We start from the raw sequence: 215499 nt of genomic DNA, 5'->3' as shown, positions 1-215499 counted from the left end.
GCCAAGAATTTTCAAACCCTATTTACGTTTCAAAGAATTTGTGATTTTCGGTTGTTTCCCTATTGTATTCAAACGTTGAATGCATTAGATGTTCGTATATAGGATTCGAATTGACTCAAGTTGACTTCCTTAGACTTATACGATACAATACGATACATATGTTCATAACCAGGGACGGAGCTAGTTAAGAGGAGGTGGGGTCAGGTGACTCCAGTAGATTTCAATAAATAAATAGTTAGTAAGGAAATGTTAAAAAGATTGTTAGTTATGATGGTAAATGACCTAGTTAAAAAGTCTTGTATGACCCCACCACAGTTCGATTCTTCTTTTTTCATTTTTTTGGAACAAAAATAATGATTGAACTGTTGACTTTTAAATGAGCGTATTCTTTCTTTTTTTCTGGTGTCTTTGATATTTTCTTATTGCATGTATCGTTATGACTAGATTTTTTATTTCATATATTCTGTTACTAATATTTTATATTTATACACTTTATAGTTCCATGTATCCTGAATCCTTTTTATTCTAATAAATTTTATATATTTTTATTAGTTCTCAAAAAATAGTTCATTTAATTACTTTATTTTTTCCCTTAATTATTTTTCTCTAATTAATCTCTTAAATAAATAATGATGCCATACAAATTAATGAAATAAGAAATTATCATACAACATAAAATTTATGTAAATGGTATTCTATATGCAACCATTTAAAATTATTGTTTGATTTTTTTTTGTGTCTGCATAAATATTTTGCATATAATTTCTATATTTTATTTAACATTTAATATTTATATTTATTTAATTATATATTTTATTATTTGGTTTATGACCCCCGTAAAATATGTTTCTGGCTCCGCCACTGTTCATAACCAATATTGTTATGAGACTACTATGCGTATATAAAATCGAATTTTATAATGATAGCATTATTCGCATAGCGACAAGCATTATACAGTATTATGTGATCTTCTCAGTGACTTTACTTAAAAAGTATAAAGAAGAAATCTAAAAGTAGCAAATATGTTTATGATTATATTTTTTAAATAGATCGTAAAATGGTAAGAAAATAAATGTAGATATATTTCGCTATCTAAAAATGGAGAGATGGAGAAATGTACACGGAAAACGAGGGCGATTCTTTATTTTATTTTGGATCGAAGAAGCAGCTGGCTGCCCCCCCCGCCCCCCCCCCCCCCCCAAAGTTACTAAAGTGAATTTATCTGTTTGTGACAAAAAACGCGTTTTAGGATTAACGTTACAATATTCCATTATTCGTAACTGCTTGCTGAGGAACTTCAAATTTATCTCACAACTGTGCCTCTACCTTCTCTTAGTTTGACAGAAGATACTTATGCTTGGGAAATTGATGGGGTTGAATTGCAGGATTTCTCCACCTCCAAAACTTGGGAAGCTGTCCGAAACAGAGAATCAGAGAAACCTTGGGCTCGAAGCATCTGGTTTAAGGGTCATCTCCCTCGTCATGCGTTTACGTCCTGGGTTATCTATCAAGATTGTCTACCAACGAGATCAAGGCTTGTGAAGTGGGGCATGAACATATCCTCCGCGTGTTGTCTCTGTGATACGTCTGAAGAAAACAGAACTCATCTCTTCTTGAACTGTGAAGTAAGTGAAGAAGTGTGGGGTCTTGTTCTGAAACGCCTTGGTTACTCTTTTAGAGCCTTCCACACTTGGACGTCATTTACAGAATGGGTTGCTTTGCGAGATACGGTAACAAGCAGAACTCTGAAAAGATTGGTTGCGCAAGCAACAATTGTTGGTATTTGGACAGAGCGAAATAGCAGACTTCACAAAGGAGAATCTCATAGTCCAGCTATTGTTTTTAGGATCATTGATCGTCTCATCAAGGATGTGATACTGGGCAGAAGGAAGATCACAAAGTTTCAGCACCTGATGCAACTTTGGATTCGGTATGAGTAACCTCTCGGGCCTCATTAGATGTTAACTCAGTCTTGTTTATTTTTTGCCAAGTCTGACTTAACTATATTTTAAAACTTTTGTATCCGTACAAACTCTTCTCATATTATATATGAAATTCACATTTTGGCAAAAAAAAAAAAAAATTATTCGTAACTACTCTTCTCGCCTCATCTCTCTTCAATTTGACCTTTCTCGTGTCATAATCGTCTTGATCTTGGGACAGCCTCTTACCATTAAGCTATTAGTGCTATTAATATGGGGAATACATAACCTATTAAATACTCAAAATCACCAAAACCGCTTTTATCGGTATATGTCACTCGACATGAGAAACCTCTATTTCTCTCGTCAACATTTTGTTTTCCCTCCTGCTGATCTTGACCTTTATTCTCTTCTCCATCTCCATATACTTTTTAGTTTACAATAATCGATTAAAGAACTACTAGATCGCACGGGTATTAATTTTTAGTTTTAGTTTTTATTTATTTATACTAAATAGTATATTTGTAATATTTGATCGTTTTATATTGACTAAGGTAGGGGTGAATATTTGGGTATCCACTCGAATTCGGTTAAAATTTATTCGGATTTGAGTTTTTTTAGTTTAAAGATTCTAACTCTATTCGAGTATTTATAACCTTTGGTTCCGGTTTGATTCAGATCTTTGCGGATTTGATAACCCGTTAAAACTATTTTTAAATTTTCAAAATTTATATATCTTTAAATTTCTCTAAATCTAAAGCCAAAGTACCTAAATTAAAAATTAAAAATAGGTTTAACTTGAATATTTGGATGAAGAATAAATATATATTTTAAGTATTTTTGATGTTTTGATTATTGTTTATCTACTTTAAATGTTAACTTTTGATTATTTTTTATATTTCAAATATTTTAAACAACTTAAAATAGCTTATATCTTAGATATTAATTCGAAAATAGCTAACATATTAAAGTATATAAATATGATTTAAATACATTCGAATATCCAAAATATTTCGTTCGGATAAGGTTTGGTTATGGTTCTCTAGATACCAAGTTTGGATATTATCTAGTTTCAGTTTAAATTTGCTAATACTTTTTCGTTCAGATTTTTTAAATGAAAAGTTGATATTATAATTTCCAGAATTGTTTGTCTAATAAAAACATTTTTTTTTTGAATTTGACATTGATTTAATGGAGAAGTTAATGAAGTGTATTAAATTCAAATTCAATTTTGGAAACACACATTAATCTAAGTGGAAAAGACAAAATATTAAAATAGGAAGTGTCATTTAATTGTGTATTTAATTTAAATATAATTTTGGAAAATACATTAATCTAAGTGGAAAAGACAGCACTAAAATAGAAAGTATTATTTAATGTCAGTGGCATACCATTGTAATTAAAAGTGAAAACTAAGGGGTATTTTATATGGGTACTTCTCTTTTAATAATATAGATATATAGTTTATTTATTCTTATAGTCTATCATTAACCTAGATACCTGATATATATACCAAAATCATATTCAAAGATCACACTTTGTTTATTTAAAAATAAATCGGATCAGTGGGAATCAATTTATTTAGTTTAATTTGTTGTCTCGTTTGGTGTAGGTTGGTATCTAAGTTTCTCTCAGACGTTCCACTACCACTAACACTAACAATAATATTTTTCTCAAATCAGATAGCGTTTTGGTCTCTTTTCATATATATGCTATTCGAAATTTGAGGGCCGGTAATCTCTCTATCTTAAGTAGGTTTGCTCTGATGCCAGTTTCATACAATCACCGACTTCTAGAAAATACATCAGGTTTCGAAGTCAATGAATACATCTTTATATATGCACCTTGTAATCACACAACTGTACACCTGCTGATTTGGCTTGGGCTGACTATAGCTAACTCTTTTGAACTTTATTCTTAGACAATAATTTAGAAGAATATTTTCTACTTCTTCCAGCGAAGGTTAAACTCCCATGAAGGATGTGTTGAGCCATGGTAGTAAGATGGGATTAGAATAGCCCTAAAATCTCATGGGTCAACATTATGATGATAACACCAACCTTCTCCTTTTTACAAGTATCACTTTGTATAGTGAAATTTGTAGGATTTTACGATCAATTAATGTACAAAAAAAATTACTGAACATTATAAGCATTGTCAAGCTTAATTGTTAAATGAATCTGATAAGAAAACAATCAAAAGTTGACAAAAAATAATATTGAAGATTAGTTTCTATAAAAATACCTATGAATAGCTTAGAACACAACACTGAGTCGAAATATGAAATTGATTGATCATATGATTATAACTCGACTCCAATAAGTGTAAAGCTTGGTTGGACAATTGGTGGTCAACACCTTTGAATTTTGACCTTTTCGTCTTCACCCATATTGAAATATATACATTTCCTTAGAACTGGTCTCGTGGACTTTAGCTGTTATCTAGCTATGATAATGTGGTCAATCAGATCCATTTCTTTATTTGTTTTGAGTTATAAAAAGTAATAATTTTACTCGTGGCGATATAATAAGACTACAATTCAAACTTAACAAAACCCGATTGAGGTTATCTTCTTCAGGACGGTACATTACATTACACTATATTAATTCGCACAGGAAAAAAGTGCACGCCTATACACACGAAAACCTCACACAGTCATAAAGCATATCACTATAGGATCTTTGTGGAAAGTATCAACATCGTAGGATTGGGTGTGTTTTCCTAATTTTTACCGAGTTTTATAAAGCATAAGGAATTAATCATTCATATCAAGGGTCCATTATCATTAACCTATGGTAAGTTAAAAATGTAACGTACTTACTGAAAAAGTGTTGCGAGGGGAGAAACCGATAGAAAGGAGAGTGACTTTATACAGAAGCAACCGACTTTGGGTAGAGAAAATAAAAAAGCTAACACCGCGTTAAAATACACACGTGCCTACAATTTTACGGTGTTGCTGGGTCACAAGAGATGGCTCGGTTCCATGACCATGACACTTCATTCTATCATCAGACGCAAAAGGTTGTGTAATGAGAAAAGCGTGTAACCAACCACCCAACAAAACAAAAGTGTCTTTCTCTCTCAAAAAAAAAGTGTCTTAAATTTTAATTTTTAAACAAAACGGAACTTGAAATAGAGAACTGAAAACGAAATGGTAGCCAAGAAACAAAAAAGTCATGCTGCTATTTATTTTCTTATACTAACAATAAAACTATAAATGGCTTTAACAGGAGTACTAAAAAATAACTGATGGTGGAGGCGTGGAACAATAAATAGTTAAGAGGATTTGGTGACCGATGACTTGTCGGAGAAGAAGCAAACTCTCTGCTGAGGTATGCTTTGTGTCAGCTTATGTTCGAAGCTTCTTTCTGACGCGTTTACTCCTTTTTGTAATTGTGTTCTTAAATTCCTGTTTTAACTATCTCCCAGTTTATTCATTTCATTTTATTAACTATGAATTTCCATTAGTTTTGTCTCTTTCTGCTGGCTTTGTCTGTGCCTCACATCATTTTTGCATTTTATACTCTATCTACGTAAAAGTTTGCTCCCTGTTTTCATTTGTTTTTCTGTAGTTTGGTTGTAGTTCCGGTTATACTTAAATATTCTTGTAAAATACTATGTTTTTTACTAATAGTTAACGGGAAAATTGACAAACAATTCTTTTTTTTCAAAAAGAAAATAATTGAGCTTGTGCAACTTTTTCAAAAAGAAATAATACTCCCTCTGTCCCACTTTAAGTGGTGTTTTAGGATTTTTATTTTGTCCCATTTTAAGTGATGTTCTCACTAATCTAGGTAGAATTTAATATGATTTGAATTTTATGACCAATTATAAAATACTGTACTTTTTTATTATTGGTTAAACTAGTTTTATTTAATGTATTTTTATGTTACCAAGATAAACTACATAAAAATATGTGTTTTCTTAATCTATGTGCAATAACCTAAAACATCACATAAAGTGGAACAGAGGGAGTAATAAATTGTGCAGACTGTAATACGGAAAGAATAGGCGAGAAGACGTCAAGTCAAAATATAATTTTATGTCAGGATCACAGATTTTCTTTTCTCGTAAAAAACGTTTTTAATGGAAAGACAACTTGCCGTTAAAAGTTAAAAATCAAGGAAAGCCGCCGGGAGCTTAAAATAAAATTGGAAAATGAACGGTCCAATAATCACATGTGCCTTGCCTTCTATCATGCGCTACTCGTATCTTTCAGTCCACCGTTTTAATTTACCTTGCTAACGTATATGGTTCTTTTTTTTTTATTCCTACAAGCAAACTTACATGAGGTAAACATGTTGCTTCGATTTTTAATTATGTAAATGTAATGTTAAAGTTTACAATTTTTTTTTCACGTTAAGAATCCAGTTGATATTGAATTTCTACCTTCAAAGTTCACATCCTTGTAGTTGTAAGTTGTAACCCATCAAACACACACCAACCATTTGCAAAGAGTTATTATTTTTTTTTTTCGTCACAAAAAAAAGAGTTATTTTTTTCAAGCACGTAGTAAAAAAGAAATGTAAACTCCGAATGATATTTGGACCAGAATAAAATGAGAGACCAAATTGTAACTATGCCGTTAGGAAACAAGACACAATGTCGAATAAAGAAGAAATGAATTGAAATGAAGGGACAAAAATTTATTTCCCGGCGAAGGACGGCACCGTCACGCTGCCATTCATGACCGTACGCTTTCCATGACTGGCGTTTACCCGCGGTGACCAATTTTTTATTTATTATTATATATATTTTGGTATCATTTTATTATATGTGTATTACATTTTTAATATTCTTGCCCCCGTTAATGAGAGGACATAAAATAATAAGACAAAACTAATGGGAAACCTCCTAAATCCAAGCTGTTTTCCAGAAGAACTCAAACTCCATAAAAGTTATATTCACACCTCTATTTCTCTTCCCTTATCTCAAATCACACAAACCATTACAAAAAACATATCATATCATCAATTCACCTGACAAATCTAAAGAAAAGTTCTCTCATCTGAAGATGACAATGATGATGATATCTCTATAAACTATCCGCTCAGAGATTCCATCTTTTCTATTACATGGAGAAGAAAATAGAAGAAGATCATCATCAAAAACAACAACAAATGGAGCAGCTCAACAGTACCAAGAACACAGAGACTAAGATCCAGCACCAAGAAGACCAACAGCAACAAATGTTTCAAGCAACAACGTCATCGCACATGGCGAATCTAGATACGTCATCAGATCATCATCATCAGTTGGAGCTAGCTGGGAACAACATTAATCTAGCAAGCATCTTCGATGCTCCAGTTTCATCACCTTTTCCTTATTCTTATTTAGAAGATCCCGATCCTTTTCTTGACTTTCTCCCACAAGACCATCATCAATTTTCTTCATCCTCTAATTCATCTTCTTTTTCATTCGATGCCTTTCCTCTCCAAAACAACAATACCAACCTCTTTAATACGGATTTACCCTTGTCTCAACCTTCAACAACAAAGCGTGCGTCATCAGAAGTTGTGAACATAGCACCGATGTCTCCAAACTCAAACTCAGTCTCCTCTTCATCCAAGGAAGTTGCAAACGATAATATTGATAAAAATGTTACTCTTAAAGATCCAGAAGAAGGAGAACAAGAGCAAAAGGGTACTAAGCCACAGTAAGTAATTAATTAACTGATTCATTTATGTTTGGGTTGGGTTTGGAATATATTAAAATTCTGTGTTATGTTTTGAAGGTTGAAGGCAAAGAAGAAAAACCAAAAGAAGGCAAGAGAGGCTAGGGTTGCGTTTCTGACGAGGAGCGATATTGATAATCTTGACGATGGTTATAGGTGGAGAAAGTACGGCCAGAAAGCTGTCAAAAACAGTCCTTATCCTAGGTAATATATATTACTATGTATACATGTGGCTTAGCTAGATCCATATATATCATCAGCACTTTGCAATGCATCTGTGTTAACATATACTTGATATGCATAAGTAATATACTTTACTTTTTTTTTGGTCAAAAGTAATATATTTCACAAGATCCGGTTTTCCTACTGATAAAAGAATCATCTACAATTTCTACATGAATTTCTTTTTGGTTCCATATAGCATTTGCTAGATGCTCGCCCTAGATTCAGTGTGCTCTATATGTGCATATCACATGACTCTAATTCATATTCTACAAATGTTCAACTATGATAATATATATAGACGACTGTATACCTAATACGCGTTTTGTGTAGGGTCCAAAATGTTTGAATTTTCGTTTCCAAGAATATATTATCGTTCCATTCCATGAGGTTTCTGTGTTTTTTCTTCCCTTGATTTTGGTTGCTTGTGTCGGAAGATGTCTATCTCAACTAGTTCCAAACTTGATCTAGAGATCTTCTTTTCCTCATATCTTCCAAATTTAATTTTCCCCAAACTTTATAGTAAACACGTTTAATTTATTTATATACATAATATTTAATATCAAGTCTTATAATGTACAGAAGCTATTACCGTTGCACAACAGTGGGTTGTGGAGTGAAGAAGAGAGTGGAGAGATCCTCTGATGATCCTTACATCGTCATGACAACCTACGAAGGTCAACACACTCACCCATTTCCCATGACACGTGGACACATCGCAATGCTTACGTCACCAATCCTCGACCATGGTGCAACCACGACGTCATCATCATCATTTGCTATCCCTCAGCCACGCTACTTGCTGACCCAGCATCACCAACCCTACAGTAGCATGTACAACAACTCTCTAAGCATGATTAACCGAAGCTCCTCAGATGGCACTTTCGTAAATCCAGGATCATCATCATTCCCTGGATTTGGTTATGACATGTCACAAGCTTCTACTTCAACTACTTCGGCCATTAGAGATCATGGATTACTTCAAGATATTCTTCCTTCTCAGATCAGGTCGGATACTACTAACACCAGAACCAATCAAGAGGATAAGAAATGAAGAACGTTATTTTTGCAGGGGCAATTGTTTTTTTGGCCGGAACCGGTTGATATGTTTTACGAGGAATTTTTGGCCGGCTTAGATAATTAAAGAACGATCATAATTAAACCGATATTGCTGGCTGGCTTTCTAATGTTCTTCTTGATCAATATCTAGTATCGAATAACCGATGCTAACTAGGAACATAGGTTTGTAGCATATGTGATTTAGATATAACTTCATCTTTCTATTTTGAGTATTAATAAAAGTGTACATTTTATTCGAAGACTATATACGGACGGAGTGTAAACTAAAAATAAAATTGGTACTTTTTCTATGGTTATAAATCTAGGACTAGGAGTATGAGTATGCTTGTGCCAAAAAAAAGGAGTATGAGTATGCATTTGGAGCTCGGTTAAATTATACTCATACTCCTAGATTTATAATTTAACCGAACTCCAAAGGCATATCATACTAGGAGTATATACAGTATATAGACTTTTCACACCATTTAATTTGTAACTAGATCTTGACCTGTGCGACCGCACGGGTATTAATTTTCAGTTTTAGCTTTTTTTATACTAAATAATATATTTATAATATTTAATCGTTTTATATTGACTAAGTTAGGGGTGGGTATTTGGGTATCCACTCGAATTCGGTTAAAATCTATTCGGATTTGAGTTTTTTGAGTTTAAAGATTCTACCTATATTCGGGTATTTATAAACTTTGGTTCCGGTTTGATTCAGATCTTTGCGGGTTTGATAACCCGTTTAAACTATTTTTGAATTTTCAAAATTTATATATCTTTAAATTTCCCTAAATCTAAAAATAAAAATAATATAACATGTAAATTTGAGTAATGTAAGCCAAAGTACCTAAATTAAAAATTAAAATAAGTTTAACTTGAATATTTGGATGAAGAAAAAATATATATTTTAAATATTTTTGGAGTTTTGATTATTGTTTATCTACTTTAAAATGTTTACTTTTGATTATTTTTTATATTTGAAATATTTTAACCAACTTAAAATAGCTTATATCTTGGATATTAATTCGAAAAATAGCTAACATATTGAAGTATATAAATATGATTTAAATACATTTGAATATCTGAAATATTTCGTTCGAATGAAGTTTGGTTATGGTTCTCTAGATACCAAAATGGTAAATCCGTTTGGATATTATCTAGTTTCGGTTCAAATATGCTAATATTTTTTCGTTCAAATTTTTTAAATGAAGAGTTGATATTATAATTTTCAGAATCGTTTATCTAATAAAAATGTATTTTTTGAATTTGACATTGATTTAATGAAGAAGTTAATGAAGTGTATTTAATTTAAATTTAATTTGGAAAACACATTAATTGAAGTGGAAAAGACAGCATTAAAATTGGAAATATTATTTAATGTCAGTGGCATACCATTGTATATAAAAGTGAAAACTAAGGAGTATTTTATATGGTTACTTCTCTTTTAATAATATAGATCATGCTATCAACTAGTCGGACTCTCGTTTTTATTCAAGTCTTACATTTATTGTATTTCTATAATTTCCAAACGATGTGTATATTGATCACATAATTGAATGTTCATCGATTTTCAAGTTTCAAAATTATCATACTGCCCCTTCATACTTATTCTGAATAGGCACTACAATTTCAACAATTAAAACAAATAGCTTAAACAATCTTCCCTTAGTTTCGTATTGTAAGTAGTTTTAGCAAAAAAAATATTTTGAAATATGAATAGTTTTAAAACATTTTAATATAATTTTTGTATTTATGGTATATTGTGTAACCAATAAAAATATGTTAGTTTTTTTATAATTGGTTAAATTTATATACTCTCTCCATTTCAATAAGATCCACTTTCTAGGAAATTTTTTTGTTTCAAAAGATATATTTTTTTATGTTTTCAAGGTACTTTTTGTCAACTAATAATGAAAAATTGTTGTTTTCAAAAATATTAATTATATTTCTTAAAATTTTATTGGTTTAGAAATATAGAAAACATAAAGTTACAAAAAACCATGCAGCAATAACTATATTTTAATATATTTTTTTAATAAGTGTGAAAATCTTATAATATGTATTATTTTGAAGTGGAGGGAATATTAAATAGTATTCTCAAAAAGTAATAGATTTTTTAATATTAAATTTTTTATCTAAAACTATTTACAAATGGAAAGAGGGAGTATAAGATAAATAGCTTTGGTCACATGGATGCTGCATATTAGCTTTTGGTATGCAGATAAATGTAAATTCATATTTATCTTTATATAATACTCAGGAAAGGTCTTTCTTTTGGTCTTAAACTCGAAGTCTCTTTTACAGTCTTCTTCGCGGCGACTTTTATGTTAGTCTTCCATTATCACAAATAATATTCAAAATGACTTTTAGGATTGATAAGCACACCATTTGTGTAACATGCGTAGTTGACTAACCATTTGCTGTAGATATGGCCATATGAACCATATTTTAACATAGTCAACATTACTTTTTTTTTGTTAGCAGTCAACATTATTTATTTAATTCTCCTTTTCCATAACCAAATGGAAACAGGATCGTATCTAGCGTAAGTTTTCTTTTAAAGAAGTATTTACATACAAGATAAAAAACTGAATTGTATATAATAACACTATTATATAACTATATTAATGTCTTTATATATATCTTATACCAGTTTGTGCAAGTCATCCATTGACATTAGTTAACAAACGCAAACCTAAACCCACACACCGATGTGTACAAAATACATATATATAGATATATCATAAAGTTTCTGCATGAAGCTATATATGTGTGCATATGTGCTTTAGGTCTTTTTCAGGAAGGCGATAGCTACGCAAGTGATGTATGGCTGATATTAAATACTATAAAAGTAAATGCAAAAAGCACAGAGTTAGTAATGTCCATAATGGATTGTCGTTTAAACACTAAAAAATAGAAACAGGAGGAGTTCTAACAGGCTACTCATCAACCCTACTCCATCACCTAGGCCTGGGCATAAAATCCGGAACCCGAAATCCGAACCGAACCCGAACCGAAAAACCCGACCCGTTATCCGACCCGAAATGTAAAAATACCCGAATGGGTCTTGTAGGGTGGTATAAAAAATATCCGAACCCGAACTGGTATTAACCGAACCCGAACAGGTAACCCGAAAAATCCGAAACTAATAGTTAATATAAATATTTTAAAATATATATATATATATATATATAAGTATTTTAGTTATTAAATTTAATATTCGTGATAATATGATATATAATAATAAATATTAACAATATTAAAATGTTTTAAGTACAAAATTAGTTATAAAGAAGTAATTTATAATTTGTTCATTGGAATAACAAGTCTACTCTCTATAATATAATGTATATTGTTTACAAATAATGTTTGTTTTCATGTTTGATTTAATATTTTATTGTTATTTTAGCAATTTTATGTGTGATAGATTAATTTTTATTAATTTAGTTGTTTTTCTTTACGTTTTTTTTAAGTTTTTATTTTTTTACTTTGGTTATATCCGAACCGAACCGATATAACCCGAACCCGAATGATATATGATTACTTTATGGGTTTTAGGACGCAATATAGTTATTATCCGAACCCGAAGTGTTATTATCCGAACCCGACCCATACTAATGAAATTTTACTATGGGACCTAGGAGCGTAAACCCGAAAACCCGAAAACCCGAAAATCCGAAAAACCCGACCCGAACGCCAACGGGTACCCGAACGCCCAGGCCTACCATCACCAATTAAGTATCAAAACAAAGCATGCTTTGTATATTATGGAGAGTTAATACTAATCAATATGTTTCTTTATTACATCAAGCTTCAAACATGACACATATACTTGTACGTACATATACATTAGTCTATTTTTATTGCTGCCGGTTGTGTTAGATCTTAAATGTTGACAGTAAAAATAAGTTGTAGTAGTTGAGCCAGACTTGATGTTCGAACCGAGACTCATAATATTTTTGATTTATCAAACTTTTCATCAACTTTTCAAAATAGCCTGAAGAATCATATATATTGGTATGGACCAAGCCCAAATTTTCTTCATTAAAAGAAGCCAGAAATGGAGAATTATACATATAATGAACAAGCAAATAAATTTTATTTGAGATTATGAAAACTTCGGCTTAGTGAGAACCTAGCAATGATTTTGGAATTATTAAATAGGTGTGTTCCTTTGCTTCCTAAGGGCACTTGTTAACAAAATCAGAAGTTGAATCTTAATCTGGATTCCAACAAAACTGAAAACTGTCTAATAGTTTTTGATTTTGGATTTGATTCATGCGAAGATCTGTCTTAAAAAGTGAAGCACGATGACTCTCTCTACCTTCTTATGAATTTGAAACTTGCATGATAAAAGTGTTATTCAGCCAAACATGTTTTTGTATTTGTAGCATGCAGATATGCAACTCTTCATAAATTTTCGTACTATGAAAACTTGGAATCTGAAGAAAGGGAAATTTAAAAACTTCAACTACTCAATCCAAAGGTTTCACAATTAATGTGATCTCAAGTAAAATTTGAAACAAAGGGGAAAGTAATAGATTCATAATCTGTTGTTCAAAAAGGGAGGCAGAGAAACATCGTCTAAGAAGTTAAATCACTTCGTCTTGTCTGTTGTTTCACCATCTTCATTTGCAGCTGAAGATTCCTTTAGAATATGTGCACCAAGTCATAAGCAAATCTACTCCATCGTTAAGGGAACATAATACTGAGAGAAACAGAGACAATATAGAGCTGTTTTCTAATGTGCATATTAGCCTTACCTTTTTCTCTAAACGCTTACTAAACCAAAAGGCCATTGAGAGTCTGACCACAAGATTTTACCTACACTATACCATTCAGATGTTCTATCATAAAGCTAATCAAACCAATGATCTACGTTTTCACATTTTCATAAAACAAGTGTAACCACGAGAGATCGAGATCCAAAAGGATACGTCCAGAACAGCACAAAAGACTGCAAAATAAGATAAAAACAAGACCGTAATTAGAGCTTGACAGGCTGATAATAGCACATAAAAGGACAAAACTGAGAGTAGCTTAAGGTTGAGTGGTGATGTCATACCATAAGGCCACCAAGAAAGCCGTCAAAAAGAACACGATTCCACGAATCAAAGTACAAGTCTGCGGAGAATCCTGCCTTAGCAATGAGTCCAACAGATGTGATCAACATCACCACAAAGTAAAACACAAAACCAGTCAACCCCGTGAATCCACTAATCCCCGCAAGGACTCCAGCGATGATAGACAGAAACGTCCGGCTGCAAAACAAGACACAGACATAGTCAAAACAAGAATCAAAGCTGTTCTGTTTGAAAGAAAAAAACAGAGTTGTGGTAATGAATAAAAAAAAAAAACCTGTTCTGTATGACTTTCAAATTCTTCTGCAGATTCTCTCCACTGAAGGTTGGAATATCACTCATGGCATCCTTTGATCTCTTCTCAGACGAACCCATTGCAAATCTGACAAACACAAGTTCCAAATTACACATCGCGTCTGCGAAAAGACAGAACTTTTGCTTGTCCTTATAGTTCTAGATTAGAGCAAAGGTGAGAACTTTGCTTCTTGTTCTCATAATCGATCAGAAACCCTAAATTTGTATTGAATAGAGCTGAAAGATTAGGACTTTCTAATCGAAGTACCGATTCCATATCATCCCAACAAATCTAAAGACTTTACGACCAAAACCCAAAATAGTCAATGTAAGATCGATCTGGTTTAACGATATACTATGAGATCTACGCAAACATAGAAGAAGGGGATAGAAAAACTTACAGTTAGAAACGAGATCAGGAAGAGCAAAGCAGCGAATCTGAGAGAGAGAGAGAGAGAGAGAGAGAGAGAGAGAGAGGTTATCTTCTAAAGCCCATTCAAAGCCTCTTAACAGGAAGCAAAAAAAAAACTTATATATATTTTTGGGCTATATTTTTTGTAGTTAAAAACAAATAATTTCTTTCATATAATTAAATAGACATAATCTGATATACAAGTGCAATTCCTAAGAGAGTGAATTGGTTTTGTTAGCTATATGGCAGTATATATTAAATAACAAAATATATAGAATTTGCAAACTTTGATATATAAGTTGTTTGTTATCTTTTTCTTGTTGTTGTTCTAAATTTTAATTGATAATTTGTAGTGAAAAAAAGCTAAGAGACACTTTGTAGAATAGTAAATTGCCTGTTTTGCTCTTAATAAAAAAAATACAAAAAATAATCCTAGAATATCATTAAAACATGTTTATCCAATGGAGAAATACAAAAGAAAAATGACATCCTCGCTTCTGTAATTAGCTAGCAAAATGCTTAGTTTTTCTTCTTCTCTCTTTTTTTTTTTTTAACTAGCTTCTGTAATTAGCTAGCAAAACTAGCTTTAGGGGGTGTTATTGGATTCCTAATATGTAGAGATTTTTATAGATTTGGATTTTATAATAATTCTGGTGTTATTCAATTAAGACTTTTAAAAAGTATGTTAAAGGTTGATGTTATTGATTTATGAATTTATAATAAGTATTTAGAAGTTTACAAAAATCTAGAGTTATTTGATTCATTGTTTTTCAATATCAATGAAAAAATTGTGTTATTCAAAAAATAAAGAAAGTTATTGATTTTGTCATCTTTTAAAATCTGTAGTTATTAGATCATTGATTTATAAGAACTTGCTTTATAAAATTTGTCTCTCGAAATATTGCATCTAGCCCTAGTATTCTTAAAAACTCTTTTTATAATTTAACAAAAGCAAATAACAGGATCACAAACTACATTCCGTAGCCGTCAAAACTATAAGACGCCTGGGTGTAGTAAGCTATTGTTATCATAACATCTCTATCAATGGTGGTTTTAAATGTATCATAATCATTCAAACTCAATCACTGCTTTGATGAAGATTTATGTTTTCTCTCACTTGATTATTCTCCTCAGCTCTAAACGTTCGAGCATCTGTAGTATCACCCATTCCAACTGCAGAACGAACGTAGTTGCACCATTTACAAATATGAGTTGCAGATCTTCAAATTTTGCAACAGAATCATAGCGTAGATGGGTATGTGTGGAATGTTTCTGTGGATAAATAAAAATTGTTTTCAGTTATAATATGTTTGAAAGCTTTAATAAATTTATGTAATCAAATACTACCTTTAGATACTCATCCCACACCTCATCTGGTTTATCCAAATCCAGAATTACAGCGTTGAAGATCCAAATAGTTTTGGTGTATGGTTTTCAAAATTGTATTCTACTTAGGTAGTGCTTGTGTTCTTTTTGGCATCCAAGTTTTTCATTGAGAACAGCTAAGATTTTTTAATCCACTGTAAACTTGTTTATTAGACCACTAGCATCACGCCGATGAATAGCATCGACAACAGATCGGCCAAGAGTTTTGTTTCCTCTTGTACTCATTGACTACACATACCTTTTTCTTTACTTTTCTGTGAATTTCCCATCAGTTAGTTATAGTAATATATCACATAATCAAAATCAATATAGATAGGAAAAGAAACGCAAAGCAAAATATGAAAAAAGATGCAATCAAACGAAGCATGCATGTTATACGTGCAAAAGTTAGAAATGAATAATACCTGCAGAGACAAAAGTTCTAGTAAAGCTAATGATTATAACTCGTCTTTGACTTGGAGATAATTATTAGAAATTGAATAGTCGGCAAAATAACCGATAATAACAAATGCAACAAACATAATATTATTCAGTACTTTAGAGATAAACTCTACCAAAGTTTAAAATTATTTATAGCTAAATAATCTGTTATAATCTACAAGATTCTTTGACAAATTTTTTAAGAATCTAGAAATTCTTTTTAAATCTATTAAACTATTTATTTTCTAAAATAATCAAAACTATTTTAAAATCTTAAACCAATAACATCCCCTTAGTTTATTTGTCATTTTTCTTTCCACCGGATTGGAAATCCATAAGCTACTTTGCTACCCAATTTAAAATCTAGTCCATGGTTGTGCAACTCGGATAGACTGCAACAGAGACGAGAGCAGAGAGAACTGTAAAATTCTTGGCGATTGAATAGTATGAGGTGAACGCATATGAATAAAATCCTCGTTCCATTCATGGCGCGTTTTCAATATGATATAATACTATGCAAATATTCATAGCTGATAACAAATTATCATGTTTGAACAGCAATTATTAATTTAGTTTTGAAGTGAGAACATTACATGAGTATTCATCATATGTTTACGTCAAGTTTTATTTAATTTTGAAATGAAAACAGATTACATAGTAATAAAGCCCGGGTAAAAACGAAACATGCGACTTAATAATAATTATATTCAGGAGGATAATGCTGGAAGAAAAGAACCTCCAACTCTCCAGAATTCGCCATCAACCTATCTTTACCAATTGCACTGTTAGATAAACTGATACTCGTTTCATAAACGTCTGGATAGACACTTTCACCTATAGTAAACATGTAATACGAGTCAGTCATGTGGATCCGGAACAAACTATCTTCCCTTCCCTCAACTCCGCCCAGGACTACTTCACCATTTGCAACTCTCCAAACCCCTGATTCGCCGCATTGACTTGGGTTTACGAACTTAATGCTAAGTTTAGTTGATTCACGTATGACAGTATCTGGTGTTGATGGTGGTAATATAAACATAACGGGCTCGGGTGCTATAGTTGGTCTAGTGAACATTACCGGTTGGTGTGGGCATGTCTTGGGATCTGAGGAACTTGGATTCATTCGGCAAATCCACATGTTGTAGTCGGCCGACATGAAGCTGATGTAATAGGGAACGTTGGGCAAGACTTGCCCTCCGTCGACAGAAAACACTACGTCCGTCACCACAGGCGGTCGGGGCGGTCCTTGAATACCAGGGGGCGGGGCCTGAAACAAAACGGAAATGGGATCCACATTTATATTGTAAAGACATAAAATACAAATAAAAGAAATTATAAAATATAGGAAAAAAATACTCAAAAACCAAAGAGTAGATAGGAACACGAAAATATAAAAATTTATATAGAAAAGAGATTTATTTATGTTAAATGTGAGCTCTATAATTACAAAAATTCTAATAGCGTTTTTTCTTTTTCTCAGTTCAATGTACATATAAATACTCATAAACTTTAATTACAGAATTTTTTTATTTTTTAAAATATGGCCTTTGAAAACGGGAGCCGTAGGCCTAGGTTTTACCATGCTTGGCTCAGGGACGCCACTTACTTGTCCAACAACACCAGGTGGTTCTTGAATACTAGGGGCCTGAAAAAAACGGAATGGAGCCCACATTTATATTGTAAAAACATAAAATACAAGTAAAAGAAATGATAAAGTAGAAGAAATAAAAAAATACTCAGAAACCAAAGAGGAGATAAAAACGAGAAAAAATAAAAAAGTACATTAAAAAGAACATTTATTTATGTCAAATGTGGGCTCTATAACTATAAAAATTTTATTCGTGTTTTTTTCTTCTTTTTTCAATCAATTCAATGTACATTTAAATACTCCTAAATTTTAATTATATAAATATATATTTTTTTAAAATATGGCCTTTGCAAACAGGCCTAGGCTTTACCATGCTTGGCTCAGGGACGCCACTCACTTGTCCAACAACACCAGGCGGTCCTTGAATACCAGGGGCCTGAAACAAAACCGGAATGGAGCCCACGTTTATATTGTAAAGACATAAAATACAAGTAAAAGAAATGATAAAATAGAAGAAATATAAAAAAAAAAATTCAGAAACCAAAGAGTAGATAGAAACGAGAAAAAATAAAAAATTATATTAAAAAGAAAATTTACTTATGTTAGATGTGGGCTCTATAACTATAAAAAATTATTTGTGTTTTTTTTTCAATTCAATGTACATTTAAATACTCCTATACTTTAATTATATAAACATTTTTTAAAAAATAATATATGGCCTTTGAAAACGGGGTTTCTAGGCCTAGGCTTTACCATGCTTGGCTCAGGAACGCCACTCACTTGTCCAACAACACCAGGCGGTCCTTGAATACCAGGGGCCTGAAACAAAACCGAAATGAGGCCCACGTTTATATTGTAAAGACATAAAATACAAGTAAAAATGACAAAATAGAGGAAATAAAAAAAATATATTCTGAAACCAAAGAGGAGACAGGAACGAGAAAAAATAAAAAATTATATAAAAAGAGAAGATTTATTTATGTTAAATGTGGGCTCTATAATTATAAAATTTTTATTAGTGCTTTTTTTTTCTTTTTAGTTGTACATATAAATACTCCTAAACTTTAATTATATAAACATTTTTTTTCAAAACATATATGGTCTTTGAAAAGCGGTTCCTAAGCCTAGGCTTTACCATGCTTGGCTCAGGGACGCCACTCACTTGTCTAGGATGATGTTTTTTTTCTTTTTTGCAACTAACACCAGATGATGTTGTTATGACAACGACCAAGAAACAGATCATGATCAATCGCGATGTTGTCATATTTGTGTATGTTTATTTCTGAGTTTTTGTGTTCTTTTGTGTGTGTGATATGGCTTTGAATTTTAAGTTCCTTTTATAGAGAGAGATTAGGGAAATAGTGGGATTCAATACTACTCCACTTGCTTTTTTTTTTGACTAAATTCTACTCCACTTGCTTTCTTATACGGTTACAATTTATAAACGTTGACTATTCCTTACAATGTGGATCTTGATCATGGGTGAATGTACGTAGTATGGATAACATGGGGGTATGTCCGTATGTGCACCCACTCAATGCTTGAAGTACTAACGTTGACTTTTGCTTACAATATGGATCTTTCACTCGTATTCTTCTTTTACCACTTGTGCATCCAACTAAAAAAATCCACTTGGATTCGCCCATGATCGGGTTGTGGATCCGGGGGTAATTTTCGTCAAAGCTACCAACTGATTATAAGTTGCTACAGACAAGTTTTCAAATGTTAAGTTTCATGATTTTCAAATTTTAACCAACGGGTGCTGATGAAATTTATTTTATCTTACCTCACTTTACTTCTGATGCAAGATATTTCTCACATTCTAGACGCTTAACGTACAAACTCTTAAAATAATGACTTCAACGACACTCGTAGCAATAACCTCTTTATTCCCCCTTACAATAATGAATAAGACCTTTTTTGGACAAACCCAATATAGAAATTACATGTTGGTTCTTTATCAACGATTGACAAAAAACACTCTTCAGGAGGTCGAGCGAATAAATTCTAGTGAACTTTCATATATTGTTTATTAAATCAAACGTTATGGTGTAAGTAAATCGGTCTATGATATTATCAGTAGCGGATCTAGACCAGATATTTGACGGGGGCACATATATAATACATATATTTAAAATCATTTTATATAGTATAATAAAATAATAATTTATTAAAAATATTATAAACTATTAATCATAAAACATAATCAAGTATAAACTGTCAAAATAATTAACACTAACTTTTTCAACACATGAATTTTTTAATAAAATAACTTTAAGAATTCTAAAACTTCTTTATAAATGTTATTAGTCACATTAATTCTGTTACACTTAAAGTAATCTGAAAAATATATAGAAAGTATCTTCAAATTTACATTATATAACAATTTATCAAAATTGTATATAACTTGTTTTTATCATCATACCATAAAGAAAAAAAATAAAAATCTAAAATATGAAATAAAATATACATAGAATGTGGCGTAAAAACTTGAAATCTAAAGATGAATATATAAAATATAATATAAAGACTATGAAAAGATGTTGTCCAGAAAAAGACTATGAAAAGACAAATAGACAAAGGAACAAGTAGACGTATCAATCAAATTAATTACAGCAAAATTGAAAAAAAAAAGATGAGAATAATAATAAAATGGATGGATATCGAACCCTGGAAAGAGCAGAACATTACTGAAGCATCTTTACCAATTACTCTACAGAACTGAGTTGTTCCCTATCTTGTTAAGACTTTACTTCGTCTTGTGTGTTGTTTCACTCTTCATTTGCAGCTGAAGATTCCTCAGAATATGTGCACCAAGTCATAAGCAAATCTACTTCATCGTTAAGGAAACATAATACTGAGAGAAACAGAGATGTGCATATTAGCCTTATCTTTTTCACTAAACAAAGTTAGCGTTTACTAAACCATAAATGCCAGTAGGCCACCTAGATACTTTTTTTTTTGTAACCCCAAGTCATAAAGGATCTTATCATTTTTACCTACACTATGCCACTCAGATGTTATTCCAAAAAGCTAATCAAACCAATGATCTACGTTTTCACATTTTCATAAAACAAAGGTGACCACCAGAGACTGAGATCAAAAGAATACGTCCAGAACAGAACAAAAGACTGCCAAAAAGATAAAAAGAAAAAGAAAAACAAAACCGTCATTAGAGCATTACATCCGACAAACACAAAATTGGAATCCATTGAGTAGTATATCCTTTTTGTTTAGTTTTTGGAACACTCCAAGTACTCCATCCGTTTCAAAAAGATCCATATTCTAGAATTTTCACACTTTTTAATAAAACATATTAAAATTTAATTATAAATGCATAGTTTTCTATAATTTTGTATTTCTTATATTTTTAAACTAATACTATTTTAGAAAATGCAGTTAATGTTTTTGAATTTTACAATTTTCAATATTAGTTGACAAATATTGCATTGAAAATATAAAAAATGCATTTTTTCAAACAGAATTTTTCTATAAAAGATGGATTTTTTTGAAACGTTGGGATTATATCATATCTTCTATAGTTATCTAGCAAAACTGCTATATGTTTTTTTTTAACTAGCTTCTGCTGTAATTAGCTAACAAAACTAGCTTCAGTTGATTTGTCTTTTTTTCCACGGGATAGGAAATTCATAAGCTACAATTTTTTTTGGTGAATAAAAAGGTGTTTTCACTTTTTTGTCGAGAACTCAAGCATTGTAAATAGTCTCTCCCACCGTGAGTTGAACCCAAGTGGCGGAAGTTACAGTCGCAACTCCTTTACCACTAGGCCAACCCATAAGCTACTTTGCTACCCAATTTAAAGCTATGCCATGGTTGTGCAACTCGAAGAGAACAGAGACCAGAGCAGAGAGAACAGTAAAATTCTTGACGTTTGAATAACACGAGTGACGCATATGAATAAAAATCTCGTTACGTTCATGGCGTTTTTAATATGATAATATTAATTTGAAAATATGAGGTACTTCATTTATCACGTATTCATACTAATAACAAATATCGTGTTTGAACGACAATTTTTAATTTAGTTTTGAAATGAAAATATTACATTAAAATTAAAACATTACATAAGTATTCATCATATGTTTTTTTTTTTTTGAAACTGAAGTATTCATCATATGTTTACATCGAGTTTTATTTAATTTTGAAATGAAAACAGATTACATAGTAAAGCCCGGTTAAAAGCGAAACATATGACTTAATAATATTCAGGAGGATAATGTTGGAAGAAATTCACCTCCATCTCTCCAGAAGGCTGCTTCGCTATCAACCTATCTTTACCAATTGGACTGTTAGATAAACTGATACTCGTTTCATAAATGTTTGGATAGACACTTTCACCGATAGTAAACTTGTAATATGAGTCAGTCATGTGGATCCGGAACAAACTATCTTCCCTTCCCTCAACTCCGTCCAGGACTACTTCACCATTTCCAACCCTCCAAACCCCTGATTCGCCGCATTCACTTGGGTTTACGAACTTAATGCTAAGCTTAGTTGATTCACGTATGAAAGTATCTGGTGTTGATGATGGTAATATAAACATAACAGGCGCGGGTGCTATAGTTGGTCTAGTGAACATTACCGGTTGGTGTGGGCATAATTTGGGATCTGTGGTTCTTGTATTCATTCGGCAAATCCACATGTCGTAGTCGGCGCTCATGAAGCTGATGTAATAAGGAACGTTGGGCAAGACTGGCCCTCCGTCGACAGAAAACACTACGTCCTTCACCACGGGTGGTAGGGGCGGTCCTTGAATACTAGGGGTGTGATCAGGGACCGGGGGCTGAAACAAAACGGAAATGGGATCCACATTTATATTATAAAGACATAAAATACAAGTAAAAAAATGATAATTAAGGAAATAAAAAAAATATTCAGAAACCAAAGAGGAGATAGGAGAAAAAAATAAAAATTTATATAAAAAGAAGATTTATTTATGTTAAATGTGGGTTCTATAATTATAAAAAATTTATTAGTGTTTTTTTCTTTTCTCAGTTCAATGTACATATAAATCCTCCTAAAATTTAATTATAGAAACATTTTTTTTAAAAAAAATATGGCCTTTGAAAATAGGGGGTCTAGGCCTAGGTTTTACCATGCTTGGCTCAGAGACAGGGACGCCACTCCCTTGTCCAACAACACCAGGCGGTCCTTGAATACCAGGGGTCTGAAACAAAACCAAAATGGGGCCCACATTTATATTTTAAAGACATAATACAAATAAAAAAAATGATGAAGTAGAGATAACAAAAAAAAATACTTAGAAACTAAAGAGGATATTGAAACGAAAAAAATAATTTATTTATGTTAAGTGTGGGCTCTATAATTATTAAATGTTTATTAGTGTTTTTTTCTTTTTTTTTGAGAAACCAAAGAGGAGACAGGAGAAAAAATAAAAATTTATATAAAAAGAAGATTTATTTATGTTAAATGTGGGTTCTATAATTATAAAAAAATCATTAGTGTTTTTTTGTTTTCTCAGTTCAATGTACATATAAATCCTCCTAAAATTTAATTATAGAAACATTTTTTTTATAAAAAATATGGCCTTTGAAAATAGGGGGTCTAGGCCTAGGTTTTACCATGCTTGGCTCAGGGACAGGGAAGATAACACCAGGCGGTCCTTGAATACCAGGGGTCTGAAACAAAACCAAAATGGGGCCTACGTTTATATTTTAAAGACATAATACAAATAAAAGAAATGATGAAGTAGAGATAACAAAAAAAAATACTTAGAAACTAAAGAGGAGATAGGAACGAAAAAATAATAATTTATTTATGTTAAGTGTGGGCTCTATAATTATAAAATGTTTATTAGTGTTTTTTTTTCTTTTTTTCAATTCAATGTACAAATAAATACTCTTAAACTTTAATTATATAAACATTTTTTTAAAAAACATATGGCCTTTGACAACGGGGTCATGGGCCTAGGCTTTACCATGCTTGGCGCGGGGACGCCACTTACTTGTCCAATACCAGGGGCCTGAAACAAAACCGAAACGGGGTCCACGTTTATATTGTAAAGACATAAAATACAAGTAAACGAAATGATAAGTAGAGGAAATAAAAAAAAGTATTCAGAAACCAAAGAGGAGATGGGAACGAGAGAAAAATAAAAATCTATAAAAAAAAAAGAAGATTTATTTATGTTAAATGTGGGCTCTTTAATTATAAAAAAAATTAGTAGTGTTTTTTATATTTTTTCGATTCAATATACATATAAATACTCCTAAACTTTATTTATATAAACATTTTCTTAAAAAAATATGGCCTTTGAAACCGGAAGCCCTAGGCCTAGGCTTTACCATGCTTGGCTCAGGGATGCCAGTTACTTGTCCATCAACACCAGGCGGTCCTTGAATACCAGGGGCCTGAAACAAAACCGAAATGAGCCCAGTTTATATTGTAAAGACATAAAGTAAAGTAAAAGAAATGATAAAATAGAGAAAATAAAAAAACACTGAGAAACCAAAGAGAAGATAGGAATGAGAAAAAAACAAAAAAAAAATATAAAAGATTTATTTATATTAAATGTGGGCTCTATAATCATAAATTTTTATTAGTGTTTTTTTTTTTTTCAGTTCAATGTACATATAAATACCATGCTTGGCTGAGGTACGCCACTCACTTGTCTAGGATGATGTTTTTTTTTTTTTTGCAACTAACACCAGATGATGTTGTTATGACAACGACCAAGAAACAGATCATGATCAATCGCGATATTGTCATATTTGTGTATGTTTATTTCTGAGTTTTTGTTTCTTTTGTGTGTGTGAGATATGGCTTTGAATTTTAAGTTCCTTTTATAGAGAGAGATTAGGGAAATAGTGGAATTCAATACTACTCCACTTGCTTTGTTATAAGGTTATAATTTATAAGCGTTGACTATTCCTTACAATATGAATCTTGATCATGGGTGAATGTACGTAGTATGGAACTATGGATAACATGGGGTATGTCCGTATGTGCACCCACTTAATGGTTGAAGTACTAACGTTGACTTTTTCTTACAATATCGATCTTTCACTCGTATTCTTCTTTTACCACTTGTGCATCCAACTAAAAAATCCACTTGGATTCGCCAATGATATGGTTGTGGATCCGGGGGTAATTTTCGTCAAAGCTACCTACTGATTATAAGTATGCTTCAGACAAGTTTTCAAATGTTAAGTTTCATGATTTTCAAATTTTAACCAACGGGTGCTGATGAAATTTATTTTATCTTACCTCACTTTACTTCCGATGCAAGATATTTCTCACATTCTAGACGCTTAACGTACAAACTCTTAAAATAATGACTTCAACGACACTCGTAGCAATAACCTCTTTATTCCCCCTTACAATAATGAATAAGACCTTTTGTTGGACAAACCCAATATAGAAATTACATGTTGGTTCTTTATCAACGATTGACAAAAACCACTCTTCAGGAGGTCGAGCGAGTAAATTCTAGTGAACTTTCATATATCTATCTTATTAAAACAGAAACATTACAACTTCTTCTAGGTGAATTTTAAAGTTGGACCTTATGTAATTAATGCTATATTAATCTACTTATATTAGACCTGCATTTTTATAAATAATTAATATCAACCATTACCATAGTTTTTCACTTCTTACCTTATTATTATATCCACTACGCATGTTTCTTTATATTGCCTATATTTTACTATAAGCTAGATACATCCACTAGCATATTATACTATAAGATAGATTATTAATAATACATCTACTAACATATAATACTATACGACAGATTACTAATAATACAATATATTATATGTATTCATTAATTTGCATCTATCAATATTAGCAATACTATGAAGACGACTAACTCTATACTTTGAACCTATAAACCATGATATACTAATTTATAACAAAAATGATATTACTGTTACAAATTAGTTTTTATAAAAATTATTTATAGCAGTAATTTGTTATATAAGATAAATTTAATCAAGACCCAAATCTTTTTTTTTCCTGTTCAGAAAAAAGAAACCTATACCATTAAGTTAACCAAAAATCTTCCGAATAAATAGTAAATCTCACCAACCCAAAAGAATGAATTAAAGATATAACAAAAGATATTATATTTGAAATTTAGCTCACTGGATCGGATATAAATCTGTTCATTTCATGTATGAATTCTTCGAGTTCTCAACATTTGGATCTAAGTAAATATTTGATTTTTTTTGTCCGGGTCAAATTTTTTTGGTTCCGGATCATTCTAATTAACTTTTTTATATTATAAATCTTAAATAATATACAACATGTATATAAAATATGTGAATCAAAAGATAAATCCGCGCAGGCGCGCGGGTCATGATCTAGTTGTTTATTAAATCAAACGTTATGGTGTAAGTAAATCGGTCTATGATATTATACAAATCAAAACAAAACAAAATAGTATAAGATATGTTAATTGTAATTTTCCGTAAAAAGATATCCACTAATTAAGACACGGCAGGTGTGATTCTCTTCTTTGTTGTCATTTCTTCTTCGGTTTGGTTTGCTATTACAAAACTTAGTCTTTTTGTTGTTGTTAAATATTACCAAAGCTAGTCTTGTTCTTTAATTTCCAAATCCCCTATATATTATTTGGGAAGACTTTAAAAAATATGAACCTCATTTTCGTAAGAATTATAAAACTACCCCATCCTATGTGGCGAGTTTTTAAGAGGTAAAAAATCCTACGTGTCAGTCTTAGAGGGGATTTGAGCAAACCATAGTATTAAAATAAATTTGACCAAACGAGATTGATGTCGCATATTTTAATTCATTATTATATATAATATATTTTATTTCATTATATGATACGTTAATAGATTATCATCGCGATGTTCGTATTCTTTTTAGCGACCACTATGAAAACTCTCATATGTCGCTGCAAAAGTGATGAACATCGCAAGGGCCAGTAGGTTCGAGCATCAGAATATCATATCATCTATCTTATTAAAGCTGAAGTACAATTTCGGTGTGTTTGGATACTTGGATAAGAGCATTAAAAAAATTGGTGTGTTTGATTATTTGAATAGCATTTATAAAGAATAAGTTTGTTTGGAAACTTGGATTGTAATTAAAAAAATTGTTTGAAAACTTGAATTGTATTTTTATTAAAAAAAATATCTCTATCCACATAAAATCAGCAAATCCATTTAAACTTCCTACATTTTAGGAAACCACTAATTGATAATATATGTTTTCGTGATACACAATATTTTTCCCTTAGATTTTTAAATTAAATAAATATCATTAGAATATTATAAAATCGTAGGAGGTTCGAGTCGGATCATTTTTGGTCCGGGTTGGTTTGTAACAACGTAAAAATATATTAATAAACTTTCATTTTAAATAAGGCAGTAATAAATAATTTATATATTAAACTAAATTAATATATAAATATGTTATATTGCTATGTAAATAATTTTTTATAGATTCTTTAGTTGGGTAATTTTTGATATAGCTTATATCGAAAGAAATTTATTTTAAAAAATTATATGAACTGAAGAAAAAACAATATAAAAGTACTGTACATCTGAATTCAAAATCATTTCTTTTAACAACAAACTAGACAAATATGTTGAATTGTATACAAATTACAATGTAAATATTTAATTAATATAAAAATATGTCACATTGTTTAAACAAAATATCAATATAAAAGTATTGTACAGTTATATTCTAAAATTATTTATTTTAACAATAAGCCAAATAAATATATTGATTGAAAAGGGAATAAAATAAAGTCAGAGAAACACATAGTTTACCAGAGGCACTCTATTATAAAGAAAGTTTTAATAAGATAAATACATTCAATAATTACAAACAAATAATATTTTTCATAAAAGTGAAAAATAATATCCGCGCTTCGGAAGCGCGGGTCAAAATCTAGTGGAGATTATATATGAAGCATCGTAAACTAACCGAGAGGTTCAAGCATTTATATATCGTATTATGATCAGTAAGGCTCATATCTTGACCTGAAAATGATAGTGAGGCTCTCGAAATTTATTCTAAGGTTCTTCGGTTTGTTCTTCACCATCCTCTGTTTTTAAATACATTTTATTCGGTTGTATCAAATAAAATCAAAATTTATGTATCTGTTGGGATAAAAATAGACATTGTGTACAATCATACATTCACTAACCGAGCAGTAAACCAAGATGAATATCTTTTTTTGATCAAAACCAAAATGAATATCAAGTGTAGATTTTATTAGGTTCAATACATAAGCAAAGTTATCGGGAATTTTAATTTAGCTAAGAATTTATTATAAGTCTGTGTTACAAATATATGCTTGGAACGAATAGACAATGAATTATACTATCAAGTAAGTAAGTAAAAAACAAATATAAGAATCATCTTATATTGTATACGAAAAATACAAAAAATGTTGAAATCTATTCGAGTAGAAAACATCAATAATATCTGTGTCTTTCTACGGTTGATGTCGGTTAAGTGTCATTTTAATTTCAATTGAACCAAAACATAGACAATCAAATTATTTCAAATTTTAATAATAGAATGCAATAAAATCCTACATTGGCGTGATATACACATATAGAATCAGCAAAAAATTAGTTAAGTGTAATATATTTGTTTCGATAGAATAAAAAATAAATAAATACGAAATTGTTATCACCAAACTGGTGTATCCATCAAATATATATGCTTGCTACACAATTATTCAGAAGTTAAATATGGTAATTTAAATTAAAGACTATAAAAAACTTTGGCAACAAGGAAAAACTTGCCCAAATGTATTTGGTAATTATGGAAAACTTATATTAAATATTTTCAATGTACTATCAATCCTAAGTATCTATTCAGCTACGGACTTAAAGTGTAAAAAAAGTTGCAGATTTTTTTTTGGATTAATCTATTTTAAAATTATTTAATTTATTTGACCATAAAAAGTTTGATAATCGGGTCTGATTAATTTTCTATGGCCTTAATATGGCCCATAAAAACAAACTTACAGTTATTGTCTAACCTAATCCAGTATATTTTTAATATTTTCATTCTCCACCTTATGTAAAATTGTTTAGTTCTAAAAACCAATTAAAAATTTTAATCTCAAATCGATCATTCCATCATAAATTCAAAATAGGTTTTGGTCTACAACTACAATTATAAATGATCCCGGCTCAAAATATAGATGATTATATAAACCGTATACATAAAAATTTGATCAGATATAAATATTTAATTTGTCAATATTATATATTTTAACTTTAATTATGTAAACTCATCATGCGTAAGGCGCAGGTCTTATCCTATGATATTGGTAAATGACGGTCGACGGATGAGTAAAACCTTACTGAGTTTGACTCATTCATCTTGTAGACACGTACTTGTAGTCTTTTTTTTTTTTGAACGTACTTGTAGTCGACATCAAGTTTTACAAAGCCGACTCCCCGTCCCTATTCATTAGTTAGAGAAGATTGCTATTCGTGATCGAATGCAACTTTTTCCATTTTAGGTTATGAATGATAAATAGCTGAGTGCGGTTTTTAATGCGTTTTTTTGGAAAACCCGCACATAGTTACCAATCACATTTTCCATTGTAAAAAGGCGTTTTTTAAAGAAAAATAAAGTAAATCCGCAAACAGTTTTCGAGATAGCAAAAACAACTTGTTCGGGGAATTCCGTACTGTGAAACTCGACCGCACATAAAACCCTGTGGTTCAATAGAAAAACGCACAATTAGTATTTGTCTATTTATTTATACTTCTTTTTGTCACATTTTTTTTGTCACAAATACTTTATAATAAAAGCTGTATATATATATTTCAACCTAACCAATTACAATACACTCTCAATGACTCAACACTTGAAAGAAAACGAGGACTTGTCTTCATTCCACAATCACACAACATTCAAAAGAGAAAAAGTGAATTCTGTTCTTTTTTTTTGTGCACAGAAATTTTATTTACATTTACATTCACAGAACAAAGTAGGTGTTTTAATTTAAAGCTATAATGTTTTTTTTAGAAAGCTGGTTTAACTTTATTATTTTATATACATGATAATTAATTTATTCACATAATATAATTAAAATAAAATGAATACAAACTAATAAATATATTAAGCTATCCAATTTATTAAGGTTAACAAATATATGAAAGGATATTTACTGACACTAAAATGTTTAAAGTTATAGGTTATTTAATAAAAATTACAAGATAATTGTTTATGAAAAATCTAAATTCTAAAACTATTGTTAGTTTACTTTAAGTAAATTTATAAAATAATGATTAGTTGGATAAAAATAAAAATCTTAAAATTTTAGTTTACATGATGTTAATTACATGATAACATAATATTTACAAAAGCATAGTTCAGTCAGAAAAATACAAGGTGCATAATTATTATGTAAAATTCAAGAAGACAGTTTATATATTAAAAAATAGTTTAAATTTCATTTTCAGAAAATATGTATGTTTCATACTTTTTTATTTTAGAATATACCTACTATGTTAATATATTATTTAGATTTTTAAATATATTCAGTTTTTAATACTATTATTATTTTTAATTAAATAACTATTGAATACAGCAAATATGTATTATCACCAATCAAACAATATTCTGCACCGCTTTTTACATAAAACCGCAGTTGTAACGTACCGCACTTTAATTCCGCACGAACCGCAGTTACACCGCACCGCACTTTAATTATGCACCGCTTTTCTCACCAGATCTGCTATTACTAATTAGAAATTGCATTTAGAAACAAAATAAACAATTTCTTTGTTATTAAGAGAAGTTTTGATTTAATCTGTCAGATTAAAATTAATTGAAAACTACATTTATAATTAGTATCATTCCGAATCTATACTATCTATTCTATTAATTCTGCAGCATGACCTATTGATAAACATTTGGTCCAAAAAAATTATGTATAAGTAACTATTTTGACTGGTAAAGTATATATATAATCAGAAATAAAAGTCACGAGTTATAATTCCAACTCCCTTTTAATAACCGTTTGGTATTATCATCAATTTTTTTTTTCTTTTGTAAACTTTCCACATGAATTAAATTACAAAAAAACTTTTCACATGAATTTTAATCATCCGTGCTCTTATCTTCAACCATATATTAGATGTGTCCACTATTATATTCACCATTGTATTTTTGGTAGCGGGTTTAAATGGATTTAAAAAAAAATATTTATATAAATTATTTTAGTTTAACAGATTTTAAATAGGTTATTCAATTAAACAATATTTATTAAATGTGATTTTATTTAAAATTAGTGAAGATAATATTAACTCATTTACATGTATAAATATACTTAACAAAATATATAAGAATTATTTTTAAACATCTTTCAAAAAAAATATTTGGTTTTCTGATATAATACTTTAAGAACTGTTCCAGTATATAAACCAGATCTAATAGAGTATGAGACTTTAGATTTCAGGTCGATTCCAAATCAGGGTTTTTGGTACGAATATTCTTCACTAATTATATTAATTAACTACTAAGAAAATATAATATTTTGTAAACTCTACCAATAAAGTTTAAAAATAATTTCTGAAATGCATATGTCACAAGTGTATAGCTATGCAATTTGACATATTTAATATAATTATCAAAAATTATCTATTCTATTAAATTAGTATTAAACACAAATTTATAAATATTTTTTAAAGAAATTAAAACAAAAAATATACCCGCCCTTCCGAAGGGCGGGTCAGAATCTAGTTAAAGCATAATCCTATTGTTTTTTACAAAAAAATATCATTTTATTTACTAACATTGCATATTTCATTAAAGGCAATCAATTAATATTAATAACATCTATATTGAGTCATTTTTTTTGGATCCAGCCCATTGCTAACATCATCTCTTTTGGACCAATTGGGCCGATTAAAAAATCAGATCCAATTCTTATTTTTTTTCTCCAAGTTCAAATAATTTATTTTCAACCATTCTTAATATTTTGTATAGTGAACAAAAATTAATCACTTAATTATTATGTTTTTCTTTTTTTTTAATATAGTTTAAGCATTCATAAAAAAAATTTGAATTTTTTCATTGAAAAGTATAAATCTTTATTAAAAGTATATAATTTTTTAATTAAAAAATTAACCACATAATAAAATTAATTTATCAGAGTTATACCAACTTAATTCATTAAAAAATAAAGTTTAATTTTCTAAACATAAATATTCATTAGACCTGGACGTTCGGGTACCCATTCGGTACGGATCGGTTCTTTCGGGTATCGGGTTTTTCGAGTATTGAAATTAAACCCCACTCGGGTATTATAAAATTTCGTGTCGGGTTCGAGTCGGATCTTTCCGGGTCCGGATGGGTTCGGTTCTCATACATAAGAACCTGAAAAATTACCAAATAACCATAGTATCTAAAACGGGTTCGGTTATTTGTACTCAAAGTAACCAAAGTATCTGATTCGGTTCAAACTTTTGAATCCAAATTACTCAAAAGTAACCAAAAATAACCATTCTATACAGTTTTTTTGGGTAAACTTTTATCCAATCTATCATATTTTATCCAAAAATACTCAAAAGTACCGAAAATAACTACTATAGTTAACTTATAATATTAATTTAAAATATTAAAATAATTATAAATATAATTATAACATATATTTTTAGATATATATTCACATTTCGGATATCTTCGGGTACTTATTCAGTTCTCGGTTCGGTTTGGATTCGGGATCGGTTCTTTGGATATATCAATTTAGAACTCATTCGGATATTTACCCTGGGTCTGATCGGTTCGAGACCCTGATTTTTGGGTCGGTTTTGGGTTGGTTCTTTGTGTCCGGATATTGTGCTCATGCCTATACTCTTTTAAAATAAAACACGATAAAGAAAGATAAAAAACTTAAGTCTTTTACATAAAAAAAATAAATATATGAAAATATGAAATTTACTAAATATTTGTTTATTTAAAAAAATAAAAGAAAATAAACCCGCGCTATTAAATATTTGTCAATTTAAAAAAAAAATAAAGGAAAATAAACCCGCGTTTTAAAAGCGCGGGTCAAAATCTAGTCTATACTATTAAAGCAGAATCCCTCATAGAATTCGGCCTTAATCTTTTAACTAGATTTTGATCCGCGCTTTCAAAGCGCGGATTTATTTTCCTTTATTTTTTTAAATTGACAAATATTTAGTAAATGTCATATTTTCATATATTTGTTTTTTTATAAAAACTTATGCTTTTTATCTTTCTTTATCGTGTTTTATTTTAAAAGAGTATAGGCCTGAGCACAATATCCGGACCCGAAGAACCAACCCGAAACCGACGCGAAAATCAGGGTCCCGAACCCGATCAGACCCAGGGTAAATATACGAATGAGTTCTAAATTGCTATATCCGAAGAACCGGTCCCGAACCCGACCCGAACCAAAAACCGAATGAGTATCCAAAGATATCCGAAATATGAATATATATCTAAAAAAATATGTTATAATTATATTTATAATTATTTTAATATTTTAAATTAATATTATAAGTTAACTACAGTAGTTATTTTCGGTACTTTTGAGTATTTTTGGATAAAATATGATAGTTTGGATAAAAGTTTACCAAAAAAAACTGTATAGAATGGATATTTTTGGTTACTTTTGGTTATTTTTGAGTAATTTGGATACAAAAATTTGAACCGAATCGGATACTTTGGTTACTTTGAGTACAAATAACCGAACCCGTTTTAGATACTTTAGTAATTTGGTTATTTTTCAGGTTCTTATGCATGAGTAGGATTGTCAAACAGGTTGTCCCGTCCCGTCCCGCGGCGGGCTCACTTCTTTGCGGGTCATTGCGGTTCAGGCCCGCGCGGGCTGCGGTCTCCGTATGGTCGTCCCATGCCCGTACCGCCGAATGCACAGTCTCTTGCGGTCCAGCCCGCGGGCCTTAAGCAAAATGCAGTCTTTTTGGTTCTTGATGCTGCTGGTTGATCCATGACTGCTCGATCACGCCTCAGACTTCTCCATTGCACACCTAAGTTCACATAATAAGAAAAACATGAAACATGTACATTGATATAGTTCACATCTTATTAAAAATTGATAAACAGATAAATATTATAAGTTAAAAGAAGTACAACGATGGCATGCACTTGCTTTGATAATACCTTCATTTCAATAAACCGTCATCTACGGGGAACATCAAACTTTTTAAATTGAGACTAACGAGTAACGACAGCTAATAGTCCACAACAACCTGCATATTATCACTGGCTCCAAACTTCTTCAAACACAAATTTTGAGATATGGTACCAACAAAAAATAATCAATTAAAGAATCATACTTCTCCAACAAATATAACGTGCTGTAAAAAATGAGAGGTAATGCACATAATATAAAAAATCCGGATTGCAGGTTGAATGACTTCCCAAGCGTCGGATAAAAAACACTTCTACAAAAATGGATTTAAGATGAGATGATTCAGTCTGAAACAAATTTAAATTTAAGAAAAACTTCAAAATGATAGTATTCAAGCATCTTTAACCAGCAAAGTATAAATTTAAAAAAGCAAAACACCAAATCCAACTTAGAGAAAACACCAAATCCAGCTAAAGCAAAACAACAAATCAATCTTGATCATCTTCATCTTCCCCATTGGCAATGGACTCAAATGATGGTAATATCCCTTCACCATCACCACCACCATCACGATCACCATCACCATCACCATCACCATCACCATCACGCTGACCATCACCATCACCATCTGTGTCGATTTCTTCATCTGTAAATGAAGAAGAACTACTTTGCTTAGGATACAACATAATAGTAGTAAAAAAAATTAAAATATGAGTTAATTACCATGTGCATAAGATTCATATCCCTTGATCCAATTCCTAGTGCATATTAGAGCTTGCACATTCTTGGGGAGTAGCCGACTCCTGTATTTATTCAGAACTCGCGATCCAATGCTAAAGGAGGACTCTGAAGCCACTGTCGTAATTGGAACACTTAGCAGATCACATGCTATTGCAGCCAAATCACCAAACCGATGCGCATTATCTTTCCACCAATCAAGTATGTCCAAGCTCTGGAAACTAGTAAAGTCCAAAGCTGGTTCTTCAAGATAGGCTTCTAGAGGTGTCTTTCCACTCACAATGCTACTGACTTGGCGAAATTCAAAGAAGTCCTACGAATATTTTTAATAAAAATATATCAGATAGATTAAAAATAAAAGAGAAGGTAATTTTAAAAACAAAACACTGACCGTGTAGTTCCCAAACATCCGGCTAGACACTGCCTTAGAGGCTTTTTTTGGAACAGACTCACGAGGCTCAGTGGAAGGTGAGTTATTCTTGGACTTTTTGTTGTATGTCTGAAACAGATTGTTAAGCTTCTCTCGCAAGTTCTTGATCTTTGCATCACGTGTACTCATGTCGAGCTTCCCTAAACAACATTGGACAATCGAAAGCTTAAACCGTGGATCGAAGACTGCTGCCATAGCAAAGAGACAACTAACTTCATCCCAATATTTGTCAAACTTCTCTTTCATTGGTGGCACCATGTATCTGACAGCATCATCTTCGCTGTTCTCATTTTTTTCAAGCCAATTATGGATCAGCCGAACTTGATAAAAGTACAAGTTTGCAGTCGGGTAATTTGATCCCGACATCAGCGCTGTGATCTCAGCAAAAGGTGCCAAAAACTCGGAGATATTGGCTGCTCTATCCCATTCCTCAGCAGTGGGCGCTGTCTTAAAATTCTTCTTATCAAATATCTCCAACTGAACAAATGCTTTACGGTACTTGATGGCTCGCTCAAGCATGTAGAAAGTAGAGTTCCATCTCGTCGAGACGTCCAAGATGAGCCACCCATCGTCTACTGGACCCGTAGCATCCACACATCTTTGGAACAGTGTTTCTCGCGTTGGCGATCCTAAAACATACTTAACACTCTCTCTTACTTTGTGCAAAGCGCCTCCTATAACCTTCAACCCATCTTGCACAATCAGGTTAAGTATGTGAGCTGCACATCTGACATGGAAAAACTCGCCTCCACACAGTAAATCATCAGACAGATTGAGCTGTGATTTCACAATATCTTGCATCGAGTCATTGCTTGTAGCATTATCTAGCGTCACTGAGAACACCTTTTTATCAATTCCCCATTCTTTCAATGTTTCAAGGAGCCGAAGTGCAACATTCATACCATTATGTGGAGGTGGCAGAGCACAAAACGTCAGAATCTTGCTGTTCAACCTCCAGTTCCGATCAATGTAATGTGCTGTGACACACATGTATCCTTCCCGCTTCACTGATGTCCACAAGTCAGATGTGAATGACACTCGTCCAGGAAGAGTCGCCAATTCTCTCTTCAGTATGTCTCTCTCGCTTTCATACAACTTGTAGACATCTGATCTCGCCGTGTTACGACAAATGGTTTTGACATCTACATTCAAATACTTCCATGTCTCTCTCACTCTTTCATACTCGACGTACGAGTAAGGTAGATCATGTTGTACTATAGTCTTAGCTACCAGCTGCCTAAACACAGTATGATCATACTTGCGAGATACTACTTTCCCCTCGAGATTGAGTTGTTGCTGGTTTCCTCTATCCCTTGGATAAATTTTACACCTCAGACAATGCCTTCTCAACCCACTGGTTCCATGCGAGTGGGAATGCCATGCATACTCATTCCTGCAATGATTGCATGCCGCTTTCATCTTTCCATTAGGTTTATGAACCACTTTGAAATCGGCCCACACATTTGATCTTTGCCTTTCTGCCCTTTCCTCTTCACCAATTTCATCCTCATCACACTCTTCTTCATCCAGTTCATCATCAAAATCCGGAATCACCTCGATCTTCTTCTTCCTCTGCGACGGAGTAGGCGTTGCCTTCTTTTTTGGCGACTGGCTAGCCTTGGCCTTGCCTTTTTGCGACTGTGTCAGAGGCTTCCTTCTCCCTCCACGAATCACAGCTTTCAGGGGTACATACTTCTCCTTTCTACACGTCTGTGAGGAGGAGCCTATGCCACCATCTATAGTGGATTGCATCATGGGTTTCCCGGTCGCTGTTCCAAAACTGCTCTGCCTGCGAAGGTTGCTTCTTTGGGGTTGTGGAGTGATTTCAACATCAGAATCATCACTATCATCATTAAGACTGATAACCTTTCTTTTGCTTCCTCTCTTCTTTCCACCAGAAGCAAAATCAGTTACACCAGGTTCAATCCTTTGATCAGTGATCTCTTCAACTGCAGCAAGAGCAGCTAAGGTACCTTGACTCGCGAAGTCCAAAGTTTTTGGTGGAGAGTAGTCTGTATCACAGGTGAACTGCTCTTCTGAATCGCTGTTGGATGCCATGGTCTCTCTGCTCTCTAGTTTGCGTTAGGTTTTTTTTTTTTCAACTTGAAGTCGTGTGATTGTGTGAACGTGGGGCTAACTTAAAATATTAGGGTTTTCTAATTTTTTCTAATATTTTAATTGAAAATAATTATTAATTTCCATAAAAACTTCAAAATACTATTGTTTTTATTTAAATTTGCTTGAGGACAAGCAGCAATTTCTAACGACAAGCACAACACTTCAAACTAACAAGGCATCTATCTATCATATTTGCAAAGCAACTTAAACAGGCAAAGCAACTTAAACAAACAAGAATCGATAACCTAGCAAAGCTACATAAACAATACTGTGTACACGTAAACTAGCATGTTGAAGTCTAAAACTCTTAAGAGCTTACTAACCTGAGGTACTTAAAGCTGCTTAATTGGATGAAGCTGGTTACTACTGGAGCATCTGAATCGCCATCCTTCTTTGTTCACCATCACTACTGGAACATCCTTCTTTGTTCACCATCAGTCCATCACTCCATCTCCTGGAGCATCCTTCTTTGTTCACCATCAATCATCTCCTCGAGACATACAAAAAAAAAATCTTAAGTAGCTGAATAGCAATAAGACAAGTAACTAACAGTATCACATTACACTATTGATGACAAGTGAAGTGAAAACATACTTGGATGATAGACATTCAAAGATTCTGTGCCGCCAGAAGGAGATGGTAACAAGCTTCCACTTCCTCAAGCATCATCTCCTTTCACATCATTTCCTCCATCCGTCTTTTTCTCTAGCTTAAATGTACCCACAATCACCTGTAACGAAAAACCAGAGAACTAACCAATGAATCTCCTTTCTAAATTCAGTAAGTTTGTAATATAAAGCTTGTAGTTTAAAATATAAGATAAGAAGAAAGATACCTGCACTGGACCAGCAGCTTCAAGGAGTCCCCCAACTCTTCCACCGGGGATCTGACCATCTGAACTAGATAAACAAATGCTAAGGCCACCAGTTTTCCCACCGTGTTCGCTCCGAATATAAGATCCACTCAGTGAGAGGATCTCGTACTGACCCTGAATAAAAGTTTGTCATTCTGAAGCAAGTTAATAAAAATTATACGCAACTCTAACACAGTGTCTCAGAAGAGTATGTAAGATTTTTTAGCTATAACATAACATAACCAAGACACATTGGGACACTGGTTTTAACTAACCTAACCGCAAACAGAGACATAAACAGAGACATTGGTGGATCTTAATGGAACACAAACTCCAACGGTTGATTTCTGAGAAGATATGAAGCTCTGGTGCTTCCCTAAGCTGAGAAGTTCCATAAATGAGTAGCCTGTAAAAGAAGAAGAACTAATTTGTTAGTGCCGACCCTATAAATCAACAACATACAACAAGAATCTTTACTTATCTGTGACATGCATGGACCGCCGGACAGCCTAGGAGCACCATCGATGAAGAAACCATGGCCGGAGCGGGATCTTCTTCTTCGGTGGAAAGATATTCGCAAACTTCTTGAGTTCTTGTTATGGCTCCAAGCCTCCAAGAAGTTTCACCGGAGGAGATAGAAGCCGGTCTGGTAGACCGGAAGCAACATCAGCCTTCAAACACGGTCACCGGAGCTCCTTCACACAGCATCGCCTTCATATCGCTCTCTCTCTCTCTCTCTCTCTCTCTCTCTCTCTCTCTCTCTCTCTCTCTCTCTCTCTCTCTCTCTCTCTCTCTCTCTCTCTCTCTCTCTCTCTCTCTCTCTCTCTCTCTCTTTCTCTCTCTCTCTCTCTCTCTCTCTCTCAGGTGGAGGCGCAAAACGAAAAATGGAGAGTAGGTTTGCGGGACTCCAAAAGACCGCAGGACATCATTGGGCCATCCCGCATCAGGCCCATCCCGCATCAGAGCCTGCCCGCAAGTCCCGCAAAAAAACGGGCCTACAAACCCTCGGCCCGAACCCGCCCTGCTACAAGCTTTACCGGGCCTGGCCCGTGGTCCAGCTCCACTTTTGACATCCCTATGCATGAGAACCGAACCCACCCGGACCCGGAAAGATCCGACTCGAACCCGGCCCGAAATTTTATAATATCCGAATGGGGTTTAATTTCAAAACCCAAAAAACCCGAGACCTGTCCGTACCCGAATGGGTACCGAACATCCAGGTCTAATGAGTATTTATCTTTAGAAAATTAAACTTTATTTTGAATGAATTAAGTTGGTATAACTCTGATAAATTAATTTTATTATGTGGTTAATTTTTTAATAAAAAATTATATACTTTTAATAAAGATTTATACTTTTCAATGAAAAATTTCAAATTTTTTTATGAATGGTTAAACTATATTAAAAAGGAAAAAACATAATAATTAAGTGGTTAATTTTTGTTCACTACACAAAATATGAAGAATGGTTGAAAATAAATTATTTGAACTTGGAGGAAAAAAATAAGAATTGAATCTAATTTCTTAATCGGCCCAAATGCCCAAGAGAGATGATGTGGGCAGTTGGCTGGATCAAAAAATATGACCCAATATAGATGTGTTACTTGATTACCCTTAATGAAATATGCAATGTTAATAAAGAAAATTGTATTTTTAGTAAAAAACCATTAGAATTCTTTTTAATAGTATAGATTTATTTACAATTGCATGATATTATCTTTTTAGTCATTAATTTTCAATTAAAATCCCTGTATATTTATGTATCTACCGAGATTTTATCTATCTATATTTGAAAACATTTAAATGGTAACAATCCTCACTCATTATAGAAACTAATCAATCTCAATAAATATCGGAACTAATACTCCTTCTGTTCCACTTTAAGTAGTGTTTTAGGATTTTTATTTTGTTCCATTTTAAGTAATGTTCTCACTAATCTAGGTAGAATTTAATATGATTTGAATTTTATGACCAATTATAAAATACTGTACTTTTTTATTATTAGTTAAACTAGTTTTATTTAATGTATTTTTATGTTACCAAGATAAACTACATAAAAATATGTGTTTTCTTAATGTATATGTAATAACCTAAAACATCACATAAAGTGGGAGAGAGTGAGTAACAAACTTGAAAATCAACGATTGCAAAACATGATAAAAAAACCAGCATTAAATCAACGATTTTAGCATATAAACTTTTAAAAAATTGGTACCACAAAAAGAAAGTCATGGACTAATAAAGCCGACAACCCTAAATTACATCCCCTTCTAATAAATACTACGATCTACCCTTATTTTTGCCACTTAATTTCTTAACTTCTAAAGAGTAAATGTTTAAAGGGTTTAGTTTGATCATCAATATTGGCATGTCTTTGTTTGATATTTTCTAAGCTTCGTTTATTTTTTAATTTGAGTTTTAGTTTGATATTCATTACAAATCATTTTTTGGCAGGTCGGAGATAATTTAAGAAGTTATCCAACTTCGTAAATGTGATGATATCAATCTCTATTACTATTCCCTTCAGATTAAAGATAGAGATGATAAAATCAAGATGTTTTAGTTCTCTTTCTTCTTTTTTAATTACTGATTTAAGTTTGTTTAATCTATAAGAGAGATTTTCAGCTGTTTTGTCTTTCTGATTCTGCTAATTCTCAATATTAGTTTTACTTTATTACACTGTAGATGAGATGTTACTATGGTGCAAGTAAATCCGGTCAGGCATGGATTTTCATAGGACGGCTCATATGATGCAATTAGGCGTAGATCTTCATAAGACAGGTAGTATTGTCGGTTGTCGAATTGTCTATATAATGTTCCTAATCATTGTAATATCATAATAAATCAGCATTTAAAAAAAATGAGATGCTACCAATTTTTTGCAGAGATACAAGACACATGATCTAATTAGTCACTTAAACAAACTGTGATATTTCTCCAGAAATACAAAATACACAGAAATAATTACTTTAGAAACTTAGATTAATACATTCTTTTGTTCAACCGGTTAATACATAATAAGATTTATACTTTGATTTTCTATCAATTTATTATAAATACAGATTGTAAATTAAGTGTATTCAAATAAAAATAAAAAGGAGTTACAAATATAAAATGGTTACAAAGACCAATCAACATAATAACGGACTCATATAATAAATCCACATATTTATTTGTTTGCAGAAAAAAGAATTTCAATTCAAAATTGTATAATTTAAGGTATTTCATAAGTAAAAATATTACACCGCCAAAAACTTTAATACTGAGAAAAACAATACAAATTTATGCAATACATCATAGAAAATTGATTCAATATAATAAATAAAAATCATAGTATAATAAATACATCTATATATTTCCAACAAATTGAAATAGTTATATTGATTCATAAACCATAATATAATATAAATAATAAATTATAAAATAAAATAAAATATTTACAAAAGAAACGAATTCTGCTGTTTTAAAATGCGAATTAAAATCTAGTAATATTTTAATTTTTTATTAAGTTAGTTACTTCATTTTCCCGTATACATCATGTTATACAACAAAATCTTATTTTCTTTTGAAATGAAAACGTTACATTACATAAAAATAAACTAAACTTATTCCTTAGGCATATTCCGGTAGAAATAAACCTCCATCTCTCCAGCAAACCTCTTAGCCAACAACTTTTGTCTACCAACTGGTTCGTTAGATAGACTGATAGTGATTGGATCAACATTGTCGTTGTCTCCGGCAGTAAACTTGTAATATTCATTGGCTTTATGTATAAAGAACTTACTGTCTTTGCTTGACTTATATCCGTTCAAGACAACTTCACCATCTAAAGTTGTGCTATTCTGAACAATTCTCCAGAACCCGGATTCACCACATCGACCAGGATTAATGAACTTAATGTTGAGTTCAGTTGATTCGTGTACGGTGTTATTTGGTGCTGATGCTGGTAATAGAAACATAACTTGCGTGGGAAGATCTATAGGTGAATTTGTGATCATTACCGGTTGTTGTGGGCATGACTTGGGATCATTAGATCCCATATTCACACGGCAAATCCACATCTTGTACTCGTACGTCATGAAGCTGATGTAATAAGGAACGTTGGCCATAACCGGCTGCGCATCCGCATCATAAACTACGTCGGTGCCTTCACCAAGAACGCCACATGATGTTGTTATGGCCATGAGCAAGAAAGATATCGTTATCAATCGAGATGTTTTCATCTTGTTTTGTTATTTTTATTGCTTTTGTATTTATTCTCGTATATATTGGGTTCCTTTATATAGGGAGAAAAATGGGTTTCAATTTTCAAAATACATCACCAATAACATACGTGTTGAACTTGTAAACTTTTATATACATTTTTTCCTTACAATACGGGTCAAAACCCAATATCTTGTCTTTTATACATCACTAGTTGCATAGCCCCCGCGCAGGCGCGGGGCCGGTGACGTTGTTGATGTATCGAGTGGTTTTGTGTATGTGATTTTATCCATTGATTATGCCCTTGAATATCTACCGAATGTTGTTTGATGATTATACCAGGAATACTAAAGAATGAGACAATGAATTTTGAGTTTAAAACATGAAATTGTTTTTTATTATTAGTTTGTTTTGGCTCATAAATTACTTTTCCGATACATTAGAAAACTTATATTTGTACGTTGCCAATGATTAATACAAAGACAATGAAATTTATGGCCGTAGGCGAGTGTCGAAATATTGATTACATTGGTATAGTTCTCAAAGCAGATGGTGCATATATGGTTTTCCTCTTCGGTTGTCGGGTTACTTTTAGGTCCGTGATGATTAGATCAACGTCAAGTCTTGCGGTTGCATTTAGATTGTAGTCTCTAATGGTGAAAGTAACTTGAAGATGTTGGAATATAATATTATGGTTTTCCCTTATTAAATTCATCATATATTGGTTAGTCTCCTCAATAAAGAATGTAGAGTAGTGATGATGAATGTCATGATATGATAACATGAAATCTAATGATTCGGCGACTGAGTTATTGTAATTACCTTGATTGTCAAAAATTGGTGGTACCTGGAAATCGATGATTGTTGTGTGTTTGGTCTTTGTATATAGACCTGGAGTAATTGTCTAGGATTTGCTCCTGTTGATGTTGTTTGGTGTGAGATTCGATGGGTAAGAAGTGAATTGTTATTCATGTTTGTGTTTGGTTGTGAAAGTTTATCACATTGTAGATATGTTTATAGGTTGTTAGGAATTGATGTTATTTTTGCCTATTTATTTTTACGTTTGTTTATATAGTGCATTTACTATGATGTTAAATATTGAAATTAATGTTTTAGTATTTAATTACGATGATTAATTGAGTTCTTCTTGTTATGAAGACTAATTTTCTCTTTGTTTGTTATGATATTTAAAATGGTCAAATAAGAATAATTGTAAATTTTTCTCATAACATTAATCATCCATAAAAAATATTAATATTTTTTATTTGCATAAAATGTTAACCTTCACAATTGCTTAACGTATATCTTTATTTTCAAATTTATCGAAGAAATATCTTCAATACAAAATGAAGATTCTATTCATATTGTTATATAAATATTTATTTTAGTAGTTTATTTGAGCTGTGGAGTTTTGTTTTTGTTGTCTTTCTAATTATTTGAATTGTTGATCATAATATTGAAACTGTTTTCCCTAATGTTTTATTGTAAAGTTTAGTAATCGTGGTAGGCATGGGCATTTTACCCAGATCCGAGGATCCGACCCGGAATCGACCCGAAAATACCCGACCCGGAACCGATCCGAAAAATTATAGGTACTTATATGGGTCTTTTTTTTAGACCTGCGGGTATCGGGTAGGACCCGGACCCGAACCGAGACCCGATCGAGTATATATATATGGTTTACAGAGGGGCTACAAATCAGAAATATTTATGATCAAGCGATTTAAGATGGGGAGATGAATAGTTTACCGGTAAAAAAAAATTACGAACAGAAAAACAGCGCAACTCTATAACTCAGTCCGATACAATGATGAAAAGAATTCTAACTCATGTTAAACAATGATGATTTACAATATGAGAAAACTATAATTCTTGCAAACTTAAGCTATTTCTTAATATAACGTGATGAAGCTCATTTAAAAATAAATCCCATAATACATTTGCAGACCCGTTCTGAGAGAAAGCCATGAAATAATGGCTTCCAACCTTCATAAATATATATTAGTTTCGGCCATCAATGAATAAATTATCCATTAGTTCAGTGGTATAAATGGTGGATGTTGTATCTTAGTAATCTGGGTTCAAACCATAGATTTGACAATTTTTAACATTTTTTAAAAGTGGACCTCACGAAAACGCTGACATGTCGCATCAGGAGTGATTCAAGTGCCTCATTATAGTATAGATTCGAAGTATTGCCTCACTTTACTCCCGGTTTAAGATAGTTATTAAATACTAAATGGTTACATACTAGCATTTATGAAGATAAGGGTTTGAATACCGCTCATAAGAAATTATTTTCCCCTTTGAATATGGAGAAACTAGTACTCAGGTTTTGAATTATTTACTCATCTTCCTGAGACTTCTTTCAGTCTATCGTAAAAAGTAGTCCAAAACTGATAATAAGGACACGAGTTTCGGTCAAAGTCACTAATTGAGAAATAAAGCTTAAGGAGATGGAGCGAGTAGACGTTCTAATTGAACAGAGAATAAATAACAATACTATAAGATATGTTTCAACTGTAATTATTAGCCAGAGAATAAATAACAATATTATAAGATATGTTTCAACTGTACTTATTAGAAGGATAACCACGAATTGAGACACGACACGTGTAGAATGCCGTCATTGATTGCCATCTCTTTTGTAATGAAAAAATTAGAGACATTTCGTGGAGTAATGACAGTACATATTCTGATACAATACTAAAATAAAACACTATATAATAGAATGTGTTTAAAAAAAACACTGTATAGAATACAGAGTCACAAAGCTAGTATTACATTTACATATAAACTGAAACAATTTTTATATTACATTCACTAGAATCCATTAATATATCCCAGCTTCTGTAATTAGCTTTAGTTGATTTATCATTTGTCCACCTGATATACCGATTGAAAACTGGTTGTTCATAAGAAGCAACAACTATAGTTTGGTTCCGACACAAGGAGACAAGTTTGGTTAATCCAATTACAGTTTGGTTAAGTTTCCACAAGTTTCCACATTGGTGATGATGAAAAAAGAGTGAGGGAAAAAAAAAAAACAAGAGTGATGGTGACTGACTATTATTACAATGGTATGAATCATTCTGTAACAGTCTCATTAGACCTACGATGTTGATGATGATGATGATGACGACACTCAGCTCGGACTTTGGATTCTAAGACAGAGACATAACGATCGAGAACAGAGATGACAGCTTCAAACTCCGACACTTGTTTCTCTATCGCATCCATCTGTCCCACGAACTCATCCAGGCCTCCGCTTTTCGACTTCATCTGCTCCGCGAAAACCCTCAGCCCAGCCGCCACGTCACCCAGATCATCGTACTCCGCCGCAACTCTCAGGTTCATCTTCTCCAACAGATCCAGCTGATTGTTCGTTCCCTAATCCACGAGACTCGATTTCAGATCTACAATTGGATAGTTATAATCTGTAAAGTTCGGATTTTTTTTTTTTCGAAAATCACCTGGAGCTCGGATTTCACCATGGACGATACACTCGTGAAGAGGTTCTGTAGCGATTCGGCTAGATCATTGCCGCTTGTATCCGCCATGGATGGAGATGCTTATTCTCGAACGCACAGAAAGGCTCTTCTTTTATGTCTTTGAGAGAGAAGGCGAGGACGAGGAAGAAGAAACAGAGTTCTCTCCTGTGGCTTCTCTAAAGCCCATTAAGAGCTTCTTTAACAAATAAAGCCCGTTAATAAGCCTTCTTTAATAAACATAACGCCCATTAAGAGCTTCTTTAACAAATAAAAGGAGAAATGATATTTTGATTGGTATATGAAAATTGTGCAGATTTGGAATGAGTCCGGCCACCATTGTCCTTTTTTCTCGGATGTAAGCTCTCTTGAAACTCATTGTTGTTCCTTCTTATGATAACTCATAACAAAATTAGAGAGTTTCTCGTTAAAAAAAAAAACAGGTTAGAGAGTTTGTTGGGGATTGTCAAAATGAATTCTCAGTAAAACAAAAAGTTGAATCTACATGCGGGAGAAAGGAAGGGGTTTGCAATATATATATAACGCAAACGAAAGAGAGAGAGCTCCATTGTTGTAATCAATATTCACTTCGGATAGAACCAATGCGTTCTGTTTTTATTGGTTGTTTAATTTTTGGTGGTTTTATTTTCTCCAAATAATGAAAATTCAATTATTTTGTGTAAACTATCATCTTAAAGTAAAATTTATAACAAAATTCATCATTTTGTAATTTATAAATAGAGAAAATCAATTTATTTGCATATCAAAAAATATCATTTTTACTCTATGTTTATATTAGTCTTTAATCAACTTTGTACTTTTTAAAGGATCATAACAATAATTCTTCAACACCCAGAATTATACTAATTTTTAAGTATCCAAAACTCAAAAATTAGCAATTTTAAGCAGAAACTGTTATTAAAATTTTAATCAAAATTGTTGTCAAATTTTAATCAAAAATTGTTAATAATATGTAGTTCTAAAACTATAAATTAAAACTGGTGAGGTAAGGTATGTTGAATAAATAATATTATTTAACTAGTAGTAGTCTTGTAGATTATTTCTGCCACCAAAAAATACAAGTATGGTGCATTATTTCATCTACTGTCTGTCATTGATGAAACTGATCGAATCATCAGTAGGTCTAAAAGACTATACCTAGGCCGCTTCCCAAATCTGGGAAAGTAATAGAGGTGGTGGTGAGTGAGTGGTGACTGGTGACAAATCATTCAAATCAAAGTTTTTTTTTGTAAAATGTAAATTTGAATAAATTAAATAAAAAATAAAAGTGGGTGCAGATGATCTTATTGTACACCGGGCCGGACAGAACTTACTCGGTTCCACGTGCGAATGGCTTTCTAACCGGGACCACTGCTGGAGTAAAGCCGGTGGAGACGTGGTAGGCATCGGGTGCACTTCTTCGATGGTCTGTTTAATCGAAACCGTTCACTTTTGTGTAAGTGTGAGAACATCGTACCAACATGTCTGCTGATTGGGAATTCCTATTTGTGTCTATTGAAGAGGTTTGATCTTCTCTGAATAAGTAAATTCTAAGGATAATTGATTAGGATAATTATTTTTGAAAATATTGATATCTATCCGTATTTCTGTATGGTAGGTACCGTGAAACTTCATATTCCTCTATGCACAAAATAATTGATTCTGTAAATATCTCACGTGAAAACAAGCCAACCCCAAAACTCTTTGATGTGCATGTTTTCTTGTTTTTTTGTTAGTTTGTTTACTTCTAAATATATATCCACTATAGGTTTAGCAGTTTAGGTTATCAAATTCTCAAACAAATTTTGTTACGGTTTTTATTTTTGATAATTATATACATCTACATCTGAGTCTCTGACAAACCAATTAAATTTCTTTCTTTTTTAGCAACTACCAATTAAATTTCTGTCTCTGGAAAAACATATACACAACAAGAATTTCAGTCATAGTAATGCATATTTTAAACAGTTTCATTTAGAGTAAGAGTTTGCCAATTTTATAGTGCACTTTATTTAACCTTTTTGTCAAAGAAAAAACATATATATAAGTTGTATACTGAAAACATATGTGAGAACTTTGACCACTGCAGTTTATATGTTTTGATGATATTACCAATTTTTCATCATTTTAATTATACTGTAATATTCTGATAGCTTTAGTTTTATAATTTTGTCATTTATTTAGTTTATCTTTAATCTGTAAAATATCACTTGGTCATGACTATTGACAAGTGAGAGAAGACGGAGACACAATTACATTTCGCGTATAGATGAAATGAAAGCTACGCTTGCAAACTTTCGGTTCGTGAATGTGGATTTAGAAGAAAATTTTATAATGTTAAATTTTATCTTAATAGTCAATTAGGCAAATATTCTAACACATTACCTTGTCAATTTAGTCATGGTTTTTATTCTCCTACTGTTCTATCTTGAGTGAAATCATTTTGAAAATGTTTGTATACATGAATTAATAAGTAGAATCAATAATTTATAAGGTGGCCTTGAAAATCAAAACAGTGACAAAGAAAACAATAGTAATCATTTAATGCGAAAACATGTGAGATGGCTTTGCTCATCAATTTTTGGGACTAAAACAGGCAATAGCTAGAAACGACCAATCTGATATTCCCAGACAACAGTATCTGGAATTGATTAAGAAGCGTACATTTACAAAGTTGTTTCATTCACAGTTTTATTTAGGGCCGGGCAAAAAACCCGGATCCGAAAACCGAACCGAACCTGATCTGAAAAAGTAGTCAAACGGATTAAAAATTTTGGTATTTATAAAACCGAAACCGAATCTAATCCGAACGAAAAATTTTGGATACCCGAATGTATCCGAAATAGATATATATATATATATATACCTAAATATATAATTATTTTTTATTTTTCCAAAATACTTGAAAATATATACAAATAATAAAAATGAATGTCTAAAATAGCTAAATTATACTCAAAATACCAAAAAATACTTAAACAATTTATTGATTCTCTATCCAAATGTTCAAACCAAACTAATTTATATGTTAAGTTTGGTATTTTAACATTTGTTATTCAAATTTATTTATAATATATTATTTATTTATAGATTTTGAAAAATTTAAAGTGTATAATGAATTTTAAAATTTTAAAAATAATTTAAATGGTTTATCCGAACCCAAACCAAACACGCAAAGATCCAAACCGAACTCGAACCAAAATTTAGAAAATACCCGAATGGAACCTGAAATCTTTGATCCCGAAACCCGAATAACTCCGAACTGAACCCAAATAGATACCCAAATGCCCACCCCAAGTTTTATTGCCATCATATCAGGGTTTTGATTCTAACAATGAAACGCGTTATTAGTGTATATATACCACACTGATTAACCATTAAAGTAATCATGTACATACACACATTCAAATAGATATATAGTCTATATATGTATTTCATATACAGATTCCTATCATCTTCAGAAAAATATGCAGTTTATCATCGCATGGAGAAGAAATGATTGTTTATCATCTAAAGTATAGCAGAGTTGTATATAAAGGCGCCTCCATTGATCATCAAACATACTAACATAATCATATGAACCCTAACTGTACTAGGTATCAACATCGTTTATGATCCTCAAACTGATGGAAGTAAATATAAATCTCCAAAACATAAATGATCAAACACATTAGCGTGAACAATCATAATTTATAGTATTCATAAACAAATAAATGAGCAACAGCATCATCAGTGGATAATGTAGAGAAGTCATTACATTAACACACACATATAGAAGCAAATACGAAACAATACACTTTAAAGTAGGGATACATATATATGATCATACAGTTGCACCCGAGTAATTAGCCATCACAGACTGACCTTGATGTGGTTGCTGTTGCTGTAGCAGCAGAGGCGGCTGCGTTTGCGGTAACGTTTGCGTTTTCTGCCTGTTGACTCTCTTCCTCTTCTTATCATAACTAACGCCGCGAGCTTTGGCCTGGAAGTCTCTGACTTCACGGAGGTATAACCTGACGGCGCGTGAGCCAAAAGGGTTAGCCTCGGGAGGGCCACCGTTCTCCTCGTAGGCGGCACGGAGACGTCCGATGAGGGCGTCGAGTGAGCCCCAGGCTTGTCGGAGAGGGCAAGGACAAGGTGCTGGAGGGTTAGGGAGGCCGAAGAAGGCGCAGTTTTGGTGGTGAATTTTTGTTTTCCCGAACTGGTCGAGGTAGCGGAGGAACTCTAGCACGTGTGCGCCGCTGCACGATGGGAGAGAGAGCGGAGGACGGTGGTTCCGGAGGTATTGACAGAACGTGTTCCAGTCACGGCGTTTCTGGTTCTCGTAGCGGCTTGAGGAAGGAGGTGTTGATTGTATGGAGGTATTAGGGCTCCTGTTTGCTTGGTGAGATATCAATTCCATAGCTTATCTTTGTTTCTTGTTTGCTAGGGTTTTTGCTTTTCTTATGTGGATCAAAGAGGTTAGGGTTCTTTAATAAACCAGAGAGAAAGGGAGAAAGAGGGACTTAGCTGCTCGTCATGGTGAGGATGATACTATGTAAGGAATAGATTCAACTTTGGTAAATCAAATCTAGCAAACACATATGAGCAGAAATAGTGAGGCAAAGAGAGAATAAACTGAAAAAGGAAAGAGAGAGAAGTGTGGTTTGTTGCTGCTTATAGAAGAGGAGAGGAGTGGGTATATAATAAGTGAAAGATATCAAAAGTAGGATTCTTTTTTTCCATTTTATAATTTTTCTAGCTTTTCTACTTTGGGATTCGATGGAGAGACAGACAATACACAAAATCACATTTGTCAAGAAGAATCAAGAGTGTGTTAAGTAGTTTCAGGACTCAGAAGCATTATAGGAGGTCATCTAAAGAGAGAGAGACTGAGCAGATGAGTACTTGTAACCTATGAGAGAAAAGGAGAAAGGGGGCTGAGTGTTACACAGCGTGGAAAAGAGGAGTTTCATAGCCTCATAGGTAAAGAGAGAGAAAGAAAGAGTGACCAATGGATCAAGTGGGGAACTTGAAGTTGAACATTGACATGACATGAGGAGGAAGAGTCTGTGTTCCTTGCCAGCAATTTGCAGCCACATTTTCATTTTTTAATTATTGTTAATTTTTTCATTACTTTATGCGTTGCGTTGCATTTATTTACTTTGTTTTCGCATTATTCTTGTTTGCTTCCTTCACTTTAATCTTTTTAACATTGAAAACGACATCGTTAACAAACAGTATATATTTTCTTTCTCCGGTAATCATGGGTTATAAACTCAGAATAACATTTTTTAACTTGATTGTTTCTTCAGTATAGAATTCTTCAGAAAGGAAAACAAACAACACCTCCTTGTTGAGAATCCAAAATGCGTTAGTGTCTATGCCCACGCAAATTAAATTGTATATTGTTTGCTTCAAGTCGAGTAAAGTTTTATGTGTGCACTTTCATCTCAAATGTAAAAGCTGCCAGTTGAGCAGAGGTACTAGTAATCGTGTTAAATCTGGCAATAAACCCGACAGTAATTTTCAGCACCAAACTATTTGGACAAATTTAACAATTTATTTGTTAAGAATATTCTGTAGGACGATAATACAAAAAAATGTATGTTATACATAGAGAAAATTTCATCAAACAATGTTTGAACTTTGAACATTGAAAAACGATCGCTAGTGAAGTATATATTTGGCGTTACTAACGTTCTTCAACCTTCGAAAACTTGGTTGTTGGAAAAATTATTGCCGATATATTTAGTTATTAGTGTTTGGTAGCGACGAATCATTAGTCTACAGTTTTGTTTGATCTCACCGTTTGTCTCTCTACAAGAATTTAACTTGAGTACATATTTGCTTAATAGTCGTTTTCTCAAAATGTATTTACTAGAGATTGATTATCAACAATTTATTTTAAAAACGACGAAAGTCATATCCCTTATGGAATATACTTGACAATTTTAAAGTAGTGTTTAGATTGGTTAATATCGTTTATACTCTTAATGAATAAATTATATAAATTATATAAATTAGTCAAAAATAAAAATGAATTTAAGATCTATTTGATTAGATAAGTAATTAAAATCAATAATAAAAGAATTATCCAAAATCTAAAATATATATTTTAAAATAAAAAGATAATTCTTATATATACTGTGTTGTTATCCAAAAATACAAGTGATTAAATTAATAATAATAAAAATTATCCAAAATTTCAAATATATATTTTTAAAGAAAAAGAAAGTTAAAAATTCAAAAACATAAAACACATTACTAAATATTAATCAAGTAAAAGAATTATTTTGTATAATTAAAAAGAAAATACTGAATGATTTTAAAGATTTATTTATTAACAATGAATATAATGTACAAATAAATTTCAAAAAATATAATACTTAAATATTTCCAATTAAAACATTATTAAGAAATACAAACTTTTTCTTATTAATATATATATTAATAAGTAGTTATGAAAATGTTTATATCCGCGTACGCAGGCTAAACACCTAGTTACTACATGTATTGAAATGGACTACGCATCTAATCAACCTTCATTTTTGCCAATGATATTTTTTTGGCAAATGATTTTTCGCTTATAAACATGATTTCCACCCAATATTTGCAATATTTATGAAATGAAAGCTTAACTCGACATGTTATGCGGGAAAAATTAAACGAGCAATTTTTTATCAGATCTGATTTCATGATTTGTAAAAGATTTATCATATGATAGATTTGTTGAAGATATGTTATATTAAGTTTTATCATTTGCACATGTTTGTGAGAAAAAAATAAAGAATAAAGGCTGCTAGCTGATTTTAAAACGTTTAGGAATTTTAATATTAAAAAACTAACCCTATATATTTAGTAATCAACTAATCAAGTGATATTTAGAAATGAATCTGTATGTACTAGTTTCCTGTGTAGATATACGGATCTCAACAGAAAGCTTCATAATTAAAAAGGTGAGACGAACACAGATATACATTACATATGATTTTCCCGGAATTAAACTGGATTAATGTATTAGAATCTCTCCCACATCGTTAATGATGTGTGGTCCTTGGGCATATATATGTGATTGGGCAATCCTCCACTCTTGAGTTAGTTTTTGGGTGTGAGTTAGGCCCATCACTAATATGGTATCAAAGCCTATGGTAAAAAGTCCAGCAGATGATTTCCCATATAAATAGTTGTTTACCTATGTAGCCTATAAACATGGCCCATCTTGCTGTGGTATGTCCGAGATGTTGAGTTTGGGCTGTTTCCGTGTTGGACCGTTTTTCCACCCACATCTCGAGAGGGGCGAGTTAGCTTTTGGATGTGAGTTAGACCCATCACTAATATAATGTCTATATTCGATATATACTAGATTGAATCGACTATACTTTTTTAGTTGATCAATTTTAATGTAGATTGAACTGATATATGTTTTTCTACGGCGTCTTATAAACGCTTAGAGACTTTTAATCTGATGTTATTAAGTTACAAATGGAGTAATTGATGTTTGTTTTAAGTTCACTAGCTTTCATCTCATCTTACATGTGACATTTCCAACATAGTAAAGGACCTAAATAATATCATAATAATAAAGTAAACATCAAACATGGGCCTTTTAAATTAAAGGTAGAGCAAGTGGCGCGTAAGAAACCACGGGTTTAGGAATCCATCTCTGTCAGTGGAAAGCAAGAAGAAACAGTGCTTTGATTTGACACCAACGTCGACGTTTATTTGTTTGTTCGTTTTTCAAACTCCGTTAATATCGGTTAATCATCATACTTACGATTTTTTTGGCTAAACGGATGTTGTCTGTAATGCGCCTCGACCATGTTTCAGTATTTGTTTTTTTCTTGAAACTCATGTTTTACAGTTTTAGTATTGTGAAGTCCATTTTGATTTGTGGTTGACAAACCTAGTGTTTCTACTTTAGGTTTGAAATTTGATTTCAAATGCTAATCATTCCACTAAACCCTTTGTTAACTACTAGAATTATAATCAAATTGTCATATATTATTGTACTCTTATTTTTGGAAGTGAATTATTGTACCATTATTTTTAACATTAACAGATTTTAACGTTTTTTACCAGCATTATTTCCCTATATCAAGAAACATATGTTTTGTTATCTCCGTAGGATATAGGATACTCCCTTCATTTCATATTATAAGTAATTTTTTAAAAAATGTTTGTTTTAAAATATAAGTAATTTTTATTATTTTATGCAATTTTTATTTGTATTGGGTATATTGTGACCAATCAAATAATTTATAATTATTTATTATTGATTTAAATATACTTAATTTATATATTAAAAACTATTTTTAAAATAAATAATATATGCATTCAACTAAAACTACTTACCTAATGAAACAGAGAAACTAATAAAATAGTAGAACATTGGTACGGGGAACAGAGTTCCAGCATTTGGAAACTAAAGCCCTATTAATTAGATCATACTACCATGGATCTATATAGGGTTGAGCTTTTAAGACCTTTTCTTGGTTAAACCAATCCAAAACTATTATTCTTCGATATTCAGAATTGTCGTTCCTATTTGTAGCAAAATACCATTTTCCATATTTGGCAAAAGATAAGTATATATATACACTCTTCACATGTCATAATGATTCTCTTCCTCCCTTCTTGTTTCTCTCTCAGGGTGCACTAATCTTTTTTTTTTTCCTTCTGAAAGATTCATTGGCGAATCTAGGAAAAAAATTTTGTGGGAGCATAAAATAAATAAAAGGTGTAAAAAGGCAGGTGGGGATTTGAACCCTGGTATAGGAGGGGCAAACTCTTAGTTGAAACCAACTTTGCTACGGAATATATGATGTTTCTTAAGTAAAAAATGTTTATTTATAGATTATTGTGGGGCAGTTGCCTCCTCCCTGGTGAACCTAGGTTCGCCACTGGAAAGATTTCATTAAACCACAAAACAGAGTACAAAACAGAGTACGAAACATAATACAATCGATCAACCCAAAAACAAATGGCATCGATCAACAACCACAAACAACAACCTCCTCCCACGGAGCCAAAATCAGAGGAACCGGCTTTCATCGACAAAGAGCTCGAAGAGCCATCCCGGATGGCCCCTAGCGACGTAAGATCGCACTCTTCCTTGCCGTGTAACGCTTTGTGCAATGATCGCCACTCCTCTATTCTCCTCTTTCGAGACGCTCAAAAGTTGGAACTCCTCCATATGAGCTAATCTTCTATTAAGTTCCTCAGACTGAAAACGCAATACCGGTCAAAGCTGCGGTTTCAGAGTTGCCGCAAATATTTCTCTGAAATCCCCTGCAAAGACAATCTTTCTGTATCTTAGACTCACCATACTATCCATCGCCCAGAGAATAGTAGTAAGTCTTGCGTCCTCCAAGCTGTCAATAGCTGAGAAAGCCCTTCTGCTATGAACCATAACAACACCTCGATGGTTTCTTACGACCCAAGCAACTCCAAAGAGCTTGGATTCCTTGATCCATTAAAATCCCACATTACACATTAACAACCCTTCTCTGGGAGGAGACCATTTACGAACCTTTTTGACCTCTTGATCACGGCTCTGAACCGTTAATTGGTCATCAACCTTTTGTGCCAGTAGCCACTCTTCAAAATCTTTCTTTGCTTTTAACTGTATCTCCTCAGGCTCCCATCTAATCCCCTTAAATAACAGATCATTTCTGCTCTTCCAAATGGCCCAGAGAAGCCACGGCCAGAACCTATAGTCCTCTATCCCTTCTTTTACATTCTTGGTAAGATCCCGGAGGAAGTTTATGTTCGAGTACACACCGCCTTCATGTAAACCAAAGTGCGGATGTGGGGTGCCCGAGAGAGCCCAAGCTTGTCTAGCTGGATCACATCCAAAGAGCACATGATGGATGTCTTCACCTTCGTTACCACACACCTGACATCTAGTGTCCACCTTCATTCCCCTTTTTATGATTGAGTCTGCTACTGGGAGCGCTTCACTGAGTACTTGCCATAGAAAGACTCTGATTTTTGGAACCGTGGATATCTTCCAAATTCTTGCCTTGATCACATTAAGCGAAGGTGAGATCAGAGTTTCAGGATAGTGTGCCTTGATCTTGTGATCCATAGCTAACCAGTACGCAGATTTCATCATCAAGTTACCACTTCTGTTGAATTTCCAAGAGAAAGAATCATGGTTAAAGATGGAAGGTTGAGAAGCCTTGATTAGCTCCACATCTGAAGAAACAAAGATCTCCTTTAAAGCTTCTAAGTCCCATCTTCTCGTGTCTTTGTCGATCAGCTCATCAACCATTAAGTTCACATCGAAAACATCACTTGATTGTTTTTAATACTACTATTTATTAAATTAGCTTACATCTTTTTATGTTGAAATACTTGCCGACGTTTTCCCAGTCAAACGAAAAGGATTGGTACACATCCCATATACATTCTTGACACTAACGTACATAAATATGTGTGACACCATTGAACGGGAGTTATGTAGATATATATGTACTCATCGTCTGAAATTAAGGAGTCTTAATAAAGTCCATAGATAGATACACGTGCATGTAAGCACAATAGTATTACTTTTAGAATAAATGGTCTATTGAACTTATATGAGCTCAGCTCACTCACATGCGTAACTTTGACATTGAAGTAACTTTCATGCTCACATCGCATGTGTATAAAGGAAGCAACAAAGAAAACGTATGTAGCCGCAGCGCCGGCTTTGTATCCTTTCCCCACCGGTGTCGTCTACTTCGGAGTTTCCTATGTATCGACGTCTTTGTTACTTTCGTAAAGAGTTGAAGAACTGGAGAGATTTTAGAGATTGGGCTTCTCTTCCTGATGGGCCATTGCCAACTTTATGGGCTGCTAAATTATTTTTCTTATCTTATTTCCTGATTGTTTTTACATCAGGGTTCGTAATGGGCCATTATTGGCAGGCACATTGTTTCAGATAGGCTAGAATTTGATATGGGTTATCTAAGGTTGTAATAGATACACCTTTGCTTCTTTTTAGTTTAGTGCAATCAAAGTTTCACAAAAAAAAAGAAACGTATGATAGATACGCGAGAATAGCTTAGAGAAGTAGAGAGAGAAAGAAAAAGCAGATCCCTCTTTGGGTCCGGCGGTCGGCGGCGCGTGAGCGTCCGTGCCGCCGCCGGAGTCCGTCCTCTTGTAGAATAAAGCTTACTCATGTTTAGGTCTTCTCCACCTACTCTGGTACTCGCTTGTCCGAGCTCTGGACAGTCACCAACCACGGTGGTTCTGATCTTGGAGTGAAGACGCGGTTGCCGGTAGGTATGACGCGGCGAAAACGTCTAGTCTGGTCTCGTTTGCAAGAGACGGAGGCTCTTACAGATCCGTCGCCGCCGCTTTTAGTCACCGAGACGTGGAAGCTTCTTCAGCCTCGCCGTCGTCGGCTCTAGCTCCTGGGAAATGAAGGTTACTTCAGCCTTGTGTCGCCGGTTTTGTCCCCTTGTCTCTTAGGGTTTTGCCTTTTCTTTTTCTAGTTTTTTATGTCGTTTCGATTTGGATCGTTGGTGGAGATATCGTCGGAGGACGATGAAGCCCACCGGTGGAAATGGTGTGGCTGCATGCGAAGCCTTATCCTGGGTGGTTAGCGGTGAATGGTTGGCGGAGGAGATCTCGAATAGTCGATTGAATTTCTCCGATATTGAGCCTCAAGGGTTTTGAAGGTGTTCGTGGTGAACGAATGGAGTGGTGGAGCTCCGGTGTGGACCGGTGAACGGCGGTTATGTTCTCCGGTGGTAACGAGTTGAGGAGGAGACGCGATGGTCAGAACCGTACGTGCGGCGACGGTGTTCTTCTCTTGATGCTAGGGTTTTCCCAATTTGGGCTCTAGACCTATTTGGTTTATTGTAATGGGCCCGATGGATTCGGGTTTTGTTTTGTAATCGGGTATTGGGCTTTGGCCCTCTTTCTATAAATAAAATATTGACGGAAAAAAAAGATTGATACGCGAGAATAGATGTTACACGCAATTCTCTCTTTCTTTCCCTGTTCATAGACCCTTATCTTTCACAGGGAGAAAGAGACTTGTCTTATGTCTTTTTGATGTAAATACTTCTTCGATCGAAAGATCGATTTGTTTTTGTTCGCTTAGGCGATTGTGTTTTCTGATTAGCGGATTTAGTCTTCGTTTTGACGATTTTTTTTATGTGTTCTTTTCAACCAAAACAGAACTTTTTTCATGATTCTCATTTTATCTCGGTTTCCCTGGTTGAGTATAGTAAACTCCGCTCTTGATAGGATTTTTAGTGTCCTAGCTTTACTTTTTGCATGTTCTTAAAGATTTATTTCGAAGATTCGAGGTTTTGTTTTGTTAGATTTGCTTGATTTTGTTCTTAAACCAGTGTAATATTTCATCTTTCCGATGTTAATCTCGGAGTTTAGGGTGTAAGTTTCTCTTTAAAATGGAATTGAATTGAAGAGATTTCGTAGTGGCTTTAGGCTAGAAAAGTAGTGTCGGGGCCTTTCGAAGATGTCTTGATAATTTATGGCTCTAAGACTATCTCCATCGGTAGGTTGTTGACGGTCTCTTAACATTTTAAAAAAAATAGAAAAGAAAAGAAAATAAGAAAGAGGAAGGCAAAAGGTTCTTTGCTGGGGCATTTTAACATCCGGTTCTAACATTCAAGGAGCAGGTGGGAATATATAAGTGGTTTAAATTTCTTAAAAGCATTAAATTTTAGTTGTACAATTTCAGTTACTTAGGGCATCATTATCAGTGAGACAATTTTTTGTCTTTAGAATCTATTTATATAAAATAGAGTTTACTCCCTCCTGGTTGAGACACCTCAGCATCCAGCCTAGAAACTCGCGCGTCCTGAAGCCGACACGTGTCGAAGGCGGACGAAACTCAGCGTTTCATTTAACGCGTAACGTGATGGGCTTCCTTTGTGCATTTCGGATTTGGGCTCTGAGTCTGGTGTCTGCGTCCGGCCCGAGTAGAGGTGTTTCTCGCTTTAACCCTAATTTCGTCTCTCCCTTTCTCGCGCATGACGTGTGAGTGTCCTTTTCCAGACTGAAACTGGCGGAGATGTAGCTTCGCGTTTATTCCAATTAATTCCATCACCCACTAAGAGTCTTCAATGCGTCGTTCCTAACTCAGGCGGTGTGAAATTTGTATAAATATGTGAGTACTTCTCCTTCCGAACTCATCATCTCTTTCTATCTCTTTCAGTATACTTATTCGTGCTGTTATGGCGAACTCAATGTCAGTCCGTTTCTTCGTGTTTTTTAGATCTGTCTATAATTATCGTGTCTTTTTTTCGTTTCTTCATGTTTTTTTAAGATCTATGTTCGATCATTTCGTCGAATTTCTTATTGTTTTATTGATACTGAGATATCTGCTCCGTTTTCAGTCAACTATAATGCAAACCACCATCAATGCACATCGGCTTCAGAAATTCCGACCAAGACTTGCTGCCGGGTCGATTTATTCGATCTCTGCATTTGACGTGGCTCGGTGTGCTCAGAACTTCAAGCTTACCGATTCCTCTTTACTGATCGTGTCATGGCTACAATCAAACTGGGAAAAGTAATAGTTATTATGTTTTTTTCTTCCTCTTTAACCTCTTTGCGAATGAATACATATTGTTTTCATATTTGAGCTAATTAGTTATTGTGACTGCAATAATTTCTGCTGCAACCCTGCAGTGATGTCTCTGTTACACTGAACCTATTAGACTCTCAAGCTGTTTTCGTTCCATAAAAGCTTGAAGGCTTGCGTGATGATCCAAAGGTGATAGTTGCCACAAACATAAATCCGAAGACGGTTGGAGGTATTATGTTGTTTTATCCCGTATAATGCAATCTGATATTATGGAAAATCACATTTGTGCAACTCTTTAGTATGTTGCGCAGGTCGTTTGTTTCTCAACGCAACGTCTGGTACTCATATTTACTTGGATAAGTAAACAGCTGCAGGGGAATCTTGCTTCTACAAGTAAGCGTAGCTGTTATTGAATGTGTATGCGTACGGTGAGAGGCTTAGGTTACTGACAGTCGTACTTTTGTTCAGATTGGTGGCTAAGGACACTGGTCTTCCATCTGCAGCACCACTGCTAAGGGGATATGCAAAGGTTGAGCCTGTGACAATTCCTGAGCTCAATGATTTTATATCCACTGCCCTGTCACAGGTAATAAGGTCTACCGAGGTGGTGACTAGCTCTCATGTATATATATTTACACTGTGATGTTGGTGTCTAAAATGTAGTAAATTGACTTCGTCTACACTGGGAGGGTCTCTCGCGTTGACACTGACAAGGAGTTGTGTTATGTTGCATGCTCTAAGTGCAGTAGGAAGTTGCAGCGCTCTGTCTCTGCATTAGAATGTGTACGATGCAACAATTTTATGCTGTCGGAGCTCTACGGTATGTGGTAACTTTAGTATATGATAATAGCTATCTCGCATCGTATATACATACATCTCATTAATTACACAACCTTAGAGCAAGTGAAGCTGGTCGGTTGTTGGTAAGATACCCTCCGTTCATTGCAGGCTTGCGTACACTTTCAAAGTCAGATTCACTTCATATAAGTTCACCGCCCATCATCAGACTTTCACCGTGCATCATCAATGAGATTGACCATGCGCCAGCCCCCGACTTCGTCGAGAATGTAAGTAAAATGTTTATTACTCTGTTTCGCTATTAACATAGACATGTATGTATAATACTCTGAGATGTAACAGGTGGGTGATGGCAATGATGTTGACGATGCCCCGGATGGCAGGCCAAGTCATGGAAAACTTACATCCAGCAGTGGCGGTTGTGAGGCATCTAAGAGTGCTGGAAAAAGCCAGTTGGTGATGCGCATAAGACGACTGACACGACTTCCAAGGTGGTCAAGAAGGCCCGTGTTGCTTGAGATGGAGTCCCAACAATTACGTTTTCATGCTCTGGATTTTAATAATGCATATGCTTTTTTATTTACTTTCGCAACTTACCTATCTATGTTTTTGATTTTTCCTTTCTGTTTTTTCCTCTGAATGATCTGAGATGGTTTCAGCAGCCTCCTTAGATACAGTTCTTTAATGTTGGTGATTTCCGTATTATATGTCCTTGACTATCAGTCAAATTCGTATTTTAAGTATTTTTATTTTCTATGTTTGGAAATTTTTTTTACTAGGTTCATGCAACGTTTAATACCTATTAGTTCTAACATGGGGAGATCCGAAATTGTTTTTATATTCTCTAATACCTATTAGTTCTAACATGGGGCTTTATCCCAGATACCATCTAATCCAACAATCTTCCCAACTGAGTCTCTCTACACAAATATGGATCATCTATTCTGGAGAGTTCTACCAAAAATGGATGATCATCATTTTGCATGGATTTTATGGTATATCTGGAAAGGACGGAACAATAAGGTCTTTAGTAATTTGGATATTGAGCCTAGTGAAACACTTAAGATAGCAGTAACAGAAGCAAAAATATGGGAAGAGGCGCAATCGCTAGCCATCTCGGTAATAGAACGGCCAATCCCGGATTTACCGTCAATACCAGGAAGATGGTGTTTCGTAGATGGTTCTTTGAAGGATAAGGAAGTATACTCTGGACAAGGGTGGTACAGTACTCTTCAAGGATTCGCTGGCTTAATGGGGGCAAGGAATGTCCGTGCTTCTCTATCTCCTCTTCATTCTGAGGTGGAAGCATTAATTTGGGCAATGGAGTGTATGAGGAATTTGCATCAATTTAGGATTACATTTGCAACAGACTGTTCTCAATTGGTAAAGATGGTGTCCGAACAAGAGGAATGACCTGCGTTTGCAGCCTACTTAGAAGATATCAAGACCTTGCAAGACAATTTTCACAGCTCAGATATAATTTATGTATCACGCACACACAACTTGAAGGCCGATGGACTAGCACGAGGGGCTAGGACTCAAGCGTCTTTTGTTGTGCACATGGATGAAGAGCCACCAACCTGGTTTACAGAGTCTATATGAGTCTGTAAAAGTCGACGACAAAAAAAAAACCTAAGAACATACCAACGTTTATATGCTTCATAAATTTCTTGAAGAACTTAACCAAAAAATATATTGGTTTAGATTTCATTAAAGGCCTGTTCTTATTGACGACACAGTGCGGCAGCGTCAGCGTCTAAAACTATAAAGGAAAGTTTAGTGCCAGCTCTAAAAGAGGAGGTTTGAGAATAACCGCTGGAGGGTTGGAATTCGCCGCTGGCGACAATTTGGGAAACGCTGATTTTAACAGCGGCGAGAAAAGAACAGAAAAGAAGACCTGCGACTTCGCCGGCGGTAACTCCACGACAACACTCCACTGAAATTTTTCTCTCCCGCTTGTTAAATTGGTCGCTGACGCTGCCGCACTGCGTCGTCAATACGAACAGGGCTTAACTTAAAGGTAAAGATAGATACATTTATCCTTTTTAGCATCTAAATCTACATATTATGATTTTAGAGTAATTATTGATTTGAATCTTTTTTAATATCTTTAACTTATAGTGATACACTATAAGGGATTGTTAATTTCATAGTAATAAAAAATTTAAAAGTCCTGCTTAAATGAATGAGTGTTACTTAATCCGTAAATGTAGTACGACATTTGCTTCATATAATTTATTTGAAAAAAAAATTGGATGATGTGGTTTATTTGATAAAAGTTTAATAAAATGTGTGTATACTTAAATAATCAATTTTAGAAAACAAATTGTAAATCGATTCTTTTTTTACATTATCTAAATCAATAGGTTTAAAATGTATAAAGTATACCAACACATTCAAAAACAAATTTATAAGAATGAAAGATAATTCATAATTTATGTTTTGAATTTCAACTGTAGTGACAAGTATTTTTATTTTACTTACTCTTATAATAAAATATAACAAACACTAAAAATGTTAAATAATTACATTAATGAAAAAATAAAAGCTTTTTATTATTTTATCAACCCTTTGATTTCTGATAAAAACAAAAGACACAATAATAAAAATTAAAATTGTTTAAAGTTTAGAGTAAACTGCATATTTTTACGCGTATATGAAGATACAATATATCTTCTAATTGATCTTCAGCTACTTAACAAAGATTAATATATCATTTTTTCTGATACTATTTATGTGATAAAAATGATATTTTTGTAGTGTTTCATACAAATTTCTTGCAAATACAAACCTAAAATACAAACTACAAAATCATACAAAAATAATAGTCTAGATCACAAATATAGTATATCCCGTCCGTAGGACGGGTCGACCCTAGTAGTTTAATAATTTTGTGTAGTTTAAGGACATAGCTTAGGACTTATCATAATTTCTTGATTATTGGAAGACTTATATTGTCCTTCTCACCTTCTTCGTCTTCCACGCCTCAAATTTCATCTTCTCCATCTCCTTTGTTCTGCTCTTTTCCTTGACCTCGGATTCTCCCCTTTCCCCTCTCTCTCGGCCTCCTCCGCCACCTCTCGGATCCAGACTTCCGCCACTGCCCTCGTGCTCTTTGTCTCCGCATCACTCTCTTCGTCTCCGTCTCCGTCATGGGCTTCTCCGTCACGGACTTCGCCGGATTCTGCTCCGCCGCCGTTTTCTGCCTGGAGACTGGAATGGTTGAGAGAGTAGGGATTAGAGGGTTTGTGACTGGATTGCTCGTGGTCTTCGTACGCAAGCAGTGATAGATTTTGTTGCATCTCTCTCTTTTTTCTGAGACGACACGTTGCAGGTAAGGACGAGCAAATTTGTATTTAAGCTAAGGACGTTCTTGGCTTTATTGGATTTTTTTTATTTTTTTTGGCCAAATAATGGCTTAGGACTTTTGGTAGATAGCTCGATAATCATGGTCTTAGAATATTATTACTTTTTAGTTTAGATACTTATTTTTAAACACTCACCGATGAACATAGTCTAAATCCACTAATGATTCTCCAGCTTTTCTTAATCTAGCAAAGTCCAGATCCTTGTTTATCTTCGGAGATACTAGTGCAAAAGGTTCAAGTGGGATATATGTTTAAGATCGAATTCAAATGTGTGGAAACAGTGATCGGAAATCTCGTATGTTCACCGGAGAAAGATGAGCTTCAGAAGCGTCGACTGTATTGGATTTCCGAAGCGGTACATCATGAGGGTAAAAAAGCCACATGTGTAAAAGCTTATTAGATTGCTTACACGTGTTTGTTTTGCTGTACATTTAATTCCACGAACAAAAATTGTAATTTTTGGACGGCACGGTGATGACTCAGCAGCTGACTCAGATCCGTTAACGGGATTTAGACACCATTTAGGTCAAAGCATGAATTAGCCATTGACATTGTTCTTCAGGTATGTATTTCAAATTGTTTAGGAGTGTAGGCTTGTTTTAGCACGATGATAAAGTACAGATATGGATCTTCCAAGAGTTATTGGTGCAGGCATGGATTAGCCATTTTCCCATCCCCCATATGTACTAGCCCACCGGGCTTTTGATGAAAGAATACGTTGACAAAAAGAAAAGATGTTACACGCAGGCGTTACCAACACGATTTATCAAAGTGCGGATTTATTTTCTTTTATTTTTTCTAAATTGACAAATAATTAGTAAATGTCACATTTTCATATATTTGTTTTTTTATAAAAGACTTAAATTTTTTATCTTTCTTTATCGTGTTTCATTTTAAATGAGTATAGGTCTGAGCACAATATCCGGACCCGAAGAACCAACCTGAACCGACCCGAAAATCAGGGTCCCGAAACGATCAGACCCCGGGTAAATATCCAAATGAGTTCTAAATTGCTATATCCGAGAACCGGTCCCAAACCCAACCAGAACCGAGAACTAAATGAGTACCCGAAGATATCTGAAATGTGAATATATATCTATAATTATATTTATAATTATTTTAATATTTTAAATTAATATTATAAGTTAACTATAGTAGTTATTTTTAGTATTTTAAGTATTTTTGGATAAAATATGATAATTTGGATAAAAATTTACCCAAAAACTGTATATAATGGATATTTTTGGTTTCTTTTGGTTACTTTTGAGTAATTTGGATACAAAAATTTGAATTGAATCGGATACTTTGGTTACTTTGAATATAAATAACCGAACCCGTTTTAGATACTTTGGTTATTTGATTATTTTTCAGGTTTTATGCATGAGAACCGAACCCACCCGGACCCGGAAAGACCTGACTCGAACCCGATCCAAAATTTTATAATATCCGAATGGGGTTTAATTTCAAAACCCGAAAAACCTGATACCCAAAATAACCGATTCGTACCCGAATGAGTACCCGAACGTCCAGATCTAATGGGTATTTATATTTAGAAAATTAAAGTTTATTTTTAATGAATTGATTAAGTTGGTATAACTCTAATAAATTAATTTTATTATGTGGTTAATTTTTTTAATAAAAAAAAATACTTTTAATAAAGATTTATACTTTTCAATGAAAAAATTCAATTTTTTATGATGCTTAAATTATATTAAAAAAGCATAATAATTAAGTGATTAATTTTTGTTCACTACACAAAATATTAAGAATGATTGAAAATAAATTATTTGAACTTAGACAAAAAAAATAAGAATTGGATCTGATTTTTTAATCGGCCCAAATGACCCAAAAGAGATGATGTGGGCAGTGGGCTAGATCCAAAAAAATGACCCAATATAGATTTATTATTAATATTACTTGATTACTCTTAATGAAATATGCAATGTTAGTAAAGAAAAAGTTATTTTTAGTAAAAAAATCAATATGATCCTGTTTTAATAGTATAGATGTACCACAATATTTTTGACAAACAAGATAAAAGGTACGAAACACGATACGAACATTTTTCTTTCTTTTAGATCCACCATTATTACAGAGTGGTACTAGAATTTTATCAAAACCTTGTCCGTAAAATATGTTTTGGTCTATCAAACTTGTCATCATCAACACGTAATACCTGATCTGTAAATCATACGTTTCTACAAGTATAAAACTTGATATAGAATAAACTTGACCAACACATAAACAGTAGAAATAAATAGGAAAATAATAGAATTGTAGGAATGTTTTTCTTTATCAAATTTAACCAGAAACAAATTTGTTTTGTTTTTCTCAACGATAAAAGAAACGGGAAAGAATGAAAAGAAAAAACACCTCATAAATAATATATTCCGGTTTATTTCTTTGGTCACCGCCTCACCGGTTACACCAAAAGAGTTTAAATAAAACAGACCATGTACTTACCAAGGACACTAGGTGCCGTGTAAAACACATGAAGTATTATCAATATTCCTAGTAATCATCCAGTGTTCATAACAAATTGTCGAACAATATTTCAAAAAATGAGCAATTCCTTTTGGTTAAAAAAAACTGATTACAGAGGAAAAAAGAACCAAAAAGACTGAAGGGAAATAGAATCCAGCAAAGGATGTGAAGGTATAATCAGAGATGGGCAAATAGCGGATATCCGGAGTTTTAAGGATATATGTGATTTGATTCACTCCGTACGAATAATCAAATTTTTTGATCTGATCTGGTCCGTAATTTTTCAGATATCCGAAAAAATCAGTATATTTTATCGGATATCTGATTTGATCCGTCGATCCGGTAAAAAATAATAAAAATATTTTTTTGAAAATATTAAAAGAAAAGGAAAATTTATAATATAAGTAATAATATTTCATTACAAATTATGTAAAAATTACATTCTTTTAAAAAATTAATGACAATATAATTAATTTATTTGATAAAATAACTAAAAATATATATAGAGATATAAATTATATATAATTTTATATATGTGTATATGCATATGTACATTATGGATCAGATCGGATATTTTTTTTAAATGAGTATTTGTGATTTGCTTCTTGTTTGACGAATATTGAATTTTAGTATTTGTTTCGATTTGTAAAGTTACAGATATTCGGATTTTTCTGATCGAATCGGAATGAATAATGGATCGAATCAAATTTGACGGATATTTTTCCCACCAATAACTATAATATTAACACTGTACCAAAGAACAAAAAGCATCACTGTTTTCTTCCGGCCTCTCTCACTTTCTCTCTGGCATATGAAAAAAAAAAATCCATTAATGTAACCAAAGATGCCAAAAGATAAAAAAAAAACGAAACAAAATATATAATTAGCTTTTCTTACCTGACAAATCATACCCCCGTTCAGAGGGCGGAGCATGTGTCATGTGCATGCTCTGAAGTGGTTGCATGAGCATAACATGAGATGAGCTCCACCACTAGTCATAGAATGATGCTCTCCGTTTGAATGTTCCAAAACAGGATGGTAGCCATGCAAAGATTCTGTGCCAGAAGGAGAAGGTAACATGTTTCCAATTCTCAACTCATCATCTCCTTTCACGCCATTTCTTCCATCCTTCTTTCTCTCTAGCTGAAATGTCCCAAGAATCACCTGTAAGGAAAACCGGAGACAAGCTTTGTGGAATTAAGCAACGGGCCAAACGTTCTATTCACATGCAAATGTTTTTAAACTTAGTGATAGTTGGCACACGTGTAAATCGAACTTATAAGACAAGAGGAAAGGTACCTGAGCTGGACCAGGAGCTTTTAAGAGTCCTCCAACTCCTCCACCGAAGATCTGACCATCTACAAGGTAAACAAACGCTACGGCCACCAGTTTTACCAACATGCTCGCCCCGAATATAAGATCCACTCAGTGAGAGTATTTCATACTCACCTCGCCAGGAGTTATATTAACAAGGTGCGGAGTGAAAATCTGCCCACTTTTCCCTGTAACAAATGTGAAAAGCTCGAAAAAATGACAAGTACAATACACTAAGGTAAGCCAGTAATCAATTGATCACAGAAACTGGCTTGACTCTTTAACATGAAAACATCAGCCAAGACCAGATCATTGTTGTTGTACTACACTGCCACAAGTTTTCATGGAAACAAAGGCAATTAATCTTAAGGCGTGACGTACTTCCTGGGACGCCCTCTCTTTATTGGAGAAGTCGCAGCAGAAGACGGAACGGAGTGAGGGTAAGCTGCGAGAGAGGAAGAAGACCCGTCGTTAGATGGTGATGGGAAGTTACCATTGCTGGTGGTCGAATGGATGGTAGCAAAGAGCATTTGTTAACTTAGCAAAACTTCTGGTGCTCCTCTGAAAAAAAAACATGTTCAAATTAAACTTTAATTTTTTATACTTTACACTATAGTTCTTTGTATTGTAAAGAGTTAATTAAATCATAGACAAAAAATTGCAATAAAATATATAATAAAGTATTATACAGCAAAGATAATACATCTAATAGCATATTATATGTGTCTAGAAATAATAGCTTTTGTAAATTAGAAATTAAAACTTGTTGGAACTTTTTTTTATTTTCGTTAGTTGAATATAATAATTTTGTTTTGATATAATTCACTTTATAATTTTATAGACCAACTGTACGTACCTTATCATCTAACACAATCTACCTAGAGCAAAAAAAAGTTTCTGGTGTGAAGGCATTACATTTGAAACATTGTCATTGTTGATTTGTCAAAGAAGGTCACTAGACTCACTAAAACAAATTGTTCAGCAGATAAAACAAACAATTAGTTCGAGAGACTTGTTATCTTCTCACTAGCAGCCAAATCCACAAATATAAATGAAAGATCGTAAGTGGTAACTAAGCATTTCGTTGCTCATGCATAGTATGCGATTGGACAGCAAGAATGTGATATTATTAGTGACTAGAGACTATTGGGTGATCATGGATTTAAGAATTTTGAATAAGATGGGGTTTATAGCTTCGTGGCATTTTTTCTATATTAGAACACTGTTGCTTTGCTGGTAATCGCGGAATGAACGGTGGGAGTGAGAGTTAAACTACAGTGCGTTTCTAACAGTTATTCTCTATATTTTATATTAAGTTTTGTTTTAGATTTCTTTACAAGGATTAAAAAATCATTTAATTTTGTATACTTTTTATATAAAAACATTATTACTTATATAACTATTCATATTTCAACCAATAGAAAAATAAATATGATAATAAAATTAATTAATCTGAATTGAAATGATAAAATGACACTTATTTTGCAATGAAAAATTTTCTATATAATTACACTTAATATAAAATGAAAGGAATATAAAAACATATAGATAGATAATATATGTAGAGATTTTTGTTATTATTGACTACGACGTGATGCGAAGTGGTTAGAAAACATTCAAAGCCATAGTATTTTTGTCCAACTGTACATATAGTCATTTATTATCACTCACCAGTCACCAACAACTATTAATTATCACTACCAAACATATATCCGAATCCAAGTGGACTAAGATAATCTTTATCATATTTAATATTGATTAGTAGTTATGCTTGCTTGACCAAGTCTCATTTTTCATTTGGATTTGGAACGAAAGGCAGAGTCCAAGAGGACTTTCACATCCGATAAATACTTTGAAGTCGTTTTGGCTAAGAAAATCTCGTTACTTGAGTCAAATAGTCATCTAGTGCCAGAGATTCGCCACCGGTCTACGCTCATTTTATTTTCATTTTGAATTCTACAACTATTAATGAAAAGGTCAGCTTGGAGCCTTTAAAATTTCGTAGCCGCCTCTGAGTTAAAATAATGCTAGCAAGCAAGAAATGAAAACTTAAAGAAACACCATTTGTGTGTTTAAAAGACTAATTCAACTCGTGTTCAACCAAAGAAAACACTAATGGTTGTAGTTACCTTTTTGCTCGGTCAAGATTGGATGCAAGTCAAAGCGTTGGGGCCAACATTACCCACTAGAATGATTGACATCATATTATATGACAAATTACCAAGTTGTGGACCATTAACCGTGCCTACTTATAAGTGCGCATATTAAACTCGAGAGACCTCAAACCACGATTTAGAAGCAGAACAAACAAAAAAACAAAAAAAAACAAAGGCAAAAAAAGAGTAAGAGAAGATGGAGAAGCAGTTGGATGAAACCGTGGAGACTGCTCATGTGGAACGAGGCATCCGAGAGTCATCACCCGAGAAAAAGAAAGAAAAATCCCATAAACATAGAGGAATATTCCACCTCCACCATCACTCAAAAGATGAGAAAGAGGAAGACAAGAAGAAAGAGGGATCAAAGAGAGAGAAGATAGCTGCAGCGATGGTTGGTCTCGGAGCCACCCTCAAGAAGATTAAGCCTAAGGGCCGCCATGGAGGCGGTGGGAACCAGGAAGGAGGAGGAGAAGAGGAGGAGGAAGAAGAAGAAGAACAAGAAGAACAAGAGGAGGAAGAAGAAGAAGAAGAAGAAGAAGAAGAAGAAGGAGATGATGGTGGGGATGAAGAAGGGGGAGGCAAGTTTAGTGCTTTCATTTCCATGATCGCTGAAGCATTTGAAGAATAAGATTCTATCTTGTGTTCGTTTTGTTTGCAAATTTTAAAAATGTGATGTTCAATTACAAAATGGAGAAACTTAAGTGTTCATTTGCTGTAGCTAGCCAATTTGCAAAAAAAAAGAAAGAAAGAAAAAACTAAACTAAGCTCAGCTCTTGAGTCAGAAGAGATCGCATTTGTATGATCTGTAACTTGAAACTTGAATATCCTGAACAACCTAATGAGTCTGATTCATCTTTCATCTTTCCTTAATGTTCTCTTAATCATTTTGTGAGTTTTCAGATTTCTATAATCTGAAGTATGTTGTTACAAAGGGTTATATGATAATAACAAAATGCATGCCTGACTGAATTTGTCATGGTTTTCGGTTAAAATCGGTCATCAACCCAACCACTAAACTGGACTAATGTCGGTCAATGATCTCCAAAACTCTCGTTAAATAAAAGGACACACATTAACTTCAAACTCTTACTATTACTACTACTTCATCATTTAAATTCCTTGTACCACACTCTCAGTTCCCATCATCTGATGATTTCAAGTAAAGGGTTTCTTCACCATCCCCTGAGCTTCCTCCTCTGCCTTCATCACTTCCCATTTCCGGCTTCCCACGGCCAAATTCATGAAACCCACCACCAGCCTCTCCCTGAAGAATATGGAAACCGCCGCTTCCTCCTCCACTACTTGAGCTCATCCCCAGCTGGCTATGGTGAAATTGCTGATGCTGAAGCGTTGCATAAGGCTGGTGCTGCTGAGCATACATCATTGAAGATCGAGCCGCCATTAGAGACTGCTAAGTCATCTGCTGCTGCTAAGTTGCCTGTTGCTGCTGCAAATAGTGTGAGTGTGACCCTCCTTCTCCCTGAATCAACCCACCACCAGTAGAAGAACCATACTGCAATGTATACAAACCAACAGTACCAATGAGTTTGCTACAATTTAAAACATTAAACTTGAATACTTTTATGATTTACCTGGCTAAGCACGCTTGGAGGTTGAGGCTGAGAATCTGCAATAGCAGCTAAGTACATTAGGTTGCGTTGAAGCCTTGCCTGGTTCCTGTAAGCATGAAGAAATAATATTAGAAAAAACAAAATTTATTTACATAATAATATTAGTTTGTTTTTGTTATTTATATTGTTTCAATAATAAATTTAAAGATGTCAAAGCATATCAGAAATATTTCAAAATATTTATTTGTTATTCTTGTGAATGTATATATTTAAATCGTTGTGGAGAGGGGAATTAAAATATTTTAACAACCTAGTTTAAAAATATATTTTTGATTACATAAGTTAAATTGTGGAGATATTAATGTTTGTTCTTATAAATAATATTACTTATAAATAAAATAATTAATAAACGTCTCACTTAAATTTTTATCATGATTTATTTTACATTAATTTTACCACAAATCAGGCGAGATTGTATGGTAATTTTGTTATAAATATAAATTCATAGACTTAAGGATAATATTAATTATATTATATAGTATTTTAAAGTTTTATAAATAGAATCAACAAGGTCTAATTTTGTATTTTTATTTTGATAATAATGATAAAAATAATAAGTAAAGGAGTAATATTTGACCAAAAAAGAAAAGTAAAGCGGTAGATTTTCCACCGCTATCATAGTATTTATAGATAAAATCATTCTATTGTTTTTCTCTTCTATTTATAGAAATATATTGGAATAAAACACAGCTCTATTATAGAGTGTCTCTATTTTAGAAGTAAAAATATTAGAATACATCGTATATAGTCTAAACAAAGCAGTAGTATTTGACCAAAATATTCTTACATGAACTTTTTTTTTTCTTTTGCAATTTGTTTGCTTTATTTGAATTATTAATAACCAAAATATTGGAGAATAATGAAACTGGTAAGTTATTGACCTACCTACCTGAGAGATTCTGAGGTTAGATACATGTCCCTACCTACCACAATTTACCACTAACAATAAATGAATAAGTTGGAACAACGTTGAAGAAAAATATGTGCGTCGGTCTTGTAAGACCGCTTCTATCCAAATGACACTTCTTGTCAGTTGTGCAGATTTATGACAGTGATTTTGAGATTCGACCTGCTTTGCAATATACAGTGAAAATAATAAATGTGGTAAGAACACTTTCAACCACGGTATTCAATAGTCTTATAGGAAAAGAAATGTTCTGATACTTGCGTCGGTCAGAAGAACCACATAAAAGATTATGGAGCCTCACTGATCATGTTCGTTTGTTATTTCACTGCAACTATTTTTATAACGAATATTTAGATAAGCAGTGACCAATAATTTTAATTGTTACTCGTTAAGATTAACTATTGTATTTTGACCGAGTTGTTACGGCCATCAAACTCTTTTCCGTTCTCCCTTCAATAGCATCCCTCATAGATTTCTCATCCTTGAAAGTAACAAACATAAATCATTGCAATCTAGATAAATAAACAAGATTCTCAAAGTAAAACCCTATAACCCGAATCACATCCTTTGCAGTGTAGTTTTATACTCCATCTATCTTATTTTAATTATCGTTTTAAATTTATGTACACATAATAAAAATATTTAATTTTATACTTTTCAAATAAAGATATAATTCTTAATCATATATTAATCAATAGAAATAGATTAAAAATATTGAGAATCATATATTTGTATTGAAATATTAAAATTACACTTATTTTGAAATAAAATCTCTATAACGATAATTAAAATGAAACCAAAAGAGTATTTTGTTCAACCAAAATAATTTGTGTAAACTTTTTGAAGAAAAATATGAACTAGATATAAAAAGGCAAAATATTTAATCAGCAGAAAGCTATGAACTAGAATATTTAGGAGTACAACAAATATTCACCTTTCAGGCCAAATTCACGTGGCAAATAAGTATACGAAATATGATCAACATAACATTTCATTGTCCTTCTCCAAAACGAAAAAAACATTTCATTGTCTTTCCATAAAATATAACTTTTGAGTTAATAATAAAGCATTCTTTGTTATGTGTCGTCGCACAAAACAGTTTGCTTGTTATAGTTATAAAGAAAATGATACTAATCCTCGAAATATGTTTAGTTGGTCACTCATTCTTGCCTTCACGAGCTTCAGCTTCTACTGGTTTCTCCCCCATATTCGCGACCGCCTCCTCTTCCGCCGCTGGAGTCATCAGAGAATCAAATTTATCTGATTTCCCCAACACAATCTCAATCTGTATATGTCAGAAGAAAAACGATGAAACGGACAACACATAATTAAGTTTTTAACCTAGCAATTGGAGACATCTGAAAGAAAAGAGAAAACTGGCCTTTGTCTTCTGAACTATTTTCCCTTTGATCTCGTCTTTCATTCCCACTGTCGATGTCAGAACTCCTGTTTTGTTTGTATTACACAAATGAAAATTTCAAGAAACCAAACACAAAGAAGGAGAAACAATATGTTAATGAAGATCAAGAGAAATGTTTACTCTTCTCTGTTGCAAGCCCATTGTTCTTCAATATTTCTGAGATGGTAACCACTGTTGTGATTGCTGCACATACTCGAACGTATTTTAAACATGCAGAAACAAAGGGAGATAATTAAAGATTAAACAAAACGGTTATGAACACAATTGTATGAAACATCCGATTTGACCTCTAAATTCTTTTAAACTAATATACAATTAACTTTTTATTAAGATTAATTAAAAATGATATTTAAAAAACTAATATACAATTGTCAAAAATATTATTAAGATTAACTTAAAATGCTTATAGTCTCAGAAATATCAGATCCGACCATGTTGAAACCTACCCATTCCAAGTGCAGAAAGCTCAACCTCGTTGTGTTGTTGAATGTACCTCTATATTAGACCACACACGAAAAAAAATGAAAACCTACTCAGTTTATTCATTCACTAGATTCATATATAAACTGGGTTACTTGAAGTCCAAGAAACCGTTGTTGTGATAATTAACGAATATAGTTTTGCACTTACCTTGGCGAGATTAACGTAGAAGAACAAGGGTTTCTTGGTGTTAGAAACTTGAATCCTGTTCTTCTTTTGAGTTTCTGCGGCCGTTGTTGCTGATATGATGAGGTTGCTCGCCGGAGGTGTAACCGGTGCATGAATCGGAGTTGCTATTTCCATCGCCATTTAATCTCAACTGCGATATCACGATCTTTTGATTTTAACTAAACTTTTCTTTTTCCTTGGTAAGTGCAAGCATTTGTATATAGCGCTTTGAGGCGATTGCTAGAAAGCTAATAGAAAGCTGACGAGTGTTCCTCGCCGGTTTGTTCGTTGACCGAGTACGAGAGAAAAACGGATCATCTCCGTTTTCCAAGTTCCAAGTATATGCTTCTTTGCATTTCTCACACATTCCATAAATATTAGTATTATTTACAAAAACTATGTAAATCGTAAATAAAATAAAAGTGGATGTGATCAAATGAATGAAGTACATAAAAGTAGAATAGATTTATTTTAATAATTTCTTATTAAATTTTTTAAAAAATGTTTAGGAATATTTTGTGTATTATTGATGAAATGGCCATTCCATAAGTAAATGTTTTTTTTTTTTTTTGCGTGTGAAAAATCTATGTAAATAAGCCAATCCAATTGTACAGTGTATAAATAAACAGAATAAGAATTGATTAGAGCAACAATATGGTCCTTGAAGACTTGTTAATGATGAATAGAGGAAGCCCTTTCTTATTCACATACTACTGTTTGCATATGAACTTTTGATATATGGTTATGGATTTGATGGTTACGGTGAAAAACATATTGAAGTATGCTTACCTTATATCACTTTTTACATGTAAGGATCGAAGCTACCTCAGTGAATAAATCATGTAGACAAATTACTCTTGTGCTACAGATTGGAATTGTATTGTTTTTTTTTTCTCAGTTCTAGAATGTTGGTCTACTGCAGAGTTCTTTCTTTCTTCTTAAGAAGAATAGCTTGATAGATTCAAACACCACGGAGCCAATTCTTACAGAAAGACTACCCTGCTTCCTTCAAAAAGAAGGTATTTGATCTAAAACTCATTTCACAAACCCTTGTAGCTACATGAAAACAAGCAAAGCCAAAAGTCTCATTCATCATTGTCATACATTGTCCTTGGAGCTTGACGAAACCTCAGTTTTTTCCTCTGCCTTGTTGCTCATTGATACGGGAGTAGATGAGTCAGCAACAGAATCTTCAGGCTCGGTCTTTAGCTCAGACTCAAACTCTTTTGCAGCCTGCATCATTACCAAAACAAAAAACCCACACAAGAAGTTCTTCATCAATGCAAGACAAAACCTAAAAGGAACATATAACATACAAGTAGAAGCTAAGTATCTTTGAGACGAACCAAGAGCCATAACAATAACCAGCAGTGTTCTATAATTTAACATGGATTCCAACTATAATTAATAAGCTTTTCACATGCGTATTGTATTATTATTATTTTTTTGATTCAATTGAAAAAAAGATCCCATCAGAAGCTAAAACTGAAATTTTCAAGATTCCAAAATTTGATCAGTTTTTTTTTTCTTTTTCTAATGAGCAGAGAAAAACCTGTTGAAAGCTCTTGACGGTCTTGCCAATACTTTTACCGATCTCAGGAAGCTTCTTGGGTCCGAAAAGCAAGGCAGCGACGCCAGCAATCACAGCAAGCTCAGGGACACCGAGACCAAACAGGGCATTACAAGTGAGTGCCTTTCTCGGTCGGATTCCTCTCGCCACCAGAGACCGGGTGGTGTTTTGTCGGGTCGTTACTGTGAAGCAGTTGGAGAATAAGGAAGAGCGAGATGAGGAGAGAGGCAGAGAAACTGGTGGGGGAGAAGATAGAGTCACAACAGATGTCGCCATTACTACTGCTCTAAACTTTTTTTTTCCTTTTTCTTTTTTTCTTTTCTGGTTCTAGTGCTATCTCCTTTTTTCATTTTATCCAGATATTCAGATTCTCGTCTAAAATAAATTAGAATAAAAAATAAACTCTAATTTTTTTTTCAAACATACCAGTTCTAATTTTTTCTCTTCTAAGAATGCTATAAATTTAACATCAGATTAAAACTCAAAACTCCTTTTTAAATGGAAAAAGATATAAGCTTTTGAATTAGAAAGACATTAGTGTCTTATTTTTGTTTTATTTCATGAATAATATTGAGAATTTAGAACACCGTTGGTGAATTTTTTACTGATTAAAAAAAAACTAAAAAAATGAAGAAGAAAAGAATAGTTTAAAAAAAAAAATCGCAATATTTGTGAGATTTTGGTCAATAGTTTTAAAATACAAAAATATTTCGTCTTTCACATGTGAGCTGTGTAGCAGCCCATTATATCAGGCCCATAGTACTTCCCTAGTATCGGGCCTTATCTATAAGGTTAAGAACAGCGAGTGAGTCAGCGTTTCCGTTGACTAAAAAAAAGTTAAAAAAACGGTTTTTCACCGTCACCTAACCTCTCAAGTCACATGTGATCTCTCTCTGATCAAAATGTCGAACGCGGGATTGACGATCTTCGACGGCGCTGCCCTCAGATCCATCGATCTCAACCCTCCGGAGCTCGAGCACGGCCTCACCGGAGCTCAGCTTCTCAAGATCTCCGAATCCAAGGTCTCCGAATCCCTCTCGGGGCTCTCGCTCCCGCCGCACATCAAAGAAGCTGCGATCTCCCGAGTCTCCGAAGGAGACGACATCAGTTTCCGACGTACCGAGTTTAATAGACAGCAAGCGACTGAGAAACTCGGAATGTTCGTCTCCGCCGTCGCCGATGCTCTTGCAGGTACCGGATGCGGATCATCCCTTTCCCTTCACACTATTAGTGTATTAGCGATTGAAATTTCACTCCACGAATCGTATATGATGATCAAATAGAGATTTAGGCCGGAAAGGATCATGCGATACCTGTTGTGTGCGTTGATCATGGAGGAGTATAGCCTACGTTCCTGTCCTGAGATTCAGAGGGATAGATTCTGAGGGATATAGATAATTTAGTAAAAAACTTATATATATATATATATATATATATATATAAAAATTTAGAAAAATTCAAGGATTTATATATAAATTTTTTTACTAAAGTTTTGGGGATCATGGGCCAATGCTTCACCAGCCTATGCTCAGGACCGACCTTGTTGTTGAAAGAAGGAGAAAAGGATTTGGGTACAGATTGATTGAAGCAGATGCGTGGTCTCAGTTCTGATTGTATAGGGATGTTTTCTTAAGCATACACCAGTTGTGATCTCAGTTCTCTGATTGTAGAGTTATATTTTCTTACAAATACACCAGTTGTGGTCTCAGTTCTGATTGTTGAGTGATGATATGTTCTTACAGATACTCCATTTGTGATCTCAGTTCTGATTGTAGAGTGCTATGTTCTTACAGATTCTCAAGTTTTGGTTGTAAAGTGATGTTTTCTTACAGATACTCCAGTTGTGATCTCGATTCTGATTGTAGAGTGATTTTTTTCTTACAGATACTCCAGTTGTGGTTTCAATTCTGATTGTAGAGTGTTGTTTTCTTACAGATACTCCAGTTGTCTCGTCTCAGTTCTGATTGTAGTGATGTTTTCTTACAGATAGATACTCCAGTTGTGGTCTCAGTTCTGATTGCAGAGTGATTTTTTCTTACAGATAGAAGACCCACTTGTGGTTTCAATTCTGATTGTAGAGTGATTTTTTTTATTACAGATACTCCAGTTGTGATTTCAATTTTGGATGGGATTACGTTGAAGCTGATTTTGGAGGATGAGGATGATTTTGCAATGTTGGCAGAGAATCTCTTCACTGATTTGGATGAAGAAGATAAAGGAAAGCTTCCCAAGAGCCAGATACGGAAAGCTCTTTCCCTCATGGGTGTTGACATGGGCGTCCCTCCACTCTCAGGTTTCTTCTTTCTTTCTTTTGCCTTTTACAGTTACCTTCTTGAGCAAGTTCATGGATTTATTATGTGATCAGCCTTGATCACATAATAAATCCATGATCAGCCCTGATCACATAATAGAAATCAAGCCTCTTTTGAAACCAGTTTTTAGCAGTGACTATTGTGTTTAGTCTAATGCAAAATCAACCTCGTAAATGATTTACAAAATTTTTAGTTTTCATGTATTTATTTATTCCATAGTTTACTCCCATCTCACGTGATCAAAGTCAACCCTCGTATAGTATGTCATGATGTATTTCTGATTCTGCATTCTCCAACTTTTCCTTTCCCACTTTGAATCATTTCGTTCATACCCTCAGCATGGTTTTGTTTGGAACAGACTTTCCCATCTTAGATGACATCATTAAGAAGCACGATGCTGATGGCGACGAAGAGCTAGGACAAGCACAGTTTGCAGAGCTACTACATCCAATTCTACAAGAAATATCAGAGGTCCTTCATGAGAATCCAATCACCATCGTCCAGAACGTCGAGATCTTCAATGGGTCAAGGCTTCGTAAGGTTATTAGCCCCACACTCTTCTTTGCTTATAACTAGCATGGATCTTTGAACAGCTCGATCAAATTATTTTTCTCAGATTCTTGCAGACGAGAAGACACTCAAATGTCTCGTAGAGGAAACGGTTCTTGAAGAGTCTACCGGGAAAGACAACCAAGGAAGGGCGGATCTTATAAAGAACTTGATGATAGAGAAGGGAAAAGAGTTGGGATTGCCTCCGTTATCTTCAGAGAGCGAATCAGTGGCTCTTCTCTACGAGACAATACAATCTCAGTTGACTAAGAGAGACAAAGAAACCTCTGACGCATCCACAGAAGATGAGTTTATGGATGCTTTAAAAGATATACTGGGGAAATTTGCGGAGCTGCTCGAATCCACACCGGTATATTCTGCTACCAGTCTCTAGATTCTCGTAATTTTGAATTTGAGTTTATATTATTGTATATGTGAGAATTTGAGTCGTAACCCTGGTTGTCCCTGCTATTTGGTCTGATTGAAATTATTGCTGAACATGGATGATATATGATTTCAGCAGTTAAGTGTTGGCTACTTTTGGAATCTCTTTAGATGTATATTTTGAAGTTATGTCATAATAATATAGATCCATAACCAAACCAAAAATACTAGCTTGAAAAGGAGAGTGCCACGTGACTCAAGAAAACGCTTTGAATGTTCTTCTATGGCTCAACAAGTCTGGGCACTTCCGCATGTTCAGTTACCGGATATAGGGTTCTATGGTTCTCTCTATGAGAACATGTTTCACTTACAGAAATGTCAAAACAAATCGATGTCTTAGAAAGAAATCAGACAACTGGCACCTTGGATTCTATGAATATTATGGAAGAACAGAAACAACTTTTTATTTGAACGTATAAAATTTCTGTCAAACGAAATAGTAGAAAAAGGTTATGATGATGCACAATATTGGCTGATAGCACAAAAAAATAGACACGAATGCGAGTAATACTATACAAACAAGCAAAAAGTAAATGGAACCAGCGAGAGGAAAGCTAATATAAAGTGTAACATAGGATTTTCTTGGTCGAAATCGAAAACCATATCGAGGCTTCCTTGGTGGTACAAGATAACTCAGTTTTGGATCTATTTCATAGTCACCAATCATCCCTCTATCATGTTTTGATCCGTAAGTTAAGCTGAGAATGGGAGAAATCAACTAACATTGTATAATTGATGTACCCTGTTTTGATCAGTTGTGGAGCCACATGTCAATGGAAGTTATTCAAAAAGAACAAAAAAAAATTGGACTTACACATATGAAGTAAATTTGATATATTTAATTCCACAATATTAGTTTTTTTTTGTAAAGATTTCTTTGACTAAAACATAGCAGTAACCTGCTCACCAAATCAATAACCTGACTTGTTTGTCAATGATATAAAAGGGAAACATTTCTAATTAAGATTCAGAATCAATAAATTGGACTTATACATATGAAGTAAATTTGATATTTTAATTCCACAATATAAGTTTTTTTTAAAGATTTCTTTGACTAAAACATAACAGTAACCTGCTCACCAAATCAATAACCTGACTTGTTTGTCAATGATATAAAAGGGAAATATTTCTAATTAAGATTCAGAATCAATAATTAGATCACATAAATTTATGGCCATCTGAAAATATATCAATTGACCATACCTTATATATATTGTATGGGTATATACAAAATTAATGGTTCTAAACATGAATGATGACCAAAAACAATTTTGTGGTTTATAAATAGACTGATACATTCTTGCAAATCAATAAGAAAAAAAAGAAAAAAAGAACATAACAAGAATTAGTTAAGCCGTGTTGGAAATCCAATTATATAAAGATGAAATTCTCAACAATGTTGACTGCATTCACCCTCACCGTTCTCATGGTGGTTTCTTCCATTCATTGCCAAACAAATGATGTCACCCATGGTATTTATACATATTTACGAGTTTTTAACATTATTTTGAATATATCTTTTACTCTGATATGAATATCAGTATTTTTATTAAAATAACCCTCCAAGTTATAAAACAAATCCTTGTTTTCACAAAACCTTTTTGGATACTTGATTGTATAAAAAATGGGTATGAAATCTATCATAATTAGTTGTATTTGTTGTGTTAAAATGACTTGATATCAAGGAATTGTTTCTTTTTTCTTTTTCAAATAGGCACCTTTCCAGAGAACGATACCTCAAACACACTTTGCTTCAATCCATGCACTGTTAAACTTGGAGACAAAGAGTGCAAAACGATTTGTTTGAATAAGTCATACAAAGATGGTTCTTGTACTGGTTTTGGAATCCCCCCTACTTTCAAGTATTGTTGTTGTACAAAATGATCTGTAGTTTTGAAGTTTGACATAATAACAAGATGAGAATAAAAGAAAAAGTCTTTGTTACTTAGTTACCAAGAACTGTCGTTTGTGACTTTCCATGATTTGATATTTGATTGCATCCGTATTTATGCGTGATAATCCGATCTGAACCGAATCCAGAAAAGAAAACAAACCGAAACAATCTGATAACTAGTAAAATTTGAATAGAACTTATGAATATATTATCAATAATAATCTGAAAATCTAAATAAACCAAACCGAATCGACTAACCGACATCCAAGTCTACCACCACCCTAAACAAAGAACAGTAAAGATCGAAAATAGACCCCATCTTCTATTATTTTTATTTCATTCTAAAGTCAACTAAACATTATTTTTATTTCTATTTTTGGGATCGCTCTCTTTCCACACGGCGAACAAGGAAAGAAAAGGTTGTACCTTTTCGCTCTGTTGCATTCCCGATCACTTGAGAAGATCTGCAGCTCGCAATTTGGGTTTTGATTCCTTTCTCATTTCGTGTGTTTGTGTGTTGATTCGATTGGAAACTGTTAAAAATGAGTATGGTGGATGCCATTGTTCCCGGAGCAGACATGTCTCGCGTTGATGCTGATCTGTTACAGCTTCAAGAGATGTCTTCCTTTGTCCTGACCTCAAAACCCGGATTCACACAAACCCTCTTCGACCAGTGGCTCTCTCTTCCCCAAGCTCATCAACAGGTAACAACAGACATTTCCACTTCTTCCCTCTCTCAACTCTGTTCTGTCTTTTAACTGCCCTTGTTAAAATTGTGATTACATTGAAGATTTTGGTGTAAAGTTCGATTCTTTCATTCGCTTTGAATCTCAAAGTCTTAAACTTTGCAATTTGGTTTTTATTAGATTGCATCATTGCTTCATGATGCATTGTCTGGATCTCCTTTGAATGCTGTAACTGGTTCAAGCTCTGCCACAAGCAATGCTATACCATCCATGTTTCCTGCTGGAAGCGCTCCTCCGCTTTCACCGAGGAGCTGTGGCTCACCTCGCATGACGACGAGGCAGAGAGCTGGCCCTTCTAACTTGGGTTCTTCTCTGAAACCAACAACCATAGAGCCTCCTGCTAAAGAGCAGATGCCTCAGGTTTTTTGACAACTGAAAAAAAAAATTTGATTAGTCAATTCTTGTTTTTTTTATATATAAAACTAATGCAAGTAAGAAACAGTTTTATTTTCAAAATGGTCGTCCACCACCAAGCGAGATGAAAGAGCAGTGTATGTTTAGAATCAACCATTTTTTTTATGGTCACATGGATGGACTGCAGATACAAGGTAACTCTCTATGTCATCACAATAATATTCAGTGTTCTAAAAATTGGCCTAGCCATCTGAGACTAATCTTAAATATTGAAAGGTAACATTTATGGGGCTGCCTAATTAACTAAGTACATTTTTTGCATACTCAGAGTTCAAGTTAGTCACCAGAGAAATCTGCAAGCTCCCATCTTTCTTCTCCACTTCACTTTTCAGGAAGATCGATGTCAACAACACTGGTTTTGTTACTAGGTATAAGTTACTATGCTTGTATTGTTTCCACTTTAATCCTCCATGCTCATTTTTTAGGCTCTCTATCATGAGTTTGATGATCATGTGGTATTGAAACAACAGAGTGTAAGAGTCTTGAAATGTTTGATTATGCAGAGAAGCATTTATTGATTATTGGGTGAACGGTAACATGTTGATAATGGATACAACGACACAAATCTTTAAGATAGTAAAGCAGAAGAATCAGAATTACATTGTTAAGGTAATTTTTTACCAATGCTCATAAGTTTGCATTTTCAGTTCTTAACTTTGGTTTTTCTTTTCTGGAGCAGGATGATTTTAAACCACTACTTAAAGAACTGTTGGCGACACATCCTGGTCTAGAGTTCCTGCAAACCACACCTGAGTTCCAAGAAAGATATGGTTAGGTCTCAACATGGTATTTTGCTTGAGTTATGTTAACTTTGTGTTCTGACATACTTTTTTGTATTTTGACGAGGGCAGCTGAAACTGTCACCTACAGAATATTTTACTACATAAACAGATCTGGAAATGGGCGACTTACATTTAGGGAGCTCAGAAGAGGAAACTTGATTGATGCAATGATTCATGCTGATCAAGAAGAAGATATCAACAAAGTGTTGAGGTACTGAAAAAAAAAAACAGAGAGTTTGTGCTATTGTTGTTGTGTATATGGTTTTGTTTCATTTTTGACATTTTAACACTTTTCTTCTATTAACTTTGGCAACTAGGTACTTCTCATATGAACATTTTTATGTCATATACTGCAAGTTCTGGGAGCTGGATACGGATCATGATTTCCTTATTGACAAAGAAAACCTTATGAGATATGGCAACCATGCTCTTACTTTCCGGATTGTCGACAGAATATTCTCCCAGGTTTTGTCTAAAAGATATTGGTTTCAACACTTCTGTTCCAAGTCACTAGTTTCTTTCACGGATAATGAATTGGTTTCTACCCAGGTTGCTAGGAAGTTTACTAGCAAAGTTCAAGGGAAAATGGGGTATGAGGATTTTGTGTATTTCATACTTGCTGAAGAAGATAAATCGTCAGAGCCTAGCCTTGAATACTGGTAAAAGCTGTGTCACACGTAATGTGCTAGACAGATAGCATTTTGAGTGTTTTTTTTATCTTATAACATAGAGACTGTATCAGGTTTAAGTGCATAGACTTGGATGGGAATGGTATTATTACGCGAAATGAGATGCTCTTCTTTTATGAGGAGCAGTTGCGTCGAATGGAGTGTATGGCGCAAGAGGCTGTTCTCTTTGAGGATATCTTATGCCAGATGATTGATATGATCGGACCAGAGGTTAAACAACATGTCTCATGATGTTGTGGTTATTATTATATTTCTTATGCTTGACTGTTGCTTGTTTCCTTCCACAGAACGAGAGCCATATAACGGTGCATGACCTAAAGGGCTCAAAGCTCTCTGGACACGTCTTCAACATCCTGTTTAATCTCAACAAGTTTATGGCATTTGAAACACGGGATCCGTTCCTCATCCGTCAGGTACTTTCTTGTCTGATATATAACCTTTGATGCTTGCTTCTTATAAATTGGTGAAATGGAAACAGGAGCGGGAGAACCCAACATTGACAGAGTGGGACCGTTTTGCACATAGAGAGTACATAAGGCTATCAATGGAAGAAGATGTTGAAGATGCATCCAATGGAAGTGCTGAGGCTTGGGATGAGTCCCTGGAGGCTCCCTTCTGAGTTCACAAAAAGGTAAGCTTCCTTGGATTCTTCTCTCTCTCTTGAAGTTAAAGGTTTGTGATTTCATCAGATTGGTTAAATTATGCCGAACAGAAGATACAAAGTCATTGCATCATTGGGAAAGAATCTTTGGAGCTTAACCAGAGGAAGGGAAGGGAGAGAGCTCTAATGCTGAAACTTGAAAACCATACAAAAAGTTTTGGTTTTTCTTCAGTGTTCCTTTTTATTTCATATCTAAAACTTTACAGAAATTCTCTATTTATAAAATAGTCATCTAAACTCAATGGCTTGTAATTTGCATTCACTTTGCTGATGTTTCAAGATGTGGGTTTGTTCAGTACTTTTTCATCATTTTTCCAGTTGTTGATACAATGTGGAAACCAATAATGCCATGTTTCCTCTCTCTCTCCCTCTCTCTCTTTTTTTGGTTGTTTGTTGATTGGTTCTGTCTTAAGAGAGGAATCCAAGAAAGTTAGTTTCAGGTTTTAGTTGTTTTATAGTGTATCACATGTGCTCTTATTTGGTTAAGAGTTGTAACACACACACACACCCCACCCCACAAAACTATGATTTCATTTCACAAGACAAGGAAGGGATCTTTGTCCTAATTCTCAAGAACCGGTCCAAAACCGTACAACCTATCTATCTTTGTCTCTTGAGATCTGTTTGCAAATGAGTACATTTACTCGTCCAATTACAATCCTTGATCATTTCTCAGATTCAGTTAATACTAAAAAGAGAGTGATGGGCTTAAAGCTTAAGCTATTATGGAACAAAAGAAAGCTGAACTACACACCCTGTAAATGTATAGAGATAGAGAGAGAGAAACGTAAAAGCTAAAATCAGATGGCAAAGTCGTAAATAAACTCCAAATCCGAGGGTAATCAGTATATCCCTCCCCTCCACAGATGACAGAACCGTAAAGCATAAACCAAATGGTATCAACAAACAACCAAGTTCCAGAGAGAAAGAGATAGAGAGAGACAGAGAGAGATCTGAGTAAAAGCTTTATAAGGTCGGGTCGGTAGATCGAACCGTTCGACATTCTCTTCATCCCTCTGCCTCTGGTCTCGGATTCTTACCGCCTTCTCTCTCTCTCCTCAGGTGCTCTTTCTTGTGAACCTTTTATGTTCTTACAAGGACAAGGCAAAAGTAGATACATGTTCGCTTCTCTTGAATCTCTCATAAAGTCATAACCTTTTTTGCCTATTAGAGAGATCAATCAAATACACTGAACATCTAAGCATTATATGTAGTTTGTGTTTGCATTTTTTTTGAGATTTGTTTCCGCTAAAGTTGAAAACTTTCAATTCGATTTTGCAATTATACTGATGGGTTCTTTTCTTCGGAGTCTATAGGTTGCTTAGTGTGGAGGGAATCTATGTTTGTTGATCCTTTTCTCTCATAAAGGTCAAACCTTTACATGTAGTAGTTGAAGGGCAATAGTGTTACAGAACCTCTCTGAGAGTGTAAGAACCTATGGAAGATTACTCTAAATACACACACAGTCCTGCCCATCTAGCTGTTGTCCTTCATGACCACGCTGCTCTCAGACGAATCGTCACCGACCTTCCCCAACTAGCCAAAGCCGGTGAAGTCACCAACGAGGCAGAGTCTTTAGAAGCTGAAGCACGTGCTGATTCCGTAACCGCGGTGATTGATCGCCGTGATGTCCCTAACCGTGAGACCCCTCTCCACCTCGCTGTTCGTCTCCGTGACCCCGTCTCTGCCGAGATTCTCATGTCTGCTGGAGCTGACTGGAGTCTGCAGAACGAGAACGGGTGGAGTGCTCTGCAGGAAGCTGTGTGCACTAGAGAGGAAGGCATTGCTATGATCATCGCCAGGCATTACCAGCCTCTCGCTTGGGCTAAGTGGTGCAGGAGGCTCCCGAGGATCACAGCTTCGGCTTCGAGGATACGTGACTTCTACATGGAGATCACGTTTCATTTCGAGAGCTCTGTGATTCCTTTCGTCAGCAGGATTGCTCCTTCTGATACTTACAGGATATGGAAGCGCGGTTCGAACCTCCGCGCTGATATGACTCTAGCGGGTTTTGATGGGTTCAAGATCCAGAGATCGGACCAGACTTTCCTTTTCTTGGGAGATGGTTATGCTTCTGATGATGGGAAGGTGGTGCTGTCTCCTGGTTCGTTGATTGTTCTTTCTCATAAGGAGAAGGAAGTGACGAACGCGTTGGAGGGAGCGGGAGCTCAGCCTACGGAGAGTGAAGTTGCTAGTGAGGTGAAGCAGATGTCTCAGACTAACATGTATAGGCCTGGCATTGATGTGACGCAGGCTGAGTTGGTTCCTCAGAGTAACTGGAGACGGCAGGAGAGGACGGAGAGTGTTGGGAGCTGGAAAGCGAAAGTGTATGACATGATGCATGTGATGGTGAGTGTGAAGTCGAGAAGCGTTCCCGGGGCGATGAGTGATGAGGAGCTCTTTGCTGTTGATGGGGATAGAATGGCGGCGAATGGGAGTGGTGAGAATGATGGTTTTGAGGATGTGTTGACCTCTGAGGAGAGAAAACAGTTGGATTCTGCTCTGCGGATGGGGGAAGATGAAGAGAATGACGTTAATGAGCATCACCATGATGGTCCAAGTGGAGAAGCAAATGGTGGTGCTTCTCTCAAGGAGAAGAAAGGCTGGTTTGGTTGGAATAAGAAAGGCTCAAAACCTGGTTATGATGGTAGTGAAGAGACACCAACAACAAAGCTTAAGAAAGGCTCTAAGTCGGCACCAGAAGAGGGGAAAGGGAAAAGCCAGAGAACGTCAACAGTATCTGATAACACCACAAAGGACAACAAAGGCAGTGCCAAGAAGAAAAAGAGTGAAAGCGAGTACAAGAAAGGGTTAAGACCTGTGTTGTGGTTAACACCTGACTTCCCTCTTAAGACAGAAGAGCTTCTTCCTCTTCTTGACATATTAGCCAATAAGGTCAAAGCAGTGAGGAGACTCAGAGAGCTTCTCACCACAAAACTTCCAACAGGGACATTCCCTGTTAAGGTATAACTTCTTTTGCCCCGTTTATAGATTACCTTTCTTATGTTTCTTAACCAGGTCTTGTCTGCTCTTTGGTGCAGATTGCTATCCCCATTATTCCAACAGTCCGTGTTCTTGTCACTTTTACTAAGTTCGAAGAGCTCCAACCATCTGAGGAATTCTCAACGCCTCCTTCTAGTCCCGTTTTTCATGATGCAAAGTCATCAGATAATTCGTCATGGGTGTCATGGATGAAAGGTGCTCGTGGTGGAGGCCAGTCAAGTGACTACGAGAGTAACCGTTTCAGGGACGATGAAGTGGACCCTTTCCTCATACCATCAGATTACACATGGGTAGACTCAGCTGAGAAGAAACGCAGGATGAAAGCCAAGAAAGCTAGAATCAGGAAGAACAAGAAGCACGGTGCTCCAAAACCTGGCTCCTCGAGTTCACGTTCCAATCAAGAACCGGATGCTTAATTGCACATCCTGAAGAAACAGGGTGTGAAACTTAGATGAGAAGAGTTTGGTTGTGTTATTGTTTGTAGTATGCAATCTTGTTTGTGAAATTTTTTTTAAGTTAACATGTTTTGCTATAAGGAACAGCCATTTTGCTCTGTTCAGTTAATCTTCAAGTTTCACTTCACATTATCCTTGGACATTTTACCCAGACCCAAAAACCGTTCTCAAAATCCAAATTTAAACCAATCCGAATTTGACCAAAAAAAAAAAACCAATCCGAATATATCCAGTCTAAACTGAGATCGAACAGAAAATATCCGACTTTAGTTGAACCAAAAATCTACGATTAGTTAGATGAGTTCAAAAATTTTTAATCCGAAAAAACCGAAATCGAAAAATAACTCATATAAATAGATTTAGATTTGAAAAAAATAATCTGAATGGATCCAACCTGATAAAAACCTATCTATCCTCAACCTAAAAACATAAATATCCAAGACGATAATTTTATGTGTTCTGTTTTGTATATTCTAATTTATGATTTAGTGTAAATAAATTTTTGTTTGCAACTTTTACTATTATTTTGTAATAAATATAAATTTTGACGAATTTTGGGTACTAAAACGAATTGTACCCAAAAATTTCGAATATTTATAACTAAAAGTATTTAAACCGAACCGACCATAAACAACGAATAATCGACTAGAAACCAAAGAAAGATTTACAAATATCTAGATGGATCTAAATTTCTAAGACCTGGATGATCCAAACTTGACCAGAACCGAACTGAATATCCAAACTCACATGCCTACTTCACATGTTGAAGTCGGTAAAGAATCGGTTCAGTTGGTTTGGAATTGCTCTGAATTGTTTGTAAACTAAACCGGATAAAACCTTTATTTACACACTGAAAACTCTTTGTACAAACAGATGAAGAAACAAGGAGTGGAGGAGTGCTAAAGCTAGTACCAGTTATGTAATATATACATAGGGGAACCGGTGAAGTTACCAGAACCGGTCTTTATTGACACTGAGATAACCGGACATTACCTTACCACCGGTATTCCTCATACCATCAATGAGGAAACACCAAGTGGAACCCAATGCTCCAACGAAGAAATCAGCTTCTGATGCCATCAAGAAGTTAACAAGAGGATAGTTAGTGCTCATCTCTCTCCCAAGACTACCTTCATAGTCAGCCATTGATGTATTACCAACTTGTCTCTCCACTTCCGTGTAATAGAATCTCCACTGACCATAATCTTTACTTCTCTTCACAACCTCCTTCATCTCCGTAGATAGCCAAATCCTGTTGAGCTCCGGAAACCTAGCTCTGATCCGACCAGCTAAATGCATGTACTCTTCTAAAGCAGCAACTCTCATCTCGCATGCTTTGTCTCCCATTCGTACATGCACGCTCAGCATTGGCCTTGGGACCCACGGCTTGTGATTAGACCACACTTCTTCAATCTCTGACCTACTCTCCTCCTTCTTCTTGTTCTTTCTCCAGTCTTCTGAAGAGAGAACAATCTCAGCAGCTTCTTTTCCAAACGCGGAATGTCTAGCAGCGTTCATCAAACCGCAAGTATATTCAGTTTGAAACCTCATCAAGTATCTCACCGCCTGTGCTCTCCACCATCTCCTATCCATTTTCCTGTGACTTGAGATCAAAGTCCCGTTGATCTCTGTGGTAGCCTTCATATAACTCCAAGGCTGACCCCAACGCTTTGGTACACGCCCTGACCAAATCTCCTTGCTGCTGTAGTTTTGTTTCCCTGTAATAATCCCACTCTCCCACGCTTCTCTCTTCTTCATTACTTCCAACGCACGTTTTCTACATTCTTTAGATGTTTCCGGTAGAAAATAACAAGACCAGCTTCCCCGAGAAGAACCTGCAACCAAACAGGAGATGAATCAAAAAGAAGAGGTTGCCTAAAGTGTTGATAGGGCTGGGGTTTTGAACCGGATTTTTCGGTTAGAAGTTTGGTTCGATTGGGTAGGTTTTCTAAAAAAACTTCGGTTTTCGGTTCGGAAATCGGTTGCTTCGGCTTTTTTTAAAACAAAAAAAAATTATAACCAAATCATACCAAAAAACGAATTAAACTAACCGAATTTAAAACCGAACTTATCTGAAATTTTAACAAAATTAAACCAAACTATAACCAAAATCAAAAATTTCGGTAGGATTTTCAAACACCGAACAAACCGAATACTCAACTCAGATAAGATTTATGTTGAACAGAACTACCAAAACCAGCAGGCCTAGATGTTGCTATCTTTTAACATGTTAGCACATACCTTTGCAACCATCATGATCAGCTCGGTTATAGTAGTTTGCAACAAGAACTCGGTTTTCATTTATAGCTATTGCGAGAAGACCAGTCATTCCAGCTATCTGAGCTCCTATTCCAAAGCCAGGAAGTGTTTCCCAGTCAGCTACAAGGAACTTGAGAGTCTTGTTTTGACAGTCCGAAGGATGCTGATGATACCATATATCTCTTTGGACTCTCCTTGTTAATGGATAATTCTCTTCATCTCCTCCATTGATCTGAAACAAAGCTTTTTGTGATCATTCATTCATTCATCATAGGTAGTTTTTTTATGATGGCAAATAAGAAGAGAGAAGAAAGCATACCCAAGAAGGAAATGTCTGATTTGCTATTTGTGTGTCCAAACGCTCCCTATCTCGTGTCCTCTCCTCACAATTCTCCAAATGTGGAGCGTTTGGGACATCAGATTTATTCATTCCTAGTTTCTTGAAGTATTCTTCATTGTTTAGTAATTTGTTGTCCCAAGCAGAGACCAAAAGTTTCACCTGATCACCATCATTTTCATCTTCTGTCCCACTATTGTTCTTCCATTTCAGTTTCCTGTCTGCACCCATATCTGCATATAACAACTGTATATCATTACATGAAAACACACACAGCTAGTTACCAAATCAGAACAAAACATGGACTAATAAAATCAAAATTTTGATCCATACCCAATTAAATGAAACTCTAATGGTTCAATTTTGTGGAGTATTGCGCGAGATCAAATAATAAACAAATGATAAAATTTTGAGCTCAAGAATACCATAATATATAACATTAAGATATATAAATGTATTCAGAAAAGGTTGAAATAGATGAATAGGAGGATAGCAATGGCTTTTGAAGCTTACCGGTGACTTGATACGTTGAATTGCAAGGAGGAAAAACAGAGGAGAAGGAGAAGGAATTGAGCTCAAAGGTGCCAAGGGAAGTGAGAGCAGCTAAGAAGAGTGAGGTGAGACAGATTCCACAGAGAAACCCAACCACACAGATTTGACATGGAAATGAGTTTCCAAGCTTTGATGCTTTATCTGAAACCAGTCTCTCTAATGACTTCATGCTTATACTACTACTTTCTTTTGCTACCGTTTGATTTTTCCTAAACCAAAAACCAAACCCACTTGTTGTTCTCTCTCTTTGTCTTTTACTTCTCTTTGTAACTGAAAGCTTTTCCCATTAAAATCTTACTTTCTTCCTACCTATAATTAAGTTTCTCAGGAAACTACTTTCTTTTATAGCCACACTTGTCAACTATCAACCACAAATCACATGATTTTTTCTTTTTTTCTTTTCTAAGATAATATTGTGTGAAAAAAAAGATGGAGATCAAGATGCTTTGATCAAAACATGTCTGTCTCCTCCTTCATCAAGTGGTCCATTTGCTATCTCCCTGCAACAGAGAAAAAAAAAGAACAATTCGAATTCTCAATGAAACAGATAAAAGCAAATGAAAAAAAAAACTGTGATGAACCTCTATAAATATTCAGTCTAAATGAGCTGAATAAGCACAAATGAAAATTACTTCAAGAGAAAATGAAGAAAAGAGAGGAGAACATATTAATAAACACATGAAAACGGATTTGTTACAACAATTATGGAGATATTAAAGGAGAGAAGAGCATAACCGTTGATCGTATCTAATCTCAATTATATTTGAACACAATGTTTGAACTAAGAAAATCAATTTTCTTATAAGAGAAAAAAAAGATTATGAAAATGTGAATTTCGATATGAAATATGAATAAAAGCGACACTTGGATTATGAAGAAAGAAAGAACCAAATGCATTGTTTACCAGCTGGTCTGAAAAGAGGCAGAGAATCATAACACAAAACCACTCAGTACAAGCCAAGAATATACACCTATAAAGATAATATTTATACATCATGACATTTTCATGGAATTTTTTTTTTTTTAAAGGACTAACCCCAAGCTGCGGTTTCTCGGATATGGAAGTTGACATGTGAAAGTCTTATGTGTAGGAGGTTGTGTTGTGTTATTAAAGTACTACTATTATATAGTAAATATATATACATATATATATAAATATATCACCACACTGATTAAAGTTTGGTTTGGTTTTTAAAAACATTTTGTTTTATTATAGTCTTTTTTACTTGACTTGAATTTAAAATTTAGTATAAAACACAAAAATTTGTTGTATGATAAGTTGTCTTTACTTGACTTGAATTTAATATTACACGTGTTTTATTTTTTTTTGTAAACTAATTACACGTGTTTTATACTAACTCCCTTATTCTATACACTATAATCATTTGTAATTGGTCCACCAAACGTCAAAACATGATAATAATAAATAAAATTAAAATATAATAAATGTATGTGCATGTCTTTCTTTAAAAATATATATAATGTTCAGTATAAAACACGGGATTGTTAATTATAATTTCTTGTTTTACACGAAACTTTGTATTCAAATCATTTTCTACTTTTCCAACCACCGAAGGAATCGTACGTAAACTATTACTTCACCAAACGTCAAAAAAACAATAATAAAACAAAATTTTAATATGGCAAATGTAAGATAGGCGTGTGTTCTTTATTTTTGTTGGTATATATACAAAGGGTCAAAGACAATCATGCCAACGAACGGTGTTGTTACACAACTATTATGTCTAATCTACAGATAAATCTAATGAAGCTTCAAGAACTATCGATATCACAATCTTTATAACCAAGAAAAAATACATTTGGGCCAAGGTGTGGTAGCTTAGTTGAGCATATCGTATACACATCATATGATAAACCAAAAAAACAATATAGAGCTGCTGATAAGTTAACCATAATCCTACACAGCATCTTATCAGTTCAGAAAATTCCATAGTGCTAGATTTCAAATACAACATTTATATGTCCAAGAGAGTCATATGTAATCATGTTAACCGTTGCTTCCTAAACAGAACAAAACACAGAGCTAGGAAGAAACAACTTTTCTTTATAACAAAACTGGAGTTATTGCATCTCTTGGTTTCCACAAATCAACCATAAAACATATTTTTAATGTACTAATCATCTCTGGCCCGTTTCCTTGATGCTAAAGCAGATTCAGTTTGATTCACTGCTTGTGCCACGAGTCCAAAGTCTACTTCTGCAGATGTCCCATTACATTGCTTTGGTGATGGCTCTGAGGAAGAGCCATTGTTCTCTTGCAACTGTTGTTGTTTCTCAAACATCATCTGTAGGTATCGGCCTTGTTTTTCAATCTGTAACTGCAGGGACCGTTGGATCTGAGTGCATATAAATTAAACAACATGAGAACAATAGTCATGAATACATAGGACTACTAATTCTCTTTATGGTTAGACAACAGGGAAAGAAGGATAATTTTGATTACCTCGAGCTGCTCATGGAGACGTTTCTGAACTTCCATCTGTAACCTCAGAGCTTGTGTGATCTCAACGCTCCTGGTAAAGAAAAGAGTGAAAACATTCAACATACAAGTATGTTAACCCTGTAACTTTCAGAATAAGAAAACTGAAAGTTACGTTTTCATGTCAAGAGATTTGATATCTTCAATGGATGTGATCTTCTTCTCTTGAGGTTCTCCTGTGAAAGAAAGAAAGAAAGAAACACAGTTATACAAAGATACACACACCCCTTTGTAACATGTTAGTCTTTAAGACTATAGCTTTCTCTAAGGACTATGTGGTTCATAGCTCAAGAATGTACCTGTAGCTTCTGAAGTCTCCGGTTTATACCTAGCTGTTCTGTATTTCTGTGAGAGGGTAGCAAATGAGAAAGGAGCTAAGCTTAGCAGAGAAACAGCATGAGAACCCAAAAAATAACAAATGAAAATATGGTTAAGAAACAAACCTGCAAATGGCTTTTAACATGATATATGGTCAAGCCAGGGTTCTTCAAGAGCTTCAAAACAGCCTTAGGCGTGGCTCCTACGGTAGAGTAAAGAAAAAAAAAAGAATAAGTTCCAGTGTTTAGAAATAATAGCCTTGAGAAGAAGAAGAAAAGCTTACGCACGTTCACTACCACCAAGTTGATTAACAGCTTCAACAAACGCCTCATGAAGCTCTGGTGTCCAACGCATCCTCTGTTTAGATGTGGCAGCACTAGCTGATGAGTTTCTTGCACTGAGCTGCTCCTCCAACGAAACCACCTGATGCTGCTGCTGCTGGTTAGCTATTATCTCTTGCCTTTGTACATCTGGAGATGGTGTCGGTATCTGTTGTGAACGCTGATGAAACTGAGCCTGTGAGTTTTGATTGTTTGGACTTGGATCTCCAAGAAGTTCAGACCAGTTTGGCTCTGAACCATTGTCAACAGACATCAACTGATCTGCCCAGTTTTGCCACTCGCTTTTCTCATGAAGATCAACCACCTTTACTACACCACTACTCTCTGCTTGTGGATTAGGAGCAGAAACATGGTCAGAAAAGTCAAAGAGCTCATCAAGTGGATCTAAAAACTCCTGAGGGTGATGATTAATCAATGAAGAGGATTGTTGGCAATCCTGCATAGAGGATCTGTCACTTGGCATGGTGAATACAGGTGGCTGTTGCATAGAGGATCTGTCACTTGGCATGGTGGATACAGGTGGCTGTGTTTGGGAAGTCCTTCCATGAGTTGAGACGGCAGAAACGTTGCAGAATCCGGACAGATATACACCACCAGAGTTGACAACCTGATAGGGCACATGGTTGTTCATCAGTTCCTCCCCTGATGAACCCCAGAAAGAGTTGGGAAACTTGTGGTATCTGTCTTCTACAGTGGCATGTAGAGCTGAAAAAGATGAAGACATAGCAGTTGAATATCCAAAGTCATTAGCCATAGCCATTGAGAAAATAGCAGTTTTGCACAACACCACACAGTAGCCTTAAGTTTCAGAAGGGTGAAAAGTAGCTTTGCAATGTATGATGCTAAATGACAAGGAGAGAAGAGACTCAAATTCAGCAAGTTAAATATATGAAAAATTTATTTAATGAGGACATGAACCATTGAATCAAATTCCTTTTTTTTCACATAATTATTCGGATTCTGTCTTTTTCCCTCAGTCAAAAAAAAAAAAAAAATCTCTCAAGAATATTCTCAACTATTTATTTTGCTTTAGATCAACTTCTCTCCTTGTTCTACCCTTAGAAACTGAGAATCTTCATGAAAAGAAATAAAGAAACGAGAGGACAAATGTGCTTTTTTTCTTTTAATCCAGAAACCTATGAACCTAAAGGAAATGATCATGGAGATGATGAGGCATCTACATCAAAGATAGTGAAAAGACATAAGATATGGAATCAGTGCTAAAGGAATGAGATTTACGCCCACTTTCACAAAGAGGTAAAAGGCTTTTTGATGAGCTAGAGAGACGTATAAGAAGGAGCCAACATGAGAGCATAACAACCCCATCAATATTGTAAACTCAAAGAACATAATCTAAGAGAATCATTTTCAGAAGACACTCAGTATCAAAATTCAATTAAATCAAAACTGGAACAATCCTAGAGGATGATGTAAAGCTAGATGGGTTTAACATAAGACTGTCTCTTCCTTGAATCATAACTAAGATTAACATGAAAAATCAATCCACAACATCATATTCTCTTAATTACAAAAAAAAAAAAACATCATATTGTCTTCCCTTATTAGATCGATCACAACAAAGTTAACATGAAAAGTGAACGAGTGTGTTTAATTAAAGCTGTGAACTTTGAAAATTGAAATCAAGTAGTAACTCAAAAATAACAAACCCTTTTGAGGAGAATCTTACCTCGAAGTGAGCACGAAAATCAAAATGGAATCGGGAGAACACAAGGGGCCCTCCTGATGATGAGTTGTAATGAATGATTGACTGACTGAAGAAGAATGCCTTTTTGCTGTCTTCTCGAAAAAAACTCTGTGTCTCTCTAAAACATGAGGAATAGAAGTACTTTGGCTTTTCCTGCTTTTATGTCTTTCTTTGTTGTGTCCCCAGTCTCTTTTTAGTTTTCTTTTGACCGTTGGATTACACTCGTGTATCTATCAACGGATGATATCTCGGTGGAGTACAAACCTTATTGTATCCATGTCGTACATATCTTGGCGGGCCCCACTTAATCGTTGATTTTTTTGTTTTTTTGTCTTGAATTTATTGTATTTATTGTGATTGGTCAAAAGCGAACACTACGTCAACTACAATTAACTTTGATTCTGTTTTTTCTTAAGCACTGAATTATTCTTGTTATGAAAGCTCTGCTCAATTAGACTAATTTTTTTTTATAAAAAAGAAAAGATGTCAATGATAATAATTTTAAAATCAATATTTTAACTAAAATTGCAGAAGATGGTAAAATAAGGCCATCAACAATGATTATTGAATACTCTATTGAATTTCTTAACATAGACTTTTAATGCTTATATATTGGTCAATAAAAAAAAAAGCGTTTCTCAAAATATTAAAAGTCAAAATAATTCCTTTGTTGACCCAAAAAACAATAATTCTAAGAAATTTTTCCACTAATACAGGATGGAGAGAATACACATCTTTAAAATACACAGCCCAAACCAAAAATATTATAAAACAAAACAAAACAAAAAATGATCTAAGCCCATTAATTGGCCCAACAATTAAAAAAATCAGTACTACACGACGACGTCGTTAATGGGCTTACGTAGTTTTGAGGAACCCTATTTTTCCCTCTTAATTAGGCGGCGGAAAGGTTTTTCCGGTATCAGAAGCTTTGTGGTTTCTTGAGCGATTCTCTCTGAAGTAGCCTTCTCCGACCGACTACATCTCCGGTGTACCTGCTTTTGTACGTGTTCCTCTCTCATACTCCTATGATTACTCTGAACTCTCTGTTTTGTTTTTTTTTTTTTAACTTTTATTCCTTTGATTATATGTACAAATCGTTAAATCGTGTGTAAAGGTATATGCTTGTCCTTTAGATCGATTCTAAACAAGTTTCGTGTTCTGTTTTTTTGCTTTCTAGTGTTCAGACCACAACTGCAGTTTAGATAATAATGTCGGAGGTTAAACCATTGATCGGTCTTAAATGGGAACCAAAGCTTCCTTCCTTAGCTTTAGACTCCAAAACTGGTTCCAGTTCAAGTAAAGTAGCTGAGAGACACGAAAGCAGCTCTCTTTGGACGTCTAAGTCAGAGCTCGTTGATGGTCTTTGTCTTCCACCTACTGATCCAAAGAAAGTCAACAAGATGATTAGAAAGCAAATCAAAGACACCACTGGATCAAACTGGTAAGAAACTTTGCTAAACCCTTTTATTTGTTTTATACGAAATCATTTGGCTGAGAGGTTCATATTTGTACCTGCTATTTGTGGATAGGTTTGATATGCCTGCACCAACAATGACTCCTGAGTTGAAAAGAGACCTTCAGTTGCTTAAGGTAATGTGTTCTTCGCTGTTGTTGTTGTCTTGGTTTTGGTTTCACAGTTCTTTAATTTTAGTCTCTCTTTTGGCAGTTGAGGGATGTAATGGATCCTAAGAAACACTACAAGAGAGTTGCGTCCCAGTCAAAACTAGCTGAAAAGTATTTCCAGGCAAGTGTCTCTGAGCTGCTGCAAAACTTTATCAAGACCAAAAACTTCTTCTTTTTTTTTGTCTTAACACCAACTCTTGTTGTGTTTTCTTTGTGTTGAGAAAAAACAGGTTGGTACAGTAATTGAACCAGCGCAAGAGTTCTATGATCGACTGTCAAAGAAGGATAGAAAAACAAGCCTTGCTGAAGACTTGGTTTCAGACCCCAAAGTTTCTCAGTACAGGTATGCTACTTTGTATCATACCTATGGATTGCAAGAATGCTATGTCTGTGTCAAGAACTATGATAGGGGTGGGTGTTGAGAGAGGTTGCTGCAAAGAGATGAGTTTGTTAAGTGATTTTTTGTGTTGTATTATTCGCAGGAAGCGTAAAGTGAGGGAGATTGAAGAGAAGAACAGATCTAATCAGGATAAGAGGTGGAAGAGAAAGGGAAGTGACTCCAAGAAAACAAAACATAGAAGGCACTGAATTGCATTTACCAGAGAATATGATCTCGTTTTTGGTTCACCTTATCTTGTAATGACAGACTACTGTTTGTTGTTTTACGGCCTTCGTTTGAAGGATTGGCTCTGCTGTTTACATGTCTGGATAATTAAAAAGCTTTGATTGGAATTGAATAGATCATAAGAGTATTTTGATCTGGTGGTTATGTTAAATAACTTAACTAAACATTGTCTTAAGAAAATCTTTTGAAATAATAATAAACCTGGTACAAGATAATCAACAACACCCATGGGTCTAGCGTCTAGGCATAGGCAAAGCTACCAAGTTTTTGGAGCATAGGAGAAGCTGCTCCTTGATTACTGTTTTTGAGGTGCAATTTGAATATGGGCCTTGTTGGGCTTGTTCACTTTTATTTCTCCTCTTCATTTTAAAAGCCCATTCTCTCTCTCTCTCTCTCTCTCTCTCTCTCTCTCTACTTCCTTCTCCTCTGCTTTCTCCTCTCTGTTTCGTCTGTTCTCCACTTCTATCAGAAACCCCCAGACGAATCAGCTCGTTTCCCTATAAACGAATCTAAGCATGGCGTCCCCTGAGCAATCAGAGAGAAACTCGCCTGAGAAAACTGGCTCGAGCAGCGTTTCCAAGAAAGTTTCAGAGATCTGGAAGCAAATGAACGAAGGAGTACCAAAAAAGCGATTCAATTTCGTCTCAAAGACCTCAACCTCTTCGCCTCCCACCGCTAAAAAATCACCTAATAGCGTGAGATTCTTCTTCTTCTTCTCTCCTGCACTCTTTCTTATCGTCTGAGATTTTCAAAAGTTTGATCCTTTTTCGATATTCACAGAACTGGAAAAGTTATCTTGGTATTGTTGATGATGCGAAGAAGAAGAAAGATCACAAAGCTGTACAAAACGAAGATAGCGTTTCGGTTAGTAGCGAGGAGGAGGCTAAGCGCATTGCTTCAGCCGCTCTAGCTGCTGTTAGAAACGCAGCCGCAACCGCTGCTGCTGCTTCTAGCCGTGGCAAAGTTGAGGTCAGTGAGAAAGGCTTTAACTTTTGTGTGTGTGTGTTTGACTATTGTAAGTTAGAATCTAAGATCTCTCAGCTGTTATGAACTAAGAGGACGACGGATTGTGTGGTGATTGAAGTCTCTGTCTTTTAAGTTAATATGACTGTTCTTTGCCTTGGTAACGTTATAATCTAAGATCTCTCAGTTGTTTTGAGCTAAGAGGACGAATTGTGTGTGTGATTAAAGTCTCTCTCTTTACGTTAATATGACTGTGTTTTGCCTTAGAATCTAAAAACTCTCAGCTGTTTTGAACTAAGAGGGTGGATTGGTTATGATTAAAGTATCTGTCCTTTAAGTTAATAAGAATGTGCTTTGCCTCGGTACTAACCGTTAGAATCTAAGATCTCTGAGCTGTATTGAGCTAAGAGGATGGGTTGTGTGTGATCAAAGTCTCTGTCTTTACTTTAATATAAATATTCTTTGCCTCGATAACGTTAGAATCTAAGATCTCTCAGCTGTGTTGAGCTAAGAGGATGGGTTGTGTATGTGTGAATTGCAGATAACGGAGGTCAAAGACTTTGCTGGTCAAGAAATCGAAGTGAAGAGGTTAGTGGAAGCGGGTTCAAAGGAAGCCTCCTCCTCCTCATCCTCTGCGGCCACTTCAGGGGTTGATGCGGTTCTTGAGCAGATTAAAAAGAAACAGAAGCTGAGCGTTTTGGACAAGACGAAGAAAGACTGGGGAGAGTACAAGGAGGAGAACAAAGGTGTTGAAGATGAGCTGGATAAGTACAAGAAGAGCTCGGATAAGTATCTTGACAAAGTTTCTTTCTTGGAGAGAGCTGACTACAGACAGTTTGAGAAAGAGAGAGACGCTCGTTTAGCTCTTCAGTCCAAGAGAAGACTCGATGATGTCTGAAAATTCTAAACTGAGTTTCCCGGTTCGCTTGATTGATTCGGTTTCATGTGTATGTATGTTGAACCATGAAGATCCTCTCTTCTTTAGGCTATGAACATAATAAAATAGGCTTTCAATGCAACACAAGCACATGCTTCTATTTCTAACCATGTATAACATCAAATGAGGCCAGGGTGGGATACTTTTGGTCAGTTCGGCTCGAGTTAAGCTTTCTTGATGAACTTTTGGACATTGCAATCAAATGAAACATACACATGAGTTGTTACATTTTACATTAAGCTCGAGGATGTGTTGTCTATGAAAAGTAAACGCAAGAAAAGAAAAGGTTTTGAATCTAAAGATCAACGGCAGGAGGAATGTCACCGACGGTGAGATCAACTCCATCATCTGGCAAGTCGGATCCGAGTGGTCCTAGTATCCCTTCAGAACTCAGCGTCAGTCCACTCTGCTCAAAACATACACCAACAACATTAACTTATTATCATCTTATCATCCAGCAAAACCGAAGTTTCTCTGGTTATCTCCGGTTATTGATCACAATCCAATTTAGCAAACCAAACCCCAACAACATAATTCTTGCAAAAGTTTGTTGGAGAGTCATACCTCAGGTTGGAAGCGAAGCATGTCTGCACGGGCCATAGCTTCTGCTTGGGCGATTCTCTGTCTGAACGTCTGAGCCATCTCCTCAGCCTTGAGACAAACATAAAAGTAGAAGCCAGGATTGAGAGACTGACCATAAAGGGAAAGGTGAGAGAGTGTTTCAGTGGTAAATAATAGTGTTTACCTTCTCGAAAACAAGTTTTGGGTTGCGAATCATATCACCAGGTGTTGGCTCCAGCTTCTTTGTGGAGAGACTTACTCTTCCTCTATCACGGTCATGGCTCAGTATCATAACCTGTTAAACATCATAAGTTAGGTAACATCCGAATCAAATAGAGTTTTAAGACTATCAGTAGTAGAGAGAGACCTTAAGAGTGTCACCGGGCTGAAGAACAGTAGCGATATCCGAGACACGGTCATGACTGATCTGACTGACATGGAGAAGCCCATTGATTCCACCAATGTCAATGAATGCACCATAAGGTTTCAAGCTCTGAACAACTCCGAGGACCACAGATCCAATTCCAAGCTGAGCCTGGCTATCTGCTACAGCTTTACGGTTACTGAGGACAAGCTTTGTCTGTTCCTCATCAACCTCCACAAACTTGAGAGGTATCTCTTTCTCAAGTAGCTCTTCAGCTGGTGCTTTCTAACAAAACAGATGTAGAAGAAACACACTGCTAATCAAGTTGTGTTATGACATTTATGACATAAAAGCTCTGAGACAAGTACTTACCGATGATATCTGCGAAAATGGCACAAATCCACGAAGACCCTCCACCATAGCCACTAAACCACCTTTGTTAGCCCCAATAACCTACGCATACAATCCACATTATTAGCCAAAGAGACCAAAGGAGAAGCAAAGAAGTTCCAAACCATACCTTAGCTTTAACGACAACATCCTCAGCCTGAAGCTGCCTACACCGTTCCCAAGCGAGTTCGTACTGGATCATCCTCAAGCTCAATAGCAAACTGTCATCACTCTCGTTCTCACCAATGATGACAAACTCCTCCACCATACCAGGAACTATACCAGCTTCCTCCACATGCTTGATTCTGTGAATGCAAGCCTGCTCAACCGACAAGTAAGCCGACGATTTTGCAGAGATGTCGACTAATGCACCGTTTGCATCGGTCTTGAACACCGTTCCTTTCACCTGAACAATGTCATAACCACGAAATGATAACACAGCTCTACAGAACCAAACGCTGTCGTTTTATCATCTTAGTTTTTCTCAAGCTTAAAGCAACGATTACACCTCAAAGTTCGAAACTTTTCTAAAACCCCACAGAGATATTGTAAAGGTAGAAACATAACTGAACTAGTTTGGTCTAAAACCCCACAGAGATATTGTAAAGGAGAACATAACTAATTAACTGAACTAGTTTGGTCTATACATCAATAGCTCGAAATCAAGCAATGATTACAGCGTAAAGTTCGAAACTTTTCTCAAAACCCACAAAGATATTGTAAAGGAGAACATAACTGAACTAGTTTGTGGTCTTTACAGTAACAGCTCGAACTCCAGCAACGATTACAAAGTTGGAAACTTTTTTCAAACCCCACAAAGGTAAAGCAGAAACATAACTGAACTAGTTTGGTCTAATACAACAACAGCTCGAACTCAAGCAATGATTAAAGCGTTCGAAACATTTCTCCAAAACCCACGAACATCGTAAAGCAGAACATAACTGAACTAGTTTTGTCTAATAGCTATAACTCAAGCAATGATTTACAGCTTAAAGTTCGAAACTTTTTCTCAAACCCCACAAAGATAATTGTAAAGGTAGAGAACAAACCCTAGTGCCGATTTCGGAATTGAAGTCGTATTGTTCGATGGCGGCTGCGAAATCGTCGACGGTGAAAGCGACGCCTTCCATGGGAGCAGTTCTGCAACGCTCGTAAGCGTCTTCGAACATCTTCTTAAGCTCCAGCCTCTCTCTCGTCTGGCCGCTGGACATCGCGACCGCCGCGACGATCGTCGGAGAAACGGAGGTGGAGGATTTGTTCTGCGGGAAGTTCTTGGCTGCTCTCCTCGATAGCCTGGGAGAGGAGGAGAGCGGAGAGCATCTCAGCCCGGTGAATTGCTGAGCCAAAGACGCCATTGAGTCTGAAGAGTTTGAGTTTCCCACTCAGAGAGTTATCTGTTCTTCTTCTATTGGCTCTTACTGGCGTCAAGTTAGATAAGGGAGGAAGAGAGTGTGAGGATGAAGATCTGGACTTGGGTTAGTTATTTGATCGGACGGTAAAGACAAGTGCCACGTTTCAGATAAACTACGTGACGTTTATTAATCATTCGTCTAAACAGCGTGACGTTTATGCCATGTGCCAGGGGGGAAATTTGAACTGAATAATTAAAATTTATCTTATCTTATTAAAATAAAAACACTAATTAATATCCACCTCATATGCTATTAACTTATTATAAAGGAAATATGACCTAACTTATCAATACAATTAAAACAGCGGCTTTTTTTTAAATCCCCTTGAACTTTGCATATAATTATATAAGACTACCATTATCTATTAATTAATAATTATTTTAATCATTTTGAAAAAGAAATAATATATTTGTATTGTTAGAAAAGATATTTACGATTCCATCAAGATTTCTTTAGTCATTTTAGGATTAATTATACCCATAAATGTCGGCCATATATATCTATATTAGGGGGGGGGGGGTTATTGGGAGATAAATTTGCATAGAGTTTGTGAATTTTAAAAATTGATAGATTTTAAAATTATGTGGATTGTGAAAATTGTATATACATTGACTTATAAAATTTGATCATAACTTCCTTAGATTGATATAGATTTTCATCAATTTGGCTTACCAAAAGAGTTTTCATTAAAGAGATGTACTTGGCTTATATATATATATATATATATATTATATATACAAAGTGTAATAAAGAAATAATAAAATTAATAATTTTTTAAAAAATTGAATTATATGTTTTAAATTCGAAATTATTATAAAAGTTAGATTTTTTTCTCATTTAAAAAATCTTTTTGCAATTTGAAAATAATTTTCAAACTATTTTCAAATTTTTTATTTTCAGATTTTAATATTTATAGATTTAATTATATATTCAAAAATGATAAAACAACATAATAATTATTATATGTTGAAACTGTAAAGGTATAGTTTCGAAATATATGTTTTTAAATTTGAACTTTTTATATAATTTTTTTTCATTTTTCAATTTCTTTATTTTTTTGAAATTCGAAAAATATTTTAAAAAGTTTTTAACTTTTATTACATTTTTATAATATATATATTAAGTTGTGATTTGTATTATGTTAAAATTTCTTTGTATTATTTCATTATTCTATTTTGTGTGTTTTTGTATGTGAGTGTATTTTATTGCATAGATTTCAAAAATCTTATGGGTATAGTTGATATTCGGGAAAACGGCCAATTCCATCATGAACTTGATCTCTCCATTGTTTTCATACACGAATTATCGGATCAAGCCGAAAACACCATGAACTAATTCTTTTTTTGAATTTCAACCATAAACTTTTTCAATTTGGTTAATTACTACATAACCGTATCTGATTTCGGTTTACCTAGCTTCGGGTGCTGACATGGCATACACGAACCTATAACAGATTTGGTCGGTTTAATGACGAACCAAATTAAAAAAAAAAAAATCTTTTTGACAAAACGATGTAGTTTTGTTGCCTTGACTTAACACATATTTGGGGAAAATAATTATTAGGGCTCATCGTGATTTGCAGGAATAAAACGAAGAAGAAGAAGAAGGAAGAAAAGAGAGGTGACATGGGAGATGAGCCAGAGACAGAAGGAGATGAGTCGTTAAGAGCTGAGAATGAGAGAGAGGAGACAAAGAGGGATGAAACAGAGAGGTATGAGGCAGAGAGGTATGAGGCCGAGAGGAAGAGGATTCGAAAAGGACACTGAAGATGGAACTTAGGAGCTTGAAGAACATGGTTGTGTGTGTTGTAGTGTTTGGTATTTTGTATAAGTTCTTTATGTAGCTTGGTTATAAATCTGCATTCTGTGTAATAAGACATGTATTATGTAGTAAGAAGATGAACTTGTCATGTTTGAAACGTGTTTGCCTCTATTTTTTTTATTCATTGAAATAATTCCATTGATTAATATGACCAAATGGACAAGAAAAGAAAAGGAGGGGGTGATCCCTCAGTTCGAGAGAAACAAAGAAAAGGTTTTTGTAAAAACAGAGAAAAAAAAATGAGCAAAAACAGAGTCTCTTCTGAAAAAACAGATAAAAAAGAAACAGCAGGGAGCTCTTCTTTATGCTGTCGATGCTCTATTTTAAACACCAAAAACAGTGGCTTTCGCATAAAAAAAAGTACCATTACCAAACAAAAGTCTTGGAGATAACACAAATTAGTTTCAAAACACATCAAACATAACCATAGCATATCAACACACAATAAAAACTAGAAAAAGACAGAAAAAATATTTTAGTTGATCACTTGGCTAAGCATTGGTTGGGAGCTTGTCTTGTTCTTCTTGGGTGGACGTTGAATCTCAACACCAATGCCAATACAGCCTCGTGTGTTGTGTCCAGCTGCTCCACATCTTCCACAATGGATGGTTCTTCTTGCTCTAGAAATTTTTGTTGGAGACTCTTGTGTAACCTTTGTTTTCTTCTTGCTCGGTGACTCGTTCTTCCCTTTTATCCTCTTAGGAATCTTCTTTCTTCCTAACACTGAATCTGTATCTTCTGTTGTTGGAGGCACAATCACAGCCTCGTCACTCTTGTTCCAAAAATTCACACCATGAACAGCCTCAATTGGTGTTTGGTATTGCATTCTCCACTTTGAAGTGAGATAGCAATCACCAATGTAATCCTCTTTCTTTCGCTTCTTCTCTACAATAACTTTCAGTGCATGACGACAAGGCAACCCAGAAATTTCCCATTTTCTACACGTACAACTACGCTCCAACATCTTTACTTTGTATGATGAGTTTTTCTCCTTCACTTCAAAGCTTTCATGACCACAAGGATATACCTGACACGGCCTGATCTTTGTCTGCTCTAGTTCCACTCTCTCCACTGCTTTAATACTAAACTTTCCTCTGTGTTTCATTGATATAACCTTTCTTGCCTCTATCCGAAGCATAGCTCTTCGGCGTATCGTCTCTAACATCTCCACAAATGGCATATATCTTGCAGGGTCTATGGCATGGTTAAAGGATTCAGATATGTTGTTACTTACATCATCACATGAAGATGTTGGTGAGAAGAAAGCAAGGCTGCAGTTTTTGGGATTCTTCATCATCATTGAGTTATAGACATCCATGTCGTATGCCTTAACTTCATCCACCCTTTTGTTGTATTGAGCTGTATTGTAACTCTTTGCGACCTTCCAAAACAATCCTTTCATGTCAGCTCTGTTAGGATATACCTTCTTTAGGTTTGCGTAGATGTGTCTTGCACACATCCTATGCTCGACCCGTGGTAATAAATCTTCTACAGCATTTAACAACCCCTTTTGTCTGTCAGAAATCACAGTAAATCCATTACCATCTTGCAGGTTTAAGTCGATTTGCAGCTTCTCAATAAACCATCTCCAGTTGGGTTCATTTTCAACATCAACAACAGCCCAAGCAATGGGGAACATCTGGTTGTTGGCGTCTCTCCCGACTGCTGCTAACAGTTGACCTTTTGTTGTGCATTTAAGAAAGCATCCATCAAGACCAAAGATAGGTCTACAGTGGGAGGTCCATGTCTTCTTCAATGCAGCAAAACAGACATAGAATCTGTAAAATACATCACTACCATCGTCACCTTGGACTGTCTCTAGATGCACTGATGAGTCCTTATTCGACTCTAATAACTCAACTCTGTAATCTCTAAGCCGTGAGAACTGTAAGTCTTGCTCCTCTTTGATAATTTCTAATGCCCTTTTCTTTGCGTTCCTGCACTGAACTATGGTTGCAGTTAACTCCCAACGCTTCTGAATATCTTCTAGAATCTCTTTCGGCATTAATTTAGGATTTTCCCTTATGTCATCAACGAACAACCCAGCAATAACCTCTTGTGTAAGCAGTCTTGAACGTCCACTCCTCATGCAAGTGTGCTCCTTCGTTAACACTTTAACTAGCCACTTCTGCAACGGTTGTTCATAAGAGCAGTAAATCTTCCACATACATTGTTCCTCTCCTTCTTCAGCTTCACTAGCACATTTCAATTCTGATTTGTCTTTCTCCCAACGCACATACTTAATATTCCACCTATGCTTTAGCACATAGTCAACCATAGCTTTTTTGAAAGCCTCCAAACTGTCAAAAGCTTGTCTTAATTTCAGATTACCACTGCCTTTTATGTACCTCAAGTACCCTTCTTTCTCAACACCATCTTCATCATCGTCTGAACATACAGGTGTAGCATACTCATCAAAATCTTCATCAACAAAATCAGCCACATTCCTTTCTACTCTTGCTTCTTCATCAAATTGTTGCTCATTCCTCTCGGCCTCATATCTCTCTGCCTCTGAATCTGCCTCATACCTCTCTGTTTCATCCCTCTCTGGCTCATCTCCCATGTCGCCTCTCTTTCCTTCCTTCTTCTTCTTCTTCGTTTTGTTTCTGCAAATCACGTTAACCCTAATAATTATTTTCCTCAAATTGTATGTATTAAGTCAAGGCAACAAAACTACGTAGTTTTGTCAAAAAGATTTTTTTTTTTTAAATTTGGTTCGTCACTAAACCGACCAAATCTGTTATAGGTTCGTGTGTGCCATGTCAGCACCCGAAGCTAGGTAAACCGAAATCATGTATGGTTATGTAGTAATTAACCAGATTGCAAAAGTTTATGGTTGAAATTCAAAAAAAGAATTAGTTCACGGTGTTTTCGGCTTGATCCGATAGTTCGTGTATGAAAACAATGGAGAGATCATGTTCACGATGGAATTGGCCGTTTTCCCGTTGATATTCTCAAAATTGAGTCTTATGAGTAAAAACAAAGAAAATTTACATCCCAATAACAATAGATTTCAATAGAATGTTAAAATCAATAAAAACTAAACTTTTCCAATAACCAAAGATTTTGAGTGGAATTTAAAAATCATCACCCCAATAACAATGAATTCTATTCAGATTTTAAAAATTCATAAACCAATAACAATAGAATCTCAAAATTTAATAACTCTTCTTAAATTCTTCTTAGTTCCAACGGGATTTTAAATATTTTTATTCTAGCAAATTCATTAAGTATGCCAATAAAATATTGAACAAGAAACTATAAAAAAAATCTTATGCACGTGACATTACAAATATATTTATGATACTGAGCACACATTATTATAGATTATGTATTTCATGTAGATAAATAATACTCAAATACTATATAATTTAAATATTTATTGTTTTTTGTCCAAATATTCAAAACAAACTAATTTATATGTTAAGTTTATCTGTTTTGACATATATTATTCAAATTTATATTTAATATATTATTTTTATATTTTGAAATTTTAAAATATATAATAAATTTCAAATTATTATAAACGGGTTATCCAAATCAGAAACAAATCCACAAAAATCTGAACCAAACCCAAACTAAAATTTATAAATATCTAAGTGGACTGAAATATTTAACCATGAAATCTCAAAGCCCGAATAGATCTAAAATGAACATGAATAGTATCCAAATGCCCACTCTTATATTGTTAAAAAAATATATATATTTCTCCAGTTCATTCAATTAATTAACAATATCAAAATTTGTAACATTTAAAATAAGCATACTAATTCTTTATAAAGTTATTAACCATACCCAAATTATTAAAAATAATCCTTAAAACGGAATCTAACCAGAATTGACCTCAATATTTTATCAGCTTCCTAACATTTTTATCCGAACAAAACCAAAATAACAAAACCAAATTCATAAATAACCAAATGATTCTTATTTATGATTCTTGAACCGAGAAATTGAAAACAAAACCAAACTAGAATAAAACCGAAAAATGGAACTAAACCGATACGAAAATGATTTTGTCTAAATATATAAGTGAACAAAGAGACGGGTTAACAAATTATCAAAAAAAAAATTGTTTCGCGCTTTCAAAGCGCGGGTCAAAATCTAGTTATAAGTTATAACACAAAAAAAAAATTATTACTAAGCAAGATATCCATTACAATTATATATGGTTAGAGTATAACCTATACAATATATATTGAACTAATTGTCATTTTATCTCTATATCTAGCTATGTGTAGTGGTTATTTATATTTTTTTTTTCCTTTTTTCTAATTATTTTCCCCTATCTAAATTTAAAAGCTTTCACATTTTCTTAAAACAATTGTCGAATTTTATATTTTACATAATAAAAACATAGTTTTTTCTACATATAACATATTTTGAAATGGATACATTCTTGTATTTGCTCTGTCTACCTGGAGAACTTAACAGTTTCTAGTTCTAGGAGACATAAGTAGCTCATGTATACAGAGATGGCATTTCATCAAGACTGATAAGGTTCCAGCATTTCGCAAGGAATGTTATATTTGCAGAAACCAATTATGAATCAATTCATTAATCATCACGCTATAAATAACAAATGTCGACAAGGAATCAACAAACGCTTTTAAACGCATTCTACTCGTTCTTCCAAGCATACAGAATTAGCGAAAAACCAGAACTTTGAGACTTGGAGTTTGTTGTTGTTGTTGCTGCCATGATGTCCTGTGAGAAAGAAGACAAGCTCTTATCCGAAGAAGACTGACAAGTCCTGAACATAAACACTGCGTTTCCCGCTGTAGAAGAAGGCATCCCAAATAGCCAACTATGAACATCCCACAGAACTTCCACAGCCATTCTATTAACAACTATCGTATCGTTCCCACGAAACTTCCACTTAAGCCGCTTCACCTGCAACAACGTCTTCCCATCCACACGAACAACGAGACAAGGATCAGTGACGCTCGTGTCACATTCAATCACAACATCATGTACTCTAACCCCATCTGAACAGAGCTGAGCCTTCGTTATAAACTCTCTCTTACCAAAAACATGCTCTTTCTTGGCGATGAACACGGCGCCCAGAGACGAAGGCGAAGCGTTCGTCTTCTTGAAAGCTTCCTTCTTCATATCACCGAGAAGCAGAACCATCTCCCTGTCAACAACAACACCCAAATAGAATCCTCCCAAAGCTTCGGGTCCTGACCCGAACTTCGCAGACGCCAGATCCCAGTAAACATCGACGCTACAACACGAATAAACCTCCAAACTCTTGGACCCTTTTCGTTTGGTGAACAGCCAGGGCTTGATCTCGACTTTACAGAGGCTCTGGTTACGAGAATCATCAACACCAACGGTCACACTCTGACCCATCAGAGTCTTGGCCCACGTCAGGGTGATCAAACAAGTCCTTCCTCGGATACGGCACTGGTAGATAGAAGTGACCAGGTTCTGAGCGTTCTTCCCGGAGTTCGAAGACGAAGAATCCGCGACTTGGACTCCGTTTTCACCGAAGCAAGAAGGAAAATCCTTCATCTCTCTATAAAACTTCAAATTCCACTCTCTCTGCGGAGTTTCAACGAACAGTTGGTGGGCAGAATGCGTAAAGCTAAGGACTTTTAACACGGATTGACTTAATTAAGACAATGACGGAAGCTATAAGGTCGAGGAGAAGAAACCCAGATGGAAAAAAGTGAACTTTGCTTACCTGAAGACAAAGATGAATCAAGAATGCATCTAAATCTGAGGAACGCTCATACAAGTCTCGTTGATTGGATCCGTTGTCTCCAAGGATTTTGATAAAGCCAGAGAGTAAGGAGAGAGATATAGAGAGAGAGAGAGGAGGAAGGAAATCGCCAAAAGTAAAGGAAGAATATTTTTTCCTTCGATAAAAAACTGAAAATGGAGACAAATGGAGACAAAAAGGAGACTCCTTTCACTCTCAGTGTTATTATTACCGTGTAATAAAAACCTAACTAGAATTGAGTCGGCATAAATTGACAACTGCAAGGAGAAACTTTACCAAACAAACAAATAGAATTGAATATTGAAAATGAAGACTTTGCTATTTTTGTACGAATTGTTTTTTTTTTTTAATAATTTGGGGTTCACATGTCTTTCAAGATCAGGGATTCTTTTTGTGCCTTGCGTGTGGTATTTTGACGACAATTTATATGAAGTTTTTTTTTGGTAATAATTTTGAATTTTTTGTCACACATTTTTGGGATAAAAATGTTAACACATGCTGTTTCTTCTTTTTAATTATACAGATTAGACTACCATTACATAAAATTCAAGATTTTTTTTTTCAAACTAGAATAAGACAACACTTAAACAAAATTTTTAATCTAAAAGGAATGAATAGTTTTTTGAAGATTTTTGTATTCCTTTCTTTCCAAGTTAGGTAGATAACAACTTATAAAATGAGCTTGACAGTAGTGGTTAGGCAGCTCTGAGATTGCTGTCTCGGCAAAGAGATCCATGATATGATACTGGGTCAAAAAATAAGTAGTTAATAACTTCAGGATTGGAACGGGTCAATCGAATATTCCAAAATGCAAGCACGATTTATATAAAATGTAACTCTACAACGCCATTACATTAGTTTTTCAAAAACAAAAACAGATTTTGGTCTTATAATATTGGCCTTGCGCATATGCATGACTTGAAGACACTAGGTCTAGTTTGCAAAAAAAAAAAAAAAGACACTAGGTCTAATAATTTTTTTATTAATAAATACAAGCATACATAGGGTTTTCATCTTCCATCTACGTACATAAATGATATTTATAACCACTATCGATAATAGTGTTTATGGATCATGATGGTCCAAAATACAGTAGTGCTTTGATTCGACTAAATCTTATGCTTAAACTACAAGAATTCATCATAACACGGAAAAGGAAGGAAAAGTTCGAGGCAATTGCCTTTTTAAATCTTTGTAGAGAATTATATAAAAACAAATAAGTACTCCTTAAATTTTTCATAATCTGCCAGCTTCATCATCATCATTATAAGCATTATCTCACTCTATACCCCCCCCCCATTTTCTCTCTCTGATTGTTTTTGCTAATTATTTTAGTAAAAAGCTATGTTGGTTGGATCAGGAATCCGGAGATCGTGTGGTGAATAGTTTAATGTGTTTCTGATTTAGAATAATGTGTTTTACTTACAAAACTCCAAAATTATGTTGTTTGCCTTAATTACACTGTCTCTCTTGATAGATCCAAATCCATTAATTTGTAAAACGATAACACAAATAAACAAAATTTCTTACCAAATATTATATTTTTATTGGTCACTATTGATTTATGTCCATGAACATATTTATCAAAAAGTTTGTCAAAAACAAATTATAAAAAAGTCTAAGAAAGTAATTTTGGTTTTATAAGTAGGGAAGGAAATGGTATTCACGTGTATTCTTGTCTATAGAGTAGTTGTCGTGCGTTACAACCCAAATTTGGGGTCATCTTTCTTGGACTTTCCGACTTTCTGGCCCTTTTCTTGAATACCTTTGTTTTTTTATTCCTTTTACATGTATAGTGTTAGGTGCACATGAATAACATAAATAAAAAAAAAGATTTTTATTACTGGAAAATTAAAATTTGTGGTGACTGAAAAAATAAATTAATTATAACTTTGTAGTTTTGCGTTTAATATATACATGATTGAAATAATAATTTCATAAAAATAATATTGCAATTTGCGACACATCTTTGATAACAAAATCCACCACCAAATATTCAACCGTAGCTGATTTCATACTGCATGAAATATACTAATCAGCAAAACAAAATATTAACAATAACGAACGTACCTCTGTCGTAGGATTTTAGGAACATGAGTTGGTTGGTTTCAGTAGACAATAGAAATTTGATATATGGCATGTCATATTGTGATAAAATTGCATGATCGATGATAAACTTCTATCTGCTTAATACACGTTATCAATATGCTGTTGAACCGATCGACCGACGTTTACGTGAACTTTTAAGGTCCTGATTTTGCATTAGAGTATTATCCTTATGGGATCTGATTACATTTCCTTTGTTGATTTATAAATTTTAAATTTAACCACTCACCTTTTCTCCACACCCACTTTGCGAGTAATAGCTGTTTCTTTGGGATAATCAAAATTTAAAATTTAAAATTTAAAATGTCAAATGCATGTTTATTGCTAATTTTAGTATGGAAGAATCGTAATATATCGACAAGTCACTGCATCGTCAAAATAAGATAAAAGTTTTGTTTTTTTGTTTTTGTTCAAACCTTACTTTCCATTCATTCAAACTTAAAATACAGCAGTGTTACCAATCACAGAGGGATTGTTCGAGAGCTGAAACAGAGAGAGTTTTGCCAGCCTATCGGCTGTTTCATTACATGAACGAGAAATGAAACTAAAAGAGATAGAGTTGAAGGATTCACTCAACACACCAATGTCATGGAGTATCCCTCTAAGAGCAACCACAGTTTTATGACCTGTGATTATTTCAATGAGACTTTTCGAATCTGATAAACAGATCACGTCTCTGATTCCAGAAGAGGCAGCCTTCGAGAGGCCTGCTCGTAACGCCAATGCTTCTGCCGCGAGGGCTGAGGCTATATAACGTCTGTTCTCTGATCCTTGAAACAGGTGTGTGCCGGCCGAGTCTGTGCAAACCCAACTAAGGCCACCTGCAAGAGAAGAGGAGTTCCAGGCTGCATCCGAGAACAAGATGCTTGTAGTCTCTGGAACCTGTGGTAGACATTTCGAGGTTTTACCATCTTTCTTTGAAACAGAGCTTTGTTTTTGGAGTGGGAGAGAAGTCTGCCATTCCTTTGCTGCTCTGATTGCTTTAGCCAACATCTCTGTTTCTGAGAAAGATTTGTCCTCAAACAGCAACTGATTCCTGCTCGTCCACAAGACCCAGAGGATCCATGGATACAGAGGTTTGGAGAGACCTAATGGAGGTAGGTTCGTCATTCGCGAGCATGCTGTAAGTAGGTCTTCCGTTGAGTTACAGGAGGTAGTCGATGGGATTGCTATTGCTGGTACTAGCGCCCAGACTAGATAAAAGTTTTGTTTATTACCAACATTTTCTAATTCCACTTATCAGTGTTTGCGGAGTCGACATTTTTGTACATAGATGCATATATAGCTTCCAGAAGATACGTGGACTGATATATGGCCTACATCAATTGAATATTCGATTTTACTATTTAGTGACTATCAATTTCATCAACAAGTAAGATAAATGATATCGTTACAAGTGATTTATACTAATATTTTCGTTGCTATCAATCAGATTCAAACGCACATGTTAACAAAAAGTCCATTAAAGAGTAGCGAAAGTTTACAAGTTCAACGCTAACCGCTGCTCTTTTTTTTTTCTGGTGTAACGCTAACTGCTTCTTAGTTGTGAGTCTTGTGACATGCATTGTTTTTCTTTTGTACGCTTCAATGCTTGATCACGACATGTTAATAGTATAATAAAAGGTAAACAATCAGCTGAAAATGTTTACAGTCAAAGAGATCTCTCTTTGTTTAATGGGTCTATAACACTGCTTGAAGTATTAAATGGCTTATATTGGATCACTGAAGGTAAAAGACTTGCAATCAACATTGAACAAGTTTAATAATCGAAAATTTACCGCAACGTGTTCATCAATGTATCTACATGTTTATCCAAAAAAAGGAAGAAGTCTTGCATTCGGAGAAGGAAGAAGTCTTACTTGGTGTGAATTTCCACATCCACAACGGCTTGGTTGATATTGGAAGTTATCTCTTTTTTTTTTTTGCTAAAAGATATATTGGAAGTTTTCTTTAAATTGAGTGAAATGATTTCTGTTTGATAGTGTATATTTGAGTTTAGTCTTTACCATTTCCAAGAGATCTAATGAGACGTTGATGATTATTAAACCCATAATTAGTATACAGACAACCAAGGAATCGCGAAATTAACGAAGCCCGAATAAACAATTAACATTTTTAATTTATCATTAGCTTTAAAGTCTAAAGGTACTTCCTCTTGATACTTATCCTAAACATATTTACTTTATCATGTACGACAAAGTTTAGCATTGAAAAGAATGAACTAAATACTCATAAACAATTTCAAAAATATCTCCTAGTAGTTGGACAGCATGTTAACCGACGTCATTTCACTATCGCATTTCACTAAAAGTTAATCGTAGATATATCTAACAAAAACTTTCTAAGATTTTGTTTTAGTCTTACTTGCCATGTTTTTATACTCATGTAAGAAACTTACTGCATAATGTTTTGTACAAACTCATACGTACACATCTTTCAAGTTAGCCTACATTTTTTCTTTTTGAGAACATGTTAACCTATAATTTGTAACAACATAGAGTCACAAATTATCATTTGATGACATTTAACATTTAGAAAATTGAATAATTACACTGTTTGATTCTTCCAACCATAATTTCTGGTGGATTCAAAAACTGATCCTTCCTTTTTAATACTTGATGTTTCAGAGACATTTTTATTTCAAATGATGTTTTTAATTTTCAGTGCAATTTTTTTAAAAAAAAAATGTTATATGATCAATGGTATTCTCCTGTCCATATCATTATTTGTCAAATATTTGTAATAATCTCATTAATGATTTTTTGTTTACAAAATACAAACAATTAAGTGTTTCTAAATTTATCTGCACAATCCTAAAATATCATCTAATAAAAACTTAGGTACTATTTTTAAAATTATATATTTTGGTATTATTGATCTGATATGCATTAAATTTCATTAATTTTATAACTAATCTCCTTAAATGACACCTATATTTTAAATCAATAATATGCAATATACTACGAGTTTAAATCGAGTGGTAATAATATACTAACACACTAGTACAATTCATTGTGCATTAGTACTAGTTAGTACCAGTCATTAAAAGAGGCATAATAAAATAAAACATTTCTTTCATGTATCCTTCATATGTTTATTTCATATATCTTTTGATATAAAGCTCGGTAGATATCTTAGGAAAATGTATTTTAATATATAAACTAGGATATGATCCGCGCCTTGCGCGGAATGAGTTTATAAAAATTAAAATTTAAAACATACAATATTAACAAATTAAATATTTATATGTGCTCAATTTTATAATATAATATTATATTTTTGATTGTATAAGTTAGGCTGTAACTATTTTTAATTGTAACTATAGATTAAAATCTATTTTGAATTTGACATGTGACAATCGATTTGGGCTTAAATATTTTTCACTAATTAAAAGAATTTAACTATAGATGTTCTAAAGATGTTCTTTATATCATAGGAGACATTATATTTTTTCTTAAATTAGAGATGATTATGTTTGTGAATTGGAACTTGAACTATCGTACTAAAAGTCATAGTGTTTTTTATTGACAACAAATTATACACAAATTAAATACATGAAATATTCAACGGAAAATTTCATAAAAATACCCTAACTAAATTTTTCAAATCTTTTTAATACCAAATTGTTTAACTACTCAGTTTGATATCCTAACAAATCATTTTTCTCATTTCAATACATAAACTTTTAAAATAGTGCCGATTTTAATATCCGAACTGTATTTGTTTTAATAAGAAATACTAATAAATTTCAAATGAAATTAAAAACCTCTAAAATTTACAAAAAAATATCTCAGAAAATCTGAATTTTATTTGGTTCTTGAGAAATAAATGTATCTAAATTTTATTTAATCTTAAATTTTGTAATAAAAGTTTTCAGTAGTAAATATTAAACTTATTTTGTTTCAGAAAAAAAATATTTTTCTTCAAAATTAAATTTTATAATTTTGAATATTTTCTCCATAGTTTATTTACATTTTTCCTAAATCTTAAAATAAAATTAGATTTTTTGTTACATTTTTTTAGATTTTGAAGATTCTTTAAATTCCTTTTGAAATTTATTAGTATTTTAATTAAAGTAAATAATTTTTGAGTATTAAAAAGGGTAAAATTTTTAAAATTTATGTATTAAAGTGAGCAAAAATACTTAATTGGAGTATAACTGGACAACAAAAAATTTTGGGTATTAAAAAACTTAACAAATTTATTTGTCTAATGTTAGAATTTTCTTGATATTTAATGTATTATCTCTAATGAATTTGTTTCCATATTAAGTTTCCGTATTCCATGATGAGATTGGCAATGAATTGCATGAATATAGATTAGAAATAAATCATAGTTTCCATTTGTATTTAGATAGCAGTAAATCAGGCAATAAAATGTTTCTACAGAAAAGAATTGCATAAATTAAATGCACGCCAAATGATTTACATAAATCAGTTACCACTACGTTACATAGATTAGGTCATCAAGAACAAAAATCAGTAACTATAGTCAAAATGTAATGAAAAATCATGCTGTAAATTTGTGACATACCAATGGCAACTGATGTAAATAATCTAGTAATTTAAGGATTAATGCATAGAAAGGCTGAGGTGAATTGTGAGGAAGACACCTATACAAAATGGCAACATGGTAATAATTTTACTATTTAAAGGTTGTTATTTTTAATTGCTCCTTTATTAATAGTAATACTAAGGGGATATGGGTAGATGTACATCTTGAGGAAATATAGTTTAATCCAACATTTATTCGTTGAAGATTACAGAAAGAAAGAAAAAGATAAAGCATTTGTTTCACGTTTGGACCACGCTCTGTGCGTCTTGAAACTGCCTTTGCCTACCTACAGCATTCATGAGATAGTTATGTTTTTTTGGTAAAAATGAGATAGTTATGTTTCTCTGTAATAACAACTGAAGATAAAACATATAAAGCAAAAAAAAAGGAAAAGAAAAAAAAAGAATCTTATTTACACGAATTTAATGTTTATTTTCTTAACTAATTATTGTGTCAGAGGTACAAAGATGATTATAGTTAACAAAAAACATTACTGCATATAATTCTCTTTTAACTTTGTGTGGCTTTCTTTATATTTTTTCATTTATGTAATGCTCTTTTTCATATTCTGCCTAGGGAACCATCTCAACCATCTTGAACCAGATTACTCTGAGTTTGTTGAATATGATCCTAGTGGAAGATATGGAAGAGTAAACTTCTCTCTCTTAAGTTGATCATCTCTTTTGTTTTGCTGAGATTCTTGTGTGTTCTTGTTGTTGCAGTACAGTGAAGTTCTTGGTAAAGGGTCTTCAAAGACCTTGTAAGAATCTAATCTCTCTATCTTAAAATTTCTTATTCTCTGTTGGCTTAAACCACTTTAGTTTCAGACCATATAAATAGCTTTCATGGTTCCGAAAAGACAAAACTACTTTTTTTGTGGTTGTTATTTGGATTTGCAGTTACAGAGGATTTGATGAGTATGAAGGTATAGAAGTAGCATGGAACCAAGTAAAACTCTATGACTTCTTGCATAGTCCTCAAGAACTTGAGAGGCTCTACTGTGAGATCCATCTCCTCAAAACCTTTTTTTTTTTTTATCTCCTCAAAACCTTAAAACACAAGAGCATCATGAAATTCTACACTTCTTGGGTCGATACCAAGAATCGAAACATTAACTTCATCACTGAAATGTTCACTTCTGGTACCCTAAGACAGTAAGTTATTTTCTCTTGATTATTGAATCATAAACATATTACTAGTTCATAAAATATGCTGAATGCAGGTATAGGATAAAGCACAAGAGGGTGAACATAAGAGCGGTGAAGCATTGGTGTAGACAAATCCTGAGAGGCTTACACTATCTACATACACATGACCCTCCAGTGATCCATAGAGATCTCAAGTGTGACAACATTTTTGTCAATGGTAACCAAGGAGAAGTCAAGATTGGTGATCTTGGTCTTGCTGCTATCTTACAAAACTCACACGCTGCCCATTGTGTTGGTATGCAATAACCTCAGTGCTTTTGCTTAACTGATTTAATTGGACTTGTGGTGCTGAGAGTTCTTTTCATGCTATCTTAGGGACACCAGAGTTCATGGCTCCTGAAGTATATGAAGAAGAATACAACGAGTTAGTAGATATTTACTCGTTTGGGATGTGCGTATTGAAGCTGGTAACGTTCGATTACCCTTACAGTGAGTGTACTCACCCTGCTCAAATCTACAAGAGAGTTATATCGGTGAGATAAACTTCCGACCTAAAATCAATTGGTGATAAGTGTATTGATTAATCTCTCTTATATATTACTAATAGAATCAACCCGCTATACTCGGGGTTTAAAGCTTTCGGTCACAAGGTTATATTGAGTTTAGGACTGTTAATACATTCTCTTTATCAGGGAAAGAAACCAGACTCGTTAGACAAGATGAAAGGATCTTGAGGTTAGAGGGTTTATAGAGAAGTGCTTGGCCAGTGCGTCCCTTAGACTCTCAGCTAGTGAACTACTAAACGACCATTTTCTTTGTATTGATGAAAGCGAATCCAAAACCAAAGAAAACTATTGTGATCATCCTCACTACTCAAACGATTACTTCAGCCACAATAATGTAAACCAATGCGCTTATTATCATGGAGATGAGACAGTGGATTCAAACGGAGCAGAGGTCTTTGAGTTTCAAGGTGGTAATCATGAAGAGGCAGAAGAGTATGATGATGATAAGAAGTCGTTTGACAGTGTTCATATAAGTATAACAGGGAAGAGAAGAGACAATGGTGATGGACCTTTCCTGAGACTCAGAATTGCCGACAAGGAAGGTTTGTGACATTCTATAAATTAACCTAAAGGACACAATCTTTTGTCGGATCTTGAACTTTCATTTCTTATTTTGCAAGGTTTGTGAGAAACATATACTTCCCTTTTGACATGGAAACTGACACAGCTATTAGCGTTGCAAGAGAGATGGTGGAAGAGCTGGAGATGGACGATTGTGATGTGACAAAGATAGCCAACATGATCGATGGAGAGATTGCTTCTCTGATTCCTGATTGGAGATCATGCCTCGAGTTTGAGAGCATCTTCTGCAACTGCGGCTCGGAAATGGAGTTCAACGTGATGAAATGTTGTGGAAATGGGTGTCGAGAGTCGAAGCATGGACGTTTTCAGGAGAACACTTCTGGACTAAACCATTCTGATGAATAAAAAGAGGTTTCTTGTACGTCAAGTAATGTTATACACTGACTGTATATATTGTTACAGAAACCAGATCCTTTTGACACCTTTCGTTGACTGCTATACCAAACCCAATGAAAAATAAACTTGAAGTAAGAGGGATTCAAGGATTAACACAGCTGGAAAACCTAGCGGGAGGAGACGTCAAAGCGAGAGGAGTATTGAGCTCTCGGAAAGCTTTACTCCCAAGAAAACAAACAAGATGATATTTTTAGCTTCACGTTGATGCTTTTCTTAAGTTTTTTGTTTGTTAATATGTGTAAAATAGAAATATATAGAGTAATGTTGACAAACCGAGAAAATCACAGTTATTCCTTAACTTATATAGCTCACTCTGAGTCTTAAACTCAAATATCTCATTCTCATTTTTGAAAAAAAAATGATCTTAAGTTAACCTAGCAAAAATCATAATAGATTTACACGTAAAAGACAAATTCAAACGCAAACACAAGAACCTTTTTCTTGTTTCAAAAAAAAAAAAACCTTTTTCTTTGTCACAGCGCAAACACAAGAACCTCAAGTCGTGAAATCATTTGGCCATGGTAGAATATAGTAGTTTTGTGTAGGCCTAATGGGCTCACATTGGCCCATCTAACAAGAGCCCAGTAAGAAAAGAAACCTAAAACAACTAAAAAATGGAGAGCTATATATTACCAGCTAGGGTTTCGATTGCTGCTTCAGAAGCCGCAGCGAGAGAGAGAGAGTAGCAAACTCGTCGATTATCACAAGCCGGAGAGCTCAGTGTGATCTCGGAGGAATCGCAGCAGCAGCCATGGCGGAGAAAGCTGTCACCATCAGGACCAGGAAGTTCATGACCAACAGACTTCTCTCCAGGAAGCAGTTTGTGAGTTTCCAAATCCCCTTACAACTTTCTGTCTCTATGTTCCATATGATTCGCCAGTGAAATGAACAACGTTAGGGAGATAGAAAAAAAATACTTAGGTGGTGAGAATATTCATAGCAGCTAGTAGTGTAGCAACTACTTGAATCATCCCTAGTTATAGTATTTGATCTATTCCGATTTTACATTTCGACTGATACACAAACTCTCACATATCAATTTGTTGTTCTGAACACAGAAAGCTATTGAAAGTTTGAAACTTTATGTTATTAGTTAGTGACGGTGGCTCTTTTATGAATGTAGGTTATTGATGTTCTTCACCCAGGAAGAGCCAATGTTTCAAAGGTATGTTCCTCTTTTTTTACCCGCCATCTTTGTCTATATTACTACTATCAAGATGAGGAAACCATGGAGGTTTGAGAATCTTATGATTTTTTTTTTTGTTGAAGGCTGAGCTAAAGGAGAAGTTGGCAAGGATGTACGAGGTTAAGGACCCAAATGCAATCTTTGTTTTCAAATTCAGAACCCACTTTGGAGGTGGCAAATCTTCTGGATTTGGTTTGATCTATGACAATGTCGAGAGTGCCAAGAAATTCGAGCCCAAGTACAGGCTCATCAGGGTAATAATACTTTTTTTTCTCTCTAAGCAGTGTTAACTTCCTCTCTATTGTAATCTTTTGGCGTATTGCGGTTTCATACTTACATGATTCTCTTTGTGTTTAACAGAATGGACTTGACACCAAGATTGAGAAATCAAGGAAACAGATTAAGGAGAGAAAGAACAGGGCCAAGAAAATCCGTGGTGTTAAGAAGGTGAGAGAGAGAGGCCAACACTAGCTTGTTTTCTAAATATCGCAGCTGTGCCCTTTTTTTGTTTGTTTGTTAACAGTTTGTGTGTGTGTGCTTGTGTAGACCAAGGCTGGTGACCCCAAGAAGAAGTGAGGTGTTGAAGACTAGCAGCAGCATTTTGGGTTTTGTTCTGCATCATCCCTTCTTTATTTGGATTTTGTACTTGTCATTATCACATTGTTCTGTCTCGTTTTGCATTATGCGTTAAGCTTTAGAGAATCATGTGCTAAAGATTTTGCTGAATACATTTATTTAAAAAACTTCCGTCTCCTTGCCAAGTCCTCTTAAGCTATTAAAGCTCAAGAGTTTTTGTTTACGTATGACTGATGATTTCGACCGCTTTTGCGTTTCGGTGACATGGTTTCAACTTGATATGCACTCCAGTTAAAGATAATTGAATGTTTCTTCCGATTACAATATTGATCAATCTCCAAAATAGTTTCCCAATAGTGTGACTTTATGACCAGCCTAGTGATAGATTGTGCTTTACAAATAGCTTCGGAACAAAATAAGAAACAATCTCTTCAACGCGTAGATGGGTAGGAATACACATTTTCATCCTCCTTGGTAAAATGAAGCCTAGTGATAGATTGTGCTTTATATTTTCTTTAACCGTTTACCAAGGAACAAAAATTAAAGACGTTACATAAACACCCACGTGACTTTTTTTTTTCTCTGTAAACATTCACACACAGAATCGCGTTTGACGAACGCTTTTCTGCGAGCTGAGTGTGCGGTTGAGTCTTGACTTTTGACTTTTAAGACATGATCAAAGGTTCAACTGAAACCGCAACAACCAAGGGCACGGGAACTCGCCTGGACCACTTATGTCTGCAACTGCAACAGCAACGCCCAGTCATAATTATTTCACAAATTCCGAAACTACCCTCGCTTAGCGTCGTAGATTCCTCATCCTACCACCTACGCAACGCAAAGCGTATCAAACTCAAATCCTCGCTGAACCCAATTCCTCTTTCTCAATCTCCATCTACTTCTTCTCTTCCCTCTCCTGATTCCCATCTGACCTACAACGATTTTTGAGGGGAGATGGCAACGGATGAGCGTGACGCCGCTGAATCGCCGGAGATGGAGGAAGACGGCAGCGCCGGCGTCGGAGATATTGATTCCGACGACGATCAGCAAGTCATTCCCGAGCCTGACGTCGCCGACGACGACGGCGATCCGAACTCTCCGCTGGTTTCCGCGACGGCGAAGGACACCGTAACCGTCGCTCTTCCCGCCGATTCCGATCCGAAATGGCACCGCGCGACGGAAATCGTCCACCCGAGACCGCCGCCGCCGCCGCCGATCGACGATTCCAGGCGTCTTTTCCAGAGGCTATGGACCGACGAGGACGAGATAGAGCTTCTCCGCGGCTTCCTCGACTACGTCGCGTGCCACCGTGGCGGCGGCAGCGGCTCGCATCCTCCCGATACGGCGCCGTTTTACGAGCTTATAAAATCGAAGCTTCAGCTGGAGTTCAACAAGAACCAGCTGGTGGAGAAGCTTCGTCGGCTGAAGAAGAAGTACAGGAACGTGATGAGCAAGATGGGTTCGGGTAGAGAGGTGGTCTTTAAAAGCCCTCACGATCAAGCCACGTTTGATATCTCTAGGAAGATTTGGAACCAATCAGGGAAGATCATAGGGTTCGAAGATATCATAGAGGAACCTGGTGGTAGCCAACAACACACCAACGTGAACGTTGATTCTGATAATAACGTGTTGGAGAAGAAAGGTACGGTGAGTAGGAAACGATCGCGATGGAGGATGGGGAAGATGGATGAAGAGAACAACAAGCCCATCTCTCTGTCTGATGGGCCGATGGCGAGTGGAGCTACTACTACCAATGAGAATATGGCTGAGTTTAGTGATGGGAGGAATCTAGGGGGGTTGATAGAAGAGACGGTGAAGAGTTGTGTATCGCCCTTGATCAAGGAGATGATGAATGGGACGGTGGGGATGATGATGGCTGCGGTGGGAGGGTATCCAGGAGGTGGTGGTGCTCATGCTATGGGTGTCTTAAGCCCAATGCTGATACCGAATCTTGGGTTTGGTGGTGGAGGAGGGGTTAAGGGAGGAGGAGTAGGGGACGAACGGTGGAGGAGACAGCAGATTCTTGAGTTGGAAGTGTACTCGAGGAGATTAGAATTGGTTCAAGAGCAGATTAGAGCCACAGTGCATGAGTTAAAGACTATGCCCAGTGGAGGATGACGTATAAGGAAGACTGTAATGGGTTTTTGTAAAATCTAAAGTTATGAGGAAGATAAAGAAGGAAGTAGAACATGAAGATGTCTTGTGATATGGTGGTGAGGTATAGTTTTAGCAAGCTATAACCTAATAATCTGAGTAAATTTCTGTTGGTGATGAAATCTTTCTAGGTTTTTTTCTAGAGTTTTTCTCTTTTAATTTTGTCCATCTGAAGTGAATGGTAGTGGGTGGGGTTGTGCATAACCCTTGTATTAGTCTATTAGATTATAGTTTTTGGTAGAGTCACTAGTTTAACAAAAAATAAAAAACCTCTCTAGCTGTTTATAATAAGCAAATAATGTTTGTGTGATGCATGTATGAATGTATATCTAATGGACAATTGACACATCTTTCTTGGGATTTGATCTATGTTGCAGTTGCTAGTAGTATTGTTTTGTTATAATGTATTTTTTGATGATCAGCTGTAGATTTATGTGTATAGATATTTGAGAAGGTTCTGAACCGAAATTCATAATCATCTTATGCTGGTGTCGCCTTGCAATCGAACTTGGGACCTATTCCCCCTCTGTCAGTGTAGCAATTCTTTAGATTTTCTTTTATCTATGTATCTTTATTGTGTTTGTGGTGCAAATAGAAATACATTCACACTTAAGAGTATCCAGAAGAAATATTACGTTTGCATAGCTCCTAAAGAATTGAAAGGGTGGATAATCTTAGATGTAATCTTGACATTTGAAGAAAGAATGTTTAAAACGACTTTTGATTTTGTTGTTGTTGTTTTTCTCTCTCAAAATAAATAGAAAAAAAAAGCGTGGCTCGTGACATAAAGGCGGTTGCCGCACAGCTTTGTATCCAATCAAACACAGTCCTATATGTTGGCTCCATTCACGTACAACCTTAAGTAGATGTTGTCTCCATTGAAGCATGGCCTTAGATGTCAGTTTCAAACTTAAGCCTTAGATGTCAGTTTTGAACTTCGTAATGGGCACAAACTTGTCTTCATGCTCTCAGTACGTATTCACATACGAGTGGTCTTCACCACATGGGTTCTTAGCATTACAACATACCTCCATTTCTTCAGTTCTCCTCAATAATTGAACTGAAAAGGAACAAAATAAAAGAAATCTTCAATGACAATTCATGTCCATCTCAAAATTAGAATTATGAGTAGTCTTTTCCTATAAACGGATTCCTCAAATTTTAGATTATTTCATTTATAATAAAACAAAACTAGAAAGTAACAAATTTCAGAACTAACTACAAAGGATTATGTTAATACTACTATTGGTAATGTTTTTTTTTTTATGTTTGCATGTGACTCTGTGAGGTCAGGAGTTAGTTCAAAGATTTGTTTTATAAATAGAATTTGGTTAGATTGAGACTTGATTGTGTTTTTTTCTCCCTTCATTATCTCAGTTTTTAACCATATATAAGATGATACTATTATGTTGTACAACCACTCAATACTAATCTACATATATATGTATGTATGTGGTTTTAGACTTAGCGGTCTTTTGTCTCCTCTTTCATTGATACTTTCGTTAGAACTTTGAAGGTATACGACATTTTCTTTTATATTTCTTGCTTCTTTCTTGTTTATTGGTTGCCCATACAAGTATCATTTAGCTCTGTAAGTGCTACGTTCAATTTATTTTAAGCAAACTAGTAACATCTCACTACCATTTTCTCGAATTTTGGTAACAAGTGATCTGGTTTTCCATGTTTATGTTGCTTTTGACGTAGCTCAGAGCTTGTTATGTTCTTTGATACTCAAGAAATAACGTCTCTCTATTCAGTTTCTTTGTCTGTCATCTACTTTTGGGGTTCCAAGTTGGAACTTATAGTTCTGAGACAATACTTACTATGCTTTACGCTTAGACACTATTGTTGCAACCCTTGCAGGAGTTCTCAAGTCAGACCAACATGGAAGAACGGTACATGATCAAGAACGATGTTACCGAAGTAAAAACATCTCTAGTTTATTATTTTTTTTCCCGTCAAGTTGGATTTTATTAGGATAACACCACAATGAAATACAAAGTCTATTACATGAAACTTAAGGAGGAAGTAGATAACCTGAGCAACTAAATTTCTAGTTTTATTATTTACACTATGCTTTCTTTGAATAAAGAATATTTTTTAAGCACCCATATTTATATGTCTTTGGATTTGGCGCAGTTGATTGGTAACACACCAATGGTATATCTGAATAAAATAGTTGACGGTTGCGTGGCCCTTATAGCCGCCAAGCTTGAGATGATGGAGCCTTGCTCTAGCATAAAAGACAGAATCGCATATAGTATGATCAAAGATGCAGAAGACAGAGGATTGATTACTCCTGGAAAGGTTTAATATAATCTTCTTTTTTTTCTTGTTTGTATACAATCCACACACTCTCATGTACTTTTAAACAAATGTGTTAATGAGCTAAGCTATGGTTAAACTAACTATATAATCTCTTCCTTTTGTAGAGTACATTGATTGAGGCAACGGGTGGTAACACTGGGATTGGTTTAGCCAGCATAGGGGCTGCAAGAGGCTACAGAGTGATACTTTTGATGCCGTCAACGATGAGCTTAGAGAGGAGAATCATTCTGAGAGCATTAGGTGCAGAGGTTCATCTCACAGATCCGAACATAGGCATTAAAGGAATGCTGGAGAAAGCTGAAGAAATATTCAGCAAAACTCCTGGTGGTTACATACCACATCAATTTCTAAACCCTGAGAACCCTGAGGTTCTATATACAATACTATACCATCCTCTCTTCTTTTGAATCTCTCTGTATTTTGTACTTTGTTATGGTTGTATTCTAAATATTGTTTCTTGCAGATTCATTACAGAACCACTGGTCCAGAGATATGGAGAGATTCAGCAGGTGAAGTAGATATTTTGGTCGCTGGTGCTGGAACTGGTGGAACGGTTAGTGGAACAGGAAGGTTTCTTAAGAAGATGAACAAAAACATTAAGGTACAAAAAAAGCTTTAAGTAAATCTAATGGAATCAACTGTGAAAACAGTTTGTTTTAAAGATAACTTTGTTACATCCTTGAACAATAGGTTTATGTGGTGGAACCTACAGAAAGTGCAGTACTTAGCGGAGGAGAACCAGGTGTGGAAACAAGAAAACATAACTGCCAGCCCTGAGATTCTAAGAATTTTTATAAAATTTATAAAATGAAAGCCAAATGTTCAATTTATTAACATTTGAAGACTGAATAATTTATAGATATTAGCTACTTAAATTTTGGAGACTTAGACTAATGTTTTAGTTGCTATGCGCAAAACCGGCCATGCTCTCTTGTCTCATGTTAGAGTTATTGATTATCTCTAACATAATAACGATACTTGTTTAACAATTTGCAGGTCCACATTTGATCCAGGGGATTGGTCCTGGTGTCATTCCAACCAATTTGGATTTAAGCATTGTTGATGAAGTCATTCAGGTAAGTACTAGAGGTTATCTACTTCTAAATCATGAAACAATATTCTGAGAACTGCAATTTATTTTTGTATTCAGGTGACAAGTGAAGAAGCTATTGAAACAGCCAAGCTTCTTGCCCTCAAAGAAGGATTGTTGGTACAGTTGGTTTAACGTTTGTCAGTATAAAATGGAAATTACAAGAGAACCGGAGCTTCTGATAAATGCGTTATTATCATTTGGTTAGGTGGGAATATCGTCAGGAGCTGCAGCAGCCGCTGCATTAAAGGTTGCTAAACGGCCAGAAAACGCTGGAAAACTCATTGTGGTAAGCAGACCCACCGGTCCGGTCCTTGTCAACGTTGATTCAATCGATTATTACGGTTATCGATTATTTCCTTAAATATTCCGGTTATCGATTGGTTTGCAGGTGATTTTTCCCAGTGGAGGAGAGCGTTATTTATCAACAGAACTGTTCGAGTCGGTTAGATATGAAGCAGAGCATTTGTCGGTTGAATGACTGGCAAATGTGTGATTCGTTTTGGTTCGATAAGAGTGTTGGTACGAAAATACGGTTTGATTGTTGCAGAACATTGTAAAATCTGTAATAGTTGCATATTAGATGATGGATAATTATAGCTGTTCTTCATTGTCTCTTCCCATGTAATCCCTGGCCTAAAACTGTTTAAAGATGATCCTAATCTATGTTAGTAGCTTCATCTACCTATCTTGTCTTTCTTGCATAATTCTCTTATCATTGGCAAAGAAAAGAACAATTCCTTAAGTATTATTACAAGGAAAGTACCTAGTCAAAGATAAACAATTTTTTTTTGAATGAACAAAAATAGACAATATCCAAAAAAATAGACGAAATAATTTTAAATATTAGAAGCTTCGGCTACACGCAACCTCCTTGTAATCTAAAAAAACAATTTCATTCCAAGAAAACGTAAAAGAATACGGTCATCATGGACCAAGAAATAAAAAAAACTGAAGTTGCAATTTTGTAATATTATCGGACCGTTGATTAGAATCCTATGAGATAAGGTAAGATTTTGTGATTTTATTAGTAAGACCATAAGGGGATTTATAAAACTTCTAAATAATAGTGTGAGATATTATCTTGACATTAAACAAGTACATCTCTGAGTGTGTTTTTTTTTGTTTTTGAACACCCATCTCTGAGTGCTAAGACGTTATTTTCAGTCTACGCAACATGACAGAAGACTTTTAGACGTTATTTTTTTTTTTTTTGAGCAAAGACGTTATTATTTTATCACTCATAATTATGCATGCCAAATCGTCTTCATACTTCATTCACATCGTGTAGTGTGCTGTGTGCACAGTGCACCTTAGGTCACGTCACATGTTACGTATTGAAAAACAAATCCTTTTAACCATATTATATATACACGTAATTATGATTATATTTATCGTACAACCACTATACTATTATAATATATCTCTGTAATAAATATACAGTCTGGTGGTTGATTTAGAGAATCATCGGCTCATTTTCTCTTCGTCACTGATACTATCCTTCGAACTATAAAGGTTTGACTTTATTTAATTTTTTGGTTATTTTTCGTTAATCCATTAAAACATGTAGTTGCGCTATGTTCCTGCTTCTTTCAATTTGTTTTAGAGGAAGATCGTTGGGTATTTTTGTGTCTTCTTTGAATCTCAGCAGGAGTTTTAAAGAGGGACCAATATGGAAGACCGTTGCATGATCAAGAACGATGTCGCTGAAGTAATAACTCTCTACTTTTGTGCGTGTGTTTTTCCCCTCGGAATCAATCTGCTTTCTAACATGTCTAAAAACATATACTCTGTTCTTGCATTTTGTACAGTTGATTGGTAACACACCAATGGTGTATCTGAACAAGGTTGTTGACGGTTGTGTAGCACGTATAGCCGCCAAGCTTGAGATGATGCAGCCTTGCTCTAGTGTCAAAGACAGAATCGCTTATAGTATGATCAAAGATGCAGAAGAGAAAGGATTGATCAAGCCTGGAGAGGTTTAATAGAAACAACTTTTAAAAAACCATATAATATAATCTATCTATTTCTATATCTCATTAATACTATAGTTTTATTGCTTGTTCTTGGTCTAGAGTACATTGATAGAGCCAACGGCTGGTAACACTGGGATCGGTTTAGCCTGCATAGGAGCAGCAAGAGGATATAAAGTAACACTTCTGATGCCTTCAACGATGAGCTTAGAGAGAAGAATCATTCTAAAAGCTTTAGGTGCAGAGCTTCATCTCACAGATATGAGCATAGGCATTAAAGGATTGTTGGAGAAAACCGAAGAGATACTAAACAAAACTCCTGGTGGTTTCGTTCCACAACAATTTGAGAACCCTGCAAACCCTGAGGTTTTCAAAGAAAAACATCAAGTCCCCTGTTCTTTGAGTACTCTCTTTCTCTCGCTCTCTAATGATTTGTTTCTTGCAGATTCATTACCAAACCACTGGTCCGGAGATATGGAGAGATTCAGCAGGGAAAGTAGATATTTTTGTTGCTGGTGTTGGAACTGGTGGAACGGTTACTGGAGTTGGGAAGTTTCTTAAGGAGATGAATAAAGACATCAAGGTGCAAAAACTTCACTAGTTCTTTGAAAACTAACCCTAGTATATCAGTTTTTTTCCCAAGAAAAGTATATAACCTTTTGTTACATTCTTGAGCAACAGGTTTGTGCTGTGGAACCTACAGAAAGTCCAGTACTCAGTGGAGGAGAACCAGGTGAGCCAAGAAGCATAGTTTCCTTTCTCTTCCCCGAGAGCTTTGCAGTTTTAAAAATCGGTTTAGACGGCACCTAGTCAGCAAACCGGATCTAAACAAATTTTTTTTTTTTAGAATGAGTTTTAAAAAAATTGGTTTAGGCATTTAAAAAAATCAGTCTAGGTGCCCCTCATAATCAATAATTCACATATAAAGCATACCACCTAGATTTCTTGAATTACCATTGTTGATTATAATATTTGTAGGTCGACATTTGATCCAAGGAATTGGTGCTGGTATCATACCAGCCAATTTGGATTTAACCATTGTTGATGAAATCATTCAAGTAAGTAGACGACATTCATCTACTTCCTTGAAGCTTGAAACAATGATTCTGCGACTTGCAATTTTTTTTTTTTTTTGATTCAGGTGACAGGTGAGGAAGCTATTGAAACAGCCAAGCTTCTTGCTCTCAAAGAAGGATTGTTGGTACACGTTCTGTTAACGTTCTTTACTCAGTGTATAAACTATGAAACATAGGAGTTTCTTGTGATCAGCGAGGTAATTTGGCAGGTGGGAATATCCTCTGGAGCAGCAGCAGCTGCTGCGTTGAAGGTTGCAAAGCGGCCAGAAAACGCTGGCAAACTCATTGCGGTATAGCTTTTTTTTTTCATCTCTCCGACTGACTATAAGCGTTTTGAGTTAGATTATTAAATTTTCCGGTTCTTGTCTGGTTTTGCAGGTAATTTTCCCCAGCGGAGGAGAACGTTATTTATCTACCAAACTGTTTGATTCTGTTAGATACGAAGCAGAGAATTTACAGATTCAGTGAGTGGCGATTCGGTTTTGGTACAAAGTGTTTGTACCAAGATTACAGTCTGGTTGTTCCTAATCATTGTAACATCTATAAACGTTAACTAATAAATGAACAACATCAATAAGACAGAACCTGTTTTATAAAGCGATCTTCTGTAGTGTGTGCATCAACAATGAACATAGAGAGGAGATATCTTCCAAGTGAATGAGAATCCAAAGCAGATTAGTATGTATAAAAACAGTAACACAACCTTCTGATGTTGTTTAAAAAGTTAAAAGAGTAACAATCAAAATAGTATTTATTTAAGTAATAAAACAAAACAAACCAAAACTGTTGAGATATTACACAACACCATTGGAACCTAAAACCGTTTAGTTCCTCTTGCCCTTGTTTTTTCTACTTGGAACTACCGTCCAGCCATCATCAGCTTTTGGTTCATCAACCGGCATGGCTTCTGGTAACCGGTTTGAGGATTGCTCAGATGCATCCACCATCATGTCTGTATCCTCCTCATTTTCATCATCGCTTTCCTCATCATCCTCATCGTTACCGTTTGAAACCTGCAATACCAAGAAAGCCTTCATTTCTAAGAAATGATCTTAACCAAACTACAAATGCATAACATTTTTGAAAAAACTCTCCCAATCACCAAAACTCTATAACTAATGAAATCAAGCAGACATGGATTACCAAAGGACTACTGGACATTAATGGAATCTAAACTGAATCTCATGCGTGTCTTCATTACAGCCGATATCTAGAGAGAATGTCTGAAAAAAAATACAGTTACAAACCTTGACAACTCTTGCACTAGTCTGAGAACTAGTTACCCTCAGTGTCTCAACCCTTTGGTAGTTGCCTTCAAGGCATTCATAATACAAATCTAGCAACGTCTCTGTCACCTTTCAGTAGCACAACACAGAAGGAAACACTATCAGTACCAACAAAAAAAGGGAATTAAACCAAAATTGTATATACCTCCTCGAGGCTTCCATCATCAGCCACAGTGTTAAGCTCATGAAGACCATTCTCTAGAATATCAGCTAACCCATCAAAACCCATCGTTGGATCTACAAGAAAGAGGAACACACGAGAGACAAGTGATCAGAAAGACATCATCTTTAATACAGGCTTTGGATAAAAATCGAAACTTTTTTAATGGAAATTATTAATAAAGATGAAACCTTTCAGATGGATGAAGTAATGAAGAACATTGGAAACGGTGCGTTCGGCTTTCTGATGAGAATCTCGGCCGCCCCAGCCGTTATCGACGGCGGCACGCATGGCAGTCCACCGTGAAAGTATCAAACCGATTCCTTCGTTTAAAACGGCTTGCTCCTCCGCCGTCAACATCGCTGGTCCACTGGGTCTCGAATCCATTCTTCTTCCTCCTTCTCTCTATGGATCAAACAACAACACTGAGATCGTTACTGAGCTGACAAATTCAAAATTCAGAACAGCAGAGACGAGAAAAGGCTGAAACTTTGTGAGATATGTGAAAGAGAGAGAGAGAGAGAACTAAAAGAAACACCTGTGAAACGCCGGCGAGACGGTGAGCGAAGCAGGTGGGGATCGGCGGAGTAAAAGGAAGTGATTGTTTCTTCTCTAGTGAAGCTGAAAACTTTGTTGAATGAAACCCTAATTAATACCCTAACCGGATTGTATCGACTACGCTAAACCGGCGGATAATATTAACTCGGTTTACTTTTTCCACACTCGATTTATTTGGTTTAGTCAAAACCGAATCAAATGTTATAACACTATATAGGTCTGGGCGTTTTTACGTTAACCCGAAGTACCTACCTAAACCCGAACCAAAAAAACTGTAACCGAATCCGAACTGCTATATAAAAATATCTAAATGGGACTTATGAGCTTAGTACTTTGGTGTTTGGTTATAATCCGAACCGAACCGAAATTCAAATTAGAATCCGATAATATATGAAATTAGTTAAATATACTAATGTTTTATATATTTTAAGATGATTTAGATATTTTAAAGTATTCAAAATATTTTTGTTGTTTGATTAATTTTTTAGCTAATTTAGATAGTTTACTTAATATTAAATTAGATTTGTAAATAATCAGGACCGATACCGAATGGGACACCTAACGCCCAGGTCTAACACTATATATGTATGTGTGGGATTTCTATATTGGCTAGTTAGAAGGGAGATTAGATAATGAGAGAGAGACAAGGAGAACCCCTTGTTCTGATTGTATAAGAGGATCACAGAATTGAATGGCTTATGCAAAACTATATAAAGTTTTTAAACATTACATATGTGTGTTGCGTGGTATACAAGGAACAGAGAGAATTTAGGTTTGAAAAAAAAAAAAAAAGAAATGAGCCAAGAACAGCTGGATAAGCCTATAACTTATGACGTAAAAGAAGAGGCCGAGAAGATCCCGGCGACGGAGGAAAAAGAGAAAGGTGTTGTCGCCGATGCCTCCGGTGAACAGGTCCATAAAAGTATCCGATGAGCTAAATCATGTGTTACATTTTGAAAAAAATATAAAAAATGAATAACTAGGAGACTCTTAGCTAATATGTACATTTTTCAAAAGTTAGATTCAAATATGTGTGTTTTAGAGTAGATTCTTCTTGTTGAACAAAAAAAAATAGATTCTTCTCAAAACTTTCGACATTTATGTGTTACATTCTAACATACTATATCGTATAATACCATCAAAACTAACTAAAATTGTTAAAAAATGGAATAAATATATAACCTCAAATCTGTAGGCGAAGGGAGAAGAAGTAAACGAGAAAAAGGTGGCAGCAAATCCACCGGCATCGGAAGGAACAATAACTATCGGAGAGGCTCTAGAGGCGGCGGTTCTCACGGCAGGGAATAAGCCGGTGGAGTGGAGTGATGCAGCCGCTATACAAGCGGCCGAGGTTAGAGCCACTGGACGGACCAACATCATGCCCGGTGGTGTTGCCGCTTCTGCTCAATCAGCTGCCACTCTCAATGCTAGAGCTAACTCCGACGACGACAAGACTACGCTCGCCGTTGTCCTCGCTGTGAGTAAAATGCTAATGCTCAAAATCGGTTATGGACACAACCGGATGAAACATGTGTTTTGGCTACAAACCCACAAATGTTAAAAGAACAATTATACATAGGTTAATGCAACTCCCAAATTAATTATCAAAAATGTTTATTAAGATTTTAACTTAAAAATAGTTGTGACCCCTAAATATCAGACCCTGCCAATGTCTTGATAGATTGATTGTGTACAGCTTTTACAGTTTGTGTGCGAGATCTGACCATGTTTGTTCTTTTTTTGGGGGGACACGATTGTTCTGAAAGGGAGCTAGAAGCAAGTTACCGTCAGACAAACCAGCCACAAGGAAAGATGCAGAGGGAGTGACAGGTGCAGAGATGAGGAACGATCCTCACCTCACTACTTTCCCAACCGGCGTGGCCGCCTCTGTAGCTGCAGCTGCTCGGATTAACCAAGCCAAGTGATAGCCATTCTTCTTTCTTGGGGCTTATGTAATTAAGTGTATCGAGTTGTCAAAGTATGTAAACTAACTTATATGTATATATGTTGATGTGTATAATAAGATTTTGAAGCTTCATTTTGATTGTACCCTAGCTGAAATAGAAGTAAGCCACATTAGTGTCAACGCATATCCAAGATTCAAAAAGATCAGAATGAAAGAGAAAGTTTAAAGCTATATCTATCAATGTCCAAAAGCTCAGCGTACTTTGGCTATAGTAATTTTCAAGTTGTTGTTTTTCTTGGTTTCACCCTTTTGCCGGAAACCCAAGCATTGTAAATAGTTCCTCCCAATATGAGTTGAATCCGAGTGGCGGAAGTTACAACCGCAAACCCTTTATCACTAGGCCAATTCAACGTTGGTTCAAGTTGTTGTTTTCTAGAGTGAAACCAACAAAAAAAACAATATACATGTTTTAACGAGTTTACAGACCACAAATGTAAGAGGAATACTATGTCCATTAATGTATCAAATGGTATAAAGTCTTGTTACATAAAGAGTAAGAATACTGTATTGTGTCATTAGGAACTTCAAAAGACTACAAAACAAAGCCATCAAAAACTCTTTTACTCTCATCTCTTTGAACAAATTAGTTTTTTTTAAATTTAACCAATTCTTTTAAATACGTGCTCATTTTAATATTCAAAATTTGTTTACTTTAATAAAATATTGATACAATTTCAAAAGAAAATTATAAAAGCTTCCAAATTCACAAACAAATTTTGAAAATTTTATAACTTAATACTAAATGTTAGGAATAAAATAAATAAGTTTTGCTTTGACGAAAATAAAATAAAACAACTAAGTTTTGGATGAAATTTAAAAATTTAGAAAACTTATTATTGAAGGAAAAATAAATAATTTTGTATTAATATTCAGAAAATAAATTAAATTTGATATTTAAAAGAAAACTAAGATTATTCACAATTCAGATTATTTTATTCCTAAAATTAAAATTAAAATATTATTTTATAATACTTGTTTTTGAATTTGAGATTTTTATATTTTTTATTTAAAACTTATCAATATTTTTTAATTAAAATGAATAAAATAATTAGTTGAAATATTAAATTAGGAAGCAAAAAGTTTGGGCGTTAAAGAACTCAACACAATTTAACTGGAGTATTTTTAGGGAATTTTACAAATAAAATATAGACATTATAACACTTTTATCACATTTCTATCATCTGCATATGTCTACTTATTATCTTCAGTTCTTTATTTTACTTGTCACGTTAAAATACAAATAGTACATTTTATTAACAAAATAAAAATGGGCCTGTTTTCATTCTCAACGAATTTATTTGTTGCATTACTTTCTTGGGTTGCCTACTATCCGACAGGATTCAACTTAATGGGCCGAGTTTGAGCTCAAAATGTTGGATTTTTAAAAACCCTAGGTTACAAAACCGCCACTTCGTATGAAAACGCCGCCGTATTGAGAATCTCCTACACTTATACAACCACTATAATACCCTGTTAAACCCTAGCAATCTCGCGGCTGCTCCTAGCTTCTTTCTCTCATTCGTACGCAGCTGTTCTTCGTAACCTCCCGAGGTACTGAATCTTTCTCGACCTCTCTCCTAATCATTGTTAATGCTAACATGGTTTCGAGTTCTTGATATTCGTTTAAGTATAGTTCTTGGTCATGATGATGAGGTTGTTGTGAAGCCTTAAAGTCGTGTTCTTTCTATCATGTTATTCCTTTTATTTTCTTGAAAATGATGATATGTAAACGAATAAAGATTTTCTTCTGTTAAAATTGTTTAATTACTAGCGCATTAGTATTGTATGTCTGAACTCGTGTTCTGCCTGCCTTGTTGTTCCTGTATTTTCATGAAGGTTTTATGTAAAATGTAAAACTAAGAAAAAGACAAAAGGAGTTTCTTTTAAAGTTTGTTTTCTTACCATTGCTCCCAAGACATTAGCTTTTTGTTGTTCTAATTAAACTCGTGTTCTGTCTATCTAGTTGTAAGTGTTATAATATGTCATCTAAGAACAAGAAAAAAACACTCTGTTTATTAATAGCTAATTAGCTTTAGTTCCCAGGTTATTAACTTTTTTTTTGTAGTTCTAAATGAACTTTTGTTCTGTCTATCTTGTAGTTCCTGTATTTTCATAAAGGTTATATTGACATGTAATAAACTAAGAAAAAGATTTTTTTTTTAAGTTTTACGTTCAGTTGATTTAAGTGTTTTACTTTCATCTTATTTTTTTCAGGCGTTGACTTGAAACTGCGAAAATGCTTCTACTGTTTGAGACGCCAGCTGGTTTCGCCGTTTTTAAAGTATTAGATGAAGGAAAGCTCTCCAATGTTGAGGTTACCATCTTCACCTACACAAGCTTCTTCATTTATTTTTGTTATATTTATCTAATCTATTCTGTTTGTGGACTTGTGTTTTGTAGGATTTGGGTAATGTGTTCTCCTCTGCAGATTCAGCCAGAAAGGTGACTCTTTTTTTTCTTTCTTTTAGATATATTTAGTCTCTGGCTTATCTGCGTAAAGCTTTCTCATAACGCTTTGGTGTTAGTACAGATGGTAAAGCTGAAAGCTTTTGACAAGTTTGACAACACCTCTGAAGCTCTCGAAGCTGTTGCCAAACTGCTTGAAGGAGCTCCAAGCAAGGGTCTCCGCAAGTTTCTGAAAGCAAACTGCCAAGGTGAAACCCTCGCCGTTGCCGATTCCAAGCTTGGAAACATCATCAAGGAGAAACTGGTTAGTGTAATTTTATCCGAATGTGCTGCTTACTCCCAAATATGAGTTGTGATTCTTACGGATTTTTTTCTTCACTCATCTTAGGGAATAAACTGTGTTCACAACAATGGTGTTATGGAGCTCTTGCGTGGTGTGAGAAGCCAGTTGTCCGAACTCATCTCCGGATTGGGAGATCAAGACTTGGCTCCGATGAGCTTGGGGTTGTCTCACAGCCTTGCGAGATATAAGCTGAAGTTCAGCTCTGACAAGGTTGATACTATGATCATCCAAGCGATTGGTCTGCTTGATGACCTTGACAAGGAGCTCAACACTTACGCCATGAGGGTTCGTGAGTGGTACGGCTGGCATTTTCCCGAGCTTGCCAAGATCATAAGTGACAACATCCTCTATGCTAAGTCTGTGAAGCTAATGGGAGACAGAATCAATGCAGCAAAGCTAGACTTCTCTGAGGTTAGACCTCTTTCTTAAGACTTTTCTTTTGCACTGAGTTTTTTGAAAATGAATTATAAATTTTTTTTATGTTATAGATATTGGCTGATGAAGTTGAAGCTGAGCTTAAAGAGGCTGCTGTGATATCCATGGGAACTGAAGTGAGTGACCTTGATTTGATGCACATCAGGGAACTCTGCGATCAGGTTCTGTCTCTTTCTGAGTACAGAGCTCAGCTTTACGACTACTTGAAGAGCAGGATGAACACGATTGCGCCGAACCTGACCAGCCTTGTTGGTGAGCTCGTTGGTGCTCGTCTGATCTCTCACGGTGGTAGTTTGTTGAACCTCTCGAAGCAGCCTGGGAGCACTATTCAGATTCTTGGAGCTGAGAAGGCTCTCTTCAGAGCTCTAAAGACCAAACACGCTACTCCTAAGTACGGTCTGATCTACCATGCATCTGTGGTTGGCCAAGCTGCGCCCAAGAACAAGGGTAAAATCTCGAGGTCGCTAGCTGCGAAAGCTGCGCTTGCTATCCGTTGTGATGCTCTTGGTGATGGGGAGGACAATAGTATGGGAGTTGAGAACCGTTTAAAGGTAACGAACGCTTCAATAGTTTCTTCTTTCATGTCAATCTGAACAACCGAGTTGAGAATGTGTTGTAATGTGTTATGGACACAGCTTGAAGCAAGGTTGAGAAGTCTGGAAGGGAAAGACGCAGGACGTCTCTCTGGCTCAGCTAAAGGCAAACCAAAGATTGAAGCTTATGACAAGGATAAGAAGGTGGGATCTGGTGGTCTGATCACTCCTGCTAAGGTCAGTTAAAACTTGTTTGTTTCTGTGAACTTTTGGAACTGTGTATTTTGTGGTACTGAGTTGGATTGTTATTTTGTGCAGACTTACAACACTGCTGCTGACTCTGTTACTGGACAAACTTCTAAAGCTGAGGAGAGTGTGAAGAAGGATAAAAAGAAGAAGAAGAAGGCTGAAGCAGAGGAGGAAGAAGCCAAGACTGAGGAACCATCTAAGAAGAAGTCAAAGAAGAAGAAGGCTGAAGTAGAGCCTGAGACCGAAGAGCCTAAGACTGAGGAACCTTCAAAGAAGAAGAAGAAGAGGAAGCATGAGGAAGAAGAAACTGAGATGCCTGCCAAGAAGAAGGAAAAGAAGGATAAGAAAAAGAAGAAGAGTGAGGCTTGAAGAGAGAGTTTATTGTCTTTTTGTTTTTGTTTCTTGCCCTTAGGTGTTATTTTGAAACTCTTAAGAACTGGTCATCGATTTGTAAGGCTTATTAGTTGTTTTCCCCAGAAACTTGCATTCCTAATGAATTTGATTAAAGTATGTAACTAGGTTCAACACAAGAATCTATTCCAGTTTCATCCGACTTGAACCGTTCCGACTGATCTTAGGTATAGACTTGACGATGGAGTTAGCTTTGTATACTTAGTGTCAACATGTTTCCGCATTGACCAAGTGGCACCAACCCTCGACCCCAACTTCCCGGATGTGTCAAAACTTTGTTCCTAACAAGCATCAAAATTCAGGGTAGAAGGTCTCACATACTCATTTTTCCCTCAGCAGGTTACAAATAATTACATTGTATACTTGGATGCAAGGTTCTAAAAATCAGTTTGCGGTGTCTAGGTAGTAACTGGGTTTTAGCCTAAACAATTTTTACCACTCAAATCAGTTTAAACAGTAACAAATTTATTAAAACCGGTTTAAATCGATTTAAATGTACTAAATTAATAAAATCCATACAAATTCTTAATTTATTATATTTTGTATATTTTTAAAAATAATATAAATTTCAATTCAAAATTTAAAATATTTTGTATAAATAATATATATATATATATATATATATATATATAGTAAATCGCTTAGATCATCTAGTGATTTCTTGAATATTGCTTGAATGCGTAGACGAGCATTTGTTCATGATCAGTAATTTGAAAAAAGAACTAAATACTTTATATTATAAGAATTTCGCCCTATTTATTTGACATCACATATTTTTCTTACAGAAATTTCATCTGACGCCCTTCAAATATAGGAAGAGTCAATTCATCTGTGAATGATAACCATGATAATGAAAACAATTTGTTTGTGGGACAACATTATTGATATATGCTTACGTGACTTGGTGTCGTTGATCGGCTGTGTTTAAGTATGTTAATATTATCCTTCTTTGTTTTCCTAGACTATAAATCATCTTTCTTGTTTGGCACTAATTTGCACGTTAATATTTAATTGTATATTATTTGGAATCATAACCAATATTAACGAAATTCATATATTTTATCGCTTTGGAAGACAATTGCTACGACGTGGTCAGACTTTCGTATGATTAGAATCAAGGCCATTGTAGGTCTTTTCTTAAGAAGACCATTGTATATTTGCCAATAATTAATCCATGTTGTATTTCAGAGGTGTATTCAATTTAACATTTAAAATGATTTAATTTTTAATGAAAATATTAAATGATTTCAATAGATAGATTTAGAGTTTTAAATGATTTGTATTAAAACTATATATGGTCATCTTTTACGTTTGTGTGTTTGCTCTAGCTTCTCATGTATTGGATCAATGTTTAAGAACATGACAAGTACGTTTATTTAAATATAGCTAATACTTGAAAAAATTGTCACTCGAACCATGTATATTAATTGTTAATTGTCGCCGGTACTTAGGTTTTGTGCAGGGCAGTGTTTACCATGAGAAGGGCATTTGTCTGCCCCCCACCCAAACTAGTGTATAATTTTATAGAGCCCCATGATTTCATAAAATTATTCCATAGAATTTAAACTATAGTTTTACTCACATCTCCGTATATCTGATTTTGAATTTGACTTCTGTTTCTAGATATGTATTTTATTCTAGTTTAGCTCATCTAAGTTTACAAAATCTAAATACTATTAAACAAGCTATGCAATCAGTTTATAACCAAGGATGGCTAGTGCAGCATATCTGATAATATCATTATTGAACAAGTGGGTAGCTTCATCAGATATGTTAAGATGATGATGGCATACAATTGTAAAAATATTAAGTAACCTTTAATGAAAAAAGTTCCATTCCATTTTCTTGTGTACATAAATAATTTTTTTTCTTACTTTAAAAAATATATTACTAAAATAAATATTAAAAAGAGAATTCATGATAAGAGTATCATTAGTTTGGAACATTGATATACAGTAGTGAGAAAGTATGGCTTATGATAAAATCCCATACATGATACATCTAAGACCATCATTATTGGTATCCTTTAAGGCATCCTTTAAGGGGGAGCACTAGGACCAAGGGAGAATAAATGGGAAAAAGCTCCTAACTAAGGGATGTTCCTTATGGTTTCATGATTAAAAAAAAAAGAACAAAAAAAAAAGAAAAGATTAGGGAGTTTTCATCATCCCACCAATAATGATGCTCTAAAGCTGTTTAGATCAGTGAAAGTAGTTTAAATCGACGGTCAATATTTGATCATTGTACTAGTTTGACCTGAAGAGAATAATACTCTCTGTTTCAGTTTCTCTTCTGTTCTGTCTATTTTTTTTTCTTCATCTCTACTGTGTTAATTAAGAAAATAATAATATTCTCTCTCTTGTTGACAAAAAAAAAAGATACCCTCTCTCTTTATCTCGCTGCTCAAAGCAGGACCGTACACGTCTCTCTCTCTCTCATTTGAATTTTGATTCGTATAAAAATCTCACAGTCGGGTACGTAATTTTGTGCTCTTTATTCCTCTAGATTTTTCTTTTGTTCTATTTCGTTAGAGACTCTCTCTCTATCTCCTTCCAATCGCTTAAGAATCAATCTCCAAAGCGCTTTCAGGTAACTTGTAAGCAATTCAAATTATTTTTGAAGTCGTGTGTTGTTTGTTGCTGGGAAACAAACTAAAAAAATCTGGGCTTTCAACCTAATTCATCATGTCATGCTTAGACATAGGGTTCTTACCAAAAATGGAAACTTTTTGTGAATATATGTTGGCGTACCGTTAATAGATAAGCCTTTTTTTTTGCTTTAAAGAGACTTTAGATTTTGGATTCACTTTTTTGAACACCCTTTGTGTTTTTTTATAATGTTTTCATGTATAAAAAAAAAGGTAAACCCTTTTACTCAAAGCTGATTCATTACAGCTTCAGCTTCCCTGATCTCTGCTTTGTCTCAGCTCTGTTCTTCCTTCTTCTCTAAACAAGCTTATCTTTTTTTTTTCCTATTCCTGCTACTTTTCTAATTTGTTTACAGATCATGTTTATAGATTATGCGTGTTATATAATAGTCTTATGAACAGAGGAAGATGAGAATCTAGAGTAATTACAAAGACAACAATTCACATGGATTTTGATTTCATTACACTAACATCCTTTGATACCGTTATTACAGGACTTTGTTTGAATGGACAGCACGGAAAGATACAATATTTCCGGTTTGCTGATCCATATCTGAATCTTGGACTTGTAATCTGTTCATGTCTGTGGAATAAATTTTGTTGTGTACATTGATCGGCGATAATAATAATCTTGGAGTGCAAGAGGAAATTGGTGGATCTATCTTATCTTATAAGAGGACAATGATGGCATCACTTTTGGATTCTTTGGTATCTAGAATGGCTTCATTTTCGGCCTCTGATCACGCCTCTGTTGTTTCACTCAATCTCTTTGTTGCACTTCTCTGTGCTTGTATTGTCCTTGGCCATCTTTTGGAGGAGAATCGATGGATGAACGAATCCATCACCGCCTTATTGATTGTAAGTGTCCACTTTGCATATTTATATATAAAATCACACATGTTTCCATGTTGAATGACGTTTTTTTTTGGGTTGCAGGGGCTGGCCACTGGTGTTGTCATTTTATTGATTAGTAATGGAAAAAGCTCACATCTTCTGGTCTTCAGTGAAGATCTTTTCTTCATTTATCTTTTGCCTCCCATTATATTCAATGCTGGGTCAGTTTTTTTTTTTTTTGCATCCATTTTAATCTTTTCCTCCTTGGTGGGATGATTTTTTTCTTTTTCTTGCATACATGTGATTATAGGTGGTATAAGTAGAAAACTTTAAAGATAATAAGAAAGTTTAGGTTCTGCTTCTATATAAACACATGTCAATATGTCATACATCAGCTTTTGTAGTAATTTGTGTTTGTTGAAAAGAGAGAGGGCTTCATGTGTTTGGTCAATTAGTTAGATTGATTCACGTGCACGTTGGTGGTCCTACCTTTGTCCTTGTCATGGATTTTACTCCTTTTCCAGATATTTCTCAGATGGATAAGATTATTTTCCATTGTTGTCTGTTTCAGGTTTCAAGTGAAAAAGAAACAGTTCTTCCGAAACTTCGTCACTATTATGCTTTTTGGTGCTATTGGAACTGTTATCTCTTGCACCGTCATAACTCTAGGTAACCTTACTTCCCATTTCGTTTGGCTGAAGTGCCCTTGAAAGCTGATTATCTGGTGTTGCTTGAAACAGGTGTAACGCAGTTCTTTAAGAAACTGGACATTGGAACCTTTGACTTGGGTGATTATCTTGGTAATGTCTCTGAACCAATGGCTTTACTTTAATCGTTTTTTCACTCCAGGGTACTTAAGTGTGTTTGCTGGTTTATTAATTTGCAGCAATTGGTGCTATCTTCGCTGCAACAGATTCAGTCTGCACACTGCAGGTAATGTGTTTACTCCGGTTACTGAAAGTACTTTACAAACACATAAACAAAATGGACCAATGGCTCTTGTTTGGTATAGGTTCTGAACCAAGATGAGACACCTTTGCTTTACAGTCTTGTATTCGGAGAAGGTGTTGTGAATGATGCCACATCGGTTGTTATCTTCAACGCAATTCAGAGCTTTGACCTCACCCACCTTAACCATGAAGCTGCTTTTCAACTTCTAGGCAACTTTTTCTACTTGTTTATCCTCAGCACCTTACTTGGTGTTGCGGTAAGTCCATTTTCTTCTCCTCTACCATTCTTTCTTGTCAAAATGCTATTTGCAATGCTCTTGTGTTCACACCCTTCGTGATTTCATTTTGCATTTGCAGACTGGTCTGATAAGTGCATATTGCATCAAAAAGCTATATTTTGGAAGGTATATTTTTCAGATTAATATATATGACTGTTTATTATCACTCTCCCTCCTGTTTGGTCTAAAGTAGATGTCTCCCACATGGCATGTCTCAGACACTCAACTGACAGAGAGGTTGCCCTCATGATGCTTATGGCGTATCTTTCTTATATGCTTGCTGAGGTTAGATTCTAGTTTCAAACACGACTTGCATTCAAAGAGACAAAGTATATACTGATATTATTATATCGTTTTGGCCTTGCAGCTTTTCGACTTGAGTGGTATTCTCACTGTGTTCTTCTGTGGGATTGTGATGTCTCATTACACCTGGCACAACGTAACCGAGAGCTCAAGAATCACCACCAAGTATGAAAAAACCTCCACTCAGTTCAAAAACACTTTGTATTGTGTACCCTCTCAATGCCTTATTTTACATGACACACAGGCACACCTTTGCCACTCTGTCGTTTCTTGCGGAGACATTCATCTTCTTGTACGTCGGAATGGATGCATTGGACATTGACAAGTGGAGATCAGTGAGTGACAGCCCGGGAACATCGGTGGCAGTGAGCTCAATCCTAATAGGTTTGCTCATGCTTGGAAGAGCAGCATTCGTCTTTCCCTTGTCGTTTCTTTCAAACTTAGGCAAGAAGAACCAAAGTGAAAAAATCGACTTCAAGATGCAAGTATGAATCATTCCTTGCTTGGTACTAATGGGTTCAAATAAATTCTTCTGGATCTCTCAGCTTGTTTATATATATATCCTCCAGGTTGTGATTTGGTGGTCTGGTCTTATGAGAGGTGCTGTATCAATGGCCCTTGCGTACAACAAGGTCTAAAAAGAAAAAAGAAAGATGTTCTTTATTTACTTAAACTCTCGATGAAGCTTTCAATGACACAACACTTGCTTGACATTGCAGTTTACAAGAGCTGGGAAAACGGATTTGCGCGGGAATGCAATCATGATCACCAGTACTATCACCGTCTGTCTTTTTAGCACAGTGGTAAGTTATCTCTTGATGTTCACCGAGTTAACATAAAACATATCCTTTAATATGATTAACTCTTGAATTGGTGTTTTTCAGGTGTTTGGTATGTTGACAAAACCACTCATAAGATTCCTTTTGCCGCACCAGAAAGCCACAACTAGCTTTTTATCTGATGGCAACAACACACCAAAGTCCATCCAGATCCCTCTGATAGATCAAGACTCGTTCATTGAGTTTGCAGGGAACCCCAATGTTCCTCGGCCAGACAGTATACGTGGCTTCTTGACACGGCCCACTAGGACAGTGCATTACTACTGGAGACAGTTTGATGACTCCTTCATGAGACCTGTTTTTGGAGGGCGTGGCTTTGTCCCTTTCGTCCCTGGTTCTCCAACGGAGAGAGACCCCCCTCCTACTGATCTCAGTAGAGCTTGATAGTATGTGTGCATTGTGTAATGTTTTTATATTTGTATTATTTGTTTGTGAGGGACAGAGAGCTGTCCCTACGTTTTGAGAGCAGTAAGCAAACTCTTTGAAAGTGTTCTGATTGCAATGTGTATTATTCAATGTATTTGTTTATTTGTAAAATTGAACAGAAAAAATTATACATTTGTTAATGTTTTTTTTTGAGCAATGTGTGTTTGAAATTTTGTTACTGGTTCGAGCTTGAACGGACCGGTTTGGAACGGTTTACCCACTAAATTGCTTCACCCATTCGTGTTTTTTTTTCCTTACCTCATAACTCATTGCTCAATTTGATGGGTTTGGAGGAAGAGTTGGGGATAACGATGGGGAAAGAAAGAGCTAAGGAGATTGCAACAGTCCAACACGCTGATGTACTCATTGAAGAACTCATCCAACAGAAAACCGCTTTAGTGTACATCTTTGCCCTAGTGTTTTATTGTATCAATCTTTGAACTACTACAAAAGCCTTCTTTCAGATTAATCAGTTTGAGGAACAGAGAAGAACCTTGATGTTACATGTTTTACTCGAAAGTACAGACACACACGTAGTACAGTCACATAACGCACAACTGAAAACTAAAGCCTTGAAAAAAGCGGCAATACATTGACTCCTACCGAACTTCTATTCACAGTTTCAGAAGATGAAGAAGCTACACTAAGAGTCCTATTCCCAGTCAGCATCGAAAAAGCCAGCATCCTTCATCTCTGAATAGTATACATTCTCCAAGTTCAGATCTTCTTCCTGCAGCAAAAGCCATTCACATGAGAATGAGAGCAAAAGAGAAGATGAATGATGGGGGTATTTACCTGGAAAAAGTCTGCGAGAAAAGTAATGTAAAGAAGAGGAAGGTATAACGCGTGGTAGCAGACACCCATGACCCCATACAACCTGCATTCATTTTTGAGTTAATTATTTTCCCCTTTAGTGTTAAAAATCTGGTAAAAAAAGAAGCAAGACGGTGTTAGATAGGTTTTCTACCAGAATCCAAAGTGAGCACCGTTTGCAGTAAACGCAGATGCAACTAGGTAGAGTCCGTACAAGGCGAACATGATGGTTATGTACTTGTAAAATGCAGGCCTTGCTGTCAAAAACAAGAAGATAAAGAAATATGAGAAATACAACTATAGAAGAAACCTGTGAAGAGCAGCCATTATGGGGCTAGTGTGAGTGAGAGTACACGAAGTCTGATCAACTTACCGGGTAATCTTTCTCTCCAGCCAGAGTTGTACATGAAAAATATCACCCCATAAACGCCAGTGAGTAAAAGCTTGTGAATGATCCATAATCCCCATTTGTACTTTTGTACATTCTCATTGTTGTCAATGAACAACGGCACACCAAACCCAAAGAGATAAAGCGCCTGCAATAATTACAAGGATCAAGGAGATGACAGAACCAACTTCAGCCAGCCATAACAACTCTAAAACTTGTTGCGATTTCAGAAGGTATAAGAGTAGATACCTTGAGAAGTAAATCGAGAGCAATAACAAACCCTGAGATTACGAAAGTTCTAGTTAATGCTTGTGCACCGCTTGCATAGTTTCCTTGGAAGAGAAACGCCACCAAGCTTACTTCCAGGAACAACATTCCAGATGTTGTGAACAAAGTCAACAGATTCCAAGCTACTTCCTTCCCAGGAGTGCATTCCCAACCCTAAGAACATGCCACACGCACACAAATTAACCAAACAGGAGGAAACACAAAACATTTACTATCAAATGATTACAGTTATGATCTTCCTAATAAACACCAATTCAGTTACTATCAAATGGTTACATGTATGTTACGTCCAAGTAGTAGAACTTCATCCTAAAATCAGCACATTCCCATCCCTAAAACATGCAAATCAACCAAACAGGAAAACACGATATACATGATATAATCAAACCAAAAGCTAAATGGATACAAGGTGACTGTGTATAACATATGATCCTCCTAATCCAATTACTATCAAATGATTACATGTATATTACTTCAAAGTAGTACATTTTCATCTTTAAGATCAGTGCCCAAGAACAGCTCAAGACTAAAACCTTTTTAAATTGGAGTTTCACCAGCCTAAAAAAAGTCTCTAACAAGCTCATCCAATGCAAGGTGACTGCGTAAATAACATATGATCACACTCCAATCCAAACACTATCAAATGATTACATGTATAATCCCTCAAAGTAGTATAGTCTCATCATAAGATCAGTGCCCATGACCTATTGAAGACCAAAAAAGTTTCTAAATTTGAGTCTCACCAAACCTAAAATAGTCAGAGTTTTAACAAGCTAGTCCAAATTCAATCAAAGTTCTGATCTTTTTCATTCAACTACAGTTATGAATCTTCCTAACAAAAACATCAACCCAACATGTAACTCCTTCCAAAGTAGTAAACTTTACCCTAAGCCCAAAAAAAAAGTTTCTAAATTTGAATTTCACCAACCCTAAACTACTCACTCTTGAACAAATCTTATCCAATTCGATCAAAAGTTGTAATCTTTTTCACTACCCAACAAACTGAATTCGAACCTGGAGACAGCACCAAGCAAGATTGAGCAAGCTAACGAGCCAGAGAGAGCCGTAGTAACCGATCATGATGAAAGATCTCCGATTATTCGAGAGCTTGGAGAAGCTCTTCTTCGCCTCGTACGCCAAGTAAGCGACGAAGAAGAGAGAAGCAGTGACGAGAACCGTGTTGTGTAGAAACCCATGGCACCTATCGACCCATCCTCCGCCGATAAACCCTCCGCCGCCGCCGCCATAGCCTTTGGCGGTTGAATTAGGGTTTAGCTGTGAAGAAATCAGGGAAGGTGACAACGGTAGTTCCTCGAGGAATCGCATTTCTCACCAATGGTGGGGGAATGAATCGGAAGAAGAGAGTGGCGGTTTTGGAAATTTTGGTGGAAGCTTGGGATGTGATTGCAACGTAGAAATGATTTTCTGACCAGAGGAGCGAAACAATGAGGTTTAAATTAGAAAATTATGATAGTTATTGGGCATTAACGTAATTATGATAACATAGAGGAGAGAAAACAGAATATTTAAAATACGACAGGAGAGCCTCTGTGGCATTGAGGAATACGCATCTGGTGACATGAGGTATTGAGGTGACATAAGAAATGTTATGATGTAATTATATTCTTCTGTATAAAATAGATCATTGTTTTTACACATTTATTATGATATAACAACTATTATAACTTTCTACCATTTTTATAGAAAAATCTTCTATAATGGTCATATTTGTAACATGCTATTTTTTTTTGTAGATTTGTTTTCAGTGATCTACATAAATGAGGTTTGTAACATTGGCACATTGCATAACTATGATTAGTGATTACTTCATTTTCTTAAACCAACATTATACATACATGTTTCCTGTTAGGGAAAAAATTAAAAAATAGGGAATACTTTCAGAAAATGCATGTTCCTTTATTTATTTATTTTAACAGTTCTCAGGAGTGAACTTAATAACATGCCATATTATTATTATTGGTTGGAATTTTAGTTTTCTCTTGCTCAGCATGCCACTACTAATAAGAAAACCCAGTCATTTATATGCATATAATGATACAGTTTTTGGGTTTGTAACAAAGAAAAGATTTATACCAGAAGATTGAATTGACATTTGAGATAAGAACGCCTGCATGTCATATGATTATTATGTAGCCCATATGACTTGTCAGATAATTAATTAATGTGTTATTTTAATAAATTAATTAATATATTATTGGTTTACGTTCACAAACATCTGGTCAGAAGTATCAATTATCTAGCCAAAAAACACAAATAGAATTAACCGATGCCGGTTTAGTTTATTCGGTTTAGTGCCACACACAGACACACTTACTTGTTGTCTCTCTCTTTCTCAAAGATTAAAAGGACGGTCTCTGTTAAAACCTGTAAAAGAAGGAAGAGGAAGAGACCCGGTCGTTGATGCTCGTAGTCGTCGTCCTTACAGACCAAAAGGTTCTTTCTTTTTTACTTTTCTCAGTCGCTTCACTTCTAATTGTTTGTTCTACATTCGTTTTTAGGGTTTTAGATTTTTTTTTTTTTACCGTTTTTAGAAACTTCTTCCGTGGAGGTGAAGAAATGGTAGGCGAGATGGAGGAGGAAAGCAAGCTGAAAAACGAGCTGAATCTCTGTATGGTGAGAGGCGAGGGTCTGCGTAAAGAGTTGGATGAAGTTTACGGTTACGCCTCTAAAAGAGTAGGGGAGAGGATCAGGGAGTTAGATTTCAAGGAGGTGGAGTTGAAAGATAAAAGCTTTGCACTTGAGGAAAGAGCTAAGAAGGTTGAAGAAGCCGAAGGTCGGCTTGTTGATTTGGAGGTGGAAGTTGAAGCAAAGAGGAAAGAGCTAAACTTTATTAAGAATCAGGTGGAGATTTTTCTAGCCGAGTCTAATGCAGAGGAAATGAGACTATCTGAGCTAAGGAGATTGGTGGAAGAGTGTGCGGCAGAGAAGATATTAAAAGAAAGGGAGCTAAGTGAGATGGTGGAGACGTTGAGACAGACTCAGGTTGAGATTGATTCTAAAGATGAAGAGTTGGGACAGATGGAGACTGAGCTTGAGAGATATCATGCTCAGGTCAGCGCAGAGATGGAGAGTCTGAGGAAGTTGGATGAGGAATCTGAGAGGAAGCTAAAAGATCTCACATTGGTTCAAGACAAGATTGGGGAGTGTGAGAAGATGTTTGAGACGCTGTCATCTGAGCTTGTCTCCAAAGAGGAAGAGTTGGAAGTGATTAGTCAGAAAATTGACTTGAGGGAACAGACGGTCATGTCCGTGAATAGCGACATGAAGGAGGCTTGCCAACGGATGGAGACAAAAGACAAGGAGTTGAAGGATGTCCAAAAGCTAATTAAGGAAAGGAAAGCACATTGTGAGTCACTGGAGGTGTTGATTCAGGAACGCAATGAAGAACTTGCTTCTAAAGTGAAGCAACGAGATGAGATAACGGAAGCTATCCGTAACTCCAACGAGGAACTTGACTCAGTCAAGGAAAAGATTGAAGACGGCTTGAAAGACTTCCAATTTAAAGAGGAGGAGCAAGCCAGGGTAAGAGCATCATTGATGGAACGTGAGCAACGACTTGAACTAAAAGAGAAAGAGCTTGGTGCTAGGGAGGAAATGATTAATAAGAAGGATCAGGAATTGAAGTTGGCAAAATCTGTAAGCTCGAGAAAAGAGCTTTCAAAATCCTCTAAAAAAACTCAGATGAAAGCAAAGGACTTGTGCAGTTTCTGTCAACAACAACTTAACTCGGATCAACACGTTGACTTGGTACGTGACGCTAGAGTATTTGATGAGAAAACGTTGCAGTTACTCTTACGTGGGCATCTGAAGAAACTTGATCAGCTTCATATTGATGTTCTGTCTTCTCTTAGAAGATCTTATGACCCGGCAAAGCTTGTGTTAGATACAGTAATTGGGCTCTACTCTGCTCACCTAAGGACGGCAGTTCAAAATCTTGATCCAAAGAGTGTTCAAAGGAGTAGTATCTTCTTGCTTGAATGCTTGATGGATATGTCACCAAAACCAACAACTGAAGTACAAGCAGAAGCTATCAGGTTTGCTACTGAATGGAAGAACACAAGTCTGGTTAAGGCAGAGAATCCAATAGAGGTGTTGGAGTTCCTACACTTTCTTGCTGCATTCAGTTTGGCATACACTTCTGATACTAACCAAGTCCAGAGTCTTTTTGATGTTGCCTTTCTTCGCAAATATGGTCCAAGTCTATGCAAGGCTCTTGGACTATCAGCTCTAGCACCACCTGGTATGTTTTTTCTTAGTAACGTTTAATCATTATATCTGCTACAAGCAAAACACTGTCAAGCTCTATTTTTTTAATCTTGTGATGCTTATTAATTTTTTTTTGGCAGTCATCAATTGTAGTGATCCCTGCTCCTCGGATGTCCAACAAAGCATTAGCATAGCATCATCTCATTTGCCTAATGAAGACTCTCTTAGGGACTTTGAGGGCTCAACTTCTTTTCCGTCGAATGAAGATCCAGGCAGGTTTGTTGTAACTTCTGTCGAGGATGCACTCATGAATGCTCACCAGAGAGGCGTATCGAGTCTAGAAGAGCGTACACTTATGACTTTGGTTCCCCTTTTGGAGGAGCTGGGACGTGTTGGTATCTCTACTGATCCTGATCTACAGTCTGATGCAACAAGAGTGGCACATCAATGGGGTGGGATGATGGGTGCTGGTGTTAAAAAGTCACAACTCGAGGTCTGGGCTTTTCTGCAGTTCATCGTGGCGTTTGGATTGGTGTTGAAACAAACTCAACAAGATGAAACTCTACAGTTTGCGTCGCATGTTGCTCACTTCAGACACGCTCCAAAGCTCTTTGAATCTCTTGGTCTCGCTCATGCCATCCCCGGTACGTTGTTGTACTTTCTACAACACATTTGTTGCCTTTGTGTTTTTTTTTTCTTTTAACTCTCTCTCTGCTCTCAACATTTTGTTACTCTTTCTCTCTCTGCAGATTTTGTCAAAGAGCTCCTTAAAAAAGGTTTATATATTCCTGCAATCCGGTTTATGTTTTACTTCAACGTGGAGAACAACTTTTCTCCACTGGAGTTGTTGAAGGAACAGATCATCAATCTCAGACGCTCAGCCAAAGAAAATACAAGATATGAATCACAGGTTATAGCTTGCTTCGATCCATCTCTTCTTGTCATCAAACTGTATATTGTCCTCACTTTGTAACCTATGTTGTGGCTTATAGGCTGAAGCTACACTGAGGGAGATGATGGAACTCATTGAGGACTTGAAGCTGGAAATTGACATTCCTGCTGATCTTATCCTCAAATTCATTGTTCCTACATCATCTGTTCCAGTTCAATCAACCCGTATGCAGGCTTCAGACACAGTCATTCAAAGCTCATGCATTGCCACTCATGGCTCAAACCCTAGTCTTCCAACAAGCTTTGGTCCGGAACCGTATCAAGCTGGTACTTCTTCAGCTGCGTTGTTGCCAGGTCAACAACATTCACACCACGTTGGTTCTAAACGTCCAAGCGTGTTGGATCCTGAGGGTACTAGACCGGTGATTAGACCTTGCTTCAGTCCACCACCCGGCTCTAGCAGATTCTAGTGCTCTGTCTAAGGCTTAAAGCTAGGTAGCTAAGTAGTAGGAAGTAAGTAAGAAGAAACAGCTTTTATCATTTGGTCTTGATAGGTTTAAGGGTGTTGTTTTTGTAGCTCCATGGTCTCTCTTTGGCAAAGAAAAAAACATACAGAGAGGATCCTTTTGTTTCAGATACGGATAAGCGGGGGCATGTTGTTTCTTTAACTGAAAAGTGATTAACAGTGACAATCAAACTTTGACTAATCAGATAAAAACTAATTCAGTAATATAAGCTCCTCTGTCTCGGTGCATCTCTTCGTTCTTCTTATAGCTTTGCTTTGCAACTTGTCTTGTCTTCACAATGCTGCCTCTGTTTTCTGATACTGTCTATGATCATCAGACACACTTGCATTTGAAATCTGTCAGTGACTTGAATCATAAAAATATAGCTTGTGATTCAATCCCTGCTCGCCTTGCGATATCTTGTGCAGTACGTTTGATTTTGAACTCCACTTTTTCACTGAGTTCTTGAGCCTGTTTTGATTATCTGTGGTACAGAGACTGGCTAACGTGACGTGGAGGTATTTGTGTGGTTCAAGGTTGAGCAAGAGAGTGGAGTAAGTATCCAACATTGTGAAGAAGCAATTGTCTGATCCGTGAGAGCTTTTTTTTTTGCTGGTTGAGATAGTAATAGGTCTGGGTGAAACAATGAGGTTTAATCAGACCATTATGGTTGCAGATACAAGATGCCATAACTCTGTTCTAGTACATTCTGATATCTACACTAGTATGGTTTTGTTTTTGTTTTGGTAACCATGGTTTTGTTTAGAGGTAGTATATATACTACTATATGATCAGTTTTCCTCTCCCCTTTATACTATATATGCTATAGCATTTTCTAATAAGATACCTTAACAAAATTAATCGATCTCAATGATGTTACACTCTATTCTAGACACAAAGCAATGAAAAATTAGGATTTGACTAATGACTACTTAGGTTACCTCGTGTGCCAGTGGCAGTGATTTTATATGTAAATGGTATTTTTTCCGTGTCTACACGCCACATTTTATTCAAGGTGTTTTTATTCTATTTTTTGAATTTATTTAGTATGATAACAATTTAATAGAAATGGTACTTGAGGCTTGGCTAGACATGTGACTATGCATGAGCTATACTGCTAAAGAAAACTTATTCAAAGGAGAATTATTAAGCAAAAAAAAAAAAAATTTGACTTAAAAGCCAACTAAGTCAAATACATGCAAGTGATATGTCCAAAGCAGGCTCCAGACGCCTCTTGGAATTTTCCAGTTTCTATGTATAAATGGTTTGTCACATTCTGACAGGAGCCAAAGAGTTTTACTCGTTCTTAATTTTATAAAATCTCTTTTAGAAAATAAAATAAAAGGTTTTCTGTAATTTACTTTTGAAACATATATCCGTTGTAGCAAAGTATTCTTTCAGAAAATTTATAATACAAGTTAATATTTTTTTGTTAAAAAAGCTATGAATTTGATGAAGCGCTTTGGAGGAGAAAGCAATAGAGTATGGAGCCTACCTATAATGTTGCTAAGATATGGGAACATTCGAAGTTTGGAACCATATGCTATAAGACATAAATGTCAAAACGTGAGGAAAGATAAATTCATACATACACGTACAAAAAAACTCATTTAGACAATAATGTGGGGAAAAGATAGACATATCATGCGACATTAATATATGTCCACTTCAACATGGGCTTTGTATTATTCGGCCTAACATTCTATTTGCTGCTACATATCATCGAACCTTATTAGCTCCTCTTGTTGATAATTCTTTTTGTTCGTCTCTGAAATCTTTTGATGCCGGTGTTTGGTCGTGGCCGCACTAAAGCTATGCATTTTTCAATATAAAATAGATTATTGATTTTTACCACCTTGTTTATTATGTTGTAATATGAAAACCGTTATATGAAGGAATTTATAACAAACATATATTCTACTATCTTATAAATTTAAAATAAGTTGTTCTATTTGCAATATGATAATTTTTTGTAAAATAATTTTCAATAATTTGCATAAATGATAATAAATTAGATTTCCTAAAATGATGAAGAACGTTATATATAGTCAAACTGAGGTTAATCAAGTGTACTTTTATGACTAAATCAAACTTTTGTAAATTAATTTTCAATAATTTGCATAAATGATAATCAATCTGTTCCTAAAATGATGAAGAACTTTAATAAATGTTTAGTTAAACTTGAGGCTAATTAAGCGGACTTTCATAACTAAATCACTGATTTAAAACTTTCATGTATGTTTTCTGTATATAAGAGGTTTATAACATTGCATTGCTATATTCTTTGACCAAAAAAACCCTGCATTCCTATGATTACTCTCATTTTTTTCTTCTTAAAACCGTATTCAATATATATATATATTGTCATTTAATCATTAAACATAGGAAATAGGGAAGAAATTCAGGAAAAAAGCCAATTCTTAAAGAAAATGATGTTCATCGATACAAGATAGAAATTCTCAACAATTTTCGAGGTTGTGTAAAGTGAACATGATGACATAACATACCACATTATTAATTGGGACATTAGTATTCTCTCGCTCACTATAACATTATTACTAATAGGAAAACCCAAATAGAAATAAATGCTGCCGGTTTAGTCGATGTATAAAGTGTGATTCTTTGTCAATTTGGTTTAGTAGAAATCGAACCGATGAATAAAAGCAGAGACTTCTCGGTTTAGCGCGTACACATACACACTTTTTACACTTTCTTTAATAACTAAAAAAAAAAAATTAATCTGAACGTGTAAGAGAAGATAATTACTCTTTGTCTCTGTCAAAATTTGTAAGAGAAGGAAGAAGAGAAGACACAACCTTCGTTGATTCTAGTCGTCGTCTTCGTACATCTAACAAAAGGTCTCTCCTTTCTCTTCACTCTTCTCAGAAGCTTGACTGTCTGATACAATTTCTCTTCCCATTGTTGTTTCAAAGCTCGTTTTTTCTTTCGACTAAAGTTGTTTCCTTTTTAACTCATTTTCACTAAACCTTCTCTGTTTTGTAGGGAGCTTGCGCCATTTTAGGGTTTGTGTGCATCTGTGTCTCTCTTTCTCAAGTTAGAGGCTTTGGTTGAGATTTGGCTTGGAGGGTTTGTTCGGTTCTCTTCCCAGTTAGTTTTTTCCCCATTTTTGGAAAACTCTTCCGTGGGTTTGAAGAAAGTGTTGGCGATGGAGGAGATCAAGGAGGAAAACGTGTTGAACGAGTTTAGAGTGAGGGGTGAGGGTCTTCGTAACGCGGTGGACAAGTTAGACGCTCATGCTTCCGACATACTTGTCTTCAATCTGCAGTGGAAGAAAGCCATGAATGAGTATTTGGAATCAGTCCAAGGTAAATTAAAGGTGAGGTTCAGGGAGTTAGAGGCCAAGGAGGTTGAGTTGAAAGATCGAAGCTTTGCACTTGAGGAAAGGGCTAAAGTGGTTGAGGAAGCTGAAGCTAAGCTTGGTGATTTGGAGGTGGAATCTGATGGATTTCGGATGGATGTTGAAGCAAAGAAGAAAGAACTTGACTTTATTAGGAATCAGGTGGAGATCTCTCTAGGCGAGTCTATTGGAGAGAAATCGAGACTGTCTCAGCTTAGGACATTGGTGGAAAAGTGTGAGGCAGAGAGAACGTTAAAGGCAAGTGAGCTTAGTGAGATGGTGGAATCTTGGAGAAAGACTCATGCTGAGCTTGGTTTGAAAAGTGAAGAGCTAGCAAAGATGGAGACTGATCTTGAGAAATGCCGTGGTGATGTCACCGCAGAGATGGAGGTTTTGAGTAGAACTCAAACACACAGGAGACAGTTGGATGAGGAAGTTGAGAGGAAGACGAAAGATCTCACATTGGTTCAGGACAAGCTTGCGGAATGTGAGAAGCTGATTGAGACAAGCTCCTCAGAGCTGTTTAAGACTCAGGATGAGCTTGAATGCAAGCGAGAACAGTTAGGGAAGATGGAAGTTGATCTTGAGAGGCATCGTGTTAAGGCTAGCGCAGAGATGGAGAGTTTGCGTGGAACTCAAACTCATATGAGACAGTTGGTTGAGGAAGTTGAGAGGAAGACAAAAGATCTCACGTTGGTTCAGACCAAGCTTGTGGAATGTGAGAAGCTGTTGGAGGTAAGCTCCTCGGAACTGATAAAGACTCAGGGTGAGCTTGAATGCAAGCAAGAACAGTTAGGGAAGATGGAAGTTGATCTTGAGAGGCATCGTGTTAAGGCCAGCGCAGAGATGGAGAGTTTGTGTGGAACTCAAACTCATATGAGACAGTTGGTTGAGGAAGTTGAGAGGAAGACAAAAGATCTCACGTTGGTTCAGACCAAGCTTGTGGAATGTGAGAAGGTGTTGGAGGTAAGACTGTCTCGGCTTAGGGCATTGGTGGAAGAGTGTGAGGCAGAGCAAGTGTTAAAGGCAAGTGAGCTTAGTGAGATGGTGGAATCGTGGAGAAAAACTCACGTTGAGCTTGGTCTGAAAGGTGAAGAGCTAGCAAAAATGGAGACTGATCTTGAGAAATGCCGTGATGATGTCAGCGCAGAAATGGAGGTTTTGAGTAGAACTCAAACACACAGTAGACAGTTGGATGAGGAAGTTGAGAGGAAGACAAAAGATCTCACATTGGTTCAGAACAAGCTTGCGGAATGTGAGAAGCTGTTGGAGGCAAGCTCCTCAGAGCTGTGTAAGACTCAGGACGAGCTTGAATGCAAGCGAGAACAATTAGGACAGATTGAAGCTGAACTTGCAAGGCATCGCGTAAAGGTCATCACAGAGAAGGATCATTGGGAAAGGACGCGATCTCACAGTAGAGAACTGGAAGAGGAGATATCAAGAAAGAAGAAGGATCTTACAGCGGTCCTTGATAAAATTGCGGACAGTGGGACGCAGCTTGAATCAGTGATAAAACAACTAGATTCCAAACAGAAGCTGCTTGAGACACAGTCGTCTGAACTTGTCTCTAAAGAGAAAGAGTTGGAAGCACTTAGGATGGACATTGGCTTGAAAGAACAGAAGGTCATGTCCCTAGATAATGACATGAAGAAGACTTGCCAACGGTTGGAATCAAAAGCCAAGGAGTTGGAGAATGTTAAAACGCTGATTGAGGAACACAGTGAAGAACTTGTTTCTATGGTGAAGCAACGTGATGGGATAACAGATGATATTCGTAAGTTATCCTTGGAGATTGTCTTTAAAGAAAAGACACTGGAAAGAGCTGACGTTTTTATCCAGAAGCTCTCTGAGAAACAAGATTCAGCAGAGAACGAACTGGATGCGACAGAGAAGAAACTGGATTTGACTAGAGAACATCTAAAAAGATGCATTGATAAGTATGAGTCAAAGGAAAAAGACCTTAGCTCTGTGAAGGATAGATATAGAGAGTGTCTGGAAGATCTGGATGTCAAAGAGAAGGAGTTGAAGTCTGTAGAATCAATACTCACTGAGAGAAATAAACAAGTTGAGGAAGGAGAGAAGAAAATGCAAAATTTGAATAGCTCCAGCGAGGAACTTATGGGACAGCTCAAGTTGAAACAAGAAGAGGTTTGTTCAATCGACAAGAGGGTTATGGAATGCTCAGGTGAGTTGAAGGCTAAGATGAAGCACCGTGATCAGGTTCAAAGCTCACTTACTGATCTTATTACTGAGCTTAACTCTGTCAAGCAAAAGATGCAAGACTGCTTAAAAGACTTACAATCTAAAGAGGTGGAATTGAAAGATAAAAGCTTTGCACTTGAGGAAAGAGCTAAAAAGGTTGAAGAAGCTGAAGCTCAGCTTGTTGATTTAGAGGTGGAAGTTGATGCAAAGAGGAAAGAACTAAACTTCAGTAGGAACCAGGTGGAGGTTTCTCGAGGTGAGTCCAATGTAGAGGAAGCGAGACTGTCTGAGCTCAGGGTATCTGTGGAAGAGTGTGAGGAAGAGAAAATATTAAAAGAAAGAGAGCTTAGTGAGATGGTGGAAACGTGGAGACAGACTCAGCTTGAGATTGATTCTAAAGATGAACAGTTAGGACATATTAAGACTGAGCTGGAGAGATATCATGCTCAGGTCAGCGCAGAGATGGAGAGTCTGAGGAAGTTGGATGAGGAAGCTGAGAGGAAATCAAAAGATCTCATGTTGGTTCAAGACAGGATTGCGGAATGTGAGAAGATGTTTGAGACACGGTCATCTGAACTCCTCTCCAAAGAGAAAAAGTTGGAAGTGCTTAGTCAGAAAATTGAGTTGAGGGAACGGACGGTCATGTCCGTGAATAACGACATGAAGGAGGCTTGCCAACGAATGGAGACAAAAGACAAGGAGTTGGAGAAGATTCAAAAGCTAATTGAGGAAAGAAGTGCACAATGTGAATCACTCAAGTTGTTGATTGAGAAACACAATGAACAACTTGCTTCAGCTAGGATTGCGCCTGCTCTACCACCTGGTACAATTGTCTCTCTAGTAACATAAAGATATGCATTTTCAGTTTTCTGTGTGTTGTCTTCATCTTATTCTGTAGAACCTTGATCCCATATAATCTTAGATATCTGATTCTTTTTGACCTTTGAAAAAAATAAAACTAGAGCTCTGTTTTAGTCTTGTGATGCTTATTGAAGTTTTTTTTTTTATTTCTTTGCAGTCAACAGTGTGCTATCACTGGATGTTAAGCTTGAAGAACCAATCAGCAATAGTGTGGCTTCTCGCTGCTCCCTGGATGTTCAACAAGACATAACATCATCTCATTTGCCTAATGAAGATGCTCCTCTCAGGGACATAGAGGACTCAACTTCTTTATCGCTGGATGAAGTCTTTACTGAACTTCGAATGCTTAAAGACCCAGGCAAGTTTGTTCTAACTTCTGTCGAGCAAGCACTCACGGATGCTAGCGAGAGAGGGGAGTTGAGTTTAAAAGAGCCTATGCTAATGCCTTTGGTTCACCTTTTGGAGGAGTTGGTACGTGTTGGTATCTCTACTGATCCTGATCTACAGTCTGATGCAACCAAAGTGAAACATCGATGGGTGGAGATGATGGGAGGTAGTGTTGAAAAGTCACAGCTCGAGGCTTGGGCTTATCTGCAGTTCATTGTGGCGTTTGGATTGGTGAAACAAACTCAAGAAGATCATACTCTACAGCTTGCCTCGGATGTTGCTCACTTCAGACACGCTCCAAAGCTTTTTGAATCTCTTGGTCTCTCTCATGCCATCCCAAGTAAGTGTTACTTCTACTACAACAAATTAGCTACAACTCTCTCTCTATGCTCTTAACATTTTTTTTATACACAGAAGAACTCTAACTAGTGTGCGTTACTCTGTTTTTAAAAAAAAAAAATCTCTGCAGATTTTGTCACGGAGCTCTTTGGCAAAGGTTTATATATTCCGGCAATCCGGTTAATGTTCGCCTTCAACGTGAAGAACAACTTTTCTCCACTGGAGTTGTTGAAGGTACAGATCATCAGTCTCAGACGCTCAGCCAAGGAAAATACAAGATATGAATCACAGGTTATAGCTTTTGCTCATATCCATCTCTTCTTGTGAAAACTGTATATATATATATATTTTTTTTTTTTCTTTTTTTTTTGTGAAAACTGTATATTGTTAAAAGTGGTAACCTATGTTGTTGGCTTATAGGCTGAAGAAGCTAACATAGATGCTGCTACAATGATGGACATAATGAAACTCATTGAAGACTTCAAGCTGGAAATTGACATTCCTGCGGATCTTATCCTCAGATTCATGGTTCCTGCATCATCTGTTCCAGTTCAATCAACTCATATGCAGGCTTCAGACACAGCCATTCAAAGCTCATGCACTGCCACTCGTGGCTCAAACCCTAGCCTTCCAACAAGCTTTGGTACGGAACCGTATCAAGCTGGTGGTTCTTCAACTGCGTTGTTGCAAGGTCAACAACATTCACACCACGCTGGTTCCAAACGTCCAAGGGTGGATCCAAGACCAGTGATTAGACCGTGCTCCAATCCACCATCAGGCTTTGGCAGATTCTAGTGCTCTCTGTCTCAAGTCTAAGGCTATAAAGCTAGGTAGCTAAGTAGTAGAAAGTAGCTAACAAGAAACAGCTTTTTATCATTGTAACTTGTCTTCACCAACCCTGTCTCTGTTTTATGATACTATGATCATCAGATACACTTGCATTTGAAAATCTGTCAGTGACTTGAATCGTAAATATCTAGCTTACGATTCAATCCCTGGCTCGCCTTGCAGATATCTTGTGCAGTACGTTTATTTTGGAACACCGTTTTTCATTGAGTTCTTGGGCCTGTTTTGATCTTTGCGTTACAGAGACTTGATAATGTAACGTGAGGTATGTATGTGGTTCAAGGTCAAGCAAGAGACAGTGAAGAAAGTATCGGAGACTCTCCGAGGATACTGGGGCTGATTCGCTTGACACAGTATCCGCCAAGCTGCTCCACCCACTTGTCTTCTTTTTTCTTTACCTCATAACTCTTTGCTCAATCATGAACACACTCAGATATGTGAGAGTTTTTTTTTGCAGGTTGAGATATTAATGGGTCTGGGTGAAACAATAAACAAGACACTTGACAGAATGATAGGTCACATTCAGAATATGTAACTAAACAGCTTTTCTATAATTGTTAATTTTCTGACGTGTGAGATGGAATTGGACAATAACAATACCTTTATTGGAAACATAAAGGTAAGAGAGACAATTTGCCTTGGCTTAAAAGAAATATTTGGTCATTGGACCTTAATGATCGCTAATTCGTGGATAGTACTGTATATGAAACCTTGATGATTTTTATTGATCACACAAAAAAACATTGGCTGAACGGATCCTCCTCTTGCAACCCTAACTTGCATCTCCACTTGATTTTTCACCTTAACCATCTAACCGCTGTCTTCAAATCTGTTTTTTGGTCAACCATTTTCAAGCTACCTATAACTGAGTTAGTTTGGGCTTGTCAAGTGGTATTATTTTGCTTACAGAGCAATTGGTATCTCATTCCAACAGTTAACGCATCAGTTTGTAGCTAGGAAAAATCATAAGTTATTGTCATTAATTAATTGGTAGACCGTAGACGGTTGTTTCTGAGAGACCAACCACAAGAAGACGCAGTTTATCATCTCTAGTCTTGACAGTTCAATTATTAAACATGGAGAGAGAAATAAAAACAGAAAATAATCATCAACAAATAATGGGCCGAACCGGTGCAGTCGAATTAAAAGATAAAACAGTTGGTTCTAATAGCTGGGCTGTATACAAAGAAAATTATGAACTGGTCTGAACATTATTCAACCCCAAATAAAGCCCATTTGACCCAGAGCAAGATCTAGGGTTTGTCTATAAATACGTTTACTTGTCGTTTCCGACAGAACTAGTTAAACTCACAACTTCGCATCTCTCTGACTGCGATGATTATCTCTCTTCCATGAGATTAATCACGCGGATCTATAGAAGCATATTCGCATCTAAAAACTTAGTCTTTCCCTTCTTTGTAGTCTCCTCCGATGATTATCTCAATAGAACCGTCGTTGTTCTCCCATGAGATTAATCACGCGGATCTATGGAGGCATATTCATATCTTAGAATTTAGCCTTTCGGTTCTTTAGAGTCGCCTCTGATGATGATAAACTGCGATGATTATCTCAATAGAACCGTTTTTGTTCTCCCATGAGATTAATCTCGCAGATCTATGGAGACATATTCATATCTTATTCTTTAGAGTCGCATCTGATGATGATTAACTGCGATGATTATCTCAATAGACCCGTCGTTTTTCTCCCATGAGATTAATCACACGGATCTATGGAGGCAGATAACTTTGCCGTCGTTTATCATCATCTCGCCTCCGATGATGCTAATCTCAATATTTTTTTCCCAGATCTGATTTCATTGGGCTTGTTACTAATGTGGGCTTTGATAAACAATTAGTTGAGCTTTGTTAAATGATTTTGGGCTTTGATAAAATACTTATTGGGCTTTGATAAATGGTTTTGGGCTTCGATAAAATACTTGTTGGGCTTTGATAAACTATTAGTTAGGTTTTGATAAATGGTTTTAGGCTTTGTTATATTGCACCCTGTTACATTGCGCCCATATTTTATTATGCGCCCATTTACTTTGTGGCCACGTATTTTTTTATTTATAAATAGCTGTAGTCGCAGTCACTCTTTTTCATTCACTCCTTTCATATTTATAATAAAATGAAATTCTTAAAAAGGTTTTGTGGGTTAGGGTTTTGTGGCTTGACTAAGATAGGCCGCGGCAATGCTGCATCTGGATCTCTGATTCCGACTCCTTTCCCTGCAGACTCCTTTCCCCGATCACCGAGTCTTTTCCCCACCCCCTCTCCGAGTCCTGTCACCAACACCTCACCGACTCCGTTCCCCACCACCTCACCGACTCCGTTCCCCACCACCACCTCACCAACTCCTTCCCCCACTCCCTCACCGAGTCCTATCCTCATCCCTTCACCGACTCCTTTCCTCATCTCTTCACCGACTCCATCTCCAGTACCCCCTACCGAGATTTTTCGTAGACGTATCCCTAGATTTCGCTCTCGCTCGTTTTCTCCCCATCTTGTTAACAATCCCCGATCTCCCACCCTTTCCCCCGAACGATCTCCTACTCCATCTCCCAATCTCTCCCCCGAGCTAGTTACCACACCGCCCAATCCACTAACCACTCCCTCTGGCTCTCTTTCTCCCCCACCTGTTCAAGATTTTGCCAACTTTCCTCTTGGAACCTTTCCTTCTGACCTATCCCGGTACGATTTTGGATCCAGTCAGATTCTGTCTGACTACCCAATCTCGCCTGAGACTCCTCTTTTGGGTGCAGGTAGTATCTTGTTGATTTTGTTGTTTTGTTTTAATTTGTTTTCAGATTTTTGTTGATTGTTTTGTCAATTGATTTTATTGTAGACGATATGCCAGAAGGGATTGTGGGGGTTGTTCTCAACTTTCCCAACAAAGTTGTGAGAACACCCTCAAGGGTTGTTCATGTTACGACCCCCTCTAGTGTTGTTCACCATGGACACGGAATTTTTACTCCCGAACATCTTGCTGAGGATTTCGAATTTCCATATGGGGGTACAATACATGTTGGGAATGGAGGTGCGGTTTATGTTGCACGGTGGTCAGATCTGACTGAGGCACCCGATGGTGTCTCAATAGCTGTACCGATTGGAGGATATGCCAAGTTTTTCCTGAGCAATGAAAAATTAGCTTTGTCTCTTTCTTAATATCTATTTATATTTCTGTCGTTGGGTCTCGTAATATCTAATTATCTGTTTTTTTTTTAATTTCTGTCGCTGGGTCTGTTTGTAAAATACCTATGACTTGTTCCTCTAAGTTTCTGTAGTTGGGTCTCTTAATATCTAATTATCGATGTTATGAATATGATAATGATTTGATAAAATCATTTACTTGTTTTATACTCGGAATTCTCTTTTTTTTTCTTGCAACTTTAAAACGACGGAGCATTGAAAAAAATGGTTGATAAATTAAAGGAATTCCAGATGATATTAAAGTTACTTTTTCCTTAACAAATTTTATGTATTTTAGCGAAAAAGAACAAATTTTATGTATCACCATTTTATGCATCAGTTAAAATCCCCATATACATTGTAATATTTTACCAGAAAATATAAACTATAGTAAAAGTAAGTTTTTGTATTCATAAGATTTCATCGTCTTATACATCAAAACATCAATTTGAATACGAAAGAAAAGAATTATAGTTAACATCATAAATAACTGATTTATATTTCTTTTAAGAAGATGAAAAATAAATAAATAAATCATGGGCTAAAACTTTAGTGGGCCTCTTTGTGTAACAGACTGGGCTTCTCAGTTTGTAGACACTTACCGGAGTTTTTGTTTTTCGGTGTTGGATCCTATTGACTCGGATCTGAATTTTGAATGTGTAAGCTGAACTTTTCTGTTGAGGAATTCTCGTGAATCCGAATCACTCTTTGCTGATGCAATCGTGCTCTCAGGTTTCTTTCTGAGTTGTTTCTCGTCGATCGAAAAATGCTGCGCGCGAGAGCGTTTCGGCAGACCAACGGAAAGATAGTGAAGATACAGGTACATCCCACGCATCCATGGCTCGTTACGGCTGATGATTCCGACCACGTCTCCGTATGGAACTGGGAGCACCGTCAGGTTCTAGTTTTGATTCAATTCTAGTCTAGCTTCTGATCCTCATCGATGATTTTCAACGTAATTAGCCATTTCTTATAGGTGATTTATGAACTGAAAGCCGGTGGAGTCGACGAGCGACGTTTGGTTGGTGCCAAGTTAGAGAAGCTCGCCGAGGGAGACTCCGGTGAGCCATGATCAACTTATTCCATGTCAATTTCATGTCAATTCCATGTCAATTTCATGATCAATACTCTATTTTGTTAATTCACTAGCGCATCGCAAAATATAATAAATGCATAATGAAGTTGAGTTTTACTCTGATCCTATTCCATTTTAAAGTGGAAAGCTGGAGTAATAGTAAGAAATAAATTCATTCTATCTGGAATAATCGTTCTATTTAAATCTATTGTGAAATAGAAAATCGAGAAAAGTAGAGTAGGGTTGGAGAAGATTTACTTTAAATTCCATATTGTAGTGGAAAATAGAGTGAGATTAGAGATGCTTTTGTCAGCTGAAGTTTTGGTTTTCAATTCTACATTCTATTATGATTAATGAGTATGCACTTCATGACTGACATTCATGTGTTTGCTCAGACTACAATGGCAAGCCGACTGAAGCCATTCGAGGAGGAAGGTAATAGATCTTCACCGTTGCTTTTTTTTTTTTTTTACCACTTTCGATATGAGATATAATTGAATAGTCTGCGAATCTTCTTTCCACCTACAAGTGTCAAGCAGGTGAAGTTTTATGACGATGATGTGCGTTACTGGCAACTGTGGCGAAACCGCTCTGCAGCTGCTGAATCTCCGTCAGCTGTGGATCATCTCACGTCTGGTTTCACTTCTCCTGCTCCATCGACTAAAGGCCGGCATTTTCTGGTCATCTGTTGCGAGAATAAAGCCATTTTCTTGGACTTGGTTACCAATGCGTGGCCGAGATGTGCCTAAGTCGGAGCTTGACAACAGGTCTCTTGTCTGGTAAGTTCGTTGCCTTTTCTCTAGTTTTAGAGCATGTGTTTGCTTGACACCTGGACCCCTGGGAAAGATGTAGACTACGATAGCAAGTTAATGTGTGTGCTTTAAGGTGTAATGTGCAAAGAGTGTTTCTACTTTTGTAAAAAAATCTTCTGCTCCATAAAGTTGTTAGACTTTCTTCTTTCGTTGTAGCATGGAGTTTCTTACCAGATCATCGGGTGGTGATGGCCCTTTAGTTGCATTTGGTTCAACTGATGGTGTCATTAGAGTTTTATCAATGATAACATGGAAGGTTTGTTTGTTCCGTTATTGAATGTTTATTTTGTTTTTTCTTCTGGGTTTTGGTTTGAGAGCTATTGATACTGGTATTTGTTAATAATTTCCCTGAATGTTTACTTCCTTGCAGCTTGCACGTAGGTATACAGCTGGCCGTAAAGGATCAATTTATTGCTTGATGAATTTCATGGCATCATCTGGCGAGGTAACTAGCTACACATTTCTCTCTTTTAAAAATTGGTAGCTTAGTGCTCCACAGTCATTTTATAAATTAAACGATTTTTAATGAATGCTTATTAAGCATTTTCTCTGTGTTATTTATCTGCTGTATGTGATCCATTCTCTATCTACTTGCAGGCACTCCTTGTTTCAGGTGGCAGTGATGGTTTACTTATACTGTGGAATGCCGATCATGGCACTGATTCAAGAGACCTTGTACCCAAGCTTAGCTAAAGGTATTTTTCTTCAATCCTACTCTTCATGCAAAGATTGTCCATATTTGGTTACAGCTGAGGACATGTCACCATTGTTCTTAGTTTGCTGAACCTTTTGAGTTGATATTTGTTTCTGTTTCTTAGTGTTGGATAATTAGCAATTAGTTTTTTATTTCTTTCATTCTTTTGTGATTAATAGGCTGACTAATGATTAGCGCAGTATGACATGCTCATTTTTTTTGTTTAAGTGACATGATATTGTTTGCTTAATCGAGTCTATAAATTCCAGTTATCTGTTATAGTGTTTTGTCCTTCCAGATATGGCTTTGTAAAAGCTTTTGCTCACTCTCTTCTGATGTTTTTTGTTCTGACTGTATCAGGCACATGATGGCGGGTTGGTGGCTGTTGAGCTGTCACGGGTAAGTGGCAGTGCTCCACAATTGATTACAATTGGTGCTGACAAGACATTGGACATATGTCACACAATGACATTTAAGGTGATGTTGCATCTGATGTATGGACTTTGCATATTTTATGGATCTCTTTTCCGACACACATGTTTACTGTTTATCTACAGGAGCTGCGGAGAATTATACCTGTCCCGAAGCTAGCTTGCCACAGTGTTGCATCTTGGTGTCATCCTCGAGCACCTAACCTTGATATTTTGACTTGCGTTAAAGATTCACACATTTGGTATCCTTTTTTAAATACTTCGTAGTATCTGTGGTGAACATCTTTATGTATATTAGAGGAAGGTCTAATTGCTTAATTTCTTCACAGGTCTATTGAGCATCCAACTTATTCGGCCCTGACAAGGCCATTATGTGAACTTTCCTCCTTGGTTCCGCCTCAAGTACTCGCAACCCACAAAAAACTTAGGGTAACTAGCTCTTGACTACTTGCTTATTTTGAGTTTGACGAAAAAACACAGCACTATTACCTTAATATATATAATAGCATCGCTTCTATAGTTACCAATTAATATAAAATTTTCAGGTCTTTTGTATGGTTGCACATCCTCTACACTCTACAGTCACATCTTGTCGCAACTGGTACCAATGTTGGTATTATAGTTAGTGAATTTGATCCTCGTGCCATTCCGTCTGCAGCTTTTCTACCAGCACTGCCTGGAAGTCGGGAGAATTCAGCTGTATATATCCTTGGAAGAGAATTAAAGCTCTTAAACTTTCAGATATCCAACACAGCCAAATCCCTTGGAAATAATGCCTTGTCCGAATCAGGAATGTCTAAGCTAGATGCAGGTGAACAGTTGACTGTAAAGCAGACCAAAAAGAAGACTGTGGCACCTGTTCCACTTCCACATGATTCATACTCGGTTCTTTCTGTAAGCAGTTCAGGAAAGTAAGGTTCCGGTTCTTTTTTCAGTCTTCAAATTCTATATTGAGATATAATATACCAAAATTTAACAACCTTAGAGCAGTAGCTAGGCATGAACATCTAGAACAGTAACTAACTATATTCTCTGGTTGTAGGTATGTGGCAGTTGTATGGCCTGATATCTTGTACTTTCCTATCTACAAAGTTAGTGACTGGTCAATTGTTGATTCTGGAAGTGCAAGAATTTTGGCTTGGGATACATGTCGAGACAGATTTGCAATACTAGAAGCTGCATTACCTCAAACAATGCCTATGATGCCAAAGGGTGGTTCATCAAGAAAGGCGAAAGAAGCAGCTGCAGCCGCTGCTCATGCATCTTCATCAGCTAGTGTCCAAGTTCGTATTCTCTTAGATGATGGAACCTCAAACATCCTCATGAGATCTGTAGGAGGTCGCTCTGAACCGGTATGTGTCTTTTACTGGAGTCATTGCATTCCCTAACCGCTTTTGATGTATTCTAGTCTCAGCTGTGGATTAGTTTCCTAAAATAGCCATCTTTCATACTCAATTTATCATTTCTCCTTGCAGGTCATTGGTCTGCATGGCGGTGCTCAACTTGGAATAGGCTATCGCACATCCCGAAGGATTAGTCCTGTTGCTGCAACAGCTATTTCAACCATTCAGTCGATGCCACTCTCAGGATTTGGTAACAGTAATGTTTCTTCGTTTTCTAGCTATGATGATGGTTCTTCTCAGAGATCTGCTGAATCCGCACCCCTAAACTACCAGCTCTACAGGTGATTCGTGGCTCCATTTTGATTACCTCTATAATTTGTGGCATTTTTTCATGTTAAAGTATCTCAGTTCCATATAAAACCTCATGGAAGTTTCAATGTGTAGTTGGGAAAATTTTGAGCCAGTAGGTGGTATGCTGCCTCAGCTAGAGTGGGCGGCATGGGACCAAACAGCTGAGTATTGTGCTTTTTCTTATCAACAATACATGGTTATATCGTCCTTGCGCCCTCAGTATAGATATCTTGGTAATGTTGCCATCTCACATGCTACTGGAGCTGTTTGGCACGCAGCAGCTGTTTGTGGCTACACAAACCACGATTGAGTAAGATTAGTGTTCGACATTTTGATCCAAGGGCTTCTTTCTGTTTTGATTCAGTTACTCTGAGGCTTGAATGCTAATCCTTTTTTCCATGCCTGGATTTCCAGATGTGTTATGTGTTTTTGTGGATGCGGGAGTTTCTGAAATTGATATAGAGACTAGGAAGATGAAGGAAGAAATGAAACTTAAGGAGGCACAGGCTAGAGCAGTGGCAGAGCATGGAGAGTTAGCCTTAATCACAGTAGAAGGGGCCCAGAGTGCCAAGCAAGAAAAAATATCTTTGAGGGCCCCCTTGCTGCAGGTGGACATTTCTTGCTTTTCAGGTCTAAGCTTGTGTCTTTTGCACTCATGCTTATACTTTTTATTGTAGGTGGTGTGTCTAGCTTCTTTCCAAAATGCTCCATCTGTTCCACCATTTTTATCATTGCCGAGACAATCTACAGGTGATGGCGATGACATGGATGAAAGAAGGGCCAGTGAGGTAGCTGTAGGTGGTGGGGGAGTCTCAGTTGCTGTTACTCGTTTCCCAGTGGAGCAAAAACGACCAGTAGGGCCTCTTGTTGTTGCTGGTGTACGAGATGGAGTTCTTTGGCTCATTGATAGGTATCAACTCTATGTTCTTACGTTAAAGCATTACTGACTCTTTACAACAAATACATTTAGTCACAGAGTTACAATATCTTACCATGATAGTCATATCAGTCACTTGAATGACCATATAAAGATTGAACTACTGAGACACCTCCACTTTTTTGGTAGGTACATGTGTGCCCATGCCATATCACTGAACCATCCTGGTATCCGTTGTCGCTGTCTTGCTGCGTATGGGGATGCTATTAGTGCGGAAAAATGGTATTGATACATATCTCAGTGAACCTGTTTACGCGAGTAGTAAACTAACTGGAATCTACCTCATTTTTTGTTTGTTGCGCAGGGCAAGTAGGCTTGGGAGAGAACATCATGACGATCTGGCACAGTTCATGCTAGGGATGGGATATGCTACAGAAGCTCTTCATTTACCTGGAATATCTAAGAGGTAAAAAGAAGCATATTATGTTTGGTGCAGCAAGTTCCTTCAACTTGTTCCTACTATTCTCAATCTTTATGTGTTCCCAGGCTGGAGTTTGATCTAGCAATGCAGAGCAATGATCTAAAGAGGGCTCTTCATTGTCTTCTCACAATGAGTAATAGCAGGGACATTGGACAGGACGGTCTAGGACTTGATTTGAGTGACATTCTCTCTTGAACAGCCGAGAAGAAAGAAGACGTTGTAGAAGCGGTGGAGGGAATAGTGAAATTTGCAAAGGAGTTCCTTGACCTTATCGATGCTGCAGATGCCACTGGGAACGCCGACGTTGCTCGTGAAGCTCTCAAAAGACTGGCCACTGCAGGTTCGGTTAAAGGCGCTTTAGTTGCGAGGCCTTTCGTTACGCCTAGCTAACCATGGAGAATTGACACGCTTAAGTGTATGTCTTCTAATGTGGTTTCTTGTATTTTTGAATATTATACTTTGTATATTTCAGGTTCCTGATTGAAAGGTTATTTGAACTTTGTTGCAGGGTCTGATAAACAATCTGATCTCAATAGGCCTTGGGAGAGAATCAGCATTTTCTGCTGCAGTTCTTGGAGACAATGCGCTCATGGAGAAGGCATGGCAAGACACAGGAATGCTTGCAGAAGCTGTTCTTCATGCCCATGTAAGATTTCAGTTTCATCAATCTGTTTATTTCTCTCACCTGTAGTTTACTTTCTTATGAACCTTTATTGTTTCGTACTTCTTATTACACAGGCACGTGGTCGTCCAAGTCTAAAGAACTTGGAATAAAACGCTGCAGAAAGAAGTTGAGCAAGTTTCATCTACTAAAACCGATGCTGCAAGTGCGTTTTTGGCTTCTCTAGACCATTCAAAGCTCACGAGTTTGTCTGATGCATCTAAAAAGCCCCCGATAGAGATTCTACCTCCTGGAATGTCTTCGATCTTTGCTTCCATCTCTGCTCCCAAGAAACCTCTTCCAACATTCAAGACTCCACAGCAAGAACCAACTAAGCCATTAGCTATTGAAGAACCAGCTAAACCGTTGGCTATTGAAGCTCCTCCCCCATCTTCTGAGGAGACACCACAGACCGAGTCAGCGCCTGAAACTGCAGCAGCTGCTGAGTCAGCTGCACCGGAAACTGCAGCTGTTACTGAGTCAGCAGCACAGGAAACTGCAGCTGTTACTGAGTCAGCAGCACAGGAAACTGCAGCTGTTACTGAGTCAGCTACACCTGAAACTGCAGCTGTTGATGAGTCAGCAACACCAAAAACTGCAGTTGATTCTGAGTCAGCTACACCTGAAACTGCAGTGGTTGCTGAGTCAGCAGCATCGGAAGCTGCAGCTGTTTCTGCGTCAGTCAGCAGCACTGGAAACTGCAGTTGTTGCTGAGTCAGCAGCACCAGAAACTGAAGCTGTTTCCGAGTCACCAGCACATGTGGATGGACCAGTGACAGATACAGTGTCTAAGCCTCCTGTGGAAAACAAAAGCGATCTGTCTGCAACTCCAACAACAGAAACAGCTGTAGCCACAGAGGATAATATCCAAACAGTACCGCCGCAACCGCCGCCAGAAACTAGTACGACAACAACAATGAAACCAACAGAGAATGCAGCAACACAGAAGCCACAAGTAACCTATCCTCCAATAAGAAGCCAACCAATTGACTTTGATTTCTTGAATGACTAAAGCCAAGTTTGCACCTAAGCTCCCGAAAATAAAAGACAACGAGAGTGTCATATCTTTTAGGTATATTAATTAATTGATCAGGCTTTGTGGTCACATTGCATTGTTTAATTTGTAGGTTCAGTTTGTAATGTGTCATTTTTTCTTTCCTTTTGTTTTCATTGCATTAAACGGTTAGTTTCATTTTTGTATTGCTTAAATGGTTAGTGTCATTCTTGTAGTGTCATTTATTGTTTTCTGATTTGTTTTCATTTCGTTAAATGGTTTGTATCTATCAATATTATTATTTATGAAATGATTTTGTCAATTTCTCATGTTTTCTATAGTTTTAGTTTATTTTACTTATTTGTCGTGTTTTTAATAGTATTAGGAAATCTTGGTTATTTATTATATGTTCAATAGTTTTTTATGTTTAATTATTAATTTTAAAATAAGTACATAAATTGTTTTTATTCAATGATGTTTTACCTTTAATCTTAACTAGATTTTGATCCGTACTTCGAAAGCGCGAGTATTATTATTCACTTTTATGTAATATATTATTTGTTTGTAGCTTGTATTTATCTTAGTGAAACTTTCTTTATAATAAATTTGACACACTCTAGAGTGTTTTTCGTAAACTATGTGTTTCTCTAACTTTGTTTTATTCCCTCTCCAATCAACATATTTATTTGACTTGTTGTTAAAATAAATGATTTTTAGAACGCAACTGTACAATACTATTATATTAATATTTTGTTTAAACAATGTGACCTATTTCTATATTAATTAAGTATTTACATTGTAATTTAAAATAAATTTTGACCCGCATGCCCGTGCGGGTGTATATTTCAAAAATATATTACTATTCATTTTTCATGTCAATATAAATAATCATATAAGTAATAGTATTTTATATGTACCATCTTATAAATAATCATATATATTATATTCTTAAAGTTTAATGTGAAATATAAAAACCTTAATTTAAGTTGGTATATAAAATTAATCTTTTTGTTGTATTTTTCTTATTTAAATTGTAAATATTTTTAATAACGGTTATTGGAAAATATTTTAGTGAAGATAAATTTTTGAATATATGCATATTCTAATATGTATATAAAATTTAAAATTTATTTTATGATTATTTTAGACAAAACAATGTTTTTAGGTAACTAGATTAGTCCATTTTGTATATTTTAAAAATTTTATAATGGATTTCCAATTTTATTAATAACATAAGCCATTAGTTTTTCTTCTTGACATACTTTTATCCATGTTTCAAAGTTTTAATTTTTTGCATTAGTTTTCTATGAATTATTATTAATTTTATGATATTTTTTTGAAAATTGAACTCTTGAAATTTTTATATTTGACTAAACTAAATAAGGTAATAATACTGTTTATTTTTTTTATATAATATACTATTTATATTTCAGTTTGTGTTTTTATTTTTACCATAAAGAATGGTAATATAGTGACATAATTGTAAATAAAAAGAAATATAGAAAGAATGTTGTTCAATTTATTATAAAAACAATGACTAAATGTTTAAATAAAAAGAAGTATTAAATATGTTATTTATATTTCTAAGCAATTTTCATTTGTTATTAATTTATTGAAAATACAATGGCTAAATGTGTAAATAAAAGAAAGTACACATCTCTACTATCCATATTGCCAAACATATCTCATTTATCCTACTATCCTTGCTTCCAAACATCTCCAATTTATATTTCAACTTTAATAATATAGATTTTAACAATGTAATAGTCTGTATTTTGAGAAGTGAATTTACTGATTTATCATGTTCTTTAGGTTTAGTCATATTTTACAATCAATTATTAATATTAATTCAATTAATTATTAGATGTCTTGCTTTCCATCATTTTAGATTTATTCTTATTTTATAATCAATTATTAGTCATAATAAAAAATTGAACGAATTAACTGATAATTTATCATTATGTCGAAAATAATTAAAAAAAACAATGATAATAACATAGTTAAAATATTTACTTTAATAATATTAAAATATTATATATATATGATTATATTATATTTGGTTTAGTAATATTAAACCGATTCTATTTTAATATATATTTCACATAATATATAATTATCCATAAATTTAAAACGAATTTCATTAATTTTACAAAATCAACATTATCTAAAATGATTATATGTTATGTTATCCAAAAATATTTTACATCATAATATTTTAAAACAAATATCAATCCATGTACAGAGTTTTATGTGTACATATATTAATGTTTTCAAGTTTATTTTAAGTAAAAAAAATATTTTATTAAAATAAGAAGTTATTATATATAATTCTTTTAATAATTTAATTGATTAGTAAATATTTCAAAAACATGAAAGTAATTTATTCTAACGGTTTTTAAATTGATATATCTATTTATAATATTTTGTAAAATTGTTAAACCCGCAATTGTGGGAAAAAAACTAGTTATTATTATTTAATAAAAAATCTCGAGATTTACGTATATGTGAGTGAACGTAACCGAATAACCAAACCATGAAAGTTCGAATTGGATTTATTGGTAGACGAAGACTTGCGAAAAATCAATATATATTTGGAAGCCCAACTTTGGCCCATTACGACCGACCCCAAAACCTCTGAATCGTCCAGAAGTATAGACCGGGTTGTCTTGTAGTTGTCTGATTGGCGATAAAGTCTTGTTAGTTGTTCCCATCCGTCCTAATCTCCTCTCTTTCTTCCCCTCTCAGCAGTATGAGAGAAGAAAAGGCTCCTCAGAGAGAGCCATGTCGCATACGGTGTTTCAGAGCGCCGTCGCCGCTCCAAAACCCTTATCTCCACTCAAGCCCTCTTTACCAATCCGTCGCTAAATCTCCACAACTCTGCCTTGTAAGCTCCGCCGCGTCAGCTTCGTCAGAGCTTCTTCATCCTCCTCCTCCCGTTGGAGATTCAGTCTCAGGTCTCGAACGATGCTTACAGATTCCATTTAGCGGTGACCCAACCCCGTCATCATCTTCCTCTATCTCAGCTTCTTCTCCAAGTGTTCAGATGTGTCCAGTTCGGGTCCGTATGAGCTGTTACCTTGGAAAAGGGGAAGCTTGACATGACCCAGAAGAAAGTCGAGTCAAGCCCTGAGGTCTCTCTCTCTCTCTCTCTCTCTATAAAGGCTGCGCCTTTTTTGTATTGTCTCTCTGTTCTCATTGGTTCATCAAGTTGGTTGTTGAGGGCTAGGAGTGTTGTTCAGTATTCTTATTGTTTCAGTATAAAGATTGATCCTTTCATTCTTCTACAGTCTCTAGCAGTATCCATAAGCTAGAGTTTAGTCCTGCTCCTTCTTTCAGATACAGTAGTGTTTTACAGATGAAAATGAAATGAAGCATAATTGGATTAGTATCTCTAGAAGATATTAAGAATAATAGTTTCCTTTGGAGATGATTTATAGGCTTTTGAAGTGATATCTTTTTTCTAATTTCATGTTTCATTTTTTAACAGATTGCAACAGGAGGAGGAGGTGGAGACATCGGGAAGAAAATCAATTTCGGTGGTGGAGATGGAGGGGATGACGACGGTGACGATGATGATGGAGATGAAGGTGGACTTTTTAGACGGAGGATGTTCCTCGCTGAGGTTAAAGAAGTCATCTTTACTTTTGTGTTGTCATGTTAATCACACGGTAATGACATTTATGTCTCTTTTTTTTTAACAGATATTTGATAGGAAGTTTGTTGATGCTGTGTTGAATGAGTGGCAAAAGACAATGTTGGATTTGCCTGCTGGTCTCCGTCAAGCATACGAAATGGTTAGTTTGTTATCCTTGAAAAGCTTTTTTCGTTTTGATGGGTTTTGGTGTGGGATGCTTGACTGACATCTGTTATGGGAACTTGTATTGTATGCAGGTTTTGGTGAGCTCAGCACAAATGGTTAAGTTCCTTGGCCATTAATGCTCGTCCTACAACAACTAGATTGATCTCCCGTGCTCTTCCTCAGGGGTTGTCTGGGGCCTTTGTTGGCAGGTAACTTTGTGTGTTATCTTCTAAAATCCATATGTTAGTCTTTTGGACATCTTCACTGTTTGGAAATATGCATGATTTTTCTTCAATGTTCGAAAACTCAGCCTAGACTGTAAATCGGTTATAGGGAAGCGAAACAATTTTCTTAGAATCCAATCCAATTGTCGCTGTCATACCAAAGCTTGACTAGGTGACTGTCTTGTGTAGGATGTTGGCGGATCCTTCATTTCTTTTGGAGCAAGCTGCGACGGTTTGGTGGGAGGTCAAAGACTCGTAAGGAAAGGTACTATCCTCGCCACATTTATATGTTTTGTTGTAGCTCCTGAATAATTTTCTCTATAATTTTTGCAGAATAAAAGAGGAATGGGATCTTGCACCTAATAAACGTTCTTACAGTATCAGCATGCAACGCAGCCGCCGTTTGGTTGCTAGCTCCAAGTCGTTCATACGGAAACACATTCCGAAAACACACTGCAAAAGCTACCGACCAACATATTTGAAACGAGCTATCCTCTGCAAAAAGAGAATCCACTCTCTTTTCTACAAGGCCGCAGAGTTGTCTATCCTTTGAGTCGCAACAGGTGCCTTGCAGGGTTCCTTGTCTAACTTTCTGGCCGGAAAGAAGAAGAATAGGTCATCATCACTTAAATCTTATATTTTCACTTGGGGCATCATCTCTGTGTATTAACTTGTTGAATCTTTTGTTCTTACAGAGTCTCTGTGACAGTCCCCTCAGTCACCACGAATGCTCTTGGTTACGGCGCTTTCCTTGGTAGCACTCTTCTTCGGCACTGCAGTGAGGTATACTATTACTCTCCTCCTCTCTCACACATGTTAAGACTTGTGAAGCCTTTCTTATAATGAACATATGGATGTATGTGGCACAGGATTATGAATGTTCAGTTAGGGGGAAAGATCAAGACAGATATGGCTAGGTGTGGAGGCAGACCCGCTGGCTCAATCAGATGGAAGGTGTAGCAAAGCCATCTTCAAGATGGTTTAACTCAAAGAATGCAATAGTCTCAGGACTACTTGGTATTAAGCAACAACAAGACTCAGCTTCAGATTCTCCTCCACCTCCAAAGGCTCGGCGAAAGAGGATTGTACGGAAGAAGGTGGCTCTGGAGGAGGAAATCAATAGAGTATGGAGCCTACCTATAATGTTGCAAAAATTGAGAAGGGAGAAGAAGGAATTAGGGATTTTTGGCCGCTGGGCGACGCTGCGACCACTTCCATGGCCTTTTTCATTTCCTCTGCTTCGGTCTGTTTTGCTCTGCTGCTCATTGTCTTTTTCGTCTCCACGTCGATCCACGTGTGCAATGCACGCGACTAATAAACATAAGAAATAGATAATATAATTATTTACTTTTCTTTTCTTTTTTTTTTTTTTTTTGAAAACAATTATTTACTTTTCTAGTAAATGGAAATTGTTAGTTTTTCCTTATTTAGTTTTAAGAAATATATGTTAAGGGATAAATCCTATAAATAACGTAGTCTGACGACAAAAGAATTCATTCATCTCAATAAAAGTTCTCTTTCAGAATTAAGCAAATACTTTTCATCTTCAAACTGGTTCTGAGAGAAACAAGAACTTACCTACAATACCACAAAAACTCCAACACCCTGTGAATTAGGCATAGCTATGGTTAAGTGTCTGACTATTCAATGGAAGAAGAGGTTGTCATCAAAGGCGATGAGAAGAGCAAGAGGAGGGAGAAGGACAAGAATACAAAGAAGAGATGATCGTGAGATTTTTTTTGATCTCATGATCGAGATCCTGAGGAGATTGCCTGCTAAATCACTTATGAAGTTCAAGTGTGTCTCAAAGCTCTGGTCTGGTCTGATCTGTTCCCGATATTTTAGCAACCTTTATCTTCTTACTAGGAACGTCTCATCATCTCCATCGCCACCGCGACCACTTGGTCTATTCATGAGTTTTACTTCTGAGTTACACTTTTATTGTGATTCAATGGATCTCTGCAACAACCCTGGAAAGTCTGACCTGCTATCATTAAGGTTATCATCGTCTAGTAATAGTGTTGAACCATCCTTAGAAGCAGATTTGAATTTACCGGGGATGGGAGGACACAGGATGGAGATTCTTCGCGGTTTGATTTTATACATTGTTTGCAGAAAAGCATGTATCTATAATCCCACAACTAGACAAAGCTTAACCTTACCCGCGGTCAAATCCAACATCTTTGCTCAACAAGAACGTCATAAACGTGTCTACTACTTTTTCGGGTACGATCCAGTTCATGATCAATACAAAATAGTATGCAGTGTTGTGCTAGGCTCAAGTCATTTTCTCAGGATAACCACCGAGTATTGGGTCTTCGTACTGGAACCCGGAGGTTTTTGGAAAAAAATTGAGCATGATGGTCAATCTCACGTGCCACAAAGACAAGGACTCTGCATCAACGGAGTTATATATTATCTGGCTTTCGGTCATACATGTGGCGATACCATTTACACTTTTGACGTTAGCTCTGAAAAATTCCATAGGATCCAAGCACCACATGAGGTGTCTAGTTTTCGTGGTTCTGTGGTTTTCATAGAGCATGGTGGGAACCCATCACTCTTTGATTATTCACATATTAAAAAAACGGGTGTGTCGGAGTTGTGGGTGTTGGAGAATAGTGGAACATGGTCGAGGAAGACTCTGGTTTTGAAGCCTTGTCAGATACATTTAGTGAAGGACATTAACATTATTACGTTGATGGTGCATGGTACGTGTCAGAACAATGAGGTTATCTTGGTGTTGCCTAATACTTGTTACCTTCTCTATTATGATCTGATAAATAATGATTTGAGAAAGGTTAATATCAATAGGGAAAGGCCACCAGACCGGAGGCCGTACATGTATATCACAGTTAAGGATAACTGTGAAAACATCATGCACTTGGAAACTTGATTATCATCTATTTGTGTTTTGCCTATAATAATGCAATTGTACTGTTTATTTTGTAAGTTTTATTTCGAAAACAAACAATCGTTTTTCTTTTATTGTTTAATATCATGATAGGACTAGTTTTGTTGATATGAGTGAATTAAGCTTGAAACTAATGATCCATGAGTCCAGTGCCGGCTTAAAACTATTTTGGACCTATGTACAAATTTTTTTTATGTATTATAGTTAGTTAAGCATAAATTTATGGACCCAAACAAACATAAATATAGACTCATTTTATCACTAAATTTAGTTATTTTTAAGATGGACCTATGGCATATGCCATATTTGCCACCCCTAGAGCCGGCACTGCATGAGTCATATATATTGCATCCAAGTAAAGAATCTGAGTGTGTTTCATCAGAATCATATATAATGCATCATATTATTTTGAAGTTACATTCCTCAGGAGGGTTTGGTACGATTTATAGAATGGTAATGAATGAATTTGGAACATTTGCTGCCAAGAAGATAGATAGGAGTTGACAAGAATGAGACCGAGTCTTTGAGCCAGAGGTTGAGATTTTAGGAAGTGTCAAACACATCAATTTAGAGAACTTACGTGAGATACTTTGGTTTCACAAAGCTTCTTGTTGACGAAGAGGCTCATTTTACCACCGTGGTAGCTGGCACTTATGGTTACCTTGCTCCAGGTTCTGTTCTCAGCTATCTTATCTGTGGAAACCGAGTATTTGCAGAATGGTAGAGCGACAGAGAAGTCTGATATATACAGGTTTGGAGTTCTTTTGCTTGAGCTTGTTACTAGAAAAAGACCAACAAACACAACATTTGTTAAAAGAGGATTAAACGTGGCTGGATGGGTATGAACCTCACAACAAGAACCGTTCTGCTTCTAATAACGAAATGTTCTTTGCTCTCAGATGAACACTTTGCCGACGGAGGAGGATCGATTAGATGATGTAACGGACAAGAGATGTGTCGACGTAGACAAAGATTCTATAGGAGGATTTGTTGAGATAAGTTGCGAAGTGTAACCCTGAGGATATGCCTACATAACCAGATGGTTCAGTAAAGATGGTGTTGGATTATTGAGGTGCATTGTAACTTGTCCACGTGTACTGTTTGAAGGCAGAAGAGACTTGAGAGAAGACTGCAGTTTTGTTACATTATTATTATTATATATATATATATAGAATATTATCACATTTTAAAAAAAAAATTAATATACTTGAATGTATTTAAAAATTGGTAATTGTCCGCAATGTTGATGGAATCAATGGATATTAAGTTGAAACTCTATTGAGTTTACATGTGTGTGACATCATTTGAATATTCAACAACCGATAAAAAATCAGGTACAACAAGGTTGTCAATAAGCACGTAAAACAACGTGGAAAAACAAAATATAGAGAAAATGACTTTGTATTCAATAGAACATCTAGTAATTGAAGAATCAGATCATAGAATAGCTAGTGTCTTTGTATTCAATTGATTGCAAGAGTGTATACAATATCTTTGCTCTTTCTACAAATAATAGATGCAATTTAAAAAAAACTGCACAATTTTTGAACAGATGTTAATTAATAATTTTGCATAATTTTCTCATTATAATTGATCAATCATCTTGGAGATGTTGACTTCAAATTGACCTATTTAAAATGCATTGGTACTAATGACAAAGTAGGATATATTATATTGCAACTGTTCCTATCAATATTTATTTTATTTTATTTTGTGTGCCTTGATATAGTTAACATAAAAAGAGAAAAAAAAAATTACCTTAGAATGATTATATCCAAATCGACGGAGTTGTTGTCTATTTCTTCTAGCAGTAGTATGGATATGTTACCAATAGTGGACATAAGTTTTCTCTTGCCATAATCATCTTCGATTAATCCAAGCTGCAACTCATAGATATCAATTTTCTCATGTTCTTTTCAATTTGGTGTTATTAGTTCATTAGTGCTATCTTTTCATGATATCTTGTTATAATTCTTAGTTTCAGTTGAGGCTTCTTTTTTGCTAGAGTTGCTCCACAGCAGAAGAACCGAGTCTTTGAGCGAGAGGTTGAGATTTTAGGAAGTGTCAAACATATCAATTTAGTGAACTTACGTGGGATGCTTTAGTTTCGCAAAGCTTCTTGTTGATGAGGAGACTCATGTTACCACTTACCTTGCTCCAGGTTCTGTTCTCAGCTATCTTATCTGATGATTCTTGGACAACAAGTAATTCATGAAGTTTATATACTTTTTGTGGAAACCGAGTATTTGCAGAATGGTAGAGTGACAGAGAAGTATGATGTATACATCTTTGGAGTTCTTTTGCTTGAGCTTGTTACTGGAAAAAGACCAACAGACACAACATTTGTTAAAAGAGGATTAAACGTGGCTGGATGCGTAAGAAAAAGAAGCTCACAACCAGAACCGTTCTGCTTCTAATAACGAAATGTTCTTTGCTCTCAGATGAACACTTTGCCGACAGAGGAAGATCGATTAGATGATGTAACAGACAAGAGATGTGTCGAAGTAGACGAAGACTCTATAAGAGAATTTGTTGAGATAAGCTGCGAGGTGTAACCCTGAGGATAGGCCTGCATAACCAGGTGGTTCAGTAAAGATGGTGTTGGATTATTGAGGTGCATTGTAACTTGTCCACATGTACTGTTTGAAGGCAGAGGAGACTTGAGAGAGGACTGCAGTTTTGTTACATTATTATTATTATATATATAGAATATTATCACAATTTTTAAAAAAAATTAGGGTTGACGACCTATTTCCACACCATAACTATCATATAATAACAATTCCACACAAATTCCGTCCTCGTCATAATTGAACACAATTTAACTATCACAACCTATTACCCCCTAATTCAAAAGATCGAAACCGTAGTCCCCTTAAACTTTAATGTACGATCTAAAACCAACACAAAGCGGTTTATTGTTGGTTAACTAACTTTTGATTAAAACATTAACCAATGGTTAACCTAATTTAACCCAAACGACCTGATTAGAAAGGTTAAACCGTTAAACCGACACAAATGGACCAATTAACCCGAATCTAGAACCAAATCCTGTAATCTGACCCAGAAACTCGACATATTTAACCCTATAATTAATAACCCAGATCCGAAAAAGAAATTGTTAACTCAAGATCGGAAATGAAAGTGAAGTTTGAGAGAAGATTGAAGTCAAAAAGAAAATATTAAAGGCTCTAAGCTACAATATATTTATCTGCAGAGAGATAGATCTATAATCATTCAAAAAAATGATAGATCTATATTTGCAGATAAACTGTGAAAAAGATGAAGTTTCATTAATAAATACGTAGGCTAGTAGTTATATAAACAATATATCTTATCTATGTGTCACAAAAATGTAATAGACTGGTGGTTTGTTCCTTTTAGAAAATTGTGCATGGTCACGAGTTCAAACCAGCAGCAATGCATTTTGTTTTTTTAATGATTTTAATGAAGTGAATACAAATAGACAATTTTGCCCTTATCTCCAACTTTTTCTGCGATTTGCAGACCCAAAATTCTGAATTTTTACTTATCTCTTTCATGATTTACAGCTTTGTTAACTGATTCTCATTAGCTTTATCCAAATATAACATACCCATATTATAAAGTAGGATTTTGCACTTGTAGTTTTGATTTTTTAAGTTTTTTCGTGTCAACCTCCATAGATTCATTGATTTTTTAAGTTTTTTAAGTAAGGCCGGTTAGATAATCCACTTGAAGCTCTGGCTTTAGTATTTGACAATACAGACATCATTAATTTCGGAGATATGAACAATCAAATTTCACAATTCAATTTTGGTTCTTGTTCTATTTGGGATTTTAAAAGATATGGGTCGGATTTTATCCGATTTATAGCTGAATCTTCCTTTGGGTCGGATTGTACCAATATAAACCAATACCAGCTGGTTTAATATCGGTTTAACATTATAAACCATTTAAACCAAGCCTCATCTTCGTCTGTGTGGATTCGGGTTTCGATCTTTCGAATTATGGGGTAATAGGTTGAGATAGTTAAATCGTGTTCAATTAAGATGAGGATGAAAGTTTGTGTGGATCTGTTACTATATGTCATCGTTAACCCTAAAAATTAATATACCTGAATGTATTTAAAAATTGGTCATTATGTTGATGGAATCCATGGATATTAAGTTGAAACTCTATTAAGTTTACATGCGTGTGACATCATTTGAATATTCAACAACCGAAAAAAAAATCAATAAGTTCCATCAAATTCAACTAGCTTGTATATCCTACCTCACCAAGGTTTCACATCAGCTTCAAGACCTTCTCACCTGGTCTCAGATACACACTCCTCTCATGAGGCAACTTCCTAGCCAAACACTTGATGAAACGCGTCCCCTGGTTGGGGGAACAGCATCGCTAGTTTCATCACGGGGTTAGCCAACAACCTCTGTTTCCTAAGTACCTCTTTTCAGTATCGTGTCCAAGTAAGGAACATCCTTGTCATCCACAAACACATCAATATGGGATCGCATCTGCACATCTGCTATGATCCTCCTCCACAGGGAAAGATCACAGCTTCGACTTGTCTTGGACTCCATCCAAGTGGGCACAAGCAGAAGACTTCTCTCTGAATGTCTTCTCGTAATATGCTCTGCTGAGATGTCGAAGAGAGGATTGTTCCCACACACAGAGATTTATGAAACTCTTTTTATACCATGCATAAGCATTCTGATTAAAACTTTTACCTAACCACCCTCTGGGTCATAAAACAATCCTCTGAGATGGATCGAGGTGGAATCAAGTGTGATTGAATCTTCTGAGGTGGAGCATAAGAAGGGAAGAGTGATTGAACCCTCTTTCTCTGCACCAGTGTAGCTCGTCGAAGTAAGGGGTAGTATTAGTATCCCTCCTCCTATTGCTGCCACAGTCCAAACACAAATAAGATATTATCACTTAAGATAAAGGCTAGTAGGATCAAAAAGAAGGTCTTTGCAGGCTCCAAAGTCATGAGGCACAAAAAAAGAAGTGATCAGCTCCTTCAGTACGGCCAGTTAAAAGCAATGAGCTAGAGAGCACTGTAATGTAATGATCATCTTCGTTTCGATGCTTAGTTTCTCTAGGTCTATGCCTGCCTGTATGCAAAACTCAAGAACCGCAGAGATTTTGGGGACAGTGAACCTCTCGTCGTGGATGATTCTCGGTTTGAGAGCACGGTCATAGAGGTGAAAACATTTTGGGAACAAGACGACATCGCTGGCTCTTCCTCTTTTCCATACATGAAACATGAGTTGCAGTTCTTGAACCGCTCCCGGGGCCTGTGCAAGTTTTAATTTCATGACCTTCGTTGCCAATGTGAACCTCAGAGCAGAATCTGAGAACAAAAGAACACAATTAACTCAGCAGCTTTTAAGCTCCAAAACTAGATAAAACCTACTAAAGTCATTGTTTTCATCATTTGTGTGCACTTCCCTCTCAAACATTTGTTAAACCGTTGACGCAATTTACAAAAAGAAACTGTGTTGCGATTTCATTTGAAAGAAACACACTACTGTAACATAAAATATGCAACACATTTATTGAGGCTAACTCGGTTGTTTCAGCCCAAGAACAAGAATGCCATATCAAACCAATATGAAAACCATGCATTACAATCTCATTAGATCATAACCTAAAGCTCCATACATGATCTCACACAAAAACTCAACAACATTCAGCATGCTTCTGAGAGAAGAAGCAGCTTCTCTCATAACCCTCGGTCTCTTATTTATACTCATCGAGACCTCTAACATAAACAAATACACACTGATCGAAACAGAGACTCTCCCTGCCTAATTCTCTTATACACTATCTCACTACCTATCAGCTAACTCAGTTGTATCAGCTAAAGAACAAGAATACCATATCACACACCCATACAAGAAGTAGAGATTACAAACTTATATAGATACATAACCTAAAGCTCCATACATGATCTCATGAATCATAGAGACTCATCAGTCTTCCTACAAACCTCAACAATAATCAGCACGTCTGCCTCACAATTCTCGTGTCTCTTATATATACTCATCGAGACCTCTAACAGAAAACACTCCGCGTGAAACAGAGACTTATCTACCTACTCTCAGACTCAGTACATATACGTTAGTACACACTATCTATGGATTATTCTACACACTCTTGAGCTAACTCAGTTGTTTCAGCTTAATAACAAACAATACAAATATCAAACTGTATCTAGCTCCAACTGCTTGAAGTAATTCAATGATTAAAATTGAGCAATGATCCATACGATTCCAGAATCTAAGCTAAAACTGATTGCATCTTTCGGAGACGATAAGTGATATTTGATGGAACTGTTATTTATAACAACAAATATTCTACTAGCTTATAAAAATTAAATTAAGTTGTTCTATTTGCAATATGATAAATTTTTGTAAAATAATTTTCAATAATTTGCATAAATGATAATAGATCAGATTTTCTAAAATGATGAAGATCGTTAGTAGATTATAGTCAAACTTGAGGTTAATTAAGTGTACTTTTATAACTTAATCAAAGTTTTGTAAATTAATTTTCAATAATTTTCTTAAATGATAATAAATAAGATTTCCTAAAGTGATGAAGAACTTTAATAAATTTTTAGTTAATCTTGAGGCTAATTAAGTATATTTTCATAACTAAATCACTGATTTAAAACTGTCATGTATGTTTTCTGTATATAAGAGGCCACTGCATTGCTATATTCTTTGACAGGAAAAAAAACACTGCATTGCTATGATTACTCTCATATTTTTTTCTTCTTAAAACCGTATTCAATGCAATATGTTTTTTTTTGTCTTTTAATCATTAAACATAGGAAATAAGGAAGAAATTCAAGAAAAAAAAAGCCAATTCTCAAAGAAAATGAATGTTCATTGATAAAAATTCTCAACAGTTTTCGAGGTTGTGTAAAGTGAACATAATGACATAACATACCACATTATTAATTGACACATTAGTATTCTCTTGCTCACTATGACATTGCTAATAGGAAATACAACTCATTTATATGCAAGAGTTTAAATATCGTTATCATAATGCACTACATGGTATAGTTTTGGGTTTTAAAACAAAAAAAAAAAAACTTGTCAAGGGAGTTGAAGTTAATAAAGAAATACTATTAATCTGATTTTACTAGAAGATTGACATGGTCGACAAATTTGACAACATTGGAAAATGCTGCATGCCATGATTGTTACTTATTCCATATGACATGTTAGACAAAATAAATCTATGCATAATTTAATTAATGTGCTGATTAATAAATTAATTTATATATCGATTGACCGGAAAAATGGTTTAAGTATCAAAAAACCCAAATTGAATCAAATGCTGCCGGTTTAGTCGGTGTATAAAGTTTGATTCTTTGTCAATTTGGTTTAGTAGAAATAGAACCGATTAATTAAAAGCAGAAGATTATTCGGTTTAGCGAGCACACATACACACTTACACTTTCTCTAATAATAATCATAAAAATTTAATCTGAACGTGTAAGAGAAGATAATTACTCAAAAGAAAAAAAAGATAACTACTCTGTCTGTGTCAAAAGTTGTAAGAGAAGGAAGAAGAGAAGACACAACCTTAGTTGATTCTAGTCGTCGTCTTTGTAAAACTAACAAAAGGTTTCTCCTTTCTCTTCAGTCTTCTCAGAAGCTTTACTGCCGATACAATTTCTCTTCCTCCAAACTCGTTTTTCCGGCCAAAGTTGTTTCCTTTTTAACTCATTTTCACTTACCCTTCTCTGTTCTGTACGGGAACGTTGCCATTTACAGGGTTTGTGCTGCCTCTGCTTCACTCTCTTTATCAAGTTCTGAGCTTTGACCGAGATTTGGCTTCAAGGGTTTGTTCGATTCTCTTCCCCGTTCGGTTTATTTGCTATTTTTGGAAGCTCTTCCGTGGGTTTGAAGAAAGTGTTGGCGATGGAGGAGGTCAAGGAGGAAAACGTGTTGAACGAGTTCAGGGTGAGGGTCTGCATAAAGCGTTGGACAAGGTTAACTCTCATGCTTCTGACATACTCGTCTTCAGTGTTCAGTGGAAAGACTTGAATGAGTATCTGGAATCAGTGAAAGGTAAATTGAAGGAGAGGTTCAGGGAGTTAGACTCCAAGGAGGTTGATTTGAAAGATCAAAGCTTTGGACTTGAGGAGAGGGCTAGAGTGGTTGAGGAAGCTGAAGCTAAGCTTGGTGATTTGGAGGTGGAATCTGATGGGTTTCGGATGGAAGTTTCTTTGCTTGGTGATCTCTCTAGGGGAGTCTAATGCTGAGGAAGCGAGACTGTCTGAGCTTAGGAGATTGGTGGAAGAGTGTGAGGCAGAGAGAATTTTAAAGGAAAGTGAGATTAGTGAGATGGTGGAATCGTGGAGACAGACTAAGATTGAGATTGATTCTAAAGATGAACAGTTAGCACAGATGGAGAGTGAACTTGAGCGATATCACGCTCAGGTGAGCGCAGAGATGGATAGGCTGAGGAAGTTGGATCAAGAAGCTGAGAGGAAATCAAAAGATCTCACGTTGGTTCAAGACAAGATTGCGGAATGTGAGAAGCTGCTTGAGGCACAGTCATCTGAACTTGTCTCTAAAGAGAAAGAGTTGGAAGCACTTAGTCTGGACATTGGCTTGAGTGAACAGAAGGTCATGTCCTTCAATAATGACATGAAGGAGGCTTGCCAACGGATGGAAACAAAAGGCAAGGAATTGGAGTATGTTCAAAAGCTAATTGAGGAAAGGAGTGCACAATGTGAGTCACTCAAGTTGTTGATTGAGGAACACAATGAACAACTTGCTTCAGCTATGATTGCGCCTGCTCTGCCACCTGGTACCAATTGTCTCTCTAGTAACATAAAGATATGCATTTTCAGTTTTGTGTGTGTTGTCTTCATCTTATTCTGTAGAACCTTGATCCCATATAATCTTAGATAAAACTAGAGCTCTATTTTGGTCTTGTGATGTTTATTGAAGTTATTTTTTATTTCTTTGCAGTCAACAGTGTGCTATCATTGGATGTTAAGCTTGAAGAACCAATCAGCAATAGTGTGGCTTCTCGCTCCTCCCCGGATGTTCAACAAGACATAACATCATCATCTCATTTGCCTAATGAAGATGCTCCTCTCAGGGACATAGAGGACTCAGCTTCTTTATCGCTGGATGAAGTCTTTACTGAACTTCGAATGTTTAAAGATCCAGGCAGGTTTGTTCTAACTTCTGTCGAGCAAGCACTCACGGATCCTAGCGAGAGAGGGGAGTTGAGTTTAGAAGAGCCTATACTAATGCCTTTGGTTTCCCTTTTGGAGGAGCTGGCACGTGTTGGTATCTCTGCTGATCCTGATCTACAGTCTGATGCAACCAAAGTGGCAGATCGATGGGTGGAGATGATGGGAGCTAGTGTTGAAAAGTCACAGCTCGAGGCTTGGGCTGTTCTGCAGTTCATTGTGGCGTTTGGATTGGTGAAAGGAACTAAACAAGAACAAACTCTACAGCTTGCCTCTTATGTTGCTCACTTTAAATATGCTCCAGAACTTTTTGAATCTCTTGGTCTAAGTCATGCCATCCCAAGTAAGTGTTACTTCTACTGCAAAAAATTAGCTACAACTCTCTCTCTGCTCTAACTTTTAAAAAACAAAATGTCTCTGCAGATTTTGTCACAGAGCTCTTTGGCAAAGGTTTATACATTCCGGCAATCCGGTTAATGTTCACCTTCAATGTGAAGAACAACTTTTCTCCAATGGAGTTGTTGAAGGTACAGATCATCAATCTCAGACGCTCAGCCAAAGAAAATAGAAGATATGAAACACAGGTAAAAGCATTTGCTCATATCATATCCATCTCTTACTTGTCAAAACTGTATATTGTTAAAAGTTGTAACCTATGTTGTGGCTTATATATAGGCTGAAGAAGCTAACAGAGATGCTGCTACAATGATGGACATAATGGAACTCATTGAAGACTTCAAGCTGGAAATTGACATGCCTGTGGATCTCATCCTCAAATTCATGGTTCCTGCATCATCTGTTCCAGTTCAATCAACTCATATGCAGGCTTCAGACACAGTCATTCAAAGCTCTTGCATCGCCACTCATGGCTCAAACCCTAGCCTTCCAACAAGCTTTGGTACGGAACCGTATCAAGCTGGTGGTTCAACTGCGTTGTTGGAAGGTCAACAACCTTCACACCACGCTGGTTCTAAACGTCCAAGGGTGGATCGGATCCTAGACCGGTGATTAGACCGTGCTCCGAACCACCATCAGGCTTTGGCAGTTTCTAGTGCTCTCTGTCTCAAGTCTAAGGCTATAAAGCTAGGTAGCTAAGTAGTAGGAAGTAGCTTAACAAGAAACAGCTTTTTATTATTGTAACTTGTCTTTCACGTTGTAGCTAACTTGTAACACACACAATGCTGCCTATGTTTTCTGATACTATGATCATCAGACACACTTGCATTTGAAATATGTCAGTGACTTGAATCATAAATACCTAGTTTATGATTCAATCCCTGCTCGCCTTGTGATATCTTGTGCAGTACGTTTGATTTTGAACTCCATTTTTCATTGAGTTGTTGAGCCTGTTTTTGATCTTTACGTTACAGAGACTTGGTAATGCTAACGTGAGGTATGTATGTTGTTCAAGGTCAATCGTGAACACACTCTGATCTGTGAGTTTTCTTTTTCTTTTTTTGCAGTTTGAGATAGTAGTGGGTCTGGGTGAAACAAAGAGGTTTAGTTAGACCATTATGGTAGTTATTTAGCCTTAACATAATTATGATAACATCTTGAGGAGCAAAAAAATAATATAATATGACAGGGAGACTCTATAAAGCAAATAAGACATTGAGGAATAGGCAGAAAGTGACGCGAGGTTTCACAGTAGCATGGAATGTGTGATTACATATCATTTTATAAATAATCTCTTCTTCTTTTGGATAGCATTTTCAAAAAATACAGTACACGATCTTGACGTTGGTAACAATCTAAATCTCCAGGAGGCAGGAGCTTTGATACAAACCTATCTCGGACATCATCTACATCCAAGACCGATCGTGTCTTCATGTTCTTGTGACAATCCAGCCTTTGAATCTCTACGTACTAGCTAGTGCATGTATAACACGTCAATCTGAATCAAGAGTCCGTGTACGTGTACTCTTCTCTTCTACTTCTTGGGTTACTAATTTAACTCCGACGTTGGAGTGATAAGGCACATCGAACTTGTAAAGCTTGAGATTACAGATACTAGATGCCATAACTCTGTTCTATGTACATTTTTATATCTACACTAATATATGGTTTTGCTTAGAGGTATATAGTACTATATGATCAGTTTGCCACTTCCCTTATACTATAGCATTTTCTAATCAGATACCGTAACAAAATTACGCGACCTCGATGATGATACAGTCTATCCTTCCTAGACACAAATTAATGAAAATTAGGATTGGTGACCAGTAGCTAGGTTACCTCGTGATGCCAGTGATTTGATATGTAAATTGGCTTTTTGTCTTGTATACAAGCCATATTTCATTCTAGGGCCTTTTATTCAAAAAAAAAAAAGAATTTATTTATTTATTTTGTATGATAACAATTTAATAGAAACTGTACTTGAGGCTATGCATGTGACTATGCATGAGCTATCATCCCGCAGCAGAAAACTCATTCAAACGAGAATTAAAGCATTTTTTTTTACTTCAAAGCCAACTACAGTAAGAGTTAAATACATGCAAGTCATATATGTCCAGCTCTGGATGTCTCTTGGAATTTTCCAGTTTTCATGTATAAATGGTTTGTCGCTTTCTGAAAAGGAGCCAAAGAGTTTTTGTACTCGTTCTCATTTTAATAAGTTTTCGTTTTAAAAAATTGTTTCTGTGATTTATTTTGGGAACAAGATATTATCCGTTGTAGAAAATGTTCTTTCAGAAAATTTGTATATATGTTAATTTTTCAAGAAAAAGAAAGCTACGAATTTGATGAAGGACATTGGATGGACAGTCCAGTAGAGCCAATGCTATGGTGTATGGAGACTTTAATGTTGCTAAGATGTATGCACTTTGGAACCATATATATTACTCCCTCCGTTTCTAAAAGATCTATGTTCTAGAGAAAAATTTTGTTTCAAAAAGATACATTTTTCATATTTTCAATGCAATATTTGTTAACTAATAATGAAAAATTGTGAAGTTCAAAAACATTAATTGCATTTTGTGAAGTCTTATTGGTTTAAAAGTATAGAAAATACTATAAAATTGTAGAAAACTATGCATTTATACCTAAGTTTTAATATCCCTTTCTTATTAATTGAGAAACATTTTGAAATAGTAACCTTAGTTTTATAAGTTAATTACATACAAACCTGCTGATGTGACATACTTACATTCATTTTCAGCCATGTTTTAAGAAGATCCTTTAATTACTAGACAATTTACAAAACCATGCCACTGATCAAAAATGAACGACCACATAACATATATATACTTTATGTTTCATTTAAACATATTATAAAACGCAGTGTATTGTATAATCCTTATTCACGGCTTCTGTATTTGAGAATGGGTCTCTACCAAAAGTATTCTCTAATGCGGTTTACCTATGTACATATTGACCGATTATATACTTTTTCCAAAAAAATCGTTACACATAGTATGTGTTTATGATAACTTGACCAACGTTTATTTTATTAACAAACAAAGTAAATCAACGACAATATATGTTCCAAGTTTTTTTTACGTTTACTAAAATTTAGTTGTCAATTACAAACATTAACATATCATTTTGAATTTATCATACTGTGAACTTGGTTTCGTTCGTGTATAGAAGTTCAAATTTATTTTTATTCTAAATTTTCTATATATTTGTATATAAAGTGTATCCGTATTCAACATATATTCATATTAAAATTATACTTTTTGTATAGGTTATCATGTATATGCATGGCCTTTAGATAGATAAGATGCGATGTCAAAAAAGGAAGATAGATGCATCCAATTAAAATTTTGCATTACGTCAAGATTTAAATTATGGAAATAAGGTAATTTTATATTCTACAATAAATTTGCGTGTAAGACTAATTGGAGAAGTAATGAAGCATTGATTGAGAAGGCACATATCAAGGATTGAAGAAAGAAACTTATATCTTACTGCGAATATATTGTGTCCAAGTTAATGTTTTCCAAATTTTACCAACCTTGAAATCTTTTTTGAGTCAACTCAATATTTTATATTGAAGACCAACTAAATTTATTAATTTTTTTATTTATTTATTGAATATTAATTTACAGTTTATATTGTTTTATTAACACAATAAAATAAAATTAAAGTGACACATTTATAACATATTTTATAATTATGGCCTATTTATAATTGGTAACTTTTAACTACTAAATATTATACAAACCCATTTGGGATCCGCATAAGATTGAGCAAAGATTAATTATTGTTTATTTAGTTAATCCCAAAATTCTTTTCAATGAAATGTACATTTTAAAATTTTCAACTTATTATGTAATTTATGTTACAAAATAAGATATATTTCATGTAAAATTATGTATTTTTTAAACTGAAAATATGTATATTTCATAAATTTAATAATCTCACCCGCGCAAAAGCGCGGATCTTAACCTAGTGTTTTATTAAAAAGTGTGCAAATTCTATAATATGGACCTTTTGGAAACAGAGGGATATATATGCTTTAGTAAGACATAAATGCGAAAACGTGAGGAAAGCTAAATTCATACATAAAAACTCATTTAGACAATAATGTGGTCAAAGAATAGACATTATAACAACCGTTATATAAACAAATATTCTACTCTCTTATAAAATTAAATTTAAATTGTTCTATTTGCAGTATGATAAATTTTTGTAAAATAATTTTCAATAATTTGCATAATAAATGATAATAAATCAGACTTCCTAAAATGATGAAGAACATTGATACTAAATTCTTAGTCAAACTTGAAGCTAATTAAATGGACTTTCATGACTAAACGAATTTAAATATCGTTATCATAATGCGCTACATGATACAGTTTTTTTTTTAAAAATTAAATATTGTATTAAACCACCCGAGAATTGGAAATCGGATTACGGATACAAACGCGTTTCGAATAAAAGCACCAAAGTCTAAATAGTACAAGCTTAGCTTCGCTCACCCAGTAAACCCGGCATAATCCGCTAATTTGTTTTTCAGAACACTTTAATATCGGTAGCCGTTCTCAACCATTGACGTAATCCTCGGGAAATTGAGGTTCTCCACGTTGCCGTGGATGCCGGGAGTTCCCTTAACGTCTCCGGAGTAGCTAGTTCCCGACAATCTCCACGAAACTTATACCTTCTCCGTCTATGAAGAGCAAGACGACCATAGGGAATGTTTTCAAATACATACCTCTGCCTTGCGAATGCCACCAAAGCCGCCATGTATGAAACGCCACTGACGCCTAAAAACGCATCCCAAATCGAGCAAGCGCTCGCTAATGCCGCCTATGAACCTGCACAAATGCGGACTGAAGCCGACACCACTCCCATCCTAGCTTGTCTCAGCACCTATAAGGAAAGTTCAACTTCGCCACCGCACAACTACAGTAGCATATGCGGTCGTCAGATGCAAGCAAAACCAAATGGAGACACCGAGGCGGGAATGACAACCCGAGCCCACCTCACCATTTGTGACCTTTGAGAACCAAAGGCCATTTACGAACCATTAAGACCCAAATCCGGTGTCAATGGAACAAAGCCGAGCAAATGAAGAACGAGATCCATCCGAGAGACGTAGACGTCAACGAAGGAATAGCTAAAGACAGAGCAGTGAAGAAGGAAACTGAAATGAAGTGTTTGAAACATGATGTCCACAAACCGCCATAGACGACAACTTGCTATAAACAGCAAGCACATTCACACGGGCCGGAACTAGGAAGCACTCCATCTCCTACTGCGAGCAACGACCCAAGACCCACCTCCGATCTGACGAAGCATCGGAGTTCATTTGGCTACCGGAAGAAAAGAACTCAACCACTCCGACGCCGGAGAGACCGAAGAAACCATCCCCCGTAACCGAAGTGAGACCAATCGAAACCTTAATAGAGCTTCTAGAGGCCAAACAACCGTACCTTTTGTCAACGGCGCCAAGCTCCGGGGAGATCGAAAACGGAAAATCGATCCACGCCAGAAACCCTAAAAGCCGACTACCCGCCACGAAGACCACTCCTTATCCTCGCCGCAAAGCCACCAATAGCAGAGACGTCACCGGAGATGAAAGGCCTCGCATGCGGCTTCTCTCCGGGAAGAAACTCTACCGCAGAATCACAAGCATATCGAATAAGGAGGTGGGGATCTGACGAACAGCAAAGAGAAGATGAGATTGAGGGGTAGAGGTGGTCCTCCGACGCCACGCGCTGCCGGACACCGGAGACTGCTTGAGTTCAAATGTTGGTGTTCGCGAGAAAGAGTAAAGGAGGAGAGAGAGGAGGTAAACAACTTTTGTGTATGAGTAAAAAAAATGATACAGTTTTTTGGGTTTTGAAACAAAGGAAAGCTTGTGTAGTGATCTGATTTTACTAGATGAACGGTATGGTCTACTGACTTGACAATAGAGAAGGCTGCATGTCATGATTATTTCTTATCTCATATGACATGTCAGTAAAAATTATCACATCATATGTGTGGATTAATAAATCAATATATATATTGATTACATTCAAAATATCAGAGGAAAATGGTTATGTGGCAAAAAAAACAAACAAATAGAATTAACTGCTGCTGGTTTAGTCGATGAATAAAGTTTTATTTTTCTTTGTCAATTTGGTTTAGTAGAAATCGAACCGATAAATTAAAAGCAGAAGTCGGTTTAGCGCCTACAACTACACTTGCTCTAATAACTAAAAAGAAAATAAATAATCTGAACGTGTCTCTGTCAAAAAATTGCAAGAGAGGAAGAAGGGAAGACACACCGTTGATGCTCATCGTCGTCTTCGTATAAAGGTTCCCTTTTTTCTCTTCTTTACTCTTGTTTACTCTTCTCAGAAGCTTGACTGCTCGATACAATTTCTCTTCCGGTTGTTGATTTTCGACTAAAAGTTGTTTCCTTTTTAACTCATTTTCACTAATCCTTCCCCTGTTTTGTACGGACGTCGCCATTTTTAGGGTTTGGTGTTGCATCTGCGTCTCTCTTTCTAAAGTTTGGAGCTTTGGCTGAGATTTGGCTTCAAGGGTTTTGCTCGGTTCTCTTCCCCCGTTTGATTTTTTTTTTGCTATTTTTGGAAACTCTTCCGTGGGTTTGAAGAAAGTGTAAGCGATGGAAGAGATCAAGGAGGAAAACGTGTTGAACGAGTTCAGGGTGAGGGGTGAGGGTCTTCGTAACGCGTTGGACAAGGTAGACGCTCATGCTTCCGACATACTTATCTTCAATGTTCAGTGGAAAGACTTGAATGAGTATTTGGAATCAGTCCAAGGTAAAGTAAAAGAGAGGTTCAAGGAGTTAGAGGCCAAGGAGGTTGAGTTGAAAGATCAAAGCTTTGCACTTGAGGAAAGGGCTAGAGTGGTTGAGAAAGCTGAAGCTAAGCTTGGTGATTTGGAGGTGGAATCTGATGGGTTTCGGATGGAAGTTGAAGCAAAGAAGAAAGAACTTGACTTTCTTACGAAACAGTTGGTGATTTCTCGAGGTGAGTCTAATGCAGAGGAAGCGAGACTCTCTCGGCTTAGGACACTGGTGGAAGAGTGTGAGGCAGAGCAAATGTTAAAGGCAAGTCAGCTTAGTGAGATGGTGGAATCGTGGAGAAAGACTCACGCTGAGCTAGGTCTGAAAGGTGAACAGCTAGCAAAGATGGAGTCTGATCTTGAGAAATGCTGCGATGATGTCAGCTCAGAGACGGAGATATTGAGTAGAACTCAAACTCGCAGGAGACAGTTGGATGAGGAAGTTGAGAGGAAGACAGAAGATCTCACGTTGGTTCAGACCAAGCTTGTGGAATGTGAGAAGCTGTTGGAGGCAAGCTCCTCGGAACTGATAAAGACTCAGGGTAAGCTTGAATGCAAGAAAGAACAGTTAGGAGAGATGGAAGCTGAACTTGAGAGGCATCTTGTTAAGGTCAGCGCAGAAAAGGAGCTTTGGGAAAGGACTCAGACTCACAATAGAGAATTGGAAGAAGAGATAGAAAGAAAGAGGAAGGATCTTAAAATGGTTCTTGATAAAATTGAGGAATGTGGGAGGCAGTTAGAATCGGTGGAAGAGCAATTAGATTCCCAGCAGAAGCTGCTTGAGACACAGTCATCTGAGCTTGTCATTAAAGAGAAAGAGCTGCAAGCACTTAGTCTTGACATTGACTTGAGGGAAGAGACGGTCATATCCCTAAACAATGACATGGAGGAGACTTGCCATCAGATGGAATCAAAAGCCAAGGAGTTGGAGAACGTTCAAACGCTGATTGAGGAAAGGAGTGCGCATTGTGAGTCACTCAAGTTGTTGATTGAGGAACACAGTGAAGAGCTTGTTTCTAAAGAGAAGCGACATGATGAGATAACGGATACTATCCGTAAGTTATCCTTGGAGGTTGTCTTTCAAGAGAAGACATTGGAAAGAGCTCAAGCTTTTATTAAAAAGCTCTCTCAGAAACAAGATTCAGCAGAGAACGAAGTGGATTGGACAGAGAAAAAACTGGATTCGACTACAAGACGTCTAGAAAGATGCATTGCTAAGCATAAGTCAAAGAAAAAAGACCTTCGCTCTGTGAAGGATAGATATAGAGAGTGCCTCGAAGATCTGGATATCAAAGAGAAGGAGTTGAAGTCTGTACAATCAATACTCAGTGAGTTAAACGAACAAGTTGAGGAAGGAGAGAAGAGAATGCAACATTTGAATAGCTGCAATGAGGAACTTAACAGACAGCTCAAGTTGAGACGAGAAGAGGCTTGTTCGATCAACAAGACGATCATGGAATGCTCCGGTGAGTTGAAGGCCAAGAGGAAACAGTGTGATCAGGTTCAAAGCTCACTTGCTGATCTTATTGCTGAGCACAAGTCAGAAGAACGCCAACTTAACTCTGTAAAACAAAAGATTCAAGGCAGATTGAAAGACTTCCAATCTAAAGAGGAGGAGCAAGCAAGGTTAAAAGCATCATTGACGGAACGTGAGCAAGGGCTTGAACTGAAAGAGAAAGAGCTTAGTGCTCGGGAGGCAAGGATTGATACTAAGGCTCAGCAACTGAAATCAACAGAACTGAAGTTGGTAAAATCTTCTAAGAAAACTGAGCCGAAAGCAAAGAAACAAGGCAAGACGGTTCAACAAGTTGACTTGGTACGAGATGCTAATGTATGCGACGAGAAAACTTTGGAGTTACTCTTACGTGGGCATCTGATGAAACGTGATCAGCTTCACCTCGATGTTCTGTCTTCTGTTAAAAGATCTCCTGACCCGGCAAAGCTTGTGTTAGACACAATAGATGGGCTGTACTCTGCTCATCAAAGGACTGCATTTACAAATCTTGATCCAAAGAGTGTTCAAAGGAGTAGCATCTGCTTGCTGGAATGCTTGATGGATATCTCTCCAAAACCAACAACTGAAGTACAAGGAGTAGCTATCAAGTTTGCCACTGAATGGAAGAACACAAGTCTGGTTAAGGCAGATAATCCAGCGGAGGTGTTGGAGTTTCTACACTTTCTTGCTGCATTTAGTTTGGCATACACTTTTGATGCTGACCAAGTCCAGAGTCTTTTTGATGTGGCCTTTCTTTGCAAATACGGTCCGAGTCTATGCAAGGCTCTTGGAGTATCAGCTCTAGCACCACCTGGTATGTTTTCTCAACAACGTATAGTAACATAAAATACTTTTACTGATTTTGTGTGTGTTACCGTTAAATTGTTCTATCAAACCTGGTCCCATATAGTCTAGATATCAGATTCTGCTACAAGAAAAACACTAACTACACATTTGATCATTATATCTGTCTGCTACAAGCAACAGACTATCAAGCTCTATTTTTATCTTGTCATGCTTATTGAATTTTTTTTTTGCAGTCAATAGTGTGCTAGCACTTGGTATGTTTTCTCTGTAAGGTCTCAAAAATCAACGTGTCTGTAGTAACATTAAGATACTTTTACTGATTTTGTGTTTGTTACCATTAAAATTATTCTTAAGCCTGATCCCATATATTCTGATACCTGATTCTGCTACAAGCAAAACAATACCAAAGACTTTAGACCTTCAAAAATATCATTTGAGTTCTATTGTAGTCTTGTGATGCTCATTGATTTTTTTCCTTGCAGTAAACAATGTGCTATCATTGGAGGATAAGCCTGAAGAGCAGCCCCCTGAAGTACCGATCAGCAACAGTGTGGATTCTCGCTCCCCGGATGTCCAGCAAAACATAGCATCATCTCATTTGCCTAATGAAGATACTCTTAGGGACTTTGAGGACTCAACTTCTTTTTCGCCGAATGAAGTCTTTACTGGACTTTCAGCGTTCAAATCTCCAGGAAGGTTTGTTCTAAATGCTGTCGAGAATGCACTCACGGATGCTCGTCTGAGAGGGGAGTTGAGTTTAAAAGAGCCTATACTTGTGAATTTGGTTCCCCTTTTGGATGAGCTGGCACGTGTTGTACGCTCGACCGATCCTAGTCTACAGAATGATGCAACAAGAGTAGCACTTCGATGGGTTAGGATGATGGGAGCTAGTGTTGAAAGGTCACCACTCGAGGTTTGGGCTTTTCTGCAGTTCATCGTGGCGTTTGGATTGGTGGTGAAACTGCCTAACAAAGATAAAACTTTACAACTTGCCTCGCATGTTGCTCACTTCAAACATGCGCCAAAACTCTTCCAATCTCTTGGTCTAAGTCATGCCATCCCTGGTAAGTTGTATTTTAATACATTTGTTGCCTTTGTGTGTGTGTGTGTGTGTTTAACACTAAACTCTTCTTATGTCTGCAGATTTTGTGACACAGTTACTTGACAAAGCCATCTATATTCCTGCAATCCGTTTTATGTTTTTCTTCAATGTGGAGAACAGCTTTTCTCCCATGGAGTTCTTGAAGGAACAGATCATCAATCTCAGACGCTCTGCCAAGGAAAAGAGAAGACATGAGGTTCTATAGCTTGTTTCGATCCATCTCTTCTTTGTCAAACTGTATATTCTCATTGATTTTGTTAAAAGTTGTAACCTATGTTGTTGGCTTATAGGCTGAAGAAGCTAACAGAGATGCTGCTATACTGAGGGAGATGATTGAACTCATTGAAGACTTCCAGCTGGAAATTGACATTCCTGTGGCTCTTATCCTCAAGTTCATGGTTCCTCGAGAAATTGTCTCATCATCATCTGTTCAAGCTCAATCAACGCATATGCAGGCTTCAGAAACAGACATTCAAAGCTCATACATTGCCACCGATGGCTTAGATGCCAGCCTTCCAACAAGCTTTGGTTCGTCACCAACTCAACCGACACCAAATCAAGCTGGTGGTTCAACTGAGTTCCAAGGCCAATCTTCACATCAAGCTGGTATCAAACGTCCAAGGGTGGATCCTGAGGGTTCTAGACCGGTGATTAGACCTTGCCTCAATCCACCACCCGGCTTTGGCAGATTCTAGTGCTCTGTCTCAGGTTTAAGGCGATAAAGCTAGCTAGCTAAGTAGTAGGAAGTAACTAACAAGAAACCGCTTTTGTCTTTTGGGCTTGATATGTCTCGGCTGTTGGTTAGTAGTAACTAGCTCCATGGTCTGTCTCTTAAGTAAGAAAAAAATGCAGAGGGTTCTTTTGGTTTCAAAACTTAGACAAGCTCAAGTGTTTTAGGGCCATGTTGATGTGGAGTTTGAAAACATCTTTCTCTCAGAAAATTTATGTTTGTAATCAACAGTGACACTTGAACTTGATTAATCAAATAAAAATTTCAGTTAATAAAAATTACAATCACATAAATACCATAAAACCCCCATAAAATAAATTTATACTCCATATAGGTACATGTGATGGTGAGAAGACTGTATATTGTCATTGATTTTGTTAAAGTTGTAACCTATGTTGTTGGCTTATAGGCTGCAGAAGCTAACAGAGATGGTGCTACACTGAGGGAGATGATGGAACTCATTGAAGAATTCCAGCTGGAAATTGACATTCCTGTGGCTCTTATCCTCAAGTTCACTGTTCCTCGAGAAATTGTCACATCATCATCTGTTGCAGCTCAATCAACGCATATGCAGGCTTCAGAAACAGACATTCAAAGCTCATGCATTGCCACTGGTGGTTTAGATCCTAGCCTTCCAACAAGCTTTGGTTCGCCGCCAACTCAACCTGTTAACGTAGAAGCGTATCAAGCTGGTGGTTCAACTGCGTTCCACGGTCAATCTTCACATCAAGCTGGTTCTAAACGTCCAAGGGTGGTGGATCCTGAGGGTTCTAGGCCAGTGATTAGACCTTCTTCAATCCACCATCAGGGTCTGGCAGTTTCTAGTGCTGTGTCTCAAGTTAAAAGCTAGCTAGCTAAGTAGTAGGAAGTAACTAGCAGAAAAACAACTTATTGTCTTTTGGTCTTGATACTTGGTTAGTTGCTCCATGGTCTCTCTTAATCTCTCTTTTGCTAAAAAAAAAAACATATACAGAGAGAATCCTTTTGGACAAGCGGGGACATGCTAAAAGTGATATGGAGTTTGAAGGTACCTCCTACAAATTTCTCTGAGCAAATTTTTATTGTAATCAACAGTGACACTTAAAACTGAATTAATCTTTTCCACTAGTGGCATGCTAAATACAAAGATAATGAACTTGAGACTTAAGTGACAGCTAAATACAAAGATAATGAACAGAAACGAGAGAAGAAGAAAAAAAAAGACTAAAGAGTATCATCTTTTGACTTCATGCATAAACCTGATAGATAATGGAAGGTCATACCTAAAAAGTTTTGACAGCTAAAAGTTTCAGTAGAGATAGGAGAATAACAACTACACATATAGCTTCATGCTACACTGAAACGAGAAAAGAAAAGAAAAAAGGAGACTCAAAAGTATCATAACATTTTAGCTTCATGCTTAGACCTGATAGATAAAAAGGCAATGATGGTGAGCAATGTTTGACTTTGCTTTTAATTACTCTTGACTGTAATTTAAGTCCACAAAAATAAATTAATTACACATAATCATTAATTTTGGAAATAGTATAATACTAATTGCTTTTTTTTTTATTGGTTCAAAATACTAATTGATTTTGGAAATCCAAACAAATATATTAGTATCTAGTTTCTTTTCATCCATTATCTACGCACATTCAGACGCCACGACAGAAGAGCAGTTAGAAAGCAGACGATTCATATCAAGTTCGTGTTCGTGTTCGTGTTGTGTGAATTTTTAGTTTCGGTTTCTGTGGTTTTGTTTTTTTAAATGGGTGACTTGATGGAGAAGGCAACGAGTAATCTAGCCCTTGTCGATCTAAGCAAACACAACTTCCACCGAACCCTAGATTCTCTCCAGGAAAAAGCTCATTCCCTTCTCCTGCTTTCGATCCAATGGAAGGAGATCGAAGGTCATTTCGATTCAACGAAAAGCCTTCTCGAAGAGAAGGTGAAAGAGCTTCGAGCACTGGAGGAATCACTCAATGGCCGAGCTATGGAACTCGAGAACAAGGAGAAGGAGCTTTCTGCAGTTCACGACTCGTTCGAAGCCAGAGTGGATGAGTTTGAGAAGATGGAGGTGATGTTTCACTCGGAGTGCAAGGAAGCTATGGAGAGAAAGAAGGCAGAGTTTGAAGGGTTTACAAAGAGAATCGAGTCCTTGGAGAAGGAACTAGAGCAACAGAGAGATCTGCGGCATGAGTTCGAGCCACTGGTTTCACTCTTGGCTAAAGACACAAGCCGGTCAAGTGCTATAAAAGGTCTTGAGAATGGTTTGGTTAAGAGAAACCAAGCCTTGGCGAGATTGATTCCGTGTCTAGACCCTGCAAAGCTTGTTTTGGATGCTATACAAGAGTCTTTCAAAGATTTTAATAGTGATGGCGTTGTTAAGAGTTGCATCGTTTTGTTGGAGAAACTGATACAGATGAATCTACCTATCACACGTGAGGTGAACCAGGAAGCGACTCAGCTTGGTATTAACTGGATAAGCAAGGCAAAAGCTAACACAAACAGTACTGACTCTTGGGTGCTATGTTGCTTGTTGTTTCTGGCTGCTTACGGTTTGGTCTCTGTGACTACTCCTGAGGTGCTTTTAAAACTTTTAGAGCGGTTCCTTCTGCATGATCAGGCGCCCAAACTGTTTCGGCTTCTGCGGTTACAAGATAGTGTTTCTGGTAATGCCTACTTTGACTAGTTCTTGCTTTTTTTTTTTTGATCTGAAACGTTTTTTGTGAATTGCTATTGCAGGTGTTGTTGAAACTCTGAAGAACAAGGAAGAGTACTTAGCGGTACTGAGATTCATCTGTGAGTTCAGGTTATACAAGCTTTGTCCAGGAGAGAGACCTGGATCCCTTTTGCAAGAGTACTTGATTTCCTCAGATAGAGCTGCTCGACTACCTTTTGGAACTGACAACTTAATGGAGGCGCAGGTAAAAAGCTTAAACTCTTTCACTCTGGCTTGTGATGTGTGTTTTTCATCTGTGAGATGTAAGCTTGTGTTGACTTGTTGTAGAAAGCGAGGAGGGAGAAGATAAAAGCTGATGCAACCATGGCCCTTGAGTGCATCCTAGAGAGGAAAGCTGCGCATATGTTCCCTCCTAAGATTCTTAACAAGCTCAGTCTACTTAAGAACGGTGAACCAGCAGCCAAGAGAGCAATGGAACCAGTTCATAAAAGTACTGAGAGAAGACAAAACACAACCAACGCTGTAGGGAAACTTAAAGCTGAATCTGTCACTCCATATGAACAGAAGCAGCCTGAAGCCAAACGACAAAGATTAACCGAAACCACAGCTCCTTCACAGCCAGATGCCAAAGAAACTCATCCATCAAGCTCCGAAGCTAAGCCAAACAATCTCTGTAGCTCCATTAACCCTGACATGTTAAGGGAGTTACTAGAAAAGAAACCTCTAGAGCGTGATCTATCCAATGCTTTCAGATGCACATCAGATCCAGCAAAGCTAGTTCTAGACACATCTATGTCTCTAACTCCTACAAACCCTGAAGGAGGCCACCAGTTCAAGCTTCTAATAACTTCAGATAGCTGCAACTTATTGTTGGACCAGCTGAAAAAGCTCCAAGCTCAAATTGGAAACCCTGTAAAAGGAGATGCAAAGAAACTTGCTGTTTACTGGAGAGACAAGATTACAAAGAATAAGACTGATGAACTTGAAGTCGTTTGTTACCTGAAGTTTCTAGGTATCTTTGGAATAGTGTCAGAGTTCAAGACCAGTGACCTTCTAACTCTACTGGAAAGTTCTTATTGGCAAACCGTATGTCCTGATCTTTGCCAGTTTCTTGGTTTGGACAATGCCATCACAGGTGATTATGATTCCTTGTTCTTTACTTCTCTCCCACCATTGTGAATCTCTCTGAGGATAGTACTAAACATGTATGAATTTTATGAACAGGTTTCATTCAAAACGTCATAAAGACTGGTCATCGTTTCAAGGCAGTTAACTACATATACTCATTTGGTATGGTTCACAAGTTCCATCCTGTTTCCGCTATTATAAACGATTCACTGAGGATTACAAAGGAGTCTGCAGAGAAGGCGTTTAGAGACGCAGAGAACGAACCTGCATCACAGGTAAAAGATTCGTGTTCTTTCTTTGTTCTTACAACTCAAAAGAGAGTTTTGTTGTAACAACAACAGCGCATACTTTACAGGTTGCTGCCATAGACAGGCAGATCAGATCACTAAGAGCCGGCATCAAATGCATAACGCGTCACAAACTCGAATCAGAGTTCCATCTAGGAGACCTAGAGGAGAGGATCAAGTCACTTTTGAAGCTTAGAAGAAACGTATGTGGTACGGCAGAACCACCAAGATTATTAGCAGGGGTTGGTTCTGTCAGCAGCAGCAACAACACACGTTTGGAACATTCAACAACAGATGTTTCCTCCTCTGCGAGCAAACCGGATTCGAGAGGACAAAAACGCAGTCAGAGCTCAGTACACGTTGCTTCTCACGCAAGCAATCACTTTCCTGAACATGGATATTCACTAAATCAGAGACTGGCTTGGCCGGTTGATCATTACAGCAGAGGTTTCAACTCTGACTACAATCACAACCGGTGGATACAACCAGAGGGACCTCCTCAGGATAACCAATATTATCAACAGTATGATCCTTTTCACAGGAATCAATTCTAAGTGTATTATAGCTTCGTGTGTGCTTTCTTTTTGTTGTTTGCAGCAGATTTTCTAAGAGTCATGCTCTTTACTAATCATTGCATCAGTTCTTTTTAATCAGATATTTATGGGCTAATCATTGCACTAGATCTTTCTAATCGACATGTCATGTAATTATTGATATTGCGCAAGATACCAAATGGTCACGAACTAACAGTTTTTGCTAGTCAGATATTTATGTACTAATCATGCATCTGTTTTTCTCTAATTAGACATTTTGTAATCATTGCATCAGATCTTTCAACACTCTGACGTTCAAGTGTCTGTAAGCTCACGTTAGATTGAATACATGATTAGATTTTCCAAGATTTCCAGAGATTTATCTGTGATCAGAGGATAGAGATTAATCTGTGGTATGAGAATTAGTATTAGTATTCACTCAATAGTCTCAAAAAAGGATATGAAAGAAAAGTGAAAAAATTTCACAAAAAGCTTTTCAAATGAGAGGCTCCTTTGTCATTTGTTATTCTAATGATTGATAAACTTTTTACCACTAAATCTTAGTTTCATTATTAAAATATTTTAAAGTATTAATATTTTTATGAAATATTATTAAAGTTACTTATTTTTAAAGAGCATTGATGTATTCTTTGTTTCCGTCACGGTCTAAATACAAAGATTATGTCAACTTTTTTTGTTGGTCAACGTCAACCTTTATCATACCATCAAGGGTATAAGATTGTTGTTGCGGTCAACTAAAATATATATTCTATGGTAAATGTATTTGAAAAATTTAATGGAAAATTTATAGAATAAGTTCTTACGATTTAAGCCGTAATTTGAAGATAATTCTTTATATCATTTATTTATTAGATATGTATGTAAAATCTATTGATACTATATATTTAGAAATATAATGTTCGTTAAATTTGAAAGTATATTATTGTATTGACAAAATGGCAAAGTATACTATTTATTGTAATTCATATTACAATGGAGGAACAAACTTTTTTATATTCCAATATAATTTTCTCAACATTTTTATATAGTGATATAAAAATAATTGGAATTTTCATTATCTTTTGTTAATAGAGTTTGTTCCAATTTATAAAAATGATTTTATTTATCTATATGATATGAAAATGATTATGGTTTTATTATTTCTATCGGTAAAAATTTTGGTCTTTTTTGTGCATTCTCATAGAAAGATTAAAAAACCCAAGAAATTTAAAGGAATTAGTTTCTATCAAATTGAATTGTATTTTTAAAAATCTAAAACGAAAGAATTAGACAGATGTAGTAAAATCATCATCAAATCATTTAAAATATTTCAAAAATTATGATTTATATCTTCAATTGAACTTTTTCAAAATCAATCAAATTTTTGAATCAAATAGCACATCCTAAATCGATGTGAAGTTTCAAGACTTCGACAAAATTTTCCAGACAAACTTAGGGGGGTTATTGGAATCAGAATTTGGAAGGAATTTAGTGATTTTAAAAGTTGACAGATTTTTAGAAGTTAAGTAGAGTTAACAAATTTCTATCAAATACTTTGTATTGATTTCAACAGATTTTATTAATTATCATGGATTTGCATAATATATTTTTTCAAAATATTTATAGTTATAAGGCAATGTATACAATCTCTCTAGAACTTTTCCAAAAATAAAATCTCGAAAAAACCATATATATATAAACATCAATTGATACAAGGATACACATTTCTCATTTTCCTTATGTTTCGTGAGTTCCTCTTCTTATTGGTTTCTTGTGATAATAATCAGTCTTATTTTCTTTGACTTTTGTGATTTTTTCGAAACACTATTCTAGTTATCGTATGAGTTATATTTCTTCACCATTATTAAATCAAACAGTTGTTTTGTCAAATATGAAACTATAAAAAAATAAATGAATTACAGATCATGTGAGTTTGGTTGCTTCACCATTATTGAGTCTCGTGTAGTGTGTTTACGTAGATAAATATTCAATATGTGTATGTTTTTCTTATTTCACCGATTTCAGAAATCTTATGAGTATAGGTGATATTTTCAAAGTCTAGTCTCATGAGTAAAAATATAAGGAATCCACTTTCCAATAACAATAGAATTTAATGGAATAGTAAAATCCATAATAACTAAACTTTATGAATAACAAAGGATTTGAGTGGAATTTAGAAGTCATCAAACCAATAACAATGGATTTTAGTAAGACTTTTAAAATCTATAAACCAATAATAGTGGATTCTCAAAATTTTAAAACTCCTTTAGAATTTTTAAACCAATAACCCCCCCCCCCCCCTTATTTTCTTAATTAATATTGACATTTAAAGTTGATTAATCAGATAAAAACATTTCGGCAATCAAAACTACAATCATGTAAATGCCATACAACCCACATTAAGTGACATGTAATTGAATTGTATTAGTGTTAAATGACCTATATCGAGGATCTAAAACAACAATAACAGTTATGAAGCTTAACTTGAGTGTATCAAACTAGTGAAATTAAGTTCTATAGGTAATAACTGATACAAATATGATAATCACTAGAATTATTAAATAAACATAATTATACATACACATGCACACAAAAATACTGTAAATTAAAAACCACAAAGATGATTTTCTATCTCTAAAAGAAGAGAACTGCAGTAATGTACCAAGACAATCTCGTTTAATAAATTCAAAACCCGTTGATACAATAACAAAACCATACCAGAATGACAAAAAGAATCCGAAGATTAACAAAAAAAAAAATTGAAGAATAAATATATTGATGAAGAAGAAAATTGCAGTAGATGTATTGGATGTGGCTTTTATCTTTTTGCTTTAAAATCTAAGCTTTAAAGTTTTAGATGTGGTTTTAATTTTTTTTTTCTGTAGAATTTTTTTTCAAAGCACTGAATAAAAACGTCTGGAGAAAATGATTGTTTTATAAAGCTAATATATATATATATATATATATATATTATAAAGTTTTAGCTGTAGGTTCAAAATTTAAAACTAAAGCACAATTGTTTTAAAAGATGGTAGAAATAAAAGAGACTATCTATCGCTTCTACAATATCTCCCAAGCAACCTAAATTACTTTAACCTTAAAGCATAATAGTTTTCAATAGATCCACCAAATGGAGAAGTAGATTTAGATGAAACGTTGATTGGTTGGTGTTGTGGTTTTAGATTTTTTATTTTAAAAAATAGGCTATTAATTTTTTGCTTTGACTTTATTTTTTCTTGTGGTAGATTTTTTTTTAAACACTTGATCAAAACCATCGAAATTTTGATTTTGAGAACTAATATATATATATACTAGGTGTTTTCATGCGCATGTGCAGTAAAAAAATTTTAAAATACTTTTTAATAGATAAACATAAATTATATTTAATTTTTAATTAATATTATAAATTTTCTTTTTATCAATATTTTAATATAAATTTAATTTAACTGAACATTAAAATCAAGATAAAAATAAATTTGTTTATCTTGAATTATATTTTAAAATGTGCATGTATATATTTAAAATTATAATCTTAGGTAGATTTTTATATCTCTTTTTTAATTAAATATATTAAATAAATATGTAAAAATGCATAATTGTCAAAAATTAAAATTAAACAATATTTATAAAATCGGTAGATATATATAAGAAACTAATGATTTTACGATTTAATTTGATTTTATGATTTAATTTTTATAATTTTCTAAAAATATGTATATATTTTTGAAATATTTTTAATTTAAATGATATTTCGAAATTTGAAATGCCATAATTGAATATATTTATTTTAATGATGATTTATGAGTTATTACCATATTTTAAAAAGTCCAAAAATATAAATCAACAATAAATGTAATATATGAGTTATTACTATATTTTAAAAAGTTTACCAAAAATATAAATTAACATTAAATATAATTTTCCATGTCATATTAATCTATAAGACATATCATCAATTTTAGTAGCCATATCACAATTATTAATCTAGGTGTTTTTCTGCACCATGTGTAGTGATGAATTTTTAAAAGTTAAATTTTATATTTTAAAATGTAATTTATTAATATTATATATTTTATTATTTTGACCAATAACTAATATAAATATCATTAATTAAGCATAAAATTAAGATAATTTTTTTGTTTAAATTATATTTAAGAATATATGTGTATATATATAAAGTTAAAATCTTGGATAAAAACATTATTTATTTCATTTGGTTAAATATATTAAATCAACTTGTACAAAATTACTAAAAATCATATAAAATTGTATAGTTATCAAAAATTAAAACTAAATAATATTATATAATTTGTAAATATATAAAAGAAACTAATGATATTACGATTTTTTTTTAAAATTCAGATAGAAAATTTTAGATAATAAAATTTTATAATTATAAAAGTAAAATTATATAATATTTCGAAATTCAAAATTTCATATTTTAATATATTTATTTTAGTGATGATTTATGAGTTATTACCATATTCTACAAAGTTTACCAAAAATATAAATCAATATTAAATGTAATATATGAGTTATTGTCATATTCTAAAAAGATTTCCAAAATATAATCAGCATTAAATGTAATTGTCCATGTCATATTTAACCATATGACATGTCATCAATCTTAATAGTCACGTCACAATTTTTTTGTGAAAATAATTGTAGAGAAGACATGTGGCAAATCACTTCTCAAATATAGACTAGGGGATATATATATTTTTTGCTTTAGTTTTCCTTTTTAAAACTAAAGCATGATTTTAATAAGTCAACAAAATATTTCTTTTTTTGTCAACAGTCAACAAAATAATTTAATTACTAAAAATCATTGTTTTGGAAATATAATATTAGAGGGATGTATTCAATTTAGCATTTGATGTGATTTGATTTTTAATGGAGTTTTAGATGATTTTAATAAGTTGCAGAGATTTAGGTGATTTTTGTTAAACTACTCTAGAATATCACCTAAAACAATGGGATTTGAGTTTTATTTTTTTTTAACTAAGAAACTCCACCCAAAGACTCTAAAATCACCTCAAAACTTTAAAATCCCATAACTTAAAATATTTTCAATAACAGTGGATTTCAGAGTACTTTACGAAATGTCAAATTCAATAACATTTAATTTTAAATGAGTTTTTAAAATTCATGTTTGAGTAATAATGCCTGAAATTCTCAGTTGAATACACCCCGTTTAGTTGATTTGGAAATCCAAACAAATATATATAATCTAGCTTCTTTTAATAATTCTCTACACACATTCAGACGCCACAAGACAGAACAGCAGTTAAGACTTCAAAGCAGACGTGAAGATTCGTATGATTTAAAGTTCGTTCGTGTTGTGAATTTTTACGTTTCGTTTCTGTGGTTGTGTTTTTTTTTAAATGGGTGACTTGATGGAGAAGGCAAAGGAATACTCTAGCGCTTGTTGATCTAAGCAAACACAACTTCCACCGAACCCTAGATTCTCTCCAGGAAAGCGCTCATTCTCTTCTCCTGCTCTCCGTTCAATGGAAAGAGATCGAAGGGCATTTCGATTCAACGAAAAGCCTTCTCGAAGAGAAGGTGAAAGAGCTACAAGCACTGGAGGAATCACTCAATGGCCGAGCCGTGGAACTTGAGACCAAGGAGAAGGAGTTTTCTTCGGTTCACGACCCTTTCAAAGCCAAAGTAAACGAGTTCGAGAAGAAGGAGGCAGAGTCTCACTTGGAGCACAAGAAAGAGATGGAGAGAAGGAAGGCAGAGGTTGAAGAGTTTGAGGGGCTTAGAAAGAGAATCGGGTCCATGGAGAAGGAACTAAAGCAACAGAGAGATCTGAGACATGAGTTTGAGCCACTGGTTTCACTGTTGGCTAAAGACACATGCCGCTCCTCAAGTGCTTCAAACGCAACAGGTCTTGAGGATGGTTTGGTTAAGAGAAACCAAGCCTTGGCGAGATTGATTCCGTGTCTGGACCCGGCAAAGCTTGTTTTGGATGCTATACAAGAGTCTTTCAAAGATTTTAATAATGATGGTGTTGTTAAGAGTTGCATCGTTTTGTTGGAGAAACTGATACAGATGAATCTACCTATCACACGTGAGGTGAAGCAGGAAGCGAGTCAACTTGGTATTAACTAAATAAGCAAGGCCAAAACCAATCAAAACAATGACTCGTGGGTGTTATGTTGCTTGTTGTTTCTGGCTGCTTATGGTTTGGTTTCTGTGACTACTCGTGAGGTGCTTTTAATGCTTTTAGAGCGGTTCCTTCTGCATGATCAGGCACCGAACCTGTTTCGGCTTCTGTGGCTACAAGATAGTGTTTCTGGTAATGCCTACTTGACTAGTTCTTGTTTTTTAGAGTTGTTGCCGTTGATCTAAACGTTTTGTGAATTGATGTTGCAGGTGTGGTTGAAACTCTAAAGAACAAAGAAGAGTACTTAGCAGTACTGAGATTCATATGTGAGTTCCGGTTAGCCAAGCTGTGTCCAGGAGGGAGACCTGGAGCTATGTTGGATGAGTATTTGATTTCCTCAGAGAGAGCTGCTCAAGTAGTTTCTGAGACTGGAAACTCAATGGAGGCGCTGGTAAGCTAAACACATACACACACACTCTCTCTCTCTCTCTTGATTTATTCAAACTGTGGCTTAAGATGTGTGCTTCATCTGTGAGAGATGTAAGTTGATCAAGATTGTTTTGTTGTTGTAGAAAGCGAGAAGGGAGAAGATAAAAGCTGATGCAGCCATGGCCCTTGAGTGCATCCAAAAGAGGAAAGCTGAGTCAATGTTCTCTCGTAAGATTCTTAACAAGCTGAGAGCAGTAAAGAAGGGTGGATCGGACCAAAGAGCAATGGAACCAGTTCATAAAAATTCTGAGAGAAGACAGAGGCAGCGTGAAACCAAACGACAAAGATTAACTGAACAGATAACTCCTTCACAAAATTCAACAGGTGTGTTGGTTTCTATGATATCAAACATAGCTCTGTGTGGCTCCATTGAAGAATCAGGAGTAAATCATCAGCAAGATACCAATCCAATTCATCCTTTAAGCACTGAAACTAAGCCAAGCAATCTATGTGGCTCTATTAACCCTAACATCAGTGACATGTTAAGGGCCTTACTAGAAAAGAAACCTCTAAAGCGTGATATCTTCAATGCTTTCAGATGCACATCAGATCCAGCAAAGCTTGTTCTAGACACATCCATGTCTCTGTGTCCTACAAACCCTGAAGGAGGCTACCAGTTCAAGCTGCTGGTTACTTCAGATAGCTGCAACTTATTGTTGGACCAGCTGAAGAAGCGCCATGCTCAAACTGGAAACCCGTTAAAAGGCGATGCAAAGAAACTTGCTGTTTACTGGAGAGACAAGATTACAAAGAATAAGAGTGATGAACTTGAAGTCGTTTGTTTCCTAAAGTTTCTAGGTATCTTTGGAATAGTGTCAGAGTTCAACACCAGTGACCTTCTAAGTCTACTGGAAAATCCTTATTGGCAAACTGTATGTCCTGATCTTTGCCAGTTTCTTGGTTTGGACAATGCCATTACAGGTGATGATGATTCCTTGTTCTTTACTCTCTCTAACCATTGTCAATCTCTCTAAGCATAGAGTATTGAACCATTTTTATTATTGCTTTAATAGTATTGAACTTTATGAACAGGTTTTATTCAAAATCTCATAGAAACTGGCAATCATCTCAAGGCAGTTAACTACATATACTCATTTGGTATGGTCCATAAGTTCCATCCTGTTTCTTCTATTATAAACGATTCCTTGAGGATTACAAAGGAGTCTGCAGAGAAGGCGTTTAGAGACGCAGAGAACGAACCTGCATCACAGGTAAATATTCATGTCCTTACAACTCAAAAGAGAGTTTTGTTGTAACAGCAGCGCAGACTTTACAGGTTGCTGCCATAGACAGGCAGATCAAGTCCCTAAGAGCCGGCATCAAATGCATAACGTGTCACAAACTTGAGTCAGAGTTCCAGCTTGGAGACCTCGAGGAGAGGATCAAGTCCCTTTTGAAGCTTAGAAGAAACGTGTCTGATACGGCAGAACCACCAAGTTTACTAGCAGAGGTTGGTTCTGTCAGCAGCAACAACACACGTTTGGAAAATTCAACGACAGATGTTTCTTCCTCTGCAAGCAAACCGGGTCCGAGAGGACAAAAACGCAGTCAGAGCTCAGTACATGTTGCTTCTTACGCAAGCAATCACTTTCCTGAACATGGCTTTTCCCTGAATCAAAGACTGGTTTGGCCGGTTGATCATTACAGCAGAGGTTTCAACTCTGACTACAATCATAACCAGTGGACACAATCGGAGGGACCTCCTCAGTATCACCAATATAATCAGCAGTATGATCCTTATCACAGAAATCATTTCTAGTGTATTATAGCTTTGCAGAGCTTTTTATGTTTGCAGCAAATTATAATAAGACAGAGATTGATGTTAGAATACACATACATATTAATATTATGATTTGATATAAGTTCCATGGGTGCCGCTTGGGACCATCCTCAAGCTCTGTACATCGCCCTCAATAGAATATATGAACCATGCTCGCCATCACGAGTATATAGGAACCATGCTCATGTTTACATTGCCCTCACGGAAAAATTAGAATTCATTTTTTTTTAATATATTAAAAGATATTAGGACATTTGTAATGATATGTTCTTAATTATGATTATTCTCATGGGTATTCTTATTATTAAACATAGCAAAGAATTAAAAAGTGAAGAAAGAGAATATGAGGATGTTCTCAAAGAAGAGCATTTGGGAAAAACTTTAGAACTCATTAATTAGAACACTTATCATTATTTTATTTAATTGGTTTACTTTTTATTTCAAAAATAAAAATAAAAATTTCTGCTCAATTAAATTGTAATACTATTATTATTTTCATTATTTGAGAACAATTCTATTGCTCTCATGGATAATGATAATGATGCTCTTACAACAGTGTGAAAAAAAAAAGTAAAGTAATTTTTAGGAAGTAAAAAGGTAAAAATTGATTTATTTCCATCAAGGAAAATTAAAACAGAGCGCGACGCCCTTTAAAACTTCTCCGTCTTTAAGATTCCCTCTCTCTCTCTCGTTATCTCGATTTCTCCTCTTCACTCGAAATTAAGGGCTTTTTTTTTTAATTCTTTTCGTCTTCTCCTGAGCAATCTGGCCTTTCGAGCTTCAAGCTTTTAGGTATGTTAAGCTTATGGGTTTTTAGTTTCCCGTCGTCTTAGGATTTATCTTTGCATATCACTGGAAAATTTTATCGTTTCAGAGTTGTTGTTGTTGTGTGGCATCGTCGATGCAAAAAGGTTTTAGCTTTCAATCTGGGCTTCTTTGACAACAAAACCCTCTGCTCTGCTTAGATTCTATTGATGATATCTGCTCTGCTTTGAAAAAAAAAAAATCAGAACTTTATCTTAAAAGATCTCAGCATTTGCAATTAAACAAGACATGACTTATGCTTTCTTCTTCTTACTTTCTGAGATTTTCTGTTTGCAGTTCCAGAGGCTTGTTTATCTGATGAATGCTGGAGTACATTGTTTAAGATCTCAGATCTTGTCTCTTCTATGGTAAGTTGAGTTTTGTCTTTCACAGTCTCTACTTTTTGGGATGGTTTTTAGGAATTGACATTTCTATGGACCTTTTTGTCTGCAGAATAAGATATTTGGTACCCTTTCGTTTGATCTGATATCTGAGAGTTTTAGCTTATAATGGACTGTAACAAGGAAGAGGCCTATAGGGCAAAGGCACTGGCAGAGAATAAGATGCAGAGTGGTGACTTCCCCAAGGCTCATAAGCTTGTTAAAAAGGCTCAGAGGCTCTTCTCAGGTCTTGACAGCTTACCTCAGATGCTAGCCGTGTGTGATGTACATTGCGCTGCGGACCAGAAAATCAACGGTGTTGAGAACTGGTACGGTGTTCTTCAGGTTACGCCATTTTCTGACGATGCTGCGATCAAGAAGCAGTACAAGAAGCTCGCCCTGCTTCTCCATCCTGACAAAAACAAGTTTGCTGGTGCAGAGGCTGCTTTCAAGCTGGTTGGGGAAGCTAACAGATTGCTTGCTGACAGGGAGAAACGGAGTCAGTATGATATCAAGCGAAGAATCTATTCACAGGTTGCTAGCAGACAGGTGAATGCAAACTCTGGTCGACAATTTGGAGCTGCAAACAGTGCTGGTGGCGTTACTGTCAAGAAGGAAACATTTTGGACGTGTTGTGAGCATTGTAAGTATAAGTACTTGGGACAGTATGTGAACTCCAAAATGTATTGTTCCCGTTGTCAAAGATCATTCATGGTCTACGACATTGGGTTTAATGGAGTGCCGCCTAGACCCAGCACTACTCAGAAAGAAGCTCAAAATCAGGGGCCTTGTGGCACTCCTGTGACTAAAAACGTGGAGTCTAATGGTGTTAAACCAGGAAGTGTAGCAGCTGAAGTCAATAAGAAAGAATCTGCCAAAGAGAAGAATGGAGGAGGTGAGAAAAATACTGAAGTAAGAAAAGCCAAAATAGAGGATGAATCGATGAATACTTATGCTGAACCAAGTAAACCCGAGGAAGGTGAGGGAAAGGTGAACCGTACAGATGAGCTACCCAAAGCCGATGGTTTGAATCCCCAACCTGAGGTTACAGAACCAGAAAAGGTCGCATCAACATCTTCTGTACCTGGTGATTCAGTTTCAAAGTCTAGTAGTCAGACACCCTCGGTGAACAGGGACAGAAAAAAGAGGAGAGAAAGTGGTGAGGAGACGACTGAGGTTAGAACAGATTCAAAAGATAATTGTAGGAGGAGGACATCTCCAAGGAAAAGGCAGCAGGTTTCTTGCGCAGAGAAGGGAAGAAGCGATGGTGCTTTAAGCCCTCCCACAAAGATAAAACAAAAGTTAGGTGTTGGATCATCCAAATCTCTTGATTCTTGTGGTTCTTCTGGGCATTCATGTGTTTCTAATGGACAGGCTAATAAAAGGGTGGATTCTGGATATCAAGAAAGCTTATCAACGGAAGACAACGAGAGTGAAGGAAATGAAGCACGTGGAGAAGAGATAGGTGTTACGCAGGATTCACCTGATCCAGACTTTCATAATTTTGAACTGGCAACAAGCTCTTTTGCTGTCAACCAGGTGTGGTCTCTGTATGATCCGACTGATGGTATGCCTCGGTCTTATGCCCGGATTACAAAAGTGACTGAGGCTAAGTTCAAGGTTTGTGTTACGTGGCTTGACCCCTTTGAAAATGATGATAATGATAACTCTGTTCCCGTTGCTTGTGGAATTTTCCAAGATAGGGAGTCTCAGGAAGTCGACGACCGTTTGGTATTCTCTTGTCAGATGCTTCATGTACCTGGTGACAGTAGTAACATCGTTATCTATCCAAGAAGAGGAGAGGTTTGGGCAGTTTTCAGAGGCTGGGATAGCAGTTGGAGTGGTAGCTCAGAGAATCATAAAAGAACTTATGAATATGACTTTGTTGAAGTGCTGTGTGATTTCAGTGACGTGGATGGCGTTGGAGTGGCTTACTTGGGAAAAGTGGAAGGGTTTGTTTCCCTGTTTAGCCGAGATGTGAAGTGTAGAGTTCTCCAACAAGATCAGATTCCACCAAACGAGATGCTAAGATTTTCTCACAAAGTTCCCTCGTTCAAATTGACTGGAAGGGAGAGAGAAGGTGTTCCTCCTGGCTGCTTCGAGTTAGACACTGCTGCGTTGCCAAAAGAGATGTTCAAGGTTGCTAATTCTAATGGTTTGGATAGTGAGATGCCGAATGGTTCTATTCCTGAGGCTTCCAAGGTTGAAGTGCATGCAAAGAAACGTCAAAAACTCAATGACAATCATGAAATGAACTCAGTGAAGAAGTCCAAGAAGAGTGTCAAAGCAGTGCATGACTCGAACCTGCGAAAATCCCCTCGTGTTCTGAGTGAAACAAACAACCAAGCAACTTCAAGTCCAGGCCAAGAAAAAGCTGAGAAGAAGAGTGCTAACCATGATGTGTTTTGTTTTTCTGATGAGACGATGACTATACCAAAGAAACCTGCAAAGGTCACCACTGCAGCTGATTCCTCAAGAATCAGGAAAACACACAAATCCACAGGGAACAACTCAAAGAAGCGTGGGAGAAAGGATGAGTCATTGTCTCAGTCCAGTGGTAATAATGGTTTGTTGAATGGTGCTGAAAAATCCTCAGTTTTAGAGACTCATGGGCCATCCAGTTGCACAACCAGGCAAGAAAACGCTTTTTATAGCTTCGAGAACCAGAGATCCGAAGACAAATTTCAGGTCGATCAAATATGGGCTGTTTACAGTAATGATGACAGAGGGATGCCCAGAAAGTATGCTCAGGTTAAGAGAATCGACACAAGTCCTGAATTCAAGCTACACGTAGCACCTCTAGAGCTGTGTCGTCCTCCAAATCTCATGACACATCCTGTATGCTGTGGCTGCTTTAGGTTGAAAACAGGTACCGCAGATGTTCTTTTACCTAGCAGCATCTCACATCAGATTAAAGCTGTGAAGAGTGGTAAAAACAGATACGAAGTGTACCCAGGAAAGGGTGAGATATGGGCTCTGTACAAGAACTGGAACACTACAGATTGTGCTGAGACTGAAGAAGAACTTGAGATTGTGGAAGTAGTTGAAACCAACGAGCAGAGCATACAAGTGGTGCTATTGACTGCTCAAGTGCGTAACAAGCTTCTCTACAGAAGGTGTTTGGAGTCAGTGGCAGGTTCTGTAGACATTCCAAAGACGGAAGTGAAAAGATTCTCGCATCAGGTTCCAGCGTTTAGACGTGAGAGAAGTGG

The 215499-nt window shown here is 35.6% G+C and overlaps 41 protein-coding genes, 1 long non-coding RNA gene and 6 pseudogenes across 62 annotated transcripts in view; 30 read left to right on the top strand and 18 right to left on the bottom strand.

The window, feature by feature from the left end:
• Positions 1 to 6794: 6794 nt before the first annotated feature.
• Positions 6795 to 9137, top strand: LOC108825225 (probable WRKY transcription factor 48). Of its 2 annotated transcripts, none has more exons than XM_018598545.2 (3): positions 6795 to 7578; positions 7657 to 7800; positions 8401 to 9137. In XM_018598545.2, the coding sequence occupies exons 1-3, from the start codon at positions 6998 to 7000 to the stop codon at positions 8870 to 8872; spliced, it is 1197 nt and encodes a 398-aa protein (XP_018454047.2). In that variant the 5' UTR covers positions 6795 to 6997; the 3' UTR covers positions 8873 to 9137. The 2 variants fall into 2 exon arrangements, with proteins under 2 accessions (XP_018454047.2, XP_056849875.1); XM_056993895.1 differs by having other exon boundaries at positions 7654 to 7800.
• Positions 9138 to 13331: 4194 nt separating this feature from the next.
• LOC108825880 (uncharacterized) lies at positions 13332 to 14760 on the bottom strand. Of its 2 annotated transcripts, XM_018599235.2 has the most exons (5): positions 14660 to 14760; positions 14242 to 14346; positions 13949 to 14144; positions 13821 to 13840; positions 13332 to 13564 (listed from the first exon to the last, which is right to left on the bottom strand). In XM_018599235.2, the coding sequence occupies exons 2-5, from the start codon at positions 14337 to 14339 to the stop codon at positions 13534 to 13536; spliced, it is 345 nt and encodes a 114-aa protein (XP_018454737.2). In that variant the 5' UTR covers positions 14340 to 14346; positions 14660 to 14760; the 3' UTR covers positions 13332 to 13533. The 2 variants fall into 2 exon arrangements, with proteins under 2 accessions (XP_018454737.2, XP_056851235.1); XM_056995255.1 differs by having other exon boundaries at positions 13332 to 13840.
• A 2325-nt stretch (positions 14761 to 17085) lies between these two features.
• Positions 17086 to 19375, bottom strand: LOC108826580 (kunitz trypsin inhibitor 7-like). Of its 6 annotated transcripts, none has more exons than XM_018599946.1 (5): positions 19200 to 19375; positions 18818 to 18883; positions 18435 to 18500; positions 18056 to 18121; positions 17086 to 17743 (listed from the first exon to the last, which is right to left on the bottom strand). In XM_018599946.1, exons 1-5 carry the CDS (start codon positions 19326 to 19328, stop codon positions 17168 to 17170), a joined length of 903 nt encoding a protein of 300 aa, XP_018455448.1. In that variant the 5' UTR covers positions 19329 to 19375; the 3' UTR covers positions 17086 to 17167. The 6 variants fall into 6 exon arrangements, with proteins under 6 accessions (XP_018455448.1, XP_018455449.1, XP_018455450.1 ...); XM_018599947.2 differs by having other exon boundaries at positions 18083 to 18121; positions 19200 to 19367; XM_018599948.2 differs by having other exon boundaries at positions 19227 to 19367.
• A 2869-nt stretch (positions 19376 to 22244) lies between these two features.
• On the bottom strand, positions 22245 to 24852 carry LOC130500230 (kunitz trypsin inhibitor 6-like). Its single transcript, XM_056994992.1, has 6 exons — positions 24714 to 24852; positions 24450 to 24456; positions 24051 to 24068; positions 23668 to 23724; positions 23181 to 23252; positions 22245 to 22868 (listed from the first exon to the last, which is right to left on the bottom strand). Exons 1-6 carry the CDS (start codon positions 24812 to 24814, stop codon positions 22281 to 22283), a joined length of 843 nt encoding a protein of 280 aa, XP_056850972.1. The 5' UTR covers positions 24815 to 24852; the 3' UTR covers positions 22245 to 22280.
• A 16989-nt stretch (positions 24853 to 41841) lies between these two features.
• Positions 41842 to 42589, bottom strand: LOC108825226 (kunitz trypsin inhibitor 6-like). Its single transcript, XM_018598546.2, has one exon. The coding sequence runs from the start codon at positions 42534 to 42536 to the stop codon at positions 41919 to 41921; it is 618 nt and encodes a 205-aa protein (XP_018454048.1). The 5' UTR covers positions 42537 to 42589; the 3' UTR covers positions 41842 to 41918.
• Positions 42590 to 45476: 2887 nt separating this feature from the next.
• LOC108826427 (biogenesis of lysosome-related organelles complex 1 subunit 2-like) lies at positions 45477 to 46451 on the bottom strand. Its single transcript, XM_018599814.2, has 3 exons — positions 46121 to 46451; positions 45990 to 46084; positions 45477 to 45906 (listed from the first exon to the last, which is right to left on the bottom strand). Exons 2-3 carry the CDS (start codon positions 46074 to 46076, stop codon positions 45604 to 45606), a joined length of 390 nt encoding a protein of 129 aa, XP_018455316.1. The 5' UTR covers positions 46077 to 46084; positions 46121 to 46451; the 3' UTR covers positions 45477 to 45603.
• Positions 46452 to 49674: 3223 nt separating this feature from the next.
• LOC108823732 (protein LIGHT-DEPENDENT SHORT HYPOCOTYLS 1) lies at positions 49675 to 50924 on the bottom strand. The gene has a single exon (XM_018597006.2). It carries the CDS (start codon positions 50404 to 50406, stop codon positions 49828 to 49830), a length of 579 nt encoding a protein of 192 aa, XP_018452508.1. The 5' UTR covers positions 50407 to 50924; the 3' UTR covers positions 49675 to 49827.
• Positions 50925 to 50963: 39 nt separating this feature from the next.
• Positions 50964 to 51085, bottom strand: LOC108823733 (uncharacterized; annotated as a pseudogene).
• Positions 51086 to 57923: 6838 nt separating this feature from the next.
• LOC130499591 (uncharacterized) lies at positions 57924 to 61086 on the top strand. 3 transcript variants are annotated; one of them, XR_008938482.1, is made up of 8 exons: positions 57924 to 58930; positions 59001 to 59112; positions 59342 to 59761; positions 59844 to 59925; positions 60014 to 60118; positions 60196 to 60352; positions 60481 to 60599; positions 60673 to 61086. XR_008938482.1 is itself a non-coding variant. In XM_056993814.1 (3 exons), the coding sequence occupies exons 1-3, from the start codon at positions 60334 to 60336 to the stop codon at positions 60967 to 60969; spliced, it is 435 nt and encodes a 144-aa protein (XP_056849794.1). In that variant the 5' UTR covers positions 59944 to 60333; the 3' UTR covers positions 60970 to 61086. The 3 variants fall into 3 exon arrangements, 1 of the variants encoding a protein (XP_056849794.1); XR_008938483.1 differs by having other exon boundaries at positions 59832 to 59925; XM_056993814.1 differs by lacking the exons at positions 57924 to 58930; positions 59001 to 59112; positions 59342 to 59761; positions 59844 to 59925 and having other exon boundaries at positions 59944 to 60352.
• A 1796-nt stretch (positions 61087 to 62882) lies between these two features.
• Positions 62883 to 65283, top strand: LOC130499590 (uncharacterized). 2 transcript variants are annotated; one of them, XR_008938480.1, is made up of 3 exons: positions 62883 to 63664; positions 63871 to 64684; positions 65070 to 65270. It is a non-coding gene; the product is annotated as an uncharacterized LOC130499590 (long non-coding RNA). The 2 variants fall into 2 exon arrangements; XR_008938481.1 differs by lacking the exon at positions 62883 to 63664 and having other exon boundaries at positions 63675 to 64469; positions 64606 to 64684; positions 65070 to 65283.
• A 1782-nt stretch (positions 65284 to 67065) lies between these two features.
• On the bottom strand, positions 67066 to 68026 carry LOC130500229 (AT-hook motif nuclear-localized protein 14-like; annotated as a pseudogene).
• Positions 68027 to 69768: 1742 nt separating this feature from the next.
• LOC108824288 (uncharacterized) lies at positions 69769 to 70360 on the top strand. The gene has a single exon (XM_018597682.2). It carries the CDS (start codon positions 69849 to 69851, stop codon positions 70278 to 70280), a length of 432 nt encoding a protein of 143 aa, XP_018453184.1. The 5' UTR covers positions 69769 to 69848; the 3' UTR covers positions 70281 to 70360.
• Positions 70361 to 70713: 353 nt separating this feature from the next.
• On the bottom strand, positions 70714 to 71502 carry LOC108824287 (GRF1-interacting factor 1-like). The gene is given in 2 exon segments (XM_018597681.2): positions 70714 to 71165; positions 71245 to 71502. Coding segments are annotated over 2 exon segments (438 nt in total). The 5' UTR covers positions 71302 to 71502; the 3' UTR covers positions 70714 to 70784.
• Positions 71503 to 73155: 1653 nt separating this feature from the next.
• Positions 73156 to 75026, bottom strand: LOC108826282 (uncharacterized protein At2g34160-like). The gene is made up of 5 exons (XM_018599669.2): positions 74241 to 75026; positions 74057 to 74105; positions 73731 to 73793; positions 73572 to 73636; positions 73156 to 73475 (listed from the first exon to the last, which is right to left on the bottom strand). Exons 1-5 carry the CDS (start codon positions 74397 to 74399, stop codon positions 73347 to 73349), a joined length of 465 nt encoding a protein of 154 aa, XP_018455171.1. The 5' UTR covers positions 74400 to 75026; the 3' UTR covers positions 73156 to 73346.
• Positions 75027 to 75164: 138 nt separating this feature from the next.
• LOC108825522 (sec-independent protein translocase protein TATA, chloroplastic) lies at positions 75165 to 76161 on the bottom strand. The gene is made up of 2 exons (XM_018598822.2): positions 75811 to 76161; positions 75165 to 75491 (listed from the first exon to the last, which is right to left on the bottom strand). Exons 1-2 carry the CDS (start codon positions 76102 to 76104, stop codon positions 75357 to 75359), a joined length of 429 nt encoding a protein of 142 aa, XP_018454324.1. The 5' UTR covers positions 76105 to 76161; the 3' UTR covers positions 75165 to 75356.
• Positions 76162 to 76646: 485 nt separating this feature from the next.
• LOC108823738 (uncharacterized) lies at positions 76647 to 79235 on the top strand. The gene is made up of 4 exons (XM_018597013.2): positions 76647 to 77019; positions 77927 to 78121; positions 78499 to 78680; positions 78757 to 79235. The coding sequence occupies exons 1-4, from the start codon at positions 76731 to 76733 to the stop codon at positions 79081 to 79083; spliced, it is 993 nt and encodes a 330-aa protein (XP_018452515.1). The 5' UTR covers positions 76647 to 76730; the 3' UTR covers positions 79084 to 79235.
• Positions 79236 to 80388: 1153 nt separating this feature from the next.
• Positions 80389 to 81017, top strand: LOC130500228 (putative defensin-like protein 70). The gene is made up of 3 exons (XM_056994991.1): positions 80389 to 80409; positions 80515 to 80605; positions 80848 to 81017. Exons 1-3 carry the CDS (start codon positions 80389 to 80391, stop codon positions 81015 to 81017), a joined length of 282 nt encoding a protein of 93 aa, XP_056850971.1.
• A 366-nt stretch (positions 81018 to 81383) lies between these two features.
• On the top strand, positions 81384 to 84678 carry LOC108823855 (serine/threonine protein phosphatase 2A regulatory subunit B''beta). Of its 2 annotated transcripts, none has more exons than XM_018597147.2 (13): positions 81384 to 81731; positions 81894 to 82133; positions 82216 to 82321; positions 82456 to 82555; positions 82691 to 82796; positions 82867 to 82957; positions 83039 to 83180; positions 83287 to 83434; positions 83519 to 83628; positions 83712 to 83868; positions 83946 to 84071; positions 84137 to 84289; positions 84374 to 84678. In XM_018597147.2, the coding sequence occupies exons 1-12, from the start codon at positions 81570 to 81572 to the stop codon at positions 84275 to 84277; spliced, it is 1629 nt and encodes a 542-aa protein (XP_018452649.1). In that variant the 5' UTR covers positions 81384 to 81569; the 3' UTR covers positions 84278 to 84289; positions 84374 to 84678. The 2 variants fall into 2 exon arrangements, with proteins under 2 accessions (XP_018452649.1, XP_018452648.1); XM_018597146.2 differs by having other exon boundaries at positions 81385 to 81731; positions 84371 to 84678.
• A 448-nt stretch (positions 84679 to 85126) lies between these two features.
• Positions 85127 to 87909, top strand: LOC108832292 (uncharacterized). Of its 2 annotated transcripts, XM_018605783.2 has the most exons (3): positions 85127 to 85381; positions 85636 to 87283; positions 87361 to 87909. In XM_018605783.2, exons 2-3 carry the CDS (start codon positions 85757 to 85759, stop codon positions 87736 to 87738), a joined length of 1905 nt encoding a protein of 634 aa, XP_018461285.2. In that variant the 5' UTR covers positions 85127 to 85381; positions 85636 to 85756; the 3' UTR covers positions 87739 to 87909. The 2 variants fall into 2 exon arrangements, with proteins under 2 accessions (XP_018461285.2, XP_056850560.1); XM_056994580.1 differs by lacking the exon at positions 85127 to 85381 and having other exon boundaries at positions 85592 to 87283.
• Positions 87910 to 88587: 678 nt separating this feature from the next.
• On the bottom strand, positions 88588 to 91929 carry LOC108824182 (uncharacterized). Of its 3 annotated transcripts, none has more exons than XM_018597557.2 (5): positions 91830 to 91929; positions 90887 to 91425; positions 90356 to 90606; positions 90019 to 90268; positions 88588 to 89612 (listed from the first exon to the last, which is right to left on the bottom strand). In XM_018597557.2, the coding sequence occupies exons 2-5, from the start codon at positions 91092 to 91094 to the stop codon at positions 88726 to 88728; spliced, it is 1596 nt and encodes a 531-aa protein (XP_018453059.1). In that variant the 5' UTR covers positions 91095 to 91425; positions 91830 to 91929; the 3' UTR covers positions 88588 to 88725. The 3 variants fall into 3 exon arrangements, with proteins under 3 accessions (XP_018453059.1, XP_018453058.1, XP_056849388.1); XM_018597556.2 differs by lacking the exon at positions 91830 to 91929 and adding an exon at positions 91661 to 91772; XM_056993408.1 differs by lacking the exon at positions 91830 to 91929 and having other exon boundaries at positions 90356 to 90619; positions 90887 to 91026.
• Positions 91930 to 92817: 888 nt separating this feature from the next.
• Positions 92818 to 95924, bottom strand: LOC108824019 (protein PHR1-LIKE 1). 2 transcript variants are annotated; one of them, XM_018597350.2, is made up of 7 exons: positions 95772 to 95924; positions 94031 to 94789; positions 93869 to 93945; positions 93725 to 93770; positions 93541 to 93601; positions 93390 to 93459; positions 92818 to 93282 (listed from the first exon to the last, which is right to left on the bottom strand). In XM_018597350.2, exons 2-7 carry the CDS (start codon positions 94713 to 94715, stop codon positions 93061 to 93063), a joined length of 1161 nt encoding a protein of 386 aa, XP_018452852.1. In that variant the 5' UTR covers positions 94716 to 94789; positions 95772 to 95924; the 3' UTR covers positions 92818 to 93060. The 2 variants fall into 2 exon arrangements, with proteins under 2 accessions (XP_018452852.1, XP_018452851.1); XM_018597349.2 differs by lacking the exon at positions 95772 to 95924 and having other exon boundaries at positions 94031 to 95752.
• A 712-nt stretch (positions 95925 to 96636) lies between these two features.
• On the top strand, positions 96637 to 98175 carry LOC108825682 (rRNA-processing protein fcf2). Its single transcript, XM_018599012.2, has 6 exons — positions 96637 to 96792; positions 96970 to 97233; positions 97322 to 97382; positions 97459 to 97536; positions 97646 to 97758; positions 97898 to 98175. Exons 2-6 carry the CDS (start codon positions 97001 to 97003, stop codon positions 98001 to 98003), a joined length of 591 nt encoding a protein of 196 aa, XP_018454514.1. The 5' UTR covers positions 96637 to 96792; positions 96970 to 97000; the 3' UTR covers positions 98004 to 98175.
• A 259-nt stretch (positions 98176 to 98434) lies between these two features.
• Positions 98435 to 100027, top strand: LOC108828510 (uncharacterized). The gene is made up of 3 exons (XM_018602229.2): positions 98435 to 98735; positions 98821 to 99009; positions 99545 to 100027. The coding sequence occupies exons 1-3, from the start codon at positions 98556 to 98558 to the stop codon at positions 99899 to 99901; spliced, it is 726 nt and encodes a 241-aa protein (XP_018457731.1). The 5' UTR covers positions 98435 to 98555; the 3' UTR covers positions 99902 to 100027.
• Positions 100028 to 100099: 72 nt separating this feature from the next.
• LOC108828509 (30S ribosomal protein S1, chloroplastic) lies at positions 100100 to 102686 on the bottom strand. Its single transcript, XM_018602228.2, has 7 exons — positions 102305 to 102686; positions 101386 to 101661; positions 101238 to 101318; positions 100869 to 101150; positions 100686 to 100796; positions 100505 to 100591; positions 100100 to 100346 (listed from the first exon to the last, which is right to left on the bottom strand). Exons 1-7 carry the CDS (start codon positions 102608 to 102610, stop codon positions 100236 to 100238), a joined length of 1254 nt encoding a protein of 417 aa, XP_018457730.1. The 5' UTR covers positions 102611 to 102686; the 3' UTR covers positions 100100 to 100235.
• Positions 102687 to 104963: 2277 nt separating this feature from the next.
• On the bottom strand, positions 104964 to 107051 carry LOC130500227 (uncharacterized). Its single transcript, XM_056994990.1, has one exon. The coding sequence runs from the start codon at positions 107049 to 107051 to the stop codon at positions 104964 to 104966; it is 2088 nt and encodes a 695-aa protein (XP_056850970.1).
• Positions 107052 to 109030: 1979 nt separating this feature from the next.
• On the bottom strand, positions 109031 to 110412 carry LOC108823794 (uncharacterized). 3 transcript variants are annotated; one of them, XM_018597079.2, is made up of 2 exons: positions 110178 to 110412; positions 109031 to 110035 (listed from the first exon to the last, which is right to left on the bottom strand). In XM_018597079.2, the coding sequence occupies exon 2, from the start codon at positions 110003 to 110005 to the stop codon at positions 109109 to 109111; it is 897 nt and encodes a 298-aa protein (XP_018452581.1). In that variant the 5' UTR covers positions 110006 to 110035; positions 110178 to 110412; the 3' UTR covers positions 109031 to 109108. The 3 variants fall into 3 exon arrangements, with proteins under 3 accessions (XP_018452581.1, XP_056851506.1, XP_018452580.1); XM_056995526.1 differs by having other exon boundaries at positions 109031 to 110102; positions 110178 to 110410; XM_018597078.2 differs by having other exon boundaries at positions 109031 to 110085; positions 110178 to 110409.
• A 6956-nt stretch (positions 110413 to 117368) lies between these two features.
• On the top strand, positions 117369 to 119643 carry LOC108827683 (probable serine/threonine-protein kinase WNK9; annotated as a pseudogene).
• A 568-nt stretch (positions 119644 to 120211) lies between these two features.
• Positions 120212 to 121507, top strand: LOC108827682 (40S ribosomal protein S24-1). Its single transcript, XM_018601141.2, has 5 exons — positions 120212 to 120391; positions 120692 to 120733; positions 120838 to 121008; positions 121115 to 121201; positions 121301 to 121507. Exons 1-5 carry the CDS (start codon positions 120320 to 120322, stop codon positions 121328 to 121330), a joined length of 402 nt encoding a protein of 133 aa, XP_018456643.1. The 5' UTR covers positions 120212 to 120319; the 3' UTR covers positions 121331 to 121507.
• Positions 121508 to 121881: 374 nt separating this feature from the next.
• On the top strand, positions 121882 to 123844 carry LOC108827679 (probable transcription factor At5g28040). The gene has a single exon (XM_018601138.2). The coding sequence runs from the start codon at positions 122285 to 122287 to the stop codon at positions 123446 to 123448; it is 1164 nt and encodes a 387-aa protein (XP_018456640.1). The 5' UTR covers positions 121882 to 122284; the 3' UTR covers positions 123449 to 123844.
• A 1015-nt stretch (positions 123845 to 124859) lies between these two features.
• Positions 124860 to 127582, top strand: LOC108827680 (bifunctional cystathionine gamma-lyase/cysteine synthase). Of its 2 annotated transcripts, none has more exons than XM_018601139.2 (10): positions 124860 to 125000; positions 125348 to 125407; positions 125624 to 125791; positions 125917 to 126180; positions 126276 to 126413; positions 126503 to 126554; positions 126809 to 126888; positions 126963 to 127022; positions 127111 to 127191; positions 127294 to 127582. In XM_018601139.2, the coding sequence occupies exons 2-10, from the start codon at positions 125369 to 125371 to the stop codon at positions 127381 to 127383; spliced, it is 972 nt and encodes a 323-aa protein (XP_018456641.1). In that variant the 5' UTR covers positions 124860 to 125000; positions 125348 to 125368; the 3' UTR covers positions 127384 to 127582. The 2 variants fall into 2 exon arrangements, with proteins under 2 accessions (XP_018456641.1, XP_018456642.1); XM_018601140.2 differs by lacking the exon at positions 124860 to 125000 and adding an exon at positions 125018 to 125075.
• A 740-nt stretch (positions 127583 to 128322) lies between these two features.
• LOC108823519 (bifunctional L-3-cyanoalanine synthase/cysteine synthase D2-like) lies at positions 128323 to 130548 on the top strand. Of its 2 annotated transcripts, none has more exons than XM_018596744.2 (10): positions 128323 to 128417; positions 128554 to 128613; positions 128714 to 128881; positions 128978 to 129241; positions 129321 to 129458; positions 129557 to 129608; positions 129854 to 129933; positions 130017 to 130076; positions 130161 to 130241; positions 130330 to 130548. In XM_018596744.2, the coding sequence occupies exons 2-10, from the start codon at positions 128575 to 128577 to the stop codon at positions 130417 to 130419; spliced, it is 972 nt and encodes a 323-aa protein (XP_018452246.1). In that variant the 5' UTR covers positions 128323 to 128417; positions 128554 to 128574; the 3' UTR covers positions 130420 to 130548. The 2 variants fall into 2 exon arrangements, with proteins under 2 accessions (XP_018452246.1, XP_018452245.1); XM_018596743.2 differs by having other exon boundaries at positions 128334 to 128417; positions 128509 to 128613.
• Positions 130549 to 130605: 57 nt separating this feature from the next.
• Positions 130606 to 132072, bottom strand: LOC108823520 (uncharacterized). The gene is made up of 5 exons (XM_018596746.2): positions 131936 to 132072; positions 131589 to 131802; positions 131383 to 131474; positions 131199 to 131306; positions 130606 to 130964 (listed from the first exon to the last, which is right to left on the bottom strand). The coding sequence occupies exons 2-5, from the start codon at positions 131782 to 131784 to the stop codon at positions 130776 to 130778; spliced, it is 585 nt and encodes a 194-aa protein (XP_018452248.1). The 5' UTR covers positions 131785 to 131802; positions 131936 to 132072; the 3' UTR covers positions 130606 to 130775.
• Positions 132073 to 132723: 651 nt separating this feature from the next.
• On the top strand, positions 132724 to 133916 carry LOC108826966 (late embryogenesis abundant protein 47-like). The gene is made up of 3 exons (XM_018600307.2): positions 132724 to 132867; positions 133151 to 133432; positions 133722 to 133916. The coding sequence occupies exons 1-3, from the start codon at positions 132751 to 132753 to the stop codon at positions 133878 to 133880; spliced, it is 558 nt and encodes a 185-aa protein (XP_018455809.1). The 5' UTR covers positions 132724 to 132750; the 3' UTR covers positions 133881 to 133916.
• Positions 133917 to 135335: 1419 nt separating this feature from the next.
• On the top strand, positions 135336 to 138397 carry LOC108828556 (probable nucleolar protein 5-1). The gene is made up of 8 exons (XM_018602286.2): positions 135336 to 135472; positions 136136 to 136235; positions 136322 to 136363; positions 136452 to 136631; positions 136716 to 137081; positions 137159 to 137656; positions 137741 to 137875; positions 137957 to 138397. The coding sequence occupies exons 2-8, from the start codon at positions 136158 to 136160 to the stop codon at positions 138254 to 138256; spliced, it is 1599 nt and encodes a 532-aa protein (XP_018457788.1). The 5' UTR covers positions 135336 to 135472; positions 136136 to 136157; the 3' UTR covers positions 138257 to 138397.
• A 2243-nt stretch (positions 138398 to 140640) lies between these two features.
• On the top strand, positions 140641 to 144732 carry LOC108828113 (sodium/hydrogen exchanger 1). 2 transcript variants are annotated; one of them, XM_056994074.1, is made up of 14 exons: positions 140641 to 140772; positions 141440 to 141803; positions 141882 to 142000; positions 142351 to 142448; positions 142520 to 142579; positions 142666 to 142712; positions 142792 to 142986; positions 143087 to 143133; positions 143226 to 143292; positions 143375 to 143475; positions 143555 to 143795; positions 143880 to 143942; positions 144030 to 144113; positions 144195 to 144732. In XM_056994074.1, exons 2-14 carry the CDS (start codon positions 141627 to 141629, stop codon positions 144531 to 144533), a joined length of 1638 nt encoding a protein of 545 aa, XP_056850054.1. In that variant the 5' UTR covers positions 140641 to 140772; positions 141440 to 141626; the 3' UTR covers positions 144534 to 144732. The 2 variants fall into 2 exon arrangements, with proteins under 2 accessions (XP_056850054.1, XP_018457186.1); XM_018601684.2 differs by having other exon boundaries at positions 140731 to 140887.
• Positions 144733 to 145017: 285 nt separating this feature from the next.
• LOC108828114 (protein CANDIDATE G-PROTEIN COUPLED RECEPTOR 8) lies at positions 145018 to 147484 on the bottom strand. The gene is made up of 6 exons (XM_018601686.2): positions 147079 to 147484; positions 146026 to 146217; positions 145762 to 145924; positions 145543 to 145645; positions 145371 to 145452; positions 145018 to 145305 (listed from the first exon to the last, which is right to left on the bottom strand). The coding sequence occupies exons 1-6, from the start codon at positions 147388 to 147390 to the stop codon at positions 145228 to 145230; spliced, it is 930 nt and encodes a 309-aa protein (XP_018457188.1). The 5' UTR covers positions 147391 to 147484; the 3' UTR covers positions 145018 to 145227.
• A 902-nt stretch (positions 147485 to 148386) lies between these two features.
• Positions 148387 to 151950, top strand: LOC108828112 (uncharacterized). Its single transcript, XM_018601683.2, has 5 exons — positions 148387 to 148518; positions 148617 to 150325; positions 150432 to 150935; positions 151041 to 151201; positions 151284 to 151950. Exons 2-5 carry the CDS (start codon positions 148642 to 148644, stop codon positions 151650 to 151652), a joined length of 2718 nt encoding a protein of 905 aa, XP_018457185.1. The 5' UTR covers positions 148387 to 148518; positions 148617 to 148641; the 3' UTR covers positions 151653 to 151950.
• Positions 151951 to 154574: 2624 nt separating this feature from the next.
• Positions 154575 to 159630, top strand: LOC108825227 (uncharacterized). The gene is made up of 4 exons (XM_018598547.2): positions 154575 to 158071; positions 158267 to 158836; positions 158966 to 159069; positions 159256 to 159630. The coding sequence occupies exons 1-4, from the start codon at positions 154855 to 154857 to the stop codon at positions 159628 to 159630; spliced, it is 4266 nt and encodes a 1421-aa protein (XP_018454049.1). The 5' UTR covers positions 154575 to 154854.
• A 1364-nt stretch (positions 159631 to 160994) lies between these two features.
• On the top strand, positions 160995 to 163037 carry LOC108828692 (anther-specific proline-rich protein APG-like). Its single transcript, XM_018602451.2, has 2 exons — positions 160995 to 162442; positions 162526 to 163037. Exons 1-2 carry the CDS (start codon positions 161809 to 161811, stop codon positions 162843 to 162845), a joined length of 954 nt encoding a protein of 317 aa, XP_018457953.1. The 5' UTR covers positions 160995 to 161808; the 3' UTR covers positions 162846 to 163037.
• A 491-nt stretch (positions 163038 to 163528) lies between these two features.
• On the top strand, positions 163529 to 170917 carry LOC108823299 (uncharacterized; annotated as a pseudogene).
• Positions 170918 to 173369: 2452 nt separating this feature from the next.
• LOC108825228 (uncharacterized) lies at positions 173370 to 175962 on the top strand (annotated as a pseudogene).
• Positions 175963 to 176102: 140 nt separating this feature from the next.
• LOC108825229 (putative F-box protein At5g62660) lies at positions 176103 to 177734 on the top strand. Its single transcript, XM_018598548.2, has one exon. It carries the CDS (start codon positions 176236 to 176238, stop codon positions 177505 to 177507), a length of 1272 nt encoding a protein of 423 aa, XP_018454050.1. The 5' UTR covers positions 176103 to 176235; the 3' UTR covers positions 177508 to 177734.
• A 444-nt stretch (positions 177735 to 178178) lies between these two features.
• On the top strand, positions 178179 to 180080 carry LOC108825230 (protein NSP-INTERACTING KINASE 1-like). Its single transcript, XM_018598550.1, has 5 exons — positions 178179 to 178364; positions 178425 to 178534; positions 179631 to 179691; positions 179778 to 179900; positions 179967 to 180080. The coding sequence occupies exons 1-5, from the start codon at positions 178179 to 178181 to the stop codon at positions 180078 to 180080; spliced, it is 594 nt and encodes a 197-aa protein (XP_018454052.1).
• Positions 180081 to 185078: 4998 nt separating this feature from the next.
• On the top strand, positions 185079 to 188024 carry LOC108825231 (FRIGIDA-like protein 5). The gene is made up of 4 exons (XM_056995200.1): positions 185079 to 186342; positions 186507 to 187079; positions 187160 to 187320; positions 187412 to 188024. The coding sequence occupies exons 1-4, from the start codon at positions 185733 to 185735 to the stop codon at positions 187742 to 187744; spliced, it is 1677 nt and encodes a 558-aa protein (XP_056851180.1). The 5' UTR covers positions 185079 to 185732; the 3' UTR covers positions 187745 to 188024.
• A 5378-nt stretch (positions 188025 to 193402) lies between these two features.
• On the top strand, positions 193403 to 199144 carry LOC108825232 (uncharacterized). Its single transcript, XM_056995199.1, has 6 exons — positions 193403 to 193483; positions 193646 to 196287; positions 196763 to 197344; positions 197424 to 197578; positions 197673 to 198090; positions 198522 to 199144. Exons 2-5 carry the CDS (start codon positions 193797 to 193799, stop codon positions 198075 to 198077), a joined length of 3633 nt encoding a protein of 1210 aa, XP_056851179.1. The 5' UTR covers positions 193403 to 193483; positions 193646 to 193796; the 3' UTR covers positions 198078 to 198090; positions 198522 to 199144.
• Positions 199145 to 199726: 582 nt separating this feature from the next.
• On the top strand, positions 199727 to 202890 carry LOC108826856 (FRIGIDA-like protein 5). The gene is made up of 5 exons (XM_018600205.2): positions 199727 to 200763; positions 200837 to 201018; positions 201102 to 201909; positions 201999 to 202177; positions 202258 to 202890. The coding sequence occupies exons 1-5, from the start codon at positions 199860 to 199862 to the stop codon at positions 202741 to 202743; spliced, it is 2559 nt and encodes an 852-aa protein (XP_018455707.2). The 5' UTR covers positions 199727 to 199859; the 3' UTR covers positions 202744 to 202890.
• A 5216-nt stretch (positions 202891 to 208106) lies between these two features.
• LOC108836552 (FRIGIDA-like protein 5) lies at positions 208107 to 211202 on the top strand (annotated as a pseudogene).
• A 567-nt stretch (positions 211203 to 211769) lies between these two features.
• The window catches only part of LOC108824341 (uncharacterized), a 3947-nt gene continuing 217 nt past the window's right edge, over positions 211770 to 215499 (top strand). The window contains exons 1-3 of the mRNA XM_018597753.2: positions 211770 to 211895; positions 212205 to 212275; positions 212361 to 215499. The exon at positions 212361 to 215499 is cut by the window's right edge and continues 217 nt beyond it. Of these exons, the coding sequence (XP_018453255.1) occupies positions 212417 to 215499 (3083 nt within the window). The 5' untranslated portion in view covers positions 211770 to 211895; positions 212205 to 212275; positions 212361 to 212416. The remainder of the gene's footprint in view (positions 211896 to 212204; positions 212276 to 212360) is intronic.

Source organism: Raphanus sativus, chromosome 9, assembly GCF_000801105.2.
Source record: "Raphanus sativus cultivar WK10039 chromosome 9, ASM80110v3, whole genome shotgun sequence".
Lineage (NCBI taxonomy): Eukaryota > Viridiplantae > Streptophyta > Magnoliopsida > Brassicales > Brassicaceae > Raphanus > Raphanus sativus.
This window is presented reverse-complemented; position numbering and strand designations above follow the sequence as displayed.

What these genes read in the sequence shown, in the direction of transcription:
- LOC130500228 (XM_056994991.1), top strand. Translation starts at nt 80,389, where the DNA reads ATGACCAAAAACAATTTTGTG. An exon ending in TGACCAAAAACAATTTTGTG is followed by an intron (nt 80,410 to 80,514) that starts GTTTATAAATAG and finishes AATTATATAAAG; the next exon opens with ATGAAATTCTCAACAATGTT. An exon ending in AACAAATGATGTCACCCATG is followed by an intron (nt 80,606 to 80,847) that starts GTATTTATACAT and finishes TTTTTCAAATAG; the next exon opens with GCACCTTTCCAGAGAACGAT.
- LOC108827680 (XM_018601139.2), top strand. Translation starts at nt 125,369, where the DNA reads ATGGAAGAACGGTACATGATCAAGAACGATGTTACCGAA. An exon ending in TCAAGAACGATGTTACCGAA is followed by an intron (nt 125,408 to 125,623) that starts GTAAAAACATCT and finishes GATTTGGCGCAG; the next exon opens with TTGATTGGTAACACACCAAT. An exon ending in GATTGATTACTCCTGGAAAG is followed by an intron (nt 125,792 to 125,916) that starts GTTTAATATAAT and finishes TTCCTTTTGTAG; the next exon opens with AGTACATTGATTGAGGCAAC.
- LOC108826856 (XM_018600205.2), top strand. Translation starts at nt 199,860, where the DNA reads ATGGGTGACTTGATGGAGAAGGCAACGAGTAATCTAGCCCTTGTCGAT. An exon ending in GTTACAAGATAGTGTTTCTG is followed by an intron (nt 200,764 to 200,836) that starts GTAATGCCTACT and finishes TTGCTATTGCAG; the next exon opens with GTGTTGTTGAAACTCTGAAG. An exon ending in TTTGGACAATGCCATCACAG is followed by an intron (nt 201,910 to 201,998) that starts GTGATTATGATT and finishes TTTTATGAACAG; the next exon opens with GTTTCATTCAAAACGTCATA.
- LOC108828509 (XM_018602228.2), bottom strand. Translation starts at nt 102,610, where the DNA reads ATGGCGTCTTTGGCTCAGCAATTCACCGGGCTGAGATGCTCTCCGCTC. An exon ending in ATGTTGTCGTTAAAGCTAAG is followed by an intron (nt 101,319 to 101,385) that starts GTATGGTTTGGA and finishes TTGTATGCGTAG; the next exon opens with GTTATTGGGGCTAACAAAGG. An exon ending in TGCTTCGCTTCCAACCTGAG is followed by an intron (nt 100,347 to 100,504) that starts GTATGACTCTCC and finishes TGTTTTGAGCAG; the next exon opens with AGTGGACTGACGCTGAGTTC.
- LOC108826580 (XM_018599946.1), bottom strand. Translation starts at nt 19,328, where the DNA reads ATGACAACATCGCGATTGATCATGATCTGTTTCTTGGTCGTTGTCATA. An exon ending in GCGTCCCTGAGCCAAGCATG is followed by an intron (nt 18,884 to 19,199) that starts GTAAAGCCTAGG and finishes GTTTTGTTTCAG; the next exon opens with GCCCCTGGTATTCAAGGACC. An exon ending in GCGTCCCTGAGCCAAGCATG is followed by an intron (nt 18,122 to 18,434) that starts GTAAAGCCTAGG and finishes CGTTTTTTTCAG; the next exon opens with GCCCCTAGTATTCAAGAACC.
- LOC130500230 (XM_056994992.1), bottom strand. Translation starts at nt 24,814, where the DNA reads ATGACAATATCGCGATTGATCATGATCTGTTTCTTGGTCGTTGTCATA. An exon ending in CTGTCCCTGAGCCAAGCATG is followed by an intron (nt 23,253 to 23,667) that starts GTAAAACCTAGG and finishes GTTTTGTTTCAG; the next exon opens with ACCCCTGGTATTCAAGGACC. An exon ending in CTGTCTCTGAGCCAAGCATG is followed by an intron (nt 22,869 to 23,180) that starts GTAAAACCTAGG and finishes GTTTTGTTTCAG; the next exon opens with CCCCCGGTCCCTGATCACAC.
- LOC108828112 (XM_018601683.2), top strand. Translation starts at nt 148,642, where the DNA reads ATGGTAGGCGAGATGGAGGAGGAAAGCAAGCTGAAAAACGAGCTGAAT. An exon ending in ATCAGCTCTAGCACCACCTG is followed by an intron (nt 150,326 to 150,431) that starts GTATGTTTTTTC and finishes TTTTTTTGGCAG; the next exon opens with TCATCAATTGTAGTGATCCC. An exon ending in TCTCGCTCATGCCATCCCCG is followed by an intron (nt 150,936 to 151,040) that starts GTACGTTGTTGT and finishes CTCTCTCTGCAG; the next exon opens with ATTTTGTCAAAGAGCTCCTT.
- LOC108825682 (XM_018599012.2), top strand. Translation starts at nt 97,001, where the DNA reads ATGTCGGAGGTTAAACCATTGATCGGTCTTAAATGGGAACCAAAGCTT. An exon ending in TAGCTGAAAAGTATTTCCAG is followed by an intron (nt 97,537 to 97,645) that starts GCAAGTGTCTCT and finishes GAGAAAAAACAG; the next exon opens with GTTGGTACAGTAATTGAACC. An exon ending in CCCAAAGTTTCTCAGTACAG is followed by an intron (nt 97,759 to 97,897) that starts GTATGCTACTTT and finishes TATTATTCGCAG; the next exon opens with GAAGCGTAAAGTGAGGGAGA.
- LOC108823794 (XM_018597079.2), bottom strand. Translation starts at nt 110,005, where the DNA reads ATGAAGGATTTTCCTTCTTGCTTCGGTGAAAACGGAGTCCAAGTCGCG.
- LOC108825229 (XM_018598548.2), top strand. Translation starts at nt 176,236, where the DNA reads ATGGTTAAGTGTCTGACTATTCAATGGAAGAAGAGGTTGTCATCAAAG.
- LOC108824019 (XM_018597349.2), bottom strand. Translation starts at nt 94,844, where the DNA reads ATGGCTATGGCTAATGACTTTGGATATTCAACTGCTATGTCTTCATCT. An exon ending in GGAGACTTCAGAAGCTACAG is followed by an intron (nt 93,602 to 93,724) that starts GTACATTCTTGA and finishes TTTCTTTCACAG; the next exon opens with GAGAACCTCAAGAGAAGAAG. An exon ending in GTCTCCATGAGCAGCTCGAG is followed by an intron (nt 93,283 to 93,389) that starts GTAATCAAAATT and finishes ATATGCACTCAG; the next exon opens with ATCCAACGGTCCCTGCAGTT.
- LOC108828556 (XM_018602286.2), top strand. Translation starts at nt 136,158, where the DNA reads ATGCTTCTACTGTTTGAGACGCCAGCTGGTTTCGCCGTTTTTAAAGTA. An exon ending in CAAAGCTAGACTTCTCTGAG is followed by an intron (nt 137,082 to 137,158) that starts GTTAGACCTCTT and finishes TTTATGTTATAG; the next exon opens with ATATTGGCTGATGAAGTTGA. An exon ending in GAGTTGAGAACCGTTTAAAG is followed by an intron (nt 137,657 to 137,740) that starts GTAACGAACGCT and finishes TTATGGACACAG; the next exon opens with CTTGAAGCAAGGTTGAGAAG.
- LOC108825227 (XM_018598547.2), top strand. Translation starts at nt 154,855, where the DNA reads ATGGAGGAGATCAAGGAGGAAAACGTGTTGAACGAGTTTAGAGTGAGG. An exon ending in TCTCTCTCATGCCATCCCAA is followed by an intron (nt 158,837 to 158,965) that starts GTAAGTGTTACT and finishes AAATCTCTGCAG; the next exon opens with ATTTTGTCACGGAGCTCTTT. An exon ending in CTCCACTGGAGTTGTTGAAG is followed by an intron (nt 159,070 to 159,255) that starts GTACAGATCATC and finishes GTTGGCTTATAG; the next exon opens with GCTGAAGAAGCTAACATAGA.
- LOC108832292 (XM_018605783.2), top strand. Translation starts at nt 85,757, where the DNA reads ATGGAAGATTACTCTAAATACACACACAGTCCTGCCCATCTAGCTGTT. An exon ending in CAGGGACATTCCCTGTTAAG is followed by an intron (nt 87,284 to 87,360) that starts GTATAACTTCTT and finishes TCTTTGGTGCAG; the next exon opens with ATTGCTATCCCCATTATTCC.
- LOC108826282 (XM_018599669.2), bottom strand. Translation starts at nt 74,399, where the DNA reads ATGGCGATGGAAATAGCAACTCCGATTCATGCACCGGTTACACCTCCG. An exon ending in TCTACGTTAATCTCGCCAAG is followed by an intron (nt 74,106 to 74,240) that starts GTAAGTGCAAAA and finishes GGTCTAATATAG; the next exon opens with AGGTACATTCAACAACACAA. An exon ending in GCTTTCTGCACTTGGAATGG is followed by an intron (nt 73,794 to 74,056) that starts GTAGGTTTCAAC and finishes GAGTATGTGCAG; the next exon opens with CAATCACAACAGTGGTTACC.
- LOC108826427 (XM_018599814.2), bottom strand. Translation starts at nt 46,076, where the DNA reads ATGGCGGATACAAGCGGCAATGATCTAGCCGAATCGCTACAGAACCTC. An exon ending in TGGTGAAATCCGAGCTCCAG is followed by an intron (nt 45,907 to 45,989) that starts GTGATTTTCGAA and finishes CTCGTGGATTAG; the next exon opens with GGAACGAACAATCAGCTGGA.
- LOC108826966 (XM_018600307.2), top strand. Translation starts at nt 132,751, where the DNA reads ATGAGCCAAGAACAGCTGGATAAGCCTATAACTTATGACGTAAAAGAA. An exon ending in CCGATGCCTCCGGTGAACAG is followed by an intron (nt 132,868 to 133,150) that starts GTCCATAAAAGT and finishes TCAAATCTGTAG; the next exon opens with GCGAAGGGAGAAGAAGTAAA. An exon ending in CGCTCGCCGTTGTCCTCGCT is followed by an intron (nt 133,433 to 133,721) that starts GTGAGTAAAATG and finishes TTGTTCTGAAAG; the next exon opens with GGAGCTAGAAGCAAGTTACC.
- LOC108825231 (XM_056995200.1), top strand. Translation starts at nt 185,733, where the DNA reads ATGGGTTTCGGATGGAAGTTTCTTTGCTTGGTGATCTCTCTAGGGGAG. An exon ending in TGCGCCTGCTCTGCCACCTG is followed by an intron (nt 186,343 to 186,506) that starts GTACCAATTGTC and finishes ATTTCTTTGCAG; the next exon opens with TCAACAGTGTGCTATCATTG. An exon ending in TCTAAGTCATGCCATCCCAA is followed by an intron (nt 187,080 to 187,159) that starts GTAAGTGTTACT and finishes ATGTCTCTGCAG; the next exon opens with ATTTTGTCACAGAGCTCTTT.
- LOC108825230 (XM_018598550.1), top strand. Translation starts at nt 178,179, where the DNA reads ATGGTTACCTTGCTCCAGGTTCTGTTCTCAGCTATCTTATCTGTGGAA. An exon ending in GTTGAGATAAGTTGCGAAGT is followed by an intron (nt 178,535 to 179,630) that starts GTAACCCTGAGG and finishes GGGATGCTTTAG; the next exon opens with TTTCGCAAAGCTTCTTGTTG. An exon ending in CTTACCTTGCTCCAGGTTCT is followed by an intron (nt 179,692 to 179,777) that starts GTTCTCAGCTAT and finishes GAGTATTTGCAG; the next exon opens with AATGGTAGAGTGACAGAGAA.
- LOC108828113 (XM_056994074.1), top strand. Translation starts at nt 141,627, where the DNA reads ATGATGGCATCACTTTTGGATTCTTTGGTATCTAGAATGGCTTCATTT. An exon ending in GCACCTTACTTGGTGTTGCG is followed by an intron (nt 142,987 to 143,086) that starts GTAAGTCCATTT and finishes TTGCATTTGCAG; the next exon opens with ACTGGTCTGATAAGTGCATA. An exon ending in AAAAAGCTATATTTTGGAAG is followed by an intron (nt 143,134 to 143,225) that starts GTATATTTTTCA and finishes GGCATGTCTCAG; the next exon opens with ACACTCAACTGACAGAGAGG.
- LOC108823855 (XM_018597147.2), top strand. Translation starts at nt 81,570, where the DNA reads ATGAGTATGGTGGATGCCATTGTTCCCGGAGCAGACATGTCTCGCGTT. An exon ending in GGATGGACTGCAGATACAAG is followed by an intron (nt 82,322 to 82,455) that starts GTAACTCTCTAT and finishes TTGCATACTCAG; the next exon opens with AGTTCAAGTTAGTCACCAGA. An exon ending in TTGATATGATCGGACCAGAG is followed by an intron (nt 83,869 to 83,945) that starts GTTAAACAACAT and finishes TTCCTTCCACAG; the next exon opens with AACGAGAGCCATATAACGGT.
- LOC108828114 (XM_018601686.2), bottom strand. Translation starts at nt 147,390, where the DNA reads ATGCGATTCCTCGAGGAACTACCGTTGTCACCTTCCCTGATTTCTTCA. An exon ending in CTGGAGAGAAAGATTACCCG is followed by an intron (nt 145,646 to 145,761) that starts GTAAGTTGATCA and finishes TGTTTTTGACAG; the next exon opens with CAAGGCCTGCATTTTACAAG. An exon ending in TTCTCGCAGACTTTTTCCAG is followed by an intron (nt 145,306 to 145,370) that starts GTAAATACCCCC and finishes CTTTTGCTGCAG; the next exon opens with GAAGAAGATCTGAACTTGGA.
- LOC108827679 (XM_018601138.2), top strand. Translation starts at nt 122,285, where the DNA reads ATGGCAACGGATGAGCGTGACGCCGCTGAATCGCCGGAGATGGAGGAA.
- LOC108823520 (XM_018596746.2), bottom strand. Translation starts at nt 131,784, where the DNA reads ATGGATTCGAGACCCAGTGGACCAGCGATGTTGACGGCGGAGGAGCAA. An exon ending in TTACTTCATCCATCTGAAAG is followed by an intron (nt 131,475 to 131,588) that starts GTTTCATCTTTA and finishes TCTTTCTTGTAG; the next exon opens with ATCCAACGATGGGTTTTGAT. An exon ending in CTAGTGCAAGAGTTGTCAAG is followed by an intron (nt 130,965 to 131,198) that starts GTTTGTAACTGT and finishes TTGGTATTGCAG; the next exon opens with GTTTCAAACGGTAACGATGA.
- LOC108827682 (XM_018601141.2), top strand. Translation starts at nt 120,320, where the DNA reads ATGGCGGAGAAAGCTGTCACCATCAGGACCAGGAAGTTCATGACCAAC. An exon ending in TTCTCTCCAGGAAGCAGTTT is followed by an intron (nt 120,392 to 120,691) that starts GTGAGTTTCCAA and finishes TTATGAATGTAG; the next exon opens with GTTATTGATGTTCTTCACCC. An exon ending in GAAGAGCCAATGTTTCAAAG is followed by an intron (nt 120,734 to 120,837) that starts GTATGTTCCTCT and finishes TTTTTGTTGAAG; the next exon opens with GCTGAGCTAAAGGAGAAGTT.
- LOC108825522 (XM_018598822.2), bottom strand. Translation starts at nt 76,104, where the DNA reads ATGGCGACATCTGTTGTGACTCTATCTTCTCCCCCACCAGTTTCTCTG. An exon ending in CCGTCAAGAGCTTTCAACAG is followed by an intron (nt 75,492 to 75,810) that starts GTTTTTCTCTGC and finishes GTAATGATGCAG; the next exon opens with GCTGCAAAAGAGTTTGAGTC.
- LOC108824288 (XM_018597682.2), top strand. Translation starts at nt 69,849, where the DNA reads ATGGAGAAGCAGTTGGATGAAACCGTGGAGACTGCTCATGTGGAACGA.
- LOC108823738 (XM_018597013.2), top strand. Translation starts at nt 76,731, where the DNA reads ATGTCGAACGCGGGATTGACGATCTTCGACGGCGCTGCCCTCAGATCC. An exon ending in CGTCGCCGATGCTCTTGCAG is followed by an intron (nt 77,020 to 77,926) that starts GTACCGGATGCG and finishes TTTTTATTACAG; the next exon opens with ATACTCCAGTTGTGATTTCA. An exon ending in ATGGGTCAAGGCTTCGTAAG is followed by an intron (nt 78,681 to 78,756) that starts GTTATTAGCCCC and finishes TATTTTTCTCAG; the next exon opens with ATTCTTGCAGACGAGAAGAC.
- LOC108828692 (XM_018602451.2), top strand. Translation starts at nt 161,809, where the DNA reads ATGAAATTCTTAAAAAGGTTTTGTGGGTTAGGGTTTTGTGGCTTGACT. An exon ending in GACTCCTCTTTTGGGTGCAG is followed by an intron (nt 162,443 to 162,525) that starts GTAGTATCTTGT and finishes ATTTTATTGTAG; the next exon opens with ACGATATGCCAGAAGGGATT.
- LOC130499591 (XM_056993814.1), top strand. An exon ending in CCCCCGACTTCGTCGAGAAT is followed by an intron (nt 60,600 to 60,672) that starts GTAAGTAAAATG and finishes GAGATGTAACAG; the next exon opens with GTGGGTGATGGCAATGATGT.
- LOC108823732 (XM_018597006.2), bottom strand. Translation starts at nt 50,406, where the DNA reads ATGGAATTGATATCTCACCAAGCAAACAGGAGCCCTAATACCTCCATA.
- LOC108824182 (XM_018597557.2), bottom strand. Translation starts at nt 91,094, where the DNA reads ATGAAGTCATTAGAGAGACTGGTTTCAGATAAAGCATCAAAGCTTGGA. An exon ending in TTCAACGTATCAAGTCACCG is followed by an intron (nt 90,607 to 90,886) that starts GTAAGCTTCAAA and finishes TGTTATATGCAG; the next exon opens with ATATGGGTGCAGACAGGAAA. An exon ending in TGATCATGATGGTTGCAAAG is followed by an intron (nt 89,613 to 90,018) that starts GTATGTGCTAAC and finishes GTTTGGTTGCAG; the next exon opens with GTTCTTCTCGGGGAAGCTGG.
- LOC130500227 (XM_056994990.1), bottom strand. Translation starts at nt 107,051, where the DNA reads ATGGGAGATGAGCCAGAGAGGGATGAAACAGAGAGGTATGAGGCAGAT.
- LOC108825232 (XM_056995199.1), top strand. Translation starts at nt 193,797, where the DNA reads ATGGAAGAGATCAAGGAGGAAAACGTGTTGAACGAGTTCAGGGTGAGG. An exon ending in TCTAAGTCATGCCATCCCTG is followed by an intron (nt 197,345 to 197,423) that starts GTAAGTTGTATT and finishes TTATGTCTGCAG; the next exon opens with ATTTTGTGACACAGTTACTT. An exon ending in AGGAAAAGAGAAGACATGAG is followed by an intron (nt 197,579 to 197,672) that starts GTTCTATAGCTT and finishes GTTGGCTTATAG; the next exon opens with GCTGAAGAAGCTAACAGAGA.
- LOC108823519 (XM_018596744.2), top strand. Translation starts at nt 128,575, where the DNA reads ATGGAAGACCGTTGCATGATCAAGAACGATGTCGCTGAA. An exon ending in AGATGAATAAAGACATCAAG is followed by an intron (nt 129,459 to 129,556) that starts GTGCAAAAACTT and finishes CTTGAGCAACAG; the next exon opens with GTTTGTGCTGTGGAACCTAC. An exon ending in ACTCAGTGGAGGAGAACCAG is followed by an intron (nt 129,609 to 129,853) that starts GTGAGCCAAGAA and finishes TAATATTTGTAG; the next exon opens with GTCGACATTTGATCCAAGGA.
- LOC108825226 (XM_018598546.2), bottom strand. Translation starts at nt 42,536, where the DNA reads ATGAAAACATCTCGATTGATAACGATATCTTTCTTGCTCATGGCCATA.
- LOC108828510 (XM_018602229.2), top strand. Translation starts at nt 98,556, where the DNA reads ATGGCGTCCCCTGAGCAATCAGAGAGAAACTCGCCTGAGAAAACTGGC. An exon ending in CTAAAAAATCACCTAATAGC is followed by an intron (nt 98,736 to 98,820) that starts GTGAGATTCTTC and finishes CGATATTCACAG; the next exon opens with AACTGGAAAAGTTATCTTGG. An exon ending in CTAGCCGTGGCAAAGTTGAG is followed by an intron (nt 99,010 to 99,544) that starts GTCAGTGAGAAA and finishes TGTGAATTGCAG; the next exon opens with ATAACGGAGGTCAAAGACTT.
- LOC108825225 (XM_056993895.1), top strand. Translation starts at nt 6,998, where the DNA reads ATGGAGAAGAAAATAGAAGAAGATCATCATCAAAAACAACAACAAATG. An exon ending in CAAAAGGGTACTAAGCCACA is followed by an intron (nt 7,579 to 7,653) that starts GTAAGTAATTAA and finishes TGTTATGTTTTG; the next exon opens with AAGGTTGAAGGCAAAGAAGA. An exon ending in AAAAACAGTCCTTATCCTAG is followed by an intron (nt 7,801 to 8,400) that starts GTAATATATATT and finishes TATAATGTACAG; the next exon opens with AAGCTATTACCGTTGCACAA.
- LOC108825880 (XM_056995255.1), bottom strand. Translation starts at nt 14,339, where the DNA reads ATGGGTTCGTCTGAGAAGAGATCAAAGGATGCCATGAGTGATATTCCA. An exon ending in TTGAAAGTCATACAGAACAG is followed by an intron (nt 14,145 to 14,241) that starts GTTTTTTTTTTT and finishes CTTGTTTTGCAG; the next exon opens with CCGGACGTTTCTGTCTATCA. An exon ending in GCTTTCTTGGTGGCCTTATG is followed by an intron (nt 13,841 to 13,948) that starts GTATGACATCAC and finishes CTTATTTTGCAG; the next exon opens with TCTTTTGTGCTGTTCTGGAC.